Source organism: Pollicipes pollicipes, unplaced genomic scaffold (assembly GCF_011947565.3).
Source record: "Pollicipes pollicipes isolate AB1234 unplaced genomic scaffold, Ppol_2.1 Scaffold_2555;HRSCAF=2994_pilon_pilon_pilon, whole genome shotgun sequence".
Taxonomy (NCBI): domain Eukaryota; kingdom Metazoa; phylum Arthropoda; class Thecostraca; order Pollicipedomorpha; family Pollicipedidae; genus Pollicipes; species Pollicipes pollicipes.
The window spans coordinates 32,141,721-32,379,610 of record NW_023596136.1 but is presented as its reverse complement, the minus strand read 5'-3'; the positions used below and the strand labels follow the sequence as shown (position 1 = coordinate 32,379,610).

At 52.9% G+C, this 237,890-nt stretch overlaps 7 protein-coding genes across 9 annotated transcripts; 3 read left to right on the top strand and 4 right to left on the bottom strand.

The window, feature by feature from the left end:
- Positions 1-2,350: 2,350 nt before the first annotated feature.
- LOC119100451 (girdin-like) lies at positions 2,351-24,369 on the bottom strand. The gene is made up of 4 exons (XM_037223547.1): positions 24,123-24,369; positions 19,016-19,104; positions 2,902-3,011; positions 2,351-2,355 (listed from the first exon to the last, which is right to left on the bottom strand). Exons 1-4 carry the CDS (start codon positions 24,174-24,176, stop codon positions 2,351-2,353), a joined length of 258 nt encoding a protein of 85 aa, XP_037079442.1. The 5' UTR covers positions 24,177-24,369.
- Positions 24,370-26,958: 2,589 nt separating this feature from the next.
- LOC119100440 (uncharacterized) lies at positions 26,959-28,806 on the bottom strand. The gene is made up of 3 exons (XM_037223538.1): positions 28,777-28,806; positions 27,346-28,250; positions 26,959-27,162 (listed from the first exon to the last, which is right to left on the bottom strand). The coding sequence occupies exons 2-3, from the start codon at positions 28,114-28,116 to the stop codon at positions 26,959-26,961; spliced, it is 975 nt and encodes a 324-aa protein (XP_037079433.1). The 5' UTR covers positions 28,117-28,250; positions 28,777-28,806.
- Positions 28,807-48,947: 20,141 nt separating this feature from the next.
- On the top strand, positions 48,948-54,622 carry LOC119106066 (DNA-directed RNA polymerase II subunit RPB7). 3 transcript variants are annotated; one of them, XM_037229666.1, is made up of 4 exons: positions 48,948-48,990; positions 49,829-49,956; positions 50,406-50,579; positions 53,934-54,622. In XM_037229666.1, the coding sequence occupies exons 2-4, from the start codon at positions 49,858-49,860 to the stop codon at positions 54,177-54,179; spliced, it is 519 nt and encodes a 172-aa protein (XP_037085561.1). In that variant the 5' UTR covers positions 48,948-48,990; positions 49,829-49,857; the 3' UTR covers positions 54,180-54,622. The 3 variants fall into 3 exon arrangements, with proteins under 3 accessions (XP_037085561.1, XP_037085567.1, XP_037085575.1); XM_037229672.1 differs by lacking the exon at positions 48,948-48,990 and adding an exon at positions 49,010-49,265; XM_037229680.1 differs by lacking the exon at positions 48,948-48,990 and adding an exon at positions 49,283-49,303.
- Positions 54,623-56,671: 2,049 nt separating this feature from the next.
- LOC119112208 (transmembrane protein 62) lies at positions 56,672-79,837 on the top strand. The gene is made up of 14 exons (XM_037236307.1): positions 56,672-56,996; positions 62,240-62,351; positions 66,000-66,137; positions 66,550-66,805; positions 68,231-68,413; positions 68,785-68,943; positions 69,326-69,476; positions 70,453-70,575; positions 70,824-70,905; positions 72,144-72,272; positions 72,796-72,970; positions 73,330-73,426; positions 77,238-77,362; positions 78,886-79,837. The coding sequence occupies exons 1-14, from the start codon at positions 56,763-56,765 to the stop codon at positions 78,938-78,940; spliced, it is 2,019 nt and encodes a 672-aa protein (XP_037092202.1). The 5' UTR covers positions 56,672-56,762; the 3' UTR covers positions 78,941-79,837.
- Positions 79,838-82,625: 2,788 nt separating this feature from the next.
- LOC119100429 (uncharacterized) lies at positions 82,626-104,726 on the top strand. Its single transcript, XM_037223527.1, has 15 exons — positions 82,626-82,685; positions 84,641-84,873; positions 92,393-92,549; positions 92,913-93,076; positions 93,467-93,581; positions 94,504-94,733; positions 95,180-95,392; positions 95,947-96,098; positions 96,282-96,301; positions 96,630-96,848; positions 97,648-97,745; positions 98,749-98,882; positions 99,279-99,336; positions 104,158-104,231; positions 104,528-104,726. The coding sequence occupies exons 3-15, from the start codon at positions 92,417-92,419 to the stop codon at positions 104,724-104,726; spliced, it is 1,809 nt and encodes a 602-aa protein (XP_037079422.1). The 5' UTR covers positions 82,626-82,685; positions 84,641-84,873; positions 92,393-92,416.
- A 2,120-nt stretch (positions 104,727-106,846) lies between these two features.
- LOC119100408 (aggrecan core protein) lies at positions 106,847-170,169 on the bottom strand. The gene is made up of 6 exons (XM_037223509.1): positions 170,086-170,169; positions 158,768-158,881; positions 158,656-158,712; positions 147,484-150,141; positions 147,160-147,399; positions 106,847-106,957 (listed from the first exon to the last, which is right to left on the bottom strand). The coding sequence occupies exons 1-6, from the start codon at positions 170,167-170,169 to the stop codon at positions 106,847-106,849; spliced, it is 3,264 nt and encodes a 1,087-aa protein (XP_037079404.1).
- Positions 170,170-193,111: 22,942 nt separating this feature from the next.
- LOC119100396 (alpha-(1,3)-fucosyltransferase 7) lies at positions 193,112-200,879 on the bottom strand. The gene is made up of 5 exons (XM_037223498.1): positions 200,803-200,879; positions 196,203-196,278; positions 195,511-195,789; positions 194,594-194,899; positions 193,112-194,557 (listed from the first exon to the last, which is right to left on the bottom strand). Exons 3-5 carry the CDS (start codon positions 195,595-195,597, stop codon positions 193,997-193,999), a joined length of 954 nt encoding a protein of 317 aa, XP_037079393.1. The 5' UTR covers positions 195,598-195,789; positions 196,203-196,278; positions 200,803-200,879; the 3' UTR covers positions 193,112-193,996.
- Positions 200,880-237,890: the final 37,011 nt, after the last annotated feature.

Genomic DNA, 237,890 nt, shown 5'->3' with positions numbered 1-237,890 from the left:
CTGCAGCTGCCAGCTGTCCCCTCGGAGACCAAGTGACATCCCGGCCGACGTCGCTGTGAGACCCACAGAAATCTGGCTGACAGCTTGGTCTGGAGACTTATCAAGAGGCTCAGAAGGCCCGTCACTCTCTCAACGCTGTCATTCAGCAGCCGTCAGCGAAAATCGACTTTTGATATGGCCTCTTCTGAAATTGCCTTTCATCCGATGGATGAAACGGCCACATTCTGGGAGCTACCCGACGGATACGACTGACGGGGAGGAAAGGGGGGGGGGGGGCAGACAATCCTGTTGCTTGTCAAGCCGGCTCCGGAGACGCGCTAGGGCACCTACCACGCGGAACCTGTTCGTGACCTGCACGAAGCCGAGAAACGTCAGTCAGAACTCACAAACCGGCCGACGCCTATCTGCCCCCCCCCGCCCCCACCCCCTCCCCCCCCCTCCCCGCACACAAACACCAGCCTGAGCCACTGTTTTGTTGACTTGACGGCCGGCGTGGGCGTCCACCGACAGAGCGTGTATCGCAAAGCCAAGCTAGACAAACGACACACAGTGCGATTGTTTGAGCGTGCGGCTGAACTTATGAGCTTCGGATGACCCCCGGAGCGCACCTCCGGTCCGAGTGGCCCGGGGGCCTCCGAGCGCGTGCCGTTACCGGACGTAACGGACACCAGGCGTGCAGAAGGGTCAGAGTGAGACCGTCCGGCAGTGAGCCACGCACCTCGTCGCGAACAAGGCACGGCCACGCAGCCGGTGGCTGGACGACGCGTATCGCCGTGCTAAGGCGACGAAGCTATCACGGCCGGCAGAATGCGAGACAGGCTCGGACCGTGGCGGTCCGGCTGGCGGTGGACGTGCAGCTGGCGACCTGACCCTCGCCCGAGGCGGCGCCGGATGGCCCCGGACCCCCAGCCACGCGCGCCCGCCACCAAAGCCTTCGCGACGAGCCTGCCCCCGGAGCGGCCCGCGCGGCGCCGTGCCGGACGTTCACCCCCCTACCGCCCGCGCTCAGTAATAGAGCCCGGGATCGCGGCGGCCGGCGGCCGCCTGGCCTGGCCGGCCGACCCCTGACCCGCGCTCGCCGGGCCAGCCGGGTCAGCCGTCAGCCGGTCCCGGGTCAGCCGGCTCGCACATCCGTCACCGGCCTACGCCGCCGACGCTGCATCAGTCCGTGGCCCGACGTTAGGCCCGACCGCGCCGCGGCCTAATTGGCGCCAGCTCCCGGCGCTGCGGCCGGTCGGGGGCGCCAGACTGGGCTCGACGGGCGGCGCGGCCTTATTTAGAGGCGATAGCGGCCTTATGAAGAGGCGAGGGCGCCGCGCAGAGCACCATCCCGTGGTGTCGGCTGCAAAAAATGTAATTGACTGAGCGGCCGGAAAGGACGCTGCGCTTTTCCACGTGAGGTTGAAATGCGATGCTTTCGTGCAGACCAGGACACAGAGGTCACCGCGCCCGCGGTGGAAGGATGTAGCCCATTCTCCCGGATCTTCTGGGAGCGGAATCCGAGTGATTGAAGGGTGTTAGCTTAAGTCCCGCTTTTTATCTGAGTGAAAGGCTGTAAGTTAAGTTTCGCCGCTTGTTGTGGGTGACAAAGGTCGAGATGTGTGGGTAACGAACCGGGTCTCAGATGAAAGGAAGTATGTTCTTTCGGCCGGTGCCTCTGGCAATCCTGGTGTGAACTGGACCGGGAAATATCGGCACAAAAACACAGAGCCGTTCGAATGGCCGGACCTTTTCAAAAAGATACCGTACTTCGATGCAGGTGTTTTAGCACCTGTACTGTACTGGGCAATGTTGCTGTCATAAGCGATCACGTGTGACCAGTCCAGGCCTGACATCCAGGTCAGATCAGTCCAGGTCTGATATCCGGTCAGACCAATGCAGGTCTGACCAGATCAGATCAGTACAGGTCTGACGTCCAGGTCAGACCAAGGCAGGTCTGGCCATGCACAACCAGCCCACGCCGTGCGTCTAAAACCTACATCCTGCTTGGAAACAAGTGAAGGCTGAGGGCAATGACGGGGCTTATGTGCAAGAGAAGAACTTCAAGTTCTTGAACCACGCATGCGAAAGAAACGCTGCCTCATCACGCACCAAATGGGCAATCGTGGTTACTCAAAATCCTGCCTATGGCCAGGCACCAACCCGGACCTGGTCGTTACTGTTAATCAACCGCCCGCGCTGCTCATAACGCATAGCTGAGTATCCCCTACGCAGAAACTGCACTAATGATGCGGGTCTGCCTCTGGTGTCCAGACTCTCTGAATATAGGTCGAATCCAACTGCCGGCCAAACCGAAATACCTCCAGTTGGCCCGACCGGCTGATTTGACCTGCATCCACATTTGCTGCGTCTAATCTGGTCACAGCTCACCACCGCGGGCCACGGCGGCCGCTGACCGCTGACCGCTGACCGCTGACCGCTGGTGACCAGCGCGGGGGCCGCGGCTGGCGGCTGTGGCGCTGGGTGGGAGCAATGCCGGGACCAAACACCGTGGGGACGGGCGCCGACCACAGGCAGCGCGCTGGCCTCCAGCCAATCGGGCGTCAATGATCCCACCTTCGCCCCGAGCGACAGGTGACCGCGCAGTGTCCCGGAGGACGGGGGTGAGGTCGGCCCCAGGGAAGTCGCGAGGATATGTGCTGACATCCTGAGGGACGACGGGGCGGGGCGGGCCAGATCGGGCCGGATATTTTTGGTGGGGCCCAACACTGCCGGCGGGGCGGATACGGGTGTGACACTTCTAGACGGGTATAAGAGCCCACGTCAAGGCGCGTTGTTCCACAACACCAGCGTCACCGGACCACTGATCCCACTCAAAAGTCTAACAAAACAGAACAGGACAGATGTGAGCGTCCGACGTCACCAAAACCGCATTCCAACACACGAGAGGCCAAGAGGCACCTACCTCATAGAAGTGTTTGATGTTCTTCAGCACGATGGAGAGGTTTCTGATACGCGCGCAGCTGTCGCCCGGGTTCCGAGTCATGCCCCGGTGCGGCACATCCGGGTGGCTGCGAACACACAGAGGTCACGGGTCAGGTCAGAGGTCAGGTCATGCTGCATACGACCGCCCGTCGCGTGAGCACATTACGGCGACGACAACGCGCTGCCAGGGGTCAGAGCGCGGTCGAGGATTTACGTGCAGTCCGAAGCGAATGCTGAGACGGGTGCACGCTGAAACTACGGGTTAGGTCACATAATGACCGGGATCTGACCATAAACGCCCGGGAGATCGACACGAAACGCTCAATCAGTCCCCGGGTCAAAAGCGCACACTTCGTGGCCTTCTTGATTGCTGCTGTACATTTCGGAGGCAGCCGCGAGCGGCGGGTCGACAGCATGATTCCAAACACGGCGATCGCGTGAATTTGCTAGCCAAACCGCTTCCCCGAGCATTCCTATGTAATTATGCATGCTTCAGCACATTGCTGATTCAGATTGCCCATCTTGATTCCCAGGCTGTGTTATGTCTGATGTGAGCATTGCGGCGACGCCTCACAAGGAGCTCGCCGCTGCCCACTGCTGGGTCTCGCTGCGGTGAAGGTGTGGCTCGACCTTTCAGTCGCTTGCGACCTTCTCACCGGCTCGCACGACACCGGACCATTCTGCATACTAGGCACGGCAAAACGGAAGGGGGCAGAAGGGGCAAGCTTAACGTGACCGTGACAGACTCGTGGTCGGTCACTACCCGGAGGGAATACTGGCATGGGACCGAATTGCCCCATGAATGACAGTTGTAAAGCCTGCTTAACGAAAGGCAGAAGGCTGCAGAAAACTGACGTAAGCGTAATCTGATAAAACACCTTGAAGGTGACAAAATCCCAGGGACTCAGAGAATCAGGTGCAACCTAACCCAACTACACTCCGCAAACCGGTTGTTGGACCGTTTAGAGCGCGACCCTCCAGGGGACTCTTGAGTGACGCTGCTTACGGTCTGCGTCCATATCAACGCGACACTTTCCTGTCAAGCAGATATCTACCATCAGCAGGCTGGCAACGGGGCCACTCGCCTCCGCCGCGCACCACGGTCGGCGACGCCGCAGGTCGACTCGAGACCTTTGATCGCGGCCTCCTCCCAGCGAGGTCGCCCCGGTCATGTCCGAACGGCTTCACCACCCGCCGTCCGAACAACACCCGACAGCGAGGACCCCTGCACTGCCCGCCGCGGACGACCATGACCGTACACTTCGCCGAGGCCGCCAACAAATCAGCCGAGACAACGGGCACCGATGCCGGCACGTACGCAGGGGAGTGGCGACCGAGGCCGGCCGACGCCCGCAAAAACGCCACGATTGCAGACGTGCATCAGACCGTCCGCGGCCTTGCCGGAGGCGCCTGGCGCTGGGCGTTCTCAGCGATTGCTACGCCCGACATCTCGTGCAGTGTGCAGCGCTGATCCTCGACGCGGGGCGATCCGACCTGAGCGCTGCCTCCCACGCAACTTAACGCGGGACGGCGCTCATAACTAATTCCCAGCGCGACTGCCGGCGGCTTTATTACGGCGCGGTGAGCTCCATCCCAAGCAGCAGACTCTTTCGGCGCGCCGGCGGCCTCCATACCCGGTGGTGAACTCTTTCGGAGGGTCGCCGCGCGGCGCGGGACTGAAGGCTCCGTTACGGAACGGAAGGCCTCATTACGCCAGGGCGGCGATTTGTTACGGTGCAGGACGACGCGGAGCCCGGCCCTGTTAACGAGCTCAGTCGGCGGCCTGACCGGCAGCAGCGGAGCACGCTCCGGGGACCGGCTCGTCGCCGGCGGCGCCACGCTGGGGACGAACGCGCGGAAGACGCCACGTTTGTGACGGGTTGGGGATTTAAGAGTTGGCGGAGAGATTGTCACGAGAAACGCGGTCTGCGCCGCACCGTTGTCGCCAGTGGCGGTGGGATTGGGCTCGTGGGGTGCACACAGCTCATCAGAAGGTCGGCAGTCAGAGAGCGCATCACACGCGGGCCAAAGGCAATCATCGCCACACTCGCAGGCGAGAGAGAGGGAGAGAGGGAGAGCGCGCGCGCGCACCGGGGTAACGACGTGCACCACACCCCAGCGCGCGGGCGCCGGGTGCTGAGCGGCCGTTTTTCTGGAGGCGGGCGGCGGCGCCGTTTGAGGCCGCGGCTGCCACCCGCTCGGACGGTAAACAGGCGGACCGGTCACTGATCCGAGAGGCGGCGACATTCGCGCCGTTCCGCGCCGTCCAGAGCACGCGCGGCCCCCTGTCCCGCCCAGGCCGCCAGCCAGCCTTTCACGGCCGCACGCTCACCTAATTAACTGGACATTGGCCAGAAAATTTATGGATTTTTTGTATTGGTCCTGGAAAATTACGCCATTCGAGCCATGCAAATGGAGATGTAGAGATACGGCGGCGCGGCGAGATGGGACGTCTGAATACCTGCATGGCCTTTACATCACTCAAACTGGCTGTGATTCAATGCAAAGCCCTCGTGATATGTCCAAACGCTCCCCGACAATGCAGTAGCTAGCCTTGCATGTCGTCAAGATGTGTCAGAACGGCTTTCATTCGTAAGCCGTGTCTAATTGGCGGTCTTTCGACTGCGGCGAACCACGGCCGCCGTGAGCACGACACACCGTGGCTAGGTGGTCCAACCGGTCCGGTCCTGGGGTCCCGCGGGCGTGGCGCCGCGGACCCCACTGGTCCGGCGCCGGACGGCAAGACGCGCTGGACCGCTTCCTGCGCGGGTCGTACCGGTGCGTCGCCGGCCTGGGTGGACGGCAAGCGGCGCCGCCACCGTCCGGACAAGGCCAGGTCAGCATGTTATCGGTCTTGGCGGAAGCCAGGGGCGCTACCAGGGTCCAAATGATGGAAGGTCAAAGGTGACTCGTCAAAGCCCTGGACATTGAGGTGCCCAAAGGTGCCAAGCCAAAGCTAAAAAAGCGGAAATTAATGAAATTATCAGGCGGGCGATGGACCGACTTCCAATAAAGATAATTTTTATTCTTGGTGTTTCTACCGAAGTCTTGGGTGACCCTAACCCCACAGAGAGAAAGACAGTGAAGCATGAAGGAGCTAAGACATTCGCAATGACACAACGTCCGCCCCAACCGTGCGCACAATGTGCGTTACTAGCAGTGAAGCCAGAGGTGTTTGTAAAAAGGCGCGCGCTTCAGATGATGCCTATAAGGTCGGCATCATCTTCGACCGCTAAGGCTGTTGATGTCCGCAACAAGCGTGCCACATGAAACACAACGAAGGCAGCAGTCGCACTAATACCCATAATGAGCCGTATTGTCGACTGCACTGCGCGTGATGCAGAAACCAGGCCCTCGTAAACATCCCACGGCAGTTTTCCACCCCGCCTTAACAACACCAGACTTTCCACATAGCCGCAAAGAGCCGCCCCAAAGTGTCACATCGGCGGAGCGCACCGGCGCTGGGATGGAGGGTATGTCGTTCCCGTGGCCGCTGACGAAGTGCCGGAGACCACCCGGCCACGCAGACCTGCGGCTGCGCCTCCGACCAGGGCGACACGAGCTGATTCTATCGCTGCTCTCTGGTTTCGATGCGGCGGGGCATTTTGGAGCTCGTAGCGGCGACAGCCGGAGGAGACCGCGAATTGCGGCCGTTTTTGGAGCGCGACGCAGGCAGTTCACGGTTGACGACATACCTGGAGCCCGGGCAAACCGTTCCAACGCGTCGGCCGTACAAAGGACTGACGAGAGCTTTGACAAGAGGCTTCTCACATGTTCTTGCCAGGATCGACAAGAAGGTAAGACTGCTTTGGCAACTGCAAATAAGTTGCATTGGGTGTCAATGCATATATATATATATATATATATATATATATATATATCTATATATATATATATATATATATATATATATGATATGTACGTATGTATATGTATACATAAATATAGACAGATAGATAGATAAGATAGAGATATATAGAAATAGATATAGATATATATGCTCATTGTGAGATGAGTCCATGAAGGCAACAGGGAGACCGCCCGCCGTTGACGCTCCGCCGCACGCAGCGGGCGCCGAGACAGCTTGAGCGTCGGCGGCGTCGTCCCGGCAGAGTTTGACGGCTGGTCCGACGCCCTCCGAGCCCGCCGCCGGCCGCGTCCCATCAGCCGTCAGCCGGGCGCCCGAACCAGGCGCCACCAGCCACGGCCGGCGGCAGCGGCCCTCGACAGGCCGGCGAGGAGGCGGCGCCGCTGAACCTGCCGACGCGCCGCGATATGTAGCGCCGCCTGCTCGTGGCGTCGGCGGCGGCGGGGCACGACCTTCGATCACACGTACAGTATGGCCGTGATTGGGGCAGGTGTTGTCAGCGCAGCTGGCGTGGCTCTTCACGAGGGTACGCCCCAGTTGAAATCGTTGCAGGCGTGCATTCGCCGTTCCGCACGTGACAAAGAATTTTCTCGCACGATTCATCCTGGCGCCAAATGCTTCTCTTTGTCAAGGAAGCATTTGTTCGCGGCTTTTCCGATGTACGTAGCCCAGGTGTGGCATCCTTACGGTAGTCGCTGAACACAAAGATCTGGAGGGTCATCACATTGTCAGCGGCGAGCAAAAAAGCAATTGTTCGCTGTATGCAGCCTCGCGTTCTACATTTCCCGATTCACAGAAGTTCGTGTTGCGTAACGGTATTGAAGCATTGACGGTCAACCGGAATTACGGCCATACATTTCCGCGTGGGCCACGTGTCACAGCGGCCAACGGAAGCTCCCGTCACGCTCTCCCCGTTCCTCAGCATCGCCGAGCCTCCTCCGTGAGCCGTCCTGCTGTTTCGGGACGTCCAGCCCTCCCACCCCGTCCCGAGCTGGCGCCGCTGCGTCTGGCAGCCGGCTGCCCCGGCCGGGCTGCCATATTCGGGGCGGCGCCGGCGGCGGCCGGCGAGCCCCTTGCGGCCTAATGGTCGGTAATGCTGAGCCGGAGGTCGGCCGGCCGGCCGCCAGCGCCGACTCGGACTGATTCCGTCGGCGTAATGACAGGTGCCGCACGGAGACGGCGCGCTGGGAGAGGCTAACAGGCTGGGCGGCTCCGCCGGAGCGGCACGCGGCGTCTCGTTACACCAGCTCAGCCCACGCACACGCGCCGAGGCGCCTCTCCTCACAGCTCCAGACGGTTGAAGAATTTTTGGTGGGCGGGTGAAGCACCTCGACGCGTGGAGATGCATCTAATTTGACCGCTATCCACGGGAGGTGTTCCTCACAAGGACAGAAGGGTGGGCAGAGGAGCGGCGATAACTATCTGGGGCAGAAGAGACGTCCACTTATGGAGATAACATGGACGTGACCGTGGTCTCTGTCAAGACGGTATCTTCGACGCATGGTATGCTCGTGGTTTTCGGGTGCAAGTCCGTTACATGTAAAACATAAATTAGTCATGAGATTCAGCATCCGGTATAAGTAACGAAAGTCTTGGCCCCCACGGGATCAGAAGCCTATCAAAAGCTGTAAGGAGGAGAGGATATCATAGCGGTGGATGATCCAAGCCAGCCCAAAATGCTGATATAATTTCCCACAGTTACGCACACACGAATATGAAAGTGACGCATGGTTTTGTTGTTGCGTGCGGCCCCCACAGCATCACGAACGACTCCACAGAAAAAAACGCCTCCTCATCACGCTCGAAAACGCATATGCGCTCTAAACCCCGCTGCAATCGCGAATCCTGCAAAAAACCGGCCAAACGACGAAGGCTTGAGGCAAAAGTGCATTACTCTGCATTGTTGACGTCTGGAGGCGAGCGGGCGTCGTCCTCTGGCGACCGCATATGGATGGGTGCGGTTTCCCGACTCGCAGACCGGCACGCAGCGGCGGGAGACCGTGGTCGGTCGAAGGCCACGATCCGGTTATCGGAAATCGAGTCAGCTGGGAGCCCGACGAGTAAGTACAGGTAATCACGACGAGTTTGCGACATAGCAAATCAGTTTCATTCGCTGAGTGATCGCGCTGTCCACGCCGCCGGCTGCAGAGACCACAGGAAGTTACAGACGATATACCCCTGCGATCGTTACCACGGAAAGTCAGAGGATCTCGAACCGCTGGAAGGCGCATGGAACGTGGTGACCCTGAGGAAAATCAATGCTTGCGGGTGGTACGCACCTTGCACGAGGAAACACGCCGCGACGTTATTTCATCAGATATTCTTGCCGCGCCATGGCGCGAGATATCTAAGCCCTGACTAACACAGGGCGTTCAGGCATTTCGGCAGCGTGATTGCACGCAACGCACCCGGCTCACGTGAGTCCTGAACGGACCACTGGGGCGGAAACTGTGCAGATTGTGCACACGCTCTCCGCACGGCGGCGGCGCGAGGTCAAGTGTCACACGCCAGGTGGGGTGAGGCCGAAAGCAGTGCACACGACGAAGTGAAAAGAACCGCCGCAGCGGCCGGGGGAGAGGGACGCACACGCTTTCGTAAGCCGTCTTTGTTGACCGAGTGGTCCCGCTGCATGAATGAACAAAGGTGGTTTCGAAACCACCAGGCTACACGTTAATCGTTGCGTGCATTTTTTGGCCATTGCGACAGAGTGATCTCAATGCATTACATACCCGCGACCGACGCGAACAAAGGACACACCGGACAACTGAGGCTTCAGAGGATGATCCGGGGTCGGTGCAGTGATTGATTTCCTTCCGCACGGAAATTTCGGAATCGGCAGCGTTGCACAACCGCATAGGTCAGCCATACATCCGCACGAAGCGCATAGAGCTGCCCACAGCCGTGCTTCACTGTCCTGCCCTTCAGTTCCGCTCGTCTGTGGCGGTTACTTCCGTGTCCTCCGACCGGCCCCTTGGCTGCGGGGCCGACACCGCCTCGCCGCCCTCAGGCGCGCGGCCGCGGTCACATTGTGACGAGCGCGGCGGCGCCGGCGGCCGTGACTGCGGCGTCCGTGGCGCAGCGGCGGGGCGCGCGCGGCTGCGGATGGCCGGCCAAGGGTCGGTGGCGGCTGGCGGAGCTGCCGACCGGCCGTGACCGTCGCTGGCGCGGCGGCGTCAGCGGCCAGCACGGCTCCGCGCGGGCTGAACCGGCGCCGGCCCGCCGCAGCCCTGGGGTCGGAGCACAGCACCGACCCGGGTCAACGGCAGAGGGCGGGGCGGGCAGCGGGTCTGGTGACACGGCAGTCCACAGAAGCGGCGGGCTGAGCCTCCAGACAGCAGTGGACTGTACTACTGACACGCTCTCGGCAGACGGCAGGGGGATGACGTCAATTGGACCCTACCACGAGCTGTCTAACCAATCAAACCAAGGCGGCGGACGGCAGCAGATTTTTCAATGAACAGGGACGAGCCGAGGTTTTGGCCGTGAGTGATAGCCAGTATCTGTCGCTCATCCACTGCCGTCCCGCACCAGCGAGTCATCACCACACGCCCGGCAAACGGCGGCCGCCAGGGGCTGGGGCGGCCTCCAAACGTCTCGTCATCGCGCCCGCCATCGGTCACGGCACCCTAAAGGACTCTGACACAGACGCCAGCCGGGATAATCGGGTATGGCCGAATAATGGCGCGGACTGGTGGCGCCATCTGGAGGCCATGGCAGGAACGCCGCTTTGGGAGTGCTGCACTGGGCGATCGAAGGCACGATTAACGTATGGCCTTTCCGCTCGAGCCGTTTAGACGTTTGGTCTGGAGGTTTGACAGATCTACCTGCTCGGGAAATGTCCTCACATCGCGTTTCATTTTGTCGTATAGGCGCCCTTTGTCGCTGGCGCAGAGCATTACCTGGCAGTCTCAGGACAAGGACCAATGCGAGGCCCACATTCAGTGCAGTCTGGCGACGCGTGGCTTAATGGAAATCATATGCCTAGACTCACATGTAAGACAGAGCATTACCTGGCAGTACCAGGGCGTATGGACCAGTGCGATGCCCACATTCAGTGCAGCCTGGCGACGCGTGGCTTCACGGAAATCATATGCCTAGACTCGCATGTAAATATGAAGGTTTTACAAGAGTACGCATTCAAATGCACTCGATATCGAAATCAACCATGACTAACTTTAACAGTTCAGAACTTAACACTAGATTCAAGCTTTTCCTATCGCGATGATTTGCAATGGTGCTCTGCACCCTGAATTACAAAGCAGAGTGACCCGCAAAACTCCTACAGCACACCACCGAAAGGTGCCGGGGTCCCGTGTCCCCCCCCCCCCCCCCCCCCCTCCCTGGCGGGCGACACCCTGCGCTGCGTGGCTGCACAGGTGCGGGGCACTCAGCCTTGTCGGGCAGGCAGCCGGCCGGCGCGGCGGGCAGCTGCGGGCAGGCGCGCGGGCATCAGGCGGCGGTTAGCGACCGGGCAGCGGTCCGGCACCGCCAGACACGGATGTCGTTACGTGGTAGGGGGGGGGGGGGGGGTAGCGGAGACGCCGGACAGGGCAGGCGAGAAGAGGTGGACCGAGACCAGCAGGAGCACGAGACCAGCAGGAGCAGAGTGTGGAGACCTAGGACGGACGGTGACATCATTATCAGTCCAGTGACGTCAGGGGAGCCGGGGACAGGACCTGACAGCTCGTCGTCGCCTCAGAAGTCAGAGGGCGGGCCGGCACCCTTGAGCACGAATGAAACCACGGCGGAAGGGCCGGCACCGACACAGGCGCCATCACGCCCGAGGCGCCGGAACGCGAGCCACGGACGCGGCTCTAAAGGGCCTCAACAGACAAACGCCGTCGAGTAACGCCGACTCTGTCACGTCAACAACACCTCACTTGACGTTGATACGCTGCGGGTGCCGCGCGGACACGGCCGGCGCCGTTGTCGCGGACCCGGCGCCCGGTAAACAGGGAGCCGACACACGTGCCCGGGGCTCAGGTGCCGCTGGCGGTCTTGCCGGCGCCGGGGCTACGCCGGCCGACTCCAGCACCAGCTGCTTCCCCATTCATCGGCACGCCGGGCAGCCGTCAGAGGCGAGCCGGGGAGGAGCGCGGACCGCGCCGATCTCCGGCGCTCCCGGCCGGCGACACCAGCCGTCTGCCAGGAGCAGCGCTGGGCGATGTGTATCGTGGTGCCACCGCGGCACGGCACATTGCCAACTGTCGTCCACCGCGAGCCATTCAAAGGCGTTGAGACCATGCAGTCTCCCAGGCATTTCAGCAGCGTGGTGAGGCACCCTAGGAGCCCGAAAGTGTCGTCAAGTTTCTTTCTCCCGGGGCATCGTTTATCTTCTGAAAACGCTATCTCCAGTCGTGTTGGGATACATCACTTTGTGGGGAAAATTCAGTTTTCTTCCACATATCCGCGATGTTCTGGACGAGCCTGTGACCATGTCGCACAGATGTGGCCTTGATGTCGACGCGGCCCTAAACACCCGACGCCACATCGTGCGGGCCGCCCAGACGTCGAAAAAGACGACCGGCGGCGGATCGGGATCATCGGCGCTCGAGCGGAAGGCCCGGACGTCTGTCGGCATTTCCGCCGCGGGTACTGAGCCGCGCTGAGCGAGCGACATCCGCCCCCCCCCCCCCCCTCCATCGCCGACCGGACGAAGGGGAGGTGACGGCAGGGGGAGGGGGAGCCCGGTCGGTATCGATTTGACGGCCCGGTATTCGGACCAGGTGTTCCCGTGTGTCGATCGTGCCCGTCCAGCCGCGTGGACGCGGTGCCTGCGGCGCACGTGCGTCCGGCACGCGCCACCGAGCACCGCTCGGTCCCCACCGCCCCCTCCCCGCCGCGCTGCCAGACCCCGTCCGCGCACTGGACCCACTGGACCCCGTCCGGGCACTGGGCCCCGCCGAGCCGGGCACCATCCGATCAGATGTATCATTACCGAGTCACGAACTGCGGCCGACCGGAGCGGCGGCACCAGCCTCCGCCCGCACGTCGACGCCAGCGCCGGTCGTTAGCTCCGTCGGCCGCCGAGGCCGGCCGCCCGCACGTCGACGCCAGCGCCGGCCGTTAGCTCCGCCGGCCGCCGAGGCCGGCCGTCCGCAGGTCGACGCCAGCGCCGGCCGTCAGCTCCGCCGCCCGCCGAGGCCGGCCGCCCACCGATTTCCGATAGCCTGCGGCGTGGCCCGCTTCCCCGCCCGTCGTGCGTTTACTCCGCACGGTCCAGGGCGGGGTGGAGAGTGTCCACCCCTCCCCTCCCCCACGTTGGAATCGGGTCCACAAAGGCCAGCCGTAGCCCTGCCCGACCGCGTGCAATGATGCAACGGCGGTGAAAGGGCTGATGGAAGAGCGTCCTAATTCGGTTGAGGACACGCGCCGCGGCGACCCCCCCCCCCCCCCCCGCCCGCTCGGTCTCCACAGCGCGTGCCGCCGCCGTGGGGGGGGGGGGGGGCGATCTCACGCTCCACGTGACCGATCCGCTTTCATTCGGGCGGCCTAGCCGGAAGCGGCCGTGCGCCATGATTGGTGCGACGATGACGCCATCGGCCCAATCACTTGACACGACCCGTGACGTCATGCAGCTTTCTGGCCGCGCAAGCTCCGTTCACGGCAAGGCACGGCTTCCTGATAGGCTATAGCTTCTGAGGATCGATCAGTAAGCGGGCGGTCCCCGACAGTGCCGGCTCGTCATGAGGTCCGGACCGACGCACACAGTCGGGCTTCAGGCCGTCGAGCTTCGGGCAGTCGGGCAAGGCCGACGCAGTGTGGCGCGGCGCAACATCCCGCCAACCGGCGGCTTTTTAGCCCGCTTAGAGACCTGGGAAATTGATGTTGGCTGTCAGCAGACCGACCGTCCTTCGCGGGTCACGTGTGTGGCCATCGAAGCGCGGTCATCCGAAGCTGATCAACAGCAGTTGCACCATCCGGTTCAACGGGGTCCGGGTCGTGGTCACACGCAATCTATAGAGGCGGTTGGTGTAGTCCGTGACGCAACGCCACATTCCGACACGGCCAAAGAGGAGCTGGGCAGAACGCCGGCGCACCTTTCGCACACGCTACTGAGGGCATCTGACGTCGGACGGGCAGAACCACCGCCATAAATCTGCCCAGGCCGGCTACGATCCGTCAGAACGGCTGCCCGGCGACTGCGAATGCCACGGCACGCACGCAAACAGCCGCGAGGGACATGTCAACTGTTGAGCGCAAATGTATGTCAAACGCGGCGCTCACAGCTCGCAGCACGGCCAAACAGCCCGCGGGCAAAGACAGCAGCGGATTCGGGTGCGGACTCGACCCGGCGAGCGGACGCCCGGCGGAACACTTTCTCCCTGTGTTATCATGCAGAAAGCAAACAAACAGCGGCTCTGACAATGGGGCGCGGCGAGCGGCAAGCGGTCGTCTCCCGCGCCGGCCGGGCGTCACATTCCGCGGCGACGTCTGGTCCCGTCGCCGGCGGGCCTCCCGGATGCGCCAGCCACGCCGCGCTGGCTGCGCCGCCGCCGCCGACGTGGCCCGCTGGACAAGTGACGCCGGCGGTGTCTGACTGTGACGTCACAAAGCGAGCTTCCGTCACTCAGCTGATAGGAGAGGTCGCGCGGGTCACCGCAGGGTGGCTGCTGGCTTTCGTTGGCGGCAGATCAGGATGAGCATCAAGATAAACTGCCCTAAATTAGTGACAGACTTCACCGGGTGCCCAGAAGGATCCTTTTCATGAAGGCGACCAAGAATGGGCAGCTTCATAAAAAGTCTAGCAGTCGTTACCGTTAATAGTGGATCGCTCCATAAAAATGCGCTGAGCAGAGGTAAGCTTCCGGAACGAACGTTTACCAGGCGTTATCATCTTTTGCCCCAAGTGATTGACCTTTCCCTCCGGTTGCCCAAAAGTGTTTCATGACTACACAACTCTATGGATTAGCTTACATTATGCAAATAAAACCCGGCACCACTATTATCGCACCGCTTATCCCTCGTGGCCACGGAGGGTCGCCATAATCCGCTGCGCGAGGCCAGAGGCGGAGGCGGCATTCCTGCGCAGGTCAGAGGAACTGGTGACGTCGCAACTCAGTCCATGTGACGAGGTATCCCTACTACACAGCGGGGCGTCCATGGGTCAGACCAGAAGACCACTCCAGTGGTGCGGAGGCCTGCACCACTGACGGTCCAGAGGTCCGGTCAGCGGTCCTCAGGGGTCCAGAGGAGGTCCAGAAATCCGGTCAGCGGTCTTCAGCGGTCCAGAGGAGGTTCAGAGATCCGGTCAGCGGTCCTCAGGGGTCCAGAGGAGGTCCAGAGATACGGTCAGCGGTCCTCAGGGGTCCAGAGGAGGTCCAGAGATCCGGTCAGCGGTCTTCAGGGGCCCAGACGAGGTCTAGAGGTCCGGTGAGTGGTCCACGGGACGAGGGCCAACCTGTGGCATCAAGCTACCTGCTGCTGCGGTTTAATGGAAGCTTCTTATTTAACCGCCGCTATTCCCGATGCGCGAAATCTCCCGGTGTTGCACAAGAATGCACCATGCCGTGGTAAGCTGCCTTGATTCTGGCAGATATCGATGGTTTATGGCATGGCTGTACATACCCACGGCCTTTACATTGCCCTGTTCAAAGGAGGGGCCTTGACATATTCATCACATACCGGGGCGTGCCGATCACCCGCGGACCCCTGCCGTAACGGCGCCACATTCCCCTCCCCTCTCACCCTTCTCCCCATCCCCACTCCTCAGCCCTGCTAAAGGCACCCATCGGTCTCTCTCTCAGCCAGGGAGAGAGAATCGCCCCAGCATCAGCTGGAGTCCGAGTCATGCCGTCAACGCCGGCCTGAACGGGTCAACCCGGCGGCAGCTCAAGGGTGCGTGTCCGTGGACGGTGGGCCGTGGAGCGACCCTGACCCGGACCCGCGGCTCTGCAGGACGTGGTCGGACCCGCCGGCCGCCGGCCGCGCCACAAAGGAGCGCGACAGGCCCGCCCCGGCCGGCTCATCCCCGTCGCGATCCGTCAGAGCGGCTTCTCGATGACGAAGATGGTTTTGAAGGCCGTCGCTGTCGCCGTGGCATTCCAGCGGCTGCCGCGTCGGCCTCTGCGGCCCGGGTTCGTTCAACCTCGGCGGCTGCGCTCCGGCCGGCGGGGCTTGCGCCGACACGCCGAGAGCGCCGCCTGGTGGTAGGGCCGCGCATCTCGGCGCTATCTGCCCGCGTGTCCAGCCGCCTGTTTCTCACTGATAAACGCATCACAAAGCTGCTACCTTTGACACTCCATGTAAATATGTCCCGAAAGCTCCTACGCTTTGCTGCACGATCAGCCGCGGGTGCGGCATCTAATTGTGACCTCATGATCAACTTTCTCAGGAAAGTGATCAGCAATGAAGATTTAACCTCAATAAACACTCGCAACCTTGCTGCATCGGCCGGCGTTAATGGCGCCCATCGTCTTCCGCTGCCGCCGGCGCCACGTGCGACACGCCGCTCCGGCCGCCGCCGGCCGGTACCTGCACCGTCACGTGACCAGCGCGATTGTCTGCACGCTCCAGTGACGTCACTAACGCGCTGAGGCGACCTTTACGAGCAGACGCTGTGAAATGACCCCACCGATGACTGGCGACAATGCCCGTAAACAGTCTACCTTCGTGCGCTCTGCAGAGCAAGGTGAATTGCGAACAGGCCGCTTGCATGCAACTGGCGTCTGGAAATTGTCGCCGATTTAAAAAGCTTTGTCTCCCAGGCCGACATCAGAATGTCCCTCATCCCCTGTTCTTGCCCGCTTACATCGACCCAATATTTTCATGCGTCGGTTCTGAAGGGAACACTTGTGTGCCGCAGACGCCACAGCCATGAAACCGCAAACGCCGCCTTCCTCGCCACATCAGAAATGCTACTCTCGAGTCGACATAAGCCCACCAGGCCACTGCTGCACATCCGGTGCTGTACGCGTCTTCTCCACATGGAACCACTCCCCGTGCGAGTCTCCTCCACTTGAGGCTGTTCCCCGCGCGGGTCTCCTCCACCTGGGACTGTTCCCGCACAAGTCTCCTCCACCTGAGACTGTTCCCCGCGCGAGTCTCCTGCACCTGAGGCTGTTTCCGCACAAGTCTCCTCCACCTGGGACCGTTCCGCGCTCCGTGGCGTCACGGGCGCCCGCTGTAGTGTGGCGCCGGCGCCCGCGGTCGCCTAACTGTGCTGCTGTTGCACCGGTCGCGGCGGGAACGGCGTCGGCCGGCCCGTCCCGTCCCCAGACACGGTCCCGGGGACACGGCCCGCCGTCCGGCAGCGCAGCGGGGTCAAGCAGGCACTACTGAGATGAAGAGGCCGGAACCTCGCACCGCACCGGGACTCCCTGACCTGACGCACGGTCGGCTCTGCTGAGGCACCAGTCGCGTCCTACTCCAGTGTGTCACAGAACACTCCGGTGTGACGCAGGCGCAGCACATGACGTCCTGATGTCCAACAACTGCTGCATCTACGCGGGACACATGCTACCGGCTGCCACGTCGCGACCTGACGCGTCGGCCGCGCGCGCGCCGCTCGGCCGGCGGAGACGGCCGTGCGCCCCCGCGGCGCTGAAGGCCGACCACCGGGCGCCACCCGCTCTCTGTGACCCGTCGCGTGGACCGTGCGGCGTCCACGGGTCACGGGTCCCGACCGCCGCAGCCGCCGCGGTTTCGGCTCGGGCGTCACGTGATGCGCGGTCGCTGTCGGGAGACTCAACCGGCCGCTGCGGCCGCCGGCTGTGTCAGCGACCGGCCGCCTGACGTGACCACTTGGCCACGTGACCCGGCCAGCGGCGGCGCCGCGGTCGTCACGTGACGCGTCGTGACCGCTGAGGTAGCGTGACGGGTGAGCGGCGGGCAGCTCTGCGGTGGCGCCGGCGGACGACCGACCAGCGCGCGACGGGTCGCGTGTGAGCTGCGCGACGGGTCACGTGGTCAGCTGCGCGACGGGTCGCGTGTGAGCTGCGCGACGGGTCACGTGGTCAGCTGCGCAGCGGGTCACGTGGTCAGCTGCGCGACAGGTCACGCGGTGGGCTGCGCGACGGGTCACGCGGCGGGCTGCGCGACGGTTCACGCACGCAGCTTCTGTGGGCATCTGCGCCCCGCCCCCCTCAGCCATTCACCAGTAAAGCTGTTCGACTCCCTCGGAGCAGTAAAGACGGGCGGACGAGTCCATCGAAGGAAAAGACAGGTGGGGCGGAGGGACCCTTCAGAGCGGACGAGACAACCCCCTCAGACAGCAGTGCTCGCCAACCGGTTTGGCTGTATTGACAGGCGCAACTGTCCCCACTCGACAGAAGAAAAAACAACAGCAACAAAAATCTGAGGGCACTCCAGCCTCCCATTGAGGAAACCGCAGACGTGCGGAAAATCAGGCCTGATTTCCAGAGGCCACGCCTGTCGTCTGGCAGTGGGCAGACACAGCCTGAGGTGCTACAGGTCTGCTGCATGTGGCGCACGCCGAGCTGGCTGTCCGGGGTCGAGCTGGCTGTCCGGAGCTGGCTGTCCGAGCTGGCTGTCCGGGGCTTATACGTCACCGGCCCCAGCACCTGGCATACCAAGCGACGCTCGGCGTGCCGCGGCCAGCCAGCCATGAGCAGCGTGGCTTGGAAGGCGCCGCGTCGGCCGGTTTTTATAGCACGACATCGGAACGGTATCGATTTTGAATTGATCTTGATAGCCTTTAGAAGGAACGCGAATCAGCCCTGGTATTGCCGCACCGTGCACCGGCTGGCATATGAGTCGTTGGCTGACATCGCGTTTGTTCGATCGAAGTGCCAGGCCGCTGAGAATTTTAACCCAATCATCCCACTTCCCGGCCGGATTTCAGCAGAATTGGGCGACAAAAACACAGCGCGATATCCACAGAGATCCCGATATTGGACGCCTGCCCAACAGGGCTCGCCACAGGCTCGGGCGCCGGCTTCCATAGAAGTCTGTCTGCGACCACCCACGGGTACTGAATAGCTACGTTCGGCCTTCAGGCCAGCGTGGATTTATTGCTCTAGCCAGGGGTGCACCAAGCACAAACTTAGGAGGATAGGTTATTTACTGTCTTTGACAGAAAACTGGCCACCCTGCTCTGATATATCTGCATCCGACCGAACGTCTTTTTAACCTCTAGGCTAGGGATTCGTGTCCGCCACCCTCTTCCGGTTCCTGCTTCGACACGCCTCCAGTTTTAAAACGCACATATATTGTCTGGAGTCAAGGACACCGAGGTGCTGATACAATGCGCGAGATACTCACATTTGTAGCATGACATCTTGCATGAACAGACCGTCCACGAGGTCACTGTACGTGACCTCTGGATAGTCATCATCCTGGAACGTCTTGATCTGAAAGAGACATGGGTTCCGTCAGCTCCCGAGTGATCCAAACGGGTATCGTTGAGAAAGAATGTACCTGGTTGCACAAGGCTGACAGCTGGGGACTTTTTCACAGAATGTCGCCCCGCCGTAGTGACCGCATGGCAAGAAGACAGTCCAGACCGTGGGAAGTCCTCATGCCAGATTCGTAAATGCAGCCTGACCACGTGCACAAAGCGCTCCCTCGATTGTCGTGCCTAACGAGCGTCGCAGCCCCCACAAAACCTTGGCCGCCTTAACGAACAAATACTGGCGCACCCCCGGCCGGTCATGAAAGCGAAGGTGAAAGACAGCCAACGTTAATCATGACCCAGCGCTGTTGAACACTCCGCATACCAGTGTCGTCATGCGACCTCACCCAGCCGCAGGTTGAACGTGGCCGGCCCGCAGCGGCCCGCGGACTCGAGCCTCCCGGACAAAACACCATCGATCCCCGCGCCGACACCCCATCTCGGCTGCCATCGGCCGCAAGCGTCTGAACAGCGGCCCTTGAGAGCGGCTGAGGCGCCCCATGGACGGCGGCGGCGGCGCGTTAAATCCCGACCACAAGTCGAGCGACCGCCGGCCGGTGCGGCCGGGGCTGGAGAGGCTGCGGCAGGAGAGACTGCGGCCGGGGCTGGAGAGACTGCAGCAGGAGAGACTGCGGCCGGGGCTGGAGAGACTGCGGCCGGGGCTGGAGAGACTGCGGCCGGGGCTGGAGAGGCTGCGGCCGAGGCTGGAGAGACTGCGGTCGGGGTTGGAGAGACTGCGGCCGGGGCTGGAGAGACTGCGGCCGGGGTTGGAGAGACTGCGGCCGGGGCTGGAGAGGCTGCGGTCGAGGCTGGAGAGACTGCGGCCGGGGCTGGAGAGACTGCGGCCGGGACTGGAGAGACTGCGACCGGGGCTGGAGAGGCTGCGGCCGAGGCTGGAGAGGCTGCGGTCGAGGCTGGAGAGACTGCGGCCGGGGCTGGAGAGACTGCCACCGGGGCTGGGGAGACTGCGGCCGGGGCTGGAGAGGCTGCGGCCGAAGCTGGAGAGACTACGGCCGGGGCTGGAGAGACTGCGGCCGGGGCTGGGGCTGGAGAGACTGCGGCCGGGGCTGGAGAGACTGCGGCCGTGGCTGGAGAGACTGCGGCCGGGGCTAGAGAGACTGCGGCCGGTGCTGGAGACTGCGGCCGGGGCTGGAGAGACTGCGGCCGGGGCTGGAGAGATTGCAGCCGGGGCTGGAGAGATTGCGGCCGAAGCTGGAGAGACTGCGGCCGGGGCTGGAGAGACTGCGGCCGAGGCTGGAGAGACTGCTGCCGACGGCCGACGATCGCCCACGTCGAGACGGCGCTGAGTCGCGGCAGGCGACGCGTCACATTCGCCGCGTGGCTCAGCTCTGCGCCGGCCTCGCCGCGCCGCGCCGCGCGGACCACTCTCGCCCGGCGGCGGCGGAAAATCGATGGCGGATTCTAGCCGCTCGATAAAATCGATCGGCGGTTTGGGACTGCGGGTAGCGTGATATAGCTGCATTGTTGGCAAGGCGCTGTTTTTGTTGTTGTTGCTTTGTTTTGCCCGTTCTCTCTAAGGGTTGGGTTACACCTCACCTCCAGAATGGGCAATGTGCATGCATGCTTCTTTTACTGGGATGGAGTAGACAGCAGTTATTCCGAAAGGAAAGTGTCAAGAGGGTTTACGCAGGAAAATATCACCGGACATAGCCTTGAGATGATCGCAGTCTTACCAAAGGCGACAACCATGCAAGCTTTGAGGGCCGCCTTGGACGGTAGCGACTGGCGGGACGCCAAATTTGAATTTGCGTTATTGGTTCTAACGGCCTCCGTCTTTGTTAACAGCCTCCTGGTGTTGCCGTTTTAAGCGGCGCATTTTGGCTTACTGCACCCCTGTTGTCACATTTGCGGTTGTAAGTGCAAAAGCATGGGCGTAAATATCAAGAGAAAATTGGAAGATGTTTTGCATGTTTTACATAGCATCAACGGTCTCAGAAAAGGTAAATGCCTTTTGCACTTTCGTTTCTTCATGTGCAGAAAAGCAAAAACTTGAAATAATCAGGCACCCATCTTTACCGCTAAACCGCAGAAAACAGCACCTGAGGGGCCTACTGCCCTTGTCCAAGAAATCCGATTGGGGTTTCTGTGAGGAAGGCCCTCAGACTTCTGAGGTCAAACACTCTGCGGATGCATCCTAAATTTATCAGGGCCCCTGGGAAACTCCTGGGAGGCTAATGCTTACCCCGAATGACCCTACGTTTACCCCGCGTCCACCCAGCATACGTCGGGCGTGTGCGTTACATCCGCACACGCTCCGACATTTCCACCCACGCTACGGCTGCGCGTTCGGCGCCGCCGCCCCTCGCGCGGGTGATGCAGACGTCCCAGCCCAGGGCGGAGCTCTGCCGGGGACAGAGTCCGCAGCCGGCTCCGGAGCGGCAGGCGGTCCCGTGTCCACTGTCCGCGGGCAGCGGCCGTGGCGCCCTTCCCGTCCGGCCGGCCAGCGGCGCCCCGCCGGTCCGCCGGGCGGCTGGCGAGCGTCGACAGGAAGTGACGGCGGGTGGTACATTAAACGGCCGGGGCGACGGGCGCCGGCCGTCCGGACGGGGGGGGGGGGGGCACCGCGGACCAGCGTCGGCAGGTCGGGATCTGGCAGGAAATTACGACGGGTGGCACATTAAACGGCCGGGGCGACGGGCGCCGGCCGTCCGGACGGGGGGGGGGGGGGGGCACCGCGGACCAGCGTCGGCAGGTCGGGATCTGGTCATGTCATCGCAGAGGGGCGGGGGGGGGGCTGCTCGACCACCGCCGGGGAGTCCACTGAGTGAGGCTATCGGCGCGGTGCATCGCCGCAGCACAGCTATCGTCGTTCCAACGTACACCGCAGCAGCTCTTAGCTCGAGCGAGTGAACGCGGTGCATATGGGCGATCAAGTGATCGAGGATTGGGCACAGGAAACCCTCTCATTAGCGGGCGAGGATCTCATGTATCCTCGCCCGCTATGAATGATGGATGAATATATGGATCCCATCGGAGACAACTTGAATAATAGCGCATGGTTAGAGCCCTGACTGTGGATGCATGCCGTGCTGTTATTGCCGCGGAGGTACCACGCTTCTTCGCGACAACATTAAGTCCGCGTAAGAATACCGAAAGAATCGACTTCTTGTCAGCAAGGGCCGACCACAGTCGTCCCCCGACATTCCAGCGGCTGGCGAGGTCTCGCAATCCCAGCACAGCAACGCGGATGCAGGAACGCAGTGGATGCATGGCTGTCTATTCACCAGCAAAAATTGCATAGCGCAGATCGCAGACCTCGACTGATCTCCAAATTGCGGGCATGCCTGTGTGGCCCCAGCTGCGTCCCTTTCCCCACCCTGCAAGGGGGAAGGTGTCTCGCCAGCCTGACATGATCAGGACACTGGCCATTCCCCCTGCCGCGTCACCTTCGATCCGGAGAACCTGTGAGGCCGCTACCACACGCGTCAGGCCGGTGGTGAGTGTGCGCCAGCGAGAGGCGCCGTCGGCCGCCGCCGCCCGAGCCGGTACCGCCCGGTTCCGGCCCTGGCGGCGGCGTGGGAGCGCCGCGCGGCGCCCGCGGGGCCGGCCGGACGGGACCGCGCTCTGACGTCAGCAGCCACGCACCGTCAGCGCCCGGTGGAGACGGCTCGTGTGCTGACATCCGGTCAGCCCTCGCCCAGAGCTCCGGCCCGAGCCTGGGCTCCGCAGGGTCGGCCGGTCAGGGGGCTCGGCGCTGATCGACGGCCGGCCACCAGTCAGCCGGGTTTTGGACACGCGATGGGTTTGAAGCGCCCGGCTCGTTCGCTCGGGCGCGCGCGAGACCGGTGCATGGGCGTTGGAGGAGGGACTCGGCCCTGTGAGCGGCGCGATTCTACTTGTTGGAGGGTCCGGCTGGGCTTCGGCTGCCAGCCAGGTCACAACCGTGGTCGGCGCGGTAACGGGTCGCATTGAAGGCCGAGTGTTAACGGCGTGGCGCCGCGAGCGTATTACCACAAGGCTACACCCAATAGCAGCACGATCGCGTAATGTTTAGTGACAAAATCACGTAAAAACAGGTCGTAAACCCACAGAGGCCGGACGGAGAGCCCATGTTTTTCCTACTGGCTAACGATATGGGCTGGAGTATTCAGGAGTTTGCCATGCATGGCGGCGCTAACTTTCGTGAAGGCCAGTCCGCGGCTCTTGGCACTAAACACCACGCAAATCCCTCCATGACCATCGGGGGCCCGCTGCGCAAGGTCACTGCGTATTTGTGATCCAATCCACATGCATGCCACGTTTACACGAAGCAATGCGCCACCGCTGCAGGCTCAGACCACGTCTGGGTCATGAGTGCGCGACCGGCAACACATGACCCAGTTACATGCAGGTGGCAGATGACAATGCGCAAATGGAAAGAGAGCATCCGAGTCCGGAATGTTGCATTCCTCAGCGTCAAACAACGGAACATTCAGCGCCAATAAACTCAGCCCTCATAGCTGAACTGCGGCAGTTCAATGCGGGGTTCAGCTGGGCGAGACAGTTCGGTGCGGGGTTCAGTTGGCTATTGCAACATAAATCGTGCCGTGCAAGCTATTGAGTTCGGTTCCGCCGCACCGTCGGGCCTATTTCCATATGCCACAATTGGAATCGACAGGCGGTTTGCACAAACACGAAACCCGGGATACAGGTTTATGCCCGATTCCACTCTGCAGTAGGACCGATAAGACTCAGAATCTCGGAATATTTGGGTGGATTCTGACTCCGAAGGATGCAGCACAATTTTGAGTAGGCTTTGAACGCCCACCGGGACTCTCACAGAAGTCGATTCCACATTGTTTCAACACGAATATGTGAACTCGCTCACTTCAAGTTCATTGCGCCTTCACACGAGCACCGGTCCGTCATGAGAACCAGCGCGATGCTGGCAGCGCGGCTTCACGGGACCGGCTATTCGAAGTGACCGCCCCTAAAGACGAGCACAAACTGCACCACGCCGCCCGACGGAGAACTTACCCAGAGGGCAAGCGGCCCCTCCATGAACTCGTCGGCTCCGCTCTTGGCGGTCATGGCCTCGAGCAGTTGTCGCACGCGCTCCCGCCACAGTTTAGCACCGACCAGCGCTCACCGCCGTCGCCAGAGCGTCGCGCATCGTCCGCCACACTCGGCTGAGGACGGCCGCCACAGGACACCCCGCACGAGCCGTCCACTGACCGGACACAAAGGCTGGAGCACGGCACACCCGGCCACACGCGCACCCCCCGCCACGCTCGGACCGCGTCTGGCGGGCGTCCGGCTGGCCGCGCGCTGCCACCGGCGCCCGAGGCCAGGCGGCGCCGGCAGCGCCGGGATCGATGTAGTGGCCTGTTTTGAAAGTTGTAGTTTACGGTTTGGAAGATGGAGTGCGCTCACCCACCTGAAATGATTGTGGGAAATTTTGAAGATGCGTGTGTGCTATCGGCTCCAAATAAGTCCCAAAGAAGTCCAGAGCTGATTGCTGGACGGTAAAGTAACTGCCCAGACAATAATTTTGAGATTGATCGGGCTTCCACATGCATGGCATACATAACACACGTAACGAATACGGCTAAAGCGTTTGATTCATATGAGATGGGATAGCGTCTAACTTCCGCGGCTGATTTAGAGCCGAACGTTACAGATGAACATCCACAGCGTGTCAAATGTCAGTATGAGCCACCCTGCTTCCCTTGCTCACCACTTTATCCAGAGCCATTCGCCTTGTCCCTCCGGGGCAAGCCGCGGCTGTCAGCCACAAGTCGGCTAAGTACCTACCCGGCGAGAGCCCCGAACGAACGCCCGCATACAATCCGAAGACGGGTCCCTGCGCGGGGCCGGCTCGCAGGTGGAGGCCATAGGTGCGTGTATACATATCGTGCATCCGCAGAATGTCGGGTCCTTTCGCTGGGTCTGCACGCAAAATGACGTGTCGCCCCTGGCTGTGATTGTTGTTTCCTTTGGAACACACCAAGCAACTGCGGCATGTCAGTGTTCTCCGATCGGCCTACACGCAACACCACATGTCACTCCTGGCTGTTAAGTGTTTTCAGTTTACCTTACGGAACACGCCAATCACCAAAACACCCCAATGGCTCTGCCTACTCTCAAATGGAATGCGTGCTCTTGTGCCGCTTGAACACCACACCTTCCTCTTCAACACGCCTGCCCGGCGTCCAGCTGGCCGTCTCTGACTACCCCGGCTTTGGGGCGTCCCGACCGCAGTCACATATCGACCATTCCGGCCTTCCCCTGCGACCACGTACCTGTAAGTTTGATGCGGCTCGTGGTGTTACCAGCCAACCTAACGCCGCATCTATAGCTCGATATGCGTGACACAAGATAACCCGGCATACATTGTGTAATGTATCCTCGCCAAGCCCACTGCCAGACAGTGAAAACATGACGGTGGCCTTTTATTTCCGCCCATGTAAGGTACAGACAGCCGAACGAAACCAGAGGAGCACGCGGACGCACAATCAATGAACGGCTACGCTTATGAGACGTGGGATGCACCCGCACGAACACCAGCCAGAGCCCCTGAATGTGCCCATTCCACCCATCCAAAACGTCCATAAAATGCACGCTTGATGCCTTGAACTGGACCGAGTCTAAATCGCAAACGACACGTTAGCTAAGCCAACGCAGGAAATGCTGCAGCTTTATTGTTCAGTTCTACCCAAAGTCGGGCGCACATCAATTCGCTTCCGCTATCGCAAGTCATTTCGGGACAAACGAAGGCCACTGAAGCGTGCAGGGGTTAACTGTAGCCCGCGAAAACAAACTAATGTCGCCGCCAGCAAGGCCTAACTTCGCCCACGTGCCGGCTGAACGGGTCACACATCTCACGGCCGATGTCACGCCCCCAGCCGACGTGGAGTGGCGACAGTTCAAACCACCTGCGAATGTACATCCACGCAGCTCAGTGCGTGGCTGTGCACATGCACGGCACGGCGCGCATGAAGTCGCAGGTGACACGCTTCAGGCCGGTCCCCAGTTGCCATCTGTTGCGGGTACGTCGCCAGGCCCACTATACAATTCGCACTGCATGGAGAGCAAGATGAGATGCACGGGATGATCAGATGCGGGACGCTCTCGACACTGCCTGCCAAAGCTTCGGCGGACAGCAACTGCAGATGTGGAGGACAAGCAGTGCCGGGATGCACAACCATACTGACGCCACGGCATCGGGCGCTCCCGGAAAACTACTACCAACTGCCACCATTTCCAAATGACGCTACGCAGGAAATGTTCGGTTGCAAGAGCTCATTTTTAAAGAACACGTCACATTTTCCGCCGGAACCGGGAGGTAAGCATATATCCCAGACGCCACCGCATCACAGCTCCAAGGCCCAGCAGGGGTACCTTTTCAGTTTGTACGTGCCCACCTGTTGACGTCCAAACCACCGGACTATTACGGAGCGAAGGTCGGACTGGCCACACACCTCAGCTCTGAAACACTGCAAATAACGTCACAAACAAGGAGTCCCGACAGGCAGCGTGGGCAACTCATTCGGAAGAAATCTTGCATCTTGCGACCACATGTTTTGCTGCCAAATGTCTGTTCCTTTTGCCTGGTCACCATGGCATGGAACTGACGCATGTACCTTGTTTCGAATGACGTTTTTAAGCATGAGAGAACACTTGCTTCAGCCACAGCACTACGCTAAGAATGAACGAAACGCAAAGTAACGCTGATGAGAAACGACAATGCACGACAGCGCACGGGCGCCTTTCAGGATCCAATGGCCGACGGCCGAGCTGACCCGACCGCACCAGAGCGGCCCCTGTCGGGCGCCACAGCCCGGTCCAGTGTGACCCCGACCTGCGGCGGGGCCTACTGCAACTGCCGCGGGTCCCACTCGTTCCAGCCGCCGCCGTAGGAGTGGCGGAAGCGCGCGAACTCCACTGGCACCTCCTGCGGGTCCACCTCCACCTGCTCCTCCACCTCCTCGTACTCCTCTTCGTCCTCGTCCTCTTCCTCCTCGGCGTCCTCTTCCGGGTCGAACTCGGTGAGGAACTCGGCGCTGCGGCGCGCCGCCTTGCCGCCGCGCCGCGCGGCGGGTCGGCCACGGGGCGCCGGCACCGCCGCCGCGTCCTCGAAGTACACCACCGGCTCGGCGTCGGCGCGCTTCGCCTTCTTGGCGGCGGGCGCGCGCCGCCGGCGCTTCATGACCCCGCGCGTCGGGCTCCACGCGGCCGCGCCCACCGGCTGCGCCTCCACCGGCGCCAGCTGCTGGTAGCTCTGATCAGCCGCGTCGCCGGCGTCAGTCTGCAGCGTCGACGCGCGCCGGTTGCAGTTCTTGCAGCGCGCGTCGGCCGGCGAGTCGCGCAGCGCCGCGTCCAGCCGCTCGTGCAGCTCCGGCTGCAGCGGGCAGCGCAGCTTCAGTGTGCCGATGCTGGGCAGCGGCACGTTCATCTCCTTGCGCACGTAGTTGAATGCGCGCACCGAGCTGGCCTCGAGCAGGCCAAGGGCGCGCCGGAAGTCCTCGTCGCGCCACTGCACGCTGTTCTTCTTGTAGTCGCGCGCCAGCGCCTTCACCTGCGACGGCGTGAACAGGCTGTGCATGCCGGCCTCGATCTTCTCCAGCTCTCGCAGCCGGTCGACGGCCACCAGCGTGGAGACCTTCTTGCGGCCGCGGCGCGCCTTGCCACCCTCGTCGCTGTCGCGCTCGTACTCGGTCGCCATGCGCACCAGCTCCGTCTTGAGCGCGAGGCTCTGCAGGCGCAGCCGATGGATGATGTCGTCGGCGTCGTCCGGACTGGCCGCCGGCAGGATCTCGTACTTCTCCGACAGCTGGTACTTGGCCAACCGCTTCAACACGCCCGTGTCGGCGGCCGGCTCCGGCTCGGCCGGCGCCACCGGCGCTGGCGCGCGCTCCACCTCGTGCCCCGGCTCCTCCTTCACCTCGACCGGCGGCTTGGCCACGAAGAAGAAGGTGCGGCCGGCCTTGGGCGTGGCGCCACCCTCCGGCTCGCAGATGACGACGGGCATCGGCGCCGTGTTGCCGTCTCGCTCGGCACCGGCGACGTCCGGGTGCACCAGCTTGGCGTACCGCTTCTCGGCCTGGCTCAGCTCCAAGCGCTTCTTCAGGATCTGGCGGGCGCGCGTCGCCGAGGTCGTCTGGCCTGTCGCGGGGAGAGCGAGTGAGCTGACGGTGAGCGCCGAGGGCCGCGCACGCTCCGCAGAGCAGCGCGCGCGTGGCCCTCCGAGCGACGCCAGCGCTGGGAAGTGCTGGCACTGATGACGGTGTTTTGAGCGTAGATACTGGGGTTACAACAGGCGAAGCATGCTAAAAATCGCAGGCGACTGCGGAAAAAGACGAAAACGTCGCCATTACTCTTGAAAGCTATAAACTGATAAGTATCCAAATCAAAGATAGTTCTTGTTCTTCAAGTACCTGGCATTGCATTCCATACTTTAAGCATCCAAACTGATGAAACATATGAATTAAAGACGCATCCTGCTCCTGACGCAATTCACCCAATCCAAAGGACAAACCCACAAGCCAACCTGAGACATGTCCCACGAAGTACACCACCTAAAACATGACTCCACGCCTGACAACTAACAAGACCGTGCCCACCCCACCCGGCCGCCTGCGGTGCCGCCGCGCAAGACGGCTGACGCGCGCTGGGCGACGCTGGCCCTCACCAGCGATGATGGCGGCCGGGGAGCGGAGCGGCGCCGAGCCGGCCGCGCCGCTGTCCGACGCCGGCAGGCTGCCCTGCAGACCCGTCAGCACGTAGCGCACGCGCGGGCTGCCGGGCGCGGCCGGCGCCGGCGCCGCGGCGGTGCCTCCGCCGGCCGGCGACACCTGCAGCGGCACGCTCGAGCTGGGCCGGACGAGCACCACGGCGCGGCCGGCGCCGGCGCGCGGGGAGGCCGGCCCCGGCCGCGCCGGCGACGCCTCGGCTGCCGGCGCGTCCCCCGAGGAGACCTCGATGTGATAGGAGGCCTGCGGCACGGGCGGCGCTGCCGGCGATGACATGTCGAACTGGGACGTCACTGGTGTGTCGCTGCTCTGCATCACTGGCTGCAGGTTTATATGCAGCTGGGTGCTAGCATTCTTCAGTGATGGTGAAGCTTCCTGAAATGAATGGGGAGGCAGTACTATTATGGTATGGTGGTTATGGCCTTGTTCTGCACTCAAACTTTGCCAGCTTGCCTGATATTACCACCATTCATGCATTTATGGACACATGGGTCCATCACATCACAAGATTACCCCACAAAACTCTAAAACACAGAATTTGTGTAGCATTTTAATGTGAATTGCACCTCAACACATGACACAAAGCCATGGAGGCAACCCATCTCAAATTCTCTTGAGTTGTTCTTGGGTGCCAAGTCAGACGATTGCATGACAGACACACACATCTGGAATCGGCATTCATTGTGCCAGTAGGGGGACCAGTCTGCCTCTACCTGACATCTATCACATGACTGAGTCCATGTAGTTACACAGCTGGCGAATCAAGGTAGGATCCGAGTCAGGACACAACAAAAGCATCACCAGGATTGAACTCCCAAGGGTCAACCATTGACCACTGGGCTCATATGGGTGTGCTGGGCAGTGATGGGGGAAAACTGATAACTTTGTGAATGACTAGTTTGCATCACATAGGGCCAGCTTGTCTATTCTAGATGACAGGTACTAGATAACCTACTAATTCTGACAAAGCTATTAATTGTGGGGGTGAGTAGTTGTGATAACAAAACATCAGGTTTTCTTTTGCAGATGGTAGGCATTAGCTTATCTGCAAACTCTGACCCATCCTTCTAATGCAATACCTTTAATAGATGATGGTAAAATAGGCATGATGTAGCTATTTCTTATACATACAGTCATTGAATCTCAAAAACACAGCTTGGTCTCTGGGTTATGAGGGTTCTCCTGTATATAATAACCAAGAAATTATGTAGTAGGCCAACTATTATTTATGTTGATCAAACCAATGTGATAACATAATGGTTGTGCTGTAACCAAGTCTTTTGTGGCTTCTGATGATCATGGCCACAAAATCTCTGGCAACAACCCTGGCTGTTCCCCTGCTGTAGCATGACATGACAAGCATTGAGTGGTGGTGCATAATACTTCCTGCATGAGAATGGTGGTGGTAAAGTGGATGAGTGCTAGCCTTAGCACCTGTAGATCTTTGGTTTCAGCCTCTGCCACACCAATTTCACACCTCACATGACACTCTAATAAAAGTATCCATACTGAATTGGCCCTAGCAGTCAGAGACGCAAGCCCCAATTACCATTAATACTTTATACATCTAAATCACAACTGATTTTTATTGAATTGCTATAACTGATCTATATATATATATATATATATATATATATATTATATATATATATATATATATATATATACATATATATGCATATATATATATATATATATATATATGTGTGTGACTTGGTTGCAGTGCATGAACATATATCATGTTAAATTTGTCATAGAGGAGTATGAAAGGCATGCAGACTTTTAATAGTTGAGCTGACTGGGTAAAACAAAAAATGACACTAAGACAGCAGCAAAGGTGCCTATTCCTATTCTTTTGAAAGACTCCTGCCCTCTAGCCCCTCTATAAAGAGCAATGCCCAGCAAGAGCCAGTTTTTCCTATGAGAGTAGATATATCAATCTCTCCATGCTTAGCCACCTCAACATACTTTGAGAAGCTACTTGCACTCCTGGCCTCAAACTTCCAGGCTCAAACTTCCCGTGTAAGTTCATGGCCATAGGCTGAGAAACTTAACTCAACATGATGTTTCCTTACAACCATTTAAAACGCAGACGCATTCGGAACGGTATCATTTGTTTTTGTCCAGATCAAGCCCCAATTTCTCGGAAACATTTCAACCTTTCCCGAAACCACGATCTGCAAATATCCCTCCCGACATATTGCCCTGCCTGACGTAAGCAACGCCCATCGATGTCACGTTAAGGTTTTGCTAAATGCTTACCAAATTGATGCCGCTGAAAACAAATCTGACCGCTGCCACGAAATGCGTCCCAACACGCCTAACTCTCAGCACGCAACGTCCGCGAACGGCAAATGTGGCGCAACGGCCTTAGTTGAAAAATAATTTTTAACGTCATATGGAAGCAGTCTAGCCATGTGCTAGAATTCTCTTCTACGATAGTCCAACCAGTCCTCGAGCCTAGTTAGTACATATCCTTGCTAAGAGGGAAGCCGTGGCTAGTACCGATTCGTGCTAAAACTGGCAGAGTTTAGCGCGCATAGATACTACGCAACGCAGTTCGGTAAATCAAGGCTCAACAGGGGAAATGAGGCTTTTTAGAGGTGAACGTCGTGACTTTCTTTTCGTTCTATGGGAGTGGAAAACCTTCACCATTTTGGCATCCCAATTCTCATCTGATTGCGAGCTGCTTCTAGGACGCAGTCGGTCGGTTGGCGGTCGGTGAGGAGCATGGGCAAGCGGTTAGGAAGCGTGCCCGGAGAAACGCGTGCACCTAATTTGCAGAAAGGCATTTTCTACCGGATGAGTATGGTGTTGATACATCCTGGACTACCGGCCTTGAGGTATATCGCCTTGCGGATAGTGCAGATGACGGAATATGGTTCTTGGGCTGTAGTGGTCTGTATTAGGTGTGGGTTCGGCTCAAATTTCTTGAGTTAGCTAATGAATGGCTCACAGAGTCTGGGATCTGATTCATCTCTGGACTCATTCCTGTTCTATTTTTCATTTGATTTCATCGAAATGCAATGCACGCATTGAATCATTTGACCTAACTCATGTAGGTTGTAAACTTACGTCTTTAATGAGGACCGGCCAATCAGCTGAGGAAACGTCGCTGCCAGACCGAGTAAATCATTCCAATGACAAGTTTTGTGCTCCTCATGCCGTCACTGGAAGACATGTGAAGATTGGACTTCTTTTACTTCTCACGATATCACAAGGATTCACAAGCTACTTATGACAATATTGAAAACCAAGCAGGTATTCGTAATGACGAGGGTCCTGCATCGTACTGATGACGTCGCTGGGATGAATGAATCAGTCATCAGTTGGAGAGTTTCAGTTGGACACGTTTTTCGGCTGTGTTTTCCCACTGCTCACGACGTTCGGGGAGACCGGTACGGTGTACGTGCATCGACCTACGTACTCGTGGTTTACATTCTGATGATGATGCCATTTTAAAAAAGATGAAGTTAGAAAATGAGCTGCGTTTTACGTGCTGCTCATGACGTCACGTGACCTGGGTTATGGTCTTCGTTTCATATCACTAGGGAACCTGGTAATGGCGGAAAACCACCTTTCCCAGCAGGCTTCCTCAAGAAACTACTGCAAGAAGGTCCAAGTGATCCACGAACCAACGGCATTCAGACGTGTCCACGCTGAGTTGTCAATGGGGCCGGAGAAAGGCATGAACTGACTCAACGTTTTCGGCTACCGGCATTATGTGTCTCTAACAAACATTCCAAAATAGTGTCCATCGGTGCAACCACTGGTGGACACCATTTTGACACGATTTAGATGGCAATAGTTTCTCCTAGACTTGAGACGCGAGTTCCGTGAGTGTTATGGCACCCTCACCATTAGACACTTTCTGAGAATGTATGTAGAGTATTAGCGTTATGGCAATGGATGGGAAGAATCGACTACAATAAGACTATGAGCACCCTCACTTTCTGAGGCATTCATCCGGCTATGTTTCGAGTGTCTTTCGAGTGCCTCGGATCTTGTATTGCATTTGCAGCCCAACTCTTCAATTGACATTCCGGCCCTCTGATATGAACTCTCCAATTTCAATGCGCGATGTTGCTTTGCTGCGTTTGGAAACGACTGCAGGGTGTTTGCGATTATTCCTGAACAAAATGCATTTTAGGTGAGTTCTCTTCGAGTTAGTATGGCCGCTGATGGGCATAATCGTACATTTTACCTTTCGGCCGCCAGCCTTATCCACGCATTTCAAGCGCACCGATATAGTTTCAATCTTTGCAACTACCAACACCATTTTAAGAACATACAGATAATTTCCCTCATATGGTGAAGAAAATGGCCTTATAATTTGCGAACAAGATGTCATTCGAGTAAGCCAATCCCGAATTACCAGCGGAGTCGTTCATAGGCATAAGCGGGCTCTTTACGGTTCGGCCGTCAGCATCATCTGATCAGATCTGCACACCACCACGGCCTACAAAGCACATACAGCGTACTTTGAGGCCGACGCAGTACCTAGTGCCCTGCGAGCGTGAACAAAGGTTATTTTGCAGCTATAGGCATGTACATCCCACGAAGCGTGTTTATCTGACAAATGAAGGATAATGGTTGCACATGGCGATGCAGAGGAATACCCTATGGAAATGCGCCTATGCCTGCTATGCCGGGGAAGGTTCGAGTGCAACGGCGTCCCCACTTTCTGAGAACGTAGAGCATTAAAGTTATAGAATTGGATGGGAAGAATCGCCAACAATATGACTAGGATCACCCTCCCTTTCTGAAGCGCTCCGTGTATGTTACGGGTGTCAGCGGCAGACCTTTTGTCACCTTTGCGGCCAAACTCTTCAACTTACCTTACGGCCGCCTGCTTTCAAATCTCTATTTGCACTGCATGACATAGCTTTGCTGCATTTGGAAACTATTGCAAGGTGCTCCAGATGATTCCTGAACATTATGCCACTAGCGTGACTTGGGCTGTGGGACCCATTTAAAAATGGGAACATGTCTGGGGCCTGCGATTTACATTGACTGGGACCCCTTAAGTCAACTACCGGCCTACTGTGTCGGCGAGGGACTCACCGTGACGTACAGTGAAACGCCGCTTCATGGTATATGCATAAAGCCGCAGACGTGCATTGTTGCAGGCTCATATGCGGTTAGGCATTGCACCGGCCCCAGTACAAGCTGTCGTTTTGTGTCTCATAAGCCGTGGCGCTCCCCGCCAATAATCGGCCGGGGCTGGAATGTTGCTATTGCCCTGACTACGATGTTCGAATTTCACATCAGCACATGTCTCATGGTGTCTGCACATAGCCGCATACACAGCTTGTTTCAGTCTCGCATACGGTTACATATTGCGTCGGCTTTAACGCATGTTGTGATGTGCCCAGTAGGTCGTGGTGCTCCCCGGGCACGACCTACTTATGATGGAATATTTAAATTGCCCTATTAAACAAAAATGGTTTCCGGTTATGACGGCGCTGATAAAAACTAAACTCCAACGTTTGGTATGCACAGACCATGTCTGCGGCCGGAACGTAAATAGCTGGGTTTCAAACCTATCACCGGCCCTGTTGGCAACTCTCGTTCTATTGTGCGATTGTTGGGATGTGTACTGCTTTTCCGCGTGTCATATATGGCAGTTGGACATGATTTTTCAGGTAAACATGTCTTTCATGGTATATACATTTGGCCGCATGCACACCGTGTTTCACGCCCAAAAGCGTGTGAGTATTGCGTAGGCCTTAACGCACGCTCTGATTATGTGCCCTGGAGGCCGTGGTATTTCCCATGTAAAGCTAAGCCGTGCTAGAATATTTTGGATGCCGTTTCAACAGCTTTAGAATGATGTCCACTAGTCGTTGCACCGATGGAAACTATATTGACACGTTGGAAAGGGGCAAATGATACTGACGGCCAAACGTAAAGAGTTCGCTTTACGCCTATCATCGGCCCCATTATTCCCGCATGACATTTGTTCACGAAGGATGGGTCCAATGTCTCCATGATGATAGCGAAATTGCGTACATAGTTTTAAAATGGTGTTGTTAGTGATATCATCGATTTAAACTATACTCGCACGTTTGAAATGGACAGACAATGGTAGCGGCCGAAACGTGGAGTTTGCTTATGTCTATCAACGGCCTCTATTGGTAGCATCGATTGGACTGATTTTAATGCAAGTTTATTAATGGATCATTTGGGCGTCCAGTACTTTATAAATGCAGCAAAGTTAGGTCATAGAGTCAAATTGAACATTTCATGGCAGGCGGTCCTAATGAAGATGAGTATTGGTTCGAAGTGGTGATTTGGCGACCGGCGCTACCAGCCGGAAGTGGACTTTCTCATTCATTTTCCTGCACTGACGTAGCGTTTCCTCTGTTTTCTAATGTGTGACTAATGCGTTTTATGGTATATACACATAACCGCATGCAAGCCCTGTATGAGGCTCGCAGGCGGTTAGGCATTGCGTTGGCCTTAACGCACGCTGTGGCTTTGTGCCCATTGGGTCATGGTGGGCCCCGAGGAATAATCTCTCGAGGCTACAATGCTTTCAGGGTCCTGACCATGATATCCAACGTAATACCCAGGCTGTTAGGTATTACGTCAGACGACTGGGCACATGGCACGCTGCTCCTGTTTGCTCAGTTAGCAGCGCTGGTCCCCGGGAATAGCACGCCAACAAGAATATGTGAATTGTCATTTAGACAGTTTTGGAATAGTGTCGGCTAGTGATTTCACTGATGGTAACTAAACTGACCCGTTTGAAATCAGCAGATAATGCTGACGGTCTAATCGTAGAGTCCGCTCATACATATCACCTGCGCTATTGTTAACTCTGCTTTTTTTGTGTGCTTGTTGGCACGTGTGCTTCGTTTCAACGTGTCCTATGTGACCGTCGGACTTGATTTTTCAGGTAAACATACTTTTCATGGTAATTACGTTTAGCCGCACACACACTATGGTGTGTCATCAGTAACAAAACCAAGTGAGACAAAGAAATTCTTTCGTGCTGGAGTCCAGAAGCACACGGCATAGCAAAGGTTCTTCACAAAAACTTAAATTCGTGAGGCGCGAGTCGATCGAAATATCGCCGTAAACCGACGCCCGGCGTTGCAGTCACCCAATGCTGGCCGGCGTCCGTCGCCGCAGGCAACACCAAGCTGTGGGTGGCAAGCGACACAAAATACCTTTGCGTAAAGAAACGATGCTACTGAGCGCTCCTTAAGCCGTCGTGCGAGAATGTCCCGGTCTAGGATGTAATATGCGGACCAGACATTGCCCGATTGATTGTCTTTTGGCGGAAACTTTATGTGCTGTTGAGTATGAACTCGTACGAATATGCTGCTTAGTATTGATTCAGGCTTTCACTTCTCTAAGACAACTCACGTGATGCAAACAAGACTATGTATCGGATACGACTCAGAATATATTGTCTGGTGTACAACTTAATACATACAGCAAGCTCCGCAGCCTGTACCACGGACGTAGAGAGGGGGGGGGGGGCGGTAGGGTGACCCCACGCACATCTTGATCCTTGCCGAGCCTGTGTAGTCGATGCACCGGCCCAAGCAGCAACTGCTCACAGGCTGGAAAACCAAAACACGTGTTGGCAGAGATCGTACGGTAGCAGAAATACCTTCGCAGCTGGGCTCCACATAGTGCCGAAGCTCCAGTTCCAGCCCCAGACGTCCTCGGCAGTGCGGCGCTACGTCACACGCCTAGCGTGAACCAGATATGGCAAGATGGCCAGCGGTGCCTGCACTTTGTTCCGCAGCACGCAGCCGCTGATGTTTCGCAGTGTGGGCTGTGTGACTGGTCCGTGCCAGGGAATCAGTTCGGTGTATCCCATGGCCTCGAAGTTTACCGCTGAGATGGCGAAGACCCTGGGCTTAAGAAGGTCCTCGGTTTGCTGCTCACGAGCGGCGCGACGATCGGAACCGCCTTTTCGCGAACCATGCGGTTCTCATCCCACACCATATCCAGCAGCAGCTGTTCCAGAAGGACCCAGTACACGTTACGCTGGAGGACTGGCTGCACTGTGGCCTACATGTGCTGCGTCAGGTCGCAGAGCAGTGCGATGGTCCGGAACAAGTTGCGTAAGCCAAAGTCGCAGCCGCTGTTTTGCCGGATGGCGGACCATACCGACACAAAGACCACGCACTGGACGATGTTCTTGAGAGCGCTGCTGGAAGTCTCGGTAGAGATGTGAACTAGGAGCAGACCAGCGGCCAGTGTCGACCATCTGAAAACAAAAGCGAATATAGTACAAGCTACGAACTGAGCATTGGGTCATACAAAAATTATTGCGCCTCTTTAGTGCATGTAACTATGCCGATATTCAGAGTCCTCAAATGTGACGGAATACATATCAACAAATACGCTAGTAAGCATGAACCAACCAGCAAATGATGCGACGTACTATGGCACAAGGTACGATGATAAGTAAATGCTCAACAGTGAGCACACGAAATATCGATTGATACCTGATGGACTTTAAACACTCGTTGTTATAAATTCGAAGATAATTTGTTTTCATATTTACCTGACATGGTTTGATGGTCCTACTCGCCGCTGGGCTCCCACGTTTCGGACAGAGCCGTTTGGAACGCCGGAGGCCAGAAGGTAGCGCAGCTGCTGGTTGGTGCTCAGCTGCTGAATCAGGTCGACCGGCAGGTTTGGCACGTGCCCCGACTTAGGCTTGAATGCCACAACGTCGCTCTCCCGGACCTCTCCGGCACAGGTCTTGCCGATGGGTCCAGAAAAATTTCGATCCCGTGGTCGTGCCATCCAGGCTCAGCAGCAGATGGAGGAGGTTCAGCTCGTTGCCACGCAGCTGGCAGATGAACCAGTGTACGGGCGACTCGGCGGCCAGCTCAAACAGCCGGAAACACGTCGCCTATCGTTTCGGTGTTGACGGCCGTGCCATCGCGGCCGAGCACATTGATGTGACCGTCGCACTGCGGGCTCACGGCGTGTAGCCCGTTGAACAAATGCAGGGCGCGGCCTAACTCGGACGTAAAACGAGTCACGTAGCGGCTGCCTGGCTCAGTGATGACGACCACGTGTTTTTCGACGGCATTCGTCTGGCTCCGTGTGGCTCATGTAGCTCCTGCCTTCGCAGCCGTCAGAGTAGAGGACGGTCAAACCTCACTCGTGAATTGCTCCATCATTTTGACGAGCCGTCTCTTTTCTCCTTCTTTCTCTTCCGCGGCAGATCTTCTTAGGATCCACGATATTTAATTTCAATGGCCAGTCCATCTCTACCGTCTTGTTGAAAGGCGATGATAGCAGCAGCGACCCGTTTCGAGCCACCGTAGCTGTCAGCCGCCAGAGCGGTGTTAGTCAGATCGTTAACGTTATAATCTATAGTGGCAGTGGTCTCAACCGGAAAGAACAATCGGCGTCGTCACCATCTTCCACCATGTATGGAACCGTGACTGAATACAGGAATCCGTGCTCTCAGCTGACTCTTCAGCGCTGAGACCACTTGGTCCCGGAGCAGGCTCGGGGTCAGCATTAGCAGCCAGCGCTGGGTCAACAGGCGGCGCAGGCTCAGCAGTCGGCGGGGAAGGCGACTCAGGTTCAGCAGCACATACCGCTTCACTGGCGGCCGAGCCACGACGCCCCTGGAGTTGTTTGGCCGCCCTCCGCATCTCGCGAGCCTCCCTAGTCACAGTTGTATCCCGGCCATACGACCCCAGGGTAAGCTTCTGGTGCTTGTACTGGTCCATCATGGCAACCTCCTCCTGATACACTGTGCAGGCAATTGGGCATGGAAAGCTGCACTGAGACTTACACTGGCATTTCGCGACATCAAGAAGCTTGTTGAATTTCGCAGTGGCGGCGTTGCTGTGTCACTGTCTTTCTTTCTTTGATTTCTTGCTGATAGCTCTGTTGGGATGATATCAGTCCCTCTCGATCAATTTTGCTACGTACTTTAAATCATGAACAGGGGCAGCTTCGTTGGCCTACAATACCTTGATTTCTACCGTCGCGGTCTTAAGATGGTGCTAGTGAGATTCCTCTTCGATGCGCTCAGTCACCTGATATAACTCAAGGCTTTCCCGTAGTCGGCAGCTGGTGGTGGGACAGTAGAGCCGGGTGGCCTGTCACAAAATGTCTTGTGCGCGACCGTGTATCCTTCGGCATGGTCATGCAAGTAATTGTTCGAAAGAAATGTTTCAGTACCGGCAAAACTAAACTAAAAAGCCCATAGCTCCCGCGCAAAAAGCACATAAATGGCACATCAACATCACAGTGAGGCATTAGCAATAACAAACTTGAGCCGAACCTGGTCTATTGGGACATTTTCATAGCTGCACAGCCATGGGTTTTACCAAATATTAATCTTTACTAAAAAATTAGCTTAAAAGCTGTTTGGCGATGTTTTGCTGATGCTCTTCATGATAATGTTTCACACTTAATCTGCCAAGAACCAGTAGTGTGGAAAGTGGCAGCTTTGAAGCTTGTTGGAGGATGATCCCAGTGCGTGAAATAGGTGACGCTACTATCGAATGCGGTTTTCTTGGCCTATCAAAGAAAAACTGCTCTCGCCTCACGAATATCAACATCGGTGCGGTGCGACAGACCTGAAAGCTTATCATTAACCCGTGTGCCAAGGAAAAACTTTCTCTCAGCTGATTCCAAGGGATTCACTCCCTCGATGACACCCTAATACACAACGTGCTTCACGCTCGAAGGCTCGTGTGGGTATTGCGTAGGCCTTAAAGCACGTTCTATTCATGTGCCCTGGAGGCCGTGGTTCTGCCCGTGAAAAGCTCACTGGGGCTGAAAATATTGCAGATGTCATTTAAAACAGTTTTAGAATGACGTCCACGAGTCGTTGCACCCATGAAAACTATACTGACGCGTCTGAAATGGGTAGATAATGCTGGCGCCCGAAACGTTAAGAGTCCGCTCATGACTATCGCTGGCTCCATTGGTAACCTGGCGTGGACGTAGCTCAATGACGTTGTGTCCAGGGACCATTTGGAGCACCTTGCAGTAGTTTATAAATGCAGAAAAGCTATGCCATGCAGTGAAATTTGAGATTTTACAGGAGACGGCCGGAGAGCAAATGGAAGTGCTTGGCTGAAACGGTGATATGTGGACTGGCGCTGCCTGCCGAGACCTAGGCAGGGGAACGGTTCAGAAAGAGGTTTCGCCCATATTTATTTTGCATTTAACTTTGTCATTCGTTGCCATAGGGTAAATCTCAACAATCTTGGAAAGGGGGGGGGGGGGGACGGGGCGCCATGAAACGTACAGATCCCACGTTTCCACGCTTGCAGCCCAAAAGACATAACGTGACTGATTTCCCCGTCCCAAATGTGATGGTTCCTCTCTCATGTCATGCGTGACTATTACACTAGATTCTTCAAACAAACACACGTTTCATGACATTCACATACAGGTGTATGCAAACCTTGTGTCATGCTCACAGGCGGGTAGGTATTGCGTCGGCTTGAACGTACGCTGTGGGTTTGTGCCTAGTAATCAGTGTTTGTCCGCGGTAGTGATCTGCCCAGCGATGCATATTGCATTTGGTCTCTAAGCATTTTTGAAATGATTTCAACATCATTCAACATCATTCAAAGTTACGTAAGTTGTTCAATGTATTAGCGAGGACATTACTTACATAGAGAAGACAGAATTAGCCTTATTCCTCGGAGAAAAACCAGGATACTGGAGATATAGTTCAGTTGATATTTCGGCAACAAGCTATATCGAAACAATAGTAGAAGCAACCTTCAAACAGCAACAGCAATAGTAATTAAAAGGCAAGAGCAGTAGCAAACTTCTGCTATTGTTTCGATAGACGCATGTCGCCGAAATATCAGCCAAACTATATATTCATTGTCCTGTTTTTTTCTGCCAGAAATAGGGCTAAAACTACTGCCTTATCAGCATCATTTAACTCTGCGGATTAATAACTTCTTTGTTTTGTATATGTTGGCGGTTCCTCACTGACTAATGAATAGCGCATGAATTAAAATCTGCCATTGAAGCATGTGGTAACACATATGCATATATACATATAAATAAATATATGTATATATATATATATATATATTACTTCAACTTCGGATCGTTGCAATACTTAACCGCCTGCAAGTCCACAACAAGGTTTGAGGGCGGTTATATGTGTGTACCATAAAGCGAGTGTTTCCCTAAAAAAATCAAATATGGTTGTTGCACATTACGTAGCAGAGACAACTGACATGGGACGTGGGGATCAATAAAAGTGTGTTTTGTCTCATAGGCGAGGGAACGGCAGTTACATGGGTGTTGTGCCCCCCCCCCTCTTCCGAGAATTTTTAGCACGAATCGTTCGAGTACAAAATAAGTTGGGCAACCCTCACCTTTCTGACACGTTTCCACGCCAATGTGTCCGTTGCTTGCACCAGTCAAGAAATCATTTCCAACCAAACGCTTTTGTAACCTTACCAAATCTTACGACGCCTGCAATGAAATTCAAATTATGCTGCATGACCAAGGCTCGCTGCGCGTAAAAACTTTTGCAGATGGGTCCGAATGATTGAGGAACAACTAAGCTCACTCTGAAATATCAGGGCCGGTGATAGCAGAGACGAACTATTTGCGATTCGACCGCCAGCATTATCTGTCCGTTTCTAACGATTCAGTGTATTTTCCTCCGGTGCAATCAGTCGAGGACACCATTTTAAAACTGTTTCGAGGTAAATGAAATATAAACATATATATATATATAAAGCACTCAGCAAAAAAAACTTTCCAGACAGGCGTGCCATATACGTATGTACGTAACTGCATTTCGCCACTCAGTGAACATGTCGCCACGTCATGCATCAGACTTAGCGTCAAGGAGTGGTCTTGTGCCGACCTAAAAAGTCATCGTAGCTCAAGTGAATTACATTCCGGATAGAAGCGTCCCCGTTAGTGAACGGTTGTCAGCATTGCGCTCTTCTGAAACTTCTCGAAAGTGCCTCTTCTTGCTGTGTCATGCACTTTATGTTATTGCTGCATTGGGTATCAGCAATGATGCCTCGTGACAAGCTAATTGTTATGCTGTTGATAACTGCAGCCATGGCAGGCGATATATTTGCTTCCCTCCATATTGCTTCCTGTTTGGTTGACCTCACCTAGATCCACCTCCAAATGCCAACCCATGCGCCAATTCGTGATCTGCGCGCGGTCCGGTCCAGTGATTGGCATTGGCGCTTTTGACATTTCTCCCGCCCGGCCAATTAGAACATCTTCATGCAGGCTCCAAAATCAACGCGCTTGACGACAGGCGAGTTGGCGCGAGCGAAATAGCGCGAACGATCAACTGATCGGCCAAGGCCGTCGGTCGCCGCAACACCATAGGCCAGATTGCGGTGAACCCGGCATCGAATAAGACCGAGGGATGTATGACAATGATACAGGAATGTATAACGCGGAAGAGATAGCAAAAGTTTTACATAAACACAGTTCGCTCCACTGTTTTACGAAGTCTTTAGTAATGGAGCTGTGCTCAGGGCAAGGGCAGCAGAGAGCAGTTTTCTGGTGCTTATTGAAAATTCTCCTGAAATAGGATGCGCGATAGAGTAGGCGTTAGGCGTCTTACAGCGGACCGTATCATGTGTCTAATAGCCTATGCACAACGGAGCATCGGAATGACGAGAATGGCTGTACGGCTGGGGTCTGACGAATCGCCCAAGTATATGGTGCTGCTCGTTGTGTACGTTAACACGCTTTATGGTGTTGATATCCCATGTTGACGGTTGGACTGCCATTATGGAGAAGTTTACTTTCCAGCACCCTTTGACTTCCAATACAACGGCAGCAGAGATGAGGTTAATCAATTGACAACAACATTACGAAGATCATTAGCGTGATGTGTGATGGGGCATACAGAGGCGTAAAGTCCGTGTTAGATCCAGAGCACCATGAACACACCATTTCCACTGACCACCTACAACACTCCAACCCGTATCGCACCAACGCACAGCGAAGCAAGTGTGCAAGCTCTGCGAGATTCGCCTGTCTGTCGTCAAAAATAACACTTTGCCTAGATATATGCATATGCATGTATATATATATATATATATATATATATATCACCACATGCCACTATTGTATTAATGGGTGCGTTAACATCCATGTACGTTGCATTATTAATGATTGGCCGTAAACAATTATAAACATGAGAAGTGTTTAATTCACAGAGTTGAATGATGCTGAAATGATGAATGATTTTGGAATCATTTTAAAAATGCTTAGATAACAAATACATTATGCGTCGCTCAGCAGATTACTACCGCAGACAAACACTGGTTATTAGGCACAAACCCACAGCGTACGTTCAGGCCGACGCAATACCTACCCGCCTGTGAGCATGACACAGGGTTTGCATACATTTATATGTGAATGTCATGAAACGTGTTTGTTTGAAAAATCTAGTGTAATAGTCACGCATGGCATGAGAGAGGAGCCATCACATTTGGAACGGGGGGAATCAATCACGTTGTGCCTTTGGGCTGCAAGCGTAGAAACGTGGGATCTCTACGTTTCATGGCACCCCACCCCCCCCCCCCCTTCAAGATTGTTGAGATTTACCCTGCGGCAACCAATGAAAAATCAAGTACAAAATGAGTATGAGCGACAACTTTTTCTGAACCGTTCCTCTGTCTAGGTTCCGGCGGGCAGCGCCAGTCCACATATTACCTTTACGTATGACACGTTGAAACGAAGCACACGTCCCAACGGGCACACAGGAGAAGCAGAGTTAACAATAGGGCAGGTGATATGTATGAGCGGACTCTACGATTCGACCGTCAGCATTATTTGCCGATTTCAAGCGTGTCAGCTCAGTTTCCATCAGTGAAATCACTAGCCGACACTATTCCAAAACTGTTGTTCCCGGGGGCCAGCGCTGCTAACTGGGCAAATAGGAGCAGCGTGTCATGTGCCCAGTTGTCTGACGTAATAACTAACAGCCTGCCAGCCGAAACTCGCTTGTTTTCGCTTTGCAATGTACCATAGAACGTGTGTTCATCTGAGCGTTCATGTATCACGGTGAGGGCCCTGAAAGCATTGTAGCCTCGAGAGATTATTCCTCGAGGCCCACCATGACCTAGATGGATTATTCCTCGGGGCACAAAGCCACAGCGTACGTTAAGGCCAACGCAATGCCTAACCGCCTGCGAGCCTGATACAGGACTTGCATGCGGTTATGTGTATATACCATAAAACGCATTGGTCACACATTAGAAAACAGAGAAAACGCTACGCCAGTACAGGAAAATGAATCAGAAAGTCCAATTCCGGCTGGTAGCGCCGGTCGCCAAATCACCGCTTTCAACTAATACTCATTTTCATTACGACCGCCTGCCATGAAATGTTCAGTTTGACTCCATGACCTAACTTTGCTATATTTAGAAAGTACTGGAGGTCCAAATGATTCATTAACGAAGTTGCATTAAAATCAGTCCAATCGCTGTTACCAATAGTGGCCGTTGATAGACATGAGCAGACTCTACGTTTCGGCCGCTACCACTGTCTGTCCATTTCAAACGTGCGAGCATAGTTTAAATCGATATCACTAACAACACCATTTTAAAGCTATGCATGCAATTTTGCTATCATCATGGAGCCAGTGGATCCATCCCTCTTGAACAAAATGTCATTCGGGTATGCCCACTCGGAGTTACCAATAGGGCCGATGATAGGCGTAAAGCGAACTCTACGTTTCGGCCACCAGTATCATTTGTCCATTTCAAACGTGTCAATGTAGTTTCCATCGGTGCAACGACTAGTGGACATCATTCTAAAGCTGTTGAAACGGCATCCGAAATATTCTAGCCCCGGTTGCTTTTCACGGGCACCACCATGGCCTATTGGGCACATACCCAGAGCTTGCGTTAAGTCCTGCGCAATGCCTACACGCCTTCGAGCGTGAAGCACGGCGTGTATGCGGTGTATGTGTATGTGCCACGATGTATGTGCCACGAAACGCATGTTTACTCGAAAAATCAGGTCCAACGGTCACATATGACACGCGGAAAAGCGGATACATCCCAACAAGCACACAATAGAACGAGAGTTTCCAACAGGGTCGGTGATAGGTTTAAAACACAGCTCTTTACGTTTCGGCCGCAAACATGGTCTGTCCATATCAAACGTTGGAGTCAAGATCTTATCAGTGCGATCATAACCGGAAACCATCTTTGTTTAATAGGGTAATTGAAATATTCCATCATAAGTAGGTCGTGCCCGGGGAGCACCACGTCCTACTGGGCACATCGCGACAACATGCGTTAAAGCCGACGCAATATGTAACAATATGCGAGACTGAAACAAGCTGTGTATGCGACTATGTGCAGATACCATGAAACATGTGCTGATGTAAAATTCCAGCATCGTGGTCAGGGCAATAACAACATTCTAGCCTCGGCCGATTATTGCCGGGCTTATAAGACAGGAAGCGACAGCGTGTATTTGGGCCGGTGCAGCACCTAATCGCACGCGAGCCTGCAACAATGTATGCGGCTTTATGCATATACCATGAAACGGCGTTTAACTGTACGTTACGTTGAGTCCCTGGTCGACACAGTAGGCCGCTAGTTAACTTAAGGGGCCCCAGCCAATGTAAAGCGCAGGCGCCAGCCATGTCCCCATTTTGAAAATGGATCCCAGAGGCCAGGCCACGTTAGTGGCATTATATCCAGGAATCATTTGGAGCACCTTGCAGTAGTTTCCAAATGCACCAAAGCCATTTCATGCAGTTCAGTTGGATATTTCCAGGCAGGCGGCCGTAAGGTAAGTTGAAGAGTTTAGCTGCAACAGTGATGAAAGGTCTGCCGCTGGCACCCATAACATGCCTGGAAACACGTTTCAGAAAGGGAGGGCGTCCCTAGTCATACTGTCGGCGATTTTTCGCATCAAATTCCATCAATTTAATGCTCTACATTCTCAGAAATGCCGTTGCGCTCGAACCTTCATCGGCATAGGAGCCACAAGCGCATTTGCATAGGATATATTGGTTCCTCTGCTCCGCCATGAGCAACAATTGCCCTTTATTTGTCAGATAAACACGCTTCATGAGAGGTATATGCCTATAGCTGCAAAATAACAATTGTTTATGCTCGCAGGCGATTAGGTTACTGTGTCGGTCTTAATGTACTTTGTGTGTATGTGTCACATGGTCCGTAGTGGTGTGCAGTGGTAATCTGCCGAGGATTGCACATTTTGATTGCTTATAAACACTTTTGAAAAGGTATTCACTGATGACTGCACCGATGGAAAATATACTGACACCTGACATGATCAGATGATGCTGGCGGCTGAAATTTAAAGAGTGCGCTTATGCCTATGAACGACTCTATTGGTAATTCGGGATTGGCTTTCTCAAATGATATCTTCTTCAGGAATGGTAAGGTCATTTTTTCTACGATATGAGGAAAAAACCCTCACGTTCTTAAAATGGTGCAGGTGGTGGTTGCATCGATTAAAACTATATTGGCACGTTTGAAATGGGTGGATAAGGCTGACGGCCGAAAAGTAAAAGGTATGATTATGCCCATCAACGGCCATGTTATTGACTCGAAATGGACTCGCCTAAAGGGAATTTTGTTCAGGAATGATTTTAAACACCCTGCGGTCGTTTCCAAACGCAGCAAAGCAATATCGCGCATTGAAATTGGAGAGTTCATAGCAGAGGGCCGGAATGTCAATTGAAGAGTTGGGCTGCAAATGTAATACATGATCCGGCGTTGGCACCCAAAACATAGACGGATGAAAGTCTCAGAAAGTGAGGGTGATCACAGTCTTATCGGAGTCGATATTTCCCATCCATTGCCATAACGCTAATACTCTGCATACATTCTCAGAAAGTGTCTAATGGTGAGGGTGCCATAACACTCACGGAACTCGCGTTTCAAGACTAGGAGAAACCAGTGTCATCTAAATCGTGTCCAAATGGTGTACGCCAGTGGTTGCACCGACGGACACTGCTCAGGGCAATAGCAACATTCCAGCCCCGGCCGATTATTGACGGGGAGCGCCACGGCTTATGAGGCACAAAACGACAGCTTGTACTGGGGCCGGTGCAATGCCTAACCGCATATGAGCCTGCAACAATGCACGTCTGCGGCTTTATGCATATACCATGAAACGGCGTTTCACTGTACGTCACGGTGAGTCCCTGGTCGACACAGTAGGCCGGTAGCTGACTTAAGGGGTCCCAGTCAATGTAAATCGCAGGCCCCAGACATGTTCCCATTTTTAAATGGGTCCCACAGCCCAAGTCACGCTGGTGGCATTACGTTCAGGAATCATCTGGAGCACCTTGCAATAGTTTCCAAATGCAGCAAAGCTATGTCATGCAGTGCGAATAGAGATTTAAAAGCAGGCGGCCGTAAGGTAAGTTGAAGAGTTTGGCTGCAAAGGTGATAAAAGGTCTGCCGCTGGCACCCGTAGCATACGCGGAGCGTTTCAGAAAGGGGGGGGGGGGTGATCCTAGTCATATTGTTGGCGATTCTTCCCATCCAATTCCATAACTTTAATGCCCTACGTTCCCAGAAAGTGGGGACGCCGTTGCGCTCGAACCTTCCTCGGCATAGGAGGCATAGGCGCATTTCCATAGGATATTTCTCTGCTTCGCCATGTGCAACCATTATCCTTCATTTGTCAGATAAACACGCTTCGTGGGAGATACGTGCCTATAGCTGCAAAACAACGTTTATTCACGCTCGCAGGGAACTAGGTCCTGCTTCGGCCTCAAAGTACGCTGTATGTGCTTTGTAGGCCGTGGTGGTGTGCAGATCTGATCAGATGATGATGACGGCCGAAACGTAAAGAGTCCGCTTATGCCTATGAACGACTCCGTTGGCAATTCGGGATTGGCTCACTCGAATGACATCTTGTTCCGAAATAATGAGGCCATTTCTTCACCATATGAGGGAAATTATCTGTATATTCTTAAAATGGTGTTGGTAGTTGAAAAGATTGAAACTACATCGGTGCGTGTGAAATGCGTGGATAAGGCTGGCGGCCGAAAGGTAAAATCTACGATTATGCCCAGCAGCGGCCATACTAACTCGAGGTGGTCTCACCGAAAAGGCATTTTGTTCAGGAATGATTTTAAACACCCTGCAGTCGTTTCCAAACGCAGCAAAGCAATATCACGCATTGAAATTGGAGAGTTCATAGCAGAGGGCCGGAAGGTAAATTGAAGAGTTGGGCTGTAAATGTAATACATGATCCGGCGTTGGCACCCGAAACATAGCCGGATGAACGCCTCAGAAAGTGAGGGTGCTCATAGTCTTATTGTAGTCGATTCTTCCCACCCATTGCCATAACGCTAATACTCTAAATATATTCTGCACCATAACACTCACGGAACCCACGTCTCAAGTCTAGGAGAAACCATTGTCATCTAAATCGTGTCAAAATGGTGCCCACCAGTGGTTGCACCGATGGACACTATTTTGGAATGTTTGTTAGAGACACATAATGCCGGTAGGCAAAAACGTTGAGTCAGTTCATGCCTTTCTCCGGCCCCATTGGCAGATCAGCGTGGACATGCCTAAATGCTGTTTGTTCATGGGTCACTTGGACCTTCTTGCAGTAGTTTCTTGAGGAAGCCTGGTGGGAAAGGTGGTTTTCCACCATTATTAGATTCCCTAGTGATACGATACGAAGACCATAACTCGTGTCACGTGACGTCATGAGCAGCACGTAAAACTCTTCCCATTTTCTTACTTTATCTTTTTCAAACGGCATCACCATAAGAATGTTAACCACGAGTACGTAGGCAGATGCACGTACGCCGCAACGGTCACCCCGAACGTCGTGAGCAACGGGAAAACACAGCCGAAAAACGTGTCCCACTGAAAGTTTTCAACTGATGACCGATTCATTCGTCCCAGCGGCGTCATCAGTAGGATGCAAGACACGTGGTATTACGAATGCCTGCTTGGTTTTCAATGTTGTCATCATAAGCAGCTTGTGAGTCCTTGCGATGTCGAGAGAAGTAAAAGAAGCCCAATCTTCGCATGTACCAGTGACGTCATGAGGAGCGCAAAACCTGGCATTGGGATGATTTACCCGGCCTGGCACCGACGTTTCGTCAGCTGATTGCCCGGTCCTCATTACAGACCTAAGCCGACGCTCTTCCCTCCGCAAGCATTGTCGGCCGGAAGGTAAAGAGGGATGAGCATTTACAGTACACATTAAGTGTCACATTGAGATACGATTCGCATGACGTATGATGTTTTGTGGAGATGTCACATGCTGGATATGGATCAATTATCTATCATGTACTGAGTGATCCTGGAAGCTGCCACAAGATATATCAAGCTGGCACGGTATAGCAGTGTCAGCATCACACAGATTAAAAGGAATGCCCACAATGTATTTGCCTTGAGCCTAACATAGTCAGCAAAGCATGTTACAAATGCTGAAAGCAACATATCAAGTAGGTGGGAACAGCACAACTTGAGGGGAAGGCACGAGGTCAGCAGAGACCTGGGCAATATAGCAAATTATGCTCATCTGGTACTCGGAGCTCAAAGTCACGATGTGAAGGTATATTTTGAAATGTTAGACACACTCCTGCGGAATATTGGAAGTCTTGAATGCTGACCATCCTAGTTCCAAATGAGTTCTAACAGCTTTGTGGTGTTTTACCAGTTCTGCAGTGCTTTCACAATTATGTTGTATTTTATCAGTAAGGAGTGCTATGTTGTGAAATCAGTCATTCTTGCACTGAATGAAGCACTTTTCTTCATTCCATTCTGTCCAGATTCAAGCAAAGTAGAATGATCAGAGGTTGCATGTTGTACTGTCTGGTGATCAAGTGTGTGGCTATTGAATCACAAGACATGTTGTGTTGCCATGTACAAGATATTTTAGGTTTATCCTGCAACTATCACATTCCCTTTTGATTTGTCTGCTCACACATGATAAATTGTTTTTACTTATCTAATAGTATCATATGAGGCATCCATGTCATATAGTCATGTTGCGGTTGTTTTTCAGGTTGTGTTGTGTTTTGAGAAGTCATCAAAATGTTCTTTCACATTTCTCTTGAGCATGAAATTCTGCTTCATCCACGATACTTTGGACCCCAGCTGCTAGAAACTGTCAAACAAAAGTTGTTCTCAGAGGTAAGTCTGCTGTTTTCTATATAAATTATTGAAGTGCCTCTTATTGTTTTTTTAGGCACACACATTCATGTGTGTTTTATGTAACTTTATTATGCACATGGGCTTACAAGGGAAACTCTGCCCCTGATTGTTTGTGTGTTTGCTGATACCAGATCATGTGCAAAGGGGAGGGAAAAATGAGCTGGTGTGCATTGACATGTGCTTAATATGGTTTTTAACAGAATAAATGTGATTATGACAAGTTTGCGTGGAGCTTGTGTTGTTGCAGTCCTGACAATTGTTTGAGAAGCAGTGCTAAATGACAGGCATCATGCAACAGCCTTGACAGGCACTGGTGGTCGCCTAGGCCATGTCTTCTGCACTCCGCTGTCAGTCTGCTCCGCATAGCAGGCCGTCCCGTGTTTGCGTAGTCTTGTCCGGCTGACTAATGCTCTCCCTCCCCGCGCTAGGTGGAGGGCACCTGCACCGGCAAGTACGGCTTCGTCATCTCGGTGACGACCATCGACAACATTGGCGCCGGCCTGATCCAGCCGGGCCGCGGCTTCGTGGTCTACCCGGTCAAGTACAAGGCCATCGTGTTCCGGCCGTTCAAGGGCGAAGTGCTGGACGCGGTGGTCACTCAGGTGAGCTGACCTCAGCTCTCGACTGATCGACTTTAGCGACGACGCGGCTCTGCGTTCGAATCGTGATGTCTCATAGCCTTTACAAATTGCATGGCTTGAGGAGCTTCACAGAACAAATTTGAATTTGCGGTGGGCGAGATCAAGCCATTGGAGCTGTACTTGCATTATCCAACCTAATTTTCCCACCTGTAAGAAGCTAAATGTATGGGATCCTGTGAGATGACCTTTCGGGTTCAAATGGCATCTCTTTGCCAAAAGCTTTGTCTTAACGCTGTTAATCCGCAAAGTTTTGACCTCACCACAGGCCTCAGTAGAAGGCGATTGCCACCTGGTGGTTCCTTTAGGATGACTGCGTTTTGGTCCGTAGCGTTATGACCGAAGACACCGGCGGGGGTGAGAATGTGTCATGCATTTGTGTTCTGTGGGGGGGGGGGGGGGTCAAGAACTGCGTTTTGACTTAAGCATGGCTTGCTTAAGGATATCAAAAAAGAAAGGTTTGCAGTTGGTACAGTACCAAAGCAATGTGACATAGAACAATATACGCCTGAAAAAGAGGCTTAGTTGGCGTATGCACCTCAAATGACGTTATAACTGTCGAACTTTCTATGGGGCAACTTGGTGTGCGTTTTTATGTTGATATCTTACAACGGAGTTCAGTCGAATGCGTTATCTACAACAGCGGACGGCGCGAGGTTTGTTGGGCGCCGTGATAGATTTCAGAGCCGTGCGGAAATTACCCGCTCTCAATCCAGTCCTTTTCTCATATCATCTAGCTCGTAAATTTACGCTAAGTTAACAGAAACATTGAACAACAAATAAGAAATCAGGCACCGAGATACCGACCTTCCGTAAAATGAATTCTAAGCCCGCTACAATCGTCAGAAGTTTGCGGTTGTCACCCATCGCGTGTTGACCGTGGACGTTTCCGAGCTGCCCTAGTATGTCAACATTTTTCGCTTCGCAGTTTGGTCACTGCCTGCCCCTCCTTTAGTATGTAATGTTAAGGTGCTGGAATTTCACCCTGTTCTGCACCTCACAGCGTCCAGCGCGCAACAGAAGCAGTTCATTCGAGCTGCTTCTGTTGCGTGTCGCACCCAATACATATGCGTAGCCAAGGCCTCATTTAGACTGACCATGTCGTGTTATTGGGACTTGGGACGATGTTGGGACTATTGGGACGACGCTCAGCTCTCAGCAGCGGAGGCTCTGGCGTCGCCCGCCCCTGTCACCTTGGTGGGAAGGGCGGGCACTGCGGGGAATGGAACCCTGCACATATGGCTTCCTGGACGCGCGGCTTGGCCACTACACTATCGTGGTCATGCATTCAGAAGGCATTCGTGTTTACGGGGTCCCCTGTGCCAGAGACTTACGGATCGTATCAGCGAAGGCTCTAACGTGGATGGGTTCACTTCGTCCTACCGGTATGCTCACATGCCATACATACCATACATGACATACATACATACGTACATACATACATGGAACACTTCGATGGATTCAGCCCTGGTTTCGGTTACAGTATATCAGTTGTGCAATGGGCATGTATCGTAGTCATAACCATGCTACGCGCGGATCTGGCAAGATGTGTGCAGGGTTCCATCAGCAAATTAATCTTTTTTCAAGTAACCTAAAGCCTTATTGGGCGCATTTAGCGATACGTATCGCATGGACATCGGCTGAACTCCTCTTGTTTTCATTTCTAGCAGATATACTCATGTCAGCGTCTATCCCGATGCCTCAGTTAGTTGGACCACCTGCCTGGCGATTGGCCCAATGGAGCGCCTGCCAGGCGGGTTGGGTTCGAGTCACTGTTGGTGCTCGCTCTTCGTGTCTGACTGGGATATTTCGAGTTCATCGGTCATTTGCACCACATCATCGACATATGTCTGTGATGTGATGCTTAGACTTTTCGTCGTCCTTGTTTGCAACGCATTGTTATAGGCAACAGATAAGCCCTGCAAGCTCTCCAGGTAATCACGTCGTATAACTGGTCCGTAAACTCACATGCCTTCCCGTTTAACAGACAAGTGTTAAAGCTTACGCCGCTGCTCGTTGGCTAGTTCATTGGTTATTAGTATCCCGATTTGGGTGGTGGCCATTACGGGTTCACTTTCTAAAGACAGCGAGCGGTGTTTCGATACAATCCCCGTTCGCAGAAGATCGGTATTCGCGCGTGTATGTGCCGTTTGGTACGCCCTGTCCTCGGTTATTGGAGACAGCGCGAATGTTTCGTGAACTGTTACCGGCTTCCACCGAACTGCCAATTGTGTGTGTCCACCTGAGACAGCCCGCAGATGGATCTGAATCACGAAACTGTGATAAGGCTTGCTGTGATTCGACTAGGCAGGTCATCTATATAAATGATATTGAAAGAACTGAAGTCAAAAGCTGGGGATCGCTGAAAACAACACTGCGGACCACCCTTTTGAATTTCCACTGACGCCTGATTAAAGCTGTCAAAAGAACTCAAGTTAAAACCTTTGGAGCGGTGAAGACAACTAAGCGTACCACTGTTTTAAACTTCCTCTAAGGCCTGGTGTAGGGTTGGTGAGGGGTGTTGGGTCCCCTTATTCGCTGGCGTGTGATGAAGACGGCGGGAGCTAGTGGAGGTCAGTCGCGATGTATGCATTTCCAATTGGAGGCTCATTTTCGCCTAGTTTCATTGCAAAGTTCTCGGGTCATCCAATGTAGCGATATCCTTCATAGCACTCCCAATTTATCGCACCGACAAAGGTGGACACGTAGAGGCGTCACCACCGAAATGTGAGCTTTGTTTCTCTTTTTTAACAACAGGCGGAAGTGCAGTTGCCTTGACGTTTTCGCTAAAATGGTTGACTCTGTTCGAGTGGCAACACATTTCCTCCCAGGCAGCGTGTTCCACGGCTGGCACGTCCAACTGTACCGCGCCCCACCCTCCACATTTGAGTGGTACAGCGATCGTAAGATAAAGAACAGACCAAAGTCCGCTATTCTCCCCACGTTGGCCTGGTTTGACCCCGCAAAGATCATGAACAGTGGTCATACAGTGACGGCAGAACGACTGAATGAACCGACCTGTATGCACCAGGTGAAGTTATGCACGACTTTACTAATAGCTGTCGTCGGTGAGATGTTGACAGCTCCTTACGCACCGGGTGGTGCGTGTGTGGAGACGCGGCCGGGTTTGTAACACGCAGATAGTGATGTCCATGAATTGAATGTCATCACTCCTAAATTCTTCCTCTCACTCTCCCTTCCCAGTGCTATTTAGCATTCGTACAGTCGGAAGTTCCACACTTTCAGGAAATATTTAACGGGACGTTACGAAGCGCTCCGTCCCCAGATTCGTGCGACGCGTTTGTCCGTCTTTGGCAGGTGAACAAGGTGGGCCTTTTCACGGAGATCGGGCCGCTCAGCTGTTTCGTGTCGCGCCACTCGATCCCGAGCGACATGGTGTTCGACCCCAACTCCAACCCGCCCTGCTACAAGACCCAGGACGAGGATGTGGTCATCCAGCAGGACGACGAGATCCGGCTCAAGATCGTCGGCACCCGCGTCGATGCCAGCGACATCTTCGCCATCGGCACCCTCATGGACGACTACTTGGGGCTCATCAGCTAGACAGCAGATGCGAGTCGCTAGTTGGACAGCCTGGCACCGCCAGTCGCGTGGGCAAACTGTCAACAGATGGTGCGTTGTGAGTCGCACAGCACCCTTGCAGCACGCGATTTGCTGAAATCATAAGGGAAGCGTTTCCGTTTTGTGCTCGACTTTGCGAGTGTGGCGACCTGTGGCTCGCCTCGTGTAGGGGTTTGGAGGTGGGTTGAGACTGGGGTTCCGTGAAGAGTGTGGGTTGGCTCCGAGCTGTGCGGTCTGCGAAGGTCAGCGCGTGCTGTGTTGACTGGTCACACCTCCAGGGAGCGGAACAAAGGACGCCCGCCCCGAGTGGCGCACGCGTAGCAAACGTGCATTCAGCGCCGCAGGCTCCAGGCCATTGTGCATTGACATCAACATCATTTTTTACATTGTCCGCATTATCACGAATACATGCATTTTGATGGCAATGTTTCAGTTCTTGGAAGTTTAGGGAGGCGTTGGTCACCAGAAGTTACCATGATGATTCTCATGTAATCTTAAAAGGTATCTCCGGGGTGCCGGAGTGAAGTGGTCATTACGTCTGTGTGAACTCCCGGAGAAAGGGAGAGAGAAAGAGAGAGAGAGAGAGAGAGAGAGAGAGAGAGAGAGAGAGAGAGAGAGAGAGAGAGAGAGAGAGAGAGAGAGAGAGAGAGAGAGAGAGAGACCGCATTGATGAAAATTTAAAGGATGCGCTCGTCTTAAAGTGTTGCAGCGTTTCTGTACCGTGGGCCTGAATTTGGAAATTAGTCTGGCGTTATGGAACCTTTGAAATAAATATCTTTCAAACATCTCTTCACCAAGTATGTCTCACTGCGCTGCGGGCCCGTGGGGTTACTAAGAATGTGCGCGGTGTGTGGCGCTTTGACCAAGTACCCGTTAACGGCTCTCTGGACCGATGATGCAGCTTTGTTGCAGACCAGACCGGGCCCGAGGCTTCGGCGGGGTGTCCACTGAACTAGCATTTATGATGAATGATCTGAGCACTACCTGGCGTACCTCTTCCAATGCGCCCGATAAATGGCGTGCTTCGGCCGTTAAATTCAAAGCAGTTTTGCGAAGAAAAATGTTTTTGCGAATTTGAAATTGAAAAAGGTCACAGGGTCAATGTCCAAGTGTGAAATATCCGTCGGGGGAAAGGCGCTCCGCATTTCGCCTGTCTCATTCGATATTGGGGGCATGTTTCGCACCTGTGCCGAAATAAGTTCAAGCGTAATGAATAGAAATTAGACGATCGAGACGCACAGTCAAACAGCGTCGCAAACGAGCGAAATATGTGATAATCTGCGACCCAACATCGATCAATATGCAAGCACGCTGTTTTGTCAGATATTTGCGACTTCCTTGATTCATTTATCCTTCGAAGATGTCGAAAGACAAAAAGGCACTCACTGCATCGCTCCAGGCTGCGTTACGTGATTGAATTTTTGAAAAGTGAACACAAACGTCATCTTTAAATCAAAAACTTCATATTTGTGGTGCAGTTTCTAGATCAGTCAATAAGGCGGATAGGACGTCTTACCCCCGGGACATTTTACCTCACGCTCCCCTTTTTTCTTTAAGACACAAATTTTTTTCTGTGGGACCACCACACGCAGATATGGCGGTCCCAAGGGGCACAGAGGTAAAAAAGCGTCCACTCACCCACAAGCGTGGGGGACTTAAATCAATGTCTGCCCTTAATGGAAGGAGACTGAAACGCTCTCACTGTTCTAAGGTCTGTTTGACACATTCACGAAATATTGGTCGCAACGAAATTGAGCGCATTACTACACTGAAAAAGGAGAATATATTTTGGTGGCCTAGGCCCTTGTCGGCACTGCCTGTGGTTTATGAGCAATTTGTGGGCACATTCCGCTGTCTCCCAAGTTTTTGATGGGTCATTTTCATTTGTTCTTTTCAAGGTGCTCCTCACTATTACCGCACTGTCGCCTCAGCGTAAAAATTGACCGATCACTGATGATGTACTCAGCACATGAACCCTATGTCACGCCTATATGGCCTACATGACTGCATGTGTTTAAAACAAATCCTTACTTTGCTTGTGGTAAATAGTGCTGTCAGTGTCCAGACCAATAAATAAGCGACCGCTATCTGTTCCGCTATCTGACCACCGATCGCATATAAACCGGCAAACTTCGGAATGGCGTTACCGCTCTCCGTTGATATGCCTGTGGAGAGCTGCCTCGAGATGATGCAATAAAATTGGTCTTTAGGCTTGAGATGCAAAATTACCATGTATTTTGACACAACATGATACGATGGAGAACAGCATTGTCATCCAGTTCATTTGCTAAATCTCTGTTTATAATCATGTGACTAGTATCTACCAAACTCTTCGTAATATCAACAAAAAATCGGGCTGCGGGCCACCAAATTTTAGTCCCATGATGACGTCAGGTCTGCGTAGCGTTTTCCTCTATTAGCCTTGCGTTGTTCTGGGACTTCTGCTACGACCTTGTGTGCGTTCAGAACTTGAACCGTCTTGGGGTCACGTGCCGGCGGGCCCGCGTTGGTGTTGTGGACGGGGAATGCGGAGCAAAAAAGTGACGGTCTGAGTTGGATGTACGGATGGTGTCCCCAAGGCTTCTGATGTACGTACTCTTCTGCGGGATATTTGCCTCCCTCTTCTTAAGCAAGATTGCGACGTTGATCGAAACCAGCCCGGAGGTGTCCGGATCATTGCCGGACAGAATATCACCGTTGTCAAGCCTGACAGTACAAGAGCGCTTAGCGGGATGGGATAAGCCGGATCTTGAAGATGCCTTAGACAACACAGAAGATGATTTGATGTGGTTCATGCAGGTCAGTTCATACCTTTATCCATGTATAGCTGGGGGGGGGGGGGGGGGGGGAGGGCTAATTGTGTTGATAAGCTAGTGGGGTAGAGCACCAAGAAGGAAAACATATCTAAACCAATCCCTAAACTAGGCAGCAAAAGTCACTGGCAGAGCAGACATCTATGCAGACAGAATTAAAGTGCACTTGTGAATATGAGTGAACTCATGTGGAACTCATATGGTGACTCAACTCACAGCAAACTCATATATGCTTGTATAAGGATGCACTCATAAGCATGTTAATATACTGCTGTAAATGTGAGTGCTCAGAGTTTTGCACACAACCAGCACCAAGTGTAGTGCATATGGAGTTAATTCAAGGAATTAAGATGTTCTAAAAGCAATTTTAGGTGAAAACACTTCAAAATTATTTCATACCCAAAAAATGGTAAAGAATTTAGCATACTTTGACCTAGGCTGAGTGTGATGCACCTAAGTGTGAGGGTCAGTGTGCCAATTTTTTGTGGGGCTCAGCACAGTGGATACATTTTTCTGCAGACTGATCTCAAAATATGCCAAACAGCAAGTTTCTCCCTGCATTTGGCTGATCTTGCAAATTTTGGAGCCTAGGTCATCTTAGCCCCAGCTAAAAAAAAAGCTACAACCCTGCATGAGCAAAAATGTTTAGGATTTACATCATGTGTCAGTGGCTTTACTGGTTTTCATTGGATGAGGGTGGTTCAATTTGCTTGGATACATTGTGTTCCAACAGTTAACAAACTAACTTTACATGCTGCTCTAAGATTCATACATGCTTATTGTTGCTTGAAGCTATTGCCAATATTTATGTACCACCCAACTGGGAGCAGCATCCTAATCTAAACATTGGGCCAGCCTGAGCTTGGGCACATGATGCTGCAAGCAGTAAAATCCACTGTTATGGTGGAGGGATCAGCCCAGATGGAAATGAACCCAATCAAAACAATGTGCTTGTGAACATCTTAATCATATCTGCTCATAAGCAGAGCCCAAATATACACAAACCTTTGTGTCACTTTTGTGACATTTTGAGGACACAATATTCATTTTTTGTCCTTTCAATTAGGGTTGTTCCTTTTCATTCACATGATCTCATTTAGTTTCCATCAAAATGTAGTTTCCTGTTCAGTTAGGGTGGGGGAGACTTCACTCCCCAACTTTGGGACAGTTGGCCAAATCTTAGGAGAGCCCAGTCTGCTGGTTATTTTGGGATAAGGTTGTGTTATCCCTCCCTGCCCAGCCCCCTAACTCATTTTATGAAAGTATGCCTATGATCAGTGCTATTGTATAGAGGTTTTTGTTGTTTAGTGCACATGGCTTCTTTTACAGCTATACATAATTTGCCATGTCATTGCAAGGTAATGTGGTACAGCTTTTTGTCCTGGAATGATGGATAGCCTTATGAAATTTATAGGAGAATTGATTAGCAATAGTAATTGCTAAGGCATGTCAACTGTAAGGTTGTTAGGGCATACCAACTGTAGTGATCACTTGCCCTGGCATTTATAAGAGGGGATGTAAGACAAAGCAGTGCATCTCTGAGGTAGGCTCTTGGACAAGAGGCAAATTCAAGTTAGAAGAATGACTTATTTAATTGGCCCTGGGTCTGCTATGAAGATCAGACCAAGGTAAAAACTAAACTACTCTTTCACCAGACAAATTGATTTGTGGGTAGTTTTTATTATTACCTCATCACAGGGATGTCAACAGAATCTTATTTCAGCTTTTTGAATGTCATAGGTCACTAACCCAAAGTGATCTGGGTGAACCTTTTGTGTTCAGAAACATGCTGCATAACATAGTCTTTCATGCTTGCCTGTATTTAAAATGACAACAATCTTGTATGTCTTTGACTATTAGCATTCTAGTAATCAAACTAGTAGCCTTTTGCTTAGATCAGGTATCTAGAGTATGGCCAGTAGTATGATGATGGCTGGAGGTACTTCAAACAATGATCTGGGGCTTGGTCTTGATAAACCTATTTTGCTCGAAGGTCGTGACCTAGGAATCTCAAAACTTAATCCATGCAAGTTCACTTCTAAAACTGCTTACCCTGTGATTTTCTATCTCTAACTCTGTTAGTTTCTGTAGATCTTGGGTGATCAACTTGAGTCCCACTGGAGAGTGTCGCGTACAACGTGCGTGTTAAGCGACTCTGAAAGTTGGATGGACCAAACTGAAGCCGTTCAACAATGATTTTTTTTTAAAAATTGGGCTTCAATCCCTTACTCTCCCAAGCCTTACCCGATCCAAGCGGGAATGGGTTTTTGGCCTTTTTGAGAGTAAAGAACAGACGCAAAACCGACGTGGCCAGGGCAGACACCAGCGGCCCTATAATCGGCGGTGCAGTTTGGCGTTTGATTTCCTCGGAATAGGCAACTTCACTGCAGACAGTGAGGCATAAGGAACTAGTCAGGTATTCAGTGTGATCATGGCTCGTAGCTGCGAAAGTAGCGATTGGGGAAAAATTGAAAATGAGGATCGCCGTCACTTTGCGTCTCAGGACAGATCAAAGGCTGCCTTGCGCCTACGTTTCTCGTCTTTGGAGGTAACTTGGTCACACAGGTACCCCATAGCGGTGAACAGTGTCTGTGACATCAAGTATCTCAGGTTAAACGTGTCGGATTGATAGCCTCTGATGGTTTATTGTTGCGTTGTCTAAGTGTATTTTCGATGATAAATTCATCTATTGTGACTAAGGAAAACGAGGTGTCTGATAATCCATTTGCACGCATATCTTTATTAAGAATGGCATGTCGGTATGATTTTAATGCCATACATTTCCGTGCTTTCCGTTCTTTTCCGTTCGTTCTGTCCGTAGATGAATTTGTTGTCGGAAAGGCACTTAGTGCAACGTGACACAAAACTGCCGGAGGGTATAAGTCTGACGCGTTTGAACGAAATGGAATCAGCACGTTTCAACTCGACAAAGAACCGACTACCGCGCTTGCAAAACGCGGGTTATTGTGTGCGGGTGACCCACGTGCGCTGGTTCAAAACTCACGAATCGGGCAGCTTCTGGGCATGTCACAGGATTCATGTCAGATATCGGCAGACCATGGACATAACGCCATGAAGCCAACTGCATGGTGTGGGTACATGTGCCGTGTACAAACCACCCACGCCGCAAAACACTGTCCCATCGGCAGGGACGCTGGCAATCGATCGCGAAGCGACCAATGTCGTGTTTGTCGAAACAGATCTCGAAAGCAACACGCTGTCGCCCAAACCGGATGAGAGGTGCACGCAAAAATGAGAATGGTCCGAAACGTGACCCGCCGCAAATTTGTGGATTTCTTCCGAAAAAGCCCAGCCCGTTCGCAGGCCCGTCGCTGAGTATCACATGGCTGTGCAGTGGCGTGTTTGTGGTGTAGGTCCTCCGCGCGGCAGATATATTCCGCCGGCGCGGGGATGCGCACTGAGCAGCCGAGGATCGTAGCAGCAAGGGAATAGAAATAACACGCGTTTGTGCGCTTGCATTGCTGCGCTTAAAGTGGAACTATATTTGCCTGTATTTTGCACTTAGATACCAGGTTTTACCGTTGTGAAACGGAATGGATAAACTTCTTAATTGTCGCAAGTAATGCCTGATATGCCAATAACAGGTGTCCCACCTTCGGAACAGATTCCGAAAACTCGATCTGATGAACTGCCAGGACCTGTCGTTAATTTAGATAGGACTGTGGAGCAAAGCTGCATCGCGTAAAGGATGTGCGCGGATCACTTTTATATATTTTCAAGTCCAAATCTCGCGGCCAACATCTCATACCAACACCGTTTTTTCCTTCTCTTGGGATGCCCGTATGTCATGTCGTGCATGTGTATTTTTAAAGCCTTGAACGGTTTCAGCGCACGCAAGGCAGCGTTCGCCATTGTTAAGGTCATAGTCCTTTTGGATAATTGTTGGATTTTGCACACCGTATGTAAACTACGAATGAAGTCTTCCAAGCTTTTGAACAGTCCTGTTCAGCATATGATCGCTGTTTTGTTTTGTTTTGTTTTGTTTTTGGTCGATAGGTTTTTATTGGCCTGCGTAGTTCTAATAGACCACTCTGACGCGGCTTACATATTCGTAGCAGCAAATAATGAAGCCATTAGACCCAACCTTACAGCCATTACAGTCATGCAGCCTTGCACCCATACAGCCATTGGCCCCTATTTTTAAACCGTGTTGTCTACCCCAGCGAGCTCTGCTCGCCGTCCCAGCCATGGCCACCTCATCGTGACGCTTAAATGGTTATGCGTGTTCACATCCTCAGGTTATTATTACCGTGCGTGGGCGTAGTGATCACCTGACTTATTCGTCGGTCGAGATGGTCGTATTGGCAGAGACGACGCCGATATTGCAGACGCCCGAAACTCAGTGACTGTTTGGGTCGTGAAACTGGCGCCCTCGCTGATGTGCCTTGGCGCCCTCGCTGACGTGCCTTGGCGCCCTCGCTGATGTGCCTCCATTGCAGGGTAAATTAGTATTATTATTTTATTATAAATCAGGTTATTATTACCGTGTGTGGGCGTAGTAATCACCTGACATATTCGTCGGTCGATATGGTCGTATTGGCAGGGACGATGCCAATATTGCGGGCGCCCGAAACTCAGTGACTGTGTGGTTCGTGAAACTGGCGCCCTCGCTGATGTGCCTTGGCGCTGTCGCTGATGTGCCTTGGCGCTCTCGCTGATGTGCCTCCATTGCAGGGCAAATTATTGCTTAATTTGTTGTTGAACTCACACTAAAAGCCAAGATGCGCCGGACTGTAGCCATGACCATTTCAACTGCAGCCCCCCGTACCTGTCTGAACTTTGGTTGCGTTCTGGAACCCATGGTGGCGAGACAGAGTGGCATGGAAAACTTGACGGTGTGGGTTTGGAAAAGAGGGAGCGAGGGAGGGAGATTCTCCGTAATGCAAACGCATATATATATATATATATATATATATATATATATATATATATATATATATATATATACATATATATATATATATATGCACTCTTCTGTCATGGGCACCACGCACCGTACTGCACTGCACACGCAGTCCTATGTATATCCGCTGCTATGTGTTTATCTCATGAATGCTGTATGTTTATCATGCTATGTTATCTTGGCATGTTTGTGCAAGGGTTCACTATGTCTTGCAGTGTCTGTGTTAATCCAAGTAGTAATAAGGAGACAGCATTCCGTTGTTGCAAATTATTCTATGCATAATGACTATTTTCTCTTTGTTTCAGATATCTGATCTTCACATCAGTATCTTCCAAGATCCAAAGAGAATCGAACAGCTCAGGCTATTTGTAAATGAGTCCGTTCCAGTCATAGAACCAGAACTGGTTTTAGCTTCAGGTCAGGAATTGTATCAGGGACCGTTACATGTCGGTGACTTCTGTCAGATTTTGACCGTTGCGGGTCAGGCGCCATCTTTATTGGCATCCTTGTTGAGGGAACAATTATCTGCCGTCACCAGTTGTCCCTAAATTGAGGTAGAGTTACAACACAACAACCAGGAATTATCCAGTAGCTCTGAATCCAGAGATATCGGAGTTGGCCCTTTTAGGGAAACCAGTGGTCCTCCATGTCAAACCAGCGATCATCCTTGAGAACACAGTTTTTTCTCAAAGATTTATGGGCTCAGAGCTCACGCTAAGCAATGCCTGTTGCGTGAGCACTGAGCCCTATCGTTTGTGAAATAACAGGTCAACGGCGGAGTTCGAGGGCGAAAGTTTCACGTGAGGCGGTGTCTGGCACCGCCCGTCCCGCCGTTTGACGACACCTGACCTCCAGCACGGCGGCTACCACGGGCCGCAGGGCATGGCTGTCAGGGGCAGTTGGAAATGAAAAGATCTCCAGAGATCGCCAAAGATCTCTCTAGCCTTTAGAACCAAATATGCACAGTATCGTTTCTCGAATCAGACGCAACACGCAACTTCGTTAATAACCATTTGCTAGTCGAACTACGTCATCTATTGCCAATCAACACAATCAAAACATTTGTCGCAGAAAGCTGCAGCATCTGCCGGTCTTCACAGATAACGTGACAGCTCAATAGCTTGTGACATTTGACCAGTTGTATTGCGCCAAACACTTACCGTGTCGGAGATTTCGATGAATGCTTGTATGGGATTGCGTTATGCCGTGCATGCAGTTGTGCAATTTTTTGAAAGATCGGAAAGACGGTCAAGGAGTTATGGCCTCAGGCAATGTGAAATGTCATGAAATGATTGTCCTTGGATTCCTGTAGCTCATCAAGGGTCGACCCGAATGGTACAAGACTTGATATTCGCCGAATTCGTAATGGTCCTCCGCATTTCGTAGCCATTTCGATGTTTTTGTGCGCCTGGATTCTAAAATCGTAACCGGCGACACAGAATCATGTGAGCTGCTGTGTCCTTTTAGACAGTCATAGCGGAAATGAAGAAAGATAAGTTGTCTTTTGGGAGCATAAATGAAAAGGTGGTTTTTCTTCTAATCTTTCGGATGTTCGTGACATGTTTGCACGCTGAGGCGAGGGAAATAGTTGAGTTGAACACCCCATTTAAAACAAAATGTCATGAGCAATTCTTCTCTTGGAATTTTTTTTCAGGTCTTCAAATATTCAACTGTATTCTGTTTCGGGAATGCTGGTTATGAAAAGTGGCTAACGACTTAAGGCCTAGTGCCGTGGGCTGATTTTCCTGCGGTCACAGCTGCTTTTGCTGTAGGTGCATTTGGACTGGTAGTGGGCATGTATGCGCCTGAAGATGATTGATGAAGATGGCTGTAGCATGCGCGTTATGTTTCGATTTCCGTACCGCTCATTTCGATGGCAAACATGCGTGATCATATATCATCAACACTAGAGCGGCTATTTTTGTGACGTCTATGTAAAGGTGTAAGGACTGCCCTGATGAGGGCTGGGCGAAGTATTTTCAAAGGCGTGTTATCACCCACATTTACCAAAAGTGATTTTTTCTGAATAATCTGTGACATCATCAAAACATGATGTCACGGTTTACAAACAACAAACACAATATCGTCTAGCTCCATATTACAGAGGACAAAACAAATCGTTGTTCACTTGTAGAACTTGTCCGAATGAAAGAGGAAGGCGTGCAATCTCCAGGCCAACCCATCGTCATATTTGTTTCTGTTAAAAATGTTGCATGTTTGATGAAGACTAGTGGTCGAAACGTAGTATTTGATTTGACGTGCATATTTCCGTTTCTTTGCACAACTTCAGGGAGAACGCGGTCAACTTTTCATTCACAAATTAATTGCAGCAGGCTGCCCGCAACATCGCTGAAACAAGCAATCAAACACTTCTGCCTCTTCAGATACGGCGGTATCGTCGGATATAAAATGATAATTACAAGTCTAGCTCCACCAAAATGTGTAACAATCATACATACTGCGGCGTCCAAGTGGCGGTTACACATGCCAGCTAACCTAGCATCAGGTGAAGATCTACCTCTCCGGCGACTTTTTGAGGGACGTCGCGGGAGTGGAACGCAGGGGGTAGCAGAAAGTCTAACCGGCCGCCCGCCACTCCGTGGCGACCGACCAACTGTGCGCGGACGCGGGACGCGTGTCAGAGCTATCTCGGGGACAGGACACGTGCCAGCGAGAACAGTAGTGCAAGCGGTGTTCGCTGAGGTTTTCACAGTGATGGATCGTCACTGCGTGGAAGTGGCCTGACCTGTGTGTCGAATAATCTACAGACCTCAAAACGATTGCATCGATGAATCACGGGTGCGTGGTGCATTGAGCTACATTATCGTAAAGCGCTGTAGTGTAGTGATCTGTGATTATGTCGCATCGATGCAAGCGTTGCGTGGGCAAATTTGGTCATTCCGGACGCATCATGCGTGCCATTCGGTGTGTTTGTGGCAAAGATGATTACGATCAGTCGTAGATGAATGTGTGTACGAGTCAGTGCGGTTGGCCTCTTTATTCCTAGAGCGCTTGGTTCGAAGTTCCAGAAGGTTGGCACTTCAGTGGTTGCCAGTGTCACGAACACTTTGTGTTGGCTTTTTTGGTGCTCTTTTAGCGCGTCTTTATAATGCGATGTATTTTGGTTTGATTCGGAGACCAAAGTTCATGCTTCGCAGTAAAAAAGAGATTGTTTGCTCCTGCCATGTAACGAACAAATTGTCACGAGTTTTCAAAATCAAAACCAACCGTGGCTATTACAAAATTCAGCGTGCCGCACTTGACTTAAGGCGATAAGGTCTTTTTCAAAATGAGCGTGCACAAAGCAGTAATTGCCCGAAGACGTTTCCAAGTTGTGTGATAACCTAAAGGCTACATATAACTTTCATTTCTTGAAGAAACGGGTCACAAAACGTTATCTTTCGTGCTTGAAGCTTAGATGCATGGATCAGAAGACAATGCAATCTGCTTAATTTTCATAAGAGGAGGCGACACATACTCTCGCCTCTGGATAAAAGGCATTTTGGCTTTCGGAGAGTGGAAAAAGGGTACCTGGCATGTGACAAGATCGTGAGTTAAAGATTGACGTCAAAAATAATTTCGGAACAGTCCAAGGAGGCGATGGGTCATGGCGATTCCAGCGTTGCAATTCTCCGCTTTTTGAGTACTATGCGTCTTGAGCCCCATGCCTTCCTTCCCATTGTGTGCGCCCTCCCAAAAATGTTACAGGCAGATTCTGAATGATCGTGTTCAAGTTTCAAAGGCTTGCACCGTCAATAATTGTCTGGATATGAACGTTTCTGATTATTTCCCAAACTGTGATACCACTCAGGCGTAGTAACAGGCACAGGGCGCCCGCCAAAGATAGTTTCATCGCAATTCCAATTAAAATGTTTCACGCCCCTGTCAGTTTGGCGTGGAATGGGCCGCCTGATATTTGGTGGGCCTCGTAGATCTTGTTCAAGCCTTTTAAATTATTAATGTGTATGATTTGTGAGTGTTACGTACCCACCCACAAAACCGTATTTGCTTCCGTTCCATCTCTGTTAGTACCATTGCTCCAACTTATTTTTATATTCCGTTCAGGAGACTTGACAGATGCCAAAAACAGTAACAGCATTGGGTCAGCACAATACGAAGAGGAATGGAAGATTTATAAAGACATCCTTGTTGGTGGAAACGTCTTCAACAACTCATTCTGGTTGGACCTCCGCGGAAACCATGGTAAGGGAATGAAACTAGGTAAGGTGAAGTCACTAAATGGTACGTGAAACATAGTGCCTTGCATTTGTTAATAGGATTTCTTTTTCTGTGTCCTTGGCCCAGATAGAATAGCTTCAAACCCATAGTATTGTAGCATGGCCGTTGAAGATGTTTTTTTTTTTGCAACATCGTGTATGAACACACCGCCAGTATTTCAAGGCGAGTGTTGCAGTCCTGCTAGGGGACGTCAACTTACCACTCCTAGTCAGCAATGGCCATGATCCACCCATGAGTGGGCGTCAAAATCGTACAGGAACCAACGGCTTGCGAAGCCCTGTATATCAGCAGCTACCGTTCGCCCTGCTTACGATGCGTCTCGACCGTGCCGCAGACCTGTTTGTCGTGCTTACGATGCGCCTCGACCGTGCCGCAGACCTGTTCGACGTGCCGAGCGTGGACAGTCGACGCAACTGGTTCCGCGAGTACGGCGTGCAGGGCTCCGCCCACCCGCGTTCCTACCTGTATACGGCGCGCCGCGGCCGGCGCCGGTACGCGTTCGTGGCGATGGACGCCACGCTCGACCCCGGACCGCGGCGGCCCTTCAACTTCTTCGGCGTGGTGCGGCCGAGCGAGCTGGCGGCGCTGCGCGAGTACGCTCGCGTGGCGCGGCAGGCCGACCACGCCATCTGGTGAGGGCGGGGGCGGTCCGGCGGCGCCGGGTCCGTCACAGACACGCCCTGTCGCGGCGGGAGGGAGAGGGGCGACCGGTGGTTCAGGGACCAAGCCATTGAAACAGGGTATGCGCGGCATCAAACGTGACGGGGAGGGATGCGGTCGCGCTAGTCACGTCCTCTCTAGCGGTGGTACTCCGCGGCAAGTGGAGGGACGGGCGCAGTTCCCGGCTTCTGTGCGCTGCTCTTCGCTGGCCCCACCGCCGTTAAGTAAGCGTGACGAGCAGCGGCACTGGCCGCAACCCAGTCACCTTTTTATACATAACCGAGGGAACTCTACTGGACGTGACGTCCCGTGGACGGTACTCGTTCATGCCATGCGCGACATTTTGCCTTTCAAAAGACTTTCGGACACACACTGCATGATACTGATTGTTCACTTGTTCAGTGTGACTGCGTGAAATGGTCACAGCAGTCGAGGCATCTTGAAAATATGAATTAGCATCATGCGGTTGCGCAGTCCTAAACTCTTCCCGTAACCATGTTGCCCGTGAACTAAAACTATACGTGTTAAAGTGCATACTTTGTAGGCGATCACGAAAATCTTCTGACGAATGCCTGGAACTAGTTTGGTAGGCGTGACGGCCGGTGACGCTGGTCGGGACTGATATAGAATCAATGAATAATGAGTACTTTTGATGCACTTGATACGCGTTTTGATACATAATCGCATATGACCTCGTAGTGACGTCCATGCACACATGACATGGAAATGCAGTTTCGCTACCCAAAATATTCTCTAGGGAAATCGTTTTGGGCTGAAAAGTAAAAAGCGTGTTAAGACTGTAAGCAGAGCGACTCCACGCCGAAAGTGGCAGGTGCAGAGCCGTATGTACGCTGAATTCCGGCCAATCAGTATGAACGTTTGTTCCGCTGCGTTGAGAAGTTTGGAAAAGCGCGTTGTCGAAAAATGGCATTACCACATGCGATTTGCCGTTTGCAAAACGAGTTCAGTCACGAAGTATCTAGTAAAGGTTTTGGCTGCAGGTGGATACAAGGCAGATGGGAACCGCTGAGGACATAGGTTGTGATGGCGACGACCAAGGATTCCGACAGAGAAATTCCATGCAATGATGTTTTGTCTTTTTAATTGTCTTTCGAGGTCAAATCCGAGAAAATCAGCGCAGGACGCAGAAAAAACTGGTCACGCCTTATCAAGATAACAACGTTAACCGCCAAATCTTACCAGAACACGGATGGCTCATTCAGACGCTGGCCACAGGATACTGCAGGGATGTCTTATTATTAACGCGATTCCAGCGTTTGTTATTATCCAAAAAACACGTGCCCACTTCGTCACAGCATGTCTGGCGTGCGTCAGCATGTGCGGCCGTTGGCGGCAGCCGACGCCGGTGCTGACTCCGACGCTTGCGCGGCTGACAGGTTCGGCCACTACCCGACCTCGGTGCTGGTGCCCTCGGCGGAGGTGCGTCAGCTGATGACGGGCGCTCTGGCCTACCTCTGTGGCCACCTGCACACGATGGCCGGCCTGGTGCCGCATATGTACACCCGGCAGCGCGTCGGCACGCTGGAGCTCGAGCTCGGCGACTGGAAGGATAACAGGAGGTGGGCGACGGCGTCACCGCCCGAGCGCACAGCCGGCGGGTACCGGGTGGCTGTCACCGTGTCGTGGACTTTGCTGCCCGTTCATCGTGCTACCGATTCAAGAGTGATAGAATCACAGACTTATATTGGTTCCCCGCACGCACTTGCGTTCGGGTTAGATGGGGGCCCGCTCTGCCAGCTCACCGAGCGCTGTGCTGGATTGTTCGCCCCAGCCGGCCCGCATGTGGGGCGTGACGTCTCTGGCCGTGGCAGCGGGCCGGAGCGGGAGCGCGCCGAACTGGCCGGTGTGTGGGACGTGACGTCTCTGGTCGTGGCAGTTGGCCGGAGCGGGAGCGCGCCAAGTCGTCTGACGCCCGCCGCCTTGGCCGCAGGTACCGCCTGCTGGCCATAGACCGCGGCCTGCTGTCGTTCACGGACGTGGACAGCGGTGACCAGTGGCCGCTCGTGCTGGTGACCAGTCCCAAGCGCGCCCAGTTGACCATGGCCCGCAACGAGCCGCTCTGGATGATGCGCGAGTCTCCGCACATTCGGTGGGTGGGCGGCGGACGGCGAGACCCGCACCGCGGAGCCAGAGATCACCGGCTCTCCTACCAGGCGGCATGGCGGGAACGCCTTTTTGTGACGTACATTAGTTTGAGGTTCATTTTCAATTGCTCGAATGTACATGTGTGGTTGCCGAACGGACAGCACAAGGAGACAGTCTTCGCGCTCGGCATGTCTATTGCGGGTGAGCGGAGGCCGTTTATCAGCTGGTTGCAGACCAGCTAAGTTTTTATGCCGCTATGAGCGTGAAATGACAGCAAAGCATGTTCAGAAATGTGCTGTAAGCTGTAGACTGAGGTCTGCGCTGGCTGTGTTTCAACTAGGATGTTGTAGCCAGGCACTGAGTGACACGTTGCGCCGATGCTGCAGTGTGCTGGCCTTCTCCGTACACGCGGTGTCGTCGGTGCGTGTTCAGCCAAGTGACGGGGACGCCTGGGTGCCGTGCACAAGGGCCAAAGGTCCTCTGTTCACCTGTGACTGGCAGCCGGCGAAGTACGCTCACGGCCTGCACACAATGCAGGTGAGCACTCACAGGCACCCGATGTTTCCGACCGCAGGCTGCATCGCAGGCGCGGCATAACGATAGAGTTTCACTCGCCCTGGTCACGTGACGAGCCCTTGAGCTGCCGACCTGCGCGGATGCACGTGGCCTCATGCTCCCACACGTGGCTGGTGGCCAGTAACAGGCTCACAGTCCCCAGCGCGCTGCGGAGATACTGCGGCCATGTGGCGTGCTGGGCCAGAGGTACTGCGGCCATGTGGCGTGCTGGGCCAGAGATACTGCGGCCATGTGGCGTGCTGGGCCAGAGATACTGCGGTCATGTGGCGTGCTGGACCAGGGATAATGTGGCCATGTGGCGTGCTGGGCCAGAGATACTGCGGCCATGTGGCGGGCTGGGCCAGGGATAATGTGGCCATGTGGCGTGCTGGGCCAAAGATGCTGCGGCCATGTGGCGTGCTGGGGCAGAGAAATGCATGCGCTCAGGTGGCTGATGTGACGGCTTGTTGAGCCTTGCCCGGTGTCGCCGTCGGCGTCCGGCTCCGTCTGGAGCGTCAGACGGCCCGCAGGATGTCCGGCCTCTGCAGCCCGTCTGTGGACTGTCCGGCCGTGTACAGGCCGCTGCGTGGGTCGTCTGATGGCTGCCAAGGTCGGCAGATGCCGGTCGTCTGATGGCTGCCAAGGTCGGCGGGTATCTGTCGTCTGATGGCTGCCAAGGTCGGCGGGTATCTGTCGTCTGATGGCTGCCAAGGTCGGCGGGTATCTGTCGTCTGATGGCTGCCAAGGTCGGCAGGTCTCGGTCGTCTGATGGCTGCCCTGGTCGGCAGGTATCGGTCGTCTGATGGCTGCCCTGGTCGGCAGGTGTCGGTCGTCTGATGGCTGCCCTGGTCGGCGGGTGTCGGTCGTCTGATGGCTGCCCTGGTCGACAGGTCTCGGTCATCTGATGGCTGCCCTGGTCGGCAGGTGTCGGTCGTCTGATGGCTGCCCTGGTTTGCAGGTGCTGGTGGAGGACTCTGGCGGGCTCAGTCGCCGGATTTCCCACACGTTCTCACTGGACGGCAGCGAGGTCAAGTTCCCTTTGGTGGCCCGGCTGATTCTGATGCTAGACGGCTCGGCGACGGTGAGCTCGTCTCAAACACCGGCGGCTCCACGCCGGTGAACAGCGCCCAGCTTACGTGCGGGTTAACAGCGCTTCGTGTAGTGGTGACGACAGCCAGCGTGTGCGTGATGATCCCTGGGTTTTGATAACAGTTGGCAGGGGTCATGAAGCCTGACAATACCGATGCTAGTTATAATGAGCACCATCATGCGTTTGAAGTCGAATTGAACTATGCCGCACTGCAATGTGCTGATTGGCGCCGCCGGCAGAGTCAGCTGCTGTTCGCGGCAGCGCTGCTGGTATGCGCGCTGCCTCCAGGCGCGCTCCGTCTGCTGCACGCGCAGGTGACAGGTGAGCGCCCAACAGGCGGCGGGGCATCCTCCGCCGGTGCGGTGCCATGTCCGCTCAGAAAACTCCCTTTCCGCTAGATGGGGCATGCCCAGGTCCCAAAGTATATAGTGTGTGTAAATGTGCGCATGCGAACATGCAAGTTTCTACTGCGACGTTACACGACCGCGAATTGTTTTTAGACGAGGCTAAAGGCGGTGCTGTGCGGGGCGGACTTTAGGCAAAATTATGCAAATGACCTCAAACAAAACGAGCTGTTCAATCAGTGCGCTCAAAAATGGTTGATACTTTTGTGTTGGAATAAGGGCACGTTGCTGGTCGACTCCTGCTATGTTGCCGGAGGGAAGACTGCTCGGCGCTGTCGGCTAGCTCCGTTGCCGGAGGGTAGCCTCCCGCTGGCTGCTGTCTGACCCAGCGTGTCGGCCGCCGGCGCGGTGTGCTGTCACCATCGGTGCCAAGGATGAAGCCTTTGACGGCGCGGGCCTTGCGTGCCACTGCGGCTGCGGCCGTCCGCTGGCTGTGCGCCGTGCCATGTTGTTATACGCACTTCTGCACTGCGTGTGACACGCTGTTTTCGACGCCAGCGGGTACGCCCGTCATGGACTCGCGGCTCTTCCGTACATTAGGTGTATAAAGGTCACGTATATATATATATATATATATATATATATATATATATATATATGTATGTATACATTTCTAGCCTCTATTATGCACCCAGCCAGCCTTCATGGTGTTTACCTCGTGAAAGGGGTTCCCTCTCATAAGGCATAGGCTCCCCGGTTGCGTGGCGAGGACACCTGCCAAATTATGGCGTGGTCTTCGCCCATACCGTGCGTTAGTGGTCGCCTGCGGAGATGTCGGCCAGGGCGCGGGGGCCGGGGAATGCCCGCCCTTCTGTGGGAACGTCTGCTCTCAGCGTCCCCACAATTGAATGTGTTGAAAGGGACGTAGGCTTGTGTGTGGCTTCGCACACATGGCTCCTTTTATGGTTACGCGAGGTAGACAGGCAACCGTATTTACTCCGAAGCTCAGTTGGCAGCGTAAATACAGAGTATAAATAGCAACGTGCGTACACCCAAACCCGTCCGAGCTGAATTGCCGTGTGTATTAGCTGTGCGTCATATTCAGAGGAAGCTGTCTTCAGTTGAGGTTGCGCAGTCCCCGGTGTGACCGTCTTGACGCTATCCGCGCCCGGGGCGGGCCCGCCGTCTGACGCGCGCGGCCTCGTTCCGCTGCAGCCGGGCGCCGCCAGCTGCCGCGGCTGGGCTGGCGGCCGCTGCGCCGCTGGCTCCGGCGGCTCACTCTGTTCGCCAGCGTGGACCGTCTCTACTGGCCGCACGTGGGCATGCTGCTCTACCTGCCCGTCGGTGAGCCTGCCGGGCTGCGGCGCGCTCCGAACTCCGACAGAGGCGCGGCCGCGTCTGCTGCCGAGGGCGAGGAGTAGAGAGCACCGGTTCTACACTGTAGACCGCGCCCATCTGGCGGGGCCAGCCATCGCGTGCAGTGGTGGGGGCAGAGAGACTTCGGGAGCTGGCTGATGTCTAGATGGATGCCAGGTCGTCTGTCTGCTTTTCCAGCCGTCCGTCTGTATGTTGCGGCGCGCGGTGCCGCCTGGCGTAGCGTCTCCTCGCATTGTTTTAAACAGACGCAGTATTTCAGTACTAAACACGGAGACAGCGTTGCCTGGCGCCCGCGCCAGCCCAGTGAGCCCCGCGTGTCCGTAACTGGCGGTGCCGGCCGCCGCGCCGCCGGCGAGTGACGGCCGGTGTAGCGCCACACCGCTCGCCAGGTCCGTGGCTGGCCGGCGAGCCTGGCGCGCCCGTAACTGGCGGTGTCGGCCGCCGCGCCGCCAGCGAGTGACGGCCGGTGTAGCGCCACACCGCTCGCCAGGTCCGTGGCTGGCCGGCGAGCTCATCACCGGCCAGATGGGCGTAGTGTTCGCCTGGGGCTCGCTGGTGGGCGGCGCCTTCCTGCCTGGCCTGCTGCAGTACGTGTACGGCATGGTGCAGCTGCTGCTGTTCCACCTGCCGCTGATGCTGGCTACCGGCTGCCTGCTGGATTGCAGGTGGGTACGCTGCTGTCCGCCGTGTCATCCGTGTGGGCCAGCAGCATTGCTCTTTTCCATGCAGCATGTGCGGGGTATTGTGGACCGGCTTTCATAACGGCTTGGTCTGCGGGGTATCGACGATAAATGGACTTTTTTTTACTTGACTGATGTGAAGGCCAATTGTGTGGGGCGCAGCTGGCCGAGTTCTGAAACCAAAGAGCGACCGTGTGTCCTGTGCAACCTGGCTGAAAGGTGTGCCGTTGCGATCTGTAGCGCCCCCTCGCGCCTGTTGTGGGTTTGGTGAAGGCCGATGCGCTCTGCTGGTGGTGGTGGGGGTTGTGGTGCGTGGCAGAGTGTGGAGCCTCTGCTGTTGGCAGGCTGGACAGCTTCTGGCGGCCGGAGCGGTTCTCGCGGCGACGTCTGTGGACCGCGCACGCCGCTCTCCTCATCATCTGCCTCATCCAGCTGGCAAACGTAAGGACGGGGCTCCACTCTGTCACCGCCGCGGCGACCCCCAGGGGTGGAGCGGCAGGGGCCGCTGGTCAGCGCCACCGCTGCTCCATCACCGCCGCGGTGGCCCCCAGGGGTGGAGCGGCAGGGGCCGCTGGTCAGCGCCACCGCTGCTCCATCACCGCCGCGGTGGCCCCCAGGTATGGAGCGACAGGGGCCACTGGTCAGCGCTGCTCCATCACCGCCGCGGCGGTCCCCAGGGATGGAGCGGTGGGGGCCACTGGTCAGCGCTGCTCCATCACCGCCGCGGCGGTCCCCAGGGATGGAGCGGTGGGGGCCACTGGTCAGCGCTGCTCCATCACCGCCGCGGCGGTCCCCAGGGATGGAGCGGTGGGGGCCACTGGTCAGCGCTGCTCCATCACCGCCGCGGCGGTCCCCAGGGATGGAGCGGTGGGGGCCACTGGTCAGCGCTGCTCCATCACCGCCGCGGCGGTCCCCAGGGATGGAGCGGTGGGGGCCACTGGTCAGCGCTGCTCCATCACCGCCGCGGCGGTCCCCAGGGATGGAGCGGTGGGGGCCACTGGTCAGCGCTGCTCCATCACCGCCGCGGCGGTCCCCAGGGATGGAGCGGTGGGGGCCACTGGTCAGCGCTGCTCCATCACCGCCGCGGCGGTCCCCAGGGATGGAGCGGTGGGGGCCACTGGTCAGCGCTGCTCCATCACCGCCGCGGCGGTCCCCAGGGATGGAGCGGTGGGGGCCACTGGTCAGCGCTGCTCCATCACCGCCGCGGCGGTCCCCAGGGATGGAGCGGTGGGGGCCACTGGTCAGCGCTGCTCCATCACCGCCTCGGCGGTCCCCAGGGATGGAGCGGTGGGGGCCACTGGCCAGCGCCGCCGCCCGCACGTCACAAGGCCCCTGAAGGGTGCGGTTACCCTGTTCCGTTGCGTCCAGGTTCTGGTGTGTGGTTTGGTTCCGTCTGGTCATAGTTCACTCGCTTCGCATTCAAGCATGGGTGAGCTAAACATCAGCAAACCTGAATGTAATACTTCTATGAACACCTGTTGGATCTTGCGTTGATGACAACATACGAAGCGTGGATAGAAGATGATCACCCTACCCTGCACTAGGCCTGGGGAACTATGCAGGGTAATGAACATGGGAAGCCTTCGTATTCCCGCAGCCAACGTTTTGATATCATAAATCACATGGGGGCTCCATATCAATAATTTTTGCCGCGCATTAGGGTTCAGTTACCATCGCCACCGGTCATAAACGATATTATGCTCTAGTGAGTGAAGCTACCAGCCGAGCGAACCTGAGCTGATCCATCTATGATCAAACAGTTTCAGCTGGAGCGGTCCGGTTTTCACGTCTTCCGATGGTCGCAGATTCGTTACCACTGCTCGCAGCCTAGCGCAGTTTGCAAACGCAATACTGAAAGTGTTGTGTTCAAGTGCTAGACGTTTGCATGCAAGCTGTTTGATTAAGCGGAATCTGCCGGCAACATTGCCGGGCCACAATTTTATCCCCTGCGTTCGGGCGACATGAATTCCGTTAAATTTTCCGGTTGCAAGAAGAAACGGATCGAAAATAGCTTGAGGTCTTGACGATCCGGTGTTGCAGCGACACGGCGCTCTAAGATCCGAACGGCGGGGAGAGCGGACAGTCACAGCGGTGAAGTGCGGGCGTTGTTCGCTGATGGTCACGCCCTCCCATGTGCGCACCATGGGTCCGCTCCTTTGGGACGTGTTTGGGGCGTAGATGAAGTGGTCGGATCTCGACAATGGGTGCAGATGAAGACGTGAAGTCAGCAGCACGGCGGAAGCGAGCGTGTCGGATGTCCCGCGCACTGACGGGGCCCGCATCAGCTGACTGACCGCAACTGGTGGCGGGTTCCCCCCCCCCCCCCCTCCCTGGCTAATTCGGAGCAGAAAAAAGACAGAGGCAAATCAAACGTCGTTAGGTAGGTTGAAAATTCTGACGATTTTTTGCACTGTCATTAATTTTATGTTTAGATGATGGTCACGTGAGGTTGTCTTTCATTTCTTGTAAGCTTCATGCAAGGTCATATGAGGTCTCTCATTTCTTGTAAGCTTTATATAGCTAGCACGCCAGCCGTCTTCGCTATTTAAATCTGTTAGCAGCTGGATGGTTTGGCAAGCCAGAGTGCTGCATTCAATGCATTTCATATGCTTATGATGGTGTTTGGCCTAGTTCATCCAGTTGTCAAGTCAGCTGCATTTCAGGCTCAACCTAGACCAGTCACCTATGATGATATTTCGCTGTGAAATATGATGCCGGGATGTGGAAGAAAAAATGTGGAATCTAAAGAAGAACGACAGAGAAACATGTTGATAAATGCCTGTTATAAAAATCTCCCGAGGGCAACTTCGATTAAGGACGTAGAACTATTGGGACTTTTCTGGGTGCATGCACGGGCAAAGGAAGGAGCGATTATATGAAGACTAAAATGGAATGAAATCGACATCTGCAGGTATGGGGCATGTCATCAAAGACTTAATGTAGCTGTCAGCTCAGGCAAGTGGTCTAGGACGACATCGGATTGCCATTTATAAATCACGTTGTGGCATCGTGATGTAGAACACTTATTTGGACGAAATTATAACCGCACTAGAAACAATAGTGAATGTCATACTCTTCCACCCATCTTGGTCCGATATTGCTTAGCTTAAGCCCACCTAGGTCATTGACCTGACCTGACGTGGAGCCTAAACTTTCTTAATACCTTTGAGCTGATTTGAGTGTACGAAAAGCAGCAGGAGGATAGAGCGAGCATGAACTTCAAGAAGTGTCAAGGATAGCGAGTCGTTCTGTAGCCATTCTCAGTATGTCGCAGAGGGCCTCCCTTGCTCGGTGCGAGGGCATAAACCCATTCAACAGATCTCAGGTCCGCCGTACTCATAGGTGGGCGGGTGACCGGCCTGCTAACGGGCGATGCTACCTAACCCATCCGACACCGAGCTGTGATGCGGTGCGCTGCGGCCTGAGGCAAGAGATTGCGGTATGAAAATTGCACAGATGTGTTCATTGCGATCATTACCGTCCAGCATATTTGGGTTTTCCGCAATATCTCGATCACCAGTTCGAGCCCGTCATTAATCATCTGCGCGGCTATATAGATATAAAATATGAATATATAGAGCTATATAAATCAAGCCTTGAATTTCTGTGGTGTACCAAGTCGCCCGGACTGGTCGGACCCATGGCCAGACAGTCCTCAAACATCGCTTGTGGGCTAGTAGGCGAATGATACACCAATGGACGTCTGCGCTTAAAATTCCCACTTACCCCAAACTTCTTAATGCATGCATCAAAACTCCTTGTGTCGGAGAGTATTTCCAGAGGAGCATGCCTTCATTAGCTTAATTGTTTTTGCAACATCTTCACCACACCTGGTAACTCACTGTTGTTGTCATGTTATCGCCCGGCTCATCCCACGCCGCGTGAGGCTCGGCACTGGTTTCAGCCAGGTCACGTGGGAAGCCCAGTGCGGCTTTGCACCGATCTGCGCTGATCCCTCTGTCGTGATGTAATCGGAAGGGCTGGTCAGACTCTTGATGGTGGTAGCTGGTAATCACTACTTGTTGCTGATTATGCTGCAAGACGAGATCTAAGTGGCAGGCTAAGAACTGCCTTGGTCACTGTGAATAAGTGAAGTGTGTACGCTGCCGGCTCCATCAGCCGCAGGTGCCGGGCGTCGGTGTGGCTGGACGGATGGTCCGGTCCGGTCCCCGGCCCCTGTCCGGTCAGCCAGGCGCCGCACCAGAGGACGGCCACGATCTGTCGGTAGCCTGATGCTCCGTCCCCCTCGCAGGTGTACCTCTTTTATCTGTCCTACGACCTGATGGCCACGCTGCTTGGCCCGTTCCGCACGTGGGCTCTGCTGGTCGGCCTGCAGATGTGGTATAGCGCCGCCACCCTGCCCAAGGCATCTCTCAGGTAAGACCGCGCCCTGCCAAGATGCCCAAGGCATCTTTCAGGTAAGACTACGCCCTGCCACCCTGCCTGAAGTGTCTTTCAGGCAAGGCTGCTCCCCACCACCCTGCCCAAGGTACCAAGTGAGGCTGCGCCCCACCACCCCGCTCAAGGCGTCTCTCAGGCGAGGCTGCGCCCCACCACCCTGCCCGAGGCGTCTCTCAAGTGAGACCGCGCCTCTTGAACGGCGCGGCATGCCGCTCCAAACTTAGTACGGCTGTTTGGTTAAATAACCGATCTTTCGTTTGGAAATTGGACGGGCCGTGTAAGGTTGCTTACCTATGGCAGCTCAAAGCTGTTACCGATGTCATTTACTTGGGAATCATTAAATGTGATATGGCAACGGAGCGTCAGACGAGATTATGCAGCTTTGTGGTGTTTTTTTTTTTTAGGCAATTAGACAGTTGAGATTAGAAATGAGGCTAATTACATTAACATTGGGTCAGGTATGAAGGTCAGATTAAGGTCAAAACCAAACTGCTTTGTTACTGCAAATCATGTTTCGTGAGGTATTTTTAAGGAGCATTTCGAATTTATGGATCAGAATGATGTCACAATATTATTTGTGTTGAGTTCATGAAGGTCAGGAAAGTCCCTGACCGAAAATGAGTTTATCAGATATTTTCTTTTAGGAGTGTGCCGTCTAGGGTGGTACTTATCGCCTGTTTTAAATCGAACTATCCGAATTTTCCTGAAATTTGCCCTGCCATTTTACCTTCTGAAAGCCAAAAAAGATCACTGTACTGATTTGAACACCTTGGCATTTTGTTAAGATCTTTCTCCGTTAAAGCTGGTTGCGTGAAGAGATCTGATTGCGTTTCGGACACCGATCTGCAGTTGATATAGTTTGACCTTATTTGACCGGAAAGTCTTGATCTCGCGACATCCAAATTTGGCCCGCAATTTCACATAGAAGCATGTAACCCTGGAATTTTGGTGATCTTTGTCTTGTAGTTTTCAGATAGGGGGTAAAATTGAAACCCCTAACCCAGCCCCAGTGAACGCGTCACATTCAGCCCGCCATCCTGCCGTATGTTAAGTGGGACTGATGCAGCTGTACATAGGTGTATGATAGGCGGTACGTGCCGTGGACTTCGGTTTAGGAATGTACTGTGCTATGTATGTGCTGCAAATGTTGGAGTGAGGATTGGTGCCCCATTGAATTGAGATGGCCTGACAGTAGTGTAGGCTGGTTTCGGTTCTTTTGATTATCAGAGTTTGCCCTCAATGCAGCATATAGTTTTACAGTTGAAGCCTTGCTGTCGTTATGTGCTGCTTGTTTGTAAACGTGAACGTAAATTTCTTATTTTTTTCCATATGTGTTCTCAAGTTTTGTCTTGTGTTTTACTAACGTCGGATCCGAACCTGAGATCAGCTCCCTGCTCCGACCCATAATGCTACAGGTACTACAGGTACAAGCGACTTCCGTGCGCCCCTCGGCATTGCCTGCTCCTAGCTTACAGCCATGCGTCTGCTCTATTTTGCAGGCGTGCCGCTGCCATCTGGCTCACGGAGCCTGTGGAGCGAACAGCTACTGACTGATGGATGGCACTGAAAGCATATCAACCCCAAGCCGTGTCTGCGTGACGCACACATCGTACTATTATTATCCTGTGATTTGTGGCCAGATGGCTGAGGAGAACTTACCGGCAGATGAGTAATCACCGCCGATTGTGGACCGATGACGGATAGTGTCGCACGCCGCAGGGTCTGACAGCTGTCAGCTGCCGGTTGTGGGTAGAAATGTTTTGGGCGGTTGGACACCATTTCTTCGGTGGACTCATTGTGCTGTGTGGCTTAGGTCCATTTCATTGCGGTGACCACGGGTCTGAGGATAAAATCGTATGACATAATTTATTGGTTATGTATTTAGAGCACTTGTATGCGTGCTGCAAAGTCCTCGTAGCTCGTGAACAGTTTGTTGGATTCTCAAGACGCTTGTAGAGTTGTGTTGGACATATTCCATCTCAGACGTACCGCAGAAGGCAGGTGTTGATCCACATGGTGCGAGATGAATATCACTGAAATATGTTGCCTAGGAATGTTTGGGTGAATGCCAGCATAATAACGCTGTTGACTATTGTCGCCGTGGCCTATGTCCAGTAGACCGTTGATATCTGAGGCTGCATATGGACTATCCTCGCTCGATTGCCGCACTTATCAGGTGGAATGTGTTTTGAAGCTGTGATGACCGGAGGCAGTGGGGTGTGTGCCGATGTGTTAGCGCTGTATGATATGCGTACCAGCGCACCACCAATGAGACCAGGCCTCCGGACAAAGCCTGTTTTAATTAAAACTAGAGATCTGCCGCATGCCACGGCCTGAATTTTCTCACCACAGAAATGACTATTTTAGTTGTTGGGCGTTCTTTAAGCTGAAAGCCTCCATTCGCAATTAAGAACCTTCTGCCTGTCTCGGGAAAATACAATAAAGAACATTGCACGTCTTTGTGAGCCAAATCGCTTTGGTTTCGGCGTGCGCTGTACGACTGTGAACTGGTGTACATTTCACCAGCCGTCGATGTGTCGCCATGTCGTCTGCGGTCGGAGCAGTCGTGTCGTCATTGCCTCCGACCTTTCTGGCGATCTCACCACCTCCGCAATGCCTCGGTGCCGCGCAGTTCCAGTCGGATTCACAATTCACAGTTTGTCGAATACTCCCTGTTGCGACGTCAGCGAGAGCGCCAAGTATCACTGAGTAAGTCATACGCACATATAACCACCGCGATCGTTCTCATCTGCGATCTTACAATGCGTACATTGGCACTATTCCCGTGAATGGGCGGTCTCCTACAAATGAGGATCCCGAGATTCACCCTTTCCCGCGCAGCAAAGCGAATGTTTTCCGCGACATGACTACCGCTCAACTTGGTGCATCACGCACCCAATTTTCCAATCCTTTATGTCTTAAAAAAACGGACCTCGCCACCGATGTCATCGGCGCCGCTCATCAATCTCCGTACCAAGCTTCAGCACGCATGCGCACTCCTTAAGGTCGTGCATACATGCCGTGAAAATTTCAGGCTCTTACTGCCCTGTTTATCCTGCACAGGGGCCGGCAAGCAAAAGAAGGCAGGCAGACATACTAACGGAGACGCACATTTGTGTGTTAAGTATGCGATATGGCTGCCTCGTTTGAACACGCGACCAGTACAGGAATGCTGTGCGCTGCCACAGCCTAGCCAATCATAGCCGACTTCGATCTGCAGTCAGAGTTCAGTGGTTCTGACGAAGGCCCCTATGTCTGAAGTTATTTAAAAAAAGTTGGGAAGTGAATGTTGTTTGCAACTACCAGCATGACAGCAAGGTCGGCGAAATACGGATAGTTTGTTTTGATGTCCGGCATCCGACTGTCCCCAAATCATCTCCCATCCCCAGCGACTTGCTCTTAAAAAGGCTTTTCTAGAGACACACCCCGTGGTCTGCAGATGCTTATGTGGAATTTGTTGATAGCAGGGACGGCGACAGGCATGTTCCTTGGGCTTCTTGAAGGCGTGAAATGGCCATTGTGGTCAACGCGCTTTGAAACACCATTGAACAACAAAAATAACGGCCTCGTGAAGGTCAAAGGACGTCACTGAACTAGATAGCCCAAACATCAAAGGTCTTGTAGGTTTTTGTTCACCATGACATTCTTGAGGTCAACCAAGGTCACTGGCCTGAAATGGCGAGCAGTGGCCCTTTTCCTCGGAACAGGCCTGTAGGTTCAAGACGGTTGCAAGAGAAGGTCTAGGACTGAACACTATGCGGAGTTTGACGTTGTTTGACCAAATTCAAACCGAAGGTTATAAAGCTAGGAAACCCAATTTTGACACTAGTGTGTCCACATACAGGCCTACTTACCCCATGAATTCGGTGTCGAGCTCTCTTAGTTTTTGAGATATCAAGGATTCCCAGCCCCCCCCCCCCCCCGACCACTACGCACTACGACTTCTACTGTTATATATACCACTATATACTACTATTTACTATACACTACATACTACTATATACTACGACTACGCACTATTCAATCGGCCACCCGGGTCCGTGTTTAAGACTTGAAGACATAAAAGTTTCGGCTTTACAAGCATGCCATCAAGGCAAGCCTTGGAGTCATCCAAACTTTTGTTAGACATTTTTTGCAATTTTTCAACACCCTTCCCACACCAGTGCAGTCACGCGCAGGTTGGTATGGAAGCACCCCTCCCCCTTCCCCCATCGCTACGGGGTTGCGCTGTGTTAGCGCAATGTCCCAGAAAGATAACGTCCGTTTGGTACCGAATGGAGCTGGAGGTGCGGGAAACAAAGCTGGGCGTATTGCTTGTGAGGAGAGGAAAGAGACTGTTTCCAGCCTTTAAGATTTCAAGCCATCTTTTTTAAGGCGCAAACTCGACTTCAAACCACATCTGTGTGTAATGGCGTTGTCTTCATCTCTCTTCCCTTGTTACGTTTCGGTTACACCCATAGGCGGATCCTTGGGGGGGGGGGGGCACAGGGCCATGACCCTCCAAAACCTCTGTGAGTATGTTTTGCCCCCCCCCCAAAAAAAGCATTCCCAGAATTTCATAACGGTTTCGTCTATTTACCGTCTGTTTTAACTTTAACTGTTCTAACTGTTTTGTTTTAACTTCTGCTTAAGATTCAAAAGCACTTCGGTGCTTTTTTCGGTTTTGAGTGGTGTCCGTACTAGGTACTCGCGAAATGCACCATGCACTGGACCTCGGATCACGCACCAGCCAGCTGGTGACGAACGATTGCCCCCCCCCCCCCAAAAAAAAAGCAACTCCAGGCTAGATCCGTTCCTGGTTACACTCCATCAACCCTCTCTCCAGCCTTAATAATTGGACGGTTGCTTACACGGGCGTAGTTTCGCAAAATAAGTTGCGGGGGGGGGGGAGGGACGAGCAGTGGGGAAATGTTGCAGCCTGCCCACACAATATAACACTTTTTGGGGTTCTCCTCGGATTTGGCCCTTTTTTCTCAAAGTTGGGGAGGCCAGATTGCTATGGCTGGAGCCCACCCAGCGGAATAGGAAACTTTACCCTGCCAAGATATGAAGGCATTAACTGCTTTATTCCAAACAACCCACCAGTTAGTTTGCACATTTAAAAGAAGCCTGGCCCACTTTACCGATATTAACGCGAAAATACCCTGGAAAACCTTCCACTTGTCGTACCGTCAAAACAGGGCCAGCTGATTGTGATAGTTGATCAGTGACTCAGTAAACACACTTGCTGATTTGTGCAGACCTTGCGCTGTGCGCAATGTGGCGTGCGTGCGTGTGTTCATCGGGCGTCTGTTTCGCTGTGAGTTGTGTGGGAGGGCCTCACGCTGGTGTAAGCAGTTCGAACCAATTAGCGCTACGCTTTTTGTTACTAGCATGTATAAACGAACATCGTCTCTGTTGTTCCACGCGTGGAACCTCTTTTCATCTGAATGGATGGTGTGTGCATACGCTAAGTTTGATCTGAAACTGGAAGCGTTCTGCTCTCTGATGGAATGAATGTTTACCATGTAAACAACCTGTGAGATATACCATGTGTTCCAGTTTTTGATGTTTTTTCAGTTCAGATTATACTGAGGTGGAATATTTATTGATATCCTTAGCCTAGTGTGGTAAAGGTATTGTACAACAAATTTCATGTCTTCTGTGAGGAAGTGGTAGTATTACAGGCTAGGCAACAAAAGACACATACTATACTGATGTTGTCTGGTGTGGCAGTGACATCACAGCAATGGTGTTGGTGCATGTGTGCTGTAAGGCTGAACTTGAGTGTTCAGGGCACCAGGTTTCCCTATGGTGGCCCTGGGTTAAAATCTTGGTTGCTCCAGGGCCCCTGGGTGCTAATGTGGCTGATGCTCTGGCTGGCACTCCATGTAAGGGGTATAGAAATTGCCATGTTGTTTGTTGTAAAAACAACCTAGTTTGAAGCATGCCTAGCACTATGTTGTAAAAACAACTTAGTTTGAGGAATGCTTAGCACTAGTTTCATTGCATAGCCAATGTTATGAGAAATTGTGATGTCACAAAGGTAATTTAAGGCTGAAATATTCTGTAAATGTTTTTACTGCAAAATACTATAAGAATTCAGCACAGTTTGGCCCAAAGTGAGTTGGGTGCATATAAGTGCAACATTGAGTACATTGCTGCTGTGAAGCCCTTAGGTATATGGTGCAGTGATAGTTTTTTTGCCTTTGCAGACTGGATTCTACCTTTCATGTTGTAGTAATCACATTTTTAAGGACCACCATGGCCTTTGCATCTGATTTCATCAAGCTCAACTCATTTTTGGGTATCATATGCTGACTGATGTCCCAATAATGATGTTGACCTGGATGGGAGCAGGGGTGGTAAGGTTTCCAGCAATATTTTCTGACAAATAATTTTTACTTGGGCTATTCTATTGATTACACCTAGTACAGCAGATTGGAAAAGTTGCAAGTACATTGCATTGACAACAAAGTGTTTCGTGACATGTTTTTTGTGATGCAGACTCAGTATTTAACATTGCAACATATGTTTCATAAATACATGCTAACAATTTATAACTAAAGCTGCCATCATGCATGGCAGATCTGGCTTGCTGTTATTTGTTGCTGGCTTATCTGGTTTAGCACAGGCAGCCACAAGCTAAAGATGTTAGCTTTCACATCATTTCCCAGCCAAGCACTGTACTTTTAATTGGTAGACATCTTGCTTATGGGTTTTTCAAGAGGCTTCTTGGAGGACTCTGGATGGGGATGAAGCTAGCAGTTAGGAGTTTAGGCCAGTGTAGTGTATTTGGTTGTCAGAAGGCCTTTGCTCCTGTGCAGAGCTACTTGCATGCTTTTTTGCAGCCTTTTAGGTGGTTTCACCTCATATTGGCACTTGCTCAAGGGTAATGCGGGCTGCTCCACTTCATGAAAAGCTGCCCCAAATTTCATGCATTGATGAAACTCCCCCCCCCCCCACAAGGTCCAGCAAATATCTGTCATGCTTTGCACACTACCCTCTGGGTGAATGACAATATGTACTCACATAGATGGGCATGCATGAAATAGTGTTTGCAGGAGACCCATTCCTTGTCAGAGCTTTGCAAGCTGTAGATCAGTCCATGCTAATGGTAAGGATGCTATTTTACTCATTAGCTGTGTGTTTTGAATATGCCAAGTAATGATATAGTCTACAAAATAGGAATTAATTGTTTGGTTATGCTGTGTTCTTGTGTGTACCTGAATGCATCAAACAATAGAAATCTTAACGCAGGTCTCCCGGTTCTAGGCATAAGCAAGTCACTTGAAGCCAAGAGATGCATATGTAGATGTGCAGTCATCCTTTGGATCATCATTTGACCTGCCATTAAGCAAGTAAATAATAATTCAATGGAGTATTTCCTATAGAATAAATATAAAGATAATCAGTTCCAGGCAAGCACAGGAATGTACACCCAGCTAAATACACAAAGAAGACTGCAGAAGTTGTCATCTGATGCCCTTTGACTGGAAGAACAACATGTGAGTCAGACCTGGTAAAAATGATAAACCTTAGTAGTTGGCCCCAAAATGTGTATGTGCTGGGTTGATTCCTTGTGGTGGATGTCTTTCATACTAGGATCAGAGGGAAGTGATGGCATTTGGCCTCAGCAGCTGAGTGTGTTGCAAAGCCCCAATGACTTGCTGAAATGTGTATGTGATAAAGTGCACAGGCTCATGAGCTGGTCAAGATTTTGATCATGTGAAAACTGGGAAAGTTTGAAGTGGTGGCCAAAACAGATTGTTTAACTTGTGTTGCAGTGAGTTTGGTGCTATTGGTGATTGCTTAGATACACTTTACTCATCACTGAGCACAGTTTATGAATGGGCCAGGTCATGAATTGTGAAGTGTCTGTAAACAAGCTTTGAACATTACAAAATTATTACATATTGCAAAATTAACACAGAAATGTTCCAAAGTTTGTCCAGCCTGGCTGTTTGGTCTGTGGTGTGAGCAATGAATAGGTCAACATGGGCACTGTATTGCACAGTTTTGTTGAAACTTAGATCCACACGGTACATGTTCCGCACATTGACTACACCATATGTATAGTTTTGCAAGCAGAGCAATAAAAGGGGAAATCCACCTGCGCTAGTGACTTCATTGCTCATTCTCACCCAAGCAAGTGTAATACCTAAATGATACCAACACCTAAGCGAAGGACTGCGCTCATCAGGCTCCCAGTCAAAACACTATGCTCTCGCAAAAGACCTCTGTGTTCTTACAGTGCTACAATAGGTGCTTATCAGCTTGGTTCATGATTTGCAAAATGCGCATTCATCAGTTGAAAACTCCTTGGTATGGGTTCTTCTTCTTCATAGGCAAAACTATATGTAATATTTACAGCTGAAGCCAACCTAGCTTGAAATTGTTTGTTAGCTTAAAGAGCAAAGTGGAAGATTTTCCCAGTCTGTATCGGTGTATCAGTTACATCCTAGTCCACCTGACCACTTTCCTTTGAACCCTGTTGGGTGTTGTAACTTGTACCAGCTTGAAGTGGATAATGTAAGGAATTTGAATATTTGTCACGCCTTCGTTGCATCACAGTGTTTGCTTGCCAATCTTCATTCTCCATTTTCTTGGGATGCTACACTGTATGCCTTGCCATTTAAGAAAATAGGATATGTGGGTTTTTTGTGTCCATTTGTTGATCGTTTGATCAATGTCTTCCATGTTCTGATAGTTTCGGTCCTAAATGAGCTGCAATCGCGAGTCTTTACTTTTAGACAGGCTGCAATGTGGCATGCTGATTTTATATGTGGTGGTCAATTGGCTCCGTGAATACTTTTCCATTTTTGCCGCTATTTGGGCGTCCATGAACTGTGTGACTCATGTTAGTTTGAGACTGCATTCGTTTCTACAGCAGGGATTTGCATGCCACTCTAGAAAAGCTTTAAGTGCTGAAATTTAAACTTTGAATTACTTCCCATCTGAACTTGAAAATTGTGCGTTCCACCTTTTTAATCTGGTCAACATTTTCTTCAATGTATTCCATTTCGTAGATACGCTGCCGGTCCTTTTCGACAATGATCATCCACCCAACTGTCGTTGTCAAACTGTCAACTGTCAAACAACTGTTGTCCGGGTCAGTCGTGATTCCAAGAAGACGGAGAGAAGGTCGTCCTCAGTTGAATTAAAAGTCCGGACAGTCCTCGATTCAGTTTCTTTGTCTAATCCACGTGGCGTTGCTGTTCTGCTTGCTAAGGGAGTCCGGTAACGCTTGCAAAGCGCAAGGCGGCTTGGGAGGCTGCCTCCAGCATCTCTTGGGAACCATCCAGCATCACGAGAGTATCGTCTGCGTAACTCCATATCTTATCGCGAGATTGTTGAAGGCCCTTCACCCGCTCAGCTGTCCCGATGTTTTTTCTGCCAAGGGCTCGGTGTAAAGTAAAAACAGCGTACAGACCAGCGGCAGTCCTCTCTTAGCGCACGTTTTACGACGTATGGTGCCGACAAATTCCCATTTATCTGTGCCCTTTCAGTTACCACGTTGGGGTCATGTCATGTGAGCACCCATTTTGGCCACGCACGTCCCTCGCTGCCAATGATGGCTCAAAGATACGCCCAGTTCATAGAAGTGCAGGCCATTCTCCAGTCACGGAACCAGTCGGGACACGTCTTTACGCTCCTGTTATGTAGGTCCAAAATGAGCATAATAGTTTCCCCGATGAGTCCTCTCTTTAATGGATCCGGTTCGGCCTCGGTTTACCAAGGAGGTGATAACTGGCTTCCTTTCAGCTGACGGCTTTTGGGATTATCTTAGAAACATCGTTGAACAAGCTAATTGGGTGTGAGCATTCCATTCTCGTTCTATCATGCCCTTTGTTCGGGATATGGGTAGTAATGCTTACATCCGTCTTTGGTGGTATGCGTCCTTCCCTTTCAATCTCGCTGACGGTTGCAAGTGGAGGATGTTTCAGCTCTGGCCAAAACACCGTATAAAATGGGCGTGTGAAGCTGTTTGGACTTGCACTTTTCGTTGAGGACAGATTGTTTTAGCTCTAATTCGGATATGGGACTCTCGCACTCTTCCTGCCGTTGAATGTCTAAATTGCACATGCTAACTGAATGCTCTGTATCGATTACGTCCGCCTGCTGCGCGGAGTAAACACTCGTGGTTGCCCTTACTGGCTCCTATGAGCATGGCCAATGAGGTCAATGTGGGTTTTCAGTAAGGAAGGGGAGAAGAGTTAGAATGTAAAAGTAAAGTAGGGGTAAAGTAAGAAACGGAGAATGAGAAAGGATTAAGGTCTCAGCAACCTAGGTTGCTGCAACTGTTCTGTCAGTTGAAGCGCCGCGCTCATCAGTCATCTGTGGGTAAGGTGAGAAAACGAAACAAAATACAATCACAGCGTGGGCTTTGTATGCTGGCAGCTGCTTTCCTTTGATTTAGCTTCTGTTTGGTTTTTGTGACTTTTTGTCGTTGCATATTTTCCTGGTGATGCCTTTCCCAATTTTGTGATGATGCGTACCAAGCGTACGCTATTTCGCCATTTGTGTCACGCACACAGTTACCGGTCCCGTGGCATTGTGGACCAGTTATTCCAAAAGAGAGCGATATCTTCGAAAAACTTCACCTTCTTTACCCCGATATGTGCGACAAATTATTTTGCCGAACTGCTCCTTTACAGTGATCACAACCTGCGACCTGATATATAATAATAATAATGCTTTCGTTGTCTTGCTTTGGATGGCAGATTTAGCTAGATCCTTCAAAAAACGCCTGTTTTGTAATTACGACAAGCAAAGTTAAGTTACCTGTGGTGACTGAAGTTATGCAGTTCTTCTTTTCCTCTGTCTCTCTCCACTCTTAGAACTTGATCCAACGTCATTGTCGTTTCACCGCGAAGGTGAATCACAATGACTGGGTAGAGGCGAAACAAACACCATCTCATCAATTTTTATCTTAAAGTAGCAGAGCGTGCTGCGTGTTGCACTGGCGCGGTGTTTCCAAGCTCGGTGTGGTGCCTGCTTTTTTGGTGCCTCGGGCGCAGATAAGCTGCTAACTCCGGTAAAGCGCCAGCTGAGATCTGCCGCTTCGGTGCGTTGGTGAAGGCCCATTGCCAGCTTCAGTGCGGATCGACGGCAGTCCGGCTGCGAACAGCGCCGCCTATTATCCGTTCCGCTGGAGGTCTTCCATGATGCGGCAGCAGACCAGCGCCGTCAGGATGCCGCCTGTTATCCGTTCCGCCAGAGGTCCTCCATGATGCGGCAGCAGACCAGCGCCGTCAGGTTGCCGTCGGTGATGACGGCGCCGCGCATGCCGTACTGGTGCTTGGTCGGACATTCGGCTGGCCAGGGGAGCGCTGGCTGGTCGCGCTGCTGCTGCGTCAGCTGCAGGCCGGCCGAAGCGGTGGCCACGTCCCGGCAGCCGCCGCGCTCCGCCCAGTCGTCCGCCAGCCAGCTGCAGCCCATCACCAGCGGCTGCCCGGCGCCGGCGCGACGCAGCGACGTCACGGCCGTGTCGTTGGGACAAAGCCAGGTGACGTTGGCGGCGACGTCGGTCAGCAGCTGCAGCTCGGCCGCGTGGCCCGGCTGCAGGCGGAAGCCGTTGCCCAGCTGGCCGCACTTGATCAGCTGGACGTCGTCAGCTCCGCCGAACGCCAGCAGCAGTCGGTCGTCGGTGCCGTTGCCACTGCAGTTGGCGGACCAGGCGCCTTCGGCGCTCGGGTCGGTCGCTACCGGCTCCGCCGTGAGACCCTCGAACATTCTGAAGCAGCGGTACCCAGCGCCCCAGGTGAAGTCGAAGCCTTCGTGGCAGACGCAGCGGCCACGTTTGCTGCAGCTGCCGTTGGTTATCTGGCACTCATCGGGAGCGTAGCAGAAGCCGCCGACTCCCAGCCAGCGCGGCATGGCGCGCACTAGCGTCGGCTGCGGCACCGCCGCCGGCAGCGCCTCCGGCGCCCAGCACAGCCGACAGCGCGTGTGCTCCTCCGCTGAGCCGTTGAAGCGCATGCCCCACGCACGTCTGCGGACGGCGAGCAGGGCGCAGCGAACGCGCGTGGCGTGTGGCAGCTGCTTCGGTTTCGCGTTACAGTCGGAGGTGCCGCCCGTCCAGAGAGTGACGTCAGACAAAGAGGGGCCTGCCAGCAGCACGAGCGCGGCGACCGCGGCCAGCACCAGGCTGGACCGCATCTCGGCGGCCACTGAGCGGACGCGGCGCCCGGAACCGGCCGGGCGCCCGCTGTCGGCCCACGCCGGCTGACGACGCCCCCTGAAAGCCGGCCGGCCGCGGCTCGATGCCGCCGGCCGACAGCACAATAGCGGACGCCGGCCGGCTGCGGTCACGCCTGTCCACCGCAGTTCTGCGGTGCTCTAATACAGCACTCGGCATAATTCCAACACGGCCTGCGTGACCTCAGCCGCCTTTGGTGGGCGTCACGATTGGCACTTTGGCTTGCACGACGCTGAAGGCTGTGTGGGTCGCCGAATGGACTCGCTTTTGTGACACCTCAATGCCGTTCATTCGATGCATGCGAGGTAGCTTCTTCTCTATACTCCTCGAGTAATGATTTAGCGGCTCACATACCTCGGGGGACCCCGTGGAAAACTATAGTCGCTTTCAGAAGGAGAGATTGATTTCCTTATGTGGTCTGGATAGATGTAAAGCGTGGCGTATGTGGTGATGCTCGAATTATGCTGGGACACGCCAGATTATGTAAAAGCGCTCGAATACGCAGCGTGTTCATTGCAGTGGGAGTTGGCATTGGTGTTTTTTGTTAAGTGTTTTCAATGGTTTGTCGGATTTGTGATGTGAATACGCTCGCGCGCCGCCCAGCGTCGTGTAAAGGCCTGGCCGACAGCAATAGCCAAGCAATTCCACTTCCTTCCGCCTCATCTTTGAACGAAGCGTGGTCCGCCAACAACCATTGAATGTACGTATTGTACTCTTTAGAAATCGCGACAAGTTCCTATGGCCTCTAAGGGGGTTGGCACGAATGCGCAGCGAGTTGGGGACCCCTGTTTGTGGATGCGCTCACGCTGCACGCCTCATCGCCGCATGTGGCGTTGTGTGGGCCGTTTGTTCCGTCGTCATGGTGACCGTTTGGCTCGGTTTGGTCGTTGGCCGGGTTGGTTCAGACGCTGGCGGTGTTTGCGTTGTGTGTGCCCGTGCTGCGGGGGCCGATGGTTCTGCTTCACTGGTGGTCGCCCTGGAGGTTGGAGGCCACAAGGAGGAGGGACGGCAAGGAGGGATGGAGGGAGGCGAGGAGGGATGGAGGGAGGCAAGGAGGGATGGAGGGAAGCAAGGAGAGATCTCCGGCCGCGGCGTATGTTAACGGTGGCACCGGTTAATTAGTTATTAATTGTGGCTGATTTCACGGTCGGGGTCGGGGTTATAGCTGTCAGCTTACACGCTGCCAGCTGCGGCTGGGCCATGGCGGCGCTCCTTGCGTGAAGGTTCCCCTGAAGAGCTACGTCGTTGTGTGCCAGTAGAACTCGTCTAGTTTCGGCGGAGCGCGGCCGGTCCCCCGCGCCTGTCTCAGGGATAGGACTCCAGCGTCGGCTGCTCGCCTGGCTGACAGGAGGGCCCGCGGCCGGTCCCCTGTGCCTGTCTCACGGACAGGACTCCAGCGTCGGCTGCTCGTCTGGCTGACAGGAGGGCCCGCGGCCGGTCCCCTGTGCCTGTCTCACGGACAGGATTCCAGCGTCGGCTGCTCGTCTGGCTGACAGGAGGACCCGCGTCCGGTCCCTTGTGCCTGTCTCACGGACAGGACTCCAGCGTCGGCTGCTCGCTTGGCTGACAGGAGGGCCAGCTTCGGCTGTACTCCTCGTCGGATAGGGCGGAACATTCCATACTGGCAGACCAGCGGCCCTCTTGTCTGTGTGGTCCACGTATGCCTGACGCAGATGGTCCCCATCTGTCACAAGAGGAGTGGACAAAATCATGCACCGGTGTTACCATGAGGGACATTATTCCGAATTATCTGCTTGGTATCCACAGTACATTCGCACTTGGATCTGAAAAGTATAGTCACACCTCCGTGAAGAAAGTCGTGACAGCGTTCGGTTCATTCACAGCCGATCCATTGTCACGTGATAGTGGTAGTTAACGTTACTGCAGTAAAGGTCTGCGCATGTCGCCTCGGCTGCTATAACAGCAGTTTCTTACCCAGCGTGATGTCATGTATTCAGACCGTTTTGGCCTATTTTGTACGGGTTTGAATGCTCAGGTGACTGATTTTGAAACACTTTGTTGCAGCATACTCTTCAGATAGTTGCACCACTGACCTCCCCCTCGTCACCAGCTATGCTCTGACATCCCCCTCGTCACCACCAGCTGTGCTCTGACATCCCCCCTCGTCACCACCAGCTGTGCTCTGACATCCCCCCTCGTCACCAGCTGTGCTCTGACATCCCCCCTCGTCACCACCAGCTATGCTCTGACCTCCCCCTCGTCACCAGCTATGCTCTGACATCCCCCCTCGTCACCACCAGCTGTGCTCTGACGGTCCCGTCCCGTCGCCACCAGCTATGCTCTGACGTCCCCCCCCCCTCGTCACCAGCTATGCTCTGACATCCCCCCTCGTCACCACCAGCTGTGCTCTGACGTCCCGTCCCGTCGCCACCAGCTGTGCTCTGACGTCCCCCCTCGTCACCAGCTGTGCTCTGACGTCCCGTCCCGTCGCCACCAGCTATGCTCTGACGTCCCCCCCCCTCGTCACCAGCTATGCTCTGACATCCCCCCTCGTCACCACCAGCTGTGCTCTGACGTCCCGTCCCGTCGCCACCAGCTGTGCTCTGACGTCCCCTCCCGTCACCACCAGCTGTGCTCTGACGTCCCCTCCCGTCGCCACCAGCTGTGCTCTGACGTCCCCTCCCCCTCGTCACCACCAGCTGTGCTCTGACGTCCCCTCCTGTCACCACCAGCTGTGCTCTGACGTCCCGTCCCGTCACCACCAGCTGTGCTCTGACGTCCCCTCCCGTCACCACCAGCTGTGCTCTGACGTCCCCTCCCGTCACCACCAGCTGTGCTCTGACGTCCCGTCCCGTCGCCACCAGCTGTGCTCTGACGTCCGAGGGGAGATGGAGGTCGACCGCCGACAGGAGCCGGCCGGACCGACAGCGGAGCGACACGGCGAGCGCGCGCCGGCTGGCAAGGCGCCGCCGGCTGCCACGTTCGGCTTCACGCCGGCCCAGCAGATCATGTTCCAGAGCAGTAGGTGCCGCCGGATTGTCCCGGGGTCTGGCCTCCGGACCAGCCTCTCGGACAGGCGCCAGTAGCCTCCCAGACAGTTGTGGAAATCGTCGGCTGTTTTAATAATTGGGTAATAGAATGCGATGAATAGCTGTGCGAGCCTGTCGTCACGCCAGGAGACTTTCTTCATATAAGTTTGGGATTCAAACGCGGAATCATTCGGTTGCGGACAGTTTGCTTCGTTGGAGTTCCACTCTGTTATCGGCAACGCGGGGCATGAGTGGCATGCAGGACAAGCGCCAAGGATGTGTGAACGGTGCGTTATGGCCTGTTGGCGGAGCAGCTATGTGCCAAGAGCTGACCCACGGCGTCGATGCTGCACAGGCAGCATGAACGGCCACCAGGTGGTGATGGTGACCCCGGAGGTGGCGCGCAGTCTGGGCATCGTGGCGCCATCCGGCGCCCGCTCGGGAAGTGAAGCTTCCATTCAGATCCAGCAGGACACGGGCGACGTCAGCGTCAGCGTCATGGACACCGAGGATGACGGGGTGGGTAGCACACAGCGCCGCCGGCACCTATGCTGTCAAGGCTCAGGGGGGGGGGGGGATGACGCTTCCTCTGCCTGGCGTTGGCATCAAGTCAGATTAAGCCATTTTTAGGTTACATAGGCGAGAGTTGCGACATTTACTGATCTGCATGGGTACCATAAAGCATGGCAGCGGACGGATGGCGTGAGCGCGTGGCCAAAGAAGAGTCCCGGCGCCAGTCCCGGTGCAGGTGACCTTTCGCCGCGTCTGAGCCGGTGGTCATGGGGTCCTCGGTGCGCACGCAGCGGCCGGCGAGTCGCCGTTCGGTCCGGCGGCGGCTGCGGGGACTGCGCGTCACGTCAGGCTCGGCGGACCGCCGGCCGCCGTCTGACCGGCCGCTCGCTCCCACAGATGATCGACCCGGACCAGTTCCTAGCCATGGAGCTGGCGTCTGGCAAGGCCGAGGCCGTGGTGGACGAGGACCTGACCTCGCTCTCCTGGCTGCACAGTCGCAACCTACTCCGAGGTGCCGTCTTCATGTCAGATTTCTGTTGGAGGTGTCCGCTGGTGGGCGCCGTGAGCGCGCTGTGTCAGGCGCGGCCTTGGCTCGGCTGCGAGGGGCATGGGCTCGGATGTCGGACACGGGCCGCTGGGAGGCTAGCGCCTGCCTTGTTACGGGTGGCGATGCGGCTCTGTCGTCCTGGTTCAGGGACGGCACTGCGTTGAGTGTGGTTACAGGTGCAGGGTCTGAAGCGCCGTGGCCGCATGATGCCTGAACCGCTGTCGCGACCGCGCTTTGTAACGGCACGTGTGATTGCGTATTCCTTGATGAACCATTCGATGTCGTGCTCCCCGTTTGACGGCGTTGGTCGAGGCTACGCACAAGGCGCATGGCCATCAAAGCAGCGATTGCTGTAGCCGGTATGTGTTGTATCTCAGTCGCGAAATGGTTCCGGTAACGCACCGCGCAGGACATGCGTTCCCGACATCACTTGGGGCCCGGGCAGCCGTGCCCGGGCCCCAAGGAGGCCCACCCTACCTTTCAGGTGGGTGGGATAACCACACCCATGCTCGGGCCACAGGGAGGTTCACCCCGCCCTTCAGGCGTGTGGGGTGACCGCAGCCGTGCCCGGGCCCCGAGGACGCCCACTCCACCCTTCAGGTGGGTGGGGTGACCGCAGCCGTGCCCGGGCCCCAAGGAGGCCCACCCCACCCCTCAGGTGCGTGGGATGACCACACCCATGCCCGGGCCCCGAGGAGGCCCACCCCACCCTTCAGGTGGGTGGGGTGACCACACGCATGCCCGGGCCCCGAGGAGGCCCACCCCACCCTTCGGGCGGGTGGGGTGACCACACCCGTGCCCGTGGCACTGCCGGTCGCGTCTGACCGGACCGTCGGGGCTCTGACGACGTCGCCGTCTGATCGGCCCGTCTGACCTCTGACGACAGCGGCGGACGTGCGGCTGAAGCCGGGCCCGATGGCGTCGGCGCCGCTCCTGGTGGAGGAGACGGCCGGCGGCGGCGCGCTCGGCGCCGAGTCGCCCACCTCCGACTACCGGGACGACTCGCCGGACGCCGGCGAGCTGTGCGCCTCGCCGCCAGCGGCCGGGGCGCCGCCGGCCGCGCGCGACGGCGCTCGCGCCAAGCGGCACCCGCCGCACCTACCGTACGACCCGAAGGTAAGCTCCGCCGCCCCCTGCAGCTTGCGCGGGACACCTACCCTACGATCCGAAGGTGCGCTCCGCCGGCCTCTGCTGACCCTGCAGCTTGCGCGGAACACCTGCCGTACGACCCAAAGGTACGCTCCGCCGGCGTCTGCTGACCCTGCAGCTTGCGCGGGACAGATGCTGCTGCGGTCGGCATGTGGTGGTAACGGTGGGTTGTAACAGGGGCATGATCGCCGTCTATCCCCTGTCAAGGCGCGGGGCCATGCTGTGCGTACCGTAGCGGTCTGCCGAGGCGATGCCATGTGATCGGCGAGCTGCTGTACTGCTGCTGATCGGCGAGCCAGCAGTATTGTGTCAGCGTTTGGTGTCACGGCGCGCGTGTGGCGTATGGCGGGAGTGGCTCCGGCCGTGCGCCAGCGGACGGCGCCAGTCTGACCAGCTCGCCGCTCCCGCCGCAGGTGCACGTGCACTTCAAGCCACCCTTCTCGTTTTCCTGCCTGATCTTCATGTCGATCGAGGATTCGCCGAACAAGGCGCTGCCCGTCAAGGAGATCTACGGCTGGATCATGGAGCACTTCCCGTTCTACCGGGCGGCGCCCGTCGGCTGGAAGAACTCGGTCCGACACAACCTGTCGCTTAATAAATGCTTCAAGAAGATTGAAAAGGCTCCGGTGAGTGGCAGCGGCTGGCTGACCGCCTCGCGCGCGCACTGGCCGAACTCCCCGCCTCTCCACGCGCTGGTTGGACATAGTTATTAAGTTGGTGAGAGTACCTTGTGCTTCCATGGTTTTTGTGGTGGATGGTCCTTCTGCTGTTCTAGTATGTTATGTGAAGTATTATGATTGTGTCATTGCCTTTCAGCTTTACGTTATGTGCGCTTAAATCGAGCTCAGATACTGTATCGCTATTAAGTCTTTATTTTCGCTTGTCAGGTGCAGTCCGACCTCAACGTTGCGCGTTGTTTGCCTCAGATTAAAAGTACCATAGCATTGTGTTGGAGTCTGTGGGTTGTTCTGTCCAGAACATGGGGCGAGGCATTGCACTCAGAACATGCTGATCCGTAGGCACGGACGTTGTCTGGGCGGTGGCCGAGACTACTTGACCCTCCCCCCCCCCCCTCCCACACACACACTTCCCTCTGCAGAGCGTGGGTAAGGACTCGCTGTGGAGGTCGTCAATGCTGCCACGTCTGAACTCTTCCCCCCCCTCCCCCTTCTCTCCGTAGAGCGTGGGCAAGGGCTCGCTGTGGACGGTGGACGCACTGTTCCGGCCGAACCTGATCCAGGCGCTGAAGCGGTCGCCGTGCGTGCAGTCGGGCCGGTCGCCGGCGAGGCCGTGGTCGGCGGCGGCTGCCGCGCTCGGCGCCGAGCCGACGCCGCCCGGCCGGCGGCCGCTGCCGCTGAAGGTGGCGCGCGCCCGCGCCGCCGACCCGCCGCCGGACGAGCGGCCCGACGAGGCGCCGCACGAGCCGCAGCAGCCGCAGGACGAGCCGCAGGAGGCGCCGGAGCAGCGGCTGACGCTGGGGCTGGACGCCGCGCCGCCGCGCCGTCGGCCAGGCAGAGGCCGAGGCAGGGGCAGAGGTCAGTCGGCGGCACCAGCTGCACGGCACGCTGGCCACGTGATGCGCACGTAAGGTACTGTGTTTCCATGTGGTACACGATACAAGTAACGACCTCTGATGGTGCTGTGGTGGGCACGACCATGTATGTCCTCTCCAGCTCTCCTGTGGGGGGGGGGGGGGGGGATTAGAACCCTTCTGCTCGTGAGGTGTCCGGCTGTAATGCAGGGGTCATGCCTGTCACGGCCGTCAGAGGACTGGTGTCCTGTGAGAGGAAGCGTTCTGCTTCTGGTCGTCTCGAGGCGGGATTGCCAGCGTGTGGTGTGACGGAACCTGTCCACGTCTCGCAGGAGCTAAGCGTGGGGCGCCCGTGCCGGCGCGACGGCGCGACGGCGAGAATCTGCCCAACCCGGACCTGTTCCCCTTCCTGTCGCGCCGTCTGTTGACCGGCCCGGAAGACGTTGGTTCGAGCGACGACCGACAGGGCGGCGCTGAGGTTGAGGATGCGGCCGATGGTGACCAGGAGGGCCTGATTATCGTGCAGGAGGCGCCACCGTCGCCAAAGCAGGGTGAGGTCGCTGCGGCGGAGGCCGCGGGACGGCCAGCGGAACGCGAGCTGTGCAGGGGGCGGTGGCCTCGTCCTGGTACCGTTCGGTTCGCCGCAGATATCCACTCATTTTTTATGCGGGGATTGTTGTTTTAGGCTAACAATCACTGCATCCCCTCGTTGTTTTTTTTTAAAAATGTTGCATTGGCTGTATGCAGACGTGCTCCTTGAGCCACCCAAAATGGTCCCAGGATCCCATGAACAAGGAACCCTATGGTACTCTGGGTCCATCATTGGGATCCAGGCCTATGTGTGTTGCATGAAACCATGACAGTGTAAGATTCCTGGCTAATTTGTTCGTTGTGAGATATTCAGCGTGTCTGAATGGTTCAGTGAGGTGTTGGGTTCCCGATTTTTCTCTTAGGTGAGTCGATTGAAAGTTGTGACGCCTCACCCTGATTCCGGCGTTGCTCCACCGTGTTGAAAGCATTCTGAACATCAGCGTTGCGCTATTTGTGTGTCTCCAATAATGCATGAGCGGACCACCGAGTGTCGCATAACTGTAGTTTGAATTGTGGCATAGTTTTACGCCATAGCATCACGGCCGTAGACTAGGTGCAAACGCTGCGTTCGGGAATCATAACTTTTTGCTCGCTTAGGAAAAACTGACTAGAAGGCTTGTTTTGCACAGTTAGCCAGCCGTTCACGGAGTTGGTCTGCTCGTGGCTGGCGGTGAAGCCACCGGCTTGGCTGTGAAGGCCGTGGTCGGTCTGTTGTCGCGCGTGTTGTGACGCGCGGCCGCGCCCGCCTGTCGTTGCCAGCGAGACACCTGCGGCGCGCTCGAGAGGGTGATCACGACTACGGCTCGACGGAGGTGCACGGCGGCGGCGGCGGCGGCGGCGACACCGCGCGCCATCCGGTGAGAGCTGGGCTCCAGGCGCGGCGCCTTCGCCAGCCACAGTCCTGGCGATAGTGTCGGCCGCCCTGCTAACGGGTTCAGGTTTTGTGGCTTGATTGCAGTGACCGCGCCTGTGTAAAAGGTGATTTCGTCTTGGGCTGGCCCTCATGCGCTGTGCTTTGTTCTGACTCGAATGTCGTGATACATTCAGGTCCCACCGGCGCGTCGTGGCCTTGTACTCTCGTGTGGCCGGTGCGGCAAGATGTGGTCACGTCTGAGCGGTGTGTTGTGGCTTCCCGACCTTGTGGGCGGTGTGTTGTGGTGGCCCCGTTCCTTTGTGCGGTTTATTGTGGTTGTCCTATCCTGTGTGACTGGTGTGTTATGGCTATCCTGTGCTGTATGAGCAGTGTGCTGTTGCTTCCCTTCCATGTGGGCAGTGTGTCGTGGCTGCCCCATCCTGTGTGACTGGTGTGTTGTGACTGCCCCATTCCCGTGAAGTTTGTTTTGGCTGCCCCATCCATGCGGACAGTTTGTTGTGGCTGCCCCATCCTGTGTGAGTGGTGTGTTGTGGCTGCCCCATCCTGTGTGAGTGGTGTATTGCGGCTGCCCCATCCTGTGTGAGCAGTGTGTTGTGGCTGCCCCATCCTGTGTGAGTGGTGTATTGTGGCCGCCCCATCCTGTGTGAGCGGTGTATTGCGGCTGCCCCATCCTGTGTGAGCAGTGTGTTGTGGCTGCCCCATCCTGTGTGAGTGGTGTATTGTGGCCGCCCCATCCTGTGTGAGTGGTGTGTTGTGGCCGCCCCATCCTGTATGAGTGGTGTATTGTGGTTGCCCCATTCTGTGTGAGTGGTGTGTTGTGACTGCCCTGTGCTGTGTGAGCAGCGTGTTGCGGTTGCCCCGTGCTGTGTGAGCAGTGTATTGTGGTTGCCCTATGCGGTGTGAGCGATGCGTTGCGGCCCCGGTGGCTGACGGGAGTGCCCTGTGAGGCCGTGCTGCGCCCTGACCGCGCCCGGGTGGTCGGGCAGCGTCTGCTGGTTATCAGCCGGTGTCCGGAGGAGGAGCACACGTACGCGCTGGACCCGCTGCGCCGCCGCTCGCCGCGTCCGCTCAGCGACGACGAGGCCTTCTCGGACGACTCGAACCTCTCGCACGAGCCCAGGTGCGCGCCGCCCGACCCTCGGCTGTGTCTCCCCCGCCGGCCACCGGAGCCTGAGGCAGCCCCCCCCCCCCCCCCGACCATTGGCCATGTCTCCCCCCGCCGGTCAACGTAACCTGAAGCATCAGGCGTGCGCACACTGATCGAGGTTGTTTACCGTCACAAGGCTAGGTCTTGTGTGTCACATCGGACTGCATTGTTCGCTCTTCGAAGCCGGTCGTGTTGAGGTGGTGGCTTTGCTGCCTTCATACCAGGTCTGGCCTAGTTTGCTATGTCTTCGGAGCTGTTTGTTGTCTGAGTGACACAGCGCGTGGTCTAGCTGGTGTCCGGCGGGCGGTCAGTACGGCACGTGGTGCTGGCCAGACTCGCCGCGCCTGACGTCTTCTCCTGTCTCGCTAGCGGCCGCCTGGTCGGCCTCAGCCCGGAGGAGGTCGGCATGCGCTTCGTGGAGGAGGGCGCCGACCTGCTGCTGAACCTGGCTGGTGTGTCGGTGCCGGCCGCCGGCCGCAGGGGCTCAGGACGGCCGCCGGCGCGCGGCCGCGCCGCCGCCCGGTAGGCCGCCCTCCGCCGACGCCGACGCCTGCTCTAATGGTCTCTCCCGTGCGTGTTCGTGCGCTTTATTACGTGTGTAGTTGAGGATGAGCTGGCAGCGGGCCCGGTAGTCTCACTGACCGCTTGGACGCCGCGTCGGTGATTTACGGGGCGGTGAGGCTGCTCTTTTGGTCACTAGTTGGCCGTTGCGTTTCCGGGCGACGGAGACCAGGGCGACCGGTGCCGGCCGGGTGGGTGGAGCCGGCAGAGCCGCACCAACCCCAGTCATGCATCCCACCCGGCAGCCGCTGCATTATCCCCGGTGAGCCTGCGGGCGCGTGCCCCCAGTAGGTGTAGGGCGGGGGAGACGCGCCTGTACAAAGCACTCTGTACCAGAGGGCCGGGCCCGGCTGCGGTCCGCCGACCGGGCCCGCGCGCCGGCGTGCCGAAGGTGCCCGCCGACGGCCGCCACATAGTATCAGTCGAGAGGTGAATCAAATACATGCGAGCTGCGCCTGTTTCCGAAGCTGTGCTGTGTGGAGCCGGTGCGAGAACCGCTGCTGGTTCTCCGGCGCCGGCCGGCTGGACTGAGCTACGCTGGACTACTACTGGACTGAGCAGCACAACCCGTGGTGTAGTGCCCTGTATGTGGTATCGAGGACAGCTTCTCGGAGTAAATTCGTGTCGTATAGCAGGCCGCTGCTTACACATTGACCAGAAGCGAGCGTGGAGATGATGAGCACATAATCGAGCTTATTCACTGCATTGTTCATCGGCTTTTATGCGATTGTTGTATCCAAGAGCTATGAGTGGTAAGCACGCACTCTGGAGTGATACAAAACACGACACAGTTCAAAATCAGAGGAAAAGTTGGCGAAAGGTAACTGTTGCGTCGTTGCTGTAAGTCTGGTTGCGGTGCAGGGGTGGCTGTTGAATGTGTTGGTGGTGGCCGGCCGCGCGCCGAGCCGACGGGCGGCGTCACATGACCAGCCCCAACTCGCCACCCCTGTCGTGTCGAGCGGCGTCGACCGCTCTTGATGCGGTGTCGGACGGTGCACCAACAACCAGACATCATCTCGCCCGACGAGAGCTCCTCATCGGCAAACAGCTGTCAGATTATTGGGCATGACGTCACGGGTGGATGCGCCACGACGGGTCGCACACTCAGTTTAGTGTCCCGTGTGTGGCGTAGATCTCTGTAAATTCACTGGTAACTGCCTCTGGTAAAAAATTACTGGATTATTTCGTTTCCTGGTACTTCATCTCCCATGCCTTGATCATTGCCCTACACTCCAGGTTGTATAATTCCGGCGGGGTGTCACGTAAAAGCATTTTGTACATATGCAGACGTGTTCTGCATCGTGCAGTGGCTGCTGGAAGCAAATGTAGCGTGCCAGTCAGCGGTACTAAGACTCGGACAACTGTTTGGTCGGACACCGTAGAGTTTAACTTCCATAGCTCTCGCTGAGTGCCCACGCAATGTAAGAAGTCGCGTGGCAACACGAAATGCGGCTCCTCTCTGAACACGCGCATAAATGGTGGACGCCCGGCGGAGATCACTGCGCTGTCCAGGAACGACCGCATGTCCAAGAACAAGATGCACGACCCGTCTGCACGACCCGTCTGGAAGTGTCATTCCGTGCTGGCCGGAACCAAACAAAAGGGTGCTGCAGGGCACTGACATGATTCGGTGGCATGATGGTGGACGCGAAATGGATGGCTGCCTCGCACGGACGCGTCACCAGGCAGCTGTCAGCAACGGCCAGTGGGCGGACGGGCAGGAAGAGGGAGGCGGAGAGAGAGGGAGAGGCAGAGAGAGAGAGAGAGGCAGAGAGAGAGAGAGAGGCAGAGAGAGAGAGAGAGGCAGAGAGAGAGAGAGAGAGAGAGAGGAGAGAGGCAGAGAGAGAGAGAGAGAGAGAGAGAGAGAGAGAGAGAGAGAGAGAGAGAGAGAGAGAGAGAGAGAGAGAGAGAGAGAGAGAGAGAGAGAGAGAGAGAGATAGAGAGAGAGAGCGAGAGAGAGAAGAGAGATAGATAGAGAGAGAGAGAGAGAGAGAATATAGAGAAGGCGATATTAACGTAGGAATAGTGAAGAGACCCCACGGATGCTGCACCTCATGGCGACCGGTGTCCCTTGAGTGGGAAGCGACCAGGCACGGCTGCCCTCGTTGCTAGATGATTGAGGCGGCCGCCCCTCGCACAATTCATGCGTCCGCTCGAACAAGTTTCCGGACGCGACTCGGCGACGTTCCGTGCGGTGGAACTGGAGGGCGGCCCGGTAGGGTCACGGCGGTCCAGCTGCCGGCCGGGCCCTGTCTGCCGAGCCGACCGGGGCCGCCGGCCGGGCCTCGTCCGCCGAGCTGATGGCGGACCTCATCCGCGATCCAGCACGGTGATTTGATTCCACTTTGCAGCTAAAGAACTGCCCTCTGAAGAAATTCACATACGCCAGCCAGCGCATGCACGCGCCAGAGGTGCCAGATTCGTCTGCCCTCCTGCCATGTTGGGAGGCAGGCCACGCCACGCAGGCTTAGCAGCTGAGTGCGACGTAAAGCTTCAATGACATACACGCATGCATGCGTCTCATAAAAACATCTGCCTGTAGCCTGCCAGTGCAGGCAGCACCCGACAATCACGTTCAGTTGCCACCCTGAGGTATATTTTGGTACTGGCCAGGCAATGCGATGACGAAACGCTAACCGACGCCACGGGTAGGCGTCCGGCGCAGGTAACAGACTTCGCTCACAATGGCCGGTTAGCAGCGCAGGTAACAGCCTTTGCTCACAATGGCCGGTTAGTAGTGCAAGTAACAGCCTTCGCTCACAATGGTCGGTTAGCAGCGCAGGTAACAGCGTTTGCTCACAATGGCCGGTTAGCAGTACAAGTAGCAACCTTCGCTCACAATGGCCGGTTAGCAGCGCAGGTAACAGCCTTCGCTCACGATGGCCGGTTAGCAGCGCAGGCCGACGATGCCGGCCGACGTGATGAAGTCGTAACGTGCCAGCAGTGGTGAAAGCTGAGGAACTGTGTGTGACGTTGAAGCTTGCTGCGGGATCGTAATTCCTTACCGTTCCACAGACATGTTAAAACGCGAAGCTTCGGTAGAAGAGGGACGGGCCCCTGCCGCAAGTAATGTAGCGCACTTTTGGCAATTTGTCCACCCCCCCCCCCCCCCCCCCGCCCTCACTGATTACGCACTACGTAAGTATGCAGACGACGTCACCTGTAGGCGGCGGCACCTCCGTAGACGGCGCCATCACCGTAGGTGGCGTCATGAAAGTTGTAGGCGGCACCACTGAAAATGCGCCTGCCGCCCCATCCGCTAGATATCACCGTGCCCTATGCAGTTTCAGGTTTCATCTGGAATTTGTCACCTTAACTCCGCCAGCTGTACCTACAATCATTTCCACCTTTTAACTTATTTCTTCACGCCGACAGAAGTGGTTTCAACTCCCAATTTGGCGATTTGTTTCACAATGTCTTATATGCCTTTCGTCAGCGCCAACAGATAAGCTCTGCAAACATCCGCTCCCTCTCTCACGCCGCGACACGGACATGCGAAGGTCGGGCCGCTCGCTGCTCCAGTGACTGCGGAATAAACCTTTGTTGTTAAGATACGCGCTCAAGTGTTAGTGCCCATACGCACAACAGTGGTGACCCCGAGCGTACACGCCAAGTTGATCGGTGCTGCAGTGTGCCCTTACCGCCGAACAGTGTGTGAAGCGACTCGCGATACTTTGCGACGTTCGGTGACGCATCAGCCACTTCGGACTGATGAACCCGGACGGCACGTCTCCTGCACCCGGTGGCTCCGGCAGCTCGCCGCCACCAACTGCGGCCGGCCTCAGGACCGCCGACGGGTCCCAGACCCCCGCAGCCCGGCAGGTGACCGCGCTCCGCCTGCCGCCATTCTCCGCCGAGGACGCGGAGCTCTGGTTGGCCCAAGTGGAGGGCGCCTTCGGCGTCGCGGGGGGGGGGGGGCGGCGGACGATCTGGCCCGCTACCAGGTGCTGGCGTCGTCGCTGCCTACGGACGTGGCGGCCCAAGTGCGAGATGTAATCACCAGCCCAGCACCAACATACGCGCTGCTGACATCCGCACTGCGCCAACGTTTGGCGCACTCCAGGACGTCCCGCCTTGAGGCGCTACTGCGGAACCAGCAGCTGGGAGACCAGCGCCCGTCCCAGCTCCTGAGACGGATGCATGGCGAGCTGTCAGCGGCCAGTGATGCCCCAGCGGACCAGGGCCTGTTGAGGACGCTTTTCCTCCAGCGCCCGCCCCAAACAGCCGCTGCTGCCCTCTCCACGCTGGACGAAATAATGCCACTGGAGAACCTGGCCCGTGCGGCAGACAGCTTTATGGAAGCATCAAGGTCGGTGTACCGGCCAGCCAGCCTGTCTGCCATCCAGCAGCCAGCGCTGCTCACACCACCCGCACCAGCACCAGTGACTGAGCTGTTGGCCACTGTAGCTAGCCTGACTGCCACCATCAGCGAGCTCCAGATGGAGGTCCGCTCCATGCGTCAGGAGAGGGCCCACAGCCAGGACAGGTCAACCCTTCCCTGCAGCCGCTGCCGTAGCCAGAGCCGTGGGCGACCCAGCTACCACCGCCAGGAGAGGTCACCATCCCGTTGGAGGGGTGGGGTCTGTTATTATCATGCACGGTTTGACGCTCAAGCTAGGAAGTGCCAGCCCCCTGCTCCTGGGCGGGAAACGACGTGGCCCGAGTGTACCTGCGCCCCAACTCTCAGGCACCCCTCTCCTGGGGCGGCTGCTTCATGTCAGCGGCGGTGACACCACCTACATGGGGGATACTGGCGCGCAGGTCAGTGTCCTGCCGATTTCGCAGCTGCCCGCGGGAGCTAAGCCGGAGTCCACCAGCCTGCGGATCATCGCAGCCAACGGATCCGCAGTGACCACTCACGGTTTCACTGCGAGGGACGTCAAGCTGGGAGACCACAGCTTCACATGGCGGTTCCTGGTTGCTGATGTCCAGGCAGCCATAATCGGAGCTGACTTCCTCCACCACTACGAACTCGCGGTCGACCTGAGCGCCCGCGCGCTGCTCTTGCCCTCTGGTGACGTGTTGGTGACGGGTTTTCATTCTCCCCGGTCCAACAGCCTGCAGGGACTGCAGCTCGGCGCCAACCACCTGGCCCGGCTCTGGGACGAGTTTCCCGAGCTGACCTCGCCGCCATCTGCCAGAGCTCCAGTCCAACATGGAGCCACACATTTCATTGAGACCAGGGGGCCGCCCAAGGTGGCACGAGCGCGCCGACTGGCGCGCCTCGCTGCCTCGCCGCTGCCAAAGCCGGGGTGAAGCAGTTGCTGGAGGATGGCATCATGCGCCCCTCCAAGAGCAGTTGGGCGACCCCGCTGCACCTGGAGACCAAGGATCAGTCAGGCCGCTGGCGGGTCTGCGGCGACTATCGTGCCCTTAACGCAGTCACCATCCCGGACCGTTATCCTGCGCCACATCTCCAGGACTTCGCTGCAGATCTACACGGTTGCAGTTTCTATTCAAAGCTGGACCTTTCCCGAGCCTTTCATCAAATTCCAGTGGAGCCGACCCACATCAACAAAACAGCCATCATCACCCCATTCGGTTTATACGAGGCGACACGTATGCCGTTTGGGCTCCGCAATGCTGCTCAAACGTGTCAACGCCTGATGGACGAGGTCCTCCGCGCACTACCCGGCGTCTTCGTGTATATCGACGACATCCTGGTGGCCAGCACCACCCTGACCGACCACGAGCGCCGACTTCGGGACGTTTTCTCCCGCCTCAGCGACTACGGCATCGTGGCCAACCGCCCCAAGTGCGTCCTGGGGGCGCCTCACCTGGAGTTCTTGGGACATCTCATCACGCCGGAGGGCATCACTCTGCTGCCGTCCAGGGTGGCCGCCATTCGTGACTTCACACTGCCCCAGACAGAACGCCAGCTCCGCCGATTCATCGGGATGCTGAACTTCTTCCACCGTTTCATCCCGTTGGCGGCCGAGCACCTCGCCCCACTCCATGCGTTGATCACGTCTCAGGCCCAGTCGCGACGCGAACTGGAGGTGATCTGGACTAAAGAGGCCAGAGAGGCGTTCGCCCGCTGTAAATCGGCGCTCGTGGACTCGGTGCTGCTCCTTCACCCAGCGCCCGACGCCCCCATCAGCCTCCAAGTGGATGCCTCGGACCAGGGCGTCGGCGCAGTGCTGCAACAGCACGTCCGGGGACGCTGGCAGCCCCTTGGGTTCTTCTCTCGCTCCCTGCACAAGCCCGAGAGGCGCTACAGCACCTTCAGCCGTGAGCTGCTGGCGATCTACCTCGCCATCCGTCACTTCCGGTATGCCGTCGGGGGGCGGCCACTGATCGTGTTCACCGACCATAAGCCGCTGACCCATGCCATCTGGAGCAACAGCGACCGGCACTCACCGCGCGAGGCCCGGCACATCGACTTCATCTCACAGTTCACCACCGACATCCGCCACGTACCGGGCAAGATGAACGTCGCTGCTGACACGCTGTCCCGCGCCGTCAACGTGCTTCTCACGCCTGAGCCAGCCGTTGACGACTTCGATGCGTTAGCGGCCGCCCAGACGGTGGACGACGAGTTCGTCCGGTTCCGCGAATCCGACCACGGTTGACGGCTGCGTGACGCCCGACTGCCCAGTGGCAGGACGCTCGTGGTGGATGACTCCATCGGCACAACACGCCCGTGGATCCCAGAGCCGCCGCGCCGTGCCTACTTCCGGCATGTGCACGACCTGTCGCACCCGGGGGTGCGAGCCACCGGCCAGCTCGTCACCAGCCGGTTCATCTGGCCCTCTGTCAAGAGAGACTCGCGGAGGTGGACCCAAACCTGTCAGACGTGCCAGCGAAATGCGAAGGCGCGGAGACACACACGCTCGCCTGTGGGCGTGTTCGCCCCGCCCAGTGATCGGTTTGTCCACGTGCACGTGGACATCGTAGGAGCTCTGCCGCCCAGTGACGGCCACGCCTACCTATTGACCATCGTCGACCGGTTCACCCGCTGGCCAGAGGCCGTGCCGATCCGCGACATGACCGCGGTCACCGTCGCCCGCGCTTTTGTCGCCGGATGGGTCGCCCGGTTTGGCGTACCCAGCCGCATCACCACCGACCGTGGCGGGCAATTTCAGTCCACAATCAAACGGACTCGTCGAGCGGATGCACAGGCAGGTCAAGACGGCCCTGCGCTGCGCGGTCACGCCCCGGTGGACGGACGCCCTGCGGCTGGTGCTGCTCGGCATCCGGTCAGCGCTCAAGACCGACCTCCAATGCAGCGCCGCCGACCTCGTCTATGGCTCACCGCTCCGCCTGCCGGGCGAGTTCTTCGAGCCAGCGCAGACCGCCCAGACACCAGCCCGGCGTCGTACGCCGCCCAGTTGCACCGCACCATGCAGGCGTTGCGTCCGACGACGCTCCGTCGATCAACCGACGCGCACAGCTACGTTCCACGTGCGCTCGCGGACGCGTCGCACGTGTTTGTCCGGCATGCCGCTGTGAAGCCGCCGCTGTCGCGCCCCTACGACGGTCCGTTCCTGGTCGTGAGCCGCACGGAGAAGACCGTCACCGTGAACCGCGGCACCCGCCGGGATACCGTGTCCGTCGACCGCGTGAAATCGGCGTTCATGGAGGATGGCCCAGCTCTGACCGGTGGACGCGCCCGGTCTCTGCGTACGCTAGCGCCACGGCAGCCTCCCGATGACAGCCCGCTGCTGCTGCTCGACCGCGCGAGTGTCCCGGTGGCCTGCGAGCCACACCGACCGCTCCCCGCCCATGAGCGCGCGGCTGCCGCTGCGTTTCCGGTCGGCCCAACTGCCAACGCGCCCGCCATGCCGCCTTCCATTCTCCGCACGCGCTCGGGACGCGCGGTGCACCCGCCAGTGCGTTACCGCCACGTCCACTTCGTGGGCGTGTCTAGGGGGAGCACTGTAGACGGCGTCACCTGTAGGCGGCGACACCTTCGTAGACGACGCCATCATCGTAGGTGGCGTCATGAAAGTTGTAGGCGGCGCCACTGAAAATGCGCCTGCCGCCCCATCCGCTAGATGTCACCGTGCCCTATGCAGCTTCAGGTTTCACTTGGAATTTGTCACGTTAACTCCGCCAGCTGCACCTACAATCATTTCCTATCTTTCAACGTATTTCCTCACGCCGACAGAAATAGTTCCAACTCGTAAAGACCTTTCATTTGGCGAATTGTTTCACAATGTCTTATATGCCTTTCGTCAGCGCCAACAGATAAGCTCTGCAAACATCCGCTCCCTCTCTCACGCCGCGACACGCGCATGCGACGGTCGGGCCGCTCGCTGCTCCAGCGACTGCCGAATAACCCTTGTTGTTAAGATACGCGCTCAAGTGTTAGTGCCCATACGCACAACAGGTATGCTGAGTGAAATGGCCCTCCCCTGATTACACCGCGTTAGTCAAGCGTAATTTTGTGCGGGGTAACTTACTCCGCCGCTGGAAACTCAGTGACCTAACTAAATCATCCGTGTGACGACATGGAAGATAAAACATTTCATGATATCTTCGAACAGCACAAGAAGCATGATGACGATGGTTGGGACATTCTAAGGCCATTTTGCGCTCATACTAGTTAAGTGGCTACCGAGGCGTACAAATGGCTGTAAATCCTACATTTGTCAGAAAGGAGACCAGCTGCACCGTGCCAAGCACGTGAGAAACACTACCAATAAGGTCCGAAAATGTAAGACCCGCAGCATCTTATCCGAAATTAAGAGACCACTCTTCGCTGAATTGGGAGCAAGAGTGAATGACGTTGCGCGATTAATGTAGGTGGTACATCACAACGATGACATTTGTGCCATTCTTAACCCGCAATGGAAGCTTTAAAAGGCAGCTATGTGTCGCGCGCGTGTGGCCTGATCGTATCCTGCTGAGAGCTACTTCTTCGCATTTCACCTTGCGCGATCTTGGCGGTTATGGACCCAGCTGAAGCTTGGTCGCCTACAACTTGCTATGTACAGTGACAGCGCGCTGTTGTGTCGCCATTTTCGTTTCATGCGGGCCGTGATGGCGGGGTAGAAGCTTCTTGCCGGCAAGGGCAATGAGCGGTCGCAATGTGCGCTCTGCCCGTTTTGCGGCCGTGTCGGCACGCTCGTTACCCGCGATACCCATATCGCTTGGTATCCAACATAGGACGATAGTTTTACCCACAAGATCCAGCGCTGTCAGGCGAACTTAAATATCCTGCCTAATGGGTCAAGCTGACTTAAATGCTGTTGCGATCAACAGGCTACTCAAGGCATCGGATAAGGTCACGGTGCACCTGTCTTCACCAACTTCGATAAACCACAAGACTTTACTAATTGCGATGACCTCGGACGCGTACACTGAGGCGTGTTTTGCTAATGAAAATGGCCGGGTGGCTCGGCGGTGTACAAATGCAACGTCAACGCCCACCTTCGTTTTGGCACCATCGGCAGATGCTGCTTGAGATCCTTCTTATGGCCCGATATGTCGCAGAGTCTTCGACTTAAGGTCGCTGCGGCAAGTTCATAACAATCTCTAAGGCGTTGCACGGCGTTGATTTATAAACACGCACATTGTAGGCGTCTGGCTGTGTCGAGGTGGTATGCGGCTTAAATCAAATAAACACGCGTGCTTGCACGCCGCATGACCGTGCCGAATCGGTCGCTAGGCGTCGGCCGGCCGTGCGTAGTGCTGATAAGCGCGAGCAAAGAAAGGCGAGCGCGGGTTAGAGTACAAAGGAATGTAAGAGGCACAACAAACAAAGCAAATGGAAAAAGAGCGGGCAAGCTGCTTTAATATCATCCCTTACAAAACAAGCATTTTTGAGTCCATACATATGCATGTGTATATATATATATATATATTTATACATATATATATATATATATATATTTATACATATATATATATATATATATATATATATATATATACATATAGCGGTAATCGGAGCCTTAAAGGAAGTGTTCCGCATTAGTATGGATTTTGAACGCAAATGTCCATTTTGAAGATGATTCGGTGCAGTTCACGGTCTTGCCATTGTTAAGATCTAAACCATCTAGTTTCTGAATTACGCGCCCGCGAAGATGTACTGACTTTTTTGGGGAGACTATTTCAAGGTCCCGAGCCATCCACGAGGACATAAAGTCATTTAAATCCTGCTATTCCGTTGACTATGCGGCGATCCCCCCCCCCCCCCCCCCCCCGCTTTCCCCCAAAAAGATTGGTAAGGCGTTCGTACACGGTGTTCATGAGCACCATTTCCAGACATAACTGCCGTCGATTGGCTCCCAATCAATGTTATGCGACGTGCGATGACGTAATGAAACAATGATGCATTGAGAACCATATTAGTAAACAAAGAAATTGTGCTGCCTCAGCCTTTTCCACTAAAAGTGTCAATAGTTATAAGTATGTTTATTTCATATCTTATTTTTGTATCCATGTCTTCAAATGCCGAACATTGTCTTAAAAGTCAATCGCGATCTATGCTACGTAATATAAGAGGCTGCACATCCCTTCTAGTTATTCCGGAAACAAGACTTGCATCGAATGGCTTAATAAGGTCAAGCATTTCATTCGTCGTCGCGGTGCGTGGCTTGCTTGCCGCTCGCGGTCGGCATTGTGCGCACGAGCGAGAAGGAGCGCGAGCACCGCCTCGTGTGTGGCGCGGGCCTAGTTGCAACCGGCACCTTAGGGTGGTTGGTTCGGAGATCTGTCGTCACGCGGCCGTCATCCGGTCGGCACTGGAGCCGCGGCTGGCCGCTAGGTGACGGAAAAGCCGTACCAGACATCCTAGGAGGTGCTGCCGAGTGCTGCACAAGTGTAAGCATTTCCACCCGCTGCAGTGCGGCGCTTGCTTCCGCTTCCGCGGCCGAAAAGGTGCGGGCGCCTGGAGCGGTAAATCAACACCGTCCTTTATGCATGGCGCGGGCCCCGGCTGTAAACGGCACCCAGGCTTACCTGATTCGGAGAACTCTCGCTAGATGGCAGGTGGCGGCCCTGCCGGCTCGGGAAGCTGAGGTCTTCCACCGGACGATGGAAAAAGGGCCGAATCAGGTGTTCCAAGTGTCACAGCGGGGCGGTGCGCATGCGCAATGGAAAGACGTGCGTCAGTCCGGCGCACACCCTGTGTAAGCCGTGGATCTCGGCCACTCGAGGCGCTCTGCACCTTGGCCACTCTGGGGTAGGTTCTTGGGGACGGGCAAACGAGGGTGGGACTCTGCGGCCTTTACGGGGGTTCCTTCATGCCTTTTTAAATGACTGATGGTACGATTGATATTGATCCATTGTTCAGGCTACTTCCGAAATGAGCGACTGTGCTTGGAACTGGAGAGTAACGGATTAAGTTTGTGAAGCGTTCGAGTCTGAATATGGCTATTGATAGAATACACATGTGCAGTGAGCATATTTTTCTCTTCCTGGCACGCTGTGCCGGGGTTGCTCTGCGGTGAACGTTAAGCGAATTCTTCCGGGCCCACACATCCACACCGTGCGGCAGGCGAAGCAGATGTGCATTAAACTCAACCATCACGACGCATGGAGGTGGCCACTAAGAACGATGTGTTATTTCACGGTGAGGACTGGCGCGAGGCGCTGGCCAGCAACGTGAGATCTTTACATAAAAATGGTGCGTATCGGCCGGGAACCCAAATCCTCTGGAACGTCCGGCGCCCACCGTACGAGCCGTTTGACCCGGGGTCCTCGGCTTCCAAGATTCGGCGGACGATTGAAGCTCGAAATCTGGGAGTTAATCTCCTGCTCTCGTGTGCCTGTTGAGGCACCCCAATACATGCGCTTGGATGAGTCCGCGAGGGTCTCTGACTGCCTGAAGGCTCCATGATCCGTCTGGGTCGCTGCTCTCCGGATACAGGCTGCTTTTCGTCTTCTGTTTGGAGTGAATTTTAGCGAAATCGACTATTTCTTTAGAAATAGGTAGCGTCGCATGTCAGGAATCCATGTCATAAATTTTGAGTTTATCCGTATCATGTATTATTATTGACAACCATGTGTTGTCAATAATAGTACAAAGTACAAATTGAAAACCTTCAGGCTCGCGTTTCTGGAAAATATCGCAAAAAACTTGAACTAAACATTTAACAAAAGCGGAGGAGCACAAGTGTAAAGAACTTAAGCTCACATTTCTAAAAAAGATTGGGAAAACCTTCAAAGCAATAGCAAACAGGAACCGACCGCATAAGATCTCTTTTAACACGACCGGATAAAATATACCGATTGTCCAAGTACTACAGTGAAACGCACGTGAAAACGCGCGTGCATGACAAGATTCAGTACATCACAGGCACGGGAACAACCTCCAGCACCGCTACGGCCGCCTCTCGGGCGATTGAAGCACTACAAGTGGGCGCTAGGGTAGCGATTTTGCATGGCTAGTTTGGCTTTGCACGGCCAATTTGGCTTTGCACGGCCAGTTTGGCAGCAACTCAACTGTCATACAAACGCTTATTGACGCGACCAAACAATGGCGTATTGAGCAGCATACTTGGTAAATAGAAAAATCTGTCATCTAAAGCAGTCTTTTCCACTTAAAGATATACAAATAGCTATTCCTGAGCTCATTATCTGACAATTTCTTCGGTATCATCAAATGTTGAGCATTCCCTTTAACATTCAGCCTAATAGGCTGGGGATGACATAACCCCCTAGGTTTTTTAAGGATATTCTTTCGACATGTGCAACTGCGCCTTAACTTTTAAAAGCATTGAGAAGACCAATCCACCAATGTGTTTTGCTGGGTTCTATCTACATTAGTTTGGAAACGCCAGGGGGAGAGGGTCGCATCAACCACCCACCTCATCAGTCCGCGTTATGAAGAGCATTGGATCGGGGCGATGTTTACGTGTGTCTGGGTACCTTGACTTAGGGGAGTAGTTTCCCATTTAGTTAGCCCCCCCCCCCCCCCCCTATCACACTCGCATAATGCGCCACGATGAGTTGCTGCACGTTTAAGACTTATCTAATCTTACTTACGCTATTCAGCACGCCTTACGCTACTTACGTCGTAGCACGCCTTACCTTCAGTGGTCAATCATGCCCGGGCTCGTTTCCCTCGCCACTTTCAGTCGCAGCTCGGTAAAAGCCGCTCCTCCGTACGCTCGCTCAGTTCTTGGTAAAAATTGAATCTTTATGGGGTTTCGCTGCGTTTTACTTAAATTTAATTAACTTAAAATTAACATTTGATTAACGTGCGTTTGCTCACATTCACCTGGTACTTGAATGGGCTCGTCCATAATTTTGTTAGAGTTTTTTTTTTGCAATCCCCATTCACCCATTTCTACCTAAGAATTTCGCACCGTTAACGCTGCGCCAGACCGCCTTCCCGGCCACGCTGTTTGAACAGATTCTTTTTTAAAGATGCCAGTATGCCTTGCAAGCATACAACGTTACGCTGCCCTAAACTATCCTGTTGTTAACTTCGACTTCGCTGCATGGCCTTTCCCCTCCATGGGTATAGAATAACATATGAACAGACTCAGTGCACTTGCGGGCGCGATGTGCTGAACCGACCAGCTTCCGATGACACCTGGAGCCGCACGGGGAGCAGCTGCGGTCCTGGCCTATCATGCGGAGCCGCGCGGGGAGCAGCGGCGGTCGTGCCCTATCATGCGGAGCCGCGCGGGGAGCAGCGGCGGTCCTGCCCTATCGGGCGGAGCCGCGCGGGGAGCAGCGGCGGTCCTGCCCTATTGGGCGGAGCCGCGCGGGGAGCAGCGGCGGTCCTGCCCTATCGGGCGGAGCCGCGTCCTGCTCGGCTCAGCGCCCCGGTTTCACAGCAGGACTCCGGTACCCACAGAGTAGCTGACCGCCCAACGTGACCCTGTTACCTTATCTAACGTGCTCTTCCCATAACCAGACCCAGTCTCGCGTTCCAGCTGTCCCTGCTCTCGATGACGAGCAGCGTTAGGTAGCATCGGCGTCCCGTACCCACCCGCGTCGGCAGCGGATGGGTACACACCCGCGGATTACCCACCGGTCGCTGGCTCACACCCGCGGATTACCCACCGGTCGCTGACTCACACCCGCGGATTACCCACCGGTCGCTGGCTCACACCCGCGGATTACCCACCGGTCGCTGGCTCACACCCGCGGATTACACACCGGTCGCTGGCTCACACCCGCGGATTACCCACCGGTCGCTGGCTCACACCCGAGGATTACCCACCGGTCGCTGGCTCACACCCGCGGATTACACACCGGTCGCTGGCTCACAACCGCGGATTACGCACCAGTCAATGCCTCACACCCGCGGATTACCCACCGGTCACTGCCTCACACCCGCGGATTACGCACCAGTCACTGGCTCACACCCGCGGACTGTGCACCAGTCACTGGCTCACACCTGCGAACTACACACCGATCGCTGGCTCACACCCGCGGATTACGCGCCAGTCACTGGCTCACACCCGCGGACCGCGTACCAGTCACTGGCCCACACCCGCGGATTACGCACCGGTCACTGGCTCACACCCGCGGACTGTGCACCAGTCACTGGCTCACACCTGCGAACTACACACCGATCGCTGGCTCACACCCGCGGATTACGCACCAGTCACTGGCTCACACCCGCGGACCGCGTACCAGTCACTGGCCCACACCCGCGGATTACACACCGGTCACTGGCTCACACCCGCGGATTACGCACCAGTCACTGGCTCACACCTGCGAACTACACACCGATCGCTGGCTCACACCCGCGGATTACGCACCAGTCACTGGCCCACACCCGCGGATTACGCACCGGTCACTGGCTCACACCCACGGACTGTGCACCAGTCACTGGCTCACACCTGCGAACTACAAACCGATCGCTGGCTCACACCCGCGGACTGCGCACCAGTCACTGGCTCACACCCGCGGATTACGCACCGGTCACTGGCTCACACCCGCGGACTGTGCACCAGTCACTGGCTCACACCTGCGAACTACACACCGATCGCTGGCTCACACCCGCGGACTGTGTACCAGTCACTGGCTCATACCTGCGAACTACACACCGATTGCTGGCTCACACTCGCGGACTGCGCACCGGTCACTGGCTCACACCCGCGGACTGCGTACCAGTCACTGGCCCACATCCGCGGATTACGCACCGGTCACTGGCCCACACCCGCGGACTACGCACCGATCGCTGGCTCACACCCGTGGACTACACACCGGTCACTGGCTCACACTTGGGGACTACACCGCGAACTGGCTCACACCCGCGGACTGCGCACCGGTCACTGGCTCACACCCGCGGACTGCGCACCGGTCATTGGCTCACACCCGCGAACTTTACACCGGTCACTGGCTCACACTCGCGGACTGCGCACCGGTCACTGGTTCACGCATGCAGACTGCGCATCGGTCACCGACTCCGGAGCACTGCGCACCGGTCACTGACGCCGGAGCGTGGTAACCTGGCGTACGGTCAGCCGTCTGCTAATGGGGGGGCAAGGCTCCTGCCTTTTATGGCGGCTTCACGCAGATCTCGTGAGTCAACGTGCCGCATTTGGCAAGATGACTCAGTCATGAGCCGTCTAGTAATGTAGGACAATCTGGCTACCTCCAAACACTTTCATTGAACTACGAGTCTAATGCTCTGTTTCGCCGCAAAGTCTTAATCTCTGGGCCATTTCTAGTGGGATTGTGCTTGCAAATATCATTAGTCGGAACCATCTAAAAACCAATAAAACCAAACCTAAAAATAATTATTCACTCGTGCACGTGGTGTGCTTGCAATTCATTGCAGTTTTGTCTGGGACAAAAATATTAACATGAGCCCGGCTGGCCGGCTGAGTACCCTTAGCCAGGTTGAGGGGTCATTTGACCCCTCTTGAGATCTCAGAAACTAAGAGAGCTAGAGACACTAAATTCATTGGGCGTTTGAGCTAATTTGTGTCCAAATTAAGGGTTTCATTTAATTCAATCAAAGGTCGGGTCAAATAAGGCCAAACAAGTTCAAACCCTGGGTTTGTGTCCAAAGTGACCCTAGAACCCTGGGTTTGTTCTTACCTGTTTTAGTGAAACGTCACTGATGATCATTTTAAGTCAGTTACCCTGTTGGACCTTTCGAAGGCCTGGTAAATGGAATCATACAAGACTACTCTGAGTTTTGAATTTGGACAAGCCTTAAAGATTACGGGTATGCTCTGACAAACAAAATGTTGACCTAGTTTATTTTGTATCAGTGGCCTATCCTGACCTTTGAGAAGTCCATGGAAAATGCGTAATGAGATTCCTTTATCAATTAATGTGAAATGGGTGCTAGAAACCACCCATAAAGCAAGCCTTAGAGTAATAAAAACAGGTTGGTTTGGCCTTGTTATGACCTTTATACCCGATCCTAGGTCATTGAAATTTGTTCATTCCATTGCTGTGTGTCCTAAGAACCTATCTCAGAGATGTATGGCTTCGTCTAACACCCCGTTGTTGCATCAGATTGAGCGATACCCTAGCAATTGTCGCCGCTGAAGCCGTAGCCTGACTTTGACCTCCCGTAGGCCAGCGACCTTACAAGTTACATCTAAATATTCTATGCCAAATGATCAACTGTTCAATTGTCAATAGCTGTGCAATTTGGCGCGGCTACGCCGCGCCGTTCGGAAACCACTGCAGAAAAACCTACGGAGGGGGTCAAATTGGCCCCCGCTAGAGCGCGTGTGAAAGGGAGTGTCCGCATCTATACGGGGCTCTTAACTGAAATAGCAACCCTGAAGACCTTTCGGTTCTGTTCACAATCCTGTCCTTTTTAAGATCTAAGCCTCTCCACTTTCTGAGCTACGCGCCCGCCCTATTATGTCCCGTATATCCCCGATATACGGGAAAAGGTATATCGGGGACGGCATTTCAGTCACCTGGGCATTCATGCCGTCATAATAACGTCACTTAACGTTTGTGACGGTATTATGACGTCACAGAATTTAACCATAAATTATATAACCACAGTTTATAACCTTAAATTCTATAAGCCATGTGGTAATGAATACCACAAAGATATAGTTGTCGAGGCGTTTATATTTGGCGTTCGTGAGCTGATTTCCAGATGTAACAGCCGTTTATTGGCTAGCAATCAATGTCGTGTAACGCACGATGACGTAATCAAACCATAGGGCATTTGTAAGCCTACATTTTCATATGTTTTATCCTCTAAATTACCCGTCCACGATCGGGGGGGGGGGGGGGGGAAGGGGGCGATTTCCGGCAGGATAGAGGGACAGCGAGTAAGCCGGCCATGGTCAGGAATTTTCCCCGCCAAATCAAACATGATCATCAGGCCGGGCGGGGTCTGAGAGCTGAATGCGGACCCGCTCGACACTCCGGCCGATCAGCCCACATCGTTGACCGGATCTGCGGGGGAAACAGTGTGTGTCGCCCGGCCAGGTGGAGTAAGCCGCCGTCCCCCCCCCCTCCCCCCCCCTGCAGCGGCCGTGACGGTGGCCTTGTCTTCCGAAATGGACCATCACGTCAAAGGGGAACCCCTGCCCTCCGCCGCCCGAACAAGATTAATGGATGCGGGATCACTGGCGAAACAACGTGTCATGTTTCGAAGATGTTTGCTGCTCCCCTCGAGAGCCCCGCGACGCCGGTGTCGCAATAACCCCAGCTGGCGTTAGAAGCCCCACGCCACGTGGAAACTGAGCCAGAGGGGGACGCGCAGGGGCTGCTCGAGGTAGGGCAAGAACAGAGCGGGTGGGCCTTGCGCCGACGCCGGCGACGCAACGCCCAGGATCTAGCCCGGGGCGCGTTGGGGGGCCGAGCCCTGGAAGTAGGGCAGGCCGGCCCGGCGATACCTTGGACGGAGGGTACTTTGCGGCAATGCTATTGGACTGGGAGAAAGCAAGGACAGGCCGACCCAGTTGGGAGAGCCTACCAGCAAGCAGCCACGAGAGAAGTCAACAGGGTAGTCCCGAGTGAGGAGCTAGCAAGAGCGAGAGGTCTCCGAGGAGACCAGTACAAGGGAGTGCATCAGGCGCCTACAGCCGCGCCTCGACAGGACAAAACGGTCCCGCCACTCATCACCAGCGACGACATCTGGCCCCGCTAACGACGCGACACCGGCGACAACATGCAGGTGTAGGTCCATAGGCTGTCGTACCCCCATTCTTACCGGACCATGGACGGCCGGCGCACCAAACGCGTCTCTTTACCCCTCCCACTGGGCGGGCGCGGGCCACGGATACCTGTTCCCTCCCGTGTAGCTGGGAAAGGGTGGCGATGGGGGCACCGGCCATGCACCGCTCCCAGCCGGGCACTGTGTCTCGGGTGTGCTCCCCTAATTAGGAGGGAGGGCATATGTCACGTTCAGGTATGTTCAGCGCTGGACCCGTGTGAAACAATGAGCTGTTATGGTTCCTGAGGATGATGAAGATGTGTGTGGGACTTTTGTAAACGCAGGTGACGGTCTGCGTTTCAGTGGTTTAGCATGGAAGCCAGGCTGGAGGTAATTGGGTCAAGCGGCGACAGGACACTCGCACCCGGTATGAATGGGCATGGTGACCGAGGTCGGTGGCACGCGCTTCGGTGCGGCGGCTCGCTCATTAGCCTACGTCGGGGCTGTCTTGGTTTAGCCGTTGGACGCGGCCATAACGTTCCAGTTTAGTTTCGCTATGACTCCCACCGGTCATGCATCGCGGCCGGCGCAGCGCACAAGCCGCAACCGCGCATCCAAGGCGGTTTTCTTAAGCTAGAACGTTAGTCCGTTGTTCAGCTCGTCAGCTTGCCTGTTCCTTGTTTCCTTAGTTTTCCCCAGTGATTAGAAACGGTAGACCCTCAGCTGAACCTCGTCCAACTCACGTGTTCGGGTTTTGACTGCAGTTACGCTTCTTCCCCCGTTTAATTCGTTACTTGATCAAGTTCGCGAAGCTTCAGCCAGACCGACATACTCCTTAGTCGATTCGCAGCCGGCTGCTCCTTTAACGAGGGACGACTCGCGCAGTATTGGTAATGGCCGCGGAGAGTGATAAGCGCGGAACACACCCGAGAAGTACGCCTGCGGTATGTCCAGGACTGAGAAGGGCCAGACGACACGCGGCCCTGCTTTTACACAAATAAATGTTTGGTGGGCAACGCGACATGCAGCCACGATTTCGCTCCTTTTTTTGCTACGAGACGGTCGACTCGCTTCGCTGTCTAATACAAATTTGAAAAAATGCGAAAATAATAATAAGAAGAACGAAAGTAAATGTTCGTGTGAAAGAGTTCGTTAGTTTTCCGGAGGACCATCGACTTGGTTCGAAAACAGACGTTGAAAAGGAAGAATCTCTATTAGCCAAAGAGCTGCAAAATGAAGGTAGGAGGGGCCTGGCCCTTCTCAATGAAAGTAGGATGGAAGGGCGGCGTCACACACTCCGAAGTCGTCGTCGTCGTCGTCGTGAACGCTGACGCGGCTTGCGTCGACCCGCGCCGTCGGAGCCTGAACGTGGACTGGTCGGCAGGCCCATAAACCCACGTGGCCCACATAGGGGCCCCAGATGGTGAGGACCAATCAGCAGGGGGGCCGCTCACACCACCGCGGGGACGCCGCCGCCGCGCCGGCAGCGACGGCCCGTTTGCTCGCTAACAGTTAAGTTGTCGAGGCGTTCATATATGGCGTTCGTGAGGCGATCTCCAGATATAGCGGCCGTCTTTTGGCTTTCAGTCAATGTTGTGTAAGGTACGATGGTACGATGACGTCATCAAACCATAGCGCACCGAGGAGCATATTTACTGAACAGAGAACTGTGCCGACTAGAGCAGTCTTTTCTGCCTAAAAAGAATAAAAATAGTTACCAGTAAGCTTGTTTCACCATATCTGATGCTTGCTTTGATATATTCAAATGTAAAACATTCTCTTTAAGCAGGCTGTCAGTAATCTGTAGGTGTACCAGCGCAGCCGTTTCGCAAGTTACCTCAAGTTACCTGTGGTCGGTACAAGCTGATATTCACGAGGTCAATAACGTACACGTCCATAAATTGGCACATTTTGTAACAAATAGGGCACTCGCTAAACTTGTATCAGCCTACTCAAGGAGCACCACTAGTGTCCACCGTCCATGCTCAGTGCAACCAAAGAAAATGTGCCGCAATGGAATATACTGAAGCAAGCATTCGCTATGATGAAACAAACACCTATATATATATATATATATATATATATATATATATATATATATATATATATATATTGGTAAGCTTTTCAAATGGAAAATACTGCTCTAGACAGCGCAATTCTCTGTTTAGTAAATATACTCATCAACATGTGTGGGGGCGGGGGGGGGGGGGGGGCGCTCTGCGCTGCTGCCGGTCCGCCGCTCGATGTTTGTGCGCCGCCGGCTGCCGCTGGCACGCCTCCCGACAAGAGCGAATTTATACTAAGGAGGCCATCGGTCAGCATACGAGCCAGATGGTGTAAACGCGCGACGCGGCACGTTGTGACTCCGGTACACCTGACATCAACACACACTCATGTGAGCCACGGAGCTAAGGCTGAAGCGGGTGACCGGAGTATCGGCGCGGTGATAGGCCCGCTCAGGCACCATGAACGTCTGTGTCCCCGCACATGGCTGTACGCCGTTAACCGCGGTACCCCTCCCGCTTTTTAACTGACGATAATATTTGAACGGGGTAAAAACGATGCAAACCAGATGCATTGATAATACAATTGGCAAGGTCCCCAAGCATCTAGCGAATTACATTGGCAGGGGCCCTCTGGATAACAACACTGGGAGCCCCCTCGGCGTTCACCAATCCACACAAACCTCATGCGTTCGGCAACCCACCACATTCACATCAAGCATACACACCCGCCGGCGCGCGCATCACCTCCCCTACTCCTCATTGTTGGTTCGGAGCATAGGAGGCATTGCTTTGGTTGAACGGGCTGAGAACAGGTCCTGTTTCCCCTAAGGCATTGTGCACCAACGGATAGACCCAACTACCGCCGTGCACAATCCGGCATCCGGGGTGGTCCCCACTGGCTCTTGGTCATACCATGATATATGCCTATTTATGCTGCCACGCCTGGGGTGAAGTGAGAGACAAGGAAACGAGTCGAGCGTCTCGTAATAAGGAAAGAGTGAAGCCGTGCCTTCAAACATTTATCTGTGTAAAACCACGGCTGCGTGGCGTCTGACTCCGTCTCAATCCCGGACATACCGCAGGCGTACTTCTCGGGTGTGCTCCGCGCTTATCACTCTCCGCGGCCATTACCGCTGCTGTAAAAGCTGGTGCACATTCGACGAGTTCGGCGGGGGAACTCAAGGATTAGGGGGAGTGGGCGGAAAGGTGAGAAGAAGGAGAGGAGAAAGGAAAAAAGATGGCGTAAGCGACAGGGCAACTCACAAACACCAAATTGATATATGTTCCAGTCCACGAAGTCATCTGCATCACCTTGGTTTTGCTGATTGAAATCGCGTGTTTGACTGGCAGGTATCGGACCCTGTCGCGCCCCGCAATTTCAACTGAGTTCCCCAGCACAGGCTACTAACTGACTTCGAGTTTGTAGGGGTGGGCTTTGTGGTTGCTGACGGCGGCAGGCATGTGATACTGCGCTGGCAACAGAGAAACTCTACCGCAGGGCGAGTCTTTGGCGACACAATCCTATGCGAGACGATGCTGGCCGTCCCGCCCTTAGACAATTGCAATGAACGCTCTTCCCATTGCAGGAGTTGCATATACGACCACACATCAACCCTGCACACCTAGCCATAGCTCCCAACGCAGCTGTAACTGAAGTCGACCTGGCGTTATGGCATGACTTTGGTCTAGACTGACCTTAGCGACCGGACAAAATCTTGATATTACGTTTAAACTGTTATGTGGAAGGCATGCCGCCATCATTATCGACATGATGGCCAGCGCTTCGCAAATTGTAAAGTGCAATTGTGAGGAACAATATGCGTATAAATAAAACAACATTAATCACTTTATTTCTCAAAGAAGAAAGAGGAAAATGGAAAGATAACTGTGATATTTCGGCTGCATGCGTTTATCAAAAAGAATAACAAATTCAAATTTCTCTGCCGATTTTACTCGACGTTTCAGTTTTTTCCTTAAAAAAAAACAGCTAGCCACAGTGTTTACAGAGCACCAACATGCAGGGGATTAAACAAGGAGCAGTTGCCAGTCATTTCTGCGATACAGTGGACATCTAACTGAGAATTAAATGCACGAAAAATACCTATACATGCAAATGAATTCAAGTTAACAGGCGTCACGCATAACACATCATTTACTTTTGCAAGCGATTTCAAGTTAACAGGCACGTCGCATCACGCATCACTTTTACACGCAAACGATTTCGATTAAACAGACATCGTGTATCAAGCGTCAGACAACACTGATACATGAAGGCGATTTTAAGCCAGCATGCATAACACATCAAGACACTAGTCACATTCAAATAATCGTTTATGAAGAGTCCTGTACACTGAAGTCTGGTCGCCAACTTCTTATAAAAATAGATTCACCGTTTTTCCGTCTGAATGGTCCCATACTTTAAAGATACCTTTGAGCTCTAAAGGGAAACGGTTCGTAATTCCTTGGATTTTAACCTTAGCGTGTTCTGTCAAAAAGATGGTCGCCGAAGAATTCTTTTTATTATCTGTTTCGTTTTGAGCATCTCGCTGGTGTTCATCATAAATGAAACGAGTAGGACGCATGGACTTCTCAACATAGCCCATGTTTTTCCCATGTTTTTCGCGCAGTTTACGCTTGAATTCGTAAACCATATTTCTTCACGTGCAAACCCCTCAAAACCCAGGCATGCATATATGACACCCATCGCACCCCGGGCACTTATGCTTCGAGACAATATAGTTAACTAGATAGTTATTTAGCTCCTTATCGAGTGTGCCCGAGGAGGTAACAGATGGGGGGGGGGGGGGGCCGACATGAGCGCGTGGCCAGTCCCCGAGCAGGTTATTACATCGGGCCCCCGTCAAGAGCCCAGGGACCTCCATTCAAATAGAAAGTCCTCAAGACCCAATAAAGAGCGGCCCCGAAAGGAAAAGTGTGTCCGAGCGTCTTAACAGATAGGGCTTCTAACAAGAGCGTAGGGCCCTCCATTCAAATAGGAACCACTCAATACCCAATGCAGATGGCCCCCGAACGATGAAATGCACCTCAACAGCTTATCAGAAGAGGCCCGAAAAGAGCGTTAGGCCCTCCACTCAAATAAGAAGCATCCAAACCCTGTGCAGAGGGCCCCCGAAATATGGATTGTACCCTAGCAGATTACCAGACGGCCCCGGACAGGAGTGCAGCGCCCTAAATTCAAAGGTGGTGAACAGATGGGGCCGCCGACAAGAGTGTAGGGCCATCCATTCAAATGTGAAATACCCACGGCACGATGTAGGGGGCTCCGAATGATCGAGGGTGCCCGAGAATGTTAACAGATAGGGCCCCGTGAAGACCTCCACTCAAAAAGCAAGTACCCAAGACCCAACGTAGAGGTCACCCAACAATCAGATGCACCGGAGCAGCTTATCAGAAGGGGCCGCAACAAGAGCATAGAGCGTAGGTCCCTTCATTGAAGTAACAAGTGCCCAAAACCCAGTGCGGAGGGCCCGCGAAAGATGGAGTGTACCCGAGCAGGTTATCAGATGGCCCCGATATGAGCGCAGGGCCCTAAATCCAAATGCCAAGACTCAATGTGCAGGGCTCCCGGACAATCCACTTTGGCCAAAGAAGTTAACAGAGGGGACCCCAGACAAGTGCGTAGGGCCTCCATTCAAATAGGGCTTCCTGAAGGCCCAATGTAGAGGGCCCCCGATCCGAGCAGGTTATCAGATGGCATTGACAAGAGCGTAGGTCCCTACATTAAAATACCCAATGTGCCGGGCCCCTAAACAATTCAGTGTGCCGGAGCAGGTTAACAGATGGGGCCCCGACAGGTGTGCAAGGCCCTCCATTCAAATGGAAAGCACCCTGGACCCAGTTTCGAGGGCCCCGACCGACAGAGTGTGCATAAGCAGGTTAACAGATGAGCCCCCGACAAGAGCATAGGGCCCTAAGCAAGTGACATAAAATTGGAAGCGCCCTAGACCAATGCAGAGGGCCCATGAGCATATCGCAAGTGTGTCGGAAGGTGAACCGAAACCAACGTAAAGGGCCCCCGAGCCACCGAGAATATCCGAGTAAGTTAACATGGGGGTCCCCTGCTATATCACACAGAGCCTTTCTGGCGACTGGAAAGAATCCGTGGAAGGCCTCTGATTGACAAGAGCGCCCCGGCACGCTAGCAGGAAGAGCACAGAAACCGTGCACGTCCCTCCGAGCAAACGCAAAGCAGTCAGGGCTAGCGTGGAAGGCTCCTTAACGATCTAAATTACCTTGCAAGTGGGCATATAGGTCCCCGGAAACAGGATAGGACTCTGGACAGCGTGATAAGGCTTATAATTTCCAATAAACAACTTTTTCCATTATTCAAGATTTTTATCTTTTCTCGTAGGCCATTCACTTTCGTTTGCAACTCTTCTCGGTGGCCTGGAAATCCAAAGATTTTGTTTGTGTTTTGTGTTAAAAAAAACTGTACCTGTTTGGTCACCTACGGCCCCTTCGAGCCTATGGGCCACTTCGGGGTACCACGATGGGTCATGGGCCCCGTGACCACTCTCTCTGGATCCGCCCTTGACTCAATCAGTGGTGGACGTTGGTGCGCGGGGGGGGGGGAGGGGAGGCCACAGCAGCCAGGTGTCAACATTTAGAGGACCAGGCGGAGATAACAATGCCGCTGACTTGTATTGGTGCAGATACGCGGCATACACTATCATATAAATACCGGTAGAATTGCGTTCTCTATCTCAGTTACACCTTGAGACACACACAGGTAAAACGAAGAACACCAAGCCACCCGAAACCAGGTGGTTGAAGTCCGGTTATTTTTGTTTCGAGGTAGGCCCTTCTACGCGACGTGGTTCACATCACATCCGGACAACTCGTAGACACCGGCTAGGCTTCAGGCCCGGCTAAATACAAAGGGCGTATGTCCAGAGCCGACGATATTGGCGGAAAGGCCGGATGGCCGCGTGAGTTCTCATCATGACCGGCACCTGACCGTATAATGAAACTGATGATGGCTGAGCTTTGCGCAGCATGAACATTTCATAACTTTACTTAAATGCCTATGAGCTGCTCCAGAAAATCCGACGCAAGCGTGCAAAGTGGGCAGTCGTCCCTCGTTAAAGGAGCAGCCGGCTGCGAATCGTCTAAGGAATATGTCGGCCTGGCTTGAGTCTTGCGAGCTTGATCAAGTAACGAATTAAAAGGGGAGGAAGTGTAACTGCAGGCAAAACTCGCGCACGTGAGTTCGACGAGGTTCAGTTGAGGGTCTACCGTTCCTTATCACTGGGAAAAACTAAAGGAACAAGGAACAGGCAAGCCGACGAGCTGAACGACAGACTAACTTTCTAGCCAAATATAACCGCCTTGGATGTTCGGTCGCGGCTGGTGCGCCTCGCCGGCCCCGAGGCATGACCGGTGGGGGTCATAACGAAACGAAACTGGAACGCTATGGCCGCCTCCAATGGCTAAACCAAGATAGCGCCGGCATAGGCTGATGAGCGAGCCGCCGCGCCGAAGCGCGTGCCACCGGTCTCGGTCACCACGCCCACTCATGCCGGGCGCGAGTGTCCTGTCGCCGCCTGACCCAATCACCTCTAGCCTGGCTGCCATGCTTAACAATTAAAACGCAGACCGCCACCTGCATTTACAAAAATCCCACACACATCTTCATCATCCCCAGGAACCATAACAGCTCATTGTTTCACGCGGGTCCAGCGCTGAACCGCGTGACACATGCCCTCTCTCCTAAGTAGGGGAGTACACCTGAGACACAGTGCCCGGCTGGGAGCGGTGCATGGCCGGTGCCCCCATCGCCACCCCTTCCCAGCTACACGGGAGGGAACAGGTATCCGTGGCCCGCGCCCGCCCAGTGGGGAGGGGTGAAGAGACGCGTTTGGTGCGCCCGCCGTCCATGGTCCGGTAAGAATGGGGGTACGACAGCCTATGGACATACACCTGCATATTGTCACCGGTATTCCGTTGTCCGCGCGGCCAGATATCGTCGCCAGGTGATGAGTGGCGGGATCGTTTGTGAGGTCCAGAATTTTGTAGACCTCCGGATGTCTAAAGACATTAATTCTCTAGAATCCTTAAAAGTCTCTAGGACGAGAAAAACACTAGAAGACATTTAAACCTTCTGGGAAAGAGTCCACTGACCGCATTCCATCGGTTACATCGAAGCCTGAAGGATGCCTGGCCTCCAAAACGCTATCCGATGCTTCCTTTAAAAAGCAATCTCTAGCGTCTCACCCCCGCCAGCCGCCTCAGACAGTTCTGGGATCGCAAGGCGATACCCTACTTTTTGATCGCTTTAGGCAACCATCGGACGACATCGTACTCGTTTCTCATTGGTTAACTATTGCATCATTTCTTGACCCTGCGACCATGAACCATTTCCGACGCGCATAACATAAGCCGTACCATTGGTGACCGTGTATGTCCATACTCTCTTTGGGCTCGGAAGACGCAAGACCGCTCTTGGTTGTACCGATGGACCTTGAGGTGTGAGTGTTGGTGCGTGTAAGTGACCAGAAAATAGAAGCTGTGTTTGACAAAATGTCTCGTTTTTGGACTTATGAGAAAGGCTGGCACGAGTGAGGTCTCCAGTAGTATTGACTACCACGCGAGCAATCAGAAACCTGCTATAAATTGGTGCCGCGACCCGGATTCGCAAATAAATATCTGCAAGCCGTCAGTCTTCAAGCTTTCTTCGTGGATGTTCGGAATTTTGAGGCAATCCATCTTCATCCTATCCTTGAACACTTGAGCCTGTATCAGTGTGTGACGGTGTTATTTGTCTTTTGGGGTGTTGCCGCACACTGATGAACATAACTTCACGTACACATAATCTGCTGGGGGAGAAGCAAATTGCACAAACCATGCAGGAAATCGTACACAAAATTAAAGTTCAATGGCTTACACAACACGTTGGAGCATTCAGTGGAGAGAGTTCGTCAGGATTGCATGATTGGGCAAGGGATATGGGCGGCATCTCTTGCACAACGAACGATGAATGCGTGCGACTTTTAGCAAATCACAGTCCTAGTCAACCTGCTCAAAATTTGCAGGAAAATTTGCCTGCAGGCATATTGGGGAAAATTCCCGAATTGACTGGTAACATCTCCGTAAGAGACTGTGTGAGCGATACAGTGAGTTACAGGATCCGCGCCGCGCTTAAATGAAGTTGCGTCAGGTTAAATAGCATTCAGAAGAATAGGCCCCACTGAGAAGCCCATGGATATTGACATTGTCCGTAACGTACCTGCCTCTGAAAAAGTTGAACAACTAAGGGGTCGCTCAAAGAGCTAAGCTCGAAGTAAAACAGAGTCCCAAACAGGTATTAGTTTCAAAACATAACTCGCATCCATGCCCACCAAAGAGTCAAGGTCATCTGCAAAATCGACCATAGATACCTCGAAATGGACAGTCTCAGAGACACCCGCAAACTTTTCCACAATCACGTCAGTTTCAGCCGTCTCAACGGCCTGAAAATAACACTTTCCAGCGACGGAATTTCCAAAATTTCGGTCAACGTCCATTTCAGCGTCCGCGTCAACCCCCAAACTTGCAGCAAACCAGGCAATATGCAAGTGCGCTCTATTAATGGACAAGTGATGATCGTCACATATGCGCTATTTGCTCCAAAAATAGGCCGCACTCAACGTAATTGTCGCGTTCGAAACAGACTCCAGGGCTTTAACTTCCAAAATAGCCGTCAGGGAAATCGAATCGATTTTCCGTTCCTGGAGCCGAGCAGGAGAGCCGACGTGAAAATGATTACACTGGCAAAATTGCGCGAATCCTAATCAAACCAGACACTCCGATGCGTTGGATATACCGCCCCTCCCTCGAAATTGGAGGTCGCCCGGAGATCGCCCGGATTGGAGGTGCCTCGTTACGTATGCACGTAGGCTCTACATTTGCGCGCAGTAGGACGCTCTGCGGGGTGCCACCGCGAGATCGGAGGTCACCCGCCAGCACCCCGCGGCCCCGCGGTATATTTAGACTGGCGCATGCTGTCTTATGTCACATGAGATCAGACCACGACCAGGGTCACGACTCTGCATGGTTTACACAACGCGAGCGAGTCGGGCAATCTTGTGGCCGAAAATAGACGACCTTCTTACGTACGTTTTTAATGAACAGTGAGAAGAAGAACGCTGCTCACGAAGGTGAAGTGTTACAATAACTACTCAGTGTAGCAATTATTATTGGTGAATGCGTTTGATATTACGTCTCATTACCATTGGTGCGTTGATGAGTATGTGTTCTACGTCGTATCACCACAATGGAACGGGAACTATAACTTTTAGCTCTTTACGTTGATACGCCATGAAACTGACTCTTCGATGACAGTCGGTACACACTCGCTGCAGCCTGCTATCAAACGCAACAAGTGTCACCGTCTGCCTAGGAAGTTTGACCGCGGATAAAGATGAAGTGTTACATCGCAATGTCATTTGGATGTACTATGATGAAAGAATGGGGGAAAAACGAGGCAAAATGAGGCACCCTGGTAAAACGGGCACCCCGCGATTTCGGCTGTTAGAGGTGGCGCCATCGGAAATCAATGGGTTAACTAAAGCTTCTCTGACAGCAGACAGAAATGACGTGCACCGGGCCTCTCTGTCGGCGGGCGTCGTTGGAGGAGGACGTGTGTTTTCGCTTTCCATTTTTTGTTATTATTTTTATGGTCATTTGAACGCTGTTTATTCTACGAGTATAATGAATCGTGAATTCAAAGTTGCTGCGCTTCAATGGTGTACGCATGCAGATTCCTTGTGGGCAATTGTGAATTTTTCGGGCCAGTTTTCGTTGCGTGTCGAATCGTATTGTTGGCGTCCATGGGGCAGAATGGTTGGGGCAAAATGGGCACTCGGAGGGGAAAAAGGACACAAAAGGTCCCGTTTTGCCCCACCTGAAATATGACCATCGCAAGAAAAGTATGGCTCAAATAAGCCATGAACACAATGTTTCAATGGTAGTAGCAGGCACATGAGTGGAGCCCGAAACAAATGAATCGATCCTGTTTCAGTTCTATGATTAAATAGTAGTCGGACTACTCCGTTGAACTGGTAATGTGCGGCCTTGCGATTTGGCGTTTATAATTTATTGAAGGTGCACATGTGATAGCTCTATATTTATCGCTTCTTTTAGGCCTGATTAATTGTAATTGTGTTGTTTAACAAAGCTGATTTGTGAACATAAGAAATGTAAGTACCTACCTGTGATGACTTGATTCAGTACCACGCATTTGCCCATCTCTTTGATAGCCTCTTTAACTTACTTGTTGGTCAGCCAACAAGCAACGACTTCCGACCGACCCGTTATGAAAACGTATCTTAAAAAGTAACTTAGGCTATGAAAAAGGTGAAAAGTTGATACATTTTTGGTCATTATCGCAAAAAACTCACAGTACATTTCGTACTTTTCTGTACATTTAAAGGGTATATTTATCTGCATGCACAGGCACTGGCGTAAGTACTGACGCATTGGTATTATGTCTGACAGGACTGGCGTAAAAAATAATAATTTAAGTTTTTTTCTCTGCTAATGAGCAAGACCCAGCAAACTGAAGTAAGTTTTAACGTTTATTTATCATGTTGTGCCCAGAAACGCTACTTATTCCAATAAAGTTAGGAAAAAGCCTTACATTCTCTTTAAACATACACGATTCTTTGTTTTGTTTTTAAATGATCAAATAGTTCAACGGTTTCTTGTTCCTTAAACATTAGGACCGATTTATTGTATAGTATTACATAGGTGTTTTATCATATCGCCCTTAACATTAAACGTAACTAATATAACACCAGAAATGAAATGCCCTATTACGAACTAGTTATAAGCATGTAGTTAGGTATTTCGCTTTGATAATTGTACGTAATTTTTCATGGCAGGTAAACATGTTCCTAGTTTATAGAAAGGAATGTAGGTACACTGACGGGTCTAGGGAGGGGTGGGAAGGGGGAGGGGCTTAAGGGGCAAATGACCCTCCCAAATCCGTTCAACGTTCACGCTGACGTTTTTTTTTTTACAAAGGAACTACTTCGCCAGACGGAGAATGGTTCGAAATTACAAGAGAAAAACCGATCGGCAATCCTGGAAGTAGGATATGATGGCAAAGGACATCAAAACAGTCAAGGTGGGAAAAATGTCCACCAAAGAAGCGGCACTCCGCTTTCTGGTCCCGAATTCGACTTTCGACAGACGGCTGAAAAAGGCACGGGCAATGTCAATAACAGAGGCCACAGAAAAGGTTCTGGGTCGACACAAACCTGTTTTCACGGAAGTTCAGGAGCGATATTTGGTACAGCACATAATGGAGCTCCAAGACCGAATGTTCGGAATGACGCTGACTGACCTCAAGAAGTTCGCATATGAGTTCGCAGACAGAAACTCACATATCACTCACCCATTCAACACGGTGACGAAGATGGCAGAGGAGGCGTGGATACGGTGCTTCCGCAAGAGGAACCCCACGGTCTCACTAACGACATCAGAGGCCACAAGCTCTGCTCGCGCCGCGGCGTTCAACTCAGTCAATATCAACGCGTTCTTCGACAACCTTGAGTCGCAGATGGATTCTGCCCAGTTTGGTCCCACGCATTTACAACATGGATGAAACGGGATTCAACACGGTCGCGACAAAACAAGGGAAGGTGCTGGCGAGGAAAGGGTGCAAGCAGGTTGGCCAACTGACGTCTGCGGAACGAGGCACGCTGGTTACCGGGGTGGTGTGTATCAACGCTGCGGGGAGCTACATACCTCCAGGTGTGATATTCCCAAGAAAGAGGGCCAACCAGCAGCTGGAGAAGGGTCTTCCCCCAGGTAGCCTGGTGCTGTATCATGAGTTTGGTTGGATGCAGAAGGAGCTGTTCGTGAAATGGCTTGACTATTTCATACATACAGCATGACATATACATTTCATACAGCACGCGGGGCCCTCGAAACAGGATCTGGTCCTTCTCATACTGGATGGACATGCAAGCCACACCAAGAGCCTCGCAGCCATCCCGCTGTGCAGGGAAGCAAGTGTGGTGATGCTCACCATTCCTTCGCACACCTCACACCGCCTTCAACCACTGGACCGGACGTTCATGCTTCCCGTCAGCACCTTCTTCTCCCAAGGTCAGAGAACGTGGCTCCGAAACAACCCTGGTAAAGCCATCACACTGCATGAAATGGGAGAGCTGATCGGGTCAGCCTACGTGCAGGCGGCAACAGTGAAGACGGTGTTGAAGTGCTCCGAAGTCACGGGGATCTTTCCCACAAACCGCCATGTGTTTGGCGAAGAAAACTTCGCGGCGACAGAAACAACGAACATCCCGCTGACCGGCACCGCAGACGCACCAGTGGGTCTCAACTCAGCAGCAGCTCCTCTGCCCATGCCTGGGCCCTCTGACGCTGATGTCTCGGTGAGCACGAACGTTCGGGAGTCCTCGGAAACTGTCGCCGTAGACGCAACGCAAGCTGGAATATCGGGGCAGGGAAACTCGACTAATGCCGAAACTCGGGCGAAGTTGCTCATCGTTGGGGTTCCCAGATGATTTCTCAAACTCTAGCGATGACGAAGATGACGTTCTAGAATTGTCATGCTCAGCTGGACCGAGCCATGCTTCCCAAGGTCAAAATGACACACCCGCAAGCTCCTATGTGTCTCCCCGCGAAATCCTCCCTGTGCCAAAAGCGCACTCAAGGGAGGAGAGATGTAAAGGACGAAAGAAAGGTAAAACATGTGTCTTGACTGTCACACCATACGAGGAGGAACTCGAGAAGAGACTCGAAGGACAAGAAGGTAGACAGGGAGGAAAGAAAAATGACGACAGAGGTCAGTCTAAAGGAAGAAACGGGAAGAGTGTAGAAACCCAGAAATCGCAGCACAAACAAAGCAAGCGTACGCCGCGAAAGCTTCCCTTTGAGGAGTCCTCGGACTAAGAAGATGTAGTTTGTCCGTACTGCGGGTCCATCTTCTCCATGTCCAAATCGAGTGAGTCTTGGTCACGATGTGCTCTCTGCGATAAGTGGGCGCATGATGCCTGTGCAGGGATTGATGAAGAGGACGAATGCGTGTTCGTGTGCGAACTGTGCCGGGATGACTAGGCAGGCTGATGTCATGTCTAGTTTCGCCATTGGTCGTACCTGCTGACGGGTCCACTAGGCTGTGCTCTTTTCGTGTTTTGCGTTCACAGTGACTAAGAAGTGGATTGATGAGAAGAACGAGTGAGTGTTTCTGAGCGAACTTTGCTCGATGATTTGTGTGTCTGAGACTCGATCGTTGTCGTCTCATTGTATAACCACCAGGCTGTGTTCATTTAGTTCTGTGTCTAAGCCATGCAGCAATGGCTGCCGCTTCATACCAAACTGTAATACACATTTGCTGGCCATTATAACTTTCATTCATGGGATCATACTAAAGAAACGAGTATGGAGTGGGATGGTTCGAACAAAATATGAGGGCCCAAACTTAAGAAATATAGCTATTGGATGTCCAGATAAATACCTATTCACCGAGCAATGCATTTATTGATGCGTTTTCATTAAAAAATGATAATTTTGAAACCATTTATTTCGTTTACTCAATCTCATCACTTGTCCCTTTTGCACCGAATACTGTTTCGTTTCGCCCCAAGCCAGGGGCAAAAGGGGAAAAAACATTACCTGATATTAAGTAGGATCACACTTTAACATGAAAAGATGCCAAACCGCCGCTTTTATAAGAGATAGACAATTGATCAGCCTTCAACATCCACCGGCTAAAAACTTTCTGGACAGACTTATGAACTTCCCATATTAAAAAACCGTGAAGGTGTCCGTCATCCCCCGCTTTCCCCTACTCTGTAGTGTTTTATGTAAGGTTAAAGGATGCATATCGACTGTGTAGTTATTTTAAGTGCGTGTTGCAATTTGAGCTCACGTCATGCTCGCGTTGACCAATGAGAACGACAAAAATCTTACATATTTGTTCAAAATTTCATCAAAAGGACCTCGTGCTGTGATGTAGCGAGGTTATATTTCCCGGCAGTAAAACCCCCAGATATCTCAAGACATCAGTTCTCTAGAATCATCGAAAGTGTCTAGGACGAGAACAACACTAAATAGCATCTTAACCTACTGGGAAAGAGCCCGCTGACCGCATTCCATCTGTCTCATCGGAGCTTGAAGTATGCTTGGCTTCCGAAATGGTATCTGATACTTCCTTCACAAGGTCGCCTTCAGCGTCCCGCCGCCTGCCAGTTGCATCAGACAGTTTTGCAATCGCAAGGCGATACCCTACTTGTTGATTGGCCTAGCCTCATACGAGTACGCGTCAACTTATATACACTATGCCGGGGTCGTTGCCGAGTGACCTCTGCAATCGCACGTGCTGGCTGGGAAGCATTCCGAGCGTGTGCGCATCCAGCGCAGAAAGACATCCATTCCGAGCGTGCAGAGATCCAGTGTAGATGTGGGGGGTCCGTATCATATTGTCCAAGGTACAGAATGTCCAAAGGTACAGAATGCCCAACATACGGAATGTCCAAGGTACAGAATGCCCAAAGTTCATGGAGCCCAAAGCACACGATGTCCAAAATGAGAAATTGTGGTGCAGTGTGGTGCAGAGTGGAAGGGGTCCGTATCATAATTGTAACGCTTCACTCTCGTGACTTGCGTTCTTCTTTTCACTATCGTCCACCAGAGAACCGGCGTGAAAATGTTGACTATATTCGGCCGTAGCGCGTTCGCGTGGTACAGCGTTGCGACACCGTTCGTGGTCGGACCGCGTCTGCCTCTCTCGCTATGCAGTATGCGTCAGTTTATGTACCGCGGGGCCGCTGGGTGGCGCTAGTGGGCAGCCTCCAGAGGGGATGGGGCTTTCTAGAACCTTCGACGGTGTGCAATTCTAAGTGCACATGTGAGTCCTAATGAAGCAGCCGAAGCCCTATCAGGCAGCAGAGGTGCGCTATGCCGCAATCAATTGCATAAATCAACTACGGCTACGGAAACCAACATCCAGCTTATCTAATGATCACAGAAAAGGAATCAACAAGTTAATGCATCACACAAGCCTTCCATCTTCGTTAGTGCTTCGTTGGCGAGCGTCCCGCTGGAGCGTTACATAATGCCCAATGTCCAGATTGTCCAAAGTACAGAATGTCCAAGTATGCGTATTGTCCAAGTATTGTCCACGGTACAGAATGTCCAAAGACCAAGCCTTCCAAACTAGTTCCTAGAGCGGCCGCCAAGGTACGAACTATCGCCCTTATTGGCATGCAGCGTTGCCCCGCCCGGCGCCGGCCGCGCGCATACAGTCGACACCATTACGAAGAGCACGCTGGTGAAGCTGGCCGGCCGAACTGCTTAACACTGCTACTTAATAACAAACTGCTAAACTTAATAACAAATCCATGTCCGCTCTACGACGCAATGGAGCCGGCTGCAAGTGCCGCGCCGAGCCCATGAGTCGGTGAATGTCAAAGTTGAGCCCGGTAAGGCTTACTTGCACTTCGGGCTGCCAAAAAACATTGAGAGCAGGCTGAATATAACATGGAATTATAGCCGCGCTATGTCCGAAAATATAATGGCCAAAATCGAATGCAGACGTAATAAGTTCGGGTTAATGAGCTCAGCTAATTTCAATAAACAAATAAGTTCCGGGTAATAATGGTTTCCGGAATCAATCAAAAGTTAACGATAGCGCGCAGCAATTTAAATATATGAATACTTGTCTCCTGCCGTTAAAATGCCTTCTTTATAGCTAGTGTTTTTTTCTGTGCTATGCTGCACCGATCAAGCTACGCACGCGATGCAATTATTTAATTCGACATTAGGTATACTTAACGTGTTTTCCTGTCATGTTTTTCTCGTAAGGATGTGCACACCTTCCGTATACGTGCGCCACTGAGGTGTCCAATGAACCGGTCTGAAATCTTACGTTTCGATTATCCCACATGACCTGTCCGTGTACAAAAGTTCCTGGACATTTGATATCTTACCCATTTAAAAAAAAATCATTTCCAATCCACTGGCGCATACATGACGAGCTTTTACCGCAAACGGAACACTACGGTTTCCTGGAGGGGACAACTAGAATGAAATTGAGAAGAAGACTGCTAGTCGTGCTACCATAATGTTGTGCATATTGTTTGCGTGGGCTCCCGTATTTACTATTACATATATATATATATATATATATATATATATATATATATATATATATATATGCGTATGCATAGGATAAATAATGTAAGTATCGGAACGCACGTTAGGCTGCGCAGCCCTTTAAAAACGAGGCTTAAAAAAGCTAAAAGCAAACTAAGGCTCTAAACTAGCGCTACTTAGGCTAAAAGGGTAAGAATGTTATGTATATATATATATATATATATATACATATATACTTTCTATCTTATAATTTAATGACAGAAAAAGGTTTTTTTTGGAGCGGGCCCCTCAATGTTGCATGCTCCTTGACAAAATCCTGGATCCTGAGGTGCCGGAGGAAGCAACAAACTGCATTGCGCGCTATGTGCCGGTATGACAGACACGTTGGGGTGGCGCGCCTAATTTTAGCAAATAAATCTAACCGGTTAGTCTCCGAGGCTCCGATGTAAAAAATCGTCAATATATCTGATGAACAACCTTGATTTAAGCCTCATTTCAAAAGACAGACAAATGAAAACAAATACTAGAGCTAGGGTTGGTGCGCGGGTATTACCCACAGCTATGCGTTCAAGTTGTGCACTGTTGTGTTTGCCAAGAGCACCAGGCTATTGTCAAATCTGTGAGATGGTTCTTGGAAACAGCCAGCAAGCACTCAGTTGGTGTTATACCGGAGGTTGATATGCTATCAAGTTTTTCTCGATTTTGCTCACTTTACCGACCCAATTCATTCTTTAAACGGAGTTTTCCTACAAGGAGTTGTCGCAATCTTTGTCACGTTTAGTGTTTTCGTGTTTAGTGGTAGTATCTGAACTGTCATCCTGTTAGACTTAATGCTCTGTCTGGATTCATATTTTCTTCCGGTAATAAAACCATGATCGCACATCCGACACGCCGATGACACTTGCGCCTTTTGGTTCATGAAACTAGCTCACTTTGTCTTTGTCACGTTTAGTGTTTTCGTGTTTAGTGGTAGTATCTGAACTGTCATCCTGTTAGACTTAATGCTCTGTCTGGATTCATATTTTCTTCCGGTAATAAAACCATGATCGCACATCCGACACGCCGATGACACTTGCGCATTTTGGTTCATGAAACTAGCTCACGTCAGGCTTGTTTGCCGAAATCGATAGAAAAATGACTGTCATAAAACTTCATCAAACCTGTCATTTATGCCTCAAATAGACGTAGGAACGTTTCAAAAAGTGGGGGGCCAAGCTCAGGGTGTACTTCAGGAACTTTTTCTGGAAAGCGAGCCCAATGACCGGCGTGGGGGGAGGGATGAATATTGTTATCGCTCTTTATTCAAATGGCAAGGCTGCTATGCTAGATTTGCATCTAGAGCTGTTTCTCACTGGTGCACAATCTTGCCCATTCGACTCGTCTGTCATTTGGCAAATAAGGCTATCCAGCTTCCCAAGATTATTCGTTCATTTTAAATATTTCCTGGGGAGGCGAAATTGCACGAGCGGGTAGGCATTCTGGGTCATTGAGGAGGCATCTGCCCCCACAGTGTGGATGTCAAAATACGGCGTGGACATAGGCTGGTGAGCATTTTGAAAGTGAATCGATGGCTCACAGTGCGACAGATTTTTCATGCGCCCTCATTTCGCTGGCTGCTTTTCCAGAGATAAGACCTTCGCAGCATTCTAGGCGGAAACAAATTCGGGAACTTGAAACTGCCAGAAACAGCGTGACAAAAGCCATAAAACTGGATACTTTTTAAGAACTAAGCCACACAATAAGGACCATCTGTCATATGTTCCGTATCTGGGCCCTGCTCCTATCCGCCGTCGGTGCCCACTGCCCTGGCCTGGCTGTCTCCCGCATGACTAACCGCGAGATGATTGTATGGCTGCTTTGTTACATACTTTTGGATTAGCGTTGCTACTACATGGTGTATGAAACATGTGTTGGACACCTGCAACAGTATCTTTTTCAGAATTATCTTCCATTACACCACACCACCGCAGAAAAATAGCCTCCGGGAAGCTGTCTGCCTTAGGTATGGATTGGCCCAACGGACGCTTCATTGCCCATCATGCAACGTATAGGACTTGATTTGCTTTTGTGTGTACACAGGGGCGTAGCCAGAACCTTGCCAAGGGGGAAAACGGAGTTGACAAAAGCCCATCTTATGGTGATCCCCGCCCCCCAAATCCCCGGATATAGTTTGGAAGACCTCGTCCCTAGACATTCTGTACCTTGGACAATGCGTGCGTCGGACATTTTGTACTTTAGACGTTCTGTACCTTGGGCATTCTGTACATTGGGCACTATGAAACAGACCACTTCCACTCTGCGCCATTTTGGACGTCATTCCTCATCTTGGACATTGTGTACCTTGGACATTATGAACTCTGGGCATTCTATACCTTCCGACATTCTGTGCCTTGGACAATATGAACACCTCCCGTTGCGCGCCCAAGCGTGCATCCACGACTCCGGACACGGCGCCGCCCAACGCCGGGCCGAGTGTCCTCTCGCCACCCGGGCCCACCTCATCCAGCCTCGCTCCCACGCTAAACCATTGAAATGCAAACCGTCACCTGTAGTTACACATCAAAAAAGAAGAACATCACTCACGCACAGGGGCACACCAGTCCGTCGCTTCACGCGGGCTCAGTGCCGAGCCGCGTGGCACTTTGCACACTCGCACGCCCGCCCCCCCCCCCCCCCCCCCAACTCCACGGGAGGGATCCGACAGCAGTGGGTTGCGCCGCCCGGCGGGGAGGGGCGAAAGGGCACGCTCGGAGCGCCAGCCGTCCATGGCCCGGCGGGATAGGGGACAGCAGCCCGGGCACTCAAATCATGCGCGCTGTAGCCGGTGACGGTCGTCCGCCGCGCAGGATGTCGCAGCCGGGTGCTGTGAGCTGGGGCCTCGGAGGGGCGACCTCGAGATGCGGCTGCACGCGTCGGGTGCACTCCCCGGCACTCACTCCCCTCCGGAGCCCCTTGCACGATGTTCTATCGATTTTCGACATCTCTTAGCTGGGCCGGCCCGCCCTCGTCTTCTCGCGTGATCCAATGGGCTTGCCGCCTCGTCCCCTCCGTCCAATGTGTCGCCGGGCCGGCCTGCGCCGCTCCCAGAGTCCGGCCCCCGACGTGCCCCTGGGCCAGATCTCGGGCGTGACGTCACTGGCGACGACGCAAGGCCCGCTCGCTCTCGCCTCGGGCTGGCCCTGCGTGTCCCCCTCTGGCCCAGTTCCCACGTGACGCGGCTCTTCTGATGGCATCTGGGGCAACGGCGGCGCCGGCGCGGCGGGGGTTACTGGGGCGAAGCGGCAAACACTCCTCACAACATGTTATTTGCACATGCCTGTGCGCGTGTTGTATCGCCGATCACCTGCTCTCGCCTCATTTCTCCTGGCGCGATGGATGGTTTTGGCAGATGGGGCCGCCGTCGTGGCTGTTCCGGGGAAGCACCTGGCGTTGTTTTGACGACGCGAGCTGCTTGGCTGAAACGCCAAGCCGAGTCGCATTCTTCTCTCGGCCCGATGGACATGTTTAGATGTGGGGAGCTCTCGACCATGGCCGGCTGGTTTGCCGTCCCACGCTCCGCGCGCAACCCCCCCCCCCGCGGTCCCGGACGGGTGGCGCGCAAATGACGAAACATGAAAATGTACGCCTACAAAGTCATCAATTCCAAGCGTGTAGACAACTGGAGTAGGCATCCATTCCGGGCGTGCGCCCAGTGCAGACATTTATTCTGAGCGTGTAGACATCCGGCGCAGAAATCAATTCCGGCCATGGAAACATCGCGATATTCATTGCACAGCCCGACAGGGCGAGCATAAGTGGCGAAAGCACGGATATTATACACATAACGAATATACAATCACTGTGGGTAGAAATGGAGCATAAAAAGTGGACAGGTAGCAGACAGCTGGCGAAATTACGTTGATAGCTGTTTAAAGGTAAAAACGCACACCAAGAATAGGAGAAAAAAAACTATCAGAAAACAACAGAGCAAACACAATCGTCGTAAAGCCGATACAATAGCACGATCTGAATCAAAGGACGATCAAAGTAAATGTAAATCGACGAGCTATAAGTGAATTGATTACGTTCTCCAACGGACTAGGTCATATATTTGAAAACCTTACAAAACTTGTAGTTACAGGTCTAGTGGCTTTCATAAACCTTGGAAATAAAATCGAGATCATTTTTCAAAATATATTACAAATCCTTCAAAACTTGCGGACAAACTCCCAAATCTCGAATTGCACTTAAACGTCGTAAAAATGAAATTTTGCCCCAATTACTGTTTTTCCCGGCTAAATTCGCACAGACTCTCACAAACATTTTTTTCAGAGACATTCTTGCAGCATCAGTCTCTTTCCCCTTCAAACCAACTGAAATTGATAAATACTATTTGATTTCACATGCGAGTGCCTCAAAATCCTCTGAAGGTTTTGCTATTCATATAAAGGTCCCTCTCATACATGTTCAAAATACGTTCCATAGTTATCACATCTTCAATTTAGCAATCCTGAAAATAATTCATGGTTGCACGTTCTCAGCCGGTTATTTCACTGAAGCTACAAAATACATTGTTCTTTCAGAGGATGCTTCTAAATATATTCAGCAAAATGGCATTCACGTCTAGCTGATAACTGACTTTCCTTTCTTCTCCTTTCAGCATCACATCATGCGTATCTTAGGATCTAAACAATGTTTACCAGTTCTTTTGACAAAACATGAAGTGTATTTTATAATTATGTGAAAAAAGGAATTCATGTAGACCAGACTAGAAAGCCAACCGCTTCTTACATTGGAAATGGAAAGTGGATAGTAATCGGCCCAGAGCCCATAACATTTCAGATTAAATGTAAAAACAGCTCTTACTCTTGGACAAGTCTAACCAGACAACTTACCTTGCCTATAAGACTGATCACTCTCGGTCAAGGCTGCGCGGCTTACTGTCAGTGCTTCACCCTGCCAGTATTCTGTAAAGCCGAGACACGACTCCCAGCACTGCTTACGGATCATATTAATACTCAGCTTCCGTCGACATCTGGTCATGTCATGTTCTCAGTGCTCTGAATGGACGGAACATCTACTAGGACATGACGCAAACGCTTCCGCCTCTGCCGAACAATGGAGCTACATTGACCGAACTCCACGGCCGTATACGCACTCTGCGAACGACACCAACCCTTCCCGTTCCCACGCCGACTACAGTGCCTGCTGTCGCAACCACCATTTGCTTTATAGCCCTAGCGCGCTTTGTCGCTTGCAAAGTCCGGCCGAGGTCATGAACTGGCTGGGAGATTCCAGGAGGATCAGCAAGTGATCTAGTTCATGACGGACTGAACGAAGAAGTGTCACCTGCCATGGGAACGCTGATGATCACGCCGCGCTCTCACGGTTCAGACGCCGCACCGTGCAAGGCAATGTCCGTTTACCTTCCGCCGAATCACCACTGGGCCGAGTCACCCGATCAGGCTGCTGGGCGCGGCTCGCCAGAACCAGCCTTACCCCAAGATGCAACGCAAATAAACACGCCGGCTCCTCAAGCAACCCAAACGTCCTCACCGACCCCACATCCGCCAGGCCCGGGATAAAAGGCTCGGCCTGACCGACCAACAGCACCACTCTCCGGCAGCTGTCCGCAGCTGTGCGCCGATCCGCTCTGCCTGTACCTGCAACAGCTCGCCACAGCTCGCCACCTCCTTCACCAAGTTGGACCGGAAGTATCTTTTCAGTCCATCCTGGACAAAATCGAAGCGGAGGGGGAGATATTGGTATTCGTGCTATGGTGGCAAACGTGTCGTGGAGACGACACGTGGGAGCCACTTGACGACCTGCCTACGGGTTCGTCAAGAAATATGTAGCGGTAGACCATGCTCCGGGACAGTGTGTCAGCATGTAAGCCGAGTGGAGCGATGATTCATGTCTGAGTGAGGAGAACAGTCACGGCTCGAGTGCGTTACCCCGTAGACATGCCGACATAGGTGGGTCACGGTGGCGCCGGCCAGCCGCACGCACATCGTGTTGCAGGTATGAGTCTTGGAAGGGGTCTTAGCGGTGCTGCTCGGGGCGCGTGGGGTGAGTCTCCCTGTCGGCGTTGCGTGCGGCAGTTCGTCGTTTTGTGTGGGGTGGTCCAGCCGAGATGTGACCACCGAATGCAAAGTACCTGGAGGAAAAGAAGATAGTCCTAGACTCGACAACACACTGGGGCCGTCAACACAAGCCGGGGACGAGGAGTCTAAAGCCTGACATCCACAGAGCTCTGTTGTTGGTGCCTCCGCCACCGCCTGCACCACTGCCAGAGATCCGTGCCGGCTGCCTCGTCCCAACAGAAGAAGTGCTGGAGGACCACGCGAGAGGCTGTCAGTCCCTCAACCACTTGAAAGAATGCTTAGGCGACCTCTTCTCGGACCAGGAGGAGGTTCTGTCTCTCATCTCCACGCCGGATCTGGACCTCAGCGTGCTGGTCACATCTCTTGAACAAGAAGAGAACGACCTGCCACTGTGGGTCCCGCTGATCCCTCTTAAGATCCGGCATTCTCACCGACCGCTACTGCTGCTCCTGCTCCTGCTGCTGCCGTTGCTGCTGCTCCTGTTGCAGTTGCTGCCGCTGCCATTACCCACGCTGCTATCCCTGGGCCGAAAGAAAAACGGTTCAGAAGTCGCTGTTTGCCCAAAAACTTTCATGAGGAGTGACAATGGAACGAATGTGTAATAATTGGACATGCATTTTTAGTACCGGCGTTGTCCAACAATAATTATGTTTGACGACGCATCATGGACGTGTTAAACACCGCATCTGTGCACGCTATTTTAATAAAGTGTAATCATCGTATGCTGTATTGATGTTTAGTATGTACACCTTAAGCAATGTGAATGTAAATTTCCAGTATTTATTCAAAATTTCATCGAAGGACCTCACTCTGTGATGAAATAAAATCCACTTTTCATATTCAAACGGTCTGCACCATATCCATCCACCGGCCGTCGTCCATTGCCCACACATGACCACTCGCTGCATGAGCAGGGCGCGCCGACCGCGCGACTCACTCGCGGTTGGGTGACACGTGATTGCATCAGCCGTGAGGTTGAGTGGGTTATGTGCAGCTACCAGGTTCGCCTTCGGTCAAGCCCACTCATGATCACTCACTATGTTCCTTCGGAACCTGAACTAGGCCTGACTTCCGTAATGCTATTTGACACTTCCTTCAAGAAGTCGCCTTCAGCACTCCACCAGCTGTCAGTTGCATCATACGGTTCTTGGACCGCGAGGTCCATACGATAGGCGATACCAGGCGATACCTTACTTTTTGATTGGCTTAGCCGACCATCGCACGGTGTCGCTCTCGCTTCTCATTGGTCAACTATCACATCCCTTCCTTCTGGACCCTGTGACCGTGAATCACTTCTGACGCGCATAGCATACAAGCCGTACCGTTGGTGACCATGTATGCTCACACACTCTCTGGGCTCGAAGAAGCAAGACCACTATTGGTTGTGTCGATGGACGTTGTGGTGTGAGCGTTGGTGCGTGGAATAGACTGGAAAATAGAAGCTGCGGTTTGTCAAGAGCTCTCTTTCACTGACTCACGAGAAATACTGGTACGAGCGAGGTCTATACCAGTATAACCATAACGCAATCAGTCACAAGCCTCCTACACCAATGTGACGGACCACAAAGTTTCACGTCAGCTTGTTGACAGAACGGCCTGACACCTAATATCCCTAGAAAGCCCCGATCTAGGACGGCGTGCAGCACCTATGCCGTGTAGTTGCGTGGTTGTGTGTGCCGGGCATGTCACCTACTATGTGTGTAGCACCTGTGCCATCTACCGTATACAGGTACGCCGTATGTGTAGTACCTATGCCGTATACACCTATGTGCAGTCTTAACGCATACATGACATTCATGTGCTGCCTTTCTCGTTTTAGAAAACACACCAGAATGCATGCTTCGTGTGTATATATGTTATGCAGTTCAATCTGGTTTCGTGAACGCTGCGCGGGGGCGGGTTTTCCAGTTCAATGGAGGGCCCTCCGCTCTTTTCGGGGACCCTATCTGCTAACTTGCTCTGGCGCACTCGATCACTCGGGGCCCTCTACGTCATGCGGTGGGTATTTTAATATTTGAACGGAAGGCCCTTCGCTCTCGCCGGAGGCCCATCTGTAACCTTCCTTACCACACTCGATTGTTCGGGGGCTCTCCACATTGTGTCCTGGGTACTTCCTACCTGAATGGAGGGCCCCACGCACTTGATGGGAGCCCATCTGCTCGCCTCCTCGGCCACGCTGGACTGTTCGGGGGCCCTGCATCTTGGGCCTCCACGCTGCTCTTGAACTTTTTGCATTTTCTTGCAGGGCCTAGCGCTGCTGTTGGGACGCTATCTGCTTCTACGCCTGGGCACTCTTGACCGATGCAGGTTTTCCTCCACGGATTCTTCCCATTCGCCCGAAAGGCTCTATATACTTTTTCCGGGGCCCCAGATGCCTGGGCACGCTCCGCTGCTCATGGGCCCTTCATACTAGTCTCGGGTTCTCTCCACTTGCTTGGAGGGCCTTGTGCTGTTCCTGGGGCTCTTATTTTGATCAAGGGCTCTTCCCCTTTGATCTCATTTGCGGAGGACTCCTCACTCCTATCGATGCTCTTTCTGCTAACCTGCTCGTACTCTCTTGGTCGCACAAGGGTACTAACTCATGTAACGCTTCGTTCTTGTTGGTAGCGTCCTTCTTCTCACCAACGCCCATCAGAGAACGGGCGTGAAAAGGTAACTATATTCGGTCGAGGTCCGTTCGCGAAGTGCAGCGTCGCGACACTGGTCGTTGGGTCACGTCCGCCTCTCTCTGACCGTCACTGCTCGTCTGACGCTACGCAGAATGTGTCAGGTTATAAACGGCGGGGCCGCTGGGCGGCGCCCGCGCGCGGCCTCCAAACACTGGGGATGGGGCGTTCTGGAGCCCTCGACGTTGTGCAATTCTAATGCGCGTGTGAGCCCACGTTAAGCAGCAGCAGAGGCGCACTATGTCGCAACCCTTGCTTAAAGCAACTACGGCTACGGGTAACCACATATGGCGTATCTAATCACTAGCATACGAAGTAAACAAGACAATGCATCTGCGTCGAACGAGTCAGTCTAAGTGCATTGTTCTCGTTAGCGAGCCGAGTGTCCCGCTGACGCGTTGACAACGGCGCAGTACGGACGCGTATTCGGTTACGCGCTACACTCATGATCTTTGATAATTTCCTTTGCTCAGCGGGTACTGCGCTCTGGCCGGGGCCTCACATGCCAGCCTTTCGGGTCACTACCGATCGTTTAGGACCCACCACGTTACTCTTGGGTTCTTTTTACTTGCTCTAATGGCCCTACACTTGTTGGCGGGAGCCACTTTATTGGCCTCCTGTGGCACCCATAACGGCTCAGGTTCCGTCCCTATTGGCCTTAGCGCCTTCACCTTACAGCAGCAGTCAGATAGGCGCTAATTAATTTTTACACGTAATTGTCGAACTCAATTTTACGTGCCGCCGGCATCACATCTGTCAATTCCATTCGCTTTTGAGTGTGTGACACTTATCATACTAGTACATCGCGTTCTTAGCATGTTTTGAGTGCCAGGCTATTTTGCACTTCTTTTATAACGAAGGAAAAATTATGCATTAGTCATCAGCCATCAGCTGATTACTCCGCCAACCCGGCTAACCGTAAATAATAAGGAACGAATCAAGCCCGTGCTCGGTTTCGATGGTTGTTAGCAGCCAACTCGACTTAATTTTCCCTGTTGTTCCGAAACACTCAGCCCCAAATTACAGGATTCGACATTTTTGGGGGGCCCAAACTGAAGGGGCCCCACAAAGCTGCGTGCCCCCCCCCCCCCCCCTGACGAAATCCTGGATCCGCTCCTGGCAGGCCTTCTCAGCTTGATCTGATATTACCATTACTCACTTACATCCAGAACGGATGCGTTCATCGTGTCGACGAATTGTGACATACCGTTGATGTAAGCCACTTAGCGCAGGGCGGGTTATTGAAAAATGGCATCAAGCAGCTGATGCGCCGGGGCCGCGTACTGGCGTCTGGTGCTCAGTGTTTCACAACGCCGCGTGTGCTGGTGTCTGGTGCTCAGTGTCTCACAACGCCGCGTGTGCTGGCGCCTGGGGCCCAGTGTTTTACACCGCCACGCTGGGGACGTAGCGGCGAGTTGTCACGATGTTCTTTTCCGCTTACTTGCACCGGCTGCTACCTTTCGTCTCAGCGGCTATTTGACTTCCCGGCTGTTTGTAACCTGCAGCTCTCCCGCCAACCCTCTAGCTATCGACATTGTACGTTAATGGCGCGCACCGTGTCAGCGCCTTTCCAGAAGTCACATGTCGATATACATCAGCTGACGCACTTAGTGTGGAGTTGGACGACACTGAGATCCACCCGACTGACTGAAACTCAAGCGACTGACCGCTAAGACTCACTCGTCTGACTGAGACTCACTCGATCGACTGAAACCTATTCGACTGAGACTCGCTCGACTGACTCACGCAACTGAGACTCGACCGACTGAGGCTCACTCGACCGACCGAGGCTCACGCGGCCGACTGAGGCGCACTCGACCGACCGAGGCTCACTCGACCGACTGAGGCGCATTCGACCAACTGAGGCTCACTCGACCGACCGAGGCTCACTCGACCGACTGAGGCTCACTCAACCGACCGAGGCTCACTAGACCGACTGAGGCTCACTCAACCGACTGAGGCTCACTCGACCGACCGAGGCTCACTTAACCGACTGAGGCTCACTCGGCCGACCGAGGCTCACTCGGCCGACCGAGGCTCACTCGGCCGACCGAGGCTCACTCGACCGACCAAGGCTCACTCGACCGACTGAGGCGCACTCGACCGACTGAGGCGCACTCGACCAACTGAGGCTCACTCGGCCGACTGAGCCTCACTCGGCCGACTGCAACACTCGACCGAAACTCGCCCGACTGACTCACGCAACTGGGACTTACTCGACTGACTCACACAACTGAGACTCACTCAACCGACTGGGACTAACTCGACTGAGACCCGAAACTGACACTCACCCTGGACTATACCGTGCAACGTGTACCTCTCGCTTAGCGGCGTCAAGAACACAACTGGACATTTCTCCGCCGTTTATGGACTTTGAAAAGAACAAGCGGAGTTAAACAGATGCCCAGTGCTCCGAGCTGCGGTGGTGACCTGAACAAAATACGAGCTACACAAACTGGCAGAAACAGAGGAAGACGTTACAAACGGAAGCGTTACGGTTTAGTATGTTTCACCCAACAGGCCATCCTCACTGATATCATGGGTCACCGTTTCGTCGGCGACAAGTTTTAAATGCTTACAATTCCGTGCGGAGACAGAAACCCCAACGTCATGTTAAAACGCTTTTCAGTTACAAATCCGTGCAGAGGCAGTAATACCGACGTCATGTTAAAACGAAAGGTCACTTTTATTCCGCTTGGCATTTCTTACAACGCATAGTTTCACAGCCTTTTGGCAGGACAGCAACGCGGGAATGTCTGAATACGTCTGGCATACCACACTCACAACAGTGTCTGTCGTTTGTTTGGCCCAGTCGGTTTGGACATCACCGCAGTACGAGTCTTACAGCCAACGCACACCTATACTTTGGCAAACACATTCAGCCAAAACAGATCATATTTAGAGACGATGTTCGCCAGCGATACGCTTCTCAGTCGGTGGAGCATAATGAAATGTGAGGATGTCGCTGCAACGAACACATATGTCGGAACGCATGCTAAGTACTAAGCGCAGGCGTCGGGTGTTTGAACCATGCTAACTTTCCTGACACACGAATGCCACAGACCCGACCGCTCCTGGCGCACGCTAACGCCAGTCAACTAGCGTGTCATACATATCATGGCTACTGTTCGCAGTCCTCTGCGGCTTATCACAACATTCTAAAATCATAAGCGCCAATCGGAGCACGCATGCTCTGCCACTTCACATCGGCGACAGATCGGTGCGGCGGAAAACGGCCCCTACGACCGCTCTGGATCACAAGATCGGTCAAATCCGGGACGCGCGGTCACCAGAAGAGAACACAAAGCCTCAATTAGGCTTAGCACGATGGCTCGCGCCGAGTCACACCGGCCTGTAGTGACCGACACTAGCCGTGCCTTAAGTAACGCCACACCAGATGCTTCGTCTGTCACTCGCTCAAGTCCTCATCCTGCCGCCAACGCCGCCGCCAGCGCCTGCCTAGATGTCGCCGACTCGCCCGGCTGCCCCTACAGTCACCGTCTCCACCTCCCCCGCTGGCGCTGGCGCCGTCTCCATCTCCCTCGATGGCGCTGGCGTCGTCTCCACCTCCCCCGCTGGCGCTGGCGCTGGCGCTGGCGCTGGCGCTGGCGCCGTCGCCGTCGCCGTCGCCGTCGCCGTCGCCGTCGCCGTCGCCGTCTCCGCCTCCGCCTCCGTCTCCGTCCCCGTCTCCGCCTCCCTTGCTCGCGCCATCCCCACCACTGGCACTGTCTCCGCCTCCCTTGCTGGCACCGCCTGCGCCGGAAGCAGTCCGCGCGCCTTCAACGCCTGCCGCAGCCGCGTGCGAAGGTAGCGCACCTGGTGAGCGCGCCGCTTCACCTCGCAGAGGCGGGCGCGGTGCTGCCGGGCCAGCGCCACCCACTGCGACATGACGGCGTCCCAGTCGGCCGCCGACGGCGCCGCGCCCACCGGCACGCCCACCAGCTCATCGCTACGGAACGGACGGACCGCCTGCGTGGGCGCAGCGATGCCCAGGATCTCTTGCACGTCGAGGCCGTCGACGCGCCGCAGCTGGGCGCGCGGCAGCACGACGCGCGGCTGCAACCACGGCTGCAGCTCGGGCGGCCGGCCGTCCGGCACCGACCGGTCGTCGTCCGGCGCCGACCGGTCGCCGTCCGGCGCCGCACCCTCGGTCGCCGACGCCTCCGAGCCGGCGTCCGACGCCAGCCCGTTGTCGGCAGCAGATGAGCGGCGGTCGTCGTCGCCCCAGTCGACCGACTCCGGCTGGTACTCGGGCGAGCTGGGCGAGGCCGGCTCCTCGGCATCCGAGCGCGGTTCGGCGTAGAAGACGCGCGCGCGGCGCCGACTGCGCGCCGCCCTTGACACGGCGTCCATCTCGCTGTCCCGGGAGTTGCCGCCCAACCGAGCGGCCCGCCGCCGGCAGCGAGTGAGCCTCCGCCCCGTCGCCACGACCTCCCGCTCGCTGTTCTGGGAATCAGCGTCCGACGAGGGCGGGCTCCGGCGACGGCGGGTCGGTCTACGCGCTGTCGCGGCGTCGTCACCACTCTCGTGCGCGGAGCGCTCACTATCGGACGACAGTGGGCAGTGGCGGCGGCGGCGGCGGCGTACCATCACCATCCCCTCAGCATTGCTGCGGTCTGGTTCGTCCCCCGGGTCTTTGTCGGACGAAACCAGACGGTCTCGACCCTCGCGACGCTTCCTGTTCCCAGCCGTCGTCTCCCCCTCCGAACCATTGTCAATGTCGGCGGCGGCGGAGGCCAGCGGATGATCCCCGCCATCAGGCACCGTCACGGATTGGCCCGCTTCCGACCCCGGGTAGGCCGCGGCCGCACCACTCCCACTCGGCTCCAGGTACTGGGCCAGCGACGTCTGCACAGCCCTCCTCCCCCGATCGGTGCGGAGCCCTCTCGATTGTTTCGCTTGACAGTCAGCGTTACCTGTAGCTGCTTTTCGCTTGCCCGTCGCCTTCTGCGCCGTCTCGCTCTGTTTAACCCTTTTCTGCTGAGGTTGACCTTTCGGAGACAATCCGGCAGGTCCGCGGGGTTCATCGCCCAGAGCACTCAGCTCCGTCTCGGCTGCCGGCGCGAGCTGGGCCCGGTCAGCGCAGACCCGCCTGCCCACCACCTCGTCGCCGTGCACGATGTAGGCGGCGGCGCGCACCACTGGCTCGTTCGGGTCGCCGATCACGTCGTCCACTGGCTGGAGCAGCACGAAGGCCGGCCGCCGGAGCACAGCCAGCAGCCGCTCGGGCACCGGACTGTCGCCGCGGCCGCGCCACGGCGGCCGGTCTGGGCTGCAGTCCGACGCAGTCTGGGCTGCAGTCTCACCAAGGTCCGGCGGGGAGCCCACGCCACAGTCCGGGGACCGGTCGCCGTCCACCTCGGCGTCCTCACTGGCCGCCGCACTGGGCCGCCGGTCGTTTGCCCTGACGACAGCAGAGGTGGCCGAGGCGCGTACCTCCTCCCGGTAGAACCGGTTGACAACGCCGTAGTACTGCTCGACGCCTGCGCGGCGGGGTCGGCCGTGGGCTGAAGCCGTTGCTGTCAGGGCCTCACCCCTGCCGACTGCGTTGGAAGGCCCGCCCCCAGCCGGGTCCAGTCCCGAAGCCGAGCCGGCACCGCTAGCATCCGTCTCGGACGGCGCCCTGGGGGCAGCTGCAGGCCCGCCGCCGGCCGTCGGCGCCGCGTCAGGCCGGGCGGCAGGGGACACGGTCGGGCCGGTCAGGCGCACCCGACTCTCGGCTATGACGGCACCAGGGCTCACCCGGCCGCCGACCAGAGACGCCACAGCGCCCCTGTCGGCAGACGCAGCGGCACGGGTGCTCCGGTCGGCAGCGGCAGACGAGGCGGTCTGGACGTCGTGCACAACAGCAGAGATGGCCTCGCCAGAGGGGACGGAAGTGGAGCTGGCCCCGACGGAGGAGACGGAAGTGGAGCTGGCCCCGACAGCGGGAGCGGAAGTGGAGCTGGCCCCGACAGCGGGGGCGGAAGTGGAGCTGGCCCCGACAGAGGGGGCGGAAGTGGAGATGACCCCGACAGAGGGGGCGGAAGTGGAGCTGGCCCCGACAGAGGGGGCGGAAGTGGAGATGGTCCCACCGGCGGGAACGGAAGCGAAGCTGGCCCCGACGGAGTTGACGGAAGTGGAGATGGCCTCAACAGAGGAGACGGAAGTAGAGCTGGCCCCACCGGCGGGGACGGAAGCGGAGCTGGCCCCGACGGAGTTGACGGAAGTGGAGATGGCCTCAACAGAGGAGTCGGAAGTAGAGCAGGCCCCACCGGCGGGGACGGAAGTAGAGCTGGCCCCACCGGCGGGGACGGAAGTGGATATGGCTCCGCCGGCGGGTACAGAAGTAGAGCTGGACCCGACAGATGAGATGGAGATAGGGTTGGCCCCACCAGCGGCGACGGAGGTAGAGCTGGTCCCGACAGATGAGATAGAGGCAGAGCTGGCCCTACCAGCGGCGACGGTGGTAGAGCTGGCGCCGACAGATGAGATGGGGGTGGAGCTGGCCCCACCAGCGGCGACGGTGGTAGAGCTCGCGCCGACAGATGAGATGGAGGTGGAGCTGGCCCCACCAGCGGCGACGGTGGTAAAGCTGGCGCCGACAGATGAGAGGAAGGTGGAGCTGGCCCCACTCGCGGTGAAGGTGGTAGAGCTGGCGCCGACAGATGAGATGAAGGTGGGGCTGGCCCCACCAACGGCGACGGTGGTGGAGCTAACGCCGCCAGCAGGGACGGCAGCAGAGACGGTCGGACTGGTGAGAGTCGCCGGACCAGTTCCGTCACACGCAGAGGTCGCACGGGATGTTGAGCGCGGCAACTGGGGACGACAGGCACACAGATGAAGCGCGCCCCGGCCACGCCGGCCCGCTCAATCACGCTCCAGAACGGAAGCGCACAGATAACACACAGCTTTGTACGGCGTTTTCGGCGCTGCGGAGGCCTCCCCGTCATTAACCACCCTTGCCAGGGCAACGGCATCAGCAATAATTTTTAGCAATGAACCGGTCACGCTCGGCGTTGATAAAAACTGGTAAAGTGAACAATTAGCTGGTACCTTTCATTCCGATTCAATGCACAAGAGCACGGAATGGGAAGGCAGACAGCAGACTTCTACAAAGCATGTTGTGCAACGAATACTATTCGCAGCCTGACCGTAAAGCTAACCGAGGATAGTATCACAATAACGAAGCTACACCGACAAAATCGCAGTGATTGGGTTCCAACGGCGCATTCATCGCAGAGGCTACATGCGACCCAAACCAACCAAGCTGGCAGCGTCGGAGAGATGCCACCCGTGCAGCTCCCGATTCGGGTTCAGGTTCAGATGTGTGTTCATCAAGGATCCAACAAGGATCTTTTCACCTGACCGGTCAATATAAATAGAACGTTGAGAATGAAGACTTGGGCCTCACCCTAACGGAGCGAAGCACACACACGCGCACACGCACACGCACACGCATACACACACACACACACCTATTCCGTGACGTCTCAGCATGATGACACGATTCAGGTCGCCATTGAATGGTGGTCTATGCGGATCGGTATTGGTACGGTTCAGCATTGCAATCCCTCTTCTATAAACGGCGGGCGCCCGCCTGCTCCAGTTCGAGCTCGAGCCTGCGTTCGACGATCTGCGTCTCTGCAGCCGTAGCTGCTGACCAGCCACTAATGCAGCCTGCTCCTGAAGCCGCACACCCAGCAGCACCGCGCAGTCACGAACCCTTTGCTGTCCTCTGGTGTAATTTATTATTAACGATCATAATCCGAGTGTTATCTTACCCGCAGCTGTAAGGCGGAGCTTACGTTTCGACCAGTACTGCGTATGCGTATATGCTTTTGTAACTATACTTCCTATTGCGTCCCCCTCCGGTTCCTACTCTGCATGGCAAGTGGGACGTTGCCTGGAAGTCCGACAGCCACCGACGGGTCAGCGGACCGCTGGAAGTCAGACAGCCAGGGATGGGCCAGTAGGCCGCGCAAGGCGTCTGCACGCATGGGCCGTGCCGGATGAGCAGCTTAGGGCCCTTCCGAACAATATCTCACGTCAAAAGTACCGAGACAATGTCAAAAACAAGATCACTAGGGGGAAGAGTCCGCGCGTAAGAACAATTAAATACGGTTTCTAATTTTTGTGTCTCGAAATTTACGAACCCTTGGCCCAACGCGACCTTCTAGCTCTCAACCCTCGCGTGACGTTGCCAACGGTGCCAGAGTTTGCGTGCCCTTGCTGTCCTGCGCCCTGACGTCCGCCCGATCTAGGCGAGGCTCTGAAAGCCTTCTGTCACAGACTCCGCGTGCCCGAACTGGACTCACCCCACGATCATGTGTATGCCGCGCCACTTGCACGTGGAATCGTCTTACGCCAGATATAATGGCCCTAGCATCAATGACATTTTCACTCAGGTGTGTCGGATTGGTTACAGACTAATTGTGCGCATCGTGCATCCTATGTGCATTTCTTTAACAAAGGCCGTTCGTATCTGAATTTCATCTGAACTAACTGACAAGTTCGTCGTTACGCTAAGCACATGTGCTGACTGGGAAGTCGGAAGAGCCCACTGTGGAGATTTTCATGAATACATACATGCATACACACATACAAACATAACGCCCTTTGACACCTATCTCACGTCCAAAATGCCAAGAGCAGATCACAGACGGGATCGCTAAGGGGCAAAGCGCGTGGGAGGAAGAACAGCAGATGGGCCCTTGGAACAGCACCTCATGTCACGAACGCGCACCGACCACCCAAAACAAGGCCATCATGTAGCGAGAATCCACGAGCGAAGCCATTGGTGAGGCATCAAAGCCGAGCACCTTCCGATCCCGCCCAGGTTTCACGCCGCATGGGGACAGAGGACCGCCGGAGGACGGCCGAGAAGGGCCAAGCAAACCAGAGAAGCACACTCGCGTAAGACAAGGTTCGCAAAATCCCCCGCCTCGCAGGCGGTCTCGAAGTCCGAACTCGAGTCAACCAGTGCGGAGCGGACCGCTGTAACGCAGAACTTTAGGCCAGTCGTCGCCCCAGGGCATCCCAACACGCCCGCCTTCCAAGGTCCTGAACTTATCCTGGCCCGTGAAATGACGTATGCGAGAGGAAACTGCAAGTGAGCACGAGCGGGAACAAACGAAGCCCATGGCCGGAGCCTGCGAAGACGTGCAATAGCAGGAAAACCGGGGGAGCGTCACATTGGGAGGGGGGGGGGGGGGGAGGGGGAGGAGGGGCGGCACTCAGGCCTGGGCGCCCTGTACACGGAGGCTTGGCTGGCACTCTGTGCTAGACGACCAAAGCCATCAACATGTGAGTGGAGGAACTGAGACGAACAGCTGAAGGGTTGCAGTCAGCTCTACATGTCTGCCCCTCCCCGCCCATATTTTCCTATCCCCCAGCCATGCCTTTCTAACCCCCGAGCCCCCCCCCCCCCCCTCCAGTCATGTCTTCCTACCCTCCCTTCTCTCCTCTCTGCTACACTCCTGACCCGGGTTAGGTGCGAATTCGCTGTGTAATCCGTGTAAAAGACCCTAAGACGCGCTGATGAAGCGGGGCGGGCAGGATCCGGGGAGAGGAAGGGAGATGGACGCGCTGATGAGGCGGGGGGGGGCAGGATCCGGGGCGGGGAAGGGAGAGGGACGCGCTGATGAGGCGGGGGCGGGCAGGATCCGGGGAGGGGAAGGGAGAGGGACGCGCTGAAGAGGCCGGGGCGGGCAGGATCCGGGGAGGGGAAGGGAGAGGGACGCGCTGATGAGGCGGGGGAGGGCAGGATCCGGGAGGGGAAGGGAGAGGGATGCGCTGATAAGGCGGGGCGGGCAGAATCCGGGGAGGGGAAGGGAGAGGGACGCGCTGATGAGGCCGGGGCGGGCAGGATCCGGGGAGGGGAGGGGAGGGGAGATACACCGCTGGCACGCGTGTAGCCGGCTCAGCGCCGACCCTGCTTGGCGTTCATGCTTGTAGACAAGCGCCGTGTGCTTGGAGATCTAAATATATATTTTATTGAAACACCAGGGCTGGTCGCAAAAATGAGGGAGGAAACAAGGAAAGCAAACGAGGATTGAACATGGTGAAACTGAAAGGCAAACAAGCCATGTGTTCAAACCCTGTTGATACGCATCAGTTAAGTGCGTGACCTGCACGAGTCGCCACGAGTAATGCGGGTCGTACAAATGCGGGTCGTAATGCGGGCACAAGCAATCACCGCCCTTGCGATTGGTAGCGTAACAATTTGTTTGCGACGCGCAATAGTTCTTTATGCAAATTTGGTCGGAAACTCTGCATTGAGATTAGTTGTTTATCACCGGTCAGTTAATTTCATGGCTAGCATGGGTCTTCACAGAAAATTGGGTCCGGGATGACGGACGTTTTCATTCGAGAAGAAGCTCCTCATTTGCAACACGCACAGTTCTTAGCGAGATTTTGGTGTAAAAAGCGACGAACATTGCGGGTCATTCTATACCACCGGACCGATTTAACGCAATCTCTCGCATTGAGAGCTGTTCGAAAGCCCATTCAGTCGTGTGAGCAAGACTGTTACTGTTGTTTGGCTGGCTCATGTTGTTTGCTTTCAAATTCGGCAACGCGTTGATGAATCACTCAGACCACGATCGTCGCAAGTTCTGAAGGAATTGTCGGGAACTGAATTTATTCTTTAATTAACGGACTCCGTCCGCATCTCCGGCAAATAAAATTAAATCTTCCGAACGACTGATGGTAAACATGCACGAAATGATCGTGGAGAGACGACAAACGCGGTCGGACTAAATTCCTTCAGCTTTGATTTTTAACTCCGCATGCATGGCCCATCGCCAAACGAGACAGTTTCAATACAAAAATGACAAAATTTTGATGGCACACAGCGCAGACGCCGTTCACTTACCCAACCAAGTCAGTACGCATCTCAAGCACACAGGTCTGATGACTTCAGACCGCTTTTACAGACTTCACTGCCATATCCACTCTACGGACAAATTCATTACTGGACAGAATCTACGTGCCATCACTTTGCTAATGAGACGAACGATAATACGACGGGACGCCAAACACTGAGTAAATCCAACAGCATGCCTATGTTACGGATCCCTCGCCACGTGGCTGATCCATTATGAGCCTCCGAGCAGGGGCACCGCTTTCTATGCTTTGAGGAAGGGGTGAATCCCTATGCTAAATGAGCACCGTTATTGCTTTTCTGAACCCCCCCCCCCCCATGCATATATGGACAAAAGGGAATTCTAGATCGATTAAATTCATCCAAATGTATCCGAACTTCTGGTACACTAAGCACCTTAACACGTCACTTCGAACGTCACGCTCATTTTTGCACTAAAAAAATATCATGTTTAGTGCCTTTTTAGCACGCCAACTCACCCTATATCAGTCTGCCAACGTTACCAGATTTCCATAATAATACGACTGGATCGAGACACAAAATTGTGATATGCCGCAACTTTGTCAAGTACTGAATTGTCCAAATAAAAAGTGACGACACATTTTCCCGAATAATAGGGCGCATATTTGTAACACAATGGTGGGTGTGGTGACCTTTGGCCGTCATTTTCATGGCAACGCACGAACAGCGATAATGGTAGTCAGCTATTCCACAGCCGTCAAATAGTGATACAAACGAGGCCCTATTGCGGTCAATGATGCGCAACAGCTGCACCTGGTGCAGGTCGTTGGTTGCCCGTCTATCTTATCGGTGATGCACTCCATTTCAAGGACGGATGTAGATAACCGTTGCAAAGATTGCACAATGGAAAATGCTTCATCTCAGAGACGGAGTTAGACAATTGCTGCAGAGGCTGCGGAACGCTGTAAAGGCGAATAACGGCCAAATCAAGCAGGATAAAACCCTAAAACCACCTTTAGTTTTTTCGTAAGGCGCAAGAGCTTCCAAAGAATAATTTGGAAAATTGTTGCACAGACCGCCGGGTGTTGCAATAGCAGTTTATGACAAACAAAGCAGGGCAATTCTTTTGAAACCAAAACGGGTGTTTTCGCAAGACACAGTCGACCAGAAGGTTTCGAAAATGTTCCAAAACATTGCAGGGTATTGCAAAGGCGTCTTTCCGCCAAACGAAGCAAGATTGCCCTTTAATCATCTCCATTGTTCTTGTAAGGCACAGAGGAAGGCACAAGACCCTAGAGATTTGGGAAAATGTTGTAAAAAAACGCTACAACGCTACAAAGTCCTTGTAGGTCACAAACACGGGTACAGTGCGGGCCACATGGTCGCCCACATTTCTCGCCTTTTCGCTTGTCGCGAATAGGGCAATACTAAAGTAATACGCGTACATTAGGTGGGAAGGCATACTATCGCAGTCGCATGTTGGGTGTGTCACACACATCGTCCGCATGAACATTTCCCAATCTGCACGCGGGTGCTCATTTCATTCCCTTCAAAGATCCTTTCTTCACTGTCAGTTGCGAGCAGACCTTCCCGCGCAGCAATCGCACTACGCGTCCTGCCATACTTCGAGACAGCAGTTGGCCTTTGTGGTGTACTAGAACATCGCCAGTGGCAGGGACTTGTCCGGCATGTGCCGATCAATCCTGCCCACTGAGAGGCGACGGTGGTCAGCATGCAACGGACGCCCATCCCCCTCCAGCGTCATTCGGTGATCGCCCGTTTTTATCTACAAGAAACATGACACATCCGGTCCGGCAGCACAAGAAACATGGCACATCCGGTCCGGCAGCAGTCATGTAAACCGCTGACTGGACGGGGCCCAGGCGCGCTCACGGCAGCTGACAAGCAGACACCGCGCACGGCCGAGCCGCCACGCCAGCTGTGTTATGTGACACTGGCACCGTCATGACGTCATTCAGGTGAGGATATGGCAGACCGAGTCCCGCCCGCAGGCCAGGTGGGCGCCGTGGACCGCTTGCAGGGCCCGACGTCCTGCCTACGAGCCAAAACATTTCATCGTTCAGAACTCAACTCTCAGAATGGGACTGTGCGCCCTTACCCAAAGATCCACATCTGGCATTCTGACAGATTCCAGATTCCAGCCATGATATCCTATAAATACATGATCAGATTAAACTTTCACGCAACATAATGTCAGAACATTTCTCCACAGCCCTCTCCAAAAATGAAAAATGCTTCACCGGAGAGCGGCACCTCTCAGGTCGCAACTCAGCTGTGTGTACGTAGCTAGAAATGTGTAATATGGACTGCGCAGTCGGGTCTCTTCGATTTTTCCCGGGGATCTCAACATCTCAAGCGCTGTATTTGAAACTGCCATTTTTAAGAGATTCTTCCATAAGACTGCGCTGAACACCAGCAGTGCCGTATTTACATCAGCAATGTGGTTTACAATGTGTTCAGGGAGAGCCGCTGGTTCCGAACTGTAGATTTCGAGTGACTGGAGTCGCGTCGGAGGGGTGCGTGATATATGACCTCCAGGTGGAGAGCTTAACGTTTCTCCGCATCTGAGGTGTGAATTCAACTTGCACGGACACAAGATTGACCGATGTAAGCAGCTGACTTGCTATCACAGAAGTTAAAGGGCTTCGCACGTGTTGCACCATTGTACCACGTTTCCACGTTTTGCCATTTCGCTCGAAAACACGTGCTTCGAAACATTCAACAGCATTCTTTTAGTCTTACCCAAAAGTGGCCAAAGTATTCCTTCAGTAGTCTGGCCAGACTGCGACAGCCATGAATCGTATGACAATATCCTTACTTTATATGCTCCAGAAAACAGGCCAGTCCAACGAAGAAGCGAGACGCCTCGGGACGCACAGCGAGTAAGCCGCATGGCAGAGGGTGGAGTTCAACTACCACTGACATACTCGACGTGCGCAGGAACGACGGAAGCGGTAAGTTTACACAGCCAATCATCAGAGTTCCAGCAGCCTGGTGCCCGCTAGACTGCACACTTATTAGCAATGACGTTCGAGCATTACCGAGGTTATTTGCAAAAGGCTGTTTCAACCATAGGCTCTTGCTTGACTCAGGCATGCCGTTGATTTCACTTCTTTTGAAAACAGTAGTTCAAGTTGAGCTGATCAGCAGTGGCGCATTGTTTATGCAATGTTTGCAATGGATGTTTGTGTGCACCCATGACAAATGAGGCGTGCAAATTACGACGATTTTTTGAAAACATACTTACCTTACTGAGCAAACATCATCCATACAGATAGTTGCAAACAAGTCAGCCTGCCAAAGCGTTAAGTAGGGCCAGGCGTCAGGTAAGATCGGACAGGATCGGAACGGACCTGATTTAATGTGATGATCGTATTGGATCGGACTGGATCGGATCGAGTTAGTCACACAAAGCCCCTCACACTTCGCGAAATCTTTGCAAACCGTTCACCCGCCAGGCCGCCACCAGCCCCCTCGGTCGTGACGTGATCATCCCCTGCCGTCATCAGCCCCGTCGGTCGTGACGTGATCATCCCCTGCCGTTATCAGCCCCGTCGGTCGTGATGTGATCACCCCCAAAGGCGCGCCGGCGCGCACCTAATGTCAATGGGCGGGGCGATAGGGTCGTCCAAACCGACTGGCCAAACTTATGATCGTCGTCGTGGGTGAAAAATCCGGCACATGCGGCACCGACGCCACCAACTTTAGGTGAAATTACCATAATTTTACCGGATTACTGCAGGATGGTCGCCCCAGCTTTGCCACCTGAACTTTTGCGAGTTTCCCCACACGTCGCCATCGCTATATTCGAGGCGAAACAGCGCTGTTTAGAGCCCGGACCAGCTGATTGCGCTCTACTTGATCAAAATATTTGTCTTCTGTATACTTTGTGACACGACAGATGCAACTCCTAGTGACATGTTAAGCAGCTCCCCCCAATGCAGCGTATGCTGTGGCAGCTTTTAACGATGTCACTCGCCCCCCAAAGGAGGAAGCTATTTGAGGGAAATATCCCGACACCAACCTTTTCCGGAAGGAAACTAGCATCTCCGTGGAAAAAAAACGGATCTCCTTGTGCACAGACAACCTAGCAACATGCAATGCGATTACCACACCGGCGCCAAGTGAAACAGCATGTATGCATGCACCCACGGAATCAGGCAGCAATGGCCAAAGCACCAGCCTGTTGAGTGCAGAGTCCGTGTGTGGACAGCACGTCTAACCCAGAGCGCTCCCAACCGCAACAGCCAGAGCGTGGCCAGCCGATGCGACGCGCGCACTAACCCTGACAGGAGGCGCGCCGGCTCCTGACGGTGACGACAGCGGCGGCGGCGGTGGTGGCGCCGGCGACGGTGGCGGCGGCGGCACCGGCCGACAGCGCGGCGCATGCGCGCGCAGCTCGACATCCTGGAGGAACTGGGCGCCGCACGTGGCGCACGCCGGCGGTCGACGGCCGGCGGACTGACCTGGCAGTGGACTGGGCCGCACGGCTTCGAGCCGCGGCGGCAGCGGCAGCTGCGGCAGCGGCGCCGTCGGCAGCGACACCAGCTGGCGCCGCTCCAGCTGCAGCCGGCAGGCGCGCTCGTGCTCGCGCAGCTCCGCCCGGCTGCTAAACTCGCGCAAGCACGTGGCGCAGACGGGCCCGCACGGCTCGTCGTCGTCCTCGTTGAGCGTCAGCCGCTTGGCGGGCGGCTGGGCGAGCGCGGCGGCCGGCCGCTTCTGACCGCGCGCCGCCGCCCTCCCCCTGCCACTACTGCCCCTGCCGCGAGCGCTGGCCGCCGCCCCACCCCGGCCGCCGCGCTGCCCCTGCTGAGGCTGCTGTAGCTGCGGCTCCTGTTGCGGGCGAACTTGCGCTTGTAGTGACGGCCGTTGTAAGGGCGACGGTTGTGGTGGCGATTGCATCTGAAGCTGCATTCGTTGTGTTTGTTGCGCTTGCGGTCGCATTTGTGCTCGAGGCTGCGGATGCATTGAAAGTTGCATATTTTGGCGCGAATGCAAAGTGCTTGAGTTCATGCGCAGCAGCTGCTGGTTCCACTGCGCCTGCTGAACATCGTTCAGCACTAGCACGGGCGTGCCCTGCGTCAGCTTAGGCGTCCAGGAATGGCCAGTGAGCAAGACCGGGCCGGTCGGCACCTGAGCCGCACCAAAAGTCAACTGCACATCCTGCTGCACTTGGTAGTGTACGGCAGGCGCGGCTACACGCGCCGGCTGCCCTTGGTAGCCCATGAGCTGGACCGGCATGCCCCGCTGACCCACTGAGACGTGTCCACCCAGCTGGTCGGGCTGCGGCATGGCCGAGCTGCTGCCGCCCATCGGCGCGTTCGGCGCCGCCAAGTACCGCACCGCCGGCGAGCTGGGCGGCGCACCAGCGGTGCCGGCGAGCCGAGCGCCGGGCCCGCTGTAGTGCCGCCGGCTCGCCATGCTGCCGGCCGGGCTCTGCGGCGTCGCCGTGTGGCGGGCGTCCGGCCGCGGCCCGTGCGCCGGCGCCGGGAGACACCCACCGTGCGCCGAGCAGGCCGCTGCCGACCTCTCGGCCTGAAACGGAGATGGCCCGTCACACGGGGAAGAACTGACGGCCACGTCGGTGAACGGGGAGCGCCAGGCGAAACGATGGACGGACAGAACGGCATGCCTTGCGGCAGAGCAGGCGAACGTAGCGCGCACATCAGCACCAGAACAGCGCGGCGCCTGGTGTGGGTTCCAGTGACCGCTGGCGGGCCATCCACAGCCAGCGCCAGTCACGCGACACTCGAACCAGCCGACGCTGTGTGGCGTCCCTCCCGCCGGCTCGACATCACAGAAGGGCGACTGCTTCAAATAGAAGTGTTTTACATACAATTTTAATCCCAATCAACCGTTTTGTGCCCCACCTCACACTTTATTTTTAAGCTATCTGCTATTTCAGAAGTCACGTGGTTTCCATCTTTCGTCCATCTGACCAAGATTTGCCAGTTGGTAACCATGGGCCGTCCCGATGTTTCATGTGCTTCTTCGCTAGGGCACCGGCATGTCACGGCCGACTCTGCCCCGCTGTGACGTGACGCAAGGCGACTCCCCCTTCCTCCCCTTCACCATCTAACATTTTAGTGACCCACGTCAAGGGACGAATATTCAACTGACGCTCCAGCTCTATTGCTCTAGACGCTCCTCATGGTGGTGGTGGTCACCGTCATTGAAGCTTTAGGACGCTCTCAGCTGCTGAGGTTATATGCCACAGCGTCGCCTGCCCCCACCCTGGCAGGAAAGCCGCGGGCGCCGGGGGGGGGGGGGGGAGAGGGGGGGGATCAAACCCCGTACTTCTGGTTTCCCAGACGCACTGTGGACGCGTTCACCGCTTCACTTACCCTGTTTACATGGGTAGCCCAGAGTAATTCGAAGTAAGATCGGAACGGATCATGCGACCTTAAACCTCTCGCAGGTGTGTTTACATGGGAGAGACCGGCTTTACGTCGAATTAACAGTCGATAGTTCGATCCCGCTTAGTTCGAATCAAGGAACGGATTATGGGCGAAAACTGCGCTTTTGCGGCAAGATGAAAAAAAAAATGTCGGTACTATGCGTATGGATGGCGAATGCCAAGAGCCATGGTGGGCGCGAGACGGGTTTGAGGGCGAGGGGGAAGATGGACTCCGTTGGGAAAATGATCTGTGCGGTACTCATTGGTTGTATAGCCACAGCACAAGCCGTAACATTCAAAACACAAAAGTTGCGTGGTCAGCACTGCCCATATAGTTAGCCTGCCAGCACTGCCCATATAGTATCATGTCTGCCCCATAGTTACTTTTACATGAAAATTTTACTAGTGGACCCAAGACATGTGAACGTCGTGCACTGCGAGGAGCACGATCACAGAAATCTGAACAAAACAGGAAAAACTGATTTACAGATATTCCAGCACACATTTCTGTTGGAAACAGTCTCTTTGATCACAGGTATGCAATCAAGAATGACAAGGAAGTGAACTGGTGAATAAATCTATAAGCTGCTTCATGGCAATGTCAGAGATGATGTTAAAGTAATATGTGTTAGGCCATCCATACATGACAAGAACTCCAAAAAGTGCAAGCAAGGCTACTGCTTCCCATTCTGCAATGTAGATTATGGCTTGCTATTCTGACTAACATTATTTATAATGACATTTAAGATACACCTGGAGCCTGTGCCACCTGAATATTTGCTGACATGCAAGGGCTAGTGGGAAATCAGCATTTTCTTCCATTGGCCACGGACGCTGCACTCGAAATCACATCGCGGCTGGACCTCTCTACACACACCGGCGAACCGCCGCACACAACGCCGACAGAGACTGCCTCTACGCGCCCCGAGCAGCACCTCTTATCGTCCTTTCGAGCCCACCCGCAACACAATCGGCGTGCGAATCGCCGGCACCCCCGCTTCCCACGCCACCGCGTCCACACGCAGTTTCCGGGCTGGCCGTAGGGCCGGGGTCGCAGGGACGGTAAACTAAACAAACCATAAATCTAAAGGGAAACTTGAAAGGGGACCGCTACACCCACCCCTGAACTTCAGAGATCACACTTTCACCCCACGCCGCCGTCCGGCGTCTCGACGACACTGGCCGCGCGCCGGGTCTACAGCTGACAGGCGCTCGCACACATGTCCGATCTGGGCGTGCAGGATCTTGTCAACCGTGACGTCATCCTAGCCGTCGGTCACTGCGTTCGCACGCCTTTTCAGCCACGCAGCAGCTGGCTGTGGCCGGTCGCTGCTCCACCGGCCGCGGGAGGCTGCTCCACCACCCCACCGCACGCAGCACTGGCGCTGGCGTCCTTCCACTTCCAGGCGAACGTCTACGCCTGCTGCCCGCCGCTAAACCCCGCCGCAACATCGGCTGCATCCACCTCCATGCCTCCTGGGTCACAGCTGCCGCCGCACAGAGCCGCACGTCTGTCGGCGTCCGCACGCTGATACCTCCCAGGGCGGTGATGCCACTCATGCCGAGAACGACGTCAGCACCCAGCGGTCGGTCGGGCACTACCAGGACCTCGAGTATCACTCGACGGTCGCTGGCGTCCGTCCACTTCCAAGACCCCGAGCGTCACTCGATGGTCCTTGGTACCAATCACCATGCTGCCGGTCCCGCAGCATCCGACTTCCCGTTGGCGGTTGGTCCGGCACTACCAAGGCCTCGAGCATCACTCGACGGTCGCTGGTATCAACCACCATGCTGCCGGTCCTGCATCATCCGAGTTCCCGTTGGCGGTTGGTCCGGCACTACCAAGGCCTCGAGCGTCACTCGACGGTCCTTGGTATCAGCCACTCTGCTGCCGGTCCCGCAGCATCCGAGCTCCCGTTGGCGGTCTGTCCGGCACTACCAGGACCTCGAGCATCACTCGACGGTCGCTGGTGTCAACCACCGTGCTGCCCGTCCCGCAGCATCCGTGCAACCCGCGTCCACCAGCGCCCCGACCATCCGCCCGTTCACCTCCAGCCAGGTGATGGGCAGCGCGCCCCCCAATGGCGGGGAGAAGTCGTTCGCGCTGACGCGGCGTCCCCCGACTCGCTTCCCGTCCGACGCCGCGAGCAGGCGACGGCGACGTGGCCCGACTCACCGCACGTCCAGCAGCGTCGCAGTGAATGCCTCGCCAAGCGCGTCATCGGCTCGCGGATGCGCCCCTGCACGCACCGCGGCCGCTGCCACAGCGACGCGTCCATCGCTGAGCACGGCCCGTGCCCGTGCGAGAACGCTCGCTAGGTCCAGCGCGGCGATCCATCGTACGCCGGGATGAGCCGGGTGTCAAACGGGCCGCCTCCATCCCGCGTGACGGCCCTGCTCCCGCTGGCTGACGCTGGTGTCGTCACGCCACCAGCCGTGATTCATCACACCGCCTGCAGCCGCTGCCAGCGTCTCGAGCATTCTGGCCGAAATAGCTTGTATTCGAAGTCACATCGCGGCTGGACCTCTCTACACACACCGGCGAACCGCCGCACACAGCGCCGACAGAGAGACTCCCTCTACGCGCCCCGAGCAGCACCTCTTATCGTCCTTTCGAGCCCACCCGCAACACAATCGGCGTGCGAATCGCCGGCACCCCCGCTTCTCACGCCACCGCGTCCACACGCAGTTTCCGGGCTGGCCGTAGGGCCGGGGTCGCAGGGACGGTAAACTAACCATAAATCTAAAGGGAAACTTGAAAGGGGACCGTTACAGACACTCACAAACTTACCACATTCTGATCAGATGGGCCACCCAGCATCATGTCATGTACTTCGCCCAGCCCCAGAAACATATTACCTACACCAACACTAAAGCATTTATGAGCAACTTGCAACAATGGGCTAAGCTACAGAAATGACTCCTGAATGCTACACAGTTAGTGGTAAAAATTGTGCAATTATGTTGTTTTTCCCCACCCAATGCAGCATCAGTACCCGAGGGCAGCACTGCCATTCACACTTGGCATGGACTGGCGAGTCAGATCGCAGCTATGTGCTTTCTTGACATACCAGGGTTGAAATACTTTGATATCCTTGCAGTCAACAGCGTTGGACTGATATGGACTGATGGCTGGGTGACAAAAACAGCTGTGTTCGTACAGTCTAAAGGTCATAATATGTGAACCAGCCAGAGAGCTGTGTCATGATGACAGCAATCCTACCTCAAATTTTGTAACAAATTATTCATTATGACAACAGTTGAATTACATACCTCATGGCTTGCAGACACCCATCACAAAAAAGCATCAAGGTATAAGATCTACTCACCAGTACAAAAACAGGTAATGATATGCACCACAGACATGTCCTCCGAGCAGCACGTGCCCTGGTGTTGGGCATTACTTCATTTAGGCACTGTTTTCTTCCACATGAAGTAACAAACCTAGATTTACAGAGTCAGAGCACCGATACCAGCTATTTTCATCCAGTGTTCACATTTGCTTTCTTGACGTTTTGAAACCATCATTGGGCAATTTTGGTCCCATCATTAAAGAAAGTTCACATTCCGAGCTGACTGCAATGACCTATATGTGTTGATACTTGGTATCACGCAGCGGTGGACCATGCCCAGGACAGTGTGTAGGCATGTAAGGCGAGTGGGACGATGACCCATGTCTGAGTGAGGAGAACAGTCACGGCTCGGGGCGGTGTGCCACGGCAACGCCGGCCGGTCGCACGCAGATCGCGTTGTGGGTATGAGCCTTGGAAGCGGTATAAGAGGTGCTGCTCGGGCGCGTGGGGGGGGGGGGGGGGAGTCCCTCTCTGTCGGCGTTGTGTGCGGCAGTTCGCCGGTGTGTGTGGGGTGGTCCAACCGACATGTGATCTCGAATAGATATCATGCAGGAATTTTTAAGTTACCTTTCTCACACAAATTAACCTGACAAGCAGCCAACATCCTAATGGGAGGAACGTCTGCAAAAACCATCCTGGGGCTTTGAGGTATTCACTTAATGAAAGGAACTTCGAGGCATTCTCTACAAGCATTTCGAGAGCAATTCTAAAATTAAAGTGAGAACAAGGCAAAGCTATGTACAATGACCGTGCTACCTCCACATGGTTTTTGGAAGCATGGAGCCTGCCCCAGATGTAAATTAATCTAACCTGAGACGGAAAGATAACACCAAACAATGCTGACGCCTGCTGGCTGCATAGATCAAGCGCCTAACAAGGCTAAATTACGGGAGCATTGCTGTGCTGCCAGCCACTTACGGCCCTCAATATTTAGAGTACTTTCAACACCATGGTTTCAACCTCACCTTCTTTCCTTTTTTCTTTTCCATCTTGGACTTGGATCGTCTTAAGCAATAGCTAAAAACGCGTGGGAAGGCGGCAACACCAAACGAAGCTGAAATGGCGTTGAACAGAACTGCATGCGCCAGGCAGTTTTTTGACAGCTGATCACCGATAATTCGAACGAAATCCCTTCCTGGACGGATGATCCTCTCACGGGAAGGGATTTGTGCCGGCGCACGATTCGAATCAGCGGAACGGCGCTGAGCGTATACGTGGGCCGGATAGTTCGGATCGAGGACGAGCCCCGGCCCAATTCGAATCACAACGGCCCATGTTAACAGGGTAACCATCGGCTCCCCTCTCTCACCATGGCTGTATTCGGGGTCACATCGCGGCTGGACCACCCCGCACACAACGGCGAACTGCCGCACGCAACGCCGACAGAGAGACTCTCTCTACGCGCCCGAGCAGCACCTCTTATACTCCTTTCGAGCCCACCCACAACACGATCGGCGTGCGACTCGCCGGCACCACCGCGTCCCACCTCGCCGCGTCCACGGGCTAACGCATCGCCCCTGAGTCGTGACCGTTTCCCTACGTTAACACTGTCCTGGCGCGCGAGCTATTGCCGCATATGGTCCACCGCTACAATGCCCCAGGTCAAGATTTCGTTTCAAGGAGCATATTGCCTAGCGCAATCTTTGTCGCTTATTCAGATACAAAACCCAAAGCGGTCTTGTTTGTCTTTTCCCTTGCCGATCTGTGTGGCAAAACGCCAGCGCGGCGTGACTGTGCGGTCGGGACGATTATGTGGTGGTGTGGCGCCATCTGCTAACGCTTAGTCAGCCGGCCCGGCCGAGAGGGCCACCGCCTGCAGCGTCAGCGTCATGTGTACAGCTTCGCTAACGCACATCAGCAAGTCAAATGTAATGTCATGCAACCGCACACCAACAAAGCAACCCCGCTGCCGACCGCGCCCCGCTCTGTGCGCCGGGCCAGCGTTCTCCTAAAAGCCACCGTGGTAACAACAGTGAACTTGTGCCCTGCCTGTCTTCCTCAAATATTGCAAGCAAGCTCCGCTTGCTGTAACGTGATACGGGGAGGCCCTCCCTTCCTCCACCTCACCACCCAATATTTTACTGCCACCGCACAACGGGAACGGGCGTCGGACGGTCCTGCCCAGCCGGGCCCAAGTGCGATACTCGGTCACCTTCGGCCGTCCTGCCCAGCCCGGCCCAAGTACGACATTCGGCCATCATTGGCCGCTATAAGTGCATCACCTTCGAAAACGAAAAAAAAATACTGTGACCGTATTTGAAATTTTCTGGCACAATTTACCCTTGTTGTCTACTACTAAATGCATGTATAGTTGCGTTCCCCAAGTAGCGCTCATTCGGCCCCCTTACTCTCTCGCCCTGCTCCCTAACTCCCGTTCGACCTCAGCATTGATATTCGTAGTGTCATCCGTCCACGCTTAGTCAGCCTGTCCGGCCGAGAGGGCCGCCGCCTGCAGCGTCAGCATCACGTGTACAGCTATGCCAACGCAGACCAACAAATCATGTTTAATGACATGCAACCGCACACCAAAACCACCCCGGTACCGACCGCACCCGGCTCTGTGGGCCGGGCCAGTGCTCTCCTTAAAACCGCCGTGGTAACAACAATGAACTTAAGCCCAGCCCGTCTGCCTCAAAATATACAGTAAGACGAACGGTCTGTGGGAAAATACGCACGACTCGCACCGCGTCACATGAAGAGTGACAGCGCGTGGGCGCACCACCCCATATCCACCCCTAAATTACTCACGGTGCTTGGACGCGTATCATAGCGTGTGTGAACATGTCATAGCCGTATCCAGTTTTCCAAAGCAGAGGAAGCGATGACGCGCGATCTGAGCGTGGCCTATTGAAGTGGCCGCCACACGGCGAATGTCAGCTGTTAACGACCATGGTCCCTGTGCACTGCGACACCCTCTCGTCCTCCTTTTCGCCGTTCCTGGACTCGCCTCTGACTGAACTACCGTTTCATATGGTTTACAGCATGAAGGGGGGGGGGGGGGATGGCACGTAATATGCCTTTAAGTGTTTCACGTTTCAAATGTTTCCTGCGACACAACCTGCCCTGAGGCGTTTTTGTGCCAAAAAATAGCATTTTCATTCCTGCCGTTTTACGTGCATACATATTTCTCCATTATCTACACAGAGCAACGTAGTGTTGACATAGGCTGGACACTGTAGGTGGACACTGCACATCCTCTGTCTTCACCTGAGCAACGCTCCGTCACTGTGTATGCTCCGCCACTGTATATATCAAACGGGCGCATAAACAGCGGCCAAATGTCAAGTCTCGCATCTAAATGCCAAGGTCTATGAATGCAATGACAGATCGCAAGGCTCTTAGCTGTGTGAAAAAAGTTCAAAACTGTCCCGTCGGTCCCCGCGTGGAACACCCCGTAAGCACGTGGAGTGCTACCGTCTGTTACAGGCCAGTAGCACCCGACGGCCCCAGACCACACGACCCATTTAGACACGGCGGTTCAGTCAAAACTGGGCGCCAAGAGATATCCCATGCCCCCAACCTATCCGACCCGATGTCCAGCCCCCTTCCAGTCGCGCGGTCGGACGGAGATGACATGAGATCAGCCAGCGCAAGACGAGGCGCCAGGTGGCCGGCCACGGGCCACCGCCGCCACACGTGCGGCACCACGTGCGTCGGCCCGGCTCGGCTCGGACACGGGCCGGAGGCGGCTACCATGCCGCTGAGGTCGCGCGCTTGAGCGCTACCACCCTATTAATGCGACTCGACACGAATTGTGCACATTTCCTCAAAGACCGTTCGCCTTGCTGTATATTTGAGGAAGACAGGCAGGGCACAAGCTCACTCTTCATACCACGGCGGCTTTTCGGAGAACGCTGGCCCGGCGCACAGAGCGGGGCGCGGTCGGCAGCGGGGTTGCTTTGTCGGCGTGCGGTTGCATCACATTACATCTGACTTGTTGGTGCGCATTAGCGAAGCTGTACACATGACGCTGACGCTGCAGGCGGTGGCCCTCTCGGCCGGGCCGGCTGACTAAGCGTTAGCAGATGGCGCCACACCACCACATAATCGTCCCGACCGCACAGTCACGCCGCGCTGGCGTTTTGCCACACAGATCGGCAAGGGAAAAGACAAACAAGACCGCTTTGGGTTTTGTATCTGAATAAGCGACAAAGATTGCGCTAGGCAATATGCTCCTTGAAACGAAATCTTGACCTGGGGCATTGTAGCGGTGGACCATATGCGGCAATAGCTCGCGCGCCAGGACAGTGTTAACGTAGGGAAACGGTCACGACTCAGGGGCGATGCGTTAGCCCGTGGACGCGGCGAGGTGGGACGCGGTGGTGCCGGCGAGTCGCACGCCGATCGTGTTGTGGGTGGGCTCGAAAGGAGTATAAGAGGTGCTGCTCGGGCGCGTAGAGAGGGTCTCTCTGTCGGCGTTGCGTGCGGCAGTTCGCCGTTGTGTGCGGGGTGGTCCAGCCGCGATGTGACCCCGAATACAAGCATTTTAGGTCAATGACCTATTCTGACCTTTAAGAAGTCCATGAAGATGTTCAATGCGTTTCCTGTCATCAGTAAACCAGAAACGAGTACCAGAAACCACCTAGTACAGCAAGCCCTAAAGTAATAAAGCAGGTTAGTCTTGACCTTGTTCTGACCTTCATAGCTGACCCTAAGTCGATGGAAATTGGTCATTCAATTGCTGTGTTGCCTAACAAAGTATCTCAGAGCTTCCTTAGAAACTGACTTGTCTGAATCCATGGCATAACTGACCTGCCGCAGGTCAGCGACCTTACAATGCACATATAAGTTTGTAACACATACGATCCGCTATTCTATTGTCTGCTGCTATGAACAATTTGGCGCGGCTACGCCGCGTCGTTCGGAAACCATTCCGGGAAAACCCTCGGGGGGGGGGGGGCAATTTGACCTCCACCCGAGCGCGTGTTAAAGTCGATACAATAAAATCTCAACACAAAACAGAACGAAGTAGCATTGTGTAAGCACGGCCTCAGCTATTCAAAACTTTGTCATTCTGGTTGGGATGGGCCGCACATGGTTTGAAACTTGATGCACTTTAAAAATGACAATGGAGGAAACACCCCCCGGTGAGGTAAAGCCAAGATGGCTTGGTAATATGCAGAGCCCAAACGCTGTACGACCGAGACCATGGCCTGAACAACAACCGAGCTGATGGAGTAAGCCGGGCTTAATGGCGCTAGATCTGCACGATCATGAAGCGAAAACAATCCGGTCAACCGCCAGGGAGCTTGGCGGCGTTTTTCCTCTGCTGACGTCCGTCAGTTCACAGTTAAGCTGTGATGGGGCCGCTCACGTGGATCAAAACAGGTAACAGCATGACAGCAGTGCTGGAAACCGCAGATGGCAGAGGCTGATAAAGCGGCATGCTTCGGTCCAGCGCGCAGGCCGATACCGCTGGAGACGGCAACACTGGACAGCCCGCTGCTTCGCCTGCAGACATCTTCTCCGAAATGTAGGTCTAGCTTAGTGTCAGCCGGACAGCGAGCAAAGCGAGTAAAGCGAGCAAGCAAACAGCCAAACAAAAACAGCAAATCAAGAGAGCGAGAGCGGGAGAGATCGAGTGAGCGAGTGAGACGGGGAGAGAGAGGGAGAGAGAGAGAGGAGAGAGGAGAGAGGAGAGAGGAGAGAGGAGAGAGGAGAGAGGAGAGAGGGGGGAGAGGAGAGGGGGGAGAGGAGAGAGAGGGGGAGAGGAGAGAGGGGGAGAGGAGAGGGGGAGAGAAGAGAGGGGGGAGGGAGAGAGAGAGGGGGAGAGGAGAGAGAGAGGGGGGAGAGGAGAGAGGAGGGAGAGGAGAGAGGGGGGAGAGAGGAGAGAGGAGGGGAGAGGAGAGAGAGGGGGAGAGGAGGGAGAGGGGGAGCAAGGAGCGGTCACACAGCCGACCTGCGGCCTGACCCGGGCGCTAGCCGGGCAATAGAAGTGTTTAACAGACTCAAACACACACGCACCGCCCGGAAGAAGACACAAAGACGGCCTACACTTCGGCCCGCGTTGACAGAGACGACCACTTGCACAAAAACTTCACGCACAAAGCATCTGCACCGGCGCCAAACGCTTGCGTCCGTAAGAGACGCAGGCAACCTCCAAGCACACAATGCCCCTGCGCAGGACCGCAGGCTGGAGTACTGACCGCATCACAGTAGGTGTAGGGCGGCACAGAGACGAACCGGTTCTGCTGGCGCTGTACGCACCAGAACTGGTTGTATCCGTTCATCCCGAGAGCACTGGCGTGGCTCCGCCGGTCGCTCACGCGCCCCAGCTGGCCCCCACCCCCGACTGAGTGCGCCCCCGGCCGCAGTCAGGACCGGCCTGCCCGTCCCGCCCTGCCGCAGCCCGCGCTGAGCGCAGCGCCACCTACCAGCGCGAGGACAGCCGGCTGGCGGTGCGGGTGCGGGCGCGACGCCGCCCTGTGACCGCCCCAGTAACGCCCTCGGGGCACCAACGGTGTTTGTGAACAAGGACGGCCTCTGTCCGAAAATATCCCACCCGCAAGAACAAATCCAAGGCGGTCAATGGCGCCGGGACCCCGTCCGAAATGATGGAGAACAACTTATTTGGAACTCTTAGTGCCATCTGGCAACTCCTACACGGCTGTTGGCACTGAGCCCCCGGGTATCACATCATATATCGCAGTGACATACGCACATTGCGAGGCGCGGTAAAGCCGCCCGGTCCGGCCCCGTTACCGCCACCCGTCGGCAATGGCCTCCGGGGCGGTTCGATTCGCGACGGGGGAGGGGAGGGAGGGCGAACGGCTGGGGTCCGCCTGCGACCCGAAGCAGGCCGGCGCACGACACAAACGCAGCCACAACGTATTCGAAAATAGCTATGGACACGCACGGGGGCAACGCGGAGCCTGAAGGAATAGCAGGAGTCGTGCGATTTGTAACGCTTCACTCTGGTGACATGCGTTCTTCTTTTCACTATTGCCCATCAGAGAACCAGCGTGAAAAGCCTGACTATACTCGGTAGTAGTCCGCTCGCGTTGCGCTGCGCCCCGGCCCTGGTCGTGGTCGGGCCGCGTCTGCCTCTCGCCGCGCAGTATGCGTCAGTTTATAAAGCGCGGGGCCGCTGGGCGGCGCTGGCGAGTGGCCTCGAAACACAGGGGATGAGGCGTTCTAAAACCTTCGACGTTGCGCAATTTTAAGTGCACATGTGAGCCCTAATGAAGCAGTCGAAGCCTAATGAGGCAGCAGAGACGCGCTATGCCACAATCCATTGTATAAATAGACTACGGCTACGGATACCATCATCCGGCTTATCTAGTGATGAGCACAGAAGACGTAAACAATTTGTTGCATGACCTACAGCAGTCGAAGCGCCCTTACCCCACCACCCAGTAAACAAATTCATGCATCGCACAAGCATTCCGTCTTCGTTAGTTTTGTTAGCGAGGGTCCCGCTGACGCGTTACAGATTAGTACCAAGTAGTGTCGCATGTAGTGTTATCCACAACACATGTGGCTCCTGTGGCCTCTTCTTTAATGAAATGCAGGTAACATGCCCTTCCAACAACTACCAGTTTTTTTTTTTAAATGATGGCAGCACGCACTGACGTTGTATCAAACGGCACTGCATTGTACTGAACTGTGAAATACGGTCGGTAGATGCCAAATCAATTGCCTTGGCTCTCGCACACGCGACGTTGCAATCTATACCGCGTCCTTGTTGGTTCGATTCCCCATCAATGCACCGTGACATATCAAACCGCGATCCGCGCCGTTCACACCGGCAATCGTTCGGATTTACACTACAATGAACGGCATGTACTGTGACTCACACATGCGCGCAATCCACACAGTTTACACCGGTAATCGTTCCGACTTACACCACAATGAATAGTATACATCGCGTGCACTGTAAATGTTGGCGCAAGCGGATCAGTGTACGGTCCACGGCACGTCACCGGCCGCCGCCGGCCAACACTGCACGGCGTCTCAGTTCGAAAACAATGGCATTGCTAATCGGTGAACATCGGGCTTCTTTCGCCCGGATCTTGTTAACTCACCTCCAGCTTTCACGCTCTGCGGCTGGGAGACAAAGGCATTGTTAATCGGTAAACATCAGGCTTATTTCGCCCGCATCGCAATAGGCAAGGGCCTTGGACATGACTGAATCTTGCTCGCGGTTTTTCTGACGTGTCATGGCGAATCGAATCCTTCTATCACAAGACAGCGGCATTGCTAACCGGCGAACATCAGGCCTATTTCGCCCATATCCTACCTCCCTCTTACGCCGATACGCAGCTTGCTTCTTCAGACGTCTGACCCTCGCCGACTGAGGCATCACAAAGCAGCGCTGACTGTACCGCGATCACTTGCTAGGCCCAAAAGGACGCCACCCGAGCCACACTGATCAGTACGCACCGCGCGTAGCAAGGGAAGCAGAGGATCAACATGAAGACGCCTCCATTTCGCGCCGTAAGACATGACGCCTCCGCCCAGGGACATTAACTTCAGCACGGGCTTCAGCGAACAGTGAAGACCGGAAACTTATATTTTCAGTACAAATTTTCAAGTTGACAGTTGTTTTGATTGCTTCGTATGTTTTTTTCACTGTAATTTATCATATTGCTCCGCGTTCACGCAGTGGACATAAAATTAATTGAAGATCCAGAATTGCCACTTCCATCACTAAAATATGCACCATGATCACCAACTGCTTCGGCAACCCAAAGCGGTCAGCGTATCACCAGAAGGCCGACATGTGGCACAAAGCGTGCAAACCCGTGGAAGAGAGCAAAGTCCATTTGTGAGCCCGTGCCACGTGATACGTGTGACAGTACCATCTCGCATGGTACACGAGCATTCCCGTGTCGCTGCGACCCACCGTCGTCGAAATCTTAGTGCGAGATGGCTTAATCGGTCGGAAGTAATTTATTACGGCTGCCAGTCATGTGATTAGACGGTCGTTTAATCTTGAAGCAAACTCCGACGCCGGCCGAGACACCGGACGGCGCCGTCCCGTCGCGGTGCAAAAATCCGCCATGCATCCCATTAACCTGGGCTCATTTGCGAGCGACAATGTCAAAACGTGATCAACAAAAGACTGACATGGAGAGAGAATAAATCGGCCGACACGCTGATGTAGTTTTCAAAGTTAAATTATGAATAGTCTGGGAGGCGTGCTGTCACGGCCGGCTGTCGCGTAGATCGCCGGAGCGGCTGTTGGAATGCTCTAGAATGTTCTGGCATGCCAGAAAGCTCGTCACCTTACAGGTAACCCCGGCGAAACGAACAAAGTCGAAAGCTAGATAGCATCGACCTCCAGGACGTTTGCGATCAAAGCAACGGTCCACACGACGCTCCGTTGACCACCCCGGTTGGGTCACAATTGCTTACGGAGGACACGTGCTCCGGCCTGCAACCGGATGCATATATTTTTTCCGTGCATGCGTTTCCAGGCAACCCATGTAAACAAACGTTCGTCAAGTTGGCGCCACATTCACATTCAGATTCAGGCCCATATTCGGGATTCACTGGACTCCTCAAATTGGCCTGAAACTTTACATACAGATGCAGTTTAATCTCCTGAGCACAATGAACACAAAGTCTCGGACCGGTACGCCCTATTACAGGAGATATATCCAGACAAAAGATCCCATTAAAAAGGCGGACTCCTTCAATTCTTTCTCAACTCCGCGCGCTGGTGGAAATTGACCTCCTGATAATTATAGATACAAAGTCTTGGACCGGTACGCTGTATCAATATGTATATATATATATATATATATATATATATAAAATACGCTTCATGCGTCCAGAAAATGTCAGTCAAATCTAAAGAGTCCGCTGAACATCGAACATTATATATATATATATATATATATATATATATATATATATATATATATGACTCAGTTTGATGTTCGATGTTCAGCGCACTCTTTAGATTTGACTGACATTTTCTGGACGCATGAAGCGTATTTTTCTGAGTAAAACGATCATAAACTTTTGCACCGGTACGCCCTATTACCGGAGACAGATCAAGATGAAAAATTCCAGTAAAAATGGCGGACCCCTTCGCATACTGAAAGACACTGACCTGATAACGATCGATACAAAATCTTGGACCGGTTCGCTGTATCAGAGAAGTTACAGCCGTTCCAACATCAATGTCACCAAACTGAGAATCACTGCGGCCTCTTTGAAGTTGAACGTTGGTTCAGGGCCATATTCATTCGTTTCGGCGCACACTTTAGGTTGTTATCGCTGTTATTGCCGCGGGTATCCTGAGTAGCATGTTCTTGGATATCTCTTACTGTGGGAAACCTGTGTATAGCTACATTTACCCCACATTCTGTGTTCCCTGACATGCTAGACCTACATCTTAACTGGCTGTCGCCTGCCGCTGTATTACGTTGCTTCGATTTCCATCGGTAGAGGATCCAGACCTGCAGACGTCCAGACGTTTCCAAATCTCCCGCTGTTTTTGGCCGGTTAATGATCTGTTACCTGTTTTGTTACCATGATGCCCATACCTCCAATGCACCCCTGCCCTTAGATCTAGCCCTTGGAATGTCTGGCCACTGCGATGTGAGAAATGCCTCGTTGATGGGACCTCCACTAATAATTTTTTCACGCTGTCTTGTGATGTGGATCAAGAGCATCACCATCCACCACTGGTGGCCTCACTTTGTGATGTGGTTTATGAGCATCAACATCCGCCAATGGCCTTGTGATGTGGTTTATGAGCATCACCATCCGCCAATGGTAGCCCGACCCTGTGACCTGCTATGTCACCGTGCCTTGAATTTCAGCTACCATCCATCAATGGTCATATATGGCGCAATGTCATGTGGCAGAGGGTCCTGAGCTCAAGCTGCTCTTCTGGTTACCATAATCCATTACCTATCCTGTTACTGTGCTATTGTGAATTATGTTCAGTTTGTTCCCCATTAGTTACCTGGCCAGTGGCCTGTTTTATGACTGTTTTGTCTTGAGCGTAGGCTGTCCTCTTTAAGTGATGTGACTCCGTAATCTAGCTTGTCTTGTTGGGTACACAGATTGAGCTGTCCCCCAAAAGAGATCATACCTTCTATTTATACTGACACTAGAGTGTCAGGAGTTCCAACTGTCTGCCACCATTGGCCTGACTGTGACATCCTGTCACTGTGATATCGAGACCATAGTGACAGGATGTCACGAGGGCAGGCCAGGGCAGAGTAGGCCAGTCTCTCCAAAGGGCATTGGAGAAATAAAAGGGGTTGAAAATACCATTTACGACACCAAGAAAGCCATTTTCTGGATTACCAGGCCACCTTTGTGAGTACAGTAGCCCATGATCTGCATCAGAAGGTGAAATGTTGTGTCCATGAGGACGTTTGCTGGCTCTCGAGGGTCAGGTTACAGGCCATGGGGTCGGTTGCCGGACACGGGGATAGGTTGCAGGGTCGCGGCTGTGAGGATGCGGGCGTGGCTCTGACGTCCCGTTCGGCCGCGACGCAGAACGTGCTGAACCCACATAGACCCTGATGGCCACCTCCAACGGTAAAATCAAAACCGCCTCGACGTGGGCGAATGCACGAGCCGTCGCGCCGAAGCGCGCGCGAGCGGTCTGGGTGACGAAGTCCAACAATGTAGCGCTTGGTCGCTCGTATGCTGCGAGCGTCATTCGTGGGCTCTCGCCAGCGGGCCGTCGCCCCCTCCCCTCCCCCAACCCCATTTGATCTCGCAGATCTGGATGCCGGCAGGCGCCCTTCCGTTGTCGCGGGCCGATCGCCCGCAGGTTCTGGCAGATCCGCATCCCTTTCCCAGGCTCCGCTTGGCCTAACTGCTTGATGGCCTGTAATGGCCTAATGGCTTTATTTGGTTTGGAGGAGGTCCTGTTCCCCCTCCCCCGACGGCTTGCTTCCTGCCAAGGGCGCACTGTAAGTTCCCACCGATCCTGGACGGACAGCGACGCAAATAATAATTCTGGCAATATATGCCTGCCATACAGGCACACAGCCGGAGCCCTGACAAGAGGTGAGACCCTGGGTTGACGAAGGGCCTGCAAGGAAATCGCCGGATATGGCCCATCTGTTAATGAGGGCATCTTGTTATTTGATATTTTTCATTTTTACCTTCTATAACATGAATCGCGGCCAGCAGCTACCGCGACATCAATGCTACCTGAAGTTATTAGTTAATCAACTGAGAAATCATGCTTTAAACGACTACGTGAAACAACTCAACGCCGCCCTTTACTCTACAATGGCGCATGGGACTCTTCCCAACTCGAAAGAACTCAGAAGCTTTGCTAGTATCCTTGTCTGGGCTGTAACAAGATATCAAGGACCCTGCACCGACTACTATGATTTATACCTTACTCACTTCGTAGTTCATCCTATTATTCACTTCACAGATAACCAAAATAGTTGTGCACCATAAGGCGTTTCTACAGTCCCGTTAAGCCCGTGTACTACATCTGCGCGGTCATCGTGATGTGCCATGTAACGTTCTCGAGTGCGCCCTCGCGAGACCAGAGGTCGCCCAGCGACGCCCTGCGATGTATGCAAGCTGGCGCATGCCACATAGTGGCAGATAAGGTCCGACCACGACCAGGGCCGCGACTCTGCACTGTTTACACAACGCGAGCGAGTCCGACTAGCTTGCGACCAAATATAGGTATCGTTGCTATTTATAGTTTCAATGGACAGTGAGAAGAAGGCGCGCGAATATACCAGGTGAAGCGTTACAACTCCGTGAGTGTACATTGAAGATCAAAATGGGTCAACCAGTTGCATTAACGTGGCCACGCCATGCTGGCCTGGAAATGTTCAGCATTCAGTCAGAATCGATAAGTGATACAAACTATGTAACGTAGTTTTGAGCACGAGCGCTCGCACATCTTGCAACAAACACCTCAACGCCAAGGCTGCAGTCTCCATAGACCGCGCAGCGTCGGCTCCGTGGCTAACACTGAGCCGTGGCCAACCGGTGGACGAAAATGGCCTTCATATATATATATATGATCAGGGAGCTAAAATCGCTTTTGAACTAGGGTGAGAGTGAAAAATTCCATCGCAAAAAGACCATGTGGGAGTGAAAAATCAATTAAAAAAGATGGAACTTATGAGCTCGTGACTGATGCTCCAGCAAACAAAGAAATCGATTTCAAATTGGCATGGACGTAATATCAGGAACCTGACAAAACCATTTCGTTTTTTAACATCTTAAGCCATTAAAGTGAAACAGAATACATTAATACGCGCTCGGGTGAGGGGTGGGGGAAAACTGCCCCCCCCCCCCCCCTGAGGGCTTTTCCGAATGGTTTCTGAACGGCGCGGCGCAGCTGCGCCAAATTTTGCATAGCTGTAGAAAATTGCATAGCGGATTGATTGACGTACAAATTTTAGACGTACCTTGTAAGGTCGCTGACCCATGACAAGTCAAAGTCAGCCCGTGGTTTCAGCGAAGGCAATTTCTAGGGAATCGTTCAATCTGATACAATAACGGAGTGTTTGACGAAGACGTACACCTCTGAGATGCTTTCTTAGGCACCACAAATATTGAATGAGCAAATTACGTTGACCTAAGGTCAGGTATGATGGTCAGACCAAGGTCAAAACCAAACTGATTGATTACTCTAGGGCTTGCTGTATGGGATAGTTTCTGGTGCTCATTTCGAATTTATTGACAGCAGGAACCACAATATACATCTTCAATTGACTTCTTAGAGGTTAGAACAGGCCATTGGCCTAAGATGACCCGGGTCGAACGTTTCGTTTTAGGAACATACTGCCTAGTGTAATCTTTGTCGCCTATTCAAATGCAAAACGCAGATCAGTCCTTCCATAATTTTGGTCACCATGACCTTCAAATGGTCAAACAAGGTCAATGACCTCAAGTGGGCTTGTGAACTTTTACTTAGAGACAGTTGCCTAGGTTCTGGGGGCGTCATGACCTAGGAAACTGAAATCTTAACCTAAGTGAGTTCACGTATAGGTCAAAACACCCTGTAAATTTGGTGTCTCCAGCTTTCTTAGTTCCCGAGATCTCAGAGAGGGGAGGGTCAAATTAACCCCCCCCCCCCCCCCCCACACCTGAGCGAAGGGTATCTAGCCGGCCAACCGGGAGCGTGTTAAAGCATAGTAATTTCATGACAGCATTATGAGCATAACAAATTATTAACACCAATAATTTGATGCTGCACTTTTCAATTCGCTTCTACAGCACTTTTAAAACAAAACAAAGTAGAGGAATTCAATAACAAAAGAACAACAGAAAATTCAACGAGCATAAAAAACTCAAACAAAAAGAAACCTTGGACTCCTACACATCAGCTCATCACCACGTCAAACACAATAGACATATTTCTGGCTTCTGGTAAGATGGGGCCAGGGAAAACAAACATTTTGTCACTGTTTCTTACAAAATATCAATGCTTATTTCCATGAAAGTAGCCTATGCCAAACCTAAAAAGGCCTAACATCATCTCATCCTGTATAACCTGTTTGTATCACAGCAGCAGCTGTGAGTTACTGATTCTTGCACAATTCCTATTGCCACTTACCACGCACTTGACCAACTTAACCTAACTTGGAGTACCACATATGATGAACATCATCTCAAATCACCTATCTGTTGACAGCAGCACTTGGGATAAAAATATGATATTTAAAGCTAGTTTTTGGCTTCTTCCAACTTGCCTTTTTATTCAGTTCATTTGTGTATGCTTGTTGACACCAGACAAAGTTGACAATACACAAATCAAAACACTTTAAATCACTTTGAACAACTTATTTTGATTGTCATGGTTAACCTCTGTCAAGGGCAATAATGGGTATGCTCCACAAAACAATCTCTCTTCTCCAAAAACAACATAACTTTTAGATGACCATGGCGGTATTGCTGCTTGCCTTTTCAGCTGCAGCAAATGCATCCATTTGGGTTTGTTTATTCATATTTAATGACAAAGTTTGAGATGTTGGCTTCACATTTTAAATGGGGTGATCTGACTATTTGCTACATACTAATATTAAACTTATATTGTGATTGCCATGCAGCTTAGAGTATCCGTGTTAAAAATATAGTGCATATATACAGTAGTCATTTGCCGGTCAGCAGACCATGACAACTACAGAAAACATGTGGTTAAAGCAGCCTTAAGGGACCACTTTTTTAAAAGTCTTATGGCAAAACTTGATGCATTAAAACGAAAAATGGCTACCTCTGGTTACCAATCATGTGTTGAAAGCAGGTAAGGTAAACCATTACTTGGCCCACAAGAGACTTACTGGTTTCTTCCTGCTCCCCCCAAAACAAAACTTCAGTACCTTTTGCACGGTCTGCTGGCAGACAGAGTCATACGACTCACTCCCCAAATATAAATATCAATCATGCCCACCAACCTTCGAGATTAAAATACGAAACAAGTAAGAGGTGTGCATGATAAACATCTCCAGAGGGCAGAATTTCGCCATCGAACACTTCTTTATTAGCTGCGTCGGGTCTGTCCCAATGCTCTGTATGGCAGCATTTATTCTAATGCTAATGCCTTGCCAGGTACCCTGGTGAGTCAGACACTCGAAAGGCTTGGATTTATTATTATTGAGCACCGCCATGAACCAAGAAGACGGCTAACCGAAGGTTTAAGAGGGCAAACATGGCGGTAAAAAGAAGTTCCGTGCTTCAAATTGTCCCCTTCGTTCCCTGTGCATTGTTCACGCTTGGGTGCATATCAAACATGTTTGGGCGGCTGGCGAATTAATCCAATTTATGTATAAAATACGTGCAAGTTTGCAGTTGGAGCATCTCGCAGAGAAACTGGTCAAAATTTTAAGCAGCAGGTGGTACCTCTAAGACAATCGAAAAGGAAGGAAGAATGAAGCGGTATGACACTGGTGTGGTATCAAGAAAAACAAAAGTAGCTGAATAAATATAAAGACTGATACTTTTCTGGAAAAATTTTGTTATCAGCTGATTTGACTTAAAATCTGTAAATATAAGTCCTCAAATGGTGATATTCACCTTGTAAGTTTAATTTATAAGGCACTTCTTGAACTTTTCACTCATACATTTCTGGAGTGATACAGTTTAGTGGTAAGTTTCCCCGGGAAAAAGAAATACGTGTAGTAAAATTCTCTACCAGGCCTTGCTGGTGTTTACACCAGGCTCTGTTTACGGGGTGTGGTGGTGAGACCAAACAAATAGGGATGCGTGAAAACCTTGCATTTGGCGCACAGCCGCAGATTGTGATGCATTTTGTAAACAAACCAAACTTAATGCGTGCAAGCGGCTGGGGTCGCTGGGCTTCTTGGACTTGGAGGTGCCTGGCGCCCGTGCTCTGTGCATACATAGACATGATTCAGATGCAAGTGAGGCAGGAGATAGCCATTGGTGTCCAGGTTCTACGGAGCCTCGTTTATGCTCGGTAGGTTCAAGTGAGCTCGATTTCGGATGGCATCTGAAAACCTCAGAAAGGGAAATAAGGGTTTGGCATGTGCGATTAGACAATGTCAGGCAGGAGTGAAAAATTCACATAAAATATGGGGAAAAGGAGTGAACAATTTCTCCTCATAGGGTGTTGCTTTACACCCAAAGTGGGCAATTCTAGGACACTGTATATGATGAAAAAAGTACCTTTGAATGCTTCAGAATTTAAAATCGTACAATTAGTAAATATTCCGGGCGCAAGTTTTTATTCTACTAAGGGATTGGCCTTTACCCCACCGCGAGGTCGCGCTGGAATCTGGCGGTGGAGCTGGATGAGTAAAGGCAGAATCTCTATGTTTTGTGTTGCTGCGACTGCTAATCCGTTCAGATGACAGCCTCAAAAACTTGACAGAAGATTCGCGCAGTCTTATCTTTGATCTGTACGAATTGATTTTGAAATACATTCAGAAACACTATTTTACGATGGTCGTTCTTGCGCAACGGCGCCCGTCGCCCGGCGTTACTCGCGGAGGCCAATGCCGTGCGGTTTTACGGAAACTGCAACCCAGGCCGTCGCTGTCCTTGCTTCCGAAATTGCGGACAAGCAGGCTCAAACCTTTTGGTACCATTTGTTGCACTAGTCAACTATGCAAAAGAATGGATATTCTCAGGCATACATGGTATGGCCTTGAACGTTTTTTAAAAACTTATTTCGACATACTCTTTTCAACACTAATGAGATCCTATTTCCCGCAAATGGTCCCTTCAAAAGGACACTTCGGGGCAAATTATCCCGGTCAAGCGCTGAAGTCATTCTGCCCCACCGCAGTGTGTCTTCCGGCTTTCATTTTGGTGACGCGGGGCGGAATCCCATGGCTGATCAGGAAGCCATTAGAGGGACACGTCATATCTCATAGGTTCACTCCCTGACGCGGGAGGCCTTCTCAAACGCGCCCCATTCAACCTGGATCGACGCAGGAGCCCTCATTGATGCAATAGCACCCCTGATCGCCGCAGGTGGTCAAATAATTGGCACATCGATAAGAATTGGATGCACAGATATTTGACACAGAGATAATTGGCACATGGACTCTAGCCCGGCTTAACGGATCCACGCTGGAATTGGATCGGAAGGATCACCGTTCGGTACTAGAGGTCATGACTGGTGCAGGACCCTGCCATTGCCTCAATGTGAGCATTCATCATAAGTTTTCACGTTTCCCTTCAATGTCAAAGGGCCTGACCAACGCAAGAGGCCCTCTGTCATTCGGAGTCCCGTCCCCGTCCCTGTCGTCGTCGTCGCAAATCGTCCACTGACCGACTCGAGGCCCGTTGTTCGCACATAATGACCTGTTGGGCACTGCGAGCCACTGAACGATACAGGAGACCCGACCAATGTAAATCGTCGGCCCGGCCCTGTCCCTGCTTAAGAAATGGACCCACAGACCTCAGACAACCACAAAGCTACTCTATACAAGACTATTCGTTGTTGGTGATCTCCGGCCGAGACAGAGAAACGCTCTGTCCCAGGGGTCCCAATCGGTGCAAACAGTCCTCTGACTGACGTTTGAGATCACGACCTTACGGCCAGGGGTCCTAATGTGACCTACGGTCAGGCCTTCGGACCTTTCAGCCTTCTATTCAGGCCTTGATCTTGGCCTCCAGACTCTTCGGTCCCTTTTCGGGCCCCCCTCAAAAGTCACTCCGACTTGGGTTCACTTGCCGCCACAGGACCCCTGTTGGGCACTGTCGCCCCTGACCGATACGGCAGCCCCTCTGACTGTCAGGGACCCCAAACATCCCAAATCGCGGGCCGTGGCCTCGTTCCTACTTGCGAAATAGATATCGAGGGCTCGGACGGACATGGAGCCGACTGTTCGGTGTTCGTGGTCTCGGCCGACTCAGACACCCGCATTGCTCAGGGTTCCCCAAACGCTACAAGAGGGCCTCCGACTGATATTTTAGGTCACAATCCTACGGGCCGCGATTTCTTGTGACCAACAGTCAGTCCTTCGGACCCCACTGCCATCCAAGCGCGCCTTTGCCCGTCGGTTCCGTTGGTCCGCCCGAGCCGCTCTCCAAGCCTCATCAAACACTTTCCACGGTCGGCTCGGGGCCCATTACGGCACAGGACACCCTGTTTGGTGCTGTGGGCTCTTGACAGGTGCGGGGGTCCCGACTAGTGTAAATCTCTGGCCCTAACTTTACTTTAAAGTAATTGGGAAGTGGTCCTCAGAGTGCCACCGACACGGAGCCGATTGAGCGGTACTGGTGGTGCCTGACCGACATATACGTCCATATCGACTCAGGAGTCCACGACCCGCGCAAAGGGCTCTCTGACTGTTATTTGAGGGCCCGTCTCCGTAGGCCGGAGACCCTGAATAAGCCTCCGGCCAGTCCCTCGTGCCCTTAGACCTTCCAATCGAGCCCTTGATCGTCGGACTCGGTGGGCCCTCTAGGCTCTCTGGACCTCCTCCAACACTGTCTGTGGCCGACTTGGGGCCCCTTGCCAACGTAGGGCCTCCGTTAGGCGCTGGTGGGCGCTGACAAACGCCGCGGCACTGACCAATGTATATCGCTGGCTCCAGCTTTGTTCTGGCCTGGAAAATTGGCCCTCAAGCCCGTGCCGCCACGGACCCGACTATGCGTAACTGGTAGTGTCTAAGCAACATATAGGCCCTTATCGACTCAGGGGCCCCTGATCAGTGCGCAGGGCCATTCGGCTGCCATTGGAGTGACCGGGCCTGCGGGCCGGAGCCCCTGAATGCCATGTCCAGCCGGCCGTACGGGCCCCTAATCGTAGGTTTCTCGGAACGTGGGGGGGGGGGGGCACGTGCCCCCTGTGCCCCTTCCTGCCTACGCCACCGCTGCAATATCGATAGCTGTTTTGTCGGTCCCTTCACGTTCCTTAAGTCTTCACTCTTTAGGGCGTGCCGTATTGTGCCATCTGTGTTTTGTCACGATGGTTTCACACACACGCTACCACAGCATCGCATAAAGCTCAAAATGTTGACCGATAGTCCTTTCGCACAAAATCCTGCAAGCTGTTAATTCTGTTCTTTGCAATTGTGCCAACACTCCGGGGGTTAGTGCGATATCGGTGCGATATAGCTGTTGCATAAGCTGCACAGCAATATTGGACACTGTTTATGCAATACATAAGCTCGTTTTATGCCGTCGTCCCTCAGTTATGTTCACCCTATAGATTCAATCCCTTCAACGTTCTCATTATTCCAAAGTTTGTAACCGTTTTCGTTCAAACTGAACGTATAAAATTTAAAATTATAACTTAACATACTGCAATGATCCATCGTAATGACGGATCAGATGTGCTTAAAAAACAAATTTCAATGAAGAAACGCATGTTTCTCGTGATGTGTTACGTGAGCACGCTTTTCTAGATAACTCCGGTGGAAGCACGCTGGACCCGCCAGCTCAGTGCCATCTCGAGTGGCGGGAGCAGGCGGCGAGGAAGCCCAGCCCCCCAGGGGCAAGCGGCAGAGCAGGCAGACCAGGAAGCCCAGCGCCCCAGGGGCAAGTGACGGAGTGGGCGGACCAGGAAGCCCAGCTCCCCCATAAGCCAGTGGCAGAGCAGGCAGACTGGGAAGTCCAGCATCCTGGGAGCAAGTGCAGCAGAATGGCAAGCCCAGTGCCCCCAGGAACAAGTGACAGCAGACTGGGAAGCCCAGTGCTCCAGAAACAAACAGCAGAAATAGAGCAAGAAACGAGACTGAGCCGAGGTTGGCAGAAAGGGGTGAAAATTCCAAATACTTGGATGAACTGCCCTCCAGGTGGAACCCCATAACACTCTGCTTAGGGAGGCTTAGGGAGGCCATGACATCCAGTGTAGAGGGGGAGGGGGTAGTTCCATGAAAATAAGTGGGGAGGCTGAGCATTGAAAAGTGGTGCAGCCTATGCCCAAAGAGATGCCAACAAACTGTTTCATTCCCTGATTTGGCCCACTTTTCAAAGTTTGGGTATACAGTCCAAGTTTGGATAGAGGGGATGGAGCCAACCAACTGAAGAGGAAACTCCTGTCCAGCAGGCCCCTCCTGCCTGCATTTCCATGCACTATATTGTGTTAAATGCCTGTTGTTTATACACTTAAGAAGACTCATGACCATCCACTGAGAATATAGTCTAAGTCATGTTTAACAAAACTTGAAAAATAAAGCACAATGAGTTTTCATCAAAGCTACACCTGCACACCCATAAAGGTTACTGCATCTGTTAAACTTGGGGTCTGTTGAACTCACCCACTTCATAATCTGGTCATCTTATGGCAATGAGGAAAGATATGGAAATTAACTTATTGAAATGAACAGCATGAAATTATTTGAGCCAAGAAATGAACATACCACACAAGCTGCATTGCTGATGTACCATCAGGCTTGACAAAATATACTCTGTAGACCATGGTTATCAAAAATTAAGCTTTGCCCCCTATGTAGTGCCAATTTTGAACACCAGGGCATCAAGGAGTAGAACTAAGGAGCACTAAATTTCAGCTCCTTGTAAATGAAAGAAAAGAGGATGACAACAGCTTATAGCTAATCATAACATATATATTGATGTTGGGCACTCAATGCCATACAAAAATCTTAGCTATGCACAAAAAGGCCTCATAGCTTCTTGACCAACAAAATTACAGCCTGTAAAACATCTTCATGTACCATTGATTTGTTATTCCTTTGCTAAAGAAATAGCAAATGTAGCATTCAAGGCCATAGCCTGACCAAGCCATGGAGGCCTGAAAATGGTAATTTTTATATATCAAACTCATCCCCAGTACCTCACAGTTGGCAGTGCTCATGTGGATTAAAAACAAACCTGCTGCTGGTCAATATTAATCAATGGAATATGTGAGCCTTGATGCCTGTGTACTTAAAAAAACATCAAAATATACATTACCTGCTGACTACACCGACTGAAATAACTGTAAGGCTGCAGGACAAATGCCTTATTTTCAATTCTGGCCAAAGGATGCACCCTTTTTACACATGCATTGGTGGGAGGGGAATTCTAAGAGAATCTAGCACCCTGTCAAAAGCCAGATTTTGGTTTCAGGCATTGATAACAATTAGTTCATGAGAACCAGATGCACAACTGAGAATGCATAAAAGGGTTAACTCTTCCTACACCTACAGACAAAATTATTAAAATAAAATATATATATATATATAATATATATATATATATATATATATATATATATATATATATATATAAATATATAATATTCAGAATGTACTTTGACTTAATAATGTAAATATGCTGAATCAGCATCTGAAATTTAGTTTTGGCTCTTGGGGAGCAGTATCTGAAATTTGGTTTTGGCTCCTGGGGGAGAGAACAAAAATATTAAAATCACGGCTGGTAGTGAGAATGAAATAACCCAAGCGAACTTGCAATACATTCACAGCTGGCACCAAAAGACATTCTTTGGCAGCATATGACCATAAACACCATGCTCAAGCTGGTCTCAGTAACTGCCAAAGACCATTAGAAATTGGCTGCTTGCAATTCTTTAACTTTCTAGCCTCCCAAGCAAGTGCTTCCTTCCTTAGGCTATGCTTGCACCTATTGAATTTTTAAGCTATGGAGCTGATAAAAGTTGTTGATATTGATAATTCTGTTGTTAAGGTGTCAGTCCCAATAAAGGCTGATAGAAGCAAATGCTTAAAATGTGCACCTGCTGCACTATTCCCTGGACCACATAACATCAAGTTTATGATTGAAATATCATACAAGCTACAACATGAATAGGGGTATCTGGGGCATTGTAGTTAATGCAGCTACATTCTAGCCCAGGTACAATCTTTCTCACCCAGAGGAAAGATCTTGTGGCAATGTGATACCTGCCTAAGCTTTTGCTAACCTAGATGTACTTATTGGAAACAAGTGTGTAGTTACCTATTTAGTTGGATAGGTTGCCAACCCCTCCCAACTTTGAGAAAAAACTTGGTCAAAATCAGGGAGAACTTAGTTTTCTCCATTTCAGGGAGATCAAAGATTTCTCTGGTCACCCACTGCCACCAAATTGTGTACACAGCTACACCACCTGAGACGTCAGGCTGCTGCGTGATCGGGGCTCGGATGCCAACGCAGCAGGGGCGGAGGAATTGTTTCATCCTCACAGAGCAATCTAGTCGCATAAGGTTAGCATCACTACATCTACTCACCGGTGTTGAGTCTGATACAATACTTTTTCAGCGTATGGCACTGAACCAAATTTATATATTGCCTTTGTCTGCACCACAAACCATCCGCGCCACCACCTCCTGCCACCGCCGCTCCCGCGCCTCCTCCAAAACAAGGTCGGCAGGCTACATAAATGGCGCGCGCGCAACAGCAGTCTTCAAGGACAGAGTCGCAGTAGGTTATTTATCGGTTTTTTATAGCTTTTAGGAACATATTGATTAAAAAAATATTGGTTGGAAAAAACAGCTGAAACAAAAGGTAGATCTCAAAAAACGTGAATAATCATATAAATACACCAGTAGAAGTTCTGCTCAGCGGAAAACAAGGAACCCTGCTTTAGCTATATATTCAGACCCTGACGCTGTGAGGACCCTATGTAGACCGATAGAACAAATTCCATACTTTTGTTTGATGACCATTTTATGCATGGTCATCACGTATTCAGCTCGGATTTCTTGGTGGAGAATATGCCTCCTCTCCGATGCTAAATCCTCCCCAAGAGCCGAAGACTCCCGGAGCCTCGGTTTTCCACGTGCCCGAGCAAGTGTTTGGGATGATGTTTAACGTCACCATTATACGTTCCATACAATATCCATTTTTAACAGTTTCCAATAAGACCGCAATAAAAGTACGAGTTATGAAGAATTAAAAAACTTATTCATCAATATATGATTAATTCATCCCATATTTAGAGGTACATGTAACGTTGCGTCACATACTTTCGTATCAATTTTTCTTGTGCTTCCAATGATTCCTAAGTGCAATCCGGAAATGTTGAATTGTGCCGTGTGCGAGATATTTTCCGCGCTTCTCCCTGGTACGTCAAGAACTCTGTTGTTTTGGGTGAGGGATCGAGCCCGGTGTGTGAGCGCGTAGGTGTCGTTGGACGGTAGATGAGTTAAACATGTGCTGGTGAGCAGCAACAGACCTGGGCACTGAATGCATTGCAAGGAAATATTATGTGTGAAATGGTAGAGAGATTCGGCTGTAACCCGCAGGCAGCAATCCCTCGTTCAGTCGTGAGTGTGGCGCGCGATGCTGTCGAAGTTGCAGGAACAGCTTGCCTCCATCGTTCACAGAGAACAATCTTTTAATTCTTTCCAGTGTATATTTGTGGAGAACGAAATGTCCTTGGGGTTAAAAACACAAAGAAACATCCGAGTTTCCGACACTGAGGCTGATGGTTAATAACTAGAACACCAGCATAAAGCACTCAGACATAATAGTAACCCTCCCGGCACCCTCCCCTGGACATCCTCCCCCCCTTGCCCACACGCCATGAGGGCAAGCACCTATCCAAAAGAAAAACATGAGTTATGATATGGTTTCAGCTCGAGTCGTCAGACCAAAACCAAAATCCCAATTTCGCAACTCGGAACCTTACCTTTCTTCCATCAACCTTACCTTCCTTTCTCTGTCAAATGACGCCGCTTGACGCCCATCCATAGCAGGGCACTCCAGGATGTGCACACTACCTATACATTTACTCGGCCCAATACCATGTTAGGTCCAGCTAGCTCAAATACTGGAGCCTAAGACATTGGCCCCAGCTAGCAACGTCAAGGCTAAAAAAACAAGATAAAACCAAGGCTACTAGAAAACTAACCTTGGGTGAAACCTAGAGCGCGTTCGGCCGGCAGATGATCTCGGAAAGTTCTCCGGAATGTTAGCAAATTTTCCGAAATGGTATTCGGCATCGCTGACACGGAAAATTATCCCAGGTAATTTTCGTGGCGAGGAAGAATCCTGGAGAGTTTTCACAGGATGGTCAAGACGGATAATCTGTTTTCGCTATGCACAGCTGTGACCGTTGACTGTGGATGGCGCGTGGGAGAATAACCTGGGAGATAATTTTCGGACCGGCCGAGTGTAAATGGAGAATCTCCGCTGATGATTATCTGATAGATAATTATTTGTTGAATAATTTTCCCTCGACCGAACGCGCCACCAGTGTAAAATTGTCCGGTGGTTATGTCATCTGCCTGACGTTAGCATGACGTCACTCATCCTGAGACTTCAATTCGCTGATAGCTGAATCAGCTAATAGACGCCGGACGTCGTGTGGGGGGGGGGGGGGGGCAACCAGAATATCGGAGTATACGTGCGGCAGCAAGAAAGCCGTCGGCGGAAGATACAGCTCTGGAACGCACATAGCACGACGGTTCGCTGCCGCCGATCAAGCTCGACCTGTAACGCTGTACTGTAACGACTTGTTTGTTTCGTAGTTGATCCTTGAGGTGAGGTCGTACGATTTCTGCTTGTCGGTGCTCGCTGTTCGGTTGCACGGCTTATACTTTGTTGTCCCTTCGTAGATGGTCTGAGAGCTGTTCACTTATCAGATAACCTAACTGCTGTGCTTCATTAGGCATTTGTGCTGCCTCGTTACGTATGCACGTAGGGACTAAATCTGCGCGCAGTAGAACGTTCTGCAGGGCGCCACCGCGAGATCGGAGGTCACCCGCCAGCACCCCGCGGCCCCGCAGTGCATATAGACTGGCGCATGCTGCATAGCGTCGGACGAGGGCCGACCACGACTAGGGCCGCGACTCTGCACTCCTTACACTACGCCAGCGATTCCGATTATCTTGGGGCCGAATATAGAAAACATTCTTACTTACATTTCTAATGGACAGTGAGAAGAGCGCTGATCTACCAGGTGAAGCGTTACAGACCCCCGACTACGCACCGGCGCTTTGGTACCGGGCGTACCCCCTTGCGCCCCCGGCGTTCCCTCCGGCGCCGGCTTCCCCTCCCAGGCCAGGTAGGTACATCCTCTGACACTGGATCACGCCAGAGGCCAAAGGGTGCAGGCGCCTTGGCACCGGGGCACGCGGAACCACGCGGTTATTGTCATAACAATACACTGTAATGCCAGACACCGGTGCTCGCCCAAGAACTTGCCTGATCAATAAATCGGTATCAAACACACACTTCACGTAAGAAAAATTTCGGTGTGCGGACATTTAAAACGCAGGAAGGAACCTTCCCCCGCCCCCCACCATAAAGGCGCAGTCCCGCCCTCGTTAGCTCGTCCGCGGGAGTCTACTCCAGAGTGGCTACGGTGCGGAGTGCCTCGAGAGGACGAGATCCGCGGATTACGTAAGGTGTGCGCCGGATTGATACAAGCCATTGCGCTTGCGCACCAACCTGCTTATCACCTGGAACACCTGATTCGGCCTCCCGAGCCAGCGCGGCCGCCACCTGCCATCTAGCGGGAGTTCTCCGAATCAGCTGAACATCGGTGCCGTTTGCAGGCGAGGCCCGCGCCATACGCAAAGGACGATGCCTATCTACCGTTCCAAGCGCCCGCGTCATGTAGACCGCGGAACGGCCAGGGGAGCGCCGCCCGCCGCGGGTGAAAATGTTTACACATGATCCATATGACGCACTGGTTCAGACTTGGACCAACTAGCTTCTCGGTAACAGGTCGTTGCCCGCTGAGCAAATCATGAAGTTATTTTATTCACACCAGCAGAGGTGCGCACGGTCGTTCTCATGACGACGGGTCGCAGCTGCGAGGAAGGAGCGCAGTACGGGTACAAAGCGTTGACAGCGTAATTTGGTCTTGAATTTGGTAATTTGGTCTGTTGTCTGCCATCGCCGATCTCTCGCTTGTCTGTTGCCTGCCACCGTCGATCTCTCACCTGTTTGTTGCTTGTTACTGCCGATCTCTTGCCTGTCTGTTGCCTGCTACCGCCGATCTCTCACCTGTCTGTTACTTGTTACCGCCAATCTCTTGCCCGTCTGTTACCTGTTGCCGCCAATATCTTGCCTGTTTGTTGCCTGCCACCACTGATCTTTGGCCTGTCTGTTACTTGTTACCGCCGGTCTCTTGCCTGCCTGTTACCTGTCACCGCCAATCTCTTGCCTGTCTATAACCTGCCACCGCTGATCTCTCGCCTGCCTGTTACTTATTACTGCCAATCTCTTGCCTGTCTGTTACCTGTTACTGCCGATCTCTCGCCTGTTTATTACCTGCCACCGCCGATCTCTCGCCTGTCTGTTGCCTCTTACTGTCGATCTCTCGCCTGTCTGTCACATGCCAACATCAATCTCTCCAATTGCTTGTACCTAGCGACTTTTTCTGCCATAGCTAGAATAACCCAATTGTCACCATACTGACGTTGTGTGTGAGCCACTCATTACGCTCAATGAACCACGCAGCTTTAAAAATGCGTTGATTTCCACTTGCCTTAAATTATTTGCCACAAATTTTGACGGGCTGCGGGAAGTCGGTTGTGAAAATTAATTGGCACGTCGACGTTTCAAGCTAGGTCTGGCCGAATTAATAGGGTACCGCAAACGGGCCAATTTTAGACATTCATGCGCGAAAATGAACGTAGCAAAAATTTGACAAAATTGTTACATTACGAGAAGAAATTCCTTTTTTCGTTTTCTGTTCTATACTCTTGGAAGCCTTAAATGTTTTTAGAAGCAACCAATTGATTACAGAAATACGTATTCCAATTGTTCCATCTGAAGTGTTTAGCTTCTAAATAAGTCTATGGGACGACTCTGACGTATGACATTTTTTAGTCGCGTATTTCAGAAAAATGAAATCTGACAGGATCATCTCCTTGCCTTCAGTTCAACGTTACTATGCGATCCGATTTAACTTTTTGTTGTGTTTCTTACGTGACGTAAATATTGGTCGCACCTATCAGGTTCGATGACCGGAAACAAAACCATAACACATGTATATACATCAAGACAGGTTACAGGTCGTCGTCGTCACTGTTGATTTACGACTCACTTAGCTGCTGAGGCTATATGGCGTCACATGCCTCTTACCCTGGCAGGAAGGGCGGGCACCGCAGGGACTCGAACCCCGTACCTCTGGTTTCCCCAAATGCACAGGAGTTCACCAGATGCGTGTACCAATGCACTTTCGGCACCCACAGATAGCTCGTAGGAAATAAACAACTTGCACCGACGTTTACAGCAATGGTCAAAATTTTGTAATAGCTCCAAAATTAAGCGAGCCATCACAGAAAAGTAGGTTTCTAAAAGCAAACTAAAAGCGTTTTTGGCATTTCCATATTACATATCTGACGACCAGAAAAGCGCCGCTGCAAGGCACATCAAATTCGTGACGAAAGCAGGATCTTGAGGATGCACGATGCACTCATTTTTCATACCAAGTAGAGTTGCGATGTAAATTGCAGCTTTCCCGCTCGGCCCCACGTTGTAATACTTGTGCCTACCTCTGGGTATAACCTGAATCAGCCGCAAATGTATGATACACGAAATTGGCCGAGAAAACGCATGCTTGATGCAGCGTTGAGACGCACACAGGTCAACCGGCTTAAGTCCTCGTGGTGGTGGGTGCGGTCGAGGTACCTCGGCTTCACGGGAACAAGTGGTCTCGGAACAAGGGAGCTGGGCTGGCGACGATCCGGCGGGTGGGGTACAATGGAGGTGGGCTGAAGACCGACCTCGGGTGCTTTATGGGGGAGTACGGCTGACGGGAAGCGGGTGGGTTTCATATGGGGAAGCTGAGTTGGCGACGGCCAGGCGAGTGTTTGTGGCGGAGGCTGGGTTCGCAGAAAGCAGATGGGTGGTCCTGCGGAGAGCTCGACTGACGGGAAGCCAATGGGCGTTATGACGGAGCTGGGCTGGCGGGGAACGGATGGACGTCTCTAGAGGGAGCTGGGCTGGCGAGAAAGGTATTACATGGAAGGCTCCCATCACACAAGTTGGGTTGAAACAAGTTAACGCCCATTGTCCTGTTACGAATCCTGGATCCTCAAGCTCTTCTTGAATTTCGATTCCGGTAGGCACGCCAGCAATTGGGTTAATTCCGACCAGGACTCACACCGAAGATTCGAGGGAATCGATTCGAACCCGACTCAACGCTAACATTGTACATTCCTGAAACGATGTCAACTCCATCCGGAAGCAAACGCAAGGCTGTTGAGGACTGCCGGCAGACGCCACAAATTTGAGAACCGGCTACTCCGTTGAGTCCCAGGTGCGAGTAATCTGAGTCCCCTGAGTTGAGTCCCCTCTCGTGTGACGCCACAGTCTAAAGGTCTAAATACCCGCTGGCGTGTTTGATGAACAAAATTGCTTGATCAGGCTTTGGCTTGGCTTGCTCAGAATACCATCAGGCTTTCACCAGCTTCGCTGCCTTATTTGCATCGGCGCCTTGTGGATGGTTGGAGCCACGGATGTCAACGCCGTATTTGCGGCGTTTGCTCGGGCGCCCCTTTCCACGGCCGAATGTGCACACATGCAGGGCATCACTAACTAGGTGACTAGCTCGAAAGCGTTCCCTTCCTTACCACCACTTCGAGCTCCTGCCAACATTGAAATGAACCTCCCCCCTCCGGAATGTTTTTGGTACCGAACTCGGCTCTTTCGCTCGCACGCATGTACGCCGACCTTCGCCAATAAACCAGGGCGGTCGCTCCGAGTAGGCTCCTCCATCAGCACGCATCCGAGCTCTCCTAAATGTTTTACACGCTCTGAACACACTGCTGGGGGTGCGGAGTCAGTCAGGACCCGGACGAGGTGTTGCCGTACCTGGACACGTTTTATGATGGGCATTGATACTTACGGACTTCTGTCCAAGTTCACGTTCACAAAGTTCAAAGCTGCTCAAATTTCACATATATTTGTGTCGAACACGATTACTTGGTACGATTGAAAAGCGCACACATATTTCAGAACCAGTGTTTTGTGTTCCGCCTCACTGTTGTTAACACGTGAAATTATCATACAATACTGAAAAGACAACATGATCATGTGAACCTACGCATCATATATGGCACATATTCGTGAGCAATGATTACCAGCCGTGTCCGGTCCTCCTGTCAGAACGAAAGAAAGACCGTGTTGCAGAGTCTTCCAACAGCAATCAGGATTGTCTACAAATACTAAACATCAGGCACGACGAACGCAAACCTATCTGGCCACGGGACACATATTCTCAATACATATATAATATTTTAAAACCGTGCACAAACGATCACATGATTGCGTGAAGCTGATAAACCCTGAGCAGAAAACAACAAAGCGTGGCCTAATACTGCGACCCAATTCTGTCGGTCCAATACGATGGCGACCCTAGTACTATCGCAAGCGGAAACGAACCTATTTAGGCAAGGAACTCTTTCTCAATGGAGAAAAGCGTAGTTGCCCTAGGGAAGCGATTGCAAGTCAATTCAATAAGTTCCTGAGAGCGCGAAACGCCGCCCGTCGGAGGCAGTGAGACGCGCAGTTGTGCCGGATGATAGCACCGACTATGACTCATGCTGCGACTATGACTCAGCTTGCAATGTTCAAACCGCCTTTCATTGCGCTACGACGTGAGTGTGTCGGACTCCTCTAAGCACTACAGGCACGTAGTGAGCTAACACTTTAATTTCATCTTTGGAATCGCGTTCCTTCCCGGAGGGTGGACTAGAGATCCTGCCGGTGAGACGGCTCCGTGCGGCGGAGACTGGCCGGACACTGGGAGCGGCGCGGCTGACAGCAGCGCTACGACTGACAGTGCGAGCCGTCGTACCACCACCGGCGCAGGTCGTCGTAGCGCGTCGTCACCGGCCCATCCTGCTGCACCATGCGCGCGCACAGCCCGCACCAGCCGTGTACGTACCGGACGACAAAGCTCTCCCGCCAGGCGGTGAGGCGAGCGAGCGCCGACGCGTTTCGCGCCAGATGGCGCAGGTGCGCGGCCAGCTCCCGCGGGCCTGCGAAATCGTCCACGTGCACGAACGAGTCGGGCGGCGCGACGGCGGCGTACTCGGCGCGCGACGCGCCGCGCACCACTGGCACGAGGCCGGCCTGCAGCGCGAGGAACAGCTTCTCGGTGATGTAGTCACGGCACATTGAGTTCTCGAAGGCCAGATAGAAGGTGTAGTTGCGGGCCAGCCGGCGGTAGCAAGACAGCGTGTTCCGCGGTGCCCCAGAACCCCCGCACTCTCGCGTGCCGCACGCACCGAACACGTGCACCGGCAGGTGGCGCTGCAGCTCGGCCACGTACTGCTCGCGGCGGCCGGGCGTGACGCAGTGGGACACCGCCCAGGCGGCGGCGGCCGGCTCCGGCCCGGTCGGCGCCGTTGCCTGGGGCGCGGCGGTCGCACGCGGTCCGCCCGGCTCGGCCGGCCCCGTCGTCCTAGCGGGCTCACGACGGACGGTCTCGAAGTACGGATACACGATGTCAGAGTCGCGCCGGTACGTCATGGTGAGATTGAAGGCCGAGTTGAGGGCACCGAATGGCATGTCCAGCATGGGCGGCGCCTCCCTGGACCAGTAGACGTACAGCTGGTGGGCCGTACGCTCGGAAGGCACATCAAACATGGTGAGATCGTAGCCGTGGAAAAGCACCACCCGCGCTCTCGAAAGATAGCGCCGGTCGTTTGTACTTACGCAATTACTGACCTGAAAATGTAGGCGACCCGGTAAGACTGAGCGAACATGCAAAGGCAAAGGCGTTGTGGGCAACATGAAATATCAAGCTGCACTTATCCATTCAATGTTTTGCTTTGATCACAAGAACCTAAACATGCACAAAAAGGTCCATACACACAATTCACAACATACAAGCCAGCACGCATTGTACGATTTCATATGACCCATTAGACCCCATGAATCTCGTGAGCTGTGCATTTCACGTATGGGACGTTTTTGCAACGCAGCTAACAAACACGAACGAAAATAACAGGTTGGTTGGGTTTTGGTTGTTTGGATTCGAACCCTTCCGGCCAGTAACTACTATTTCAGTGTTATGGGATGAAACAGAATGGTTAACGGCGGGGCACGCCTACATGCACCTGGGGGCACAACCGCCGGGACTAAGCTCGCACAGAGGTATGAGCCTGGCGCCCGGACGGAGGCCCAACCACGCGCCTCTCGGCTCTCGGCCCACACGTGGCTGGCACGTGAAGCCTGCCCCACACAAACGGGCCGTCGGAGGAAGCAGGATGAAGCGGGAAGTACGATTAAAGGAGCGGATCCAGAACAAAAACAACTAGTAGAAAGCTTCGACGCACCGCACAACCTGCAAACAGGTTTCCTTCCCGAACCCCCGAAGGCCGGATCTTGAAATGGCGGCGTCCAAAATAGAAGTAGGCTGTCATTTCGCATGTCGCTGGATAGTTCAGGCGACAGGAAAAACCACTGGTTCACGTATCGGCTTCGCACCATCCACCCCACGGCCTTGAAACCGGGCACCACGAAGTCGTAGCACAGATATGTGAAATATGCCGACACCAGCAGCAGCGATACGAGGCGCCACCGTCTTCCCAGCGCCGGCATGGCGCTCCGGCAGCCTGAAATACAGGGAATCATAAACCTTCGGAAAGCACCTAAACACATGCATGACAAATAACACTTTGGGATGAAACCACGAGATGCGGACCACACAACACAGTCGCAGCGCAAGCTCAGGTGTTAACATTTGACGGAAAACGTTTGGACTGCTGAGGTCCTGTGGTTTTGCGTTATTGAACAGACTGGACATAGAAACCATTGGCTTGGAAACCCGCACAATGGCTTACCGTTGACATTTGAACCAGTGTGCAGATCCCTGCGCAATGTACCTTTTCCCAATGTCATCAGCTACATGGTTCTCAAGGATGAAAGCCACCCATAGTCTAATTCTCCTACGATGACCTGGTTTGGCCTACCCTGGAGCGCACACACTTCGGGGCACACACACACGCTGACATTTCATGGTACTAACCTGATGAGGTGGCATACTTGGGTCTTGAAGGTAGTGCTGTTTTTTTGTACCGTGACAGGCTTGAGAAGAACGTCATCTGCCAAAGAAAAGAGAATACCCACGTGATGATACGTGAGTAACAAAAGCTAAGCATCCATACATCTATTTTTATCAGTTAAGGTTACTATGCGACTATGCCATTTGTTTCACATTGCGTTGCATATTTTCTGTCTCTTGAGCGCAGTCTACAGCCACATCAAAGAAATGAGTAGCGCACACAGGTAGGAATTATGCATGGAATTATGTTAATTATGTACGCCAACGCTACTAATCAGGGCCGTAACATCACACCAATCAACAACATTATCACAACATCACATCCCAACAACCTGACACACACAATGGAAAACGTATCATTCTGGTTGAAAAGAAAAACGATGCACTGAGGAGAACAAGCAAATAAGCAAGGCCACGCCATCAAGAGAATAAAATGAATGCTAACGACGAGACAACAACGCGAGGACCCAAGAGAACAATCTTGTGCTTGATTCCACTTCGCGTATTCGATGACTGATTCGCAACTTACGGGCTGCCTATAACAGGGCTCCCTTCACAATGTCCCACATCCCAGTCCGAGACCAAGCCAGATGGTAATCACATGAGCTCGGCGAGAACGGACCTGCAGGATTTTGCCTCTTGAAATCCCAACAAGCGTAAGGTAAGGTATGCTAACCCGGCATTGCTCGGGGTCCTCAGCAGCGCGCCATTGACCGACGGGGGGGGGGGGGGGCAAATTTGACCCCCTACTAATCTCAACAACGGCTGGGCCGAATCAAAGATTCAAATTGCAAACGGGAGCGCGGGCGTGTGGCCTCACACCACACCACAAAGTTACATTTAAATGTGTGTTAAAGACATAGGTCGAGGTCAAATTCGAAAAACGCTTCTTTGGACCATCTGACCGCTCTCACAACGCATTTCATTTAGAAGCGTTCCTCATGGTGTGAAACAATTGCGCCCTGATCAACCATGCTACATATGAAGGTATGCAACGTTGTGCGAGCCGCACCAAACCTAGAGCCAAGGCCAAGTGCCGCTCAAATGAGAGCTGAACCCTCGGTCTATTTTTTTTTTTTTTTTGGTCTTTTTAACTCCGCCCTAGTTGAACCATTTAAACACAAAGTGGAAGGGCTTCGCCACAATTATGGGCATCAGGCCGATGAGCATGAGCTGTTATTTGCTGATAAAACGTCCCATGTCGCGGTGAAAAAGATGACTTCGGTGGTGAATACGCGGTTGGATCGATGTTCGCGCTATTTTCGACGGCTCAGTCCTGCCGTCAGTGCAACCCGATACCCTTCAACCCTGCCGCCAATCAAGTGGTCGTCTGTTGGCCTCTGGAACTGCTGAACGGCTTCCGCCGCCCCGTCACTGCTCCGCCGCGGAGGACCCGGGCCAGGCCGCCCGCCGCCGCGGCCCTGGGCCCACCTGGGCACGGGCAGCATGCGCTGTGGTGCATTTCAAGCCATAACTCGGTCATTGTTGGCAATAATTGCTCGAACCTTGGTATGGGCATCCTTTATAGCCGTATCTAGGACACCTTTTCCGTGTTTTCTGAATTCTGAATCAGAGACCAAAAATGTTAGGTGTACTTTTTACAACTATTTTTGCTATTTAACACGCCAGGATTTCAATGTGTAATATTAAAACAACGCAACCACAAGGCACATGAATGATGGGACCAGTCGGCTCACAATTCCTATTTACAGATGCAAGATATGTTCTTTTGTCCAGCCTGTGTGTGAATTTGTCTTCGGCTACGTGCTTTCGTAAAAAAGTCGGAAACGTGACGTTCCTCTGACGTCATTCACGCTTGATCTATTGGGGTCTAACAGTCGCTACTTTGCCACAAAACGTAAAACTCATCAATTGACAGCTACTGAAGATTTTGCGGCAATACCAAAAGGTGTTAGTGGATTATTGTCAATATTGGACAATGCACAGATTCGCCCCCCTCCCCCGGTCAATGCCGGATTAACCAGGAGGGCCACTGTTTTTTAATTGTACGGATATGGAAAGAAAATCGAATTTTGAACATCACACAGGCCTCGTTCATTTACTTTTTCCTTCATTCTTTCTGCCTCCAACCAAGCAGTACAAGACATCTTGGGCCTGTTGCTGTTGCTCCTCCAGAACAAGACAAACTAGCTTGGAGTAGGTTTAAGGGGCGCTGAATCTGTATTGAGGGTGAAATAATTTTGGAGACATTTGCTATTTATTCCGAATTCAACCGGTGAAATAATTTTGGAGACATTTGCTATTTATTCCGAACTCAACCAAACAGTTTTTGCGCACTAACAGTGGATAACATTGAGCAGCCAGGATATTTAAAGCTATATTGAAAATTGTAACCATGCACAATATCAATGCATCTATGAATATGAAAAATGTAAAACATTACTTTGAGGTTAAAGGGGTAGGAGGAACATGCTCATAATTTGTATAGGTAATCAACAGCAATTGCTATTCAGAGCTTACCATGGCATACAGGTTATATTTCTATACTAGGCATGGCTAATGTTTGCATCAAACACACTCAAAAAGGTGACAGATATGTGGATTTATGTGTATGAACTGCTACACTTCTTTATATATATATATATATATGGATATGTATTTATACACTATATATTGGAATATTTGGGCAGAATTCTTCCTCTCATGCATGTTCAATTTTTTAAAAAAACTGCTGAATGAACATTGACAAGTTTTTTATGCATCATTCTAGTTTGCGGGCTCTTGACTTGGAATTATCATTTAAATTAAAGATGGGTCGACCAAAATCACTCATATATTCGTTGCTTTTCACGTTCTTACGTTTAGAAATCCCATCTCATTGTCGGAGAAGACTGAGTGATACAATAAATAAGTTAAATAAAATAATAAATACGTAAGTTAAATGAGTTTTAAAGGACAAAACTTGCGCACTTCTACTGAAAAAATCATTTCAAAAATCACAGAACACAAATGAGGCATGGCTTATTGAAGCAAGACAGAATCCTGTCTTTACTTTGATACATATAAAATACATCCATAATGGGAACACTACAAAGACACAAGGAACTCATGCTCACCGCCCACCACCTATTTTTTCAGGGGTTGTACAATAATTTGTTGTCTGTTTGGGGCTGAAGAGAGTTTGGTAGTGAATATGCTTTGACAAATTTGAAGGCGTCTTCTATCATTGCACGTCCGTAAATGTCAGTGCTGTCTGTCAGTCGTTGTCGAGTCAATGACGTGTTCGTGTCGCATGTGATCCAGACGTGCACAGTCACGTAAGTGCATTGTCAGGCGTCGTGAGAGTGTCGTAGTCACACCAATGTAGTGAATGGAACGAAGTTTGCAGCCTTAGATGTTGCATTTGAATTCATACACTACGTTGGGGCATTTTAGTTTGTTGGGTTTGTCTGGGCTCTTTCTCATAAGAAAGTAAGAGATTTTCCTACTGTGATAATAAATGACACAGGCCTATTCTGTGGTTGCCCTTGCCTTTTACATGTCAAGAGGTGATTTCCCATGGATATTTTTCATCCTGTTTGTGGGCGGATGTCACTTGATTTTGATAATGCAGTTTGACTGGTTGGTCGGTTGTCCTGTCTTGGTTTGCTGTCAAAGTGTCTTGTCATATGTCAGTGTATTTCATTTGCAGCATCAGAATTTGATAAAACTGTTGTTCACCGGGATCTGTCTGCTTCTTACCCATTCCGAATGCAGTCCTGTCCAATCAGAGCAGTCCTTAATGGCATGTCTAATGAATGACCTTGTGATGCTAATTTTGTAGCATTGAGGACTCTCACTGCCAGCGCTTAAGCCACGTGTTGTCAGTCTGCTTTCATATGCCCTCATTTTAAATTGCTGTCCCTGTCCATCAACATTCACAGCAAGAAAGGGTATCGTGTTTTGCACACTTAGTTCTTTTCTGAACTTTAAGGCAGACTGCTCCTCTTTTTTTTTAGATGCTCTAGTTGGTCGATGTCCCTAACTTCCACAAAGATGTCATCTACACAGCGACAGGAAATGCCCGGTCTTATGTTGATCAATTCAAATGCAACACTGAAGCCTGCAAACGTCATTCCAAACACACTTTGTTCCACATTGGTGTGACTATGACACTCTCAGATGCCTGACAATGCACTTACAAAATGGGGCATCTCTGGACCACATGCAACACAAACATGATGGGACATTGATACAACAACTGACAGACAACACTGACATTTCATGGATGTGCAATGACAGAAGATGCCTCCAAATTTGGGAAAGCATATTCATTCACAAACTCTCTCCAGCCCTTCAAAAACACATTCCTGTACAACTCTTGAGCTTTTAGATGGTGGGCGGTGATCACTATTGATGTGGTTGTGACAAAAAGTTTGTGTAGCGCAATGCAATGTGAAAAATAGTATTTTACTCATTTAAGCAATAGCCGAATCATGGAAAACCAGTCACAAACATGACACCAATGAGCCTATTTAGACTAATTGGACAACTTTGAGCATGCTACAATTGGCTGCCATTGTGAGAGTGAGGTGCACTTACGCTCATCTAACACAAACCATACCTTGAAATATTAATGATTCCTGAAACAGTAGGGAGACGGCATGACGCCCCCGACCCCCCGCCTCCCTATCTTAGGACGAACGCCGTAAAGGAAAGATAAGACCGTTCGGTGATTTGGCCCCTTCTTCCTTTAGCGTTTGCGTGACGTCACTGGTGCGAAGACCAGATCGCGGCGGGCTGCTATGCGCAGGACGTAATGCTGGCAGGCAGCCGGAACATCAACAATTTCGTATCGATAATTAAAAATTATCTAGCAAAATGTGCATGCGACCAGCGGGCTGATCATTTATCATGCTTTTAAGAATATGATGACGTGCCTCGCAAGCCTATGCGGAAAGCCATTAAAATGCAATATCACGAAAAGTAAAAACATACACGCGGGGCTTTTCGCAACAGGGCGGCAGCAACATCGGGATATTCTCATGTCCATAAAATGATGCTGTGTGTGGCAACCTTGAGTGGCAAGCCATTTACAATGCACTTCCAACTCATACGACCTCGCACCCTGTGGTCGTGCCGCCACTGGTGTCGTGCGAGTGCGTGGCAAGTGTGGCGAGCCTGTTGTCTGCTGCACTTTGTTACGCTTGATGGGTCAGGTGCACGCTAGATGCGCCGTCCTCAGTCCGTGCCTATCTACATTCTGCCGTGCTTGGTCTGTACCTATGTGCGGGGCTGGTCGGCCTTGCTCCACAACTGCCCACATGCCGGCGTGCTCGGTCTGTACCTGTCTGCGGGGCCGGCTCTGCCCGGTCCTTACCTGTGCGAGGGGCCGACTTGTTGGCACCCCGAGCAGTGCGGCGTTCGGTCCCTATCTGTCGGCATAGCAACCGTGAGTGTCGAGCCACGAATGCTGCGATCTTGAGACGTTTGTGTGGTTTGTCACGTTTGACGCTTAATTGGCACGTGATTCTAATTACAGATAGCCAAACCAACATGCAGAACACGATATATCTATGTGATAACGTTCTTTTCAGCCGGAACAACGTGAAATGTACGTTTGATGCATCTCTGCACGTTTCATACGAGTGGCAGTGCGCTTCAAAAATTACATTTGCTCCACCCCTGAACATAGTTTGCTTGGCCACTACCACTCACAAGCCGCGATAATGTGAATCCACAGGCTGTCATTTATGCAAAGTCTCATGGGCAGCCCGCGGGTCCGTATGAGCGTAGTTCATGTTTGGCCGCGGCTTGGCGTTGGTCTCGACTTGTTCAGTCGTCCATGGAAACATACGTGCCTCGTAACAAAAGATGGCTCTTCCTCATTTTATACAGCTCCACGAACACTGCTCTGAACATCACGAAAAACGCAAAGTTATGATCAGGGCGCAGCGTATCATGCAAACCTGCCAGGTACACGGACAAAGGAAGTTCTCCTAAGTTGAGGCGGAGCTATGCAGATTACTACTTCCGGTCCACACAAATGGGGCCCATGTTATTATTTTCGGTGGGAGGCTGTCCCCCCCCCTTCCTCGCCCCCCGTGACTGTCTCCATGCGTAGGCGTATTCACTTTCCACACGGATTAAATTTGAACGATTTTCCCGAATATAAGCTCGCAAAGGATACGGTCATGCTAGCTATCGCATTACACCTGATCGGTCCGTGAATATCTGCTCCCACCAGTAATAATCTACTTGCTACTGATAAGTAGCCCGATATTCGGCTGTCTTTCTTTAACCATTGGCGCGTGCGTATTTCTGCTTTTTCGCGCTGACTGAATTTCAAATGCTGGTCTCCAGTGTTTGTTACAAATTCGCAATGGAAAGTTTTCCATCTTAATCGGATAGAGGCGAGATAGAGGCGATTAGAGGACTAGAGGCGATTACTGGTCATGTTGCTTTGTAAGTCTTATCACATTTTACACACATAGCTTGAAACCACGGCTTACGTGTGCTCGATCAGATCAGTGAAGAGATGATCACGGGCGATCATGGGGTCACAAACAATGTTAAGTACAGCTTGAAACGTCGAGTTTTGACAACGTCACAGCCTTAGAAGTAGAACGTTAGAATTTAAGTTTTGACAATAGTATGTATAAGAACTCTGGACATATAACAACTAATGCTGTATGACGAGCGTAAGTTGAGTCTCTGTGCACGAAATGAGACTGACATGAAATGGGCAGAGGTTATCGCTCGTAGCCTATGTATGGTACGCGTGGTCAACACCTACCCATCAAAAATGCTACTATCTTCATCCAAGAAGGGCCGTTACCGGTACGGCACGACTTTCCGTCTGCGAACCAGACGTTGCAGCAACCACCCACTCGTAAATACTGACCCAGTTCATTGATGTGTACATGCTTATTATAAATGTTTGTCCAACGCCGTGGAATAGACCAGAACCTAAGCTAAGCCAAGCTAAACTAAGCTAACCTAACCTTACCTAACCAAACTAATCTAACCTAACCGTAATTATAAAAAATTCGGAGGTAAGAGCACGAATCTACCTGTTTTGTGATTATTTACGGTATGTCCTGCCTTAAACACGACGAATGGTGTACAATGATTTTTTCTAACGTTAGGTAGGAAAGTACACCCCGACCATGTCCTGCCTTAAACACGACGAATGGTGTACGATTCTTTCTAACGTCAGGTAAGAAAGTACACCCTGACCGCTCGACTTCACGGTCCAGCACGCCAATGTAGCTTAAGCATTTGGTGCAGTGGATAGATATCTGCAAACTGGCCAACAAAAATCTTGCCCCAGGGCATATTAAATAAAAACTGGCTCACAGTTCTCAAGCCTGGTAATTCGACAATTCTCTGTTCCAAAATATCACCTGTTTCTAAAGTATGCACGGTGTAAGAAGTCCCCCAAACTCTTTTGGTATCCTTACAACTCAGTTGGCATGTACTCATATCCGGAAAGGGACTTCGCGGCGTTTTTGTCCATCGCAGACGTAAAAATCTTCGGAATCACACATTGCCAAAGCTCCTGAACGCGAGCCACCCCACACGCAGTTCAGAACATCTGAACACTGAGCGCGCGAAATGACTGCCAAGCGGACGTCGATTGTGCGCTAGGTTTGAACCACCACCAACACTTCCTTGTCCTAATAATATTTTTCACTTTTACAAAGATTATTAAAAATGCTCTTGAGTGGTGAGCAAATTTCAAGGGTTCAGTCGCGCCCAGCCTCGGGTTACCGGGCTGCTCTGTTTAACTAAATACCGCCACTTTTAGTACGAATCGGTACTAAACACCGTTTCCCCTCTTAGCAAAAATACGTACTAAATATTCTCGAGGATGTGTTGCAACACCACTGGCCTCTTCCCACCCGGATCAATACTGAGGCGTTCAACGCGGCCAGCAGTTACTGATATATCAACTGCGCGGAAACTGTCGAAGTGGAACTAAGCCTTTCGTGTATTGATGATGTTTCAAATTTGAAATTGTTGAAGTCGATATCAGACATGATGAAATAAGCTCACTTAGAAATTTTGATATACCTGTAAATGGATAAGACCGCTGTAGACCACAATTTGTTTCCTTCAACTCAGTCTTTATGCACGGTTAAGAGAATGCTTCACATTTGAGGGTATTGAAGGAAACATAGTTATATTAAAGGGAAGCAAACATGAGATATGATGAAACAGCTCACAAGTTGTATGCTTAAAAGTCGGAATACTGATCTAACCAACACAATTCCGCTGCATAATAAATGAGCTCCATGATACGTTATTGTTTGATTATTTCATCCTGCCTTGCTCAACATCGATCGAGAGCCAATTGACAGCGGTTATATCGGGAGATCGTGATCACCAACGCCAGATGTGAACGGCCAGGCGCGCGGCCAGAGCCTTGGCAAGGGGGTGGCAAGGGTTGACGAGGGTCCCTGGAAGCAAATGCCCTCCCTTTCCCCAAATATTGCTGAATATGGCCACTTTGTTAAAGAGAACATGTATTTCTCTGCTATCTTTCGTTTTCCTTTCCTTAAGCTGGAATGGAATTCGGACGCTACCACAAGAGGAAATCTACCTAAATCTGAAAGCCAATGAGCTTAAGAGATCATGCTTTGTCATGATTTGCTTATTAATTATGTTTACCAGCCCCATGAGGTAAATCACCGGGGCTCTTCATTTTACAATGGCTCAATAGACCCTTTCTAAACTAATAGAACTCAGAAGCTTTGTCTAGACCCTTATCTGGGCTGTACATAATATTAAGGACCTTAAGACATGAGGGCATAAAGACATCCGACCAACAAAAAGCCACAAGGGCCCATCGAGTTTGGCCTACCTCATGTCCCGTACACTTTCTAAAAACTAATTACCTGACCTACGTACATTTAGCTATAAATGAGATCTTTAGACCGATAGAGCTTGTCCAAATGGTTTTTGAATATTGTTGGAGAGGGACTTCCCACAACTTTGTCTGTCAGCCCATTCCAGTGGTTCATTACTCTTTGAGTAAATGACATCTGCCTCTTCATACTTCTTCTCCTTCCTTTTGCTGAGTGAAACTGGTTTCCTCTATGCCTCGGCCTAATTTCCAGTGTTCAATATAGATCTACCTTGTCAATCCCCTTCATAATCTTGTATACCCCTATCAGATCCCTCTAAGCCTATGATATTTCAGTAGATACAAATCCAAGGCCCTGAGCCTATCATATTCTAAGTCTCCAATTCCATGCATCATCCTAGCTGCCTTTCGCTGTACCCTGTCCAGTCTATCTATATCTTTTTGGAAGTGTGGGGACCAAACCTGTACACAATGCTCTAGGTGTGATCTGACATAAGCTACGTGCAACTTTTTCCTAGCAGCCACACATTGTTTTTCACCCTCTAAATCCCTAGAAACTATAGCCCCCAAGTCCTTTTCTTCCTTGACCCTGCCTTACTCCCGGCCTTCCACTTTATAGCCAATGTCCTCACTGCGAAAAATACCCGAGTGCATCACCTTATGTTTATCATAAGTGTACGACATCTTTCACACAGAAGCCCAGTTCACTAGTTTATTCAAGGCAGGTTTAAGTTGGTCCTTCTGATCAACGTCACTCAACAGCCCTACCAATTTAACATGGCTATCAAATTTTAGCACCTTACACCCTACTCCTATCTCAGTATTATCCACAAAATAATAGAGAGCAAAGGGCCCAACACCGACCCCTGTGGAACACCTCTCTGCTAGCTCCCACTGAGACTTGGTACCATTGACTCAGCCAACCATTTTCCTTCAGTGCCATGTAGGACCCCGCCAATGTAGAAAGAAATGGGTTAACCATTTGTAGTAACGTGGCCAAGCCATGTTTGCCTGGAAATGCTCAACATCCATTCAGAATTTAGTAATGATACAAATTATGTAACGTAGATTTCAGCATGTGCGCTCGCGAATTCTAGCAACAAAAACCTCCGTGCTAGGCGTTACAGTCTCCAAATGCCACGCGGCGTCGGCCCGTGGTTTACATGAAGTTGTGGCTAACGAGTGTGCAAAAATGAAGAAGGCGCATTTGAGAGAAATATCTTTGAACGCTTTATGACACCAAATCGTAAAAAGGTAGTGCGGCGTACACTTTACCTGTGCAATTTTTAGGTTGATGACAAGAATAGTTGGCCTTTACAACCGTGCGAATTGTGCTGAAATCTGCTGGTGGAACCGGATGAGTAAAGTTAGAATCTCTATTTTCGGGCTCCTGTAATGGTAATCTGTCCAGAAGACAACCTCAAAGTTGAAAAGATACACCCAAAGTCATCTTGAAAGGTGCGAATTAATTATGGAATCATTCGGAACTATTGTTTTATGACGGTTATTCTCGCGCGCTATTCGCCGACCGCCTGGTGTTATTTGCAGGGGTCATTTGGTCTTACGGAGGCTTCAATCCCAGCCATCGCTGCGGTTGCTCCCAAGACTGCGGGCGCGCGGGCTTAAACGTTTCAATGTGATTTGTTTCACGAGTCGATTCTGCAACAGAATAAACGTTCTCAGAAAAATGTGGAATGTCCTTGCCCGCTTTTTAACTGATTTCGGCCCACTCCATTCAACACCACTGAAACCCTTTATTGCGTTCAGGGGGAAAGGAGCCCCTGGACACCAGGGGCATCTTATTGCTCCCCGTCAAGGGCTCAAGAACGATCCGTCCCACCGTGGGAGGTCTTCCGGCCGCTATTCTGGCCATCCGGGGCGGGATCCCCTGACTGATTCGAAAGCCCTAGTGGAGCGATGCATCATATCACACTTGTCACGGTCATGACCGTAGCGGCATGACCTGAAATATTCGTCAGAGTTCTTCCTGCACCGTTTAAGGACACCCTAAGACATGCAGGTGTCTAAGTCGGTCGGGAACCACGAACACCAAGCAGTTTGCTCCCTGTCAGTCTGAACCCTGGAGGCCCATTTCCCAAGCAGGAGCAAGGCCGGGGGCCACCATTTGCATTGGTCTAGGCCCCTGAACCAATAGCTGACGAGCTTGTGTGTTGGTCAGGAATCCGCAGCGCATATCAGTGGGTCATGTGTCGGCAAGTGACTTCTAGTCGGTTACGGGCTTTGCTTGAGGAGGCCCGAAGAGGGGCTAGAGGGCTCCTCGAGACCAAAGATCGAGGGCCCTATTGGACTCGGATCCGCCCCCCCCCCCCTTCGTAGTGCCGTGACCCGAAATATCAGTCAGGGAGGTTCTCTTTGGGTCCTTTTCCTAGGGCTCTCTGTCCCTATTGCATAGGACCTCAACACGGAGCCATACAGTCGGCTCCATGTCCGTCTGAGACCTTGAGACCCTTTTCCTAAGCAGGAGTGAGGCCAAGGCCTACTATTTGCAGTGTTTGGGGTGCACTGTTTGAGGCCAAATGGAAGGTGGGGGGTAGTGGCCACCCAAAAATGCTATTCGACACTCATGCCATCAAATGGTGTGCTTAAGCAAGCCATATCTAAGAAGTCCTTCTATTGTTTCTTTGAACGCTCCCTGCGTATTGCTAGATTTATGAGGAGCATGAAAGACAAATTGAGAAAAAAGCACTTGACGTGTCGTGGTTGGCTGGTGCATCTTGTTAAGATGGCTGGTTGATCAATCAAACAACAATGAGTAGCCGACCTTAACGCTGGCGGTGTAGCTTTCTCTTTACATTTTGGTTCCTACTTCGATTATTCAACATCCATGTCGACTGAGGGAAAATTCTCTCGGTGAATGCCTTGGTGTTCATTTTTTCAAGGGCGAAGCTCACTAAACGCCGTTTAGGATAGACAGTTCTTACTATGGGAAAAATCCGTGGAGGAAAGCCTGATCGATCAAGAGTGCCCAGGCATGGAAGCAGATGGCGTCCCAACAGCAGCGTTGCGCCCTACGAGGAGATGTAAAGAGATCAAGGCAACATGAAAAGCTCCTTAGGGATCAGATCGACCCGGCAAGTGAACATATAGGACGTGGACAGCGGCGTAAGGCCTCTGGACAGCGTAATGAGCCCCAAATTTCCCCCAAGCAACACCCTTTCAACCAGGAAAGAATTAACTTCGTCTGCACATGAATTCCACTCTTGCTAGCAACTGTCCCTGGTCATCTCTAAGTCCAAAGGCGTCCAATTTTATTGTAAGAAAACTGCATCTGCTCGATCAGTCATGGGCCCTTTCGGAGCCTTTAGGTACTCTCGGCATGGTCCATGGGGGTATGGCCCCGTGCCTCTCCCTTGTCATCCGCCACCGGGCCGAGCAGTTTAATAGATGGGGCCTGCCAAGGGCATAGGGCCATTCAGTTGACTAAGAAATGCTTACGAGGAAATATGCAGGGCTCTCAACGTTCGGGCTTGCCAACCAGATTAAAGTACGGGGTCCCCGTCAAGAGCGTAGGGCCCTCCATTTAAATAGGAAGTACCCAAGATGCGGCGTAGAGAGCTCCCTAATGATCGGGTGACCAGAGCAGGTTGACAGATTAGGCTCCCAACGAGAGCGTAAGGCCCTCCATTCAAACGGGAAGCATCCAAGACTATGTAAAAGGTCCCTCGAACGATGGAATGTGCCCGAACAGCTTATCCGAAGGGGCCCGACAAGAGCGTAGAACCTTCCATTCAAATAAGAAGTACCCAAAACCCGTAGCGGAGGGCCCCCGAAAGCTGGGGGATACCCGAGCAGATTATCAGATAGCCTCGACAGGAGTGTAGGGCCCTAATTCAAACACCAAGACCAAACGTACGGGGCGCCCGACTAATCCAGTGTAGCTGAGGAGGCAAACAGATGGGACCCCCGACAAGTGCGTAGGGCCCTCCATTCGGGTAGGAAGTACCCAGGACACAATGTGGAGGGTCCCCGGATGTTTGAGTGTGCCCGAGCAGGTTAACAGATGGGCCCCCAGTAAGAGCGTAGGACCTTCCGTTCAAATATGAAATACCCACGACACGATGTAGAAGGCCCCGAATAATCGAGTGTCCAAGAGTAAGTTAACAGATAGGGCCCCCGAAAAGAGCGGAGGGCCCTCTATTCAAAAAGAAAGTACCCAAAACCAGATGTAGACGTCCCCTACGATCGAATGGGCCCGAGCGTCTTATCAGAAGGGGCCCCTACAAAACCGTAATGCCCTCCATTCAAATAAGAAGTACCCAAAACCAGGCGCGGAGGGCCCCGAAAGATGGAGTGTACCCGAACAGGCTATCAGATAACCCCGATAGGATTATAGGGCCCTAAATTCAAATATCAAGAACCAATGTGCAGGGCCCCCCGAGCAATCCATTGAAGCCGAAGAGGCGAGCAGAGGGGGGGGGGGGGGGCAACAAGTGCGTAGGGCTCCATTCAAATAGTACGTGTCCAAAGCCCAATGTAGAGGTCCCCCAAAATGATCGAATGTGCCCGAGCAGTTTATCAGATAGGCCTCCCCACAAGAGGGCAGGGCCCGCCATTCAGAAAAGAAGTACCCAATACCCAGTGTGGAGGGTCCTCCAACGACTGAATGTGTCAAAGCAGGCCATCAGATGGGCTCCCGACAAGCGTGTGGGGCCCTTAGGAAGAGTCAGAGAATTGGAAACGCCCTAGACCAAGGTAGGGGGCTATGAGCATATCGCAAGTGTGTTGGTAGGTTAACCGAGACTCACGTAAAGGGCCCCTGAGCAACCGATAATACCCCGGCTATAGCTCACAGAGTCTTTCTAGCGAATGGAAAGAGTTCGTGGAAGGGCCCGTGATTCACAATACTGCCCCGGCAAGCTAACAGGATGGGCCCCAACAACAGCGTGGGGCCCTCCGAGCAAATGCAAAGGAATGAAGGGCAACGTGGAATGCTCCTTAACGATGAAAATGATCCTGCAAGGGGGCATTTAGGCCCTCCGGAAACAGCATGGGGTCGCTAGACAGTATAATGGGCTTAAAATTTCCAGTTTACGACTTTTCCAATGACTGAATAATTTTTGGTCCTCTCATAGACCTTCACTTTCGCTTACAACTGTTTTTGGTCGCCTGGAAGTTCAGGGATGCCCGGTTTTCTTGCGTTTTGTCCAAAAAGAACTCTACCTGTTCGGCCAGCTATGGGCCCCCTCGGAGCCAATGGGCTCTTTCGGGGCCGAAAGGGGACCATGGCCCCTTGCACTATCTGAATCCCCCCCCCCCCTGAGAGGTGGTAGAGGAAATGTAGGCAACGAGCAGGGGGGGGGGGGGGGCTGGCTGCAGGTTCCGTTGCCATCTCACACATTACCAAGAGGTCTCACGGTCTTATTATCATAGGATTTCAGTGAAAGATTGACATTTAATTCTTTCTGACAAAAAAATGTTGACTTTTTACTGATCTACTGATCCATGTAACAGGAAAGCCCTGGAAATGAGTAATTCTGCAGTGCTCATTCATATGCATATTTCCTTCGCACCTGTGAGCATGAAATCTGCATGGATGCTAATGTATTATAATGCATAACCTTTTTTGACATTAACCTGGAAACTTGTCGTGATGAGACCATTAACAAGACAACTGTGCATTTAAGCCTGTCTTCCGTTTCAGGTAAAAGGAGAGCAAAACTCGGTAATACTTTCCGAGGGATGGGACTACTTTAATCAGCGACCCATTTTTGATCCTGTGCTCTTTCTTCTAATCAAGAATCTGACTTGTATTAAACTGCGCGACGTTACCAACGGTAGACGGACCCACTGCTTCGACACCTTAATTGAGGCAGCATCTACCGCACACTGCTGTTACCACTGGTGGCATTTGCGACGCCCAGGTGTCGCTACCAATGTAGTTCGCGACTGACGCGGGAGGACTGGGGAGATGCTGAAAGGTTCTTTGATTGACCCGTCGGGACGAAAATGTCAAGCGGCCCGTTTTTCAGATTTTCCACTGATCAAATGCTGATTTATGTGCGCACTGGACGCGAGGGTGTCCCGTGATCTCAGAGCTTCGTGTGCTCTTGGAGATGAGTTTTCCTCTCAGGTCACTTCCACATCAGGGTGGGCCCTTTTTGCAACTTATTTTTTTGTCAATGACTGTAGGTCAAATTCTGATGTGTCAACACATGGTGATCACGAATCAAGTCATGAAAACACATTTTGAGAAGTTTTCGTGATGGTGAAGCCGAGAAGTTTCCGGAGAGAAACACCAATTTTTGCCAAATTGGTTAAATCCGTTAAAAATTTGAGATGAAAAAATTATAAGAAATACGTGCCGATCAAGTCATTCATTGCCTACAAAATGGCGCCGCTGAAACTAGTCTGTAACTTTTTATTCTCACTGTGCTCGAACAAAAGTTTCAAAGCTCGATGCTTAGTGCCTCAGACCGGTCATAGATGGCGCTAGTGCTGACCACCCCTCGCCGCCCGCTAGGCGGAGCTCTGCCCCGCAGAGGCTTTCTGGAGTTTAGGACAGAGCGTAGCCACTCACTGCACCTCCCTCCGACCCCCCACCCCACTGCCCCCTCTCTCAAGGCCCATTCTGGCCTAAGCTGCATAAGTGCCTGACTTAGGCAGCTGCTGTTTCTGCATGCGGCGCTTAGCTAGGATGTTCAGCGCCTTGCCGTCCTGCCTGTCTGCCCCCACCACCGTCGCCACCGCCTCGGTCGTCAGTTTGACGGCTCTCTCGGTTGACTGTGTGTGGCAGGGGACGCCTGTGCTAAGGGGAGTGTCTGCAAGAGCGGCCAGCTGCACCGATGTGAGCCCAAGCGTACAGGGTGGCTCGATGGGCAGCTTCCCGCTTCTGATGGTCTCCATCGTCGTGGTCAGCTCCATGAAGCTGTGAATATTACTTGCGTTGAACGGCCAGAGATGGCGCTGGCGCCCAAGGCGTTGCTAGGGGCAACGGCATTTAAACAAAGCCTTGTGAGACGCGTATGGCCTTGCTTGGGAGTAGTGTCCAAGTCGTGTATAGAACATTTTTTCAGAGTGTTCCAGTTTACTCTGGGTATTTGCTATTTTTGACTCTTTTTAGTAATTAATATGAGTGCTCGTCGGCGTAAGGCACAGCCACATAAAGTCTCTAAAGTTGTGCCATGTGACCTGCCCAACGGCAAGTTTCCCAGATGTCGCGATGTTATGGGACGATTGCTAAAGATCAAAGCGCAAAAAATTACTCAGCTAAACAAGGGTGAGAAACAAATATCAGTCAATGACATAATAAAACAAGTGGCGAATGAAACGATTGCCGTTTGGGAGCGGGCATCCATTCCCACTGAGGACATGAACTGCGTGAGCTATCTGATCAACAAGCTGTGGAAGGAGATGGCGTCGGCTCGAAAGACGAAGGTGTCCAGCGGCGGCCAGTCAGCTGAGCGGCTTCAGGCACGGCCTGAAACGCCATTCGACATCGCGTCAGCTGCCAGAGTGCCGGAGCATCCGGAGGACGCCGCGTTCCTGATGGACCAGAGGTCTACACACCGCATGTCCATTGATCCCATGGACGCGGCCACCAGCCAGCGCTGGCGTCGGCGGGTGGCCCGGCAGGCTGGAGAGCTCGCAGCGCGCCCAACTGCACAGGCCACCAAGGCAAACCCACAGCCAAGCCCTGCAGTCTGTGGGCCACGAGCTGCCGCCCGAGCAGCCGCACGAGCTATAAGATCGGCCGCCATAACTGCAGAAATAGAGAAAAATGTTGCAGCTTACAGCGACGGCGCCCCCTCTGCCGCCGACAGCGACGGCGCCGCAGGTGCTGGCAACACTTCTGTCGGCAATGCCGCTGCCGATTCTGCTGATGCCAGCTCTAACGTCACTGACGATACCTCAGTCGCCATCGTTACCAGCGCCGAAGTTGCTGCATGTCACGCGGCTGCCGTCACTGCGATCACGGATGACCCAGATTACGTTTCCCCCACGGCCGCGGGACACTCGAAAAATTGACTACGTCCGTTGGCTGAGGCGGCAGATGCAGCCGGGCTGCGCACAAGAAAAATAGCCAAGCTTAGGTCCGCGGAGCAAATGTGAGAAGTTACAAGAAAAAAGCTTCGTCTGGCCGTCGAGAAAACCCGCAAAGAGAAACTGTATGTCATCGCCCTGAGCGCCGCTGACTGCACCGCAGTTTTTTGTGACGGCCACAACGACCCGACCTCGTCCCAGCCACAGCAAGGTAGCAGCGGACTGGTCACAATCACCACCCACAACGTTTCCGTCAACATGCACTCCGGTGGCCAGTATATCAGTCACTTTGAGTGTAAGGGCCCTCACACGGGCGAACACGTCGCCCAGAAGTTGCTACATCTACTGACCGAAAGGGGCATTAACATCGACCAAGTCACCACCGTGGGCGGCGACGGCACCAACCAGATGGTCGGAAGCAAGGGGGGTTGGATGGCCCAGGTAGATACAAAACGACGAATGGTGGGTCGGAGGGAGGTGCAGTAAGTGGCTACGCTCTGTTCTAAACTCCAGAAGGCCCCCTGCGGAACAGAGCTCCGCCCAACGGGCCGCGAGAGGGTGGCCAGCACTAGCGCCATCTATGATCGATCCGAGGCACCAATCATCGGGCTTTAAAACCTCTGTTCGTGCACAGTGAAAATAAAAAGACAGACTGGTTTCAGCTGTGCCATGCTGCAGACAATAAATGATTTGATCGGCACATATTTTTATAAGCTTTCAGTTCCAATTCCTAACGGATTTAACCGATTTGGCAAACACTCGGTGTTTCGTCCCGCAAGCTTTTCGGCTTCGCCATCACGAAAACTTCTCAAAATGTGTTTTCATGACTTGATTCGTGATCGCCACGTGTTGACACATCAGAATTGGCCTTAAGCCATTGATACAAAAATAAGGTGCAAAAATGACCCACCCTTTTCCACATGTGTCCGGGCGGCGAAAAGGAAGCATGAAACTACGCGATCACTACCGGTAGCTGGACCCACTTTCAGACATCCCTGCTGATGGAGGGGGACATCTGACGGTGATTGCTATTATCACTAGTTGATGGTTTGCTGTTGAGGTATCGCCACCAACGATTCGTGACAGGTGGAGCTAATGGAGCGGCTTAATGGTCCTTTGTTTGACAGGTGGATACGACAATGTCAAATGGCTAGTTCCTTTTTGTATTTTCAACGGTGAAATACAGATATGTGGCTCCCTGCAAAACTTAGCAGGCGACTTAGATATGCATGGGACATCAAACACGTGGATGCGTAAGAGAGTGTATCAGAAGTTAATAACGTTGCAAAATGACCTTTTGAGTCCATAGGAATTCTAAATAGGCGAACCAAGACGTAATAGTTTGTTTTGGGATGCCAGTCTTAACGGTCTGCAGGTGTTCTCAGTTGTATTTTTGAATAACTGGACTGTGTATAGCTGTGTGCTCACTTCAAGATATTCTTCTACTCGGGTTGAGTCTGGGCTTAGCCTTGCTGTACTTATTGATATACTGAAAGAAGCGCAGGCAGAGGTGGCACAAGGCGCTCGTCTCCCCCTCCCCCCTAACGTTCCGAGGCGTCTGACGGACCCCTCGAAACCTGCGACTAAAGGTCTGATTTGAGGACCCAAAGGGCTCGAAAGGCAGGATGGAGGCCGTGTTCAGGGGCCACGGCAGTGGGCAGGGTCGGCACTCATGCTAGCCACAGGGCCCTGGGCGCTGATTGGGGAACCCCTGAGTCGACAAGGGCCTATATGTTGGTCAGACACCACAAGAAACGCACAGTCGGTTCCGTGGTGGCATGGACCTGAAGGCTCATTCCCCAAGCAGGGACAAAGCCGGAGCCAGCGATTTACGTTGATCAGGGTCCCAGCGTCTACCAGGGCTCCACAGTACCTCTCGGGGCTCTGTGCTAGCAACAGGCCCCGATTTGGCCAGACAGTGTTAGAGGAGGCCTGAAGAGCCTGGAGGGTTCCACGGGTCCGACAATCAAGGGCTCATTTAGGTGTCTAAGGAAACGAATGAAACGGAAACGTTCCTCAAGGAAACGGAAAGGAAACGTCCCCCAAGGCCTGCGGGGACGGGCCTTCAAATGAGAGTGGAGGGCCCTTTGCGCTGACTAGTTCGACTCGCTGAGTCCATATGAGTCTATATATTGGTCAGTCACCACCAGGACAGCACAGTCGGCTCCGTGTCGGTATGGGCCTAAGGGCCCATTTCCCAATCAGCTGCAAAGCTGGGCCGGCGATTTGCACTGATGAGGGCTCCGTTAACTTCCAGGGGTACATAGTGGCTAACAGAGGGTCCTGTGTTTGCAAGGGGCCTCGAACCGACCAAGTGCAGTATTTGATGAGGCGCTAAGTGGCCCCCGGGAGGCCCACCACAACCCGCAATTTGGTATCAGCCACTTTCTTATAACATATGTTAATGCAGACAGATACATCACTTCCAAAATTGCCAATACATTCAGAGCAATATGAGGCAAGTTATAGATCACCTAGCATTGAAAGGATTGCAAAAGTGTTGCAATGCAACGCACACAACAATGAAACGTCAGCCACAAAGTTACAACCCGTTTTGCTCACGGTGGAAGTAGCCCCAAACGATTAATGTCTTTAACCATCGTGCAACGCGTGCTTCACAATTTTCGTCGATATGTTGCCTTCGCTCCTGGATTACCGACTAGTCTAGACCGGTGATGGTTGCCGGGAGCGACGTTTAAGCAGTCGAATCTATTCATTAAATGCGAGTGCAGAAAGACACACTGTTCCGTCCAGTTGAAGCACAGGCGGCCGAAATGTCATGGCGTGCGGGCTTGCTCAACGCACGAAGGTCACGGTCTGCCTGTGCATTTAATTGATACTATGGGTTGTTTCAGCTTGTACGACTGCGTAGTTGAGTTGTGCGAACCAATAAACATTGGACGAAAATGCATGAACGAAAGCCTGGTTATTGGATTACATCTACTGGCATTTGTCTCTCCAGAAGCGAATGGGTACGTTGGCGAGCAGGTTGGATGTCATATATCCTGACTGCAAATACCGCTTCTGCGATATAGAAGACAAACCATAAATAACACCAGCGCAGGCAATTTGAATATGAATGCCAAGAAGTCAAAGGTCATGCTTCAGAGTCTGCATTTTCCCGGTCTCCTTGACAAGGCTGCCGTTGCTCGATCATTTGTCGTGCAAGATGAATCGACGCCGCAGCGGAAATATCAGGCGCTCTGTGATAAATCGCCGCACCATAGTGCTTCCCGCTGAAAATGAGAGCAAGCTGCGCACGTGTGAGCACAAAGTCTGCCGACATCGCCCCATCGAGGACGTCGGCGCCGCCGTCGTAACGGCGCGGCGCGGCCGTACGTGTACCAACGCCAAAGCCCCCCGAGCCGTCACTCGCCCACAGCTCCACTGAAAGGTCCGCGCCGACGGTCGACTGGCCGCGCCGGGCTTCGTTTCCGGCGCGGCCGGGGCGCGGCGGCCAGGGGCGCCACCAGCGTCCCTGCAGAGGGGGTCGTGTGGTGGCAGGCCCGTGCGGGCGCCCCGCCCCTGGCAGGTCCGCTTGCGGTGTTGATCCGGCGCAGCACGCTCCGTAGGTGACGGGTGCCCGCCGGGGGCGTGTCTCGAGCGCCGACCCCAGCACGGGCGCTGGGATTCCGTGGCCAGCTGCGCCCGTGGCCGCCGACACTACCGCGGTACTAAAACCAGCTTCTCGTGGAATCCTTGGCGAGTACGACGTCATATTTCCGCTCGCTTCGACACGTGACGACGGCGACGTCATTCGAGCACGACGTCCAACTGACGGGCCCTAATGACGTTGGGTTGGCCATCAGTAAGCCCATTCATGCCCCCACGTCTGTCACGGCCGCTCGCGGGGTTTATTTTCTTATCTCATCTCCCGTACGGTCACGCCGGTCATACTGACAGTCTTTTACTCTTGACCAACGGAGCGAAATAAATTTGGGTTTGTTGTTTAAGTGCCCAGCAAACGACTTTTTCGTGTTACATTAACACACGATCAGCAATGGCTTATCACCAATCACCACCACCAGCAATGGTGGTGGTGATGCACACCTCAACAGGTCATATAATTTAAGCGGACAGCTGAACCCTGCGTAATAATAACAACGCGACGAGTAAGCCCTATTTGATCACAATTTGAGCGTCCTCGAGTAGTTATAACACATGACACCTCTTCTCATGGCGTCACCTGTTGTCCGACGGAAGTCCAACGCACTTACAAATACGCCTGTGTGAGTCGGCCATGACACTCCCCTGTTCCATGACACTTCCGGTCATCAGTCTGTCAGAGCATGGCATGCCTATCTGCTCGGCGGACGATCTTACCTGCGCTACATCACTGCGTGGAGTCAGAAGCCTGCACCAAGTGTCGCCACGTCAGTGGATGAAACTTGCGCTGCGCGCAGCGGCGCGGCTGGGTCGCTGGTATCGTCCACATCACCACACGATGACTTGGACCAAAGCGGGCCTCTTCGCACTGACAGCGGTCCGCTCACCGGAGAGGGATGGCCCTCCGTTCCCCGAACTGGCCGCACGGCAACGATGCGACGTTTAGCCCAGAGATGAGCCGCCTCTGCGAAAGGTCATGGGGGTCAGTTAAGATAGATTGTCACGAGATGACATTGCCACAGGGTTGGAATTATCCTCCCAAGAACCGGGATGCCGGACGGTGTGGGTGTCGAGTCTTGGACGGTGCGATCTTGGAGACAGTCTTTGTTGGGGCTGCCTTTGTCAAACGCCCTATCCAAATTGCATCATAGCATTAGGTGTTTCATGAAGTGCCTGATCACTTGTGTTGCTTGTATCAGTGCTACAAAACGTATTACTTCCTATACCCACTGGCTTATATTAATACCTTAATTACTTCTGTTACAAAATACCATGGAATTTGCAGCAGCCATGGCAGGGTGATAAGTCGCAAATCAGTTGGAAATGCATTTGAAAACTGAAAATTGTGCAGAGCTTTAATGTTGTTTTCGGCATTATGAGCTGGAAGTCTTGTCCTAACAACATTGGAGTCTAATCTACTAGGTGCTGTTTAAAAAACATCATTGAGCAAACAATGGTCATATTAATGAAAGCTGAGGCTGAAAGCTGTTGCATAAGGCCACGACTGAATAGCGTGATCGTGGCCACATCTAACGTGGGGAACGTTTGGCAGATTATTGAAAATAGCCAAACGTGGTCGATAAACTGTCAGCAATTGAACGTGGTCGTGGTCACATTTAAATTGTAGAGCGTTTGGTAGATTACTGAAAATAGCTAAACACGAACGATAGGCTGCCAGCAATTTCTATTTTTCCCAAGCACGCTCTCATTACAAAACGAGCGTTCAGTTGAGGCAATTTAAAGACGTTTCTGAAACTTATACTACCTAGAAGTCCTACGAAAAAAATTATGCAGCTGCCGCCGCCCGTGACCTCAGCAGAGTCGGTGTCAGCGATGGATGTTGGGGTCGGCGACGGATGTTGGGGTCGGCGACGGATGTTAAGGTCGGCGACGATTACACCTGAATCGATGACGTGCATGAAGTGGTTGCGCGATGCGGGCCGGCGGAGCTGAGTGGCTGGTGTTGAACGCACGCTGTGTGTGTGTGGAGATTCATGACTCGCGTTTACCATGGTTTGATCTGTTTAGGTAAGACATTAGTAATAGCCTTGTTTCTTGGAGAAAAACCAGGAGCATCTCTATCTCCATGCTCCTGGTTTTTGTTCGAGGAATAAGACTATTACTACTGTCTTATCTATAGGAATAATGCTCCTCGCAAAGGCGCTGAACATTTTGCATAAGTTTGATCTGTATGTCGTGCCAGCACCTGGGGTGCCTGCCCCAGGGGTGTGTTTTATCTCTTTGTGGTTGCCTTGGTGCCCATAAGTCGGAATGGCACCACAGCCCGTGCAGCGCGCGGAAAATTTAAATGTAATGAACAACTATTAGATAAGGTAACTTGGTTAGAGACGCATCCACTGTTTTTCTCAGATGGCTGCCGGGACTGGGCGTACATGCCCAAATAGCATAACACGGTAGGTGCGCGAGGCCGGCCTGCTCCGTCCGTCACCACACACCAAGAAATTCATGCAAAGGTGAGAACCCTTCACTCACCCAACTAACAGAGTGAAGTTATTACATGAGCCGCATAAACCTTCGGACCACCATGCCGACGCGCAGAGTTAAGGGATCAAAATCCTGCTCATTTCGGCATCCACAATCAACTTAGAGGAGCACACCTGTGAATTGTTCGTTTTCCATTTATTTTTGATTCTGGGATTCTGGACATGAAGCAGGTGGTGTGTTGTGTTAGGTTCTGTTAGCTCTTGTGTCAGTGCCTGCTGGGTCTGCTCGGTCCTTTTGGTGTGTTGTTTCAGGTCCTCCTGCCTTTAGCGTCAGTACCTGCTGTGTCTGCTGGGCCCTATCGAGCACGCCAGCCTCGGGGTTGAAGACCATCTCTCGCATAAATGCAAACTGCGGGATATCATCGCACGTTTCACGTACCAAGGCATCATTTCAGACATCTCCAGACCGGCAGGATATACCAGCTATTACGTGAACGGCTTGTGAGCTGACGAAGCCACGTCAGCCACCATGGAGAACTGCCACATGGAGCCACATGGAGAACTGATAGCTGTTCTGGAAGACGTCAATCCAGACCATGGCTACTCAGCCGGATGCTGGCTGAGCATGACTCGTCCTGGTTTTCAGCCGTGCGTGGGAAAGCCGACCCTGGGGGCGGGGGGGGGGGGGGGGTAAGCAGCTGTGGGAGGTTTGTGTGCATATGTGTGTATGACCAATATGTGCTTCAGTCATTGCTGTCAGTACGAGTGCTGACCTGGTACGTGCATGGCGTGGTTAAATTGGAGCAGCACCTGAGGCTGGTGTTGAATTCGTGAGTGATTCCACACTTCCATCTGTATGGCTCGATGGATGCAGATATGTGTGGGTAAATTGGCAGGAAGGGGAAGGGTACAGTTGGCGGATATGCTGATTTCTTTTTAGATATTTTGAAGCTCAATCTGAGAGACAAAGGCCAGAGGCATATCTGAACTTGTCACAAGGCTTTGCCCTGCAGCTGTCTCAGCACCACCAAGTGACATGCAAAAAGCGTGTTTTTTACGTACCTACATTGCATGCGATGGGATAGCCCCTAAGTCATCTACACCAGAAGCAACGTGACGTGTAAATTATTCATGCTTATTCAGTCGATTTTTGGCCGCACGGTTCGTGCGTCACATCTGACGAAAAACGCTCGAATTTTAGCACAGGCGCTGAGACCCGCCAGAGTACGCACCGGACGCGGTCACCGCCATCTCTCCCCGCTGCCTTTGCCGCCAACCTTCAGCCGCGCCGTATTTGTTCTCGTCTCCGCGCTGGCGCTTCCATATCTCGGGTCTCCACGCGGGTGCTTCCATATCTCGAGCACGCAGCGCTGCGTCGCTACCACGCGAGCAACGACGCCGGCCACTGCAATTGTATCTCACAGTTATGGCCACTCAGAGCGACTTGCGGCCGGGCAGCGGCGATTCGGCCGGCGGTGACGAGGCCGCATTGGCTCTTGTGGCCGCCGGCTATTGTCTGGCTGCCATGCAGCGCCGTTTCGGCCGATCTGCCGCCCGACAGCGGCGATTAGACGAGCCGAGAGCGCCGAGGCCGAGTCGCCTCTGCTCCCAGGCCGTTCCTCCGCGGGGCTTTTGCTCGCTCGGGCAGATTAGCCCGCCAGTGCGGCCCGTGGAATGATGCGTGCCGGCCGACTTCACGCACGGGTTGTCAGGAATGTTCGAGCATATCGCCGAGTATCCAGCGCTCCGGCCGGTTTTGGAACGGCCAATGGTGAATGGTGACTGTTAATCGCATCTTTTCATGGTATATATGTAGGTTCATGGTAAGTAATGTTCTTGAACCTAGTACGCGTTATGACAAGGCACTATGTGCATGTCAGCATCCACATCGATTTTAGCTTAGTTTCGTGAAGCGGAAGAGCGTGTCATTGTTTTTGCTTCCTGTCAATACTACAATATATCATTTTTTTAAAAATATACATGCATGCATTTTAATGTAATACATGATATTTGTATATACATATATATATATATATATATATATATATATATATATATATATATATATATATATGCATATTTATGCAACATGTATTGTAGTCTTGACAGGAAGCAAAAACAATAATACGCTCTTCAGCTTCACGAAACGATGGCGGGCAGGCCGTAGGCTGCTAAGATCTACAGCGAGCCTTGTTATAACGCATACTGGGTTAGAACATTGCTTACCATGAAAATCAGGCACCGTGAACATGCACAAATCTCGCAAACGATCCAAGTCATCAGGCTCTCACGCCATAGCACCTTGACGGTACTGCTGGGGGCTGACCCAGACACCGGCGGCTAAGTCAGAAGCTTTCTGGCGATGACCCGTACCGAGGACAATATAGGTAATGCGTCTTTGATAATGTGGTTTAGCTAGTGCCTCCAGGTATATTGAAGAATTGAACGTCGATAGTCAGAAAAGGATCAGAATAGGATCTCTCATCATGCAATACCAAAACAACTAAGAGCTCAATGTCTTTTCGCCGACAAAATCATCGATTGATGGTGCCACAAGTATTGTAAAATAAATGGGAAGCTCCGTCGTGTGACCTCTAATATCCCGGGAATTGTCGGTGGTCAACTTCCAGAAAACCTCCATATGTTCTGAGTCAGAGCGAGAGGACCCTCGCATATTCGAAACCGCATGTTCGTTATGTTTGCATGTTCGTAAGTTGGTAGTCATTCGAAAGGGATCTCATATGTTCTTGGAGAGAGAAGCCTCATATGTTGTGAAGCGGTGGAGTGGGCCAGAGGAAGGTTTATGGAACATTGCGGTATAGGCCGGGTCAACGTACTTGGTGGGGCGCGAATAAAACTCGCCCCATAGGGGTAACATAGGCGATGCCCGGCTCCTCACAATTTGAAATATTCCACATCATTTTGGCCGTGCTCACGTCCCAAAAACACCCCCAAAATTATCCTTACGAAGGGGATCAACCGGCAGCTTTTGAGGTGGGTCAGCATTTTCTAGCCCCCTTGAGCTCTGGCGTGCTGCAGCACCAGGTCACCGGGTCAGCGACTGGCCAGATCGAAGAACAGTATGTTCGCTTCGCAGTTGGTGGCGCCGCGCATAGAAATGGGCTGGACTCTGGAGTCATATGTTCGTATGAGTCATATACTCGTACCAGATTTAAAAAAAGTGATACTAAGAGTGGACCGTGTAGTGGCCCCAGTGCGCCAAGCCAGAGTGGTCGGTCACAACATACCGGTTGTACTTGCTGTCTTCCAGTGCGGCGGAACATGACGACAGATTCAGACCACTGGGGGAGGAGTCCACAGTGATATTGGTTTTATCTCTATGTTGATCCTGCTTTGGCGAGAACCGTTTCAGGTGCACTACAACGGTGCGTGGGGACCTCTGAAAAAGGAAGTTTGCGGAGAACTTCTGACGCTCCTAGCACGTGGAGTACGTCAACTCTTCTTCTTCGTCAACATCTCGTGCTTGGTGAAAATGTCGAAGCAGTCCTGCATGAGTAAAAAAGCTTTTAATTTACTAGGTATGAGCGGTGACAAAACCGACCCTTTCACGAGTCAGTTGGTAACAAAATTGAGGAAAAGCAAACAAATTTCAACAGACCAGACCATATTACAACAGATCATCGCAGCTCAGTGTGAAACACCAAAAGTAAGCCTTTCACTAGTCGCAGGAATCGTTGCTGACCACAACATCTTGCGACGTTCGGTATCAGTTTGCTACGAAGCGTTTTAAGCGTCGTGCCATTTGACACGGATGGGCTTGAATGCTCGCCACGTGGGTTCAGTGCAAAGCTGTTGGTAAGGCAAGGCAAGGCAACTGTTGGTTGTGTTCATGCCGTGAGAAGCCGACTGACAAGAAGAACGTAACTAATCGTCAGTTTTTTCATGCAAAAGCTTTAAAAGCCCTGCCGATCTAGGGGATTGTAGTTTGATACCTGAGCTCCGGCTCCAGAGGTATACGGAGGACGTTGGAGCGACACATGCCAAGGATTCATCCAGGGCTTTCTGCTGCTGTGAGGAACAGCAGTGGTTTTGAGGTAACAGGCTTAGCGTCGCTGGTGTGGGCCTCTCACATTCCCCGTTGCACCTCAGACGTAGCATACTGATCGGTGGACTGGCGTGAGATAAGCCGCTTTTATTGTCATCATATTGCATATAAGGCTAACTGAAGGTGCTAGAGGTGTTCAAAAACGTCGTTTGTATCTGTTGATACCAATATTGCATGGGTTTCGCTCGAAACAATTGGTATCACGTTAGGAAGTTGGAATACTGCACCGAAATTATTATGCGAAGATAGTGAAGGTCGCCAACGCTTCCAGCTGATTGTACGATGACGTCACCAGATCAAAAGTGATATTGCTGGCAGGTGTTGTAGAAACCACTTTATCGGTGAATGTAGGGATACAAGGGTGCAGTTTTGCAAAATACGTAGGTTTGAGGGATAGAGAGAAGGGGGCGAGAAAAATGACTGAGCCTGCCTCCAAAATGCACTCGCGACAGTTTTCTCAACAGATTTGACGCACTTTCTTTCCACGGTTGGGAGCAGCGTTACAGTTCCTCACGATTAGCTTTGGGGCTGAACCCCAAAAATTGATTGATTCAAATAATGGTTAAAAAGAGATAACTTAAAATAGGAGGCTACATCCCTGGTTAGGAGGCACGATGCCCCTCCCCTAACTGAATAGGAGATTACGCGCCTGTAGGCTGGTTATGTTAACTTGCCTTTATCTGATAGTGTTATTCGTTTAGTCTCATAATCATGCGGTGTTTGATAGCCAGTAAATGATAATTTTGTGCCAATGAACTCCGGAGACAAAACTGTTTGACGGTTATGCCGCATTGCATAAAATTTGTCTTTGTTTTTGAGGATTATCGCATATGGAGCTGTGCTGCAGCGGTTTTTGAAAAAAGCTTGGCTCCAGGTGCCAATTTACACGATTCCAAATTTCGTCCTGATGGAAAAGGCACTTTTTCACTCCTGCAATCTTGCAATCGCATCTGGACCGTCCTGAGCGGGATCGGCAGGCTAAGGTCCCAGAACGGACCGGGCGTCACGGCGAGGCAGCCATGCACCGTGCACCACAGACTCAGCTGTCCGACAAAGAGGTCAGCAAACTTGGAGTTCTTTTGGGATGGGAAACGTTTACACAGTCAGCTCGCGAGTCCTTCATAAGTTGGCAGCGGCCAAATTCAGGGCTGAGACAGCCAAGTTGAGCTTCCGTCCGGTAAAAACTTAGCATTTTTCGGCGAACTCTTTATCAAGGTATTCCCGACTTGGAAGAATGGTGCTGAGATGAAACCTGCCTCAGCAAGCAGGTCATCCCGGCATCGAAAAATTTCGCCGCTGATGATCATGAACTCGAAGTTTTGGGGAATCCAGCGTGGAGGGGCAAGGACATCAAGTCGTTGGATACTGTCCCAAACCGAGAAGAGGCTGTGAAGTACCCGACAAAGTTTCTGAGCAGCCTGGAGCCATCAAGGCTCCGATCACACAAGTTGTGTTGAAACAAGTTAACGCCCATTGTTCTGTTACGAATCCTGGATCCTCAAGCTCTTCAATGCCGACGATCACGAGGGGCAGGGCCAAGGAGGCGAACGTCTTCATCCCTAGTATCCCTATGGTCTGCCATGCCCTTCGAGGTGAAGCGGATGCGTCAAGTGGAGCTACGCTGCTCCTGTTCAACTATAAACAAGGGCCAAGGTTTGTCCCGAAAGGTAATGGATCTTAACCTGACCGAACTCTTGTTTCCCCGAAGCCAGCTGCACGTAAACAGCTCTAGAGCGAGCAGCCCTCCCGCTAATCCTGTCGGGAGGAGAGCAAGACCAAGCAAAGGCTGTGTAAAAAGCTCTACAACCGCAATATTTCTTTTTTCACGAAATCAGCTGCACCAGGATCGCAGTGTACGCTGGTACCCAATTTGCACTCTCCCATCGTCATTTGCATCATGTACGGACTCGTTTACCCAGCGCCGGATCTGTCCGCTGCCGGGAGGGGGGGGGGGGGGAGGGGGGAGTGCCCGAGCCGTAATAATGTACCTATTGTACAGTATCACGAGAGGCGGACCGTTATACTGTACCTCGGGGAAGCATGCTACCCTGCTGATTGATCGGCCGGTCAAACAACAACTCAAAAGGATAAAGTGACCTACCTCATGACAGACTTAGGGGTAATCTGAGACTGGTGTGTAGCCCCCGCAGATTGCATCTGACCTTTAGGTCGTGGTTTCTTTAAAGTTCAGCTTATCGTGATGTGGCATTCTTTGGCTTTGGCCAGCAATGCCCTTGGAGCACGTCCCATTGTTCAATACAAGACAAATACGAGCACCTATGACACAAAATTACCAATTCCCGATTGCTGAACCCAGTACAGCTGTCCTAATTAGCTGCTTTACAGTATAAAGTCTCCTCATTACACGGGGACACCGGACATCCCAGCTAGCGATTCATAAACGGCTATCGAAATAGCTGGGTGTACCGCTCGGTCCGGCCTTCATATTAATTCATCAGTGCAGCTGTAATTTACAGCATCCATAACAATTTAGTTGTCAAATTAAATGCCAATTGTAAAACGTTATCCAGCCGGCGTTGTGTCTGCTGCTGATAAGTGGCACTATACACACGCTGTACGCCCGCTGGAAACTGTATTTGCCGACCCCAGCAATCGCACAGGTCGAATGGGGCGTCGTCCCAGCCGTCCCAGGGGGCACGGCATTGCGGCACAGCCGCCGTCCCAGGGGCCATAACCACGAGGTCGGCGCAGCGGAATGACCGGCACGCTACGGGCCTCAGACGGTCGCTATTCGGGTATAGCATGACACCTCCCTCCCCCTAAGACGTGGCGAGGTAAGACCACACGTCTGGCGAACGGCTGCTAGTTAATGAAATGCGCCACACGCACACAACTGAAACATTCGTGGCCGCCACGAAAATAACACGAATAATCGTGAGACCCGCTTGTGACACGCGCTCGTCGCGCTCGAACGGCGCGGGCCAGTTGACTGTCAGTAAATGGCGCGCGGCGCCGCCCCGTACCGCGCCTGGCAGACGCCACCGCCGCGGCGTCCTCACTGCCGTCGCCGCCTCTGCCGTCGTTGAGGCTGCCGTCTTCGTCGTCTCGGCCGCTCCCACCCGTCGCGAGAGGCCGTGGAGGTCGGAGATATCGTCGGTTACGCCAGAAAGTGCGACCGCTGGGCAGGCGTTCCAGGTAGTCTCGCCTGTGCCGACGCCGGTGATGGCCCCAGACCGGTCCCACTGACCGCTCTTGGCGTGTTGGAGAAGGGCGTGCTGTCCGCGACGCGGGGACCAAAGTGGGCGGGGACTGGCGTCATAGTGGTCGGCCAAGTGTTCCCGGCGCTCTTCTGCCTTTTCGTCGCATATGTCCGCCAAGGGCCCCGGACGGTCCCCCTTTGGAGTGTGCACAACAGCCGGGGACATTAAGGGAGGAATGGATGGTGCATCCACGTTAAGCCCCAACAACGCTCAATGTTTGCAGCGATAATTACACAAAAGACTAAATCACAGTCATGACACCAGGACTGTACGGATGTTCTCAGACCGATGTTGCGGATTTCTGAACCAACATGTATGGTTGACGCGTGGTTCAAGTGTGACATTATCACTTTTCAGGTAGCATGTGCACAGTTTTCTTCAAGATCGTAGTGTGCACTCCCTCGCGCATTTGGTGCGTAAACGCCGATGACAAAATTTTCGCAACACTTGGTGTCAAACTATTTTAGAACCCATGCTGCTTACATTCTAGGTACCTTTTCATCATGCATCATATTGTGATCGGGATAAGCACTTTGAGCTAAATAGTGAGGTTCGTGCCTTCACCAGACCTTCTGGTCTTCTTTTTTTGCTGAGAAATGACATGTTTCAAACTGAGTATACGCTGTTACAGTTCCAAAACACAGTCATAGCACGCTCCAGACAAGTGGTATTTCGCGATTATCGCTATCTTGATGGAACATTCAGGGTTTAGATGGTGATCTTCAAAGGTAATCTTGATGGAGCATGTAAGGTTTAGGTGGTGAACTTCACAGGTAAGATAGTATCCTCATCGCCAGAATGAGCCCAGCGGCGAGTGCATGGAAAACCTAGTTTTGCTAATTGTAGCGTGTTTGGGTACCGAATTCACGGCGATTCGATGTCAAATATTATATGTTTATATAATAATGTATATTATATGTTAATATGTTTTCAATGAAGACCGACAACGCATTTTAGCCGCCCGCGGATGTTTAACACGTGCCTTTCCGCACCACGTTTATCAAATGTTGAATAAACTATGGTTAATGCCAGCACCCAGATACCAAGAACGCTACCCAAGTTCAACTCATCAGGATAAAGGCCTAGTGATTTGAAAACAAGACATGGAACTCTCGGCCGTTTCAGAGAGCACGCCACTCCATTTAAAGATTTCTCCACTTCGCAAATATTAATTTCCGGAGACTTATACTTTCCAATGCTTACTCCGGCGTATGATAACGTTTTCGGAGAAAGGCTCGCTACCATTGCCAAACCACTGCGTAATTCTGCCTACTCAATGCTTCCCTGGCACCTCGACTTCTCCAAAGGGACAAAGAGCAATCTTGGCGCAATTTTGGACTTAATTGCGACAGTAGCAACAGCCAGCCAACTATAAATCTGTCTGCATGCTATCCAATATCTCCCACCAGTTCAAACCAATCAAAGGCTCGCTTCTCGAAGCCAGAAAACGGAAGAGTGATTTCCCCTGCACCGCAAACATGCACTCAACGAAGTCAGCGCGTTTACCGTCCGCGCATTACCGTCATTATCACGCCGCATTTCTTTGATTTGGGGCACAATGATAAATGAAATCATGCCATACCATCATTATCAACCTACATTTACTTGATCTGGGGCGCAGTAATAAAGAAAAAGGGAACAGCACATAAGCCAATATTTAAATCGTGGCGCCATCGCTAGCCAACTCAAACCGCGCCTTTCGAGGCCGCGGCGTCGGTGTAAAGGCCTGGCTGTTTGTCACCAGTCCCTCCGCCGCGCTGCCCGACTCGCGACGCGGACAGCGACGGACAGGTACTGGTCTGTACGCCCAGTCATCATGAGAAACCTCTGAAAGTGGGAAGGCAATCTGCCGCCAACGCTGGTGCCAAGGCTGGTGAAGAGGCGGAGCTGACTGGTTAGATGTGCGTCGGGGTAAGCTGCGCGCGTTTGCAATGTTATGCTTGTGAATAGCTCTGTTCTGTGCTGTTGGTGTTTGGGAAAATCTAGTACAAAGTGGTGGCGTGTTCTCTGATTTGTGTCTACAGATTCGTTGTGGGTTTTGAGACACCTGTATCCGGCATTGGTGGGTGCTTAGAGGTGACACACCTAATATGAATTGTGTTTGTAAACGGTTCCCTTTTGTGTAGCCAAAGGCATATCAATGCGATATTTTGTACCTATCCGTTGTGCAAGAGCTGCTTTGAAGGCTTTGGACGAAGGCTGTAGGCGGACAGGCTCTGGGAGATCATTCCAGAGTCTTGTGACGCTTGGTATAAAGCATTGTTGAAAGGATGGAGTTCTGTTAGCTGGACGTGCTTGTGTGTTTCCATTTCGTAGTGCTCAGTCCGCTTCCGTCTGTCTTGTAATGCGGATAATTGGAGCAATGTAACATGGCGGAGCAATCTACTTACCAGTTTTCGGAAAAACTGGCTGGCTATCCGAGCTCACGGCACTGATGTTCATCAGCAGCTGCCACTTACGGGGCAATGCACTCCAAGCCAGCTGCGACTGAATCCAGGCCGTAGCTGGACGAGGGCACCCGAGACCCGCGGTATCTGCGGAGTGGCACCGCACAGTAGTGTCACTCTGGTGTCCCGGTCTCGCTTTTCAGTAGTGCATGCCACCAGCTGGTGCAGTATTTTTTATTTGTTTTTAAAGATTTGATCCGAACCCTTTGAATGGATGAATTTCAGGGATCTGAGCCCACTCTAAGCAGTGCTGGTTGTGTGGGTTCTGAACCCTACCACCCGATCGCGCAATTCCATGTCAACGGCAGAATTTGGTGGCGAAAGCTTAATGTGCTGCAACGGTCGGACACGGTCCGTCCTGCCCTCTGACGTCAACTGACCTTCAGTGCGACCGCTGCCACCGGCCGCAGGCCATACCTGTCAAGGGCAAATAGCGAGCGCCCTATGGCGACTCGATCCCCCCCCCCCCCCCCCCGCCACGGGCAGGTGGATCGGAAGACACGCACTCTAACCAAACTGAGTCACTGGGACGGACAATTGAGTTGAAAGGAATACAACCCCACAGCAGTCGGATGATAAGCGCCTGTTCTAGACCAGTCGTGACACGATGCGTTCAGTATATGCCCATACCCGAGCGGTTGTGACATAAAAAGTTCACCTTTGTGGCTTAAGTGGGAAGACTTTGGGAGTGGGGATGGAGAAATCAAAACTTATTAGCTGTTCGTAAAACGAAGCATGGCTCTCTTTCCTCAACATATTTTGAGACTTTTCTTGGCTGAAATATTTAGGAGCTCAGGAAACCACCAAAAAGCATCACAAATATACATTAATTTCTGATTACCAATATAAACAAACGTCCAACTAAAAGGTATCATGAGGAGAATGTGCTTTCTGGAAAAGCAAATAGGATATTTCTATCATCGAGTGATCACCGCTTATGCTACTCACATAGGTGGATAACAACTAGCAAAACATGACAAGGAAGAATCAATTTAACGTCATCAAACTATACTTGGCAGTTTATGTTGCTGTGTGTGGCAGTTCGTTGTGTGCACTTACGCTTTTCATGCAGGATGCTCCGCCAGAAATTATATATCGTTACATTCAACTGTTCTTCAGTTTGCACACGGCATGTCATACCCTGACTCACTGTTATGATGATGATGACGATGATTTGGGCTTTGAGGGCGCTCACCGCAATGGTGATATGACGCCCATACGTGGCGTACCATACATCGCTCAAGCAGCCGTCCGGCGATAGGATGATCAGCAACATCACAGAACACGCATACCACACCGCCGAGCGGTGATGGCCTGTTATCAAGAACCAATGACGAGCCGCGCCCGGTAGGCGCGCGAAACAGCTCGACCCATAACTGCGACACTTCCGGCTGCATGGGAGCTCAGGAAGCAAGTCGAGGGGACGAGGAGGGGAGTCGGCACGAGGCGGAGGGTGGCGGAGCAGGGACGATATGCGCTATTGCCCACCACCTACTACGTCCGTCAAGCTAGATGGCTGCCATCAAGAGCAATGGCAGCGTCATCTCTGGGCTCAGCCGGCGAGGTGTTTGGAAGTAGCAGGCGCCAAGATGATTTAAAATCAATCGCCAAGATGCTGTGAGCCATGTCAGGCGGTATTCATTTGCAGGATTCCCCAAGCACGACCCATGGTTGTTTTCACTGCGATGCAAAGCTGCAAATTCCTTCAAATGCCATGTCCTTCTGTGAAGTCCTCCGGCGTCATTCGTAGCAAATGCTGGTTTATCAAAGCGTTCGAGGAATGGTTCGATCCCGTTCCCGCAGCGCCAGCGTACGGCATGCTGCACTCGCCTCAGCAGGTGAGCGACACGTTCCACTCGGCCGAAAGTCTCGGCCGAAAGTCGTCACCGGCGCTGTCCATCTCTCCGGCGCCCGCCTGCGGGGACGGCAGGGCCTCGTCGCCGGGCATCGACCGGTGACGTCACGCCCCGGCTGGCGGGTATGACGTCAGCGGCACGTGGGCTCACCGGGCCGTCCGGCCCACGCCGGCCGGCTCTTGCCGCCGCCCGCCCAGGCCCGTAGTGCCGGCCTTCCTGCAGCCGGCGCCGGCCTGTCACGGTGGCGCATGCTGGGCTGGTGCGACGGCCACGTGGTCGCTGGTTGGCCACCTTGCGCTCTGACGGAGACGAACTTTGAGCTATGCGTGATGGGGTCTGTGCTGATGTGATGTTTCCGTAATTGCCGTGGGCGCGGAACTTGCAGGGATGAGCCATTCAGCCGCGCGTGTTGTTGGATAGCATGCTCGCGACACACTGACGGCGTTACATCAGTCAGGAAACGATTAGCCTTGGCGAAAACTTCGTGCCTTTGAATATTGCATAATTGTTCAGGCGCAGGGGTGTAGTCCGTTATCCAGTTGAAAACTTTAAGAAGATATTGTGTCAAATACGGTGCGAAACCCATATTTTGCTTGCTTGGGTGGTAGGTTCAGTCATTTTTTCCAGCCCAACACCCAAAGCTATTATGCAAAACTGCACCTTTGTTCTAGCGAAACCAACGGCAAGATGCGTCTCTGACTAAAGCGACTCAAACACCAGGAAAACATGACGCTGGTGTTGTCACGACTTAACATCTTCGTCGGCGTGATACGTTGCAAATATTACGGAGCAAATTGCACAATACAGATACGATACGCAATCAGATGCAACACGATACGTCAAAGGCGATACGAAATCAATACATCAATCAATGGCTCAATTAAAAAATAAAAGTTTGCAAGCTATGTACAACAAATTTGCATAATGCATAGGATGCGCTTGTCGATAAGTTGAAAGCTTTTGCGATTTTTCATAGTCACATGGATAAAAAGCAACGTTAGATACAAATTATGCAATTGAGCTGGTCGGTGCAAACACGTCTATCGTCCATTAATGAAAACACGTCTAGCACATACCACACATGCCAGCGATGCATTCTGAAAATCTCAGCTTCATCATTACAAACTGCGTTGCAGGTGGCTGCCTGGCTTTTTATAACAGTAAGTTGAAAATCCTATAACGTACATAAATAATGCAATAAAAGGGGTTAGGAATGCTCGACGCTCCCATTTACGAAATTAATTTCGTGTTTGACATGCTCTCACCTCTACAGACATTTGGTTGGCTTCAAAGAACTTCAGCGCGGACGGCATGGTTAGAGGCCTCTGAACACGGTGGTGTCGTCGTGTCATCAGCCTGCGCTAAAGGAATTGCGTTCATGGTGGCGAGCTGCGCTGGAAGAAGCGATCTCGTGCGACAGGGTTACACTGAAGAAAGCGATCTCGTGTGGCAGGGCTGTTCTAAAGGAAGTGGTCTCGTGTGACAGTGCTGCGCTGGAAGAAGCAGTCTCGTGTGGCAGGGCTGTTCTGGAGGAAGCGGTCTCGTGTGACAGTGCTGCGCGGGAAGAAGCGGTCTCGCGTGGCAGGGCTGTTCTAAAGGAAGCGGTCTCGTGTGACAGTGCTGCGCTGGGAGAAGCAGTCTCGCGTGGCAGGGCTGCACTGAACAAAACGGACTCGTTTTGTGAATGAGCTGCGCTGGATATAATCGTTCTGCCGTGTCACCCAGCTGTAATGGTTTCATCGTGAGGCCGGGCTGCGCTTGGGCGAGCAGCCTTGCCGGGCTGCCTAGCTGCGGTGGTCTCGTGAGGCTGGGCTGCGCTTGGGCGAGCAGCCTTGCCGTGCTGCCTAGCTGCGGTGGTCTCGTGAGGCTGGGCTGCGCTTGGGCGAGCAGCCTTGCCGTGCTGCCTAGCTGCGGTGGTCTCGTGAGGCCGGGCTGCGCTTGGGCGAGCAGCCTTGCTGTGTTGCCTAGCTGTGGTGGTCTCGTGAGGCCGGGCTGTGCTTGGGCGAGCAGCCTTGCCGTGCTGCCTAGCTGCGGTGGTCTCGTGAGGCCGGGCTGCGCTTGGGCGAGCAGCCTTGCCGTGCTGCCTAGCTGCGGTGGTCTCGTCGTGCGCCGGGCGCGCCGCAGGCGGTTCACAGGAGCGTGATTGCAAGGCATAATGGTATCGTCTGAAAACCTTTGGAGGGGAGGTGGAAGGCTACACCCATCCCCCTTCTCTAACAGAGCAAGGATTAGCGTTTTTGAAACTCAAGTGCTCATTTTGAGAGAAACGAGTCATATGAAGCTAAAACTACCCCTGTATTGTGATCGGCCATGCGGTTGGAACGGTCTAGTGATAGACTTAGGCTTGACTTGTGCTTAACGCCATGCACAGACTTGTGCATGACGTTTAAACTCGTGCGTGCGTACGTGCGTGCGTGCTGCGTGCGTGCGTGCTTGTATGCGTGCATGTGTATGTATGTGTTCGTGTGCGCGTGTATATCCGCATGTGGGTTTTTACGTATCTATGGGTTTGAATAAGTAACCTACATCACCATCCCGTCGTGCTTACAAAGGCAAACCCCCCTGGGCCATGTCACATCATGTCTTCATCGTTTGAGAATATTTGCTTTCCAGGCCGTGGGCGCCTTTCATATTCGACGCTCGTTATTGTATCGCTCACAAGAACAGGGGAAATTGGACTGTGAAATCAAGACATAACACGAATCGAAGACATCAGAAAAGAAAAGAAAGAGTGGGGGAAGTAAAAACGATTTTGATGGTTCAACTGTGGGTTTTAAGGACAAGCTGTGCAGCGATCAAGGGAAGAACAAGTAAAGGTTTAAAAGAGCGCTTTGATGGACGAAAGCGTGGGAAATTGTAAGGAGAAATTCAGGCTAAACAGGTTGTCAGGTTTTTTAGTTGAAGGAAAGAGGGGAACCAGGATCCAGGGTTTTTCTTTGTCGAAAAAACCAGTTAAAACCAGGATCCAGAGCTTATTTTGTCAAAAGGATTAGTGGAAACCAAGATTCAGTGGCTTGTTCTATCGACAGAACTGGCGGGAACCAGAGTCCAATGTCCTGTTTTGTCAAAGAACCGAGATCCAAAATTTTGTTTTGCCGGAGGAACCCGTGGGAAACGAGAGCACATGCTGGGAACCTGGCGCATGTATGGCGATGAGTTCCTTGAGCGCTGAATATGTAAATGTACGTTGCGCATTATCTTGAAATGCTGGCGAGTGAGCGAAGACACAGAAGTCAATGTTCAGGAGGGTAAGCGTGCTTCCCAATGATGCTTGCATGCAGCGACGGGCTAAATATGGATGAGCCCATCCCACCTGGTGAGGTTGGTACGCTCGTTACAAGAACCCAGTGCCGAGGGTGCCTCAGTGTGAAGCACTGAAAAAACTAAAAAAACTGAAAAAACTGAAACACTGAAAAACACCGAAACAAGTTTTGCACTCATTACACGTATCCAGAAGAAATTACTCCATCGCTTCGGCACCACTACCCGTGAATTAAACGCACCAGACTAATTGGATTCGGATACATTTGACGATGCGCGTTGCGAGGCTGCCAAGAAATGTATATATAGAGCTCTAAGAGTGGTATAAAATGCCCGTAACAGTTCATTCATTGGACATAGAGGCTTCGCAATTTAGCGGTCATGGTAAACATGCTAGCTGAGGGAAGTCAAGGAGCGGTGACCGGGGTGATAAGGTCAGTTTTGGAAGCTCGGTGCCACCTTAGTAGACCAAGACGCCTCAGACGCTTCAGTTGTACGGAAGGATTGATACCAGGTATGAGTATCACGGTTGGAACCATTGTTCCGACTGTCGTCCCCATTTGGTGTGTCAGTATGCACACAACATTTCTGCCAGCCCACTCTCCCGCCGCTGTCAGGTGTTATGAAGCCCTGAGAAGGACTGGATGCTGTCTGGTTTCCAGCGATGTACCCGCATTCTCTGTTCGTTTATCCCGGTAACCTCCGTTGGTGAAGCACTGAAGTCGCAGTCAGAATACCCTGGTTTGAATCTCAGCAATTCCAAGGGGAGAAGTTGTGACGCGTGCATGGATGAAAGTTAAGCACCATCCAACCCTTCTTAAGACTTCCTAACACCTAACGACAACTGGAAAGTTGATAACCTGAACGTTGTGCGCATGCCAACACAGCAGACTAAGATGGTAGTCCGAACTACCAGCCCCCGCCGTAGAGGCCCATCTTAAGAATCTGAGGCCGATGCTGGTTTAATGTTTCTAATGTTGGATGTCATAAAATCAAGCTTTTTTCCACATGATGCGTAGACTTTAATTTGCCCGATGTTCCAGCAAAAAAGATGACCGACAGGCATCTGGAATTCACCCTCACATAATAACGACGGACACGTAGCCATGATTTTCCTCAGAGCGGGGGGAAAATGTCAAAGGTTTCACTCCTCTGAATCAGGACCGAGCTCTTGCGAGATCACGCAGTTTCTCGTGTAAACCGATTGGCTCGGGAGGGGAGGGGGGGGCTTGGCGGCATCCCTGGGCAGTAGTTTTAGGTGTCGCTGTGCTGAGATTTTCAGTTTGCAAACAGCCCTGTGTTCCACTCGAGTTGAATCGAAAATTGACCCACGTGTCAAGTGTTTTTAAATGAGCCGCGAGCTAAGTCGGCTCATTACGACAAATGCCACTTTGAGCCATGAGCGAATCACGCTTTTCGTGAAGTTCATGAGCTGAATTGTGAGGCGATCATTTCTAACAATATCGTGTCAGTGAGCCATATGGTTCAGCTTAAAATGATAACATGAGGAAACTTAGCACGCCCCAGACAAATTAACATCCCATTTCGGGGTGTTTAAATAAACAGCATGCGGCATTAGTTGTAAAGCCTTTTGCAAAATCAGCACAAAGTTTGTTATTGTAATTTGTGAGCAGCAAACACAATATTGTTGACATTGATCTTAAGCTTTCCATATCTCAACCTGGGACCAGAGAATATTACATGTTACAGACATCCTACATTGCTATATGCTATTCTAACATCAGTGGAATAGTGTCTGCTACCTATGAAATCCAAGGGCTGTGCATAATTTTCATTGAAAATTGTCACAACAATAAGCTCTTTCATACCTGACCCTCCATTCCCTACTTGAAATGGTGTAAGCATACTATTCCTGAGGTTCTATGAAATAAACAGCAACATTTCCAGCATTGAAATGGGTAAATCATTGTTACGTTTTTTCCTTTTTGAGCTTCTTAGGGTAGGTATGTCATGAAATGATAAGAACTAAAGTAGTTTTAAAATTAATGCTACAAAAAATGATTATTAATATAATGTCATTTAGCATGCAAACGAAACGAATATATATATATATATATATATATATATATATATATATATATATATATATATATATATACATGAATCATATCGCTTACGAATTGTAAGGAAATTCGCCAGAACTGAGTCGGATCTTTTATTTTGCAGGCTGCGTGAGTCATGAGCCAAATGATTCAACACAAGCGATGAGTCTGAATCAAAACTGAGCTGAATCAAAACATTTTGAACGGCTATGAATCATAAACTGAATTGGACCTCAAAATCTGTGAGTCGGTCCTGAGCAGACTCAAAATAATTTGAGTTGAGCATAAGTCTGCTCCCAAAGCTCTGTTTAGGAGCTGATAAACAGCTATTTTTGTGACACTTCGTGATATGTCTTGACATCTTCGAACATTACGAGCCGCTTATGAGGTAGAATTCAATTTAAGTTATTGAATACGGCTCACCATGTTTTGGGCGAAAAGCACGATTTAAAAACAGCCCAGAATCACTCGCTTAGTGGTTTCATACCGCTTGGAAAATGTTTGTTGTCAATGCGACATCCATTGTCCACAACTTGTCCAGCATAATGTGTGGGTGTGGGCGTGGGTGTGGGTGTGGGTGTGGGTGTGGGTGTGGTGTGGGTGGGTGGGGTGTGGGGTGGGGTTGGTGTGGTGGGTGTGGGTGGGTGTGTGGGTGTGGGTGTGTGGGTGTGGGTGTGGGTGTGGGTGTGAGTGGTGTGTGTGTGTGGGTGGGTGTGGGTGTGGGTGGATGTGGATGTGGGTGTGGGTGGGGGTGGGTGTGGGTGGTGGGTGTGGGTGTGGGTGTGGGTGTGGTGTGGGTGTGGGTGTGGGTGTGGTGTGGTGTGGGTGTGGGTGTGAGTGGTTGTGGGTGTGTGTGGGTGTGTGGGTGTGGGTGTGAAAGTGTGAAAGTGTGTATGCCTCTCTCTTGAGCCATCCATACCAGTACGCATTTTATAACTCTTCTTCCTCTTACGCGGATGCTCTGTACGTTTGAGTACGTTTTATTCAGCACAACATTTGCCGTCATGCATTCTTCTGAGGTTATAATGTTCGTATCATATTTTTTGTGTCAACTGTAGCTGCCCAAACATCACTTCAAATAATGAGTGGCTGAGCGGGGCGACCTCGAAATAAAATGTTCGGTTTTCATAGGCTTCGCAACATTTGACCCTCCTTGATCCCACGCCACAGCGTCGAGGAGGCTAATGTCAATCGTCCGCGCTAAAATATCGTAATGCAGCACGTGACAGCCCTGCTCAGAAATTTTGAGGAAATGTTCACTCAATACTGTACGCCTGAGCTTTGCTGCAAGCAAGAGACGCGAAACATCTCCGCGCTCGTCACCCAGGCCCGCCAAAGAGATCCGACACAAATGCCATGGGCGACATCTGACGCCCAGCGGCATGTCGGCGACATCTGACGTCGTCTGTCTGCGGGACTCAATCACGCTACTCATCACTGTCCTGCGAGTTCCAGAAATATGGGGTAACCCCCTGGTCCCTGCTCTCAGCAGGGGAAAGTACCACCACCGCTCAGGGTCCGAGAATTCTCAGACCCAAACGCTCTCGTTCGCAGCAGCGGCGCGGTGCCAGCCCCACTCAGAGCACTCAGGCCTCGTTTGTAGCGCATGATGAATGCGGGCCGTTACGTTTGATGGTCATTGGAGAGGGAAAGACCGGCGCGATCAGCAATAAGGCGCCCGCCTTCCGGGCATGGCGATGCTACATCGCCGCACCCCACACGTGGATATGTGATTCCCGAACATCGCGTCTGGTAAAATCGATGGCGCTGGTCAGGCAGCCGGAGGTTGTTCGGGTGCGTGAGCATAGGGACGAATCGCGCTGAATGCTGCCTTGTACTTGGGGAACAATGTCAACGACGCGTGACTTAGCTTTGGCG

Excerpts from the sequence above, each read along its gene's own strand:
- LOC119112208 (XM_037236307.1), top strand. The coding sequence starts at position 56,763 with ATGGTGTCCCCAAGGCTTCTGATGTACGTACTCTTCTGCGGGATATTT. Across the intron at positions 66,138-66,549 it reads GGACCTCCGCGGAAACCATG|ACCTGTTCGACGTGCCGAGC; the intron begins GTAAGGGAATGA and ends ACCGTGCCGCAG. Across the intron at positions 66,806-68,230 it reads CAGGCCGACCACGCCATCTG|GTTCGGCCACTACCCGACCT; the intron begins GTGAGGGCGGGG and ends CGCGGCTGACAG.
- LOC119100429 (XM_037223527.1), top strand. The coding sequence starts at position 92,417 with ATGGAGGTCGACCGCCGACAGGAGCCGGCCGGACCGACAGCGGAGCGA. Across the intron at positions 94,734-95,179 it reads ACCTACCGTACGACCCGAAG|GTGCACGTGCACTTCAAGCC; the intron begins GTAAGCTCCGCC and ends CTCCCGCCGCAG. Across the intron at positions 96,099-96,281 it reads CTCGGCGCCGAGCCGACGCC|AGGCCGAGGCAGGGGCAGAG; the intron begins GCCCGGCCGGCG and ends TCGGCCAGGCAG.
- LOC119100451 (XM_037223547.1), bottom strand. The coding sequence starts at position 24,176 with ATGACCGCCAAGAGCGGAGCCGACGAGTTCATGGAGGGGCCGCTTGCC. Across the intron at positions 19,105-24,122 it reads AGGGGCCGCTTGCCCTCTGG|ATCAAGACGTTCCAGGATGA; the intron begins GTAAGTTCTCCG and ends TGTCTCTTTCAG. Across the intron at positions 3,012-19,015 it reads CAAGATGTCATGCTACAAAT|CCACCCGGATGTGCCGCACC; the intron begins GTGAGTATCTCG and ends GTGTGTTCGCAG.
- LOC119100408 (XM_037223509.1), bottom strand. The coding sequence starts at position 170,169 with ATGAACGGATACAACCAGTTCTGGTGCGTACAGCGCCAGCAGAACCGG. Across the intron at positions 150,142-158,655 it reads GCGGCCCAGTCCACTGCCAG|TTGCCGCGCTCAACATCCCG; the intron begins GTCAGTCCGCCG and ends TGTCGTCCCCAG. Across the intron at positions 147,400-147,483 it reads CGTCGGCGACCGAGGGTGCG|CCGCGCGTCGTGCTGCCGCG; the intron begins GCGCCGGACGGC and ends CCGTGGTTGCAG.
- LOC119106066 (XM_037229666.1), top strand. The coding sequence starts at position 49,858 with ATGTTCTTTCACATTTCTCTTGAGCATGAAATTCTGCTTCATCCACGA. Across the intron at positions 49,957-50,405 it reads AACAAAAGTTGTTCTCAGAG|GTGGAGGGCACCTGCACCGG; the intron begins GTAAGTCTGCTG and ends TCCCCGCGCTAG. Across the intron at positions 50,580-53,933 it reads TGGACGCGGTGGTCACTCAG|GTGAACAAGGTGGGCCTTTT; the intron begins GTGAGCTGACCT and ends CGTCTTTGGCAG.
- LOC119100396 (XM_037223498.1), bottom strand. The coding sequence starts at position 195,597 with ATGACAGCCTACTTCTATTTTGGACGCCGCCATTTCAAGATCCGGCCT. Across the intron at positions 194,900-195,510 it reads ACCTGTTTGCAGGTTGTGCG|GTCAGTAATTGCGTAAGTAC; the intron begins GTGCGTCGAAGC and ends CTACATTTTCAG. Across the intron at positions 194,558-194,593 it reads CGGGCGGACCGCGTGCGACC|CCGGCCGCCGCCGCCTGGGC; the intron begins GCCGCGCCCCAG and ends ACCGGGCCGGAG.
- LOC119100440 (XM_037223538.1), bottom strand. The coding sequence starts at position 28,116 with ATGCCCGTCGTCATCTGCGAGCCGGAGGGTGGCGCCACGCCCAAGGCC. Across the intron at positions 27,163-27,345 it reads GCTACCAGCAGCTGGCGCCG|GCGGCGCGCCGCAGCGCCGA; the intron begins GTGGAGGCGCAG and ends CGCGGCGGCAAG.